Source organism: Aphelocoma coerulescens, assembly GCF_041296385.1.
Source record: "Aphelocoma coerulescens isolate FSJ_1873_10779 chromosome Z unlocalized genomic scaffold, UR_Acoe_1.0 ChrZ, whole genome shotgun sequence".
NCBI lineage: Eukaryota > Metazoa > Chordata > Aves > Passeriformes > Corvidae > Aphelocoma > Aphelocoma coerulescens.
In genome coordinates this window covers 53734318-54022675 of record NW_027184085.1, presented here as the reverse complement: position 1 = coordinate 54022675, position 288358 = coordinate 53734318, and the positions used below count along the sequence as shown (strand labels likewise).

The 288358-nt window shown below is 42.0% G+C and overlaps 3 protein-coding genes and 1 long non-coding RNA gene across 8 annotated transcripts; 2 read left to right on the top strand and 2 right to left on the bottom strand.

Moving 5' to 3' along the window:
* Positions 1 to 5735: 5735 nt before the first annotated feature.
* LOC138103427 (thioredoxin) lies at positions 5736 to 15006 on the bottom strand. The gene is made up of 5 exons (XM_069001718.1): positions 14878 to 15006; positions 8990 to 9094; positions 8268 to 8327; positions 7382 to 7447; positions 5736 to 5973 (listed from the first exon to the last, which is right to left on the bottom strand). Exons 1-5 carry the CDS (start codon positions 14899 to 14901, stop codon positions 5911 to 5913), a joined length of 318 nt encoding a protein of 105 aa, XP_068857819.1. The 5' UTR covers positions 14902 to 15006; the 3' UTR covers positions 5736 to 5910.
* A 36706-nt stretch (positions 15007 to 51712) lies between these two features.
* Positions 51713 to 177940, bottom strand: SVEP1 (sushi, von Willebrand factor type A, EGF and pentraxin domain containing 1). Of its 3 annotated transcripts, XM_069002437.1 has the most exons (50): positions 177149 to 177940; positions 156300 to 156555; positions 154953 to 155129; positions 131852 to 132010; positions 131428 to 131607; positions 126315 to 126494; positions 121844 to 122041; positions 119299 to 119417; positions 117945 to 118074; positions 117179 to 117286; positions 116814 to 116945; positions 115373 to 115567; positions 114082 to 114203; positions 112638 to 112746; positions 110550 to 110738; positions 109992 to 110225; positions 109313 to 109474; positions 108424 to 108585; positions 107415 to 107576; positions 106761 to 106855; positions 105510 to 105606; positions 104790 to 104903; positions 103787 to 103900; positions 102705 to 102906; positions 101514 to 101671; positions 100165 to 100366; positions 99328 to 99503; positions 97969 to 98093; positions 94470 to 94593; positions 93771 to 93941; positions 91512 to 91685; positions 87378 to 87497; positions 86445 to 86621; positions 85600 to 85684; positions 85092 to 85283; positions 82981 to 83148; positions 80396 to 81068; positions 76232 to 79011; positions 74830 to 75055; positions 73581 to 73736; positions 71660 to 71723; positions 70807 to 70980; positions 69677 to 69850; positions 69081 to 69254; positions 67606 to 67782; positions 66095 to 66265; positions 60977 to 61072; positions 58171 to 58266; positions 55465 to 55558; positions 51713 to 54267 (listed from the first exon to the last, which is right to left on the bottom strand). In XM_069002437.1, exons 1-50 carry the CDS (start codon positions 177671 to 177673, stop codon positions 54237 to 54239), a joined length of 11079 nt encoding a protein of 3692 aa, XP_068858538.1. In that variant the 5' UTR covers positions 177674 to 177940; the 3' UTR covers positions 51713 to 54236. The 3 variants fall into 3 exon arrangements, 2 of the variants coding, with proteins under 2 accessions (XP_068858538.1, XP_068858539.1); XR_011147880.1 differs by lacking the exons at positions 51713 to 54267; positions 55465 to 55558; positions 58171 to 58266; ... (2 more) ...; positions 67606 to 67782; positions 69081 to 69254 and adding an exon at positions 70588 to 70716 and having other exon boundaries at positions 69792 to 69850; XM_069002438.1 differs by lacking the exons at positions 51713 to 54267; positions 55465 to 55558; positions 58171 to 58266; ... (6 more) ...; positions 71660 to 71723; positions 73581 to 73736 and having other exon boundaries at positions 74839 to 75075.
* On the top strand, positions 143286 to 151838 carry LOC138103801 (uncharacterized). Its single transcript, XR_011147864.1, has 4 exons — positions 143286 to 143541; positions 147704 to 147762; positions 148531 to 148793; positions 151750 to 151838. It is a non-coding gene; the product is annotated as an uncharacterized lncRNA (long non-coding RNA).
* A 45659-nt stretch (positions 177941 to 223599) lies between the features above and the next one.
* MUSK (muscle associated receptor tyrosine kinase) lies at positions 223600 to 278008 on the top strand. Of its 3 annotated transcripts, XM_069001803.1 has the most exons (17): positions 223600 to 223696; positions 227652 to 227778; positions 230983 to 231134; positions 232519 to 232646; positions 233155 to 233296; positions 249450 to 249574; positions 253396 to 253555; positions 255053 to 255059; positions 257831 to 258094; positions 262868 to 263043; positions 263484 to 263507; positions 266601 to 266689; positions 267025 to 267184; positions 268452 to 268641; positions 268979 to 269170; positions 275331 to 275479; positions 277332 to 278008. In XM_069001803.1, the coding sequence occupies exons 1-17, from the start codon at positions 223600 to 223602 to the stop codon at positions 278006 to 278008; spliced, it is 2859 nt and encodes a 952-aa protein (XP_068857904.1). The 3 variants fall into 3 exon arrangements, with proteins under 3 accessions (XP_068857904.1, XP_068857905.1, XP_068857906.1); XM_069001804.1 differs by lacking the exons at positions 257831 to 258094; positions 263484 to 263507; positions 266601 to 266689; positions 267025 to 267184 and adding an exon at positions 238065 to 238069 and having other exon boundaries at positions 223618 to 223696; positions 249425 to 249574; XM_069001805.1 differs by lacking the exons at positions 257831 to 258094; positions 263484 to 263507; positions 266601 to 266689; positions 267025 to 267184 and having other exon boundaries at positions 223618 to 223696.
* The last annotated feature ends 10350 nt before the right edge of the window (positions 278009 to 288358 follow it).

The window sequence follows — 288358 nt, the reverse complement described above, 5'->3', positions numbered from 1 at the left end:
GAACAATACCTGGATTTTTCCACATGTTGAAAAGAAAAAGGAGTTATTAAAAATTTTGGGTTTTTTCCTTGTAGCAGTGACACAAGGTAGGATAAAAGTCTCTCTGTTTCCCCCTGCTAGTGAAGCAAGCTAATCCTTTGAGTACAACCAGGGTAATGAAGTTGAACAAGGTGCCAATGCCCAGCCTAGAACAAAGATGCAGAGATGTGTTGCTGGGAGAGGCTCTGTGTGTTTTTAGGGGCAGAACATGCAGGCAGTCCAGCCTGTCCTTGGACAGCTGCACAGGGCTGGTGAGTGGCAAATGCCATGTGCCAGGCACCCCCTCCTCTAACATTATCACTCTGCAGCTGAGCTTAAAGGCTTTTTTGGAAGGGGTGATGTCCTGGTGGTCCCACTGGCTGTCAGAAGTTGTGCAAGGGCTTGGTCCTCCTCAGCACTACAGCAGTTCTCTATTGCATGTGTCTGCAAAGGTGGAAAGGGTGTCAGCTCTGCCCAGGGCACAGGGGCCATTCTTCAATCACCTTGCAGCCGTGGCTGTGCTGATCATCATATCTGGTCTTTTTGTGCTCCTTTTCTCCAGTCCACACGGCCATGTTTGTGCCCCTACATAAGTTACACTTCATAACTAGGGTGGCAGTGGGATTCTTGAGACTTTATTATCCCAGTTAATGGAGGATGTAATATATGAGAGCAAGAGGAAGAGTTTATTTAATCTTAAATGTAAACAGCTGCAGGCTTCATCATTTGTTGGCTAAATAGATCTTCATTTATACATGTCATTATTTCTGTATAGTGGTTTAACTGCTTAACACCTTTTGCTTGCCTGTGCAAAATGAAGCGGTCTCTAGACTTAGAGTTGTTCCAGGCTAGTAAATATGCAACTTTTGTGTCCTGTTCCTAAGCAATGTCAAGCTGGGGCTTGTGGCAGTAACTTGCCTCAAGACACAGTCGGTACCCTCCTTGAGGAGTTCACCCTGGCCTGCTACACCAAAGGCAGCCTCAGGAAGCACTGGGAATTGTTACAGAAGGCTGTGGTTTGTTGAAATCAGGGAACTATCCCTGGAATGCATTGCTGCTTGATGAGCTTCTCTCATGGTCCCCCCAGGGTCGGTGCCTACAGGAGGGGTCATGAGACACTATCACCCAGCCACAGTATTCATTCTTATATGAGATCTATTCCCCAGCTGGATCAAATCCAACCTTAAACTTGTCACCACATCTGCCTGTACTGAAGCAAGCAAGCCATAGCTCGGATCCTTTGCTTTTATCTTGCTCCCATGACCCCTTACTTTAATTGCTCATCTCACACCCGTTGGCTCCAGACAGGTTAGCTTGCTGCTGGCCATTACCTACAGTGCAGAGAGACACCTCCTGTCCCTATCCTCAGCCGGTTATCACTAGCTCAGTGAGCTTCAGCCTTCCAGGAAGCTGAAAGCCTTTGGAGCAATCCTGCTAAGTGGTGCTAAAACCACTGTGTTTCCATTATCAGCAGGCTTCACAGCTGTGAGTACTATTCATGGTGTGGGTCCTTGCTCTCCCCGAGGTGCCCCTCTCAGAGGAACTAGAAACAAAGAAAGGTGAAATACCAGACTTCATTGTCTCCCTGAGCAAATGTGTACTTATTCAAGTAGAGGGGAAATGACCCAAGCCTGGTCTAAAATTCTTCCTTCTTCTATGCCTTTGGACCTAATGCCTGGCTTCACGGCCCCCTAGAGTCTGTTTATACCTCTGTCACGTCCATGACAAATGCTCCAATTCCTGTAAGCCAGGCAGATGGTGCCACGAGGATAGTAGGAGCCCCACCTTCCCCCATGCATTCCCCTCAACCCCATTACCTAGAGGTACTACCATCACCCCTGCACTGCCAGAGAGGTACAAGCACAAGGCATTCCCAGAGCCTGCCTGTGTATACACACATGTATAAAACCCACAGACAGCTGTGGCCACCTTGTGGCAATTTGCATGTCACAAGCTTGTGCTTGTCAGCTGCAGCTAGAGATAGGACTTTGGGCAGCTCCCATGCCTTCCTTACCTTGTCTGTCTGCCGGCCTGGACCATCTCAGCTTCCTCTCTCCAGAGGAGGAAGAACTACATTTCAGGTGGATGTCCTTCCCCAACATCTCCTCAAGATTTTTACAAGTTTCTCAAACTCATCTAGTTCCATCTTTATCAAGGTTTTGGTACTGGGGATGTTGCAGGGGTGGCATCTGGTGAGGATGAGAAGCTGCCACTACATCAGATAGAGCCGGTGACAGCCAACTCCAAAAGGGACTTAAACAATGGCCAAAGCCAAGCCCTCTGTGATACCTGAGTTTAAATAAAAGTGCTAAACTATAGTGGCAGGGAGAAAGGAACAAGAGTACATGAGAAAAAGCATCTTGTAAGACACCTTCACCTGGTCAGACTCTCCCACCCCTCACCAAGGGTCAGGGACCAGCACAACAGCATTAATCCAGCAAGGACTTCAACAGCATGTTCCTCCAGCCAATTCCCTGGGTGGCTGAAAGCTGCATGTCAATGGAGCTCGATCCAGAGGAGCGGCTATGCCAGTTTGTTGGCATTGGTAAAACAATATAAGTAATTTTTTAGTTTGGTAGATCCAGCTAGTTTTGAACAGTTAAGAAATTAAACATTAAAATTAATAAAAATACTCTTACTGGAATCATTCCAGAGGGGAATTAAAGTCTAACTTATTCAGGTCAAGGAAAGAATGGAAAGCAGATGGCTAGCTCAGTTGACTGCTGCAAGAGATCGAAGAGACGTGGGTGATTAAGCACCCCACATACATGACATAACTTCCCCAAGTGCACAAGAGCCCTTTCAGAACCCCTGGCTGAAGGTAAGGAGTGTCACTCTTCCACTGCAATTTGATCACGCACAGTTCACTTATCCACTCACTGTGACCCCCTGGCTCTTCCTTTCATGTTAGTCCCCTCTCATTAAACCTGATTATTCCAGCTATGTGTTTTAATTGCTGTACTCAAGGAAGTACTTCTCTTCCTGTTGGCCAGCCCATTATAAGGAGGCTATGTAACAGGCCTGCAGACAAAAACATCTTGCTTTTCTTGTTTGACAGCAAGGCATAGATCCCAGCTATTTCACAGCCAAATGACAGAGATTGCAGTCGTTGTCTGATGGGAGAACTTCTTCCTGAAACCCTTATTCCCAGAAGAAACCTTTCTATGTTGTTTTTTCTCTGCCATGTACATCAAGTTTACCAAACACTCAAGTCAGTTGGCCATCTATCACCTCTCTTTAAAGGCATATTTTCAGATCACTGGATCAAAGCAGCCAATTCTGTTCATGCAAGCAGCAGACCACAGAGTTTAATGAAAGAGTGAATGCTATGCTACTGCCTGGCACATAGCAATACTGGCCTCACACCTTCACTAAAAAAACAAGCAAAAAATGCACCCACGGAGCTCTCTACAAAGTATCATTACTTAATACCCATGTGGGAGGGCATATGGCTAAAGCCCTAGGCTTTAGCAAGGATACTCATACCCATTCCATTTAGAACAAAATGCTTATTTGCTGTACCTAGGCTTGTTAAAGACTGAAAGACCCTGTCCTTGCCTGTTGAAAGACTCAAGCCAGTTCCCATCCTGAACTAGGGTTCTCTTGTCCCAGTAGGGGCACTTTTGCTCTAGGAATGGAGGCTCCTTACACATAACCAAAACAAAGCATAGGCTTCCATCACCTGTAATGACAAGGACCAACTACAAACAGTCAGATTCTGGTATAACTGTGCATTTGAGGAACATGTGTTGTTTCCTTTAAAGGGAAAGTTTACCTAACATGGAGATCCCCACTGCATTTTCCCCAAAGAGCCAAGCCTTAAAGAACATCTTTCAAATTAGGCTGTGTAAGTTATTTTCACCACAGTATGCCTATGTACCAGTTCTTGGGAGGGGAAGATACAGTGGCACAGAAGCTGAACTCACTGCCCATTTAAGAACTGCTTTGCACCCCTTGCTTCAGCACAAGAGGTATTCCAGCTATTCTGGTCTTCCCAATCATTACTTGAATTTCCAGTCATGGTCACCTGGATTGTCCAAGGCTACTGCAGAGTAGCATCTTATTAAAAAAGTAAACTACATGTTAAGTCAAACTCAACACACAAGCAGCAATGCACCACTGACTGCACCTTTTCTGTGCTGTTAGCAGGCAACAACCTCATCTGGCCTCACCTCAGTAGAAACACTGTATGTTGCGGCACACTTTAGTACTATTTCTTAAGGATGATGTGGGATGCCGAGGCATCTTACTGAACTTCATCTGGAACTTTCAGCAGGAATTTTAAAAATCTTTCTTACAGTTACTGCCCAGAAATAGGCCACACAGAATCTGCTTCCAAAAGCAATGCTTGTTTGCAGATGGTGTGATGTTAATAATGCATTCTTGCTACAGCTTCATTTTATTCTCTCCTCATGAGTGTGTCCATAGCACCACTTGAGGCAGTGGTTTCCCATTTACCTTTGAACAGTTGTTCAAACACACAGCTGCATTTCTCTTAGTCAAAGAGCCAGAGCTACATGGAAAATATTTCCCATGTTCTTCTCATTGAATAATCACAACTCAGAACTTACATCCAAGAAGAACCTTGATGACTCATCCTCAAGTAAAGGGTGTGGCCACTTCTTAGACTAGAAAAATCTTGTTTCAAATTGGGAACATATACATCAAGCTGTTCAAGGCCCCCAGTCCTCCAGAGCCTTGAAGAAATTCATGCATGCTTGTGAAGTGAGTGTAAGGCTGAGTCATGGGTGAGTTCCCTACCACAAAGACAAGAGGCTCACTCATTCCACATTGTCTGCATACGCAGCAGGAAGTCTAGTTTTTCCATGAGTGATACTCAGTGAGCAGCACAGCTCACTAAGCTGTACCCACTGCTAGGTACAGCCCTGCTCCCTTCTTTACTGAGTTCTTATACAGGACAACATTGAAACCAGCAAGGAAGCCATTTGATACAGTGGAAAAAACACTGTTCTTTGTAACAGTGCCAAGAGTAGGTGAATGGCAGGTATAAAAAGGCTGGCAGGTCAGCATTCATCTAGGCAGCCTGATTCAGGATTGGAGTACCACAGAGTCCAGTTTACTGTCCAACAGTGTCAAGTATGTTTTAAAAGTGCAACAGTGCAATCAAGTGAAAATTATAAGAGTATATAAATATAAATTCTCTTGACCTTAAGACATTACAAGTTTCACTTCTTCAGTCATTTGCTCCAGACTATTGCCTAGGAACCAAGCAGCCCAACTCAGACTAAACACACTTTGTTAGTAATAGAACCAGAAGGTACACATGCCAATGACAAGGAAGAACTGAAAAGGCAAAAATGCAGCAAGTTCAAGTCCTACTTTGCACTTCCATGGTAGGATTGGTATTATGCTCTGGAAGAACAAGTCTTAGCTTTGAAGTCTAAAATGCAGCTTGAAACATTTAAAAAGTCTTTTAACAAAAGAAAGAACTATCCTACCCAGTGATCACCATCTTTTCTCCAACTCCCCTTTCTATATTTTAAAACCAGATTATAGCCTGGTGACTATCATCTGAGTAAGGTGGCAGCAGACTTCTCCTAAAGCAACCATCATGGCTATCCCATGTCAACAATAGATGAGGTTGCCTTTGACAAGTCTTTGTATCCAGACAGTACTCCTTTAACACAGCAAAATCTGACACCCACCTGACACAGAATTCTTAACATTTTTGTTAAATACACAGCAATATCCAAAAGTGAAGAGTTTATACTTTATTGTACTCATATACATGGACCAAGAAGATAGTTTGCACCACTTAATCTAGCTAGCTTGTTTAGTTGTTGGTTTTTTTGTGGTTTTTTTTTAAGTAGAAAAGTTACAGGCTGTAATTTAGCCAAAGCAGTCATGCTTCAATGTCTTCATGGCTGGAGATTAGACTAGACTTTTAATGGTCTCTTCCAGCTTCTCTTTATTGGCCCCAGAGAACTCCTGCACCTGTAAAGAGAGATTGATTTTTAGAACTCTTGCATTCAATGCTTCTTAACATTAGTTGCATAGCATCCAGTCACATACACACCTATTCAATTCTGCTAAAACCTAAAATTTTTCCCATCCTCAAAACGGAGTATTTTGCAGATATCCATGTATTTATTTCCCACACATGCAAAACAAAATACTATCACTGATCCTGAATCAAGATTGTGGAAGACCCAAAGAGGCTTAAAGAGACTCTGAAGGTCCCCACATATCAGAGGCAGCTTAAAGTCACCTTGGCTTGCTCGGGACCCTACCAATCAAATTCTGGAAGGACTGTTCCAAATGACCTACCCCTGCACCTGGCTTCTCCTGTGAGAACTGTTCTTTTTGCAACTTACAGAGCAAAATGATAGAAACAACATTCCTCCGCTGTCTCAAAACCAGCAGCTCTGTCTTCCTGTATCTACAGGGGTACAAGCTACAGAGCAGACTACACTACAGGCCATGAAACTTCTTGCTTGATATAAAATGCAACACACTGACTGTCATGCTGTAATCACAATTCTTTCAATAACATCACAAAGTTGTGTAAATTCACCCTAACAGACCTGTCAAAGGTTCAGACTGACCCCATATTGAACTGAAAGTCACCCTACATGTGACACTCAACTATACAGGGTATCATTCCATCCCCTTCAGCCATGAAACTTACATCCAAGCACTGTTTTCCTTTAGAAAAGCCTACCTTCAGCTTGCTTGGCAAACTAAAAGCCTAAGACAACACATTCAGCTCAGGAAGTTCAGGCACAGAGCTACTCAAACGGCCCTGCACAGGCAGCCCACTGTGCTGTCAGAGCACATTCTGCATCCCATCTCAACCATCTCTTGGCAGAGCAGATACAAGAGGTCTGTTCAGTCCTTTAACAGGGACAGGACCTTCACTTCAAAGGTTATACAGCCTCTGCGTGAAATAAGCTAAACAGTTGTTAGTTGTATATAACCTCAACCAGGTTAGAGACTTCTGTTTGGGTGGGATTCCACAGGCACCTATAGTCATGTCTCTGCTTGAACACAAGCTGCATCCAGATAACAAACACTGACCAAGTAAAGAGCAGGGTGCTAGGCAGATAGACCAGCAGTCTTAACACTGACATCTCACCCCACTATCTCTCATGAAGCTCAGCCTGTAAGATTGACCTGTAACTAACTCAGTTCACTACCTGTGAACAACAGTTTGCATCACCAGTTAACTGCTGGTTACATTTGCTGAGGTACTAAGATGAACTTGCTTGCTCTCAGGAGTGCCTTAATGCTAGTGGTGCCACAGAGACATAATCAAGAGAAGGCAGACTAAGTAGTCCAACACTCCCAGTCTTCTTTCAAGCATTTAGCTTGCCTGCTCCAGTTCCAAAAAAGCAGAGCCTACCTTCTTTCCGTTCTTGTAGAACTGGAACGTTGGCATGCACTTCACATCGCAGTGTGAAGCGACATCCTGGAAGAGACAAAAAACAATTTTTCAACTGGGTATATTCTCAAGGATGTTGAATTTAGAACCCACTCTAGCTGACTTCTGTTTAGGTGACAGAGTAAAGTCACTGCTGCTCGAGATAAAGTAAAAAGCACTTCTACTTGTCCACTACTAGTAAAACCAGTGCAGTATTAACATCTCCCTGAAGTAAGCCTTCAAGATCCCCTCTTCAACATTTAGTTCATGCAATAGCAAAAACTTAATCTTAACCTGTACTCTGTGTTTGGAAAAAACCTCTGCATCAAAACAGATGTCTGTTTGTAGGCCACAAGAGCCCTATGGCAACTCTTGGGCTTCCATGTAACATTTTTCAAGTACCTATTTGACAATGCTGAAACTGCAATACCGCAGACATTTTATTGCACTTAATTCAAGACCTAATTTCATTTTTAATGAAAGACAAAACAGTGCCAAGAGCAGTGGAGAGACCAGACAGATCAGTAGGTTTTGAACCATTAGGTTTAATGAAGATTGCATCAAAGCAGCTTAAGACCTTAGACTAATGCTCCCTCCCAAAGTAAAGGGTCAGTGCTCCCAAGTTATCTGACACATGCCATAGGATTTCAAGGGTGCTGATAACCAAGGCAGTTTGTTCTGTTCAGGTATTCTCCAAAAAAAAAAAAAAAAAAAAAAAATCATTCTTTCCAGCTAAATCCCTATGTTTCAATTTTAAGTTGAAGTAAACTCCTGTTTTTAGTGTGTGTGAAGACATTTTGAAAAGAATTCTCTGTCACTTGTGTGGAAGTCCTTAGCTGTCTTCCCTCAGCACCACCCCACAGCTTACCTGGGCATCATCCACATCGATCTCTATGAACACCACATCACCATACTTCTCACACAAACTCTAGAAAGAAATAAAAATAACTATGCAGTTGCTTTCCAGGAAAGCTTCCTGAAAAGATGCATTCATGTAAATTGAAAGGCTGGTGCTGCTTAAACTGCTAGTGATACATGCTTTGTTATCTTAAAGCAGCTATTTTACTACCACAGTAAAAATGTTTTATTCTGCTCCAGACTGTTTCTGCAAGAGTCTGTGGAAACCTGTCCTTCCCACAAGGACCCACATATCCCAAGACATAGGTGGAAGGCCCTCTTTGCAGCCTTTAGCTGATCACCAAAAGATGCTACTGTTTCTCCTACTTTATCAGGAGATAACATGGCCACCTAAACGCAGCTGGAGAAGTTACATTAACTGTTTACAGAAGGGTAAGCATTGTTTCCTCTCTGTATCCTACTGCTTAAAGCAATGCAACTGGCAGGTCTCTGCAGACCTGAAATACATTTAAGCACCAGGACAAAAGCTAAACCAGTTCCAGCTATAGTTCCCAGCTATATCAAAGGTCAGTCTATTTCACTTGGTAGTCTTAAAAACAGATACTTCTGCATCTTCTTTTTCCAGGAAATGCTGGCAATCACATAAAAGGAATTTTCCTCCATGTTATTGTCAAGCAACACAAACATTTATATACAGTTTAATGCAGAAATAAACCCAGAAAAACTACTTACATGGAAAAAGGGCTTGATCATTTTGCATGGTCCACACCACGTGGCAGAGAAATCAACTACTATAAGCTTCTCACCAGCAGATTTCAGTTCTGCCTCAAATTCAACCTACAAAAAAAAAATATTGAACACATTAATGATTCTCCCCTCCTTTCCTAAATGATATAAGACTAATCCCAATGCTGGCTTGCTCTCAGACCTAACACACTAATCATTATGGCAGGTCTTAAACACTTAACTGGGTTATTTGTACCATCATGTAAGTGCTTCAATATGAATTGCTTTCATTGGTGTTAGCAGCAGTCAGTGTCTTATGACTCTCCAATTAGAAAACAGCCAAAATGCTCAGTCAGTCTAACTCACTGAATTGTGGGAACAAGCTAGAAATTCTCTAGTTATGATGCTCGACTCTGCCAGCTCTGTGTTATCCCCAAAATGTGATCCTTACTGTTTTTTATAATCTAGATCTCATTTCTGGATTGGTAGCAAGATTTATTTTCTTCTGGGACAGACTTTCCTTTGCAGAATTTGAAAAGGACAGACACAAACCTTTGTACAGTCCTCCACCCTGGTGACTTTTCCAGTCAACAGCTAACATTAAAATGATATTGTGTGTTTTACTCTAAAGCATGTTTTTGAAAGCAGCCTCATAGGATAGTTATGTTGCCAAGTGAACCCACATTTGACATCACTAGCCAAAGCAATGCTACACATACAGACTACACAAATAAACACCCAATACTTATTCAGAGTCTTCAAATCTGTGTGTTACACTTAGTCACACCAATCATCTATGGACAATATTCCTTGGAACTAAACATTCTTACATGCCACTTCTCATTTTTGCTGGTCAAAAAGTGAATGCTTTAATAGAACTGAAAGACATTAAAAGCAATAAATACTTGCATGCTAGCGAAAGGCTAACAAGTATCTCAGGCAGAAGCAGAAAGTGCTGGCCACCTACTTCCTGACACTCAAAGAAAGTACAAGCCACTTCAATGATTTTCAACTTCGTTGTCTTGGCAATCAAGCTTCAGGAGAACTGTTAGTATAAACTTCAAAAGATAGCTGCTTTAGTCCCCCCAGCTTAAGAGAGCAAAGCACTGGAGTCCTGTCAGCAACAGCTGACTGAAAGGAGTGTGGTTACTTGCCAGATGTACACAGGGGTTGGTTTTGCAGTGCAGGAGGAGTTAACTAATTCATACCAGCTTCTGCAATCAGCCACAATAAACTGAGACTTAACTCTAGTAAGCTAAAGAATGTCATGCAGGTGAGGAGCCAAAAGTGCACACAGTCAAACTGGACATGAGTGTATTTAACAAGCAAGCAGAGATCCTGCATGAACATTCTTATGTATGTATAATCCTCTGTGAAAGTCTCCACAGCTTCCTGTAACTTTCAAATACACTCAGCTTTACATCTCCCTGTTAACAGACTTTTTCCCTCCCCACGTAGCTCTCTTCAGAGATACAGCATCCATGTTGGTTTTTCCATCTTTGCATCTTGGACATAACAGTCTACTCTGATACAAGATCTGTTGTAACACTGCACACCACATACTCTCATTCTGAAAGAGATGGGAACAGTTAAGTTTTCCTGTCTCCCTACATTCCCCTACTCCTGTACTGACAAAGTATGCATTCCTGCACTCATTCCCACCAACAGAGTTTAATGTCCCTTTACACAGCAATCCACGATTGCTGCTCCCTCCCAGTACTTACTTATAGTGCAAGTTCCTCAATCAAGCCTCACTTCTTTTGGCCTTGAAATCCTAATATTGATTTTTGGTATAACTTCTCAGACCTCTGCACTGTAACATCACCACTCTATTGATTCCACTTCCCACAGCTGCCAGTTTGACCATCCTCTTTTAACCTGTAAGTCTCCTGTCCAGCTACATAATTACTGTATTCTGCAAAAGGACGCCCAGCCCTGGAATGTGTTAATCATATGGCTACATACCTCAGGTTTGCTATTGCATAGAACAAAGGGAAAGTGGGATGGCATCGTAATTACAGCTGGTCACATACCATTCACCACTGGTGGTGACCTGGTCCTGACTACAAATCAGGTGTTACCCTGTAAACCCTCTCTAATATCAGCCAAAATTGCTGTAGGACAGTTAAAAGAGATGCTGGGTCTGAAGGTGTTACCCCTGCAAGTTAGAAAATATCGAACTAGCATGAAGTTCCAAAAGTTTTTCTAGTGAGCTTAATTTCTCTGGAGGACTCTGGAGGAAGGAAGACAGTAGCAGGAACAAAACAAAAAACAAGCTGCTTGACCTGTCCAACTGACTTCACTAGTTGCCTTTCATATTAACTGTTAAGTGACAAGCTTTCATATAAAAAACTAAAAAAAATCTGTTACCAGAAGGAGAACCCCCCATCACAAGACTATTTTGTCACGCTTTGAGAGGATCTTACAGCTTTGTTAAAGAACATTTTCTTCAGGTTACAGCTCACTGGGGGAAGCCTCAGCTAGCACACTAGTCAATATTGGTTTGTTCTTTGTTTTTTTTTTTTTCTTAAATATTTAACTGCAACCTCCCTGAACACACACAAGATGTCAATTTTGCTTCTATTGTTGTCCAGCAGAAAAGGGCATGCTACCTTCAACAAACACATTGGTAGCAGGCATCTGTTCCCAAGAGCCAAGTAAGAAGCTCTAATAATGAAAGCCTCTAGTGCCTCAGAGGTTCCCAGTACCTCCTTCAAAAAGGAGGCTGCTGGCCACAGATGGTGCTGAAAGGAGTCTGCTGCTCTCAGCAATAGATAAGATAGCGCCACACTATCTGGCAGATTTGATTAAAGTTTGGTTGTAAACATTATTTTCAACACATATCAAGTTACCCTTGAACTTGCCCAGTCATCAGCTGACTGCCTATGGTTACTATGTAATTTAGTGAGGTTTTTTTAAATACGGAAGCTAGCATAAACAGACCAAAGGTTCAACTGCATGAACTCCCTAGCACACACCACTTCTAAAACTATCACTTGTAGCTGAAGCTGCAATTTTTCAGCATTTTCTTTAACTCAAATAACAAGAGAGGCAGCTAGAATGAAGAGGAAAGCTTTGACAGCACCAGCTTTTAAAGTTTATATACCCCATTACCTTCTACTATAAAAGGCAGTATGTCCCACAGCCAAACCCTCTTACACTAGTCACTCATCTCAAGACCACTACAAATCAACCAAAATACTTCTCCTTCTGTGCTCTAGCAGGTACTACAGCGGGATCAGTCAAGCACCCTGAAAATAGCCATTCTTCAGAAGTGAGTGTTTCTGGAGAGATGTGTAGGGAGAAGGGGCACATCTAGCTAGCTCTCACTCATAGAAGTCCTTGCAGACAGTGCAAGAATGGGTTTTCCCCTTTGTATCAGAAAAATACAAATGTGCTTTACTGAAAACCAGAATTAATCCAGAAATCCCAGTTGCACTGTGCTTGAATACTCTGGGTGTTACTGATGTTAAAATGCTGCTGTCAGCATGACTGTTGAGTCCACACTCTCCATGGATGAGCAACAAAACTCAGCTTTTAACAGTGCTTTAACTAAAGCAGACGATTAATCAATGCTCACAGCTAGGAGGATAGTGGAAGCCTGGCTAATTTAGAACAGGCTCTTCCTTCAGAGCCAGGTTTGACTTGCCATGTGTAATCTGTTCCTGTGTGTAACAAAACCCTCAAATCTTACACCAAAAGTCTGCCCCTCCTGTGCCACCACAGAGAAGGGGGAAAAGATGCAAAGCAGAACAACAGTTTGAGGTTGCATTCACACACCATTCTCTCTCCAGGACCTGAATGGTAAGGCATTTCATTCTTAAGGAGCTTCCGGCATTCACCGGTTTTTGAGCTGGGATCACAAGTGTTAGTTTGTATATTTATGTACCAGATGTCAACACTTTTGCGGTCCAGTGGGAGAGGTCTGACATGCTTTACATTTATAAAGTGAACTGGCTGTAGAAGAGCACAGCCTAGAAAACAAACTTGCATGTGTGAGAGACTGGAAAAACTGAGGTCTCAAAACATTTTGGAGTGCAAATGTGTGGGGGAAGGGGCAGGTCAGGCCTTGCTCCGGTGAGGCAGTGCACCGCCCCACACACCCCATCCTTAAGAGACTGTATCCAAGCCGCACAGTGGCCGCCAGTCACAGGCACACTGGAGGCGAGGGGTATTTAAGGTCGAACATGCTGCTAGCACATGTCTTGACCCTACCTCCTATTGGAATTTCTAGCAGCGGAACACCTCTGGGACCCAGGAGTTAGTAGCTATATGTGCCCTTTTCTATATATTTTCTGTCTTTTTCTTCTTCTAATTCCCTCTTCTCAGAATTTTTGAGTAACCTGCAATCAAACAGACTTAGAGTTGCTAAGCTGAATGGGCTAAGTTAATGCTTTGAGAAGTGTTTTATGTAGACTGAATGTTGCACTAAACCTTTTGTCAAAGTTCTCTGATTTTCTAAAGTTGCCAGTAAAGTCTTTTTTGTTATTTTGACCTCTTGAGAATATCTTGTCAGTATTTCTCCCCCGTGTCTAACTCAGAGTACATGAACAACTGTAAGCCCTGTTAAAGACCTTGTAGAGCGAGTTTTTTGGGGCCTCACAGGATGCCACACAGCATCACTTGCAGATGCCTCAAAATGAGATCAAACTGACACTTGCACCAAATTTCAAGTTCAAAAGGCGAGACTAGCCAAACAGGATTGTTCCTGAAATGAAAAGCTTGCTAAGTTTGCACGGAGAATATTTTTTGAGACTTGGGTTCCTAAGTTACAGCTAACAAATACTCTATTGTTGTCTATCAACCACATCAGCTGCTGTGCACAAGACCACATGCTATTTCATCAGCAGCATGGTATTCTCCACGTGTTGGTCTAGGCTTTATTACTATTCTGTACCTCAAAGCCACAGATGTGTTTGTATTCACAGAATCATCCAAAAAGTGATGCACTGCATTAGCATAGTGAATATGTCAGACAGCAGCATTACAAGGGAAATACTACTTATGCCAGCAACTCCTGCTATATAAGTATGGGTAATAGGCTCTAGCAGTCCCATTCAAGTCAAGAAAAATGGATTCATTTTTCCATTATCTCCTACCCAGAAAGGAAAGAGAACTTAGGCCAAACTCCAAGAAACCCGTCTAGTCCTCTACACACTAGCAGTACATAAGGCAAATCAGGACTGCTAAATTAGGGTACTGCATCACAAAATCCGTTAGGTTGGAAAAGACCTCGGAGATCGCCGACTCTTTGTGACCCAACACCACACTGTCAACCAGACCATAGCACTGAGTGCCACATCCAGTGCTTCTTTAAACATCTCCGGGGACGGTGACTCCACCACCTCCCTGGGAAGCCCATTCCAACGTCTAATCACCCTGTCTTTTAAGAAATTCCTCCTAATGTCCAGCCTAAACCTCCCCTGACGCAGCGTAAGACTGTGTCCTCTCCTCCTGTCGCTGTAGTACCCTGCTACCCGCTTGAGAAACGAAGCCTTTTCCTTAAGACTTTAAAGTGCGATGAGCAACAACCTGTCATAATGTGAAGTTGCATCACCTCCCTGCTCATTCCGACTCCCCGAAGTCTCAGCTCGCGCAGTTATTTGTTCCCTCCCTCTGGTCTGACCGAGCCCTCCGCGCGGTTTCCCCCGTTCCCGCCGCATGGGTGAAGCAGGCTCCGCCTGCCCGGGCAGCACACCGGCTCTCACCCGCCATCTCCCGCAGGCCAAGGCCTCTCGGGAGCCCAGGGCAGCCCAAGCAGGGTCCCCTGACTGCCTAGCTGCCCCCAGCAGCTCTCCCTCCCCGTTCGCCCGCCTGTCGGGGAAATGATGCTCATCCCGCCGCCCGCCCCTCTCACGGCTAAAGGACATGGCCGCCTCGCCCATCGGACTCACCAGGCTGCCCACGGTCTTCACCATGGCGGCGACGGCTGGGAAAGGAGGGTCGGTGGCTTAAAGGCAAGAAACCAAGGGCTTCGTCCCCGCGCTCGTCTCGAGTTCCTCCTTCGCCTCCCGCTGCCTCAGCGCTGCTCCCGCGCCGCCCCAGCCGCCCTTTTATCCCCAGCGCCGCGCCGCGCTGCGCATGCGCGGGCCCCGCCCAGCCTCCTGTGCTCCCCGCGCCCCCCCGCCCGCGGCGCCCCTGGGGCCGGGGTCGCCGGGGGCCCTGGTGAGGGGACGCGGCGAGGGGCGCGGGCTGAGCATCGCCGGGAGGAGAGAGTGCGTCCCCGCCGGCTGCCAGGGAGAAGCGGCAGCAGCAGCGGAAGAAAGAAAAGCCCAGGAAGGCTGAAAAAGTGCTGTGTAACGATGAGCAGGAAGTGCTCGGCCTCCCCCTCCTCGCCCCCCCCCCCCCCCCCGGAGCAACTCTGTCTGACGCGGCGTTTTGCTCGCCTTGCGAGAAGGGGAGCTGGTGTTTCCCGTAATGCGGGCAGAGCGCGGCTGCTGCTGCAAAGCTGGAAGGCGGGAATAAATCACGGGAATATTTTTTTCTTTTTCGTTTTTTTCCCTTGTTGTTTTCCTTCCCACCACCAAAAGCACGGAGTGGCGCCGTTTCTCTGTGGGATGCGGGCCTTTCTGCAGCGCAGAAGGCTCAGCGGCGCGAGCGGCGCTTGCCCGGCGTAAACACTGACCGTCTCCCGTAGCTCCCCTCATGGAGGGTCTCAGCCAGGACCGGAAAGACTCCTCACAGAAACAGGTTAGCCCCTTCCCGGCCGAGGGGACTCTGTGGTGGAACCTTAAGTTCCCATCTATCTCGTTCATTTTTCTGTGTTTTGGAGACATCCTTTGTTTCACGACATGCTGCACCAATGCTCACCCCACAGTGCAAAACAGGTCTGCCACAGCCCTCCTCTGGGATTTCATGTTGGACTCTGGAGGTTGCTGACTCCAGCTCCCACTGCATGGGACACAGGAAATGTTAAGTTTTTCGGATACTGGTGCCACGTGTGTCATGAATGGGCTGTTTCTGCAGGTTTTAGTAGCTGGGTTACCAGCCTGTGAAAGCTTTGCTCTGGGATACAGCTGAGCAGAGGATGGGAAGGCTTAGTGCAGGTTCTGGATAAAAAATACACTTCTTCCTTAAAAAGAAAACAAAAGACAGTTTGGCTTGGATACAGGTGCCAACCCATCCCAACATGGGATGACAAGGGATGTGCCCTGATCTCTTGCTTTGCTTGTGGAAACTGAGAAAGTAATTTTTATTTTGGGAATTTATTAAGTGTATGGCATAGTACAGAAGCAGAACTAGTAAGCTGTTTTCTGGCCCTGTGGTTGCATCCTCTTTGCTCAACTTTAGTTGCATGACAGCAGGTCACCTCCTGCCTAGCTCTTTCCAGATGTGGTAGGTTGGCCTACCTGAAGCACTTTGGATACTACTCTCCCTGCTTCTTCTACTGCCTCTTTGATGCCATAAGCATCGCCTTTTTTTCTTTGGTAGCATCACTAGAGGAGCCAGGATGCCTGTGGGTGAGAAGCAGGACCACAAACGCTTAGTGGTTCTGTTGGCTTTCATATTTTCTTCCAGCTTCCTCCATCTGGTCCCTGCTGCCCTTGTGTCCATGTGCCTTGTGGCTGACAGACACACCTGGTACATGTGCCCTATGCTGCTTTGGAGAGGTGCAGCTGCTGCTGCTGGCTCAAGAGAAAGCAGGAATTCCTCATCAGCCAAGGCACCTTGCTTTACACCCTGCTGTCTGCCAGGATAAAGTGATAAGAAACCCAGACTACCTTCAGAGTCCAACTCCTGAAGGCCCCAGCTCAGCCTAGCATCGTGTGGCTCTTGCAGAAGCCAGTGCAAGCAAAGGCAGGAAACACCCCACTCAGATAATAAATTGTTAGAAACCCACAGCTTTCTATAGGTGAGTGTGGGTAGGTAAACTCTAAGCTGGAAGGAGAGGTGCCCCCCTCCTCAGGTGCCATGCATGGCCACTTGCTCCTGGTGTGCTTACAGTGAGCATACAGCAGTTTGACATCCAAAATGTTGCTGTAGGATTGTTGTATGGATGCCTAAAATAACTGGACAGTAATATAATTTATGTGATCTGTGCTTGATTCTAAGACTGTAGTAATTACCATCATGACAGCACATAATAAAAATGGTACAGAGGAATGTGCGTCTTCTAGATGGGAAAAAAAAATCTACACACCCAGAAAACACACCCTGTTTTCTTATTATTTTTGTCTTTTTTTTTTTCTTTTTTTTAAACTATGGAATGCCTCATTGTTTAGCTCAACAATGCTGTAGCTGTCCCATATACAAAGTCACTCAGCCATGGGGGCCTCAGCTTTTCATGTACCCTCACTCCCACCCACCTTCCTCACAACCACAAGTGCAACATACTTCTCTCCCCCAGGCTGCTGCAGAGTGGATGTTAAAAATGTGCAAGTTGAGTGTGGAGAAATTGAAAATCACATGAATTTCAAGCTTCAGCAGACTTCTATATGATGTGTTATTCCCAGATGTCACTGGATAGGACACTGGCCAATAGATGGCTCTTGGCAAATATGGGGGGGAGGGGGTAGGGGCAGGAAACACTTAAAGATACTCAGGAAGGTGTGTTTGCTTGCGTCTGAAAGTCAGAAAATGTGGCCTGAGGAGGGACAGAATGAAAATGCAATGTAAGCTTCAAAAGGCAGTCCTTAGATAGTTTCTCTTGCAAAAGATCTGGAGACATAGACAAATAGCTATGCCACCCATGCGTAAGTAAGTATACATTTGCCACACCCCTTGTATGTGTGGAGGAATGTGGGAGAGGAAGTTGGCAGGTCTAAATTTGGGTGCCCTCAAGAGAATTAATCAGTACCACTTAGGTGTAGGCCATTAAAAACGACTGTATTTTTGGAGAGCTCATGCTATGCCATGATCCTCATGAACATCCAAGTGGGAATTCAATGAAAATTTGCCTTGTTTTAGTCACCTTTAAAGCTCCTGTGGCGGAAGGCATCTATTTTTTTGTACTTTGCTTGTGCTGATTTCAGTCACCTGTTAGGCGAGAGCAACGTGCCAGCAGTAGGGAAGAGCTTCACCCAGAGCTGGAGGTGAACTCAGGGTGTGCTCTGGGTCAGACCTGCAGTAGGTTTGGGAGGCTGATCAAATTACATTTTCAGTTCTTTCTGAGCTGCTGGGAGAGCTGGGAAGCAGGGTAGGAAATATGGCCAGCAGTAATCCCTGACAGGATGACCAGTTAGGCAGGTCATAAATCATGGTGTCCATCTGGATGAGTGAGCTGGAGCTGTGACACATGGTCCTGGTGTGATGCTCCCCAGCTCCACATGGCTTTCAAGATCTGTTTACCTGTCTGCAGTTCAAGGGCTTTGGAGCCATGAATCTGCGTTTCCAGGGCTTGCTTTGTCTTTCCATCTTTGTGTGCCAGTGCATGTGCCACGTGGCTGGAGGAAACTCCACTGAGTGGTGAGACCCAAGGTAGGATGGAGGTCTGTAGCTGGACATCCTGAGTGTGGCATTGCAAAGCATTAAGCAATGAAAAACCTGCTCTTGGCAGGCTTTGGACTCTGGCACACAATAGTCACTCAGGTTCCATTTCCTCATAGGCATGTAATGGAGAGTGAGGAAACATGAAAATAAGAGGGAAAAAGAAGAGGAAGAACAAAGGAAGTGGAAAAGGAAAAAATGAGCAGGAAACCAGATCCGGCGGCTTGTGCTAATTCTCGCAAGTTAACCTCTCCATGCCTCTGTGAGCATATCTAAGACAAACTTCTGTCTCCCAAAACCACTGTTAAGTCTCCTGACCACTGAAATGTGTCATTCAGTAAAAGGCATAGCTACAAGGATAATATTACTGCAGCCGTGGCTCAGATGGTCAGTCATGTGCAGCATTAAGAAGTAGTGCATCCAGTTGCAGAAATGAGGAAGCTGCTAGGGGCAACAACTCCAGCCATAGCAGCATCAGATTTTACTGTAGGATGCCAGGTTACTTAGGTTACTTGCCAGTGTCTTACAATGGAAATTGAGAGTGTTACACCTGGCCCTGACACTGCAACAGAGCAGCAGCCTTTAATTGTCCTTTCCCTTTCCTTCCAGCCTGCCTTTCTGGAATATTTTGCTTTTGTAACTGGCCTATTAAAGGTGCATATAATAATTAATAGGTGTTAATAATTAATAATTTTATAGGTGTTCTTGGTGTTGTGCAAGCATAAGTCACAGAGGAAACCTGCTTCTTTTTCTCTCCCAGGCTGATGTACTACAGATGTAATTGCCCAGAGTTTTTTGAATGCTTGGTGTAGCATGTCTGGTTAAAAATGAGAGGAGAAATTGAGTAAAATGTGAGGGGAAAAAAAAGGAGAACAAAGATCTTAACCACAGTTCATCTCCCCTCACCCTGGGGGGATGTTGGTAACAAAGCACTTCTGGAAATCAAAACAACATCCATGTTACTTCCCTCGCACTCATTTTTGCTTCATTTTTAGTAAGTTCTTTGGAGAAAAGAATATCAAAACACTCCAGAGCTGATGCAGCTGCTACTTTTGGAACTTGTATTAGAAGAAACCTGTTTTTCTTTTTTAAAGTAAGTTTCTGTGAGTTCACCTAGGTCTATGGCATGTTCTGTGTCTCAGAAAGGAAGGTATGCTGGCATGATGTCTACAAACAGGGGAATGCTCATCTGCACTTTCTGGTATTGAGGCACTTCAGGTCTCATGTCAAGACAACACGTTGTGTAATTTCCTTACATGTCTCAAACTCAGTCACCTCCTCCATGCTCACAGCCTCTGTTCTTCCTTGGATAGCAGAGCAGGCTGGAGCAAGCAGACCTGCATTTTTCCTATGAGACACTGTTGTGGTTTTTCTCTAGAGAATGGCATCTTTATTTAGGAGGTCCTTCATTTTCCTAGGGAATGCTGCTGAATCTCTCTGTGCTGAACGTCCTCTGCTGACACTCAGGAGCAAGACTCTTTGGGGAGCAGGAGGGTATTACAAGGCTCTTGACATTGAGGACAGCAGTGGACAAAGAGGAAAAGAGAATTTCAGGCTGTGCTAAAGCATGAAACTGAAATTTAACACTCTGTGGTTGCTGTGCTTGTCCTGGGTGTCTGCAGAATGGGAGACTCCTGTAGAGGAGATATTTTTGCTTTTTTGGGAAATGTGCATTTTCACAACTTTTTGTCTGGGTGACAGTATCTGCTGATTGGGCCTGATCATAGGCAAACACTGGTGTTTCAGGACATGTGGAGATACGCATGTGGAGATGTCTTTGAGGAAGCAAGTCATGAGGAGTAAGTGTGTATGTGGTATGTAGAAGTGTGTATGTGGTATGTATGTAGAGGACAAAGTGGTTGGTGTGTGTTTTGCTTCCAAGTGTGGTGAGTTGACCTTGGCTGGCCACCAAAGCCACTCTATCACTCCCCCTTCTGAACTGCACAGAAATTATAACAAAAGTCTTGTGAGTTAAGGACAGAGAAATCACTCTGCTGTTACTGTCATAGGCAAAATAACATCAGCTTGGGGAAATTAATGTATTGGCAGTTAAAGTCACAAATAGGATAATAAGAAATAGGAACAAACCTTAAAACACCTTTCCCCACCCCTCCCTTCTTTTTGGCACATCTTCACTCCTGATTTTCTTTACCTCCTAGCCCCCAGTGGCACAGGAAGATGGGGAATGGGGCCTACAGTCAGTTCCTCACACATTGTCTGTACCACTTCTTCCTTTGCAGGGGCAGCACTCACTCTTCCCTTTCTCCATCGTGGGGTACCTCCCATGGGAGACAGTCCTTCATGAATTTCTTCAGTGTGGGTTCTTCCCATGGGCAACAGTTCTTCATGAACTGCTCCAGTGTTGGTCCCCTGCTTGGGGTGCCATTCTTCAGGCACAGACTGCTTCAGCCTGGGTCCCGTGGAGGGTCAGAAGTCCTGCCAGCAAACCTGCGCCAGTACAGGCTCCTCTCTCCATAGGTCCACTGGTTCTGCCAGAAGCCTGTCCAGAATGAGCTTCCCATGTGGTCTTAGCCTCCCTTGGGCATCCTCTTGCTCTGGGCATGAAGTCCTCCACAGACTGCAGGTTCTGTAGGTTCTGCTCTACTGTGAACTCCCATGGGTTGCAGAGGCAGAGCCAGCCACATTGTGGTCTTTACCAAAGGCTGCAGAGGAATCTCTGCTCTGGTGCCTGGAGCACCTCCTTCCCCTTCTTCTTTACTGACCTTGGTGTCTTCTTAAATCTGGTACCTCAGAAGTGCTATCACTGTTGCTTATAGGCTTACCTTTGGCCAGCGGTAGGTCCATCTTGGAGCCAGCTGGCATTGGCTGTATTGGACATGGGGGGCAGCTTCTAGCAGGTTCTCACAGAAGCCACCCCTGCAGGCCTCCTGCTACCAAAACTTTCACACATAATTCCCATTAACTGGGGATTTGGTTCAGTGCTTTTCATCTAGAATTTATCTGAAATACAGTTAGTTCCTGGAAATGAATAATGTATGTATTTCACCAGAGATGAGTCTGGTCAGTGTTGTGTGGGCAGGACCCTTTTCATCAGAGGGTTTCCAGGGAATCAACAGGGCTCAGCCAGTATCCACTAGCACAATTTGCCAGGTGCTCTTAGTTTTCTTCATCTTAAATGCAAGTTGGTGAATGAAATATACTTGAGTTGGTATGTTATCAATGAACTAACACATTTGCATTAAAAATGTTGACATCACACACGGGTGCTTTGTAAAGTAATGTAGAGAAGTAACAAGTACAAGAAGTAACAAGTAATTACGTTTAGCTGCTTTCTAAAATCTTGGTCACAGACCAAAAAAAGTCTGTATGCACCAGAGGCTCCTGTGGTCCTGAAGTGTTTGTTCTGACTGCCACTATTCAGGTGTCCTTGCATCAAGCCTGGCTCTGATCTCCCGATCAAACATGTAGGAGTCCAGTGCCTTTTGGCAGCTGGCTGTGGCAGACTACACCGTGCTGACCACAGGAAGCAGTGTGTGAAAAGGGGTGTGGGTATAAGATTCAGTTCTTCATTTTGCTTTGCATTACATTCAAATTACAAACCAGTGCCAATGACAAACACTGTTTTTGACTAGGTGGTGTCCAAAGCTGTCATGCTTTGTTTCTCTTTCTCTTTAAGCTTCACCATCTTCCCTGTCTTGTTTTCTTCTTAATTCCTGACCGCCCCTAGTTTTTTTTTCTTCTCACCATGCTGTGCATATTTTCTTCTGGAAGTAAAATACTACATTTTAGTAGTTCTGAATCTGCTTTACAAACCTCCGCATTCCTGCACTACCTGCAGGGTGAGGGACCCAGATGCATAAGCCACACACTTTGATCTTCAACAGTGATGCATTTTTCAGGTCTGATTTAAAAAGACATGATGCGGTTTGTACACTGAAAGTTGTTCATGGCCTTATTGGGAAGGTGTGGGGCTCACATACCCTCTCTTTCCTGTTTTGCACACTCCCTGGACCACTGCAGAGACAAATTTGGCCCCAGGGTCCTTAAAGTGAGTGCCTTGATGGTGCTCTCTGCTCCAAAAACTAGAATGGATGTGGGCCATTGGGTCATCTTCACTGGCTTCAGAAGAGCAAGTGTGTTATCTCTATTAGGATCTCTGTGCAGTTCTTACTTTCATGCTCCACTTGTGACCCTGAAATGGGTGATCTGATGTCTGGAGACATTGTAGCCGTGCAGTAAAGAAGCTGTCAGCAGCATGAAGGAAAAATGATGGAAAGAGAAAAGCAAACTAGGTTTGGGCCTGCATCCCAAGGTGTCTCAAGGCCTTCACATCATCTTATCCCTGGGACAGCCTCACATCCTTCCCGTGAGGTTCACCTCAGAGCACTAGAGCACTGCCTCAGCACTGTTTTCTGCCCTTGCACCCATGACTGTCCCTAGGTTGGGGGGTTGATGAGTCTCTTAATATGCAGTTGTATGGTTGCCTCTGAGGTCCATTGTGGTGGGTTGGCCCTGGCTGGACACCAGGTTCTCGTCAAAGCTGTTCTGTCATTCTGCTTTTCAGCTGGACAGAGGACAGAATTCTTGTGGGTTGAGATAAGTATGGGAAGAGATCACTCACTGATTACCATCACGGGCAAAACAGACCCAACTTGGAGAAGAAATCAGTTGGATTTATTACCAATCAAATCAGAGTAGGGTAATGAGAAATAAAACTAATTGCTAAAAATCACCTTCCACCCTATCGCTCCCTTTTTCCTGGCCAATTTCTCTACCTCATCCCCCAGAAATGCAAGGAGTTGGATAAGGCTGCAGTTAGTTCATCACACATTGTCTCTGCTGCTCCTTTCTCTGTGGGGGGAGGACTCCTCACACTCTTCTCCTTCTCTGGCCTGGATTTCTCAAGGAGCTGCAGGTGGATCTCTGCTTTGCTGTGTACCTCTGTGGGCTACAGGGGAACAGCCTGCCTCACCATGGTCTTCACTGCAGGTCCCTAGAATGTCTCTTATTCTTCTTCACTGACTTTGGTGTCTGCAGAGTTGCTTCTCTCATATATTGTCACTCCTCTCCCTGGCTCTCCTGTCCTACACAGTAACTTCTTACCCTTCTGTTACCCCAGAGGAGCTATCGCCACTGCTGATGGGCTTGGCCTTGACCAGCAGTGGCTCCATTTTGGAGCTGCCTGGCATTGGCTCCATCAACATGGGGGAAGCTTCTAGCAGCTTCTCACAGAAGCCACCCCTGTAGACTGCCCCCCTTCCTCCACTATGAAAAACTTGCCTTGCAAATGCAGTGCATCCATAAACCATCACTGTCTCATTTTCTTACCCAAAACCAATAGTGCTTCATCTCTTATTGCTGGCTTAGGTCAGGGGTGGTTTTGCGTGGGTATGGAGTCAAGTTTAACAAGCATGTAATCTGTGATTTCCTAGATGCTCGCTTAACAGAACCATGATGTTCTCTGGAGACAGATGCGCCCAAGCTTCAGTTTCCAAAGATGCACATACAATTGCATTTCTGTGCCTGAACAAATAATGCTGAAGAGTCCATGTTTATGCTGCAGAAGTTGTACAGCTGACATTTTTCAAAGCAATTATATTTTTAGATGTGCAAATATGCAGGGATGAGTAGGAAGATGGTCGTCACATCCCGGAAAAACTTAGGATTCTTGAAGGCATCTGTAATAAAGTATTTGAAAAACAGGGCTGAGATGCCCTAGAGCAGACAGAGAGAAACAAAACTAGCTGGCTATCTTATGAGACATGCGCTCTTACCTCTTCCATAAGCTTGGAGGTGGCTGTGATTCATGCAATGACAGGAAGGCTTGAGGAACCACACAGCCAGAGCCTCAGGACAGAGGAGTCTCCCTTCTAGTCTTAGTGTTATCCATTAGACATCTCAAGCTGCTGCTACATCCGGGCAGAAGAGGTGCTGTAAATGTTGTCACATCCATGCTGGTGGTAGGTGTCACCTGTTTCATAAGGATTTCACAGCTGTTTGGCCAGCATGTATGTGGGGTTTGTGGGTCTGTCCATATGACCAGGCTGACCACTGACAGATGGTACCCAAGTGTATGACTGGCTACAGGTCACACGACTGCCAGTGATGTGTTTCAGGCATCTGTCAGCACCAGTCTTGTCTATTGCAGCAGAGGAATACAAGGGAATATTCTCTCAGTCATCAACAAGGCATGAAGAGAAGACCTGGCCTTGGCATTCCTGTGTGCTACAGAGGAGCAGTGGGTCCCTTTGCATGCTCCCTACAGCCACGCTGAACCTAAGCCTCTAACCAGAAGATGTTTTCAAGTTACTTGGCTGTGTCACGTGCAGACCATGGACCTCCCAGTGAAGCTGTGGTCATATGCATAGTGAAGATGCAGGGGAATGTGTGGATCTTCCTTTCATTTTCTGCTCTGCTGGAAAGGTGAATGCTACTGCAACCAGTACTGTCATACCAACTCCCTGAACTGCTGTAGGGCAAAGGATATGACAGTGATTAATGATGCAGGGAGGCATAGCTGCTGCTTTTCCTTCCTGTGCTGGACATTTAACTCCCTCTCAGCGTGCTGTCATATCCTACAGGATCCTTCAGACAGCCTTCCTCTGGAAACCTCCAAATGAAAAAAACTGAAACAGTGTTGAGCTGAGAGGGGAACCTGAACATCTGTATGCATCACATGATTCTCAAAGATAGTTAATGTTTACCACCTTTGTGGTTAATTAACAGGAACCAAATAATTCTGCTTTATTGCCATGCAATTTCCTCTCATAGCAACACCAGAATGACTTATGAGACATTTCTGAGAAGTGTGATACTCATTAACAGCCTTTGGGTGCCTCTGGCCTCATTAGAGATGCTACTGCATGAGTGCACTGCTGCTGCCTGCCACTGGAGACAAATGGGCTGGACACCTGTACCTGGGTGCAGGTGCCCTGCTGCAATGATAGACATCAATTTCTTCCCTGACTACTCCATGTTTGGGGTTTGTGTGTGGTGTTGGAGCAGTGGGGATTTCTGCAGGGGGCACCTGGGCAGTCCACATGGGCTGGTGGGCTTCTTCTTGGTCATCTGCTTTCTGATAAACCCTGGCTTTTCCCACCAGTGTTGCAGCACTGCATCAGGCAAGCACCAGTGTACAGGGATAGATGAGGCATCCTCTTCTCCAGATAGAGTCCCCCCTGACTGTGGTCTGCGGGAAATTCTGTCTCAATCACAAGTTTTTTAAAATTTGGAGATTTTCTTCAGATTTTACCCAAATTTGAGATATAAACTTGAACCTTGCTGTGGAGCTCAGCAGGGCCCTTCCCTCAAGGTTGTGTTGCACAATGATATCTGTGCCAGACAAGAACGTTCAATCCTTAGTTGGCTCTTTAGTGTCATATTTATGTATTTTCCTTCTAAAGCAATCACAACCCTAGCAGTTACAAAGCACAGAAACTTAGCAATTCAAAAACCAATCAAAATGGAGAAGTGTGTTCTTTTTTTTTGTTAAGAGCTGAAAGAAAAGAGGCTGCAAGCAGGAAATAGGGTATGCAATGTAAAGAAAAGAAATTAAATTTTTTTTATGTGTGTGTGGTCCCAAGCTCTAATTTTAGTAGTTGCAAGAGAGGCTGCAATAACAGTGTCCAGACACAGAGCTGGTCTAGACAGGCCAATTAGTGTTTCAGAGTCCTCTGAGCTCTTAACAAGATTAAGGGCTCCCTTGACTCAGTTCACCTTTCAGTATTGGAATAAAGGCCCAGATTTTGTCAACAAACTCTTACAGAAAGCATGCTGTCATTGCAACCAACTGGTTTATTTTTGGGGGAGGGTTATGTGCAAAAATAAAATGGTTCAGTGGGAAGCCTGGACCCATTCCCAAGTGCTGTTACTTGAAAGCTTTGCTCCTGATCGGCTGAAAATCAAGTCACAGGGAGATAGGAACCAGGTTTCTACAGCCTTGTACCTCTCTGGGAGCCAGCTTGCACCATGAGGTTTGGGACAGTGGTTATAGGCTGCAATTCAGCAAAGCATTGAAACTAGTAAGTCACTGCATACACACTTCATTTGGCAGCTGGCAGCCAGGAGGGGAGCAGAAAGCCAGAGTTTGGCTATTGGGTTTTGGCCGGGGCCCAGCTTAGGCTTTCTTCTCTAAAGAGCAAGGCCAGTGGTTGGCTGGTTGAGGGAGGTCAAAGGAAGTTTGCTAAGGCAGGTGAAATGGAGAGGACAAGACTGTGAGGGCACTTGGGGCTGGGCTGTTACTGACAGGACAATACCTGAGAGTTACTTCCAGCCTTGGCTGTCACTGGACTACATCCACCCACTCAATGGCTGTTGACACCATCACCCATTGTTTCTTGATTCCAAACAAAGATGGTGTTTCCAAGATGACCTCTGTCTTAATTTACATTGACTGGTCACTGGCCCTTTGGGTATTTTTGGTCAGAGCAGAAGGAATCTGCATCCTATCTGCATGCACCCTGCCTTTTTTTTCTGTGTGTACCTCTTTTATTGTAGCTGGCTCACATTGCTTTTGTCTCCCATATAGGTTGGAAATCAGCGAATGTACATTAGCTTGGGCATCTCTCTTGAGAAGCACTGGGCATCTCTCTAACACCTTCTCAAGGGTCTAATTTCTGCAGCCTTCATACGATATACAGCCATTTAGGAGCCTGTAAAAATAAGTCCTTATTAATTTATTTTTTCTTTTTTTAGCACAGATTAAACCCCTTTTTAGCAGAGATGAAACCCAAAGCACTAGTAATGTCTTAAGACCATAGCTCAAGCCTTCAGTAGCGGAATGGTATTTGTTGGGATGCAGTGTCATTGAAAGATTGTTAAGCAAATGCCTAATCTGATGCCTTTGTCTATTTAGTCCTGAAATTAAACACTAATCAGCCTTGGAGCAGGACACCCCAAGACTGTACATGAAACTGGGTGTATGTGGCAGCCCACATCCTCCACTTCCTCCCTGCTTGACCACTCTACAATCAAGGAATTCTTGTTAGGCCTTGGCCTTGATTAATAGGCAGTTAAGTTACCCTTGAGCTTATCAAAAGAGCTGTCTGTTCCCAGGAACCTCTGTTGTCTAATGAGCTCCAGTTTTCTAATGAATAGCCTTGAAATCTTATTTTTGTCTAAATACCAGCCCAAGTGGAACAATATTATTGTTATTGGACTTTTTTTTTCAGGAAAATTTCAGTTAAAATTCTCAGATTGTGACCAGGATGACTAAAGCAAATCATCTCACAACCTTGTGAACAGTGGTCTTGAATGAAGCACTTTGAACTCTCCTGGACCACAGGGGCCTGTGACCAGCATCTCCATGTGCGTTGGGTTTGTTTAACAAGGTTCTGGTAGCAGGAGGGCTCTAGGGGTGACTTCTTTGACAACCTGATGGAAGCTTCCCCCCATGTCCAACACAGCCAATGTCAGCTAGCTCTAAGATGGACCTGCCACTAGCCAAGGCCAAGCCCTTCAGTGACAGTGGTAGCACCTCTGTGATAACATATTTAAAAAGGAAAAAAAAAAAACCAGGAAAAATTGCACAGGAGCAATTGTAGCCAAAGAAGAGTAGAGTGAGAATATGTAAGACACCGGGGTGAGTGGAGAAGGAGAGGCAGAAGGAGCTCCAGGCACCAGAGCTGAGGTTCCCCTGCAGCCTGTGGTGCAGACCATGGCGAGGCAGGATGTTCTCCTGCAGCCCATAGAGGACCACAGTGGAGCAGAGATCCACTTGCAGCCCGTGGATGACCCCATGCTGGAAAAGGTGGATGCTGAAAAAATACCATCCACAGGCCTGTGGTGGGAAGCCCACACTGAAGCATGTTCCTGGCAGGGACCTGCATGCCTATGGAGAATGGAGCAGGTTTGATGGCAGGACTTGTGGATCCCTGAGGGACCCACTGCTGGAGCAGTTCATGCAGAACTGCAGCCCATGGGAAGGTCTCACACCGGAGAAGTTAATGGAGGACTGTCTCCCATGGGAGGGGTGCCACTGTGTAGCAGGGGAAGGGCTCCTCTCCCTGAGGAGAAAGCAGTGGCAGAAACAATAAATGACGAACTGATCATTCCCTGTCTCCCTGCACCAGTGTGGGGTAGGAGGTAGAGATTCAGGAATAAAATTAAGTCTGGGAAGGAGGGAGGGGTGGGGGCAAGCTTTTTTTAAGATTTTTTCTTTACTTGTAATTCTCCTACTCTGATTTTCATTAGTGATATATTCAACTAATTTCCCTAAGTCAAATCTGTTTTTCCCATGGTGGTAAATGATGAGTAATCTTTTTCTGTGCTTTTCTCAACTCATGAACCTTTCCCCCCCGTTCAGTTGAGGAGGGGAGTGATGGAGTGGCTTTGGTGGGCACCTGGTGTCCAGCCAGGGTCAACCCACCACACTGTCCTAGTGGGATGCCTCTTGGAGCTTACCAGCTCTCACTTGTGGGACTCTGAGAACTGTTGCCAAAAGTTGCCCATGGGACCTGGGCTGATTCCCCCCTCGCTCCTCGAGGGTCATTCCTTTGCCCCTTGAGAAATGCAAAGGCATTTTACATATTTCACTGAGGGGGATTTTTAACTTGAGGGGGATTTTTAAACAGGCACGTATAACTTTGTACATACTTCTATGTGTCTGTGTGTGTGCGTATGTGAATTGATTACACACCTTACAGCCTATAGCAAGTGTAGCCTGAATGTTGCCATCTCAATTTTACTGCTATGGTTATAGTACACCCTATTGAATAATTTTGTAAGTATTAGATTAGTCAATAATTAAGGGATGTAAATCCTTTAGCTGTAAACTGTTCTGGGGCTAAGTTTGGGCACAGCCACACCTAGGCTTCATCAAGAGTTTAGAAAGCAAGGGGTTCCTCACCAGACCTTTTTACTCAATGGGAGGGTCTCCCTCTTACCCTTTTGTGTCCCTAGCCTCTGTATAAATAATTCTAAAGTGATTCTAATATAATTTTCCTTCGTGTGCTTTGTCATGCTTGTACAAATTTATATTAAACCTGCTTTTGCTGCTGGTGATTTGTTAAATGACCTAAACCATTCATTCATGACAATGTAAGCTTTGAGTTTCTAGTTCCCATTTCACTCAAAATGCACCTACCCTTTGTCCCCATGGCCTGTCTCTGTTGGGCCCTCAGGACTGAAATATAAGCAAAAGAAGTATGTTTGAGTTGCATGCAGTTTTGTCCCAAGAGAGCCAGGTCCAGGCCTGGAGAAGTTGAAGCTTCAGTTACTTATTGACACAGATAGAAATAAGTGGCCGCTAAATGCAGAGGCCATGAAAGGTTGCTCTGAAGCATATTTTTGAGAAAGCACACTACCTTCCTGCAGTTCAAGATATGTTTGTATTTTGTCCTACAGGGTCTGCTTCCCCCCTCTCGGGAGGAGATTTGCTTTTTCATGATTTCTTCTTCCTCACTTTTTTTATAAGTATTGTCACAATTAAGAGATTTACTCGTGATGAGAAGTAGCCACCTCTCCAAAATGTATACCGAGGTGTAAATTTGAACAGTGATAAAAGATCAGGGTTTTGAAATAAGAAATGTCTAGCTAATCCTTCATTATTTTCCTGGCAGATGGCCAGAAACACTCTCCTATTTTTGACAATAAAACATGATGTTTTATTTGTCTGTATTTGATTTGGATTTGCTCATCCCTCTTTATCAGCTGTCATGGATCTGGTAGCTTGAGTAGAACAGGACTGTTTCCAGAAACTAAGAATCCTTACCAGAAAACCAAAGGGAAAGGTGTGTTTTATATTTGGTATGTTAATATCACCTGTTTAGTTGCTATATACTCTGTTAGCACTAAACAAAATGGGCAAAGATTGGCAAAAATATTAGAAATATACATTGGAACTCCCTTTCTTATGCATATTTCTACCAGAAAAGGTCTCTACTGAGTAGGATCTAACCATGATGTGACTTCCATCATGCAAAACTAGAAATGCATTAGATGCCCAGTATATATTCCCAACAAACCTGAATCAGTGGGTATTTTTGGGTGGTTAGTGCTGGACTCATATTCCAATGCACCTAAGGCTTTGGTTGTGCAAAAATCAAATCCAGGAGCAGTTTCCTTTTTCATTTTATAGCAAAGCTTAGTTGCTGGAGTACAGACAAGAGGCTTCAGGAAGGGGAAGTGCCTTTTTCTTCATACCTTACATCTCCTTTGTACCCAAGCTGCCAAATATTACATGCAAAAACCAGTTTACTTACTGGTCTGACCCTTGAAACGGCAGCCTCTTGCAGTGAATGGGTGGGACTACTTTACTTGGATGAGTTGGTGGTGTTTTAAATTCTTGTGGTCTGGGGAAGGGTTCGTAGTAGCTTGGGTTTTATGCTCAAGACCTAATGTTGTTGAACTTTATAAATAGAGGTGACTCAGTCTTTGTTTTACAGCCCTTAACCAATATCAAACTGGCTTCAAAGTTAGAAAACATTCTGTCGCTCATTCCTTTTGGAGTAGGTAGGCTAAATGAACTTGCCACCGTGACAAGTAACAAGCCCAGCACAGAAGCTGTGCTATTTTACTTGAGTATGCTGTATTCATCCATAGACTCATAGGCAGAGAAGAGCTGCAGAATGTCCTTGAATGTGGATGCACTGGGACAGGCTGCTCCTCTGCAATTAAACCGCAGCACTTACAAACCAGTCACTCCTTTGAAGTGCATTTTCTTGATTCCCGTGGAGCTGAGAGATGAACTTTATTTCCTCCCCAGAAGAGATATGATTGCAGCAGATTATTGCTTAAGCAAGCTACTGAGGCAGAGTCAGGAAGCTTCCTTAGATTTCCACTGTGCTTGCTAAAGACAGAGGATCCTTGCAGGTCTATGGCCCTGCCAGTAAGGGTTTTATTCATGAGTAGTACACCTGAGTCCATACAAATGCTTGGCCTGCTTTTGGCTGGGGGAGGGATAACTGGTGAAGAAGAGAAGAAAGCCAAGCAAAGTGTCTTGGACCAAATCTTCCCAAGCTTTGTGGAACTTGAGAATTTGCTCCTAAATCCAGATGCTGCATTTCAACCTGCAATTCTCTTTATCTGATCTTGTAGCTTGAGATGCCATGGCCTGAGCTGAGTGCCCAGGTTTTGGGGTTTGTTTCAGGATTGGAGTATCTGTCTGTGAGTGAGACCAACAGGGTGCTGAGGGCTGGCCTGCACTTGGGAGGCTTGCACAGCTGTCGCCATGAGCAATAACCCTGGTTGCCTCTGCCAGTCCCACTGCTGCTGAGATTAGCATTGCAGCACAGTGCTCTCCCACTTTGTCCTCCAGCGTGTTGCTCCCTCCATTCAATCCCACTTTTTGTCTGTTGCTTTACTGGGCAATAATAGGTCTCTGCCTGATCCTGAGGCAGCACCAGGACATGGTGCAGCACAGCACCCCAGCACCACTAGGTGCTCCCAGGGGTCTGTGTTGTCCAGTCGGTGCCCTCCACTTCCTGCAAGGTGAGTCGACCCCAAACCTCCCCTCAGCTATGGGGATGCTTGAAGAACAGCCTCCTTCTTCTTGCTGTGCACAGCACAGCAATATTCAAGGACAGACAGAGAAGGGTAAAGCAGTTTTGTCTGTTTCCTGTGGACAACCACTTTTGGGTAAGGTCACCTCTCCGGCATGCCATAGTACCATATTTCCTGAGTTGTCCCTCTTAAGAAAAGCCAAGGTTATTTTTTGAAAATGTGCATCATCCCTGTTCCCCAAATTTTTGAACCATTTTTACATCCTTTGAACCTTAAGCATGCGCCAAATTTGCAGCCAAACCACCCAGAGGGACTTGGTTCTTATGAGATATTTCCACTCTAGGCATTGTTTTAATTGCTCTGCTGAAAGCCCATCATTGTACTTTGAAGCAGGGCTGGAAAAATATCCATTAGTGACATTGTCAGCCTAACTGATGATTGTTTTACTATTTTGTTGCATTAGTTGTGTTTATTACAGGTGGTATTAAGTCCTAAGAGCTGAGATTCTGCTTCACTTTCATCCTAAGCAGCAAGAGCAGTGTCTGGCTAATGCTCTGAGAATGAGGGGTCAAGGGTCCCTGCTCTCAGAGCCCATGGAGGGGCTCTGCTGGGTGCCTCCCCACTGCAGTTCAGCTGTCTGATCCTAAAGCACAAACCAGCAGGCCATTCTGACCCAGCAATCTTCATGTTCACTGGATAATGAGCACTCCCTGTGCAAGAAGAAAGGATGCTGAAAGCCAGTGTAGCTGTTCAGCTAAAAATGGCTGTCAAATTCACACTAGATAAGCAAAAGACTAGTCTGGGACAAACTGAATAGAGCACAGTTAGTGACACAGACATCCTCCCTCATCCCTCTCCTTTTCTACACTTAAGCACACAAATCTGCAAGCCCTGCCAGAGCAGATACAGTTGCCACAGCCATTGCTTACCTTATGACTGCTATCCAGGTGACAGTGTCACCCACCTACATTTGAGGGGCAAAGGAGCCTCTTGGGGACTGGGTGAGGGCAAGCAGGATGGCTCCCCAGCCTCCACCTGCTCTCCACTCCACTAACCCAAGAGTTTTGCTAGCCTGTATCTTGGTGCTTAGGGAACTTGCTGTATTTGTAGGCTGAGTTCACTCTTACCAAGAAGTAGCAGATTCCTAGGGCAATGGCCTAGATCTGGAAAAGGTGCCCTGGTAGAAAATCTTTTGTGCTATCTGGACTTTGCAAAGTCCCAGGCGTCCGGCCTTGTTCATGCACCATTTTCATACTAGCTCAGCTTTATTCTCAGTGCAGTGGCACTCCTTCTTTGTCAACGAGTGAGATCAGAGGGAGCCATAGAAACAATGTGCAGCACACACCCATCTACCAGGCAGTTTGTTCATTCCCAAGAGCTTTCTTGAACTTGTCAATCTGCAAACTACTGAGTATTTTCCATATAAGTCATTCATATCAGTCAGTGGAGTTAAAAGATAGTGAAAGGATGTGATTTTATCAGATGACTCAGAATTGGGAGCGTTTATTCTTCTCAAGCACCTTTACATCATCCTGACTCAGCAAAAGAAGTCCAGTTCAACATTTTTTTTCTTATTTAGCAGGCTTCCTGGGAATATTTTCCTTAATGTGGACTCCATTCTGCAGATCCTGATGGTCATTCTCAGGAAAGCTCCTGCTGCAGGCAAGACACTTTGTCCAGGTGTTGACATCAAAAAAGGAGTCCCAGTTTGACAACAAGACCTGGCACAGAGATTTTGGACATGGAGCCTCCTTGTGCCACTGGCACATGCCCTGTGCATAGGTGTCCCTTCATGCGTGTCTGTCTGCACACATGGCTTTTCCAGTGCGTGGGGGTGTGTGCCACAAATACCACTCTACAAGCAGTGTAGGAAAACCCCAGAGCTGGGACATTGGACTGAACAAGATTTTTGTCAGTGGTTACAGCTGGCTGTTATTTATCAGCAGAAAGAATTTCTAATCTGCAATGAAACTTTTATTTTTGTTTTATTTTAAAGTCTCCTTGATAACAATTTGTGCATTATTTGCTTCTTCCCCTGTCAGGTCAATAATAAATTATACAGACCCTTTTTACATTGTGTCCCACCTGACGCGGAAGTCATCATCAATGAAATAAAATGTGATGAGGTACCAGAGGAGTTTGCATCAACCACGGGAAAGCACAGACTTGAAGGGAAGTACGTTGATCTTTCTTCCCCTTACTCTTGTTTTGGTTGCTTTAACACCACTGAAATCTTTTGTGACTGACAACCTGAGAAGTCAGCCCAGGTAATAAAGAAGCCCTTTTCTGAGGGCTTTAGTGTTGCAGTGGGGATACTGCAACACGCCTATATCAAAACAGGAGTCCCGTGGAAAAGAAACAAATATATACGGACGGATTCTTGCTAGATGTTTCAGAGATGTTTATTTCCCCAGCCGCATGGCCGAGCTCTGCTGAGGGACTCTGCCACAGTCACAGGACCCGAGCTGCTTTGCCCGCGCAGGGGAACACAAACCAACCCATGGGGAACGAGGCTGAGCAGGGGCAGGGAAACCCCGTGCCTCCCCCCCAGGGCCCCTCTCCCAGGGCTACATGGCAGGGGGAGGAGACCCCAACACTTTAGGGTAAAGTGTTCATAGTGCTGACACATGTATCCACCAGGGCATCCTTCAGTCACTCTGCTTCTGGGGACAGGTCTCTCAGACTGAGGAGTAGCCTGCTCCATCTGCTGGGAGTTGGCTGCACCTGGGGTTTGGCAGACAAAACTCTGCTCTAGGTCTGTTGGATAGACATTTTTCCCTAGAGAGCTTGGAACAACAAGAGGGACATCCTGAAGCCTCTGGGGTTTTGGTACCAGCCTTTCTAGGTCATGTGTTCTCATTTGCACCACAGCAAGATGTACTGCCAAATAAACCCCACCAAGTTCTTTGGATAACCCGCACCAGGCCTGGGACACGGGGCTGTGATATCTCCAAGTCTGTGATGGCTTCCAGCAGGGGTGAGGGTTCCGAGTGCAGAGGAGCCGGCCAGAGTAACAACACGAACACCAATACGATTTGAGCATCGTTCTCCACTTTATTGTTTACTTTCACTAACTTATATTTACTTTGCAAAGATTCACGCCCTATTCCCACAAGACAGCCTCTAAGCAACGGGGGAGCCGACCAGTGTGTAACTTTGCCAAGGATTTTCAAGGCTGCCTGCTGCCAGGTGTCTTCTAGGCCTGCCTGCAGCCTCAGGCCAGTTCAGGGGTTCTTCCTCAGCAGCCCTGGGCTGGCCAGACTTTCCTGGGGTATCATATGCCCCTGTTCCACAAGGAATCCCTCTACAGCTTCCTGCCAAGTTTCAGGCTTAGGAGAACTGTGGCTCCTCAGCTGGGCATCTGTCCGTATCCTCATCGTACCTGTGCGAGTTCTTGTGTGCATACACACATGTATGTGTGGGTGCATGTGGGTAATCCCCTTTACATGAGGGGAAATGTAAAACTAAGCATGGTGCTGGCTGGAGAGAGGCCAGAAAGGGCTTTTTGGACTTAGCATCTCCTCTAGCACTGCATCAGAGCAAGGGGGCTTCCTCACCAAAAATCCAGTTTGATTGTGAAACAGAAGGAAAATGGCATTCACAAATTGAATCCAGTACAAGTCAAATGAAAAGCTGGTTTCATTAGCACCAATGCAGAGCTCAAGTTAGGCAGGCTTGCTCTTTGATTAAGGCTCCTGAATTTGTAACCAAAACCTCTGGCAAGCAGGATATAATAATGAGAAGGGACTCCTTAAATGCAGAGTCACATGGTGATGTGAGTGGAGCTGTGAGTGGAGAAGAGCTCCAGGATGGAAAACTGCTAACTCTGACTTCAGAAGAGAGAGGTGATCAGTTAATATTTTTGTTTTTACTTAGGTCTTTGATGTGTTCTTCAGCAGGAAACGTATTTTCCATGCTGTCATGCACTAAGGGTATTAAATAGGGGAATACTAAAGGCAAACAGGGAACAGGTATGATATTATTTTCGCTAGAAAACTCTGTGTGACTTCTTCATCCCCACGAGTTCTGAAAAATGGGGAAGTTTCAAAGGGAGCCATAGGAGTCTGCAGCAATCCTTTACCTGAGGTAGGAGCACAGAAAGGGCCATGCGGAGCGAGACCAGAGGTCCAGCTACCTCGAGGTCTTATTATTGCCAGTGGTACCCAGGGGTGGTTGCTGACAGGGCACATGCAATGATGCCTCAGCAGGTCAGAGCGGAACTGCACTGCTGCTGGAGCCAGGAATAGGGGGTAGGAGTACCTTTGCAATTACACATATTTCTGTGGGTTTCTGTAGAACCTTGGGGCTGCTGTTGCAATGGAGTGGCAGCTGTGGAAATAATTTTTTCATTACTCAACTGGATTAGCTATTGGTGCTTCAGCCGTCACCCAGGAAAAGTCTGGATTCCTGGTACTGCCTAGCCAGCTGCAGTGTGGATCACACCCAGGGACCTGTCCCTGCCACTGAGGTGCATAGGCAGATGAAAAATCAGTCTAAGTTAAGTTCTCCAAGTGCAGCATGAGATGAGTTTGCTGCAGCAGTCATGCACCTGGCCAGCTTTCCCCTCACCACACAGCTGCAACACCAAAGGTTTTAGATGAAAGCTAATGATGTTCCCAAGGCCTCAAGATCCAGCAGATGTGGGCTGTGATACAGGATGGTCTGCCTGGGTCTGCAGGAGGAAAACCTGCTGTTGACCACCTAGCTGAAATTCACTTCACCGTGGAGACCTGAAAACTGTGTAGCAGAGAGGTAAAAAACAAACCAAACAAAAACCCTTAAGAAAACAAGAGAAATTAACAATGACTGAGAAGGAATCCATCTGACTGATGGAGAAGCTGAGCCCCTCTGACTTTGGTTGCAAAAGTGAAGGCCCTAAGCCTTGTGCTGCTGGAAGTGCTTGCACACCACTCTCCTCCCATTGGTTTTCCCACTGCCTGGCTTGGGGCAAAATAAGTCAACCCAAAGGTGCAGCTCAGACCATGGGTTCTTTTTAGGAAAAACTTAGCTGCCCTGCCCCATGGAGAGGAGCTCTGTCTTCTGCAGGAGCTTTTGTGCAAGAGGTTTACATTGGTGAGTACCCCCTTACTTGGGAGTGGCATCTTGGCAGCTGATGACACCTGAGGTCATGACACCTGAGGTCACCTGAGGTGATGACACCTGAGGTCACCTTCTTTCTCTTTTTTTAAACTATGCTCACCATTTTTGCACCTGCCAAAGGCAGATGATGCCAATAAAGGACAATGCTTTTTTTGCCTTCAGGCCAGCTGCTGAGTCCTAATGGCCTTGTGCATCAGGGAAGGAGAACAGTGCCAGGATTTGTCCTTGCAGATGATGCTGTCCACTTTTGTCAGTGGAGCAGTGGTCCATCAGGGATGAGTGCTAGAGTGAGGCTGGAGTTCCCTGTAGTGCTGGGCCTGTTGGTGGGGTCTGACTGATACCCAGCACCTTTGCTTCTCGTCGAAACTAAGTATCCTTGGCATTTTATGTTTAAGGAGGCAGGGCCAGTCCCCTTGAATGAGAAGGAAAGGTCCCACCCATTATGAAAATTGGCAATCAAAATAACCTTTTTCATGATAGAGCCACAAAACCAGTGCAGTGTACAAAACTGGGCATTGGGTAAACAGGGGATACAACTGAAAGAATAAGTGAAACTCAGTGTTTGGGATGCTTTTCATCATTACCCCCTTTTACTCAGTAGAAATTCCCCAAGCTAAAGCCAGGGTGGCAAACATTTCTCATCTCCCTTCTGTGATCCATTTTCACCTGCATTTGTATTTTTTTTTTGTTACCAAAAAAAATTTAAGAAAGGCAAGTCCCTTTCTCTCTTTTACAAGCCCCACTTTGTGCTTATAGTGCAAGAGATGGTTGCCATCATCCATGGTTACACTATCCCGATGTTTTCATGTAGTTGTCTGAATATGTCTGCTCAGTTTAGCAACAGGTCTTTATCCTTCAATGACAAATTCCTTGTAAACCTCCTTATCCTACTTGTACAGTCATGAGGTAACAAAGCAGTGCCTTGTATAAGTAAAACCAGGTTCTGCGAATCTCTATTATTTTACAGCTGAAAGGGTTTTGGACATATGTTCCTACTGTGTATATTTCTGAGCAAACCATTTTTCTGGCAGAGTTGTTTACAAAATTGTAAGTCCCAAGGAGAACTTTTCAGGTAAGGGGTCAGCTAAGACCACATCTACCTGCATTGTGTGGGTTAAATTATTGGGTTAAATCCTTATTGCTGGATTTAAACAAGGCTTGTAGTTGATCTGGATGGTAGGGAGTGATTGCTGGCTGACATCTCAGAAAAACATGGGGTGCACCCTGGGGGAATTTGGGAGAGAGTCCTCCCTTCCCAGAAGCCACTCACTACTCCAACAGGAGGCAGGTGGCTGGACACTCTGAAGACAATGCTCTGATCGTTTTAAAGGAAACAAAGCTGCTGCTTGGTTGGGTGGATGGCCTTGATTGTGCAGCATCTCTCCAAATGCAGGGAGTGTTTTTAGTTAGACTTCAGCAGTGGCCAAGGGTCACAATTAGCCCAAACATTTGGCTTAGAGCAGGGCCCCAGGCAGTGCAGGAGGTGAATTTACCTTGTGTTTTAAAACCATTTCCTTTGAGGGATGAGTGGCTCCAAAAATGCAGCTTCATAGGATAAAGACTTTTTAAATGAGGCGCAGTTTTAATTTTTTAAATGAATCACCTCCACTGCTTTGTTACTAACAACAGGTCCAGAAGCTCTGTTAACAGCTTCAGGAAGATTTTAATCAGGCAACACTTGGAGCTATTTTAGAGCGCACAGCTTTTCTGTTGCTTTGACATATCACTCCCCTCTCTAAGAAACATTGACAGACTTCAAAAGTGAGAGGTGCTGTGCCAAAGCCCTTTGAAATGGCCAGGTGCCAGGTTCACCAAATGCATCCCAGCCCTCATGTGCAGACTGAGCTTTGAGGATGGACCTTTCTGCCTGTGGTGGTGGGGAGTCTGGGAGAAAAGCATCCTCTGAAGGGTTTTTGCAGATGATGGGCATTTAGGGTCCCACAACCTTTCCATGCTAGTACTGTTCTTTTTAGGGAAAGTAAAAAACAGAGCTTCCCACAGGGTCACAGCCTCCTTTGGGCAACCACCTGCTCTGGTATTGGGGTCCTCCACAGGCTGCAGGTGGATATGTGCTCCACTGTGGATGTCCATGGGCTGCAGGGGCACATCCTGCTTCACTACAATCTGCACCACAGGCTGCAGGGGAATCTCTGCTCTGGCTTCTGGAGCATCTCCTTCTTTCTCTTCTACACTGACCTTGGTGTTTGCAGAACTGTCCCGCTCACATATTCTCACTCCTCTCTTCAGCTGCTGTTGTGCAGCAGTTTTTCTCCTTTCTATAATTTGTTATCCCAGAGGCACTACCACTCTTGCTGATGGGCTTGGGCTTGGCCCACAGCAGGTCTATCTTGGAACTGGCTGGCATTAGCTCCATTGGATATAGGGGAAACCTTTGGCATGTCCTCACAGAAGTAGACATCTTGCTACCAAAGTCTTGCCACGCAAACCCTATACAATTGGCTAGAAGAGAGAGTGGCATATGAACTTTTCTGTCCACTGGCTAAGGAGAAGTTTGCTGAGTGTGATGGTGTTGATGACCTGCCAAAAATGTGCCCATCTCACTTGAATACTTTGATGGTACCATACATCTGAAGTGCTTTTGCCTGTCTGGCAAATCCCAAAGCATCCATTGAGCTTGGCATTCACATCCTGACCTGCCCCACTAAAAGCACATTGCTCATAGTGCCTTCCCTGCCAGAAAGGCAGCAGTGTGGTGGTTATGCTCTTGCCCTGCTTGTGTTGGCAGCTTTGTGTGCACCAGTGCGGGAAGGCTAATTAATGAAACTCGTACTTGCAACTTGTCTGAGGGAAAAAGTACCTGCAGGAGATTCATGCATTGGGTGAGCATTGGTAAGTTAATGTCTCTTCCCAAACACACCTTTTTGGTAAAGACCAAGATCTATGTTTCACAGCATCCTGTCCTTGCTGTGTTGCCAGTGTAAGGCATAACGTCCACCACCCTCATTCTCATGAGCAAAGCCATGCAGCTGGACTTCCTGCAAAGTTAGCTCCTTTGCAGTGGGATCTTTGAATCAAGCAGGAGCCAGATGAATGGATGAATGGAAATGGGGAGGTAGAGGCAGCCGAAACATATCTGGCATTTACAACCTGCACCTTCATGCAAGCAGAGTTTGTAAGTGATATGTTCAAGGAATATGAACCGGTGGGTGGCACTCCTCCTTTGAGGCAGACTCAAAACTTACATTTGTACTTTCTGTGCTATTTAGGGCATGCATGGGTATGCCAAGAAAAGACCAGTTTGTTGCTCCTCATTAAAAGTATATTTTCAATAGAGAAAATAATTTTAAAAGAAAAGAGTGGAAGCTCTTTCTGTCTATTTTTTTGCCTTTTTTTTTTTTTTTAAATTTTCAGATTATAGTCCATGCAAGGTTTCCATGTGACAGCACAAGCAGATATACTGCTTGTCCCAGTGAATACATATAGTAGTAGCTGCCTGTGAGATTCAAAGTAAACAAAAAAAACAGGCAGCAACTTTTGGCACGGGAAGAGCTGAAGTGGTTAATTCTTATTTGCATTGGTCTTAGTTTTGAGGTGGAGGCTGCATTTTGTGCTGGATGTTAAACTGTAATAGCAACCAATGAGATCTCAGCCAAGGGGAGGAGAAGAAGAACCCACAGCTGTGAGACACTGACAGGTTGTCACGACCTGACAAAATTAATCTTCAAACAATGGAAGAGTTGGCTCAGTCAATCCCAGAACTATTTGTAATTATCACTGAAAATTTGATGAAGTCAGGAAATGTAACAGAAGACTCAAAAAGTGCATCATGACACCTGCACAGCAGATTGTACTATAACAACCTGATTTCCCCTGTAATGAGGTAAGAGGTGATGCTGACATGCAGGAGCAGGACACCTGGCACATCTTTTGGCACTGCCAAGGCTTTTTATACCTTCTGTGAGGCTTTCTGGAGCATGGTTTAAATGAGATTACTAGAACGTGGGTGCAGACTTTGTTGGATGATTGCATGTGGTGACAATGACTTCTAGCCACACTGAGGAGATATTTCAAGCAAACTTTAGGAGTTCTTGATTTATTATTATTTTTTTTCTCAGTCTGATCCCAACTGGTGTTTTTATTGTTGATCTGAATGCTGGACTGTGGCATGTGCTTCTGACATCTACGGATGATTATGAACTGGGATGCACTGCCCTGAAGCACAGGAATAATGATAATGTTCTTGGCAAACTGGAAAAGTGGTTTGGTTAATAAAAGGAATTACTTTGAAAAAGAACAGGCGCAAACACTTGTTTGTGCAAACAACTCGTTTTCATCCCTGCAGTATGTCTGGGAAACTTCTTCCCCTTCTGATAGCTGGCAAGCTGCTTCTGGACACACAGAGTAGAAAAGGAGAAATATAACCCACTACATTATCAGCACAGGACAAGAAAGATGTTATCTCATACTGCTCATGCTCATGAGATGTCTGGGAGGTGGCTGAGGCCTTTTGGGTGGGTGAGGCAAGGAGTGCCACATGAGGGTGCCTGTTGGAGGGCCTCATCCATGAAAAGGGTAAACACAAGAGCACCTTTGATGTTGAGTCCTTGGGTGCTAGGTGGCCCTGAGGCCATGTTTCCCTGGAGAGGTGGCCTTGGAGATGCCTGGACTTGGAGGCAAGCACTGTGGAGGGAAAGAGCAGAGATTATTCTCTTCTCCCTGTCTCCTTATCTCTCCCTCCTCCTTCCTTTCACCTTGTTTCTGTAAAAATAAAATTAGGACAAACAGGAACCAAAACACGCTGGGGGACCATGAACAGATGTGATAAAGGATGTAGAAAATATAAATTATTTTGGAAGGCATGGGTTTTCTGCCATCCTCCTTTCCACAGACCAGTGCACTGGAGAGGAACATGGGATCAGGGGTATCTCCCCACTGTACTCTGCAGGTGCTTGAGGCTTTTAAGTAGCAGCCTCCTGGGTGCTGCAGAAACAGAAATGCAAAACAAAAGCAGTGGGAAGTGGAAAAGTATGTTCACAGACACCTTTAAGAACAGGATCTAAGTCCAAACCAGGGCCTGTGTGCTCTGGCATGGCAGCCATGGATACACACTAGCACTACAGGCAACTCCCTGGGATGATGGGAGGGATGGAGCTGCAGACCGGGGCTGAGAGTTGGGCTTTAGCCTATACCTGGGGCTGAAAAAGGCTTTTCCCTCAGTGCAAGTCCCTGTGCAACCCACACTTGCATGTGGGTTTGTCTGTGCCTGCCCAGCAAAGGCAGCTCATGTCCCAGGTCTGCAAGGAAAATGATGGGGGATGAGGTGTTTGTTCAGGAGCACACCATGAGCCCACAGCAAGGCTGGCAGGAGCCCTGATCCAGCTCACTGGGATGCATCATTGCCCTGAAGAGAGGTTGCTGAAGCACTTAATGGGAATGCACAACGGCTGATACCACATGTATAAAGGCAAAAGGCTCTGGCTGGACATGGTTGCTGCACCTCCAAGGGAAAGAAAAATGCAAATAGGATAAAGGTAGGGGGAGAAAAGACAAAAAGCTGTATGAGATGTTACAGAGATGAGGAGGAAGATACAGGTGCAGTTACACACAGCACAGAAAAAGCCAGACTGTGTCTTGGAAAACCGCTCTATGGCTACCAGTTCAGCTCCAGCATGTGGGAAGGTGGTGGGGCAAAGGGATTTCTGCAGAGACTGGCAGGGCACAGGCAGCAGCTTTGGACTTCCAGGAGAGTCACTGTCCTATTGGGAGATTTAAGCTAGAGTTCAGGAATCTGGCCAGCTCATAGGAGAATTTATTTGGACATATCAATCAAACTGCATCAAATCCTGGCTGAAACATCACAAGGTTGGCAGGGAAACAGTCATCTTCATCTGACCTTTTTTTTGGCCAAACTGGAGCAGTATGTACTTGGTTTGCTCATATAGTAAAAGCAGTCCTTCCTCCTAAAGATGCTTTGGAGGAAGACCAATGAAAACAACCTGTTCCAGGAAAAAGACAGCAGCTAAATGTCAGTTTTAACCAAGAGCAGAGCAAAATTCCCTCAGAAAAGGACCCTCAAGGACTGTTTTACCAATGGTAGCAAAGCTCTTCAGGTACCTGGGTGCAAGCACCATTTTCAGGGAGAAGGTAGAGGAGCTTCTCATTGTAGTGCAATGTAGACCTCTTTTCTGCACTGGATGGGAGCTGTACATTGCTCAGTGGGGATGAAGGATCCAATCCCCCAACAAAAATCCCAGTGTGGAGGCTGTCTCCTGTGGGTTTGCCAGGCTGGTCTGAGTTGGGAGCTTTGTCTGCAGGCAAAATATAGGTGACTGGGACCCCAGGTAGATAGATTTGGGATTGCGGGACTGTGGGAAGTATCAGCAGGGCAAAAAGCCTGTTCTCAGGCCTTCCACTTTTTTTGTCCTGGGTGGGCAGTTGGCAGTGAGGGTGACTGCTGCCTAGTGCCTCCCCCCAGGAAGCAGGAAGGCACCAGGTCTGACCTGGATCTTTCCAGACAAGAGTGAGCACCATGAAACAAACTTATGACACATCTGGCTTACTTTGAGTTTCTCTCTGTTTTTGTTCCTCTATTCTATCAGGCATCTTCAGCAGAAGATGTGCAGTTGCAGTACTTCACATCTGGATGTGTCAGTCTTGCAAACTGATCTGGTGGGCAGTGCTGCTGATGCAGTGGCTAGAGCCAGAGAAAAACTGAAATCCTACCATTTTCTAGAGAAACTTTGTGAGGACTAAGCAGCCCAGAGCCTTGCAGAGCTACAGCAGGCAAGACTCTGCACACTCTTGCAAAAAGGGAATGGTAAGCCTGAAGGCCCAAACCGATTGCATCCTAAGACTCAGATTTTTGCCTACTCAGATTTTTTTCATTTCTCACTGCTTCTAGTTATTTGCAGCTTTTACGGTCCTGATGACCTGCTATGTGATTGGACATGTGGCTCCCCAAGGTTTCTTGAATACTCCTCTGTCTGCCTTTGAGGCAGAGGGTACCCTGGTAGTGGTGACATGTGGCACTTTTGCTCCTGCATCCTCAGACACCCCACCACATCTCTGAAAGCCCCAGCAGCCATTGACTACAAACTCTGCTTTGGAGACATGGGCTGGCAGCAGTATAGCCTGGGAGAGGAACTGGAAAGTCCCAGCTCCAGCCCAGACTGTATCTCTCCATCTTGAGTGCATGGCTGGGCAGATTACCTGATGCCTATGCTTTAGTTTCCCCATCTTTGTAGATGGCATCAATACCTGCAAGTCTTGCTATGGAAATTAATTACATGTGGCTGTGGTCTGAAAACTGGCCAAGTTCATGCCAATCTGCAGAGGATCTATCCTGTGACACTTCAGACAACAGCCTGGCATCATATCAAGTGACATCCATACTTCATATTGTCAGAAGAGGAGTGGCAAACCAACCCAGGTGCAGCAACACATGGGTGCAGGCAGGAACAGAGCAGCATTCATCACATCAACCCAACATTATCTAAGCAGGGGTGGCAGAGGAGCCTGAGCTTCTGGCACCCTTATGTAAAAGCCTGGCTGCTGTCCTGGCAGCCAGCTCTGCCTTTGAGTGCACAGGACCAAGGAGTTCTGTAGCCCTGTTACAGAACAGCAGGATGCCACGCAGGACATAACATCACTCTTGGAGGCCAAGCCTGGGTTTTGACGTGACAGCAGCATGATAGTTCAAGAGATAGAGGCCAGTGCAGCTTCCTGTCAGTCTGCAGAGGGACAACAGCTTTGTTGCCATGAAGACTGACTTTCTCTCACAAGACTCCTCAGAGGCTGTCTGCTCAGGGTCCCATTTGCCCTACTTCCTGCTGGTTGAAAGCACCCCTGCTTCCTGCAGGAGGTGTGGCACTCTTGGCCTTAAAGCACCCCTCTGTGGGGCTGGTTGCATCCAAGCACTTTGGAGATATACACCCTGTATACAGTTCCTCCAAAGCAGTGGAGACAACATGCTGGGCATTGCTTCTCCATGTGGCTGCTGTGTGGAGCAGTGCTGCCCCTGCAAGGGGTCTTACTGTGCCAGGCTGCAAGGCACTGGCTGCTCTGCATCTGGCTCACTGCTTTGTAGTCCTGAGGATGCCTGCCTGCCTCACCATACCTGCATAGGCAGGGCTCGACTAAATCTCCCACCAACAGGCTTTTGATGTTTTTAAATTAGGAGAAGTCACTTTAACCATGGGCAGCTGATCTGATTTGTCCTTTGCAGCCCATTCTCCATCCATGCCTGGGGAGATGTGAAGCTGGCACAAGAGTCAGCACTACTTCCCCGCAAGTGGCACACAGTGTATTCTCTGCATATGTGTGTGCATGAGGGAGGTATAGAAATAGCTCATATGATGGGGCATGTTGGCCATGAAGGTTTTCTGATAGCAGAGATTTTCTGGATTAAGTGATGCCCAAGTCATTTTATTTCCCAATGGAATTTTTTGGTGTATTGGACTATGTGGAAAATCCAGTTTTGGTCTCATTGTCCTTTGACAGGTAGTCATCCTGGCTGTTATTTCCTGCTCTAGCCCACTGATGCCTCATATAGATCCTGATCCTTGATTTGATTTGAATTTCATTAATACACACAGAAGGGTCTTTGCCCAGCTATGAATTACTGGGGATATCTGCAGCTTCTTTTGGGCCCAAAGGCACTCACTGGTGATGAGGACAGGGCTGAGAGAGACAGTGCACCCAAATACATGTCAAATGTGACAGGGTCCTGAGCATTTTTGGGTCTGACAGGGAACTTGGTAGCAGTGAAGGCAAGTTCTTGTGCAAGCCTACTTCAGGTATTCTTTGCCCCAGTCTTTAATACTAAAGTTGGTTGTCCTCAGGTAGTTGAACTGAAAGGCAGGGATATGGAGTAGACTGAAGCCCCTAAAATTCAAAGGGAAGTGGTCCCTTGTGGTGTACCCCAGGGTTCAGTGTTGAGGTCAGTTCTGTTTAAAATCTTTGTCGATGATCTGGATGAAGGGACTGACTGCACCTGCAGTCAGTTTGCAAATGACACCAAGCTTAGTGGGAGTGTTGATCTGCTGGAAGGCTCTGCAGAGGGATCTGGACAGTCTGGAATGGTGGGCTGAGGCCAGTTGTATGAGGTTCAACAAGGCCAAGTGCCAGATGTACTTGGGTCACAACAACCTCACATGATGATGGGAGGAGTGGCTGGAAAACTGCCCAGCAGAAAAGGGCTGTGGGGTGCTGGTCAACATCTGGCTGAACATGACCCAGCAGGGAGCTCAGGTGGCCAAGAAGGACAATGGAATCCTGGCCTGTATCAGCAATAGTTTTGGACCGGGACTGTGGGGCAGTGACTGTCCCCCTTGTACTGGGCACTGGTGAGGCCCCACCTTGAATGCTGTTCCCAGATTTGTGCACCTCACTGTAAGAAAGACACTGATGTGCTGGAGCATGTCCAGAGAAGGGCAATGGAACTGGGGAAGGTTCTGGAGCACAGGTCTCATGAGGAGCAACTAAAGGAGCTGGGATGTTCAGCCTGGAGGAAAGGAAACTACCTGAAAGGAGGTTGTAGCCAGGTGAGGGTTGTTCTCTGGTCTCAGATAAGTGACAGGACAAGTGGAAACAGCCTCAAGTTGCACCAGGGAGGTTTAGATTGGATATTAGTAAAATTTTTTTCACTGAAAGGGTTGCCAAGCATTGAAAATGGCTGCCCAGAAGTCACCATCCTTGGAGGTATTTAAAAGATATGTAAATATGGCACTTGGTTTAGTGGTCTTTGTAGTGTGAAGTTAACAGTTGGACTCAATGTTCTTGAAGATATTTTCCAGCCTTAACAATTTTATGATTTTGTGCTCCACTTTTGCTGCACAGCTTTTACCTCTATTGCCCTAAGGCCCAATTCTGGGAAATTCTGGATCTTCTGGGAAATGTAAGTGGATGGACAAGGCTCCTTCTTCTAATTCTTGGTCCTTAAGTGCTTGATGGTTTTGGAGTGCTGGTGTCCGTGTACCAAGTCATTCATCCCCAGCCGTACTGCATTCTATACTACTTCTGCATCTTTTCCTAAATAACCTGAAATTCTCAGAAAAACCCCAGTAGCTTCTTGAAAGCAGAAATATAAGAAACCTTCGGGATTGAGCTGTCTGACTGTACAGTGTGCTTATTATTATGTATCATGCCTTGTTTTACACTAACTCAACTCTAGTCTAGTGTCTCCTTACAGGGAGACCAGCCCACAGGTAACTCAGAAAACTTACATGCTTTTTGGTACAGTGGGATATTTACTCCACTTATATTCAATCCTGTGTTTTATATAACCCCATAGCCACCATCAGTGACTCCTCTCTGAAGTGTCTTCAAATGTGGTATTTATACACAGCAGCCACTCTTATCTGGTTTATTTATTCTTACCAGGGATGAAATCAGAAGAACCCCATGCTTCTGGAACATTTAGGCTGCAAAACCACACTCTGAGCAGGTGCTGTGCAGCGTGATCCTTGGTGGCATGAACAGGGTCTGCTTGCCCCCCGCCCCTGGCTGGCTGTGTTTATCTCCCTTATTTATCTGGCATTTCAGAGCGTTGTGACTCTAGACTTGGTGACATTCCTCCTCCTCCCATGTGGACACCAGCTGCCAGCTTCATATAACAGCACACACAGGAATAGCAGCAACATTATCTCACTGGTGCTGATGAGAGAAATCATACCTTTGTGGGACCAAAAGTAAGACAAAACAAAATTTACACAAGCTCTGTTGCTGCATCTCCACAGTGCTGTGGGCTGGTCTTGGTTTTGCTCTCCTCTCATCTGCCTAGGACTCTGCCATTGTTGTTTGTTTCCAGGCATGAAGCCCAAAGCAAGTGGGGGTGGGAACAGCCAGCTCACCAGCCTGCCTTAACACTTCCCTCCCTCCCCAGGGGCACATTCATTTTTTTTTTTTTTTCTTTTCCCCTCAGGAAGCACTGACTTGTCATTCCTAACTTTAATTTCACATAATTTTCCTTTGATATGATTATCCTTCCTTCACATAATTTATTCTCACAGGTGCTTATAGCACTTCCCTGCAATAAACAAGATTAACTAATGAGCTCTTTATCCCTTACCCTACATTGTTAACCAAGCTATTTAGTAAAATCAAACCCGACATCTGGCCTAGCAATACCTGACTGGGCAGCCACCTCTTTTATCAACTTTCTGCATTCAGCTGATGGCAAATATTCAGTGCCAGGCACTTAGCAGCCATCTAACCAGTGTCTGCAGGGCAGACACAATTTTTCATATTTATTATAATCTTGTGATGACTAAGGCTGCAGCCCAGAAGAATGCTTAAACATGTTTTAAACTGCATGGTGCAATTAAATACCCTTAATGGTTGTATGACATGACCATTAACTTGAGTGGTTTCTAAACTGCAGCTTTCTTGAGGTTTCTGTTCTTGTCATACCACACAGCCTCCCATTTTGCCACCCCTTCTTTTCCAGCATGGAAAAACCTCCCCTCACCTTTGAGAATTCTCCAAATGCCCCATGCTAGGTGCGATGGGTCCGGAGTTGTGTCCAGGTTCTCTCTGGGCAGAGCTGTAAGACTGTCCCTGTTCAGCACCACCAGTAACCACTGCAGGCATTTCTGCCCCCATCCTACTTCCCAGGGATGGACTATGATCCTTCCTGGGCTCCCATGTCTGGTTCCTGGTGTTATTTCCTGGTTCCACCCTCTTCCAGGGTGAACAGGCAGTGGTGGAGCCAGGACAAGGTCCAACTCCAAGGTTTTGTTTTTTGCAGAGCGTGTAGTGAACCTACCTTTTCCTTGAGGAATTGTCTGCCTCCCCAGCTGAGCCAGGGATAGGCATGCAGCCTGGCTTTGATGCTATGTGTGGCTTGGAGGCTGCCAGTTGATATTGCACCCTCCAGAAGCAGCCAAGAACAGTAATTCCCTTGATAATTCCCTTGGTACTGAAAAATATTTGGGACCGGCCTACTGTACACATGAGGTAGATGGGGTCTCTGCATATCACTGGACTCCTGTGTCCTGTGCACCAGGTCAGGACCCTGGTCGTGACCTCGCCTATGAAACTGCATCTATCCTGCTGCACAAGGATAGATGCAGAAATCAGTTGTGAGCCACAACAGTGGAGCAGATGTCAGGGAAAAGGACAACCCTAGGCTGCTGCAGTGCAGCGGGAAAAGGCAACAGCATCTTCTCCCCAGCTATTGCAAGCTGATCTGGATGTGCCTCTGTTCTGTGCCTTTGGTGTCTGCCTGGAAAATGCAGACACACACCCAGCAGCTGCAAGCATAACCAAGTATCTGTAAAATGAAAAGCATGGCCAAGGAGTGCAAGAGGAAGGGATGGCAAGGCAAAGCAAGGCAAGGCCAGGCAGCAGCAGCTGACACTGTGCCTCCCTCCCAGCCAGTGAGGCTGCTGGCTTCATATCCAATGAATTCTGGCCACTTCTAATTTAGCTACAAAAAATCATGCCACTCCCAAATGAGGAGGAAGTACTACAGCCAAACTATTGAAAACAGAGTGAAATAAATGGACTGTACTGAGGAAGCAGCTAGGAGGGGATAGGAAGGGAAGGCATGACTAACAGGCAGCCAGGAAAGCCCTGGATTTGTTTGTGGGGTATAGATGAGCTGGGAGTGGTGACTGCTGTGATTGTTCTTTGCCACCTGGTTGCATATCAACAGACTGATTTCCTGAGGCTGCTGGGATACAGCATGGCAAAATTTGTCATCGAGGAGAGAAGAGCACTGAGCAGAGATCCAGGGTCAGTCCTCACCATGATCCTGGCCTCCTATGTGGTGCAGGCCAGCAGTATCACAGTGACAACCTGTCCCTGCCCAGCAGCCTCCTTTTCTGGCCTTTGCCATGCATGCAGGCTCTGGGTCCAAACAGAACTGGTGCCACTCTGCAATCAATGACATTGCCATAGCCTCAAGGTTTCTGGAGACAGAGAGAGAACTTGAGTTTTCAGAACAATCTGTTCAGCAGATGTTGGTTGCAAATGAAAATTTGAAGGAATAAGATTTACATTCAGCAAAGACACTAGACTGAAAAGATCAAGGTTAGTGCTGGTCCACTGAACTAGCAATGAGGTGGAAGACGACATCTACAGAAGAGCTACCATTAGTAAATGTGATAATCATGCTAAAATCTCATCTGTTGTTTTAAATCTGCAGGACCTTGGGGGAGAAGGAAGAGCTCATCTGACCTGTAAAATGGGAAGACTTGAAGTGACTTTCTTGTGGTGGCACAGTCTCTGCCACTGGCTGGGAGAAACTCAAGTGTCTTGTTCACTAGGCCATCCATGATACTTCTTACAGCACAAAGTGGTCATGCTGGTCTATCTACAGGAGGCACATCTGGCAGGATGGACAAGCCTGCGCTGAAGAACCATGCCTATAAGCTTGTGAAGAGCATCAGCTTTTGCAGTGCTCCAAGCTCAGCAGGGACAGGTGGCAAGCCCACAGACCTTGATATTGGCAGGCACTAGCAACACATCAGGCTAGAAAACAAGGGTAATGGAAATGCAGCCTTGCTGCTGGGAGAGGAGCTCATCTTACATGGGATGGATATATGAAGAAGTGCTCTGCATCATGCGCGCGAGTGGAAATAACCTTAGAGAAACAGATCAATAATGATACTGCATATTCCACCTGGGCTGCCTCTGGGTATTGCAATTCCTGTATCTTACTGCTGGAAATGTGTGGTCAGAGTATGTTATCCCAGAGAAGAATCTGCAGTGCAGTAAAAGCAGCAGGGATCCTTCTGCAGTGAGGATCCAAACTGCTCTAAGGCAACTCAGAGATGCACAAACTGTTCCTGCGCTGAGACGCAAAAGAGATCTCTGGTCAGACTGTTAAGGTGACTCCTCATGATGACAACTGCTGGCACACACTAACCCTGTCCAGTGCCCCGCCGCCGTGAGATCAGTCACACACAAACACTTCCCAGTGTACTTCCAAGCAGAGAGACATAGGTGTCAGTAGACTCCTTTCAGAGTTTTAGCTTGTTCAGTGTTCACAACAAAGAGAACAGGGCCAGGGAAAGAGTCTGTTCTTACCACACTTGCCTTTAAATAAAGCAGTTCTCTGTGTTTCTAGAGCATGCACAAGATCTGAGTCCATGTGCACAGGCAGCCCAGCTGTTCCCACTCATGATTATTACCAGTATTTAACGTACGGGAAATCTGAGATGCAGATTTCTATCTTTTCTATAAGATACACATCAAATTTCAGGGCTTCATTAACAACACTATCAGTAACCTCACACCACCTTTTGAGTAGCTGGCTTAGGGGAAGGCTTTCAAACATTGACCACTTTCTGCACTTCCAAGTCTCCATTAATGCTTGTGTATCCAAACCTTGACAGGCTTACAATATTACCTCCAAAAGCTTCACATCCTAAATCTTTTGACTGTTAAGTCATATGTGCTCCTTGTTTGGATGAGTGATGTTTGAGTTAGAAAGTTTTCTTTCTGCAACAGTCATTCTTTACCTCATCTTTCCAGGAATACGGGCATTTCCATAGCTTTAAAAATTCCAGTACTGGTGCAGAATAAAACAAGTTGTATCTCCATCAGTAGTGAGTGAAACAGATATTAATCTTTATGCCAGTGGTAAATTTGGCTCTTAAAGGTTTAAAACTATGCCCTAGAAACAGAAAGGATTTGAAAAATGAGGTGCTAGCTGCATTTTTATCTGCAGATCAAACCTGAACTAATCCAACACAACCTTTTAAGATTGCTGGCCATTATTTTGTCTTTCTGCTTGAGTGGAGGTCTATTTCTGTAGTCTGTGCCAGCAGATCCTAAAGGGTAGGTTAATACCATTGTTGTGAGGCATTATGAAAAGAGTGCAATGTTGCCTCTATATAGGTACTAAACAGGGTGCAGCTTTATTTACAGTGTAAAGTGCATCACATGGAAGTCGTTTAAAACACACAACAAGCAGTGACATAAATGACAATACAGTACTGGGTAGGGAGGGGAAAATATTCCAGCAAGTATCAAAACATCATCAATAGCACTAATATAACAGCCTCTAGTTTCAGCTATTCTGTCCTAACACCACATATTACAAAACATGTTGACTGGGTTGCTCCTGGGACTCCACATACTAGTCACTAGTGTGAAGCTGAGGTGCTAAAAGCTATTCTGCAGCCCTAAACTCTCCAGCAATGTCCTGCTAGATCTAAGCACTCTCCTCACCACTGCTGTTCTGCTCTGGAGATGACCAGGACAGAATCAGGGCACACACCAGAGAAGCACATTGGAAAAGGGACACCAACATGAGAATGACATATAAATTAAGATCTGCTTTTCTCGCCTATGCACTCTTTCCCTTGAGAAGTCCTGTGTTACTCACTGCAGCTTCCCTTCATTTACTGGTAAGGCAGCAAGGAAGTCAAGCAACAAAGTGCCTACAAATGGTGGTGACTGTGTGTTGAAATGTGGACATTACTTACTGGACACTAACTTCAGTCAAAGCTGCAAACATCAATGGCTGTGGAGCTGGGAGAAGATTTTTGCTACGTGCTAGCAGAGTCCATTAGAAAAAGAAGGTTGTGGGAGCTAAAACCACAACTCTTCAGCTGGTTGCAGCTCCCACTGGGAAAGAATCTACATTCACATTAATCTGATCCCCTAATGACTCCTATTTTTTACTATCTGTTTGTTTTTTTTTTTTTAATTGGCTGAAAGCTCCTAATAGCTGAAAACTTTGCTTGTTTCTTTCTTCCCTGTTTCTGGTCTTGGGCTAACAGCCATCAGTTATGTGTCAGTATTTACTAGAGCCCTGTTACTGTAACTGTGAGCTCATTTTGGTGTCAGGGTTCATGCATAAAAGAAAGTACATCCATGAAGGGGAGTGGGGTGGGGCAGTTGTGCACACTCTTAATCTGGAGGGTAGCTAAGCAGGAATAGGAAGCTACAGAAGGTAAAATTTATTTCTCCTTTTTCTTTCCCAATGATGACTGCAAATTACACTTTTCTGTTACTATTGGGAAAAATGGAGCTTCTGATCAATGACTCTCCAGTTCTGACTCTAAGATCTTTTTTCATAGATCAGACTTTTTGCTAACTGATGACAATTACCACATATGTGACTTCAAAAAATGCATGTGATTTCTGCCTTGTAATTCCACCACCCTACTTAATCATAAATCTTAGCATTTCCGTTCATCAGAGCATGACTTAATGGTGGCACTCAGGTGTGTGCTTACCTCAGATGCAATGGGATCACCAGTCTGAGAATGAGACATCTGATAGCATGTGTGCTCTCAGTATTTCTCAGTCAGCTAAGCATTTTTACCTGTGTGTGTTCTCAAAACAGGCTTTTTCCAGTTTTTTTGTTCTGCATAACAAAAATGCAGATAGCAAGCTTTCACCTGTAAACGTAACTGTTGCCTTCACTCTCCAACTCAGGGGCAGTCAAAAATTGGGACCCAAACCCCAGATATCAAAAACATTCACCTAGCAGATAGCTGCTAGATATGTACTTCATTTACATAGGAAAGGGATGGTGGTTACAGGCAGGTGGTGTGTCCCATGGCAAAAGGAAAGTGCAGGTTTCAGAGATCTGCCTGCTTCCTACTGCTGGCTCCTGGATTATCCAGTTTAGAGCTACACCTGCACTGCCTGTAGGTCAGAAAGCTTCAAAGGCTCCTGTTGGCTAGACTTAGTCCATTCTTCTCTCAATGAGATGATGTTCCCTCATCTCTTTTACAATTTTGACTATTTAACCAAGAAATCTCAGGTAAAATTCATGCAGATGCCTCCCATTAAGTCACTCTCCAATGAAGTTAATGTCACATAAACTACACTACAGAATCTTCTCCTTATGCTCACCAGAAATGGTGGTTACAACACAGACTTTATCACATGCAGTTATAATTTTTATCAGCTGAAATTCAGAGACAGGCCCAATGCAGAGTTTAGTGGCTCTGTCAGCCTTGTGTAACACTCTTTACTGTTGAGTTGCTGGACAGTAGTATGCTTTGGCAGCTGGTAAGCAGAATTGCCATATTCTGTTTAATCATAGTTGGCAGTATAGTACAGTTTAATTAGTTTACTTAATGTAAGAAATGGGAGGGATTTCACTTTAAACAACCTCTTCCTCAGTGGACTGTAGGAATCTTTACATTTGTATGTGTATGTGTGTATGACATCTGTGTAGCAGCATATATTTGATAACACTTTTGTAAATGAAAAATACAGAGTATTTCTTTAAAAATTGAAAGGTATTGTAAAAATGTATCACAAAATAAAATACAAAACAAGGGAGCTGGGGAGGGGTGGGGGAAAGGAAACAATGGATTTGATTTACAACGCATTAGATTCCAAGCCCTGGTGCCTAGGCTGAAGAAAGATATCTGAATGTAGAATTGCTGCTCTGATGTTAAAAGGGATAGAATCCAGCCTTCCGTTTCCTGCATTGAAAAACCCAAACAAAATAAAATCAGTGGTGTGCTGAACATACCAAACGATTAATAGTGAGGTACAAGAGGATAGTGTCTGAAAGTATACCAGGGATTAGAGTGCCACAGCTCAAAGAGAAGAAGACAGTGGGCATGGGGAATAGAGATATCTGACATTTAATTTTAGTCATGGCTTATCACAGAGTAGTTTGGAGCTAGTCTTGTTCTGCATGCTGAACAAAGCTTTGGGATCTTTGGTAAAAGCTTTGGGATCTTTCAGCTTCCCCTTATAAATCACACCTTGTTAACCTGCAGCAGTGATTCTCCGCTATCGTGGCATTTGCCTGTATTATTTTAGAATTGTCAGAAAGGTATCATACCCCATAAAGAGCCACAGGTAATGGAGGCCAAAGCTTAACAAAATATGAAACAGATGTCAGAGCTTGTTTCTGTCTTCACCCACGCAGTTGTGTTTGGGAAACTTCCTCTTAAACAGTTCTGGAAGGGACAAGCTACTAGACTCAATCCTGCAGGGCTAATGTCACAGGCTTTGTCTGTCTCCTGCAGAAAAATATTAATATTCATGTGGTTCTTATTTAGCTCTCCAGGATAATGACCAGTGTGTTCAGCAGGAGCCTGTGTGAGTCGAGGTATAAACATTTTTGCTATCATGTGTTTTATGGCCCTAGAGCTGCCAGGAGATTTGAACTGGGACTTGCCTCAGAGGCAGTGTGTCGTACTCTTTAAACGATTACATCACTCAACGCTGGGTGTAAGATGACCTATTATTTATAACAACTCTTGCATGAGCCTAGTCTTGAACATGGACCCAGCTGAGGTATATACAGTTCATAATGAACTCTAGTAAACAGTAGGCCACTAAAATTTCCTGAAGAATATTCTGTATTCCATGTCAAAACTCCACTTCCATTTACATCATGAAAAACCAGTCTAAACATTGCAGGTTTGCCTGTCTGCTTACATGTCAATTTACAATTTTCTGAGCTTTCTAGAAGTTTGGCAATAATTTTGCACAGTACTCTCTAAGATCTATCCATATTGCCCATAAATCTTGAGGCATCTTAAGGTTACTGTTTTACAGAACCTAGAGATGCTCGAAATGTTAAAATTATTTGCTCATTGTTCAGATTTAGACTTCAGTAGGGTGTGATTCAGCCTAGCTCTGGGACAGTGCTCAGCAACACTTACCTAGAGCAGTCATGTCCAGTCCAGGAAGAGGGACAGTAGCACCGATTTGGTCGTATGCACTTCCCACCATTTAAGCAAGGCGACTGGCAAACAGCTGCATACAAACACACACACAAATTTGCATTAATGAGCACAACCACAACAAGCTGATTAAGGAGCAGAGCACTGAAAATCCATCCTGCCTTACTCTGTTAGGAATGGAAAGGGCAGCCTGAGAAGCACACGTCTGCTAAGTGTGATTTGACTCTTTCTACTACTTTTGCTGCATTGTATGAGCTGCATGAAGCAGCCAGTGTATAATTTTACATTGCCTTAAAAATTCTGTTGTTTCTGATTCCAGTTAAGACAACAAAGGAAAGTGGAAGAAGGAGGAGGAATTAGGTGAGTCATAACATAAACTGGAGAATAGGATTAACATGTAGATTTTTTTAAAAAAAGGAATGTGACAGCTTAACATTAGCCAAGACAAGCAGACATCAAACATGGTAAAAAAGTATAGAATGAGACAGCAGAGGAAGTTGAAGGTCAGAAAGCCATGTGCAGATCAACAGTAAGCAAGGAGTAAGATTTCACACAATGGCACCTATATGGAGACAAGGAAAGGAAGCAGAGAGTGACAGTAAGGTTCTGAAAGACACTGGATAGCCCTAAGAGGTGAGACTAGGTGCAACAGGGTGTTAGAGAAAAATCCCTTGTCTACCTTCCAGGTCATGCTGAGCCTAGTTGAACATGCTTTCTTGTGACAGTCTAACGCAAAGATATCAAGTAATCAAACAAAAGTCAAAGTTTCAAGTCTTCCAATCAGTTTTGAGATTGAAAGGTAAAGAACCATACAATTTATAGAACCAATTTAGATACGCACTTAATGAGGTACTTCAAACACAGACATGTCTATTGCAGGAAAATTGAAAGATGTGAATACTTTGAAGTAGATAATGCCATACATAGAGGACAGACCTAAAGATACTAGTGAGGACAAAGGCTGGATAATATTTTTGCAAGGAATATGCATCAGGAAACACTGATTAACACGGAATTACAGGAAATGTAAATGACGGGTCACAGGAATCTGAAAAAACGACTCAAATTCCTCTGGGCCAAACAAGAACAAACAATGGCAGGAGGCTATAGTGATAAGCCATCCATATACAATTAAGTGCACCATGTAGGTAATGTTGAAAATTACTTTTGATTTTGGAATGAAGCATTTGATTGCAACATCTTTAGCTGTCACTGAAGTACTTCTCTGTCACAGCATAATGTCAATATCAGTAGCTGAAACAAGAAGTGATTAAGACTTCATAAGCAGTGTCTATGACGCAGATGCAATTGTTCACTAGAATTTTCCCTTTAGCTACTGAAAAGTAAGTCAAGCCTGTACAGATTTGAATTGCTGGCCCAAAAGTGAAGAAGCCATCTATCCTCCTCAAGCACCTATTACAGCTGCAAAGCTTGTAAAATACGAGCGGAAATGATGCATTATGTGTTAGGCAAGAGTCCCTTCAAAAGACAATAGTTCAGAGTTAAAATGCTCCTTCTGGTATTTCAGTTTTCTGCAGAAGTGTTGGGTTTGCAGTGTATCACACAGCTTATCCCCTAAAATCACTATTCTTGTCAGTTAAACAAATACTATGACCATTCATTAACAGAGGCATGGATTCCTTCCCAGCTCACACCATCAGCTATTTCCAAGTCTTGCAGGAAGGCAAAACTGGGCTTTCATGTTAAATCTCTGTTAAAAATAAGTTAAGGTGCACCCGGACATAAAATACATTGAAGAAACTGTAAAAGATATTTTTCAAAATAGCTAATATTTGTAACTGTTTAAGATCTAATAATGATTGAAAGACATTTCAGTAACAACTCAGTTGCTGAGTTTTACTGTCTTTTCACAGGGAAAAGTCTTTCAAAACCTGGCATTTGTTCAGTTTTGATATGGAACCCTATATTCTAAGCCTCAGGTTCAAATATTTTCCATAACTGCAGCCAACCTCATCTCACACAAACTGACTGGTCAGGACACGGACCTGGACATCAGAATCACTACCCTCCTACCCCTCGCTATTTTTGTGTGCTCCATGCCCTTCACCTTTGGTTAGACGCAAGTAAGAGATCTAGTAAAAAGAAGTGCACATTGGATTTGTTCAGAGAACTTAGATGATAACCTAATGTAAGGCAGCCATGTTTAATGTACCCATTAAACTCAACCACCCTTAAATCCTTGTTTTGCTCTGCTCTCTTTCCTGATTCAGTACCCAGGCAATTAGTGGGAATCCACCAAACCAGACAGCTATGTGGTGAAAAACCTCTACAATACCTGCAGCTTGTTTATCAATTTAATGATGACCTGAATTTCCTGAAGATGAAAATGAAAATCATGCACTTGGAATTGAGAAGAATTGTTTTATTCTTCTCCCTGGAAACCCTTTCTCCTTTGCACTGCTTTTTGCAGAGAGTACTTTGGGAATACTGTCTGTCCTTTACCAGAGCAAGATTTTCTGGGAATTTTAAAGACTCATCAGGGAGGGACTAATCTGAAAGTAGTTTACAGCTGGGGACAGCAACTCCTCCAGGAATATTATTGTAGGCCTAGGCCTAGCTTTTCCTGCAAGAAGCTTCGGAGTTCCATGAGTCCCTAGAGAACTGTGCTAGGTATTGCTAGTAGAGTCATAAAAAGTGAGACAAAATGCAGGTGAGAAGTTTTACCCATATGGCAGCGTGATCCAGTCCATCCGAGGGGGCAGTCACACTGGTAAGGGGCCACACAGCGACCTCCATTGAGACATGGCAGAATGCATATTGCTAAGGAGAAGAGCAGAGAACCAGAGAAAAGCATTATCTCCCATGAAAGCAAAGAATAGAGTGTGCAAAAGATGAACTTATGTTTAAATAGAAACTCCACTACCCCTTGAAGTGTTTGCATGGAGTATCAGCGGAGTTGACCAGGATCTACCCACAAGGCATGAGAAGCAAATTCTGCTGGCATGGCAGCCAGGTATGACAAGGAGTAGTGGCAAAGAAATGGATAGGCTGGAGCAATTCCTAGAGTCCCTCAGATGCTTGGAGGCTCTGTGTTCATGGGAAATGAGCCAGGGCTGTTTGCTTTTACCCCAGGTATAATATCCACAGACACTGGCCACTTCTGTGGTGGTGCTAACAAAATCAGTTCATACTTTAATTACAAAAAATTGGATTGTTCATGAATTCTTTGGACTCACAGATGTAGCATCCAAAACAAGTTAATCTATGCCCTGCCCATAGAAAAGCACTTTGTCTAGGCCAGTAAAAACGTGCTGAGACAGGTGAGACCATAAGTCCCCTGGGGAAAGGCAGCTTGGATACAAGGCAGCTTGGATACAAGGCATTTTGTATACAACACTAGGGCTGGAACCTTTGGGGAAGAAACAAAGCACATACCAAGCAGCTGATGACCTCTGGACAGAGCAACAATCAGGCTACACTGCTCCTGTGAGCAGATCTGCAAAACTCCCATGTGTTCAGGATTTAAGTACCTTCACAAAACTCTTATCTCCACTATGTTATGTGAAAAAAGTACTTGAGGGTACATGCTCTAATAAGAGTAAGGGTTGAGCTGGGTCTCAAATTTGGACCCTCAAGTGGCACTTCCATTAGAATTTTATATTGGGAGGGTGAATGAGGTCTGAAGAAGACTGAGGTAGGGGTTCTTCCTCTTCTGCTGCACAGCAGAGGTCAAGCTGAGCAGGTGCCGTCAGCTTGGATAAGAAAATAATTATGAGTTTCCATGGACCTCACATGGACTAACCCTTATCACTGAGAAATACTTTTCTATCTCATTAAACTTGCAGTAGCTTGCCTGTTTTTTAGAATGGACAGGACTCTCTTAGGAAGATGGATCTTACCTTTTTTGTGAAATGTTCTGTGAACTACAAGGTGACTAAATTCTGTCAGCAGCCTTATTGTGGCCTGATCCTGACAGATGTGTGCTCAGTGCTAGCATTCAGAAATTCCTTGGGCTTCCAGAACAGGCCCTTAACTTCAAAGACTAAGTCCATCTTTTCTGTTCACTGGTGCACTTTGCTTGACAAGCAATGCAAAATTGGTGTTGCACTGACCAATTGTGCAAGTTCTTTTCCTGAGCTGGGATGACAGATTGAAAGAGCTGGGATCATAAATGAAATGGCTGGTTCTGGAGAATGCTTCAAATGTCAAGATACTGATGAAACTAATAAACTCAGCTGTGGGATGCCAAACACAATTTTGTCAGACACAGTTTCTGTGTCTGGTACTACTTCACAGTTTCTGCTGAAACTGTGAGACTTACAAGGCTGAGTTGCATGTATGGCTGTGGTGATAGTGACAGTCACAGGGACAGAAAAAAGGGCCTGTGTGAATGTACCACATGACTGGAGTTTCCGTAAATGCAAAAAGACAAAACTTGCTGAACCTCTTGTTCTCATTCTGTATCTACCACTAATTTGTGCCATGTGCAACTGACACTGTCACAGAGAAGACTTGAAAGCTGCAGAGATAGATTCAGAGGACCATTTAACATATGATACATCTTAAATGCTTGAACCATATTCTTCTCCAAGAACTAGATGAGAATGTGCACAATTTTTGTAGGTTTCCATGTATACTCAGAGTCAGGGGCAGTGACTCAGATTCAGGGACAGTGACACCACCCCTGCTGTAGATGTTCTTGGAAATGCTAAAGCCTTACATCAGGGCCATACTGAATACTAAATACAGTAAGGGTACTTTCTATCCACATAGACCCATGCCTTACCATGTGTACAGTAATAAGGCTCCTCATGCAGCCTAAAAGGGTTAAATCTCCCAAATTCCTTGTGCTAAGACCACCATGAAGAAAAAGTGAAACATGGTTCAAACTGGCATTCCCAAATGTTACCCAAGGAATTTCTGACCCAGTCAAGAGTCAGATTTGGTTCTTTTCAGTGAGAACAGGTCCAGTTCTCTAACCATTCTGAGATCTATGACAGGAAAAAGCCAGTCTAGAATTTGTGAGGTAGAAATACACAGGTCAGCAGGGATAGCATGGAAAAGGTAACACATTGCATTATTTGAACATGAATTGTTGCGGTTCATAACCACAGACTGATAAATATGGAAGCCAAGAAACTAATGCAGCCTCCAGCAGAACAGTCACCTCTCTTCTGTTCTAATCCCTGTTTGTTCCCCAAAGCTAACAGGTAGTGCTGTTAGAAACAGACTCTGGAGAACTGAAACAAGGTGTTCTTCAACCACAGTGAAAGAGCACCCAGAAACAAAATCACATCAATTTAAATAGTGCTTGTTTTACTTTGAAGATGTCAGGGAGTGGTTATTTTTCTAGAAACAAGCCATAAATATATACCTCTCTGATCTTTTTCATTTTTCAAGCAGAATGTATTAACGATTTTTATGGTTTTGACTCTTATACTTTTTTATTTTCCCACCTGGTTCACTGTGGTAAATTCACTTGTCTTACCTACAACACCCTAGAGATTACTGTTAGGGATGATGTACGTACGCTCCTCGCAGAGACGGCCCATCCAGCCATTGGGACAAGAGCAGGCATTGGGTCGCTCGCAGATGCCACCGTTCTGGCACGGGAACCGGCAGACAGCTGGAAACAGCACAATTTCATTACTAATTCAGGACAGTTAATTAGAAGCCTAGCAACTCAGCATCTTGCACAGGTCTTTGCAGTTGTAAAGCTTAGAGCAGAACAAACAAATGCAGTGAAGTTCAGAAACATTGCTTGATTCTGATTTCAAGGGCTACATCATCTTCTGGCTCTGTGTGTTTGATTAGGTACTGTAAGCAAGAGTGTGGGAACCATTAAGACAACCAAAAAATTGTCCATGGAAAGAATGAAAATGTAGACCTATTTATAGTGGAATAAATTATTTGGAAAATGTTCCAAGGCTGACACTATGCTTTATCTGTTTTTCCCACTAACTTTTGTAAAACAAAATGAAAATACCCATACAATACACCATAAAAACCTATTACCTTCCTCACCCCTTCCTCAGGCCTTCTGAATTGGCTCTGGAATGGAATCAAGCTTTCTTCTACCCTTGGTATGAAACACCAAGATAATGCCATCTGGCTTAATATATGGTGTGTCTAAAGTAAGATTAACACTGCGTGGTAGAACAGGCAATTTTTACTGCACTATCATCCAGCATAAGGAGAAGTGACCAAAAAGGGTGCAGCACTGGCACAGAAAGTGTTCATCTGTAGAACTCAAAGTGTGACTGTAAACCTCACTTAGCATTCATGCTGACTGGTACCCCTTGGCTTGCATTCCTATTAATAAGCACCTGATCATAAAAGTGAGGAATTTGGAGTGGACTCCATCATGCTGGGCCAGTATGTTGCTTGGACTGGATAGACTTTGGACTTCATTGTCATTTCTATAACACTGCACTGTGTCTTGTCTCATACATCCAGGGAAACCAGGACTACTTTAGAAAATCATGTGAAAGCTATGCACAAACATATTATACTTAAAGATCATTAGAAGAAGTACAATCTTCGTCATGTTGGTGTACATACTATACAGGGAAAATGAAAAACTGTGCCTTCGAGACAATACTACAGAACAAATAAGTAATCAGACTGACAGTAATCTCAGGAAACTCAATATGAACTGCTAATTGCATCCTATCTTTAACTAGTCATTAGGTGACCAAAATATGCATTTAAGCTTTGAGTGTTTCAGATCTTGTACAATATTAGCGTTAAATACAAACAGTGGATTGGCACACTGAAATACTGTTCAAACCTGAAGCCCACATTGGAAAGAATGCAAATCTTTCCCTCAGAGAGACAAACTTGAGTCAGTCCTGGAGCTAAGCCATGCCAAGATGCAAGCTACAGCTTGGAGTCTGTTGAAATGAGGCCAAAGCTCTGCCATTTTATTTTTCAATCTCAAGAGCCTTCCCATCAAGTGTCAGCTGATAATGAGAATGGGAAAAGATCTCTGAAAGGTTAACATAATTTGCAATATTTTAACTGTGATTTTGAAAATTTTTGTTGCAAAAATATCTATTACTACACAGACAGCTTGTCTCTGGGTGTTGACTAAAGCAGAACAGTGTGCCAAACAGATTTCTTTTGAGCAATGAAAACACCATTTAAAGCTTTGTGTGACCTACACCATTTAAACGATATTCCACAAATGTATAATGGCATGTGAGATAAAAGACTCATGTATAAATGATATCCCATGTTAAATTCAAAGTCCATGAAATAAGTTCTCTGAAATGTATTTTCTCTCACTGTCAATGTAGAAGATGCAGGTTTTCCAAGAGTTACAAATAGCTTTGGATGGCAACTCCATGACATTCAGTAATCAGATGTCAGGCAGAGATAGGCTTTTCCTGGATTTCTGCCCAGGTCCTGGTTATGAAACTGGACGAGACTGTATCATCCCTAGGTATGCACTTGTTATACACCAATTTAGGCAAGCAGAGACTATTTGTCTGTAGCTGTGGGGATTATTCTTATCAATGGACAAGAACTAGAAAAATGCTTGGGACTGGAAATTAAGCTGGGATGTCATTATCTTTTGGATTTTTTGCTATTGTAAAAGCAAGCAGGGCAAATGCAGTCCTGATGTGCTGGGGAGAGAAAAGGAACCATCAATTGTGACTTTAGTTACTGGTAGTAAATCTCATATCCACGGCATCAATCTTTTGAGATCCCCTTGCAAATTTATCTTCACAGGACACAAAAGCATTATTACTGCTGCAAGACAAACATAGCTCAGAAGGGGAAAAATAAATTCTGTTATCTGTTCTGAGCTTTGGAAAAAGCTTCTCTGTCATTGCGAGTGAACAATTTCCTCAGGCCCCAGCTTCCCTCTCATAATGTTCTTGTTTGCTGAAGGAGTACGAACTTTCTGGTTGACAGCTCCACACTGACCACTCACAGTCAGCAAGATGTGGGAAGAGGGCAAACAGACAAGACAGATTTTAGAGCACTTCAGGAAGAAGTTAAGTGGAGTCAGGTAAGCTGTGTGCATCTGTGCAGCCTGACGAGTCCTGCAGATATTTACAATCAGCAGATCCAGGCTAATACTTCTCACCCGTGAAACTCAGATCAGAATCTGGCTGGCAACCTCTAACCAGTAGTGATTCAGGCAAGTGCAGCTGTGGTGAGAGCTCTTCCAAAGAAGCTAAAGAAGTCTGCTTTTTAATTATAACATTTACGTTGACTAACCTGTTCAACCAGGACAGAATGTTTCAAGCAGGCTTAGGACACATTAATAATCCACTCACACAGCCATAAACAAGAAATGCAGCATGAGTCATTACAAAGAGTGCTTTCATGTTGTTTCTGATGTAGACCACAAAGGCTTGGGTCCTGTAGGACTTTTGTTAGGAAAATCACTCACATAATTATAAAGCAGTTTTGAAAGATCACTTTGACGTACGTCATGAAAATGCAGGATGGTCCTCTCAGAAACATCTTTAGCTCTTTTTAGTTCCCCTTTTAGGTGAAAAGAGGAGGGAAATTGTTATTCCTCTCCCCTAATACACAGGTTATCCTGCTTTGTTTTCCACCCTCATCATCTGTTCACCTCTTCACTTCATTTTTTAAAAATAATTTTCCCTAATACTTATTCCTCTGAACAGTCCCAGTAGACTCTGCCGTGTTGCAAACAGAACATGTTTGACAGTGCTTTGCAGATGAGCCCTTCCTGGTTGCTGGTAACCAGAGGCATGAACCTTTCCTAGCAGACAGTTACATCTCTTGGGATAAAATATGGGAGTTTGTTGTAAAATATTGTATAATTGTAAATATAAAATAAGAATAAAAAGTAAAGCTGGTGATATTAAAGGGACAGTTGAACAATCTGAAGTGTCACAATTGGAATAGATAATAGCCAAATAATTTTGCTAATGAATTCTAACTTAGGTAAAGTAGCTATTATGCACAGATCCCTTGAATTCTGTAGCAATCACAGTTTAGAAATACAAACTTTTCAGAAACAGCCTCATGCTTTGGTAATGTGAATTTCCAACAGAACTTTTGGATACATCATGACAACTGAAGTAACTCAGATGCTTTTCCTTCAAATCTTCTCTACTTGGCTGCTTGATGGGTAATTCTTCATGGCAGTGGCAAGCCATGGTCACAAAATGAAGACAAACCTGTTTTTCAGGAGAAGCTGCTCTATTCCTGAAATATTCAGGAGTTTCAAGCCCACTTCTTTGGTTCTGGTTCTCCTCAAAATGCTCTACTGAACCATGATTTTTAGGCAAGACATTATAACTATCAGATACAGGAATTTAACTAAGTGCCTGCTTTCATAGAGTAGGGCAACTCAGCTTGTTTAGGTGTCAGCATTCATAATATTTTGCTGTCAGAATTCATATAAAAAAACTGATGAGGGGTCCATGATTAGCCAGGCTTAGTGCAGTATAGAATCCTCTATCTCCAAAGGGCTTCTGACCTAAACAGAAAGTCTCTGAGGAAGGAAGAGCTGTTGCTTCTATTTTGACATGGGGAGCTGAGACTTGCAGGAGGAGAGGCAGACCTGACAATTCTGATAATGGCTCCAGTGTTCCCAGGTGAGTGTCCTTGAACTTTTCTTCTTCTGTGTGAACAGGAATGGGTCTGCCTGTGACTGGCCACGTTACAGAATGGGGTTGCTTGTGACTGGCCACTGCTGTGTTGTAAGGTTTTTTTGCTTTCTAAATGGAATACCTAAAGCTCAACTTGTCATATGGTGGCTGTTCCACAGTCTGAAATAAGACTTCAGGTTACAGCTAACTCACTGTTCCACAGCCACCCAGCAGCAGAGACCAAGCTTCTGATATGGAAATGGCAGATGGCAAGATCTCTTCCACCAAAGCCCTATGACCCTGGAACTCTTTTGCTATGTCTCATCCATGGCTTTACCTTAGTATTTGAATATGCTTATATATGTTTTTTATTGTTGAGTTTGTCATCTCTTCTGTTTTGTGTTTGTTACCCCCATTTTCTGTTCAAATCTTTTCATTTATTTGAATCTTCTTGTATGGAAGAGTTAATTCTTTGCTTTAAACAAGTGAATGTTTTAGCTCAACAGACTGAAAAATTACAAATACCTGCTGGTATGCCAAGTGTAGAAAGGCTGGACTTTGGTATATTGTTAAACCTATGAATTTTCTAGAGTGCTTAGTGTGTATTATTAATCAGTTGTATCAATCTATCTTTTATTGCAAACTGATTTTCAGGACCTGCCACACTTTAAACATAAGCACCCATTTGTTCTATTTTGATTTCTGCAGTGTTTGATTTTTGACTGTGAAAAACTGACTGGCAGTGCTTCTCTGAAACATCTCAGCTTGTCAGAAAGATGACTGGTTCTGCCATTTTCTCACAAAAGATGTCAGGAGAAAGGATCCTAGGTGTGGGATACAACACTGTAGCAAAAGAAACTGTAAGACTAGGAAGGACTAAAGAGAAAAATTGCAGAAGCCTTCTCTTTAACTTGGAAATAAAGCAAGAACCTGGACCTTAAATGCCATGAATGAAACTACAACTGCACTGAAACTAGCAAAAATTTCACTTTCATTTTTATTGCACATAGGATGACACCTCTGTGCTTATGGCAAGTTAAGATATCCTTCTGTTAATAAAAAAGACTTACCTTTGCAGGTAGGCGGTGTTGTCCACGTTCTGTTTTCCAAGCAAATGCTCCGCATGGGCCCCTCCAGCATGTACCCACTGTAGCATGAATAGGTGATCATGTCTCCATACTGATAGAAGCTACCACGAATCAGAGCATTCTCTACATGAGCTGGGGGACCGCAAGATATCTCTAAACAGAAGAAACCGTCCAGATGTTGGTGAGCTGCAGTGCCTATATGATGCAGGTTCTAACTCTGGACACAATGCTGTCCAGGGGAGGTGCCAGAGACACACCTCTGGTGGTAAATCAGTAATGGAGCTCACGGATCTGGTCAAACCTAAGAAGTGGGCTCATGAGAACCTTATGATCTTCAACAAACCCAAGTGCAAAGTGCTGCACTTGGGTCAGGGCAGTCTCAAACATGAGAACAGGCTGGGAGTAGATGTCATTGAGAACAGCCCTGAGAAGGGCTTGGCGGTTCTTTTTGGTGAGAGGCTGGACATGAGCCAACAGTGTGCATTTGCAGCCCCAAAAGCCAATTGTATCCTGGGTTGCATCAAAAGGAGTGCGACCAGCAGGGTGAGAGAGGGGATTATCTCATTCTATTCTGCCCTTGTGAGACCCCATCTGGAGTGCTGCATCCATCCCTGCGGTCCTCAGTACATGAAAGACATAGATTTGTTAGAGTGAGTCCACAGAAGGGTCCACAAAGATGATCAGAGGGAAGGAGCAACTCTCCTATCAAGACAGGTCGACAGAGCTGGGATTATTCAGCAAGGATAAAAGAAGGCTTCAGGGAGACCTCATTGCAATTTTCCAGTTTCTTAAAGGAGCATTTATATGAGAAGATAGAGGCAGAACAAGAGGCAATGATTTTAAACTGAAAGAAGGCAGGTTTAGTTTAGACATTAGAAAGAAATTCTTTACCTACACAGTGATGAGGTGCTGGAAGAGGTTGCCTAGGGAAGCTGTGGATGTCCCATACCTGAAAGTGTTCAATGCCAGGTTGGATGGGGCCCTGAGCAAACTGATTTAGTGAATGGCATCCCTGCCCATGGCAGAGGGGTTGGAACTAAATAGTCTTTAAGATCCTTTCCCATCCAAGCCATTCTGTGATGCCATGAATCTAAACAGTATTGCTTGGAAGAAGCCAAAAGGCTTTCAGACATGCTTGCAAAAGGACACTATGCCTTCTGTCAGTATTAAAAAATATAATAAAAGGCAGCACCTCTTTCTGCAACTCGTCTCATCACCTGTAATCTCATGGGAATCATTCTTAGGTTATTTAGGGTATCCTAAACCAATACCAGCTCCAGGGCTTGCAAAAGGTAAATTGAGAATACCTTTACAGAAGGGCCTAGTAAACAGTAGGATGAATACTGTTGAAGCACCAACCCACATAGACGTACTCTGAATCCTTTTAAAGAAATAACTCTGTTAGAAAGAAAGAAGACACAGCTCTTCTCTAGAGCTTCTTAGAGCCCTCTGGAAAGTACCAATCTCTGTGGAACCATGTGTCATGTACTTACTTTCACACTTCGCTGTTGCTGGAGTCCAGGTCTCATCAGCATTACAGGTGATCACAGACTGCCCTTTCAGCTGGTAGCCTTCCCTGCACCTGATGGATACATTCTGACCAACATGAAAATCCACCTCTGACAGAAGGGCATTCTCTGGGATTATGAAAGGCACAGGACAAGGGTTTGCTGTTCAAAGAAAGGGTGTGAGGGAAAAGAAGGGAAGAAAAAGAGCCAGAAGAAGAGAGGACACTTTAGAATAGTTTCTGCAAATTTCAAACCCAAAACATATGAAAAGCAATAGAAATGCATGCTGCACATGAGTCCAGTTTGTAATTTGATTTGAAATTATGAGATTTGGGTCATAAGATAATAATAAAATAATGTTTAATTCACTGTTGTCACGCAGCTTGCTACTATACTGTGCTGATGCCAGGAGAGGACATACTAAGGATTTAAGTAGGAAATATCCTACTTGTTACTCTGAAACCACTCTCTCTTGTCCTTCCTGTTTACCATAACCTTTCTACAAAAGAGAACCAGACCTATCCTACTTCATGTTTGGAGGGGCTGGACCAATGAAGAGCAGCAAAAATTCAGCTATTTGATGAGAGACTTACTGTGATACTCATTAGAGTTTAGCATTTCTCTAATTTTATGTATTTCTGGCTGTAAGCTTGCTGGGCTTTCTTGCATGGTCTATTGATCTCATCACGAATGTGGAAAATATTTGCTCTATAAAGAGCAGAGATTTATGTCAGTTTCTTGATACTAAAATGAATAAATACTTTGTAATACAAAAATTAAATGTCTCAATTAACCATCCTAAGACTACACTAGGTTTTAACATTAGTTACAGGCACATACAGCAACAAGGAAGGCTGTTGTGGGTGTGTGTGTGCACAGTGCATATGTACACAATGTGCTATTTCACAGAATTGCAGAAGAATTTATACAGCCATTAAATCCAACCTGCTTTTCCAAGCAGGGCCAACTAGGTCAGAAGTTGCTCTGGAACCCAACCAGTTGAAATTTGAGCAACTCCGTGGATGAAGATTTCATGTCCTCTCTGACTGAGTCTCTGTTCCTCTGTTTGACTCTGTTGACGGTAAAAAGTTTCTTCAGAAACTTCACTGGAGCTTCCTTTACTGCAACTAGTGTCCATTGCCTTTCCTTCTACCACTGTGCAACTCTGACAAGAGTCTGGTGCTTCTTCCTTTACACCCTGTCAGTATGTCACTTGTGGACAACTATAAAGTCTCCCTTTTGCCTTCTCCTCCAAATGATTCTCTCACCTGCTCCTACTATACGGCTTACTATAATAGCTCCATTTTATGTCAGCTTTCCAACTGAAGGGAACTATGCAGAAGACAGCTTGTTCTTTTACTGTCACAAAAAAACCACTCAGGTTAATGCTTTAGCTTGTATTAGTAACTGCTCCTGTTGTTTCTCTGCAAAAACTTTTCCATTACAAAGCAAACACACACGTTTACAGAGAGGCAAGGGATTGCTCCATCTTCCATCTCTTGTGCACTCTGCTGCTGGTTCTCCTTCCAAGCTGTATCCCCTCTCACAGACATATGTTACTGTACTGCCAACTGTATTGTTCTCATACATTGCTTTCCCATTCAGCAAGGAAACTGGAATTTTGCATCTGGTCTCTGCAAAGGAAGGAGTCTTATTAATTCAACTTGATATTAGTCCTGGACTGCCAACGATTCCTGAATTAATAACACAATATGTTTAAAGTCGCCACAGACTTACAAATCTTGAAGAACATAAATTCAGTAGCCCTCGGAAGGAAATGTAGCCAACCTAGAGAAGAAGCTCCTCCCAGTGATGGAGAAAAGCCCCAGCAAAATAGGGAAACAAGGACACATTTATGACTTCATACTGCAGTCAGTGGGGCAGAAAGATGGAAATCATTCTTTCTTGCCACTGACAGATTTTCCAGAAACCCCACATTACAGAATCATTTCTCAGAAGCAACTCAGTCTCTGAATCATATGATATGCATGCATAATGGAGGAGCTATTGCTTATCCCAGATCAGAATGTTCCAGGATGCGAAACCAAACAGTTACCTTCACACAGTGGCAAGGGCTTACTCCAGCTCCCATTGGCAAGACATGTGATGTTCTGGGGCCCAACAAGATGGTATCCAGAGGTGCACACAAAGGTTACATTACTTCTGTATGTGCTTCCAGTAGAAATGGCCTCTCCTTTTTCAATGGAGGGATGCAGCCCACAAGTAATTTCTAGGAGAAAAGAAAATGTTTGAGTTTTATACGCACAATGAAGACTGTTCTTTTTATGAATCACACACTATCTGATAGCTCTGTTCTCACCCTGAATCAATGGAAAGACAGCAAGAAAGAAACTGTGAACTGTTACATGTTATACAATTCCTTCCCTGCCCTTTCTTCTGGTGTTCACACTGCAGACACCTGAAAATGTGTCCAAATGTATTTGGTGTTGTTTTAAGATATGAGGTATTTTCAAGCCAACAGAGGATCCAGAATATTTCTTCTGTGCAGGCCTGAGGCTATTTCAGTTTCCTTTGTGCCCCTACAGTGGAACATGATCTCAATACGTGCTCAAGAGCAATGGCAGTAATTAAGAAGAATCCTGACTCCTGTCCCACACTGTGGAGGTGTGAGAGATGTGAGAGAGAAGAATGCAAGGCATAGGACTATGACTTCAGCACAAGAAGAAGGAAAATTATTTATTGGTAAGGACTATAAATATTGGCATTTTATTTATAAGCTGTATGAAATAAGTAATAAATCCTTCTTTTCAAGCTCCCTTAATTAGTTATCTTCTTGATAGAGAGCCCAGATTTGATCCTTGGGGGCACAGTTGTGATATCCAGACATACTGAGTGGCCAGGATATACTTGCTTTGGCATGGCAGGGATGAATATGATATCCAAGGCTCTGCACACCACAATTCAAGGCAAGTCAGATACAGCAGGCCACATTCCTACTCTACTGACCTGAACACGACTCTATGTTTGTGCCATTTCAACGTGCCAAAATGAGCTTGCTTCAGATCAGAGAGGTACTGCCAATGAGAACTTCTCTGCTGGGTTTTTCCTCTGACTCCTCCTTTTACAGTCCCTCTGCTGGAGGGAAAGACAGGGAGGAAGCCAGATAAAACACTCTCCTTCTGCCCTAGCTTTCCTGGACAACACATGGCTCTGCTTGCTACTTACGCACGCACGTAGGGGTGGAAGGGCTCCACTTTTTGTCAACGTGGCAAATCCTTCTGCTTGGTCCGTGTAGCTCAAAGCCAGGGTCACAGCTGTAAAAAACTTCACTGCCAAACAGGAACTCCTCTCCCTGAACAGATCCATTTTCTATCATGTCTGGGGGTCCACATGATATTCCTGTAAAGTAAGCAATACTTTCCAATCAAACAGAATGTATCTGGCTCGTCCTGTTCACAGCTGCTCCACAAGTTTTACTCTGAGAAACAGGAAAGAACACAGCAGTTGTCTACTCATTGCCAGGAATTTGCCCTCAAGTAGCAGAGCAAAATCATGCTTGTTGCTTCCAATTCTTGCTAAAAGAAAAAAATCTATTGTGGCTGTGCTGGCAGGAAATTGTTTCTTTTTCCAGCCAACATCTAAAGTCCACGTAAGCATTTATGTAGAAACTCCTATTTCAGCACTGTGATCAATGACATCTCATAGAAGTGAGGTACCTTTGAGAATGATATCCATAGAATTACATTTGAGGATGCTAAATACCTGTGACTCCTGGCAACTAATGTTCAGAGGTCCTCAGTAACCCCAGAAATCATGACTTCAAGTGTCAGAACTATTTAAACCTGGAAGCTCTCTGCACAGGAGCAAGGCAGAAAGGTGTAGAGATTTCCTTCACACTACTACCTGCACACACCAGCAATTCTGCCACCCTTCCAGGTTGTTATCAGTGGTACTTACCAAAAGTGTTTATGGGTAAATGCAGACAGTATGAGTTACAAAGCAAAATGAGCATTAGTGATTTCTGTTGTGTGATATCACCCTTGAACAACATTAAGTGATAGACTCAGGTAGAACGTACTTCTGCACACTGGCACTGTGCCACTCCAAAGCTTGTCTTCTTGGCAAGTTCGTTCTGCATCACCCTGTGAAACAAAAGATAATTTGCTCAAAGAACAACTTAACTTTAGTTAACTCTTTTATCCCATCAGCTTTAGTACCCAGCAAGGCGAGGAAGCTTTTTCTCCATGTGCAAGCCATGTAAAGAGAAAATGAAGTGCTACAGCCCAAGTCTACTAGTAGAGTACATTGTAGAACTCCCTTCTGCAAAATCATGGGTATTCTCTATAACCCAAATATTTCTGGGGCCAGTTAGTCAGTTCCCTTGACCTTATCTCTAGAGTATCATCTTTTTTATCAGTTTTATCATTCTTGTTCCAAGGAATGTGTTGTGAGGACAGATTTTCTCCTTTCAGGACTCACTTACAGGAAATTCAACTAGCAATTTTTTTCAACAACAGTACAAGCTCATGTTTTATAACGTGATGAGCTGATTTAACCACATCACAAACACTCATTCTTTATACTTACCTATAATTTACACTATTTCTTTCTTACATACAAATTATATAGACAGTCTAATAGCCCAGGATTTAAGTCTTATTTTATTCTGAGACACGGAGAAAAATATTTAATTTTGTCCCTTACTGTAATGTACTTTCATTGCAAAGCAAACCCATCGATAAAGGGCAGCTGTTTGACATGTTGTTGCATAGCATCACACCCAGCAGACTTTTCTTCCCAAAGGAAAAAAGCAGGACTTCTCTTCAACAGCAGGGACACAGTTTGACACTAGGTGGCGAAACTGGATTACGAAGATATTTGGAAGAATTTATTACTGTATAAAAACACTGGCTTATTCCTTCCAAAAATTATTTGAAACAGCAACTCTACCTTTTTGTCTACCTACCAACACCTCCATCCCCAGTGATACTGCATATTTGACAACACTATGAAAATTAAATGCATTGTTACCTAATAAGCATTCTCCAAAATCTTCTTATTTTTATCTTGACTGAGTGAATTAACTTCTGACTGGGGTATTTTACATGCAAGAAGTTCTTAATTAATTACTGGTGTTATGACAGTACAAAGGAAGCACAATCCTGCACTCTGCTTGGTACTCACAAAACCAGCATTAAGAGCCAGCCTCTGTCCTGGAGACATCTCACCTTGTGTCTCACTCTGTCATCACCTGGGGATGGTGGAGATTATGCTGTGCCTCAGCAACATACTGCCATTTCTGAATTCACTGCAGCTTTTGAAAACACCCCTGAGACAACTCTGAACTTGTTAGCCTGAGTCTTGATACTGGGAAAGCAATGCTGTTTCAGAGCTCAGGTGGGGATAAAAGCCATAATAAAAACAATGGACAGGAAAGAAATTTGATTCCTTCTCCATCAGGGAATAAAGCTTTCATTGAGCAAACTGGAATATCTTTGATCTATCACTTTAATACCATCTAGCAATGTCATACAACTGAGGTCAGTGGAGTTTATGAGGAACTTTAAGTCTGGAAGACACAACTCTTAGCACAGCAGACAATGTTTGGGACACTATGAAACAGAAGAAAGAAATGCAATCTAACTCCGGCTGAAGAACCACGTCAAGGGAGCAGAACATGAGAAATTAACTCTTCTATGACTTATGGTCACAAGCACGTGTAGTGCTGCACTTGCAGAGGTCTTCAGTTAAGAAAATTCAAACACTGCAAGATACCTGCTGGACATGTACCTTTAAACAGGATTCTTGTATTTGCTTTGACTATACCCTTAAGCCATTCAAAGACTACCCCAAACATACCATGAACTCTCTACAGATAAAAAAACCAGCAGACAGCCAGCTTCTATGGCATCAGTATGAATGAGACAGTCCACAGCAATCCCACAGGAACTGAGGATGGCAACTAAAATTTAGAGTGTTGGAGATTTGAGCTTGCTTACTTGTAACTCATAGCCAGAATCACATTTATAAAGAGACACATCTTTGTAATTGTATTTAGTGCCAACCACAAATCCATGTTCTGGAGACTCTGGAGTTCCACAGGACACAGGACTGCAGATGTCATCAGAAAACGGTGGCAGCCAAACACCATTTTCCTGAAAAAAAAAAAAGTAATTAGAAATGTAAAAGCACTGCTTTATATGTTGAATTCATATCTAACTGAAAAAGAAAAATCATAGTAGAAGCATCCAGTTGCTGTGGGTGTAGAGATACAATACTATCTGTTCAAACTTTTATAAAACTTGGTAATTTAAGTAACACTTTTAAGATGTCAGCATAGACTGGAGTTTATCTTTGGCAGGAACACTTAGCTTAAGACTTACAAGACAGATGGAACAAAAAGTAAAATGGGAAAAAGAAGCTTGGAAAAGCAAGGTCACTGGTGCAAGGTCACCTTATCACTCAGGGAACACATCAGAAGAATGAAAACTACATCTGCCTGATTTCATGTTTCGTATTTCTCTCCAGGTTGAATGTCTAACACCATGACTAAGTGCTTCAGCAGCCTTCTCTGACTCACTAAGGGAAGTCTGATACCTGAAGAAACACTAGTCAAAGACACCTACTCCTACTTCCACAGATACTTGAAACAGCAAAATAAGGTGAAAACATTTCCATAAGAAATACTTTGCAAACCCACACATGCTCAGCTTTTCTCATATCAACATAGGTAGTGACTTTAAAAGTCTATTTACAAGCTTAAGATGAGGTTGGCCACAGCTAATGTGACAGCAGGTTACCAGCAGAATTGATGAAGATGTTTGCTCTTTAACACTCAGAGGATTAAAGTTTGTACAGATGTACGTTGGATTAAAATGTGTGTTGCCTGTTATTCTGGAGAAAAAGCTCTGCATTCAATCATCAAAATATATTAGAAATGTTGGACATAATTTTTTAAAATCTCAGACATGATTTAATGCCTGGAATGTGATAAAATGAATGCTTTTTTTAAAGGACAACCACAGCTTTCGACGGAAGAAGAAATAAAAATTTCTAGTTCTGAAAGTCTATACATAGAAAACAAATAATCATTCTTACTGGGAAACAACTAAACATTTTATATTTTGCAGGATATGCTTTGAACTTTTTTGTTGTGTCCAGTTAAGGGCCAAAAGGTAAGGAAGGTATGAGAAGGACTCCTGAATTTGAGAAAGCCAGCAGAATAAAACAGTGGTAATAAAAATATACCTTGCATGTAGATGTGCTTGCTCCCACCAGAGTGTAGCCTTCTACACATGACAAAGTGATGCTTGTGTTCACAGTGAAGTTGTTCCCAAGAACAATTACATTAGTGATATTTCCCGGGAGGGGACACTTTCTGGGGCAACAGGAAATACTTTGAGGGGACCATTGTCCATCTTCCTGGCAAGTGCATACATCCACTTCTGTTGCCATTGTGTAGCCTTCCAGACATCTGCAACACAGCATGAAGACCTGACCACAGAGACACAGCTAGGAATGAGCTAACCCATAAATTAAAAAGTCAGGACAGCAATTTTTCAACATTAGTTGTTAATAAACACATCTTAAAACTTCTCTATTATTTCAAGATAGGCCTGTAAGAAGTATGTCTGGACTGAATTAATTCTGTTGCAAGAACTGGAGACTTCAGAGTTAATTTCTGTGCTGTTTCATGCTGCTGCAGCATCCCAGTGGAAAGTGAGCTGATGGCTTTAGTACTTGGAGGGCACTGGACATTTTAGTGCAGTTCCTACACCTGCCCTTCTCTTTGTTAGGAGGATCTTCGGTGCGGTAAAGAGTGTGTGTGAGCACTAAGCAATTCTAAAGGTGATTTAACTTTCTTCAAGAACAAACCAAGCCTTAGCCTGACCACAGACCATTTGCTTAGACATTTAAGGCTGACTCAATGGTGCTTTACCAAGAACGACTCAGCTGGCTTGCACTAGTGGGTTCGCTTGTAGAATGGCAACAAAAGTACTCCTTTCACCTTGTTAAAGTTGCATGGAAATGACTGACACTGTTCACTTCACCCACCTGCCATCTCTGTCCCAGTTCTGTCCCATACCATTATTTGCTTTTACCATCAAAAAACATCTTCCCTTTTGACAAAGCTTTCTTCATCTTGGAGAAAGAGATCTGCAGTGTATACCCTTCATGAAATTAAGAAAACCCCTCAGTTTCTGACATCTGACAAAGGAGTAACTTGCTGACAGCACAGTGCTGCAGTACAGAAAATGGGACAAGAGGGATATCAGCCCTTCTGTATTACAACAGGCACCTGAAGCAGAAGGAAAGCACAAATACCATGCCAAGAGGAGAGAAGCTGCACACCTTGCTGACTGTTGCTGTCACCTGCTAATAAAACCTATATGTTGAAACCAGTGCTTCAGAGAAGGAGAATAAGAAACGAAACAGAAATAGGAAATTAAAATCAGACAAAGCCCAACAGGCTGAAATGCCTTTCTGGAGTTTTCATGAATTGTCTAAATAGTATTTTATGAAGTGCATGGCAATGTGGGCTTTGTCAATCTGAGTATATAAAATTTGCACTAACAGAGGGTCCATAAACCTTCCATCTTCATTACTTCAGGGCCTTTTAATGAAAACAGAATAGCAACATCATCCTTACCTGTACTGGACCTTACTTCCATAGGTGTAAGTGTTTCCAAGAACCTCTGCGTTTGGGATAGATGGTGGTGGGCCACAGCTTAACAGCTCACAGCTTGGGTATGGCTTCTTCCACACACCAGTCTCCACACAAGTCAGTTCTGGACTCCCCTTCATGACAAAACCTGTCAAGCAGGTATAGATGATGGTGTTCTCATCTTCAGAGCTGCTCCCATTAATAAACGTGTTGGGGATGATGGGCGGAGCACCGCAGGAAAGCTGTCCGCAGCGAGGAAACCCTGAACTCCATTTTCCAGCTGCCTCACAGGTGACTACAGAAGGCCCCAGCAGTTTGAAGCCCTCCAGGCATTGAAACTGGACACTTATCCCACAGCTGAAATCTGTACCAAGAACGACCCCGTTTTGGATCTGTGGTGTAGGACACAGGCAGGGTAAACACGATGGAAGGCTTCCACTCCAGGAGCCATTGGAGAGACATTGCCGTAAGGGATTGCCATGCAGCTCATAACCAGGGAAGCATATATAGTGGACAAATTCTCCGTAAGTAAAGGCTGAGCCATTCAGAAAGCCATGGGAGATGTCTTCAGGGGGTCCACAAATGACTGGTTCACAGTGTGGAGCTTCTGAGTCCCACGTGCCATCACTCTGACAGGTAAGTGTAGATGCTCCTTGCAGGCTGTAACCATCATTGCACTGGTAGTGCACTTCATTCTTAAAGCTGAAATCTGAGCCACTAGTTCTCCCATTGGGAAGAGGCAGTGGCACAGGGCAGGTCACAGCTTTGCAAACTGGACTGATTCCGCTCCAGCTTCCATTTTCAAGGCAGACTCTCCTTCTGTCCCCATCTAACAGGAACCCTTCGTTGCAGCTATACTCTGTATGTCTCTGGAACGTGTAGTCCTCTCCAGTCACCTGACCGTTCTCCAAAACTGGTGGTGGGCTGCAGGAAACAGGAATGCAAATTGGCTCACTGCCATCCCATTTCTGGCTCTCTTGGCATCTCCTCTCTGCAGGGCCATTTAACTGGTAACCAGGATCACACTCATAGTAGACAACACTCTCAAATGTGTAGTTTTTCCCTCTTATTTTCCCATTCATAGGCTGGGTAGGTGAATTGCACATTATTGCTTTGCAGTAAGGAGCAGTGTGACTCCACTGCCGACTTGGCAAGCATAGCCGTATGTCAGAGCCAACCAGTGTGAATCCTGGCTTGCAGCTGTACCGCACTGCACTGCCGAGCGTGTTCTCAGTGACGTCCAAAAAACCGTTCTCTGGGGGGGACGGCAAGGTGCACTCTATTGAAACACAGGCAGGGGCAGTGCCGTTCCAAGCCCCATCTTCTTGGCAAGCTAGAACAGGGTTTCCCAGCAGCTCATAGCCAGAGTAACATGTGTATAAAATGATTGTTCCAAATAAGAAGGTGGTGAGCTGTATTGCACTGTCCTCCTTCAAGGAAGTTTTGAACTCTTTCATATTGTTAGCCAGCAACATATGCGAAAGGGAGGGACTCTCTGTAACACCCTCCTGGTCAGAACGTCTTTCTCCATGTCTCAACTGCACGTACTCTCCGAAGTCAATGTGAGGAGGCAGGCCACAGTCTGTTGGAAGGCAGGTTGGTGTGGAGCTAGACCACCCCAATTCTTCACAGGTCTGCATGGCAAGGCCTGACAGCTGGAAGCCTGGTACACAGCTGTAAATGACCATGGCCCCATAGCTATAATCTGCACCCTCCACAAAGCCATTCTCAATGGGTTGAGGGGGCTGGCAATTTATGGCTTTACAAGAGGGGACCTCTGTACTCCACTCTCCTGTTTCTAGGCATCTCAGCGTTTCCTCCCCTTGGAGCTGGAAACCTCTGTCACAGAAATACCTAACTGTCTGCCCATAATGGAAGTTTGTGAATGAGTATTTGCCATTGAGGATCTTCTTAGGCCTTGGGCATTGGATAGGTTTGCAAACTGGCCTTCCCCCAAGCCACTGTCCATCTTCGCCACAGAGGACAGTTGTGTTCCCTAGCAATTCAAAGCCTGGTTTACATGTGTAGAGGGCTGTGCTAAGGAAGGTGAGGCCTTGCACATCAACTATGCCATTCTGAATTTCTTCTGGTTGAGGACACTCCACAGGAATGCATTCTGGCAAAGGCAAGCTCCATGAGCCATCAGCCTGGCATCGGATGGTGGACACGCCCTTCAGCAAAAACCCATCCACGCAGATGTATTTCACAGTGCTACCAAAATGAAGGGATGCAGTCAAGGGGTCTCCAAAGGGGATATAGGGCGGTGCAGAACACTGTACAACCTTGCAGAAGGGAAAGGAATCATTCCACTGCTGGGAGGGCAAGCATTTCAGTACAGAGGAGCCGTGCAAAACATAACCCTCCTTGCAGGAGAACTGTACAACACCGACTTGGTAAGACACTTCCCTTAAGACTAGATGATTTTCTGCCAAGGGTGGTTCTGGACATTTTGTTGGCACACACTTGGGGCTTTGCTTTTTGCTCCATTTCCCAGACTTTTGACATGTCCATGAAACATCTCCAATCAGCTCATAGCCTTCATCACAGAAGAACTCAACTTTGGAGCCCATATCAAAATTTTCTCCCTTGGAGTAGCCATGGTGGATGGCTGGTGGTTTTCCACAGCTGAGGGGAGCACAGTAAGGAGGGGATTCACTGTACCACTGCCGATTTGCTTGGCAGGTAAACACCGAGCTCCCGACCATCTGGTAACCAGAGTCACACTGATAATTTGCCTGATTTTCAAAGAAGTGTCCAGTGGTGTTCTGAAAAACAGGTAAGACAGAGACATGTCTGAAACAAAGACACATGATTTGGGCAATAGGAGACTGATTTAATTTCTTGTGTTCTCCGGGTCTAGCTTCTAGCTGAATCCCTGGCAGCACTAAAGGCTGGCACAAAATATCTTGCCTCAAATGATGTACTCTGTTTTCAGGAAATCTCAGACCACTTCCAAAAGAAAACAGAAAATTCAAGGCTTAAAAGATAAAATCTAGAGATGGATTCCCCTGCTTTCTCCCTGCCTGACCCATGAGACCAAAATGTGTGTGGACAGAAAGATGGAAAAGAAATGGATCAGGGGAAGCTGCCATCAAATGTCCTATTGTTGTCACGATTCTTTAGTTTCCAGGTGCATCTAAAGTTGGAGCCCTCAAATCTACTGCTACTAGGAGACATTTATAAATGCCACATATGCAGCTGCAGGGCCTTGAGCAGGCAGCTGAGGAGCACCTCAAAGTTGCAGTCTGAGCTCTGCTTGAGGTAATAAAAAATTTCTCCAACTGTAAAGAATATATGAAGGAGTGATTCTACCTAAGGAAGACAAACCAGAGTGATATGCAATAATTAGAAGATGCATCTGTGTGGGAGTCTGAACAGAAATTGTTGCTATTACTGCTGGAAACCCATACAGGAATTGGAATGCCAACCTCCCTCCCACCCAAATTTAGTAAATGAAGATTCCCTGGTAGTTAGATTTAAGGAAGGAAGAGGATGTTCAGAAGAAAAATGCTTCAAAAATTCAAGGTTAAATCTTTATAATGGTGTTTATGATCTTCCTTACCACAATATTATCCTTGTGCATCAAAGCAAAACACAGGTTAAGCAGTTGTTACAGGTTTGGCCTGCCACAAGGAGATTTTAAACTTCAGGTATTATTGCAATTTAATTTAATAAGGAAAGGGAAGTTCTGACTTCAGTAGAGAAATGTGCTTACATCAAAAGGAGAGAAATTATCCCAAGGTGATTTATCTATTGCATATCAGATTTTTTTTCATAGCAGTGAAAAGAGCAAGGCTTGTGAACTGGCATCATTACTTCAAACATCTCCAGAAGGCACTTGAAAGCTACCCAAGAATCAAACAAATGAAGAAGACATTAAGGAAATCAATTGAGTGCCATATGGCATCTTGAGTCTCCTAACTGAAAACCCACTTTATGATAGGAAATCCCATGGAAGAGTTTAGGCTTTTCAGATACGATTCTGCTGCAAATCCACCCACTTTTCCCTTTTCTTATATCATCCAATCTTGCACTTCCTCAATTTTAACAGAAGAGCAAAACAGAAGAAAGAAAACCCCAACAGCAACAGTTGTGAAGATATATTCAGTTTGCCATGGTACCAGGCAGATGAGAAAACTCATTCTGTACCTTAATAAAGCCATTCTCAAGCTGAGGTGGTTCTCCACAGGACACTGGGTGACATGTGGGCAAACTGCCACTCCAGTTGCCAGTGGCCTCACAGGTCCGCTTCTTCTCTCCCTTGATGTAGAACCCCTTGTTGCAGCTGTAAGCCACCACTGCTCCAAAGCTGTAGTTGGACCCACTGGCATAGCCATTGCTAATGTGGGGAGGCTCTCCGCAGCGAACAGGGATGCATTGGATGCTCAGAGGAGAAGGATTCCACTGGCCCCCGCGAAGGCATTCGATCTTGGCCGAAGTGTTCAGAACAAAGCCTTCCATGCACTTGAAGCTCACAATGGAGCCAGCTGCAAACTTGGCTTTACTAATGGACTCCAGGATGCTGTATGAGACGGTGGATGGCTTTTCACAGAAATCAGCTATGCAGTGGGGCATGTCCCTGCCCTCTGGAGGCACCCACTTCCCTTCTGCATTGCAAAGCAGCTGAGAGTTATCAGCTAGGCTGTAACCATCCAAGCAGAAGTAATAAGCTATGTCACCAAAGAGGCGGTGGCCACTCTCTGGTGATGCATTTTCCACATGGGGTGGCTCATCACAGGATACTGCCAGGCACTGCTGGTGGCTCACACTCCACTTGCCGCTGGCTAAGCACTCTATGGTTTCAGGGCCAACTAATGTGTAACTGTGGATAAGGAAACCACATAGGAAGTAAAAAAGACAGGCATTGTCAAACTGTACAGTTTCCTGACGCCCCTGCAGTATGAGCTTGTTTGCTAGAATCCCAGAAGAACAGGATTGTTTAAAAAAGACATGGTCAACTTCAAAGGGAAAAACTAAAAGCCTACATGTCCATGGGTGAGGTATCACAATGGTGGATATCCTAGCACACCATGTGCATATTGCCTCTCTCTCATCTGTCCATCCAATTACCATTTCTGAACTTCCATTTTGGCTCAAACTACTACAACAAACCTAGTATTTGCTGTGACCATCCATGCAATCCTCAAAGAAATGATCCCACTGAGAAACTATTTCTGTTTAGCAAAACTGGTTGGAAAAGAAAGAGATGAAAAGCCCAGAAAGGCCTTTTGGGTTTCTGTATTAGCCCTCTCAACCTATTTTCACACTTGCAAGCAAAGTGAAACCTCTTAGTGAGTTACCCAGAGATGCTCTTGCCAATAATGCACATACCAACTTTAAAATAACTTCTTCTTAAAAACTCACTGTAAAATATTAGAAAGCCAATGAAAAATTAATGCTGACTAGGAAAAAAACCAATGAAATGGTTTACAATAAAATTCTACCACATGAATACTGTTAGTGTAGCTGTAGTTCTCCAGTCTGTCTCTGGAATGCAGGGACAGGCATTAATCCATCCTGCTCATCATCCCACTTAAACTCCTGCTGCTTAAATATGCAACAGGCAATAGTGTACTCACAGTACCTTTGACTGTTTTCTTCATTTTTTTTTCTCTGTGGTGTGCTCCCACAGAAAGCCAAGAAACAATAACCACTGCAAAGTCCCCAGTAACTTTCCAACTGAAGGCTGTTCAGATTTTGAAGCAACATCTGTAAAAATGTTTTGTCTTGTTTGCAGGATTTTTTTTCAAGGCCTCATGACTGGACCCCAGAAAAAGAGCCTGTTGTGTGCTGATGTTTAACAGGATCCACTGTCACAGACAAACAGCTGTGAAAGTCTTTAAATGCTGCTATCCTATCCCATTTAAAATGCTTGCACAGGAAAGAGAAGCAGCTTTTAAAATTGTAATACAGTCTAGAAAACATAGCAAGGATGCTTTGCTTCAATTATGTTTCAAATAACATTGCAAAGCTAATTTATAAGAAAAATGTTGGCTTGTTAATTTACCCTTTTACAGCAAGAAAAAGCAGAAAATCCTCTAGTCACTTTGGACTTTAACTGGCAAAAGCCCTGCATACCCACTCTGCCTTTTAGGCAGAACAGTTCCAAGAAATTTAATGGAACTGCTCACGGGCTGTAGAGATTACCATGTGCAAAAGTTCTTGCAGGATCAGAGTCCAGCATTATACTTTCATGCTTGATATCATCTAAACTGAGCCTCCTCTTTGATGAAATAGGGTCTGAAAATGTCTCTACACAGAGTAGATAGTATTTAAAATATTGCCCCTCAATAAACAAAGAGTCATAATTTTAAGGAAATAGAATTTAGAACACCACAACAGTTAGTTGTTAAACTGCACCAAAAGCATTCTTGCACCCTGATTTGACATAAGGAATTTGTTATGATCAGAGCCTTGAGTTTACCCCAAAACTATTGGTTCTGTAGTAACTCCAAGGAAAAGGGCTTCCTATTGAATTGTGCTATCATTCTCCCAGATTCCTCTCTATTCTTCTCTTCCAGAGTGTATTCAGTTGCTCTGAAACTACTTTAAGAAATGTCTGTATCTCATACTAACTTGACAGCCCATGAAAAAAATCTCCAGCGCATTTAACTTCCAAAAAGTTAAGACAGAAGTAGTAACAATGAATTAGTGTGCAGTTATAAAGGACTTATGAAACAGTGCACCAGTTTTACTTGTTCTGACTATTAGTCCAGTAGTGCTAATCTACATACCCTTCCTTACACGTGTAAGAGACCGTGTTTCCAAAAGTAAAGTTATCTCCATTGATGACTGCATCTTTGATGGCAGGAGGGGATCCACAAGACACAACGTTGCAAGTTGGTGGTGTGCTGTTCCAGTTCCCTGAAGATGCACAGACAAGTACAGAAGGTCCCTGAAGGCTGAGACACAAAGATCATTATTAAGGCTGCCATTTCATTCCACGTGAGGAATAGAGAGCAAAAGAGCTGCTTTGCCTCCTGGCCCCAGTGAAACTAAGGGGTCTTTCACACTGACTTCAGTAGAGGACAGAATGTAACCCTCTGCTCATGGAAAAACACTCTGATGCTGTCAAAAAAAGCTGGTCTTCATATTGCTTTGAAGAGAAAGCTGGTGGATTTCATGTGGGGCCTCAATGCTCTGTGCAGATACACACATAATTCCTGCTGTAGCTTTGCCCATTATTGAGCACAAAAGAAAGAAATATTTGCTTAAGCTTAAAAATTTACTTGTATTCCATCAACAGTATGCCAGTCTTGAGACTTGCAACTAGGCCTCCGCCTGAGACCTGGTTCACTCAAGGACTTAAAACATTATCTTCACCCAAAGTACTGAAGGAAATGCTCCAGGTCAAGTTTGCTCACAAAAAGGCCCTCAGTTCCTCCAGGAGGTAAAGGATTTTGCTTGAGTGAATGGCCACACACATTTGAAGTCGATGGTATTTTTTGGTTTCTTTAGCTGAGGAAACAGCATTGGTTCAGAGGGTGTGACTCAGGTGTCTGAACAGAGTGTGCAACACCACCCTGAGATGCCCTGGGTGAAAACCCTTGTCTCCAGCTGCTACATCAGCTGCCTGTGGGCTCCCTGTAGGTCATACCTGAGAGCCCTCCACACGTGTCTGATTCCCTACAATTTGGTCTCAAATGGTATTAGACCCCCATGTTTAGCTGACTGAAAAAAGTTAATGGAAAAGAACAACACTGACCTGTAATGCTCTTACAAATTTGGCACAGGCCCTTGTCAGGGAAGTAGGGCTCTGCCTACCTATGGCAATATGTTTAAGACTAAAAACACCTAAGCGGTGCTTGAAGGAAGAGACTGGGTCCAGAAGTAATGTATAAGATGGACACTATTTGAGAGGGCTTCCTCTGGAGTGGTGACCACAGGAGAGAGGACCTCTCTCACCAAGCTATGGTAGATAGGTAATGACAGAGTCAAAATTGACATGGTATTTGCTGCCTATATGTCCAAATTCCACAGTCAAAAAGCTCATTGGTATTGGTAAAAGCACTGCCTGGTTTAGTACGGTGCAGATAAGCCCACAATGTGAAACTAAACACTATGCTGAACTTCAGCTGAGGTATCCATTTGTACTAACACAATTAAAACATTCACCAAATGAACATACCTCACCTGCCTGCCTGCATCTGGACAAGAAAATTATTGCAGCAGGAAAATGCGGAAAAAAATCATCCCTAAAGAGTGAATAGGTGGTCCATACAAGACCACTTATGTCAGAGTATATCTGCTAGAAGTACAAGCAGATACCAGGAGAGGCAGAAACCTGCATGTACATCCGCATCCTTGGATACAGCATTAATAAGTTAATCGTAAATTGCAGCATATTAAAAATGTGTTTCCAGTATAATTGCTTACAAATGTAAAACAGAACATAACCTTAGAATACATTACTACTACAAAGAGTTCAAAGAGTAAATTAGTAACTTCCAGAAAGTTCCTTCACAAAAGGCATTGTAAAGCAATAGCAAAAATAATATTGGGTATGAACTACAGTTGTAGAGGTATAATGATCTTTAAAGACAAATGAAAACTTTCAGAAATAATGAAAACTATTTTTCTGAACATCAAAATATTTTTATACATTTGATGGTAAAATGAAAGCATTACATATGTACATAGTAAATCCTGAGTGACTTTTCTGAACTGTTCCAGTTCAGGATAAAATACAGAAAGTACCCTCAAGATGTAAAGAAATCTTTTTCAATTCTGTCTTAGTATTTTATCTTTTTAAGCAGTGAGCCCAGCTTTGTGTCTTTCAGACATAAGTTAGACCTTCTAGCAGGCATGCCACCTGCATTTGGCTCAGGAATGTTTGTGCATTTACCTATATCCATTGTCACAGGTGTATGATACAGAGGAAAGGTAGGCTGTGCCACTGACTGTGTATTTTCCATTGCTGATATCCTGTGGACTAGGGCACATCACCAATTCACAGGAGGGGGGAGCATGATTCCAAATGCCACTGGCAAGGCACAGAATTTCCTTTTCACCCACTAAGTTGTATCCATCATTGCATCTGTGTTAGAAGAAAAGAAGTGCTATCAAACACAAAGCCTTTCATGCACAACATAATCAGCCATCCCTTTTTTCCTCATCATCCACACCTGCACAAACCATCTTTCTTTTCAGGGCATAGAGAAGTAGTACTGGAGTAAACATTCAGCTCTGCTAATGAACAGCCACATCTATAATCAAACGTCTTTCCATTATTTTAATCCCATCTTGCTCCTCTCCGTCATTTAAACCAATCTCTCAATTCAGCCATACTCTTATTTGCTGCCAGATTGTCAATTAATTATTAATACAGCACTTCAAACATACTGAATTCCTACCTGTACACCACCTTATTATGGTATGTAAAATTTGAGCCAAAAATGGCACTGTTCTCTGGAATAACTGGAGCACCACAGGATATAGCTTTAAAAAGACAGGAATACAAGAGAGGTTGATATAACACAAACACAAATGAACAGAAAATTAGGATTTGCTTTGTTTTCTCTCAATAGATTTGAAGAGGTGTAAAGCCCTAAGTAACAATGAGTTCTTGACTAATCTGTAAATGACATTTAGGACTCTTTATCTGATTTCACCTTACTGAGAAACTGAACTAACTGGAAGTAGGTAGTTATAACTGCTCTACAAACCACATGCTTGACGCTCAAGAGGACTCCATATCTACCTCTCTCTATGGACAAAGTAATTGGTTTTTTGCTTAGACAGTCTTTGTCAACTCCTCACTTTACCTGTTGCTTCACCACATTTGTTCTGGTTTTCTAAAGAAACTACTTCTGCTCTTAAACTGTGACTATGTACGTGCATCAGCCTGTCCTTTCTTGTTGCTTTTTATCCACTGAGACACAGTTAATGGTCTTTAAGTCATTAATTCCTTGAACATGGAAGGCTGGGTAGAGAACAAATACACTTCTGAAGCTTGCATTAGACTGATTCTATACCTCTGACGCACTGGAGAATCTTTGTTAAGAGAGTACTACTACAAATATGACAACTGTGCTTATGTCTTAAGAAAACAAAGACTTCAACACTGAGATCCAGATCTGCTAGGACAGGGTTTCGTAAGCTCCCACGGTCTCTAAAGGCTCTTCACTACTACTTTGCCCCTTCCCTCTCTCTAATGATAAAGTCACATTTCAACATGCATTCTCCCCAGGAACCACACCTTCACAATAGGGTATTGGGTGGCTCCACTCTCCGGACTCCGTGCAAGTAAGTTTTGCCACTCCTGTCAGCTGGAACCCTTCTTCGCAGGAAAATGTTACTTGACTGCCAACACTGTAAGAATCCCCATATAAATGGCCATGCTCTGGATTTCCTGGATTACGGCATTTCACGGGTTCTGAGGAAGAAGAGGAAAACGACGAATAATATAATTAAGTGTCAGGTTTTACGAATAAGCTGCAGGAGATATCCTTGGGAATTTGCTGAAAGTAGGAAGGCAAAGGACATGGAAAACACTCATAAGTAGCTTACAGCCTTTTCTTTGCTCTATATGTAAGTGACAGACACTGAAGACTCAAGCAAGTAAGCTAATCTTGACATGGAAGAGCCTTCTCTGAGTTTGCATACATCACCAGAAGCAAACAGAGCTTACAGTCATTTTTCCCCCTGTGAGGGAAAGCCCATTCCAGCATGCCCATCTCTGAACATGAAAACAGCCCAGCTACCTTTTATCCCAACCTATGCCACTGTCTTGTTATGTTCATCCACAATTACCTTGTTTAATGTTTCCACAGGCAGCTCTAGCCCTACTCAGAAACCTGTATTAAAATATTTCTTCACCGCACAGCTCTGCTCTGAGAAGTGAAACACTGTGGCCTTCCCAGGTCTTGTGCTCCATGTGGAAGAGGATTTTGCATGTGTGTGTGTCTTGGAGCAGCATCCCAATGACAGCTGTACCCATATGGAGAGGTGAGTTTTCAAGAAACAAAAGGAGACACTTTATCACAGCCTCATCCAGATGAAACTGACCTGGAGATGAAAGCAGGCCTGTCCTAGATATCAGTTATTGGCAGCTGTCTTCCACAGTGGGAGGCAGGATACTGGCCTATACAGAATCTTGGAAAGGCTAGCTTGATGTTTTTCTTTCCCATACCTGCACATTTTTTACCATCTCCTGTGTAGGGCGGGATGCAAGTACAAACATAAGATCCATTTGTGTTGAGACAAGATGCATGCTCATCGCAGTCCGATCCAACAGCGCATTCATCAACATCTGCAAAAAACAAAAAACAAACCCACAACACACACGTCTCTAGTGTGTTATTTGTAGCACTTGCTTTAAATTTCTGTCTTACTAACTGTCAAGAGGAATTACTTTTAGTAGTATAATTAAAAATCACTCTTACTGCAATCACATTTTTGATCCACTGGTAAAAATATTTAATATTTAAACAAATATTTATAACTCACTGCAAAGTTTTATTATTATTTTAATTATAACTTGTTCTACAGCACTGCACAACATGAGAAAATCAGAGATAAATCTTATTAACCTTCAGCCACTACTTCCAGAGAAACTATCTGGTTTCCAAACTGCAAAAGAACAGATATTGTAACTATTGTTACTACTAGTCTGGGCAGACACTCTGAGGAAGGATTTTTTGCATTAAACTCTTGCATGGGAAATCATCTATATCTCAAGCTTCCTACTTATAAGACAGGAAATCTCAGCCAAGAGGGGAAATGCTCTGAAAATATTAGAGCCCCATCTTTGATGAAGAGAATTAGACTAGGCCTGAGAAGAGCCTGCAGCTGCCAGAAATGTTAAAATTAGTTCAAAATATATTAGTTATTATAATTAACTACTTACATGATAATAGCACCTTGTGCAGGTTTGGCTAAATTTAGAAATATATCCTCTGATAGAAGGCAGGTTACAACCACCCCTCCCCCACCAGGTTTGGGAAAAAATAAATTTTCCTCAAAGGAGAATGAAAGAGATAAAAACTATTTATTTAACAAACACGCGGGAAAAGGATAATGATGCTAAATAATAAAATCTTTTGCTGTGGAGAAAAAGCCTGGGAAAGTGTCAGAGTCCTCCCTTTGGTCTCCTTGGAGCTGGGACCTGGCCCAGGGCCAGGCCCTTTGTGCCCGGGGGAAAGTCCTCCCAATGTGCTCTGATGCTGAAACAGTCCAGCAGAGAGAAAAGGAAAAAAACGAAGTCCCAGGAAAACAAAAGTTCAAGTCTCCAGAGGAAAAGGAGCTGAGGAAAAAAAACTGCCGAAAGCCGACTGGAAAGGAAAGCCAGCCGGGTGCTTCCCTTCCCTTTCCCTCTCCTCCTGCAGTTGAAAGAAGTCTCTGTCTCTGTGTGACCTTGAACAAGCTGCAAACTGCTTTGAAAAAGTTTTGCTCAGTTTTTCCTTCCCCCTCTCAGGCTCAGTTTAAAGGCATAGAAAGGCACAAAAATTAATTTCTAGGCATAGGGCAGCGATATGGGATACACATTATAAAGTCACCCGAAGACACACCTAAAAATTGTAATTGATATTTTATGATCCATGTAGTTTGGTACTATGCAGCAAAAAAAAAAAAAAATCCCTCACTCCTGAATACCTCATAGAATCTTTTAATCTTGACAGGAACGAAATGTCCTTGGTATATGAACAATGAGTCAAAATTGCAAAGTGTCAATTTCAAAGTATCTAATTGAAAAGTGCTGGTATCAGGGATTATTCCCTGTATAAATGTACCTGTTTCAGACTGTTAGAGAAAGGTAGAACTAATGCCTTAAGTTTGAACTTTTGTATTTTTCAAATCCTGTACTGTTTAGTATATAACTCTGAAATTTCATACAGCCTGTTAGCTGTTGTTCTCTCATGCTGGTTAGAAATAACAAACCCTCTCTGGGCCTGAACTCAAGGACACCTTGTTGTCCCAGGCCCCAAAATATGTAAACTAAAGCCTCTGACAGGAGGAGCAAACTTGGGGTAATTACATCACTACCTGAAATTATAATTGGAGAATTAACCCTGATACGAAGATGGACCAAACTTACAAAAGTGTGAAAAATCTGTGACCCAGGGTCCATCTTGGGTGGAGCCCCTTGGAGGCTTTTGACTGCCCAGGGTGTACCTTTAAAGGCCTTACAAATAAATACCTGCTTTTATTCTCTTAATCTTGTCTAGCCTCTGTTTTCAGGAAGCCACTTCAAGGCATCAGAACAAATCTTCATCTAAATGCCGTGCTATGGGACACCTGTTGATCCAGGTATACCATACAGACACACAGCTTTGGTTCTTTGCCCATTTTCAGAAAAAAACCCACTGGTTAAAAAGGCAAGACAATTTATTGATTTGGAGTGTTTTTTCTTCATTGCTGGATGAGTCAGATCAGTGTGAAGAGACCACAACACATTGAAAAGAAAAGGAGTTTCTTTCTGACATGCAGGATGACACCTGCACATTGATACCAAAACAGTTGCCAATTACAAAAGTACCAGGAGAATGCAAAGTGCTACCACAGCACAAATGGAATGACTACCTCTTCTGTAACGTCTTGTTAGGCAAGAGACTTCCAATGAGTTGGAAGTACACTGTGAATCAGACCCTAATGAACAAAAGGAATGCTTCAGGGCATAGATGTACCAAGCTTTGCTAGCACCTCCCTGAACCATGAGTCAGAAAGGTAAAAGGTGGGCCAGGGTGCCAAATTCACTCTTGTTTTCATTTTCCCATTAGCCTGCTTTATGAGAGACATGGCAAGCTGGAAGGCGGGGCACAGGCTTTTTCCTTCTGAACATCATGACTCCTACTGCATAGAGATTGAACTATTTGGACAGCCTTGAAACACACCTGTGATGATGTTTGTAGGTTCTGAAGGAGTGCTGCTGGACAGGATGCTATGAAACCAGATGAAACCTACTGCAAAGTGAATTTTGGCAGAACTAAAAGACTGTTGGCTTTTCTTTTGCTTATCTTGACTGAAAAAATTCTGTGCTGCACCTACAAAAGCTTAGGAGTCAAGTCAAACATAAATCTTGCCAGTTTTTTATTGTGCAACTCCCATTTGCGGCATGACTAAGACTGCAGTGATCCAAGTACAACTAGCTAGTGGATCCCAGCAGGGGTCTGCTGGAGACATGGCCCTGCAAGACCAGTGACACCTACTCCTCTGTACACAGTACAATGCCAGCCTGTCTCACCTTTCAGCTGTGTCACTGCACCTGGTCCCTCAGACCCAGATGACCAGCAAGTAAGTTATGGCGTGGCAACTGTATGAGCTGTGTCCACAAGTGCACTCCCAGCCTTCTCAATGCTGCAGCTGCTTGCTGGCAGGCATGTGTGACTCACCAAAAAACCCCACAGTGGAAAAAGGCTCAGAGAACACTGGCAAAGGTAATCTGCCCATGAAGCTTGGGGACTAAGGAGACAGTAAGGTGGCCTTTCTTTTCAGTAGACATCAATCAACAGTAGAGTGGATCAACTGGCACTGCTTCTCCTTGAGTTCATTAAAGAATGTGAATGTCTCCCTGAGTTAGCCAGACCAGCATGGAGGGGTGGAAATGAGTATGTGGCTCAGGTCAACATGAGGTATAAATGCAGACAACTAGCAATGGGCTTGAGCTGACCTTAACCCACATATTCATTCCCAGGTACTGTGCAACATCATGATGGTGAACATATTATAAAGCTTGATAATGGGAAACACATTGGAATTGTGCCTAAACTGTAAGTTGCAATTGCTGTATTTTGTTAAGTAACTTGAATTTGTTTGTATTGTGCTATGCAGTACATTTTGTATCACTCTACTTGACCAGAAATCCTGTGCAGCATCTACTGTCTTCAGGTGAGTAAGTCTGACATTAAATACTACAATTTCCATGTGTGAAATATCTAAAAGCACCTGGTCAGAGAGCATAGGACACTGACAGCATACTGAAGCACAACAAAATGCACAGGTCAAAAGCACAGAATGCAACATTGCAGGACATGGAAGGAGAAAGGCTGGGAGTGCAATGCAGGCCTATTATGTATATAATTTTGTATATGTTTGATAAATGCAGGATGTGGGACATACCAGAGGATGGACAGAGAAAGATGGCAGAATGTAGTTTTTGTTTCACATAAGGCTGAGCATGGTATTTCAGAAAAGTGAATATTTTGGATTAAGATTCTGGGACAGTGGTCAGCCTCCACAATTTCAGAATGAATGTCCACTCAAACCTAAGGGCACAGGAGAAGTGTAAGGTGTCAGAGCATGCAGCCAAATGTATGGCACCTCTTACCAAGGCAAGATGGTGAAATGCTGTTCCAGCTTCCATTGTCCAGGCAGAGCATCCTGGATTCGCCCAACAAATAGTAGCCACTGTTGCAGTGATAGGTAACAGTACTGCCAGCAAAAAAGTCCTCAGCTGAATAAAAGCCATTTTCTAAAGTTGGAGGCACTCCACAGCTGATTCCTGCAACATGGGTGAAAAGAGGACCCAGGCATCAGCACAGAAAACACAGATCATCTTCAGAATAATTCCACATGAGAACCACTACTGTATATTTTGCCTCTTGCAGCTGTACAGTCCCATTAGCAATAGGGCCCAGTCCTTTCCTGAAGCAGCTACTCGATTCCAGGTCTAGTGGAGGGTCTTGTTTTGTGGGCGTTTGTCAATAAGAGACTTAGCAGGACTCTCCAGCTCCTGCTAAGAAAATTTTGCAAGCTTTGGAAGAGACATCTGGGGCTGAGATCTGAGTAGATGCCCTTCAGTCACAGAACACTTCTGATAAGAAATGATCCTTGGTGAGTTGTAAAGAAAAAGGAAAACTGAGTTTGTCTTGCTGGACATTGTTGTTATTTCCCTTTGCCAAAAAGCAAGCTCAGTGTTACTGCTTCAAACATCACAAAAGTAGCAAACAGACACTGCGAAGAGTTACGGTACTGGCCTGAGACCAGGAAGTGCATGAATGATGGAGAGATTGGAGCTGACCTCACACAGAACCCCGGGCATCTCTTAGACTGACAATAATAAATAAGCCTGTCTGATCCCAGTTATGCCAGCAGAAGGCATCCCTGTACCTGCCTTCCAGAGGTTTCTATTTATTCTAGCAGAGGTGCTTGTGTGCTTCTTTATCTCAATCAAAAAGGTGTGAACTTATTCCAATAGCTGCACAGCTCATCTTTGTAGCTACATGGCTTATAGGAAGTCCTTGTTCCCTAGCTGTGTGCAGGGATCACACAACAAGTATTTAAAGCCTATAGTAATGGAAGCCAAGTGCTTGCTGTGGAATAGAGCTGCAGAGCCTGTAACAAAGACAGGCTCTCAGGCATCTGTGGGTTTGGGGATATTTAGCACCAGCAAGAGGAAAAGATCCTGGTGGGTGAAGACAGTGATTCCACTGAGCCTGATTCAATCCGTACTTTTTCAGGCCTACACCACTAGTATAAACCTGCAGTTTTTAATGCAGGAAATAGATATCTTCAAGCAACTTTCACTCATCAGATACTTGTGGAACAGGTTCCTTTAACGTAAAGGCCAGTGGGTGAGTCTGGCCTTCATTCCCTCAGCCTGTTTGTGGCAGGTCAGCCCTGTTCTGAGTTCTGTGCTCAGTTGGTAAAACTGCTTGGCCCAATACAGAGAAATCAGAAACACTGTCAGGATTCTGGTGGTTCTCACTGATCACACACCAAAAAAGTGCAAAGCTGTCTCTGTCAGTGAACTTTCCTTCTGCCCAGCAGGACTTGCTTTTGGGTAAATCCTCATGGGCATGCTATTCTTTAAACAGAAGATGAGACTGTGGACTTGTGCTATAAACAACTGAATAAAGAGGAAGGCATTAAAATCACATTATTTTAAAGGCATTTTTAACAAATTTGATGATTTTCTCCAAATTACATATAAATTCTAGGATTATGCAATATCTACTTCTGGATCCAATTTACTATTATGCTGAAATGAAAAATGTAATCACCTCCAACACAAGCAACTGCAGTCATATGTGCAGTCACAACAGAGGAGGACCAAGGGAAAGAAGAAGGCAGGAGCAGGAATCATATAATCAAAAGAAACTTGGCAGCCTGAATGCATACAGCTCAGTTTCTTTGAAGAAATCCTGTAAATCTTGGAGCACTGCCAAGTCCTAACAGAAATATCTGCTGCCTTTAAAGAAATTAGTTCTTAACTTACTAAAGTCAAGGCTTCTACTTCAAACCAGCCATTCTCAGTGACATTTAAAAATCAGAGAGATATTCTAGCATTTCCTGTGTATCTTCCACACTCCTTATGCCACTGAGGAGGAAAGTACCTGATAGCTGATTCAAATGGACTAATTTCTCCCAGGGGTGTTAGAAACTGACTGAGAAACATGTAACAACCTGATCATGATACAGTTTCTGCTCAGCAAAACATGAGCTTAGTTTTAAGCATACGTATATGCTGTAACATGGATGGATTCAAGTGCATGATAGCTGCAGAAATAAACAGGCCATGAATAGTGACAGGAGCCAAATAAACGCTAGGGTTTCCTAATCCTGCCAGCCCACTGTGACAACTCACTTTCACAGCGGGGAAAAGGCCGTGTCCACTGTCCCAGGTTAAGGCAGTGCTGAACAGAGTTTCCTACTATCTGGAATCCTGGGTCACAGGAAAGGCTCACTTTTGACCCTGGCTTTAAATCAGCAGAAGAGGCCCGCAGATGTGGTATGGATCCTTGCAAAGATGGACAATCTGTGAACAAAATACATGCATACAGTAAGAGATACAGCTACGTGCTGAAATGAATAAATCAGTTATATGATTGTTTGATCCTGTATAAGTTTATCCAGGAAAAGGCTTTAGGAAATATTATGCATGCTACATCCCACCCGGGTCCAAAGGGTTTTGAGAATCATCAATATATAGAATCAGAAAAGGAATCTGCAGGAAAAGAAGCAAGGAGGTAGCAAGTATTTTAATATCATACAATTATTCTTAGAATAAAAGGTAGGAAAATTTTTTCCTGATCCAATACCATCTTCACTCTTTTCCCATCTCAGTTCAGGAAGCAATAAATCTTTGTCAGAGATTTCAATGAACTTTTGTTACAAACCCCTGGAATTTGAGGAATGAAGGATGGCATGTTCTAACTGTCAACTTATCAGAATAATTTACTCAATGTTAGTAGGACAAAGGCTGCAAGCTAGCATAGCTGACCCCATAAAAGAATTTTATAGCATTGTTCAGGAAAAAATGGGTTCTAGGAAGTAAAATTCTAACCAGCACAAAATATACTCTTGTAATCTATCTTCACTCTTCCAACAACTCCTGGCAGAAAATCTGGCCAGGCTAGTACATTTCCTTTTTGCAGTTCTTCTGGACAGGATGTAGCCAGAGATTCTACCTATGGATTTAAAACAGTTGGTTAGGTGATGTTTAAGGACAGTGTAGGAAAAGAATATTAAAGAAAAAAGATATTCCCTTCATACGTGCATGCAACACTAGAACAGATACTTGAGCAAGTAATGTTCATCCTTTCCAGCACAAGAGGTTCCTGGCTGAAGTACTTATTATTCTGTTCTTATAAACCATCTAGCTATGGACAGTTTGTGCTGAGTCACTACCTGAAGGACTACTTGACATACAAACACAGTATTGAAGACAGTTCTTGAGACACAACTGCATTTGTTAGTGTAAAAGAAAAATATATCTACATCTCAGGAAAATACAGTAATGAGGATGCAACCTGAAGAGAACACTTATCTATTTGCAGAAAATGTCAAATAGGAGCCAAAAGGGACTTAATGTTCAAGATCTGCATTCTGAAAACTGTTAGCACTGCATCAGATTTAAGGGACAGAAACACAAAAAAGGAGCAGCTTAATAAGGCAATTAGTTGTTTCCAGAACAGGAGTTTTGTGAACTGAATTAACTAGACTCTCTAAAATACTGCAGGCAAGGCCCAACCAAAGTGGGACAGGGACATAACTAACCAAGTATGGAAACAGGAACTATACAGGCCAACTAAGTACAGGAAGGAAGAAAGAAACACACTATTAGATCAACAGCAGATTAGTATCTTGAGAGAAGATCTGGTCATATGTCTCTGATGGAAAAGTTTTCTCATATGGATGATTGGCTTCTGTCAAGTTTCCAGTGAATGCAATCAGCTACCAAGAATAATGTTCTACAGTGTCTATCCTAGTGAGAATGAAAGGTATGTCATGAACTTTGGAGTGATTTGTTCTCATATTGTCCCTACTCTGAACTCAGTGAGGCAGATTGGACTCTTCTAGAGTCAGTATAGCTGGAGACGAAACCAGTGTTCTCTGTTTATTCTGAGGCCATTTCAAAGTTCTCTTTTCAGCTATCTGTGCCAATGGAAACTGCTTATGCCAAAGGCTGCAAACAAGTTGCAAGGAATCTGCATGAAAAAAATTCCAGTGTGGGAAATACAAGTTTGGGAATCAGCCCTTTCAAGCCATATGATGGGGAATGGAGGGCCAGAAAGGACCTCACAGTTCTCTATACACTACTCATATTTCTGTTGCTGTCAATTCAACAAAACAACCAGAGTGCTGGTTTACCTATATAAAATTAATGTGCAGGTGAATAAGCAACTAAAGGATGCAATGAAAAATCTTAAAGGCTAGATTCCACCCTCCTTTATTCACTAGGCAACATATTCTGTCACCCTGCTTTCCTTTATGGCTGAGAATAGGAAGGTAAGACTTAATGAATAGTTCCAGCTGGCCAGAACACACCTAATGATAACAGATTACAATTGCAATTTACTATTCCAAGCTCTGAAATGAATGAGGTAAAAATTTTATAGGAAGCTTACTTGGCTCAGCTTCCTGTCTGGTGTCACATCTATCTTTTCAGATGAGTAATATGAATACTATAAATGAATGGCAGGATTTTCTTCCCTGTCCTAATTCTATTGCATCTGAAGCAAGTGGGAATTCAATCAGATCTGTCATTAAAGAGGGGAAACTACTGAGAAAGCTACAGAAAATCTCACTCAAAACTCTTCACCAGTGCGCCCTGTAAAATCACATGTATGATTATCAGCTTCAAAACTGCTAGTGAACAAAAACTTGAAGATCTGACTTGGCAATGCAACAGTTGGTGACCCTAAAAGCCAAGAATAGTAGCAGATGGTTGGGTAGTTTTAAACCTAGAAGAGAGGCAAAGTAGAAAAAAAAGAGAAACAGAGGAGACGTCTGGATGCTGGAAGCAAGGATTCTGCTTTACTGTTTTTTCTGTTCATGTTATTATTTCTTATTTGGATCATGAATAACAAACAGCTACAAACCACCAATTAGTGGTACAACTTTAAGAAAAATCAGGAGAGCAGACTCTTCTAATCCAAAGACTCTTCCCCAAAGAAATGCCTCTAACTTTAAACATTTGTCTGAGCTGTTCAAGTGTTAACAACAATTTAACACTTCTGACCTTCAGTATTGAAATAATAATGAGCAGAAAGTGGTGATGGAGCATTGTCATCAGGTTTGCAGATAAAATCAAGTTGGTGATAATATCACCAGTCAGTGTGCTCAAGGACAGAGTTGTGTCTGTAGGGACCTTGACAGGCTGGAGTAAAGGGCCAACCCAGACTCACTAAATTCAACAAGTAAAAATGGGAAGGAAAAACATTCTGAACAATATAGTCTGGGGAAAGCCAAGAGCAGGAGCAACTCTGTGGAAAAGGACTTAGGGACTCTGGCAGGCAGTGAGCTGAGTACTGGCCAGCTGTGCACTGTGCAAAGAGTGAGGACCAACAGCATCCTTGGCTGTGTGAACAAGGTTACCATCAGGAAACGAAGGAAGGAATTATTCCTTCTCAGTGCTTATTAGATCACATCTGGAGTACTGCATTCCATTTTGGGCTCCTCCTCACGACAAGAAAGACATTGACAAGTTGGAGCAAGTTCAGGGATGGGATGGAACATATGCTCTGGGAGGGGAGGCTGGTTCAGCCTAGAGCAGAAGCAGCTATAGGCACACCTCACAGCAGCCTCCAGTGTGTATGGGGAGATTATAAAGTACATAGAGTCAGGCTTCTACAGCAGTCCACGGTGGGAGACACAACCAGTAGTCATAGATGGAAGTAGGAGGTCCCAACTAGGTATAGAGAAACAAATTCCAATCAGAGGATAACTGAGCACTGATGCTTGTGTCCCAGAAAAGTTGAGGGATCACTGTCCTTGCAGACACCTTTAAATCTTTATTAATTTTTAACTCAGTGGAAGTTTAGTGCTGCCAAGCCTTTATTTTTTGTACCTGATTAGTTTTAACTCAGTATTCAGTTATCCTGCCCTTTCAGACTTTTCCTGAGACTATATAGACCAGATTTTTCAGTGTCTAATGCATTGACAGAAATTCCAAAGTTTCCCCTCTGAAGTTTTAACAGTGCCTTCATACAGCAGAATAAGGAAGCTGTATGTAGTCTGTAAAACAAGTGCTTATCTTGTTTCATTGGATTTTTGTCTCTTCTAGCAGTACTGTTAACTTTCATGCATGACTTCCTTTCTGTTTTGAAGCCACATACTACAGAAAGGCTCAGTCGACTCAGTGTTGATTTTACCAGACTTAGTTTTGCTTAAAGCTACTTTACTTCCTACATTAAGCTTATTACCCTAAGTCAGAACTCCATCTAGTCCCCACTGTCTTCTGTGGGAGTAGAGGTCTACCCAATATGCTAGCTTGGAATGCCTTCTCAAATGTTCATCCTGTGCTCAGGGCCCTCTACTCGAACACTGCAGTTAGGATTTACCTGCTGTGGAGAAAGTACATGGTCCCAAATGTTGAGCTGGCTGATGGAGCCCACAAAAGATTCAGCTGGGTTGAATCCTTCTCCTTTTTGATCTTGCTCTTGACCCAGCACAAGTGCACCACCACCTAAACTCAGAATTTGAAGAGGGATGGGAAACAAAGCCTTACAATAGGGATCCCATAAGAAGATTAAAAACTAAGCAAAACAAAGCTTTTTGTACCCTGTGTTATTAGGGTTTTGCAGTGAAGACCACCCACCTTCAACAAACTCTCTCAGCAAAACCCCTCGGAAGCCTTATGCTAGGCTGAGGTAGGTCAACATAACAATTTGGAAGTGACTGTCAAATACATATAGGAGCAGGAATCACCTATGGCTGCAATGTAAAATGCAGTTTTGAGCAGGTGGGGCATATTTTACAGTACTAACTTACATTTCCTGCTTTAAACAAAAGCTTACAAAGTCATACAGGTCAAACATGATTCCATACCCTCAGAAGCACACTGAGGGTAGTCAATGCTCTGAGACATGGCACACAATTTAAATTTCTTCTCCTTGACCAGTAACATGTGAACATGCATTTTGTTCATCACAGGGTATGTGGACAAGGTCAGAAAGTAATGGAGGCAGTACATTTCCTGAGGTCTTATCTTTGGAGAGAATTCCAATGTAATTGTGAAAGACAGGAGGAAGCAAAAGGCACATGGACTAAAATGCTTCAGTATTTAATTTTTTATTTTAATAAAATAGTCTCTTGAAGCTCCATGTAAATCTGGATGGCAGCATGCAAACAGTATCAAAACAAACTCTCTTTGCAGCCACATAACACCAGGCTTTTTCTAGCTCTTCAATGCTGAAGATACTTCTTTTCCTGTCCTCTGATATGACTCTATAGATGAGTGATCACAGGAAAGAATGAAAGAGCAAACCCCACCTTGTTAGGAAAAAAATACAAAGATAACTTTAAATAGGTGACTGAAAAGAACAGGAGAAGGCTAGGCTAATCAACTCTGAACACACCTATGTAAGGGAAATGCCAGATAAACTTAATTTTGTTGAGTGAGAAACTTCTTCTCACAAAGCCATTCCAGAACTTGGTCTGCACAGGTTCCTTTGCGGACTAAACTGCATTGTCCATAAAAGAAGTTACCTACTAATTTATCCCAGAAATGTGCATTTTGTCCTCAGTGATGCCGAGTGAGGGGAACTGTTCTCACAAAAAAGGACAGCAAACATGAGCTTTTCATAAATGCTGAAAATGTGAACATATACTAAAAACACCTAAATAAACATTTTCTTGCATATTCTGCAATAAAAACAGAATGAATGCTACAGACGTGGTATAAAATGAATGAAGCATACCAGGGATCTTTGATCCAACAGAGAGCCCACTGCCTCCATCGGACAGTTTTCCATCGATGTACACCTTCCATGCCCCGTCCGTGCATGTCCATGTGACCGCAATGTGATGCCAGTTTCCATCATTCACTGAAGGACAGTCTGTTATCTTCTCTTTCCCATTCACATAAAGAACCCAGCTGCATGCAAGGAAGACACAGGCATACTCAGCTGCATGCAGCAACTTTATAAGCGTGGTCTGTCCCCCATGACTCAAATAAATGTTATTTGACTAACAAGGTAACTGTGACTGTATCATATGAGAAACCTCTCTTGAAAGATCATCATAGATGGCATCTCTCTCCCAGATGACTTGGAAATTGGTTATCATATGCAAAGCATAGTGAAATAAGTAACATGTTTTTGTAGCAAAATATAAAGGCTCAAGTCATGGCTATGTAGTGAATTCTTAGACTTTCCTGTTGAGTTTGGAGTCACACTATGAGTCATACTCTGCTTTTGTAAAAGTACAAGTCATACTCTGCTTTTAGAATCATGGTAGAAGTACTCTGAGTGCTGAGCTCCATTTAATCCACTTATTGTCTCAACAAGCCATTTAGATAAGATGTGAATGTAGTCCACAAAAATTGTCTTCTAAATTCACTGCTCTCTTGCCATTACTCTTCTATAGAGCAAAAAGTGATGAAAACAAAGCAAGGAGAAAAACAAAACAAAGATACAACTCTGTCAAGGGAGTTTGGATGCAGATTTTTCTACCCCAAAGTAGGCAAAACTTAGACTACACTTCCTTTATCAATCCAAGACATCTGTAAGCTATAGAAAAGCAGAACTGTGATTTACCCATTGTAATCAGTCAGAAGAAATGCATTATCACTTCCATTCTCCACTGCATAAGAAATGGGAGTCCCATAGTTTGTGGTGTCAGTAGATTTCATCCAGAATGTGCAGGTGATGCCACCAAGAGACGGTAAAACACCATCAAGCATGACGTATCCATAGATACCAGAGACTTCAAAATCAAGATTGAAACCAGAGGACTGTTCTGCAGCAAAGACAAAGAATTTTCAGAACACTATTCACACAAACATGGAAAAAGAATCAAATGAAATCTAAGCAAATGCAATAAAGTGGAATGAAGCCCTTCTACAAAAAATACTCATTTTAAATTGAATAGAGGTAGAAAGAACGTTTGGCAGTCTAATATCAGCCAGCATACAGAGCTTTCCAAGGCTAGAATACAGCATTTGAAGACAAATAACTGGAAAAGAAGCTGATTATCTAACAATGAATATGAAACTTTCTTCTCAGTTCTCTATCACTGAAGTGACATATCCATCTAGCATCTACCATCCAGCAACCTAAAGAGGTATAATCAGCTGGTTCCATTTAATCAAGCTTTGAAGAAAAACCCCAAAACAACCCAAGATTTTTCCTGTCTGGACTTACTGCAATATGCTGGACTGGTATGGGACAGCACTTCTGTGCTGCTGTTCAATGCACAGTGACATGCTTTACAAGGATGCTACATGTAAGGTTATCAAGTGGAGCTCTCCTGAAAGGTGGATGTTAAACTCTGACATAGGATGGCAGGGGTAAATGTCCTGTATGTCTTCTACTGTCTTTGTGAAATCAACATGGCTTCTGTTTAAAGATTCACCAGCTACTAGTATATGACTTTATAATACTTAGGGAGAGGTTCTAAAAGACAAATAGATTTGAGCCTTGTGGTTCAGATGTCTCCAGTGTCCCGCAGGAAGTTGTCCTGTGACTCATGCCACCCGGCTATAGCAAACTTGATACCCTTTCGCCTGTAGGGAACCTGATGCCTTTAGGACTTCTGAAGCTGAGATTACCACATACTAATCTCTAACCCTGTGATGCAAAGCCCTATACAAAATACAAGAAACAGAAAGAGCTACTTAACTCAGATACACACAACAACTACAAATTAAATTCAATAGACCTACTGAGTATTAAAAAGATAGAACCATGCCTTAGAAAAGAGAAATGACACAGACACATGCTGTCACTTTTCTGCAATTATTAATGCTGCAGCCACACAGGCTTCACTCACAGTCCCACCACCCTAGCTACTTTCTGGGGAAGCTGTATGAAAGCAGCCCAGCCAGTGCAAATCTTGCGCAGAGACTTAGTCAAGGCACCTTTTTCTGAGACTTAGTCCTGTGTACCTGTTTCACACCTGCTGCCTGTAAAGCCAGGGGGACATTTACAAACGTACGAGTTCAAGGCATCCACACAGGTGGCTTGGTTTAAGCAGGGACTGGAGTCACAGTCATTGATGTTCACTTCACAGTTCAGTCCTGTGTACCCTGTCACACAGAGACACCTATGGAGGTAGAGAAGCACACTTCAGAGGTGAGAGCTATTATAACAAAGAATTCTGGCTATGAGGCAAGACCTGCCAATGAGAATGGTATATAATAACACTAAAAAAACATCAACAGAAGATACACTACAGAATTAATGGAGTTTTGTTTTGGTCATTCCTCTTAAGCATGCTTGTATTCTATTAGCTGCGTAAAATCACTTCTAGACAATACAATGCAGTACAATATTTGAACAGCCTGCATTTCTTCATATGAAACTGGGAGATATAATCATTGCACTTCCATGAGCAAAACATATCTCCGAGGTACATAGAATTAAAGATGAGAGGTATTCAGCTTCGCAGACAGATACTTTTACATTTAGGGAAAACCAAGCCAGTGTAGAGACACCAAAAACCTCTGATACTTGGAAAACCAAGGTGCTTGAAAGGCATCGAAACTGCTAGGGCTTTGGGGAGGGAAAGACTAACTAAATGCAGACATTAAGAGCTGGCCCATCTACCTGTACAATGACCTAAGATATGACACTTCTAGTGGCATTTGTAGCTTCTGATCTGAATTCAGATATCCTAAAGCATAAAATTAAGTAGCTCGAAGTTTCCACTGGGATTTGCATTTTAACCTCTATAGTCTCACTATGTGCAGCTATCCCTGTCTTTCCGAGCCATAGAAATGTAGTATTACCAGGTACATAACTGGTCATCATGTATTATTACAGTGGAAAGCAAGATAAGCATCTGAAGTTTGGGAAAACGGACATCTTTTGGAAGACCAATAATAAAACCATGCAGTCCTACCACACTTACATTTCAAACTCTGCACATTTTCTTTGCTGTTTTCCTTGGAATTTTTTAAGAGTCAAGACACTAGGATATATTTTCTTGTCTTTTAAAATCTCCTTTACAGTTCATAAAGGGACCACTTATTTTGGATCAGCCTGCCAAAACGCTTGCTAAAGAAATCTAAGAAGGCTGAGGCACCAGAATACATCTGACTTTCCACATTATATTACATTAACGATCTGTTTTTCACCTGAAGCTGTTGATACCATCTCTGCATGTAGCTCCATTCCTACAAGGCCTGCTGAGACACTCATCAATGTTTCTTTCACACAAGACACCAGTAAAACCTGGGAGACACTTGCAGGAGAAACTTCCAACTCGATCTTCACAAACAGCCCTATTAAGACATGGGTTTGAAAGGCATTCATTCACCTCCCTTTCACAGTGATCACCTGAGAAAAAAAAAAGAACAAAGTAACAGTTCTGGATTTAATTAACCTAAGAATGGAGATTATTAACACATCTCCGTCTTTTAAAGGATGCAGCTGATCTTCTGAGAAAAAGCAAACATAAGAGTAGCCATGCAGGTTTGGGATTAGCTCCACTAACAAGGGTTAAGTGGACACAGAAGAATTATGGGAACCCTCTTAACAGTTACAGAAATAACATGTAGCAAATTGTAGAATTTAAAAATGACTAATTTGGGGTGAACCAGGAAATCACCTGAGAAACTATTCTGAGCAACTAATGAAAAGCTACTATAAAAGACATTTGGCTGAAACCTTAACTCCAGGGAGAGATGTGAAAGCCAGAAACATATGATTCTGTGATTTCTGATGTGAAAGAGGCCCTATGTCACAAGCACTGAAACCGAATGTGATTTTATGGTGGAGTTCTTTGTCAACATGATAATCAACAGATATGTGTATTTGTTACAGAAACCTATGAACGCAGAGTAGGGGATTGGGGAGTAGTTTTAACATAGACCATTTTTTCTACTGTTATAATATTTTTATTTTTAAATAAAATTAAAAGAAACAATTCGAACCCATGGGAATGTTGTTATTTGTTCCTTAACATCATGCAACAAGTTCATGGCAAAATTAGTAATTGAAGATCTAGCACTTAGTAAATCCTTCTGAAGTCACATTTGCACTACAGAGAGTCTGAGAGATTAGACGGATTTAAGGGACATCCACAAGTTACATTCATATTAATATATATTATATATATTGCTATATAGCAGTGAGATGGAAACACTTTGGGTAGGGTAGGAAGACACATTTTTTGGTTAGAAAAAGTAAAGGCTGACTTAAAGAGAATAAGGTGTACCTGTGAACCCTTTTGTGCATGTGCAGCGGTAACCATTCTTGCCATCAACACAGTGGGCTCCATTCAAACACGGACTGGAGCTACATTCATTTATGTCTTCCTCGCACAAGAGACCTTCAAACAGCAAGGATTACAAGGCATGATCAAGGCATGGTCACAGACTGTGTGCTGCAGTGACTGGATGTGGAAAACAGAACAACACCATACTGCAAGCAGGACGAAAGGTAACCGAGAGCAGGTGATAAAATTACATGATTGTCTACTCTACTGCAACAGTTACAGAGATCATCGGTGTTATTTGGATGCTGGGATCAAGATACAAAGTCCATTGTGTGTCTTTATAACATTTAAAAACCCATCCAGCTAATGCTGCTGTTGATAAATGTATAGTCAGAAACACAAACAATGAGGGAGACCATTTCGAATGGAAAACACAAAGATTTTTTTTTTTTGATTACACAAAATTATTTCCTCAGTAGTTTACTTCAACATTTAGAAATCAGGTGCTGTTTTGGCCAAGTATTCAAGTGTGTTAATTTCCCTGCAGATTTCAATACCTGCAATGTGCATGAAGGTGACAGTTCAAAACACTGATTAAAAATATAAGCAAAAGCCCACTCACTTATTCACAAGGCTGCAGTAAAGCAACTGCATAAATGCCGTGTCTAGTTGGGCAGTCAGTCTCACAAGTACTTTCCCTGTTAGTATTTACTAATTCCCTAAACCTTATTCCATTTTTCAGACCAGAAATGTCACAAAAGAGAAGGATACACGCACACACACAGACACAAATGCACACTCCCCCATCCTGTCCTCGGAGGCTCATTATTTTATTTCAAAACTTATTCATGTATACTAGAACCTTACTCTAAACTGTAGATCATATTGTTTTCCTGTTATAATTCCATGGATATGGAATTACACAGCACTTGTGCTTTGTGTTATTTACTTGGCACAGAAATGATGCCTGTCTGAAGCAAAGCTATGAAGTGAAACAAATTACCTGAATAGCCTGGTTGACAGTGGCAAACAAAGGTCCCAATGCCATCTTTGCATATTCCATTGTTTTGGCAAGGAGATGATTTACACTCATCAACTTGTGTTTCACATTTCAAGCCTAGAATGCAAAATAAAGGACTGAGAATAGGAAAACTTAAAATTGTTCAGAAACATGGATGATATGACTACCTAATATAGGAAAACATGATTGATTAAGGTTTATTATCATCTCATTAGATTGTGCTTTAACACAGACCTGAGACAAATGTTAGAAAGGTGTGATGCACACTGGGCAACAGACTGAGCAGTTTCAGAGACCGGCAATACCTATCAAAAGTAACTTCTTGAAAACAGCTGAATTACAAGACATCTCTTTGCTTTGAAGCAACTAGGAAGCTAATACTGAAGAGGAATACAGGCTCAGTACAGGTGGAATTAGCTGTCAAGACTTCAAATTTCTAGCTTTTGTTAATCATAAATATTGCCAAGTCGATAGGATTTTCACATCCACGAACTCCATTAAAAAAAATCCTATTCAAAAGCTTTTCTGCAAAACACAACATAATACAGCAAGGATATGAGGAAGCATCTACATTCTTATATAGTCTAAATATGTGATGAATATTCCAATTAGGCTATACTGAAATGCTTTGCTCCTTTATACTTCCTCATTTTAAGGGCATCAAGAAATATTAGCTACTCCACTTGCTTCCAAGTTTTTTACCTGTATATCCAAGGGGGCATATGCAAATATACCCACTTCCCAATTGCTTGCATGTCCCATTATTGTGGCATGGTTCCAGAAAACACTCGTGGAAGACCTGCCAAAGGCACAAATGATACAATTACAGCAAAGCTGGCACACAGTACTCTAGTTTTAAATTGTATAACCGATAGTAATTTTGGAAAGATGGGATAAAAAAGTCACCAGCATTAGCTTCTAGTTCCTCCTCTGTCTTCTTAGCACAGTAACCATTTGTGGTTTTTTCCTACTGAAAAATACCACAAATCTGAAATATTATTTTAAAATTACCTTTTACTTAGCAAAATTCCCTCAAAACTGTCTGAGCTATGATTCACAGTTTATATTAAGCTATATATAATATGCAAGTTCTCCATTTTGCATGCTTCTACATCAGCTAATCACTTCCTGCTACTGGCCATCAGGTGAGCTGGCAGGGAACTTCACCATGTGGCATTACTTCTACTACTTTTGCAAACCAGAATTCATCAAAGCCCTGGAGCGAATGGCCAATTAAAACCATAGAAGATCAGTTTGTCACCTATCCCTGTGTTATACAATGGTTCAGGCCAAATTTGTCATGAGTCAACCTTGCTCCTGTTTACACAATATGCCAAATTCCGATTCAATCAAGATTCAATTCTGATTCAGTCTCGTCAAGAGTTACAGACTGGGGGTGAGAGGGTGGGGGTAAGGAGGCATCTCCAAGAAACATTGTCCCTAGACGAGTTTCACACGAGAACTTGGCTGTTATTTCAGAGGGGGTACTCACAACAAAAGGGAGCTCTGCTTGCCTCCTCTCAAGTGTATCTGTGCTACAATATGTAAACTCAAGATTTTACACCTGAGACTTAGATGTCTGGTTGCATTTTCTGTAATTCAGCATATGGAAGACCTCAGATGACTGAATACACTCAATCTACTTTTTCTAAATTGTCTGAAACTCTTCTGTCGTTTACTGTTCTTCTACAAGTGTAATAATTATTTCATACATCAGGTGTAGGCTTCAAGACCGGAATTTAAGATTGTCAACAGCTGATGCCACTTTGTCTGTTCAATGAAAGTCCTTCTATGACAAAGTTTGAGTGCTCCCCTCTTAACCATTGCTTTCATCTCTTCAGGAAATAAAGTCAGCAAAAGAATTACATTTAAAAAGGTCTTACCTGTTTACTGCTGCATGAAGTGCTTTTTATTTCATCTGAGATAACACTGGAAAAGAACACTTGTCTTTACCTGACTGCTGACTTTGTACCGCTTGCTGATATTTTCTGGGAAGGCTGGCACCATCATTATACTTTCCTCGGCTGCTGAAAAAGTAGAGCCAAAACCTAAAGAGTAAAGATATGAAAACACTGTTAATAACACTGTATAGCAAGGTCCCTATTCCATGGGAGCATTATAACTGCATGTTAGTAATGCATATAAAGATACACTGAAAAAAGTGAATTTGTGGGAATAAAAAGCAAATTTTACAGTTCCTATTACACAAATATGTATTTGTAAGGACATACATTTCTAAAACACATATGTGTGTGTACATATTAAAATATTTTCTATGTTTTTATATATAGATGCATGCATGCATATACATATTAGTGTGTATTTATATATGTTTCTCTCTATAGCATATGCGTATAATATACATAAACAGTGTACACACACACTGCATATGTATACTCTGTTTATTGAGCCTTGGTATGTATCAGAGTCACTCTTAAAAACAGAGGCTACACCAGCAGGCAGAACCAGCTGAGAACTTCACTGGTTGAAATCAAATGCCTGCATTTGTCCAGAAAGTAAGTGGGATGTTTTCTATTAAGACTACTTCTGACTACCCTTTAGATGGTCCCCTTATTCACTTTATCCAGCAGAGAAAATTTGGCTTACTTGAACAATCTGTGATGGATCTGGCACCAATAACAGTTGTTGTTCCATAAAAGGGACAAGACAAGCAGTAGGACTTTCCTGGATCTGGTTGATAGTAGTCTCTGGGACAAGGGTAGCAAGGTGTCAAACCTGTACGAGAGAACTCGCCTGCAAGACATGGTACTGCAAAAGCAAAAAGATCTTTTTTGAGCGATCTGATCTCTTGCACATCCACCTTACTACCCTCCACCTCTTTTTTATTGCTTTCTGTTCTCCTCTCATAGCCTCTTCTTAGACTTAAAAGGAACAGGATGAAATCTGCCAGGAATTCACAACTCTAGGGAATGTCAATTTAAAATCTTCTGTGAGGTGCCATGTTGTTCTCAAAGGATTATGGAAATATCTGGAAAGTATTTCATTTTATGACTTTTGCTGCTCTGGGGGCAGCTTTTAAATGGAACTTCCCTTGCATCTCTCACATGTTTTTTGTTTGGTCAGTTTTTTTACTTCATTTGTTTGTTTTGGTTGTTGTTAGATTTTTTTCTCCTTTAAGAAGGAGTAAGGACAAAGACAAGGCTTTTTTGCACCATGTATCCTTACAGACTATTTCCCTGGGAAATCTTCTAGCAAAGCTTGTCAAAGACAGTTGAGGAGAATTTCTTGGAACAAATTGCAGAGAAAACTGTGTTAAAATTCAGAATTTTTGCACAGAAAATGAGGGAGAGATAACAGTGACAATTTCCTTTCTCTTATGTGAGGAAAAAGGTTTTATTTTCATTTAGGTACCCATCACATATCTCATTTTATTCCTCCTTATATAAGAATCCATCTTGAAATACAGGAGGAGGGCAATTGGTAGCAGGAAATGACCTATCATTTTGCTAGGAAATGTTGCTTGGTGTACACTTAACCAGAAGAAGAATTCAGTCTAAGGCAGATGAACTGGATTACATTCACTGATGTTTAAACAACAATTTAGACATTTTTAATATTTAGTTAAAAAAAAATCATCACCCTTTTTGTTACAAACCTCCACAAGCTGAGACATCCACGGCACCTCTTTTTACTGTTGATGTATTTTCTGGACAAGAGATGCAATTCCTGGATCCAAATGATGGCTGATATGTTCCAAGTGGACATGTTTCACATGTCTCAAGACCATTAGGTGAATATGTTCCCTGCTTGCACTGAGCTACAAGGCAAAAGAGTTCAGAAAGATTAAGCAATGTCCAACAGGAAACATGGCTCCTGATCTCTGAAAATAATGTTGAAATTACAATACACATCACAAGGACTTTTGTTTTTGGAGTGTACTCTACTCTGAAGGACTTCATGGGTACAAAGAGCAAAAAAAAAAAGCCAGTTGTGGTAAGGCACTGATAGTGCAATTGTGAATTATTAACCAGTGAATTCTCTTCCAATCAGCTTCACAGATGATTTACTGCAATCCAGTGACTCATTTTAATCAACAAAAATAATGGTAACAAAGACAATAAAAATTAAATCAAACTAGCTGTTTCCTTTTCAGAGGAAGTTACGAACACACAGTGGTTCTGAGCTGTTCAATGCCTCAGCATTGTAGGATAGGATGGAGAGGGGCTGGGAAGGATGACAGTGGTATTAAGTGTATTTTTCTCTGAAAAATGGGCATGCAATCTCAGAAATGAAATACAGAAATGAAAGACTGAAATTAAACAAGACATCAAAGGCTAGCTCTTCTTAAAACCTCTGCCCAGGCATCCTGCATGCCAGAGCATTGGTGAAAACTTAGATATTTCCTTATGCATACACATTAAGGTGCAATTAGGAGCACTCCTCATTTCACAGGCTAGCTTCATTCCAGTATTTCCATCATGGGGTCCAAAGGGATGTCACCAAGAATTCAGAAGTGGCTGCCTGAGTAAGACGAAAGTTCTCACCTTTGCACTCGGAGATGCTTCTAGAGTGTAGATACTCAGTATAGCTACCAGATGGACAACTTTTGCATTCCAGCTGCCCTTCCTCATCTTGATAGGATCCAGTCCAGCAGCTTTCACAGGTAAGATGCTCCAGGGAGTAATAGGTACCCAAAGGGCAGTTGACTATAACGTAATGTTGGAAACATAAGTTTCCCTCAGAGTGAGAAATCATACATACCTGTCTTGCCCCTGGAGTTCCCATTTAGTCAAATGCTGTTTTTTATGAAATGTGATTCTATTCCTCAGCAGATAGGGTATCTCTCTGGAACACTGTGAAGATTTAACTATGCACAGGAAATGGAATCCAATTCCCTATCTTAGCTACACATCACTCACAGGACTAACAGGGTTAAAAGACTGCATACCAAACACTGTTTTCTCCGTATGACCAAGCATGGATTTGCCTGTCTTCCCCTGGGACTAGAATCCTGGGTACAAAGCATCCCTTTTCCACAGGCCTTGGTTAGGAACATAAACATCCTCTGGAAGTCAAACTGTGCAAAGCATTTTTGCAATTTATTGTTATGGGAGACCACAAGCACTGGGCTGTGTCAAATCATAACCCTCTGCAGAACTCCTCTAAAACCTTGTTTTGCAAAAGGATTTTAAATACACATAAGAAACAAGTCGTCCAGCTTACCACACATTCTCCCTCTCAGCACAGAACCAGGCCTGCAGAAAAGAAAGGCCTTCTCGGTCTCCAGTGAGTTGGTGTCAGCTACAATGAGCTCAGATGCAAACTGAAAAGAATACATAGGTTCCTTATTGAGAGTTCTATTCAGCCTGTTTGTGATCATTTCCAGAGTTTTAAGGAGCCGTCTCTGGTTTTCCAGTTCCAATGTATCATTTCTTTCATTAGGCAGTGGCACGCTAGCTGGAATATAAACAGCAAACACAAAAAACACACAGATTTTGCAGTCAGCACTTCCAGTGTACTCTGGAATTTATCAAGAGTGCAACACTCAAACTTGTCAGTGGAAAGTGGAAGAGGCCACGTGCACAAAGCCCTCCATGAAGGCTATGATCTTTCCCTCAAGAAAAAGTCTGTGATGAAATGGCGCTACGGCTGTGTCCAGAGAATGGCCATCTGCATCTTCACCAGGCTTCTGTGAGCTGGAGAAGTTTTTACTGACCATCTTAGAAATAAAATTTTTAAAAAGGAGGAAGCAGAGAAGTTCCATGTTTTGACTTGTCTCACCTGTGATGTTAAATATTAACTTGATTTTTTGGTCAGTCATTGGAACATTCAGCTTATGCCTTTTGACCCGAGCAGGTGCTGCTTTTACAGAGGCAGAGAGATGCTTGGATAAATCTTCTCCTTGTACTGCATCAACAAAATCACCATAGGAATAATCCAGGTTGTTTGCTGTTCCCCAGCCAGCAGGGCCTGTGAGACATTAAGAAAGAACAAAAAGAAAAGCAACATCATGTGGAAAATAAGTACCTGTACTTATTTCTGAAATACAACTCCAACAGAATGGGGTCTGTTTGAAGCTCCAGATGATGTGTATTGACTTTGACTCTGTATAAGTGGCTACTGTACCTGCATTTTTACCAATGAAAAGTCTTACTCCTAAGTGATACCCTAGGTGTCCTGAGTCTTGTGAAATTAGCCAAAGCTTTAAAGAACTAGTTATAAAAGTTACAATGTTGCAATTCTTTCTCTTCCTCTGTCCTGCATGAACCCACACTTGCATCCTCACCTGCCAGCAGCATCCTAAACAATTCCATATTGCCCTTTATTCCACTTCTTGCTTACTTACAGACAGCACAGCCTATGCCATGTTTCCATTGCGTCTTCTCACAAGTCCTTGTTAGAGCAGTTCTAACATTGTCTGGCCTCTCAGAAAAGGCATCACCTTATGTGTGTATTACCCCAGATAGGCATTTGTTGTTACACACAGGGAGTCAAATTCAGCCCCTGTATAATGTCCTTCACCACTCTAACATGATTTCAATCAGCATTGCTTCTGTACACAATCTACTTCTCATGGTTACTAAATCTAGAGGGATGTGGTCTATTACATTGATCTAGATTATTTTTTAAAAAACATGAAGATAGAAGAAATATCTGCCAGTCATCTGTTAGCATTACCAAGATTATGCTTTATTTACAGTGGCAACTAGGACAAGTTAACCCCACAGTTTAATATCATGTGAGCATTCCACAACTAATTTTCTAAACTTCTGTCACTTATGCCTTGAGGAGAGTTCTCATCTCCTGCATCTGCAGTGTAAAATCATGAGAAACTCCTCAAAAACAGCAACAAGGTTATTCTGGTAAAAGGTTGACATGAACCAGATGAGAATAGGACCCTACATTCCACATCTGTAACACTGTTTTTTCCACATGCCTTTACAGATTAGTTCCAGCTGTCATCAGCATTCGTCCTTACGCTGATGACAACTGCAGACAGTACATCCAGACCTGCTGTGTGTCTGAACACAAACAAATGCTCTCAGAGTGAAGCATTCTAAAAGGTGAGCATAAGCAGGAAGTTCTACCAAGTAACTCCATTATAAAGCTGTAAGAGAGACACAGTCCTATGACAGATTCTGATGTGGATCTGCCAAAATGCCTCCTGCTAAGACAGGTAAGGTATCCATTTTCAGCATTTCTTCTCTCAGCACTCCTAAGGGACTCAGAAAGGCCAAGAACAACAGCAGCACAACACAGACACCAAGCTGTTCAAAAATGGACTAAAAATGAAAACTTACTTACTTTGGCATAAACCAAAGTGGGAACAACCACTAGGATGGTTACGGCTTTCACTCTGATATAGCTTACAGTCATGGTGCAAAATCTGCCCTTGCATGCAGGAAGTATTTTCACAGCAAATGGGCCAATGTAAGTGCATATAGCTTTACACAGTGAGGATTCTTGGCAGATCTGAACCAGCATCACAGATGGTCCTCATCTTCTTAACAATCTCCAAATCTAATTCTTGTAGCTTTTCAGTATTTTGGTTTTCAACTGTATGTGATTAGGAAGTTACTTTTTTCTAGGCTAACCAAGCAGGTTTCTAGGACTGTATGTGTCTGTGCTTTTCTTCCCTCCCCACTATAAGGCATCTCAGGAAATTCTTCCTCCAGATTATATAGGAAGAAGCATGGATACCAGACATCAAACAGTTCCACAATATTTTTATAAAACCTATTATGTAATTGCTTATTATCTTATGAGTGCCACAGTTATTTAAAATAAAAAATCTCACTAAAGATATTGTGGCAAGAATCCCACTGCTTTAAATCTGGGTGGCTAAGAACCTATGGAATCAATAATTACCAATGGCAAATCCATTTTCATAATCATAATTATATTCCAAGCAGTGTTTCTGTGTCTGATCTTCCAGTCTGCAGTCAATATCATCGACATCATTACAGAACGATGGGACCTTTCAACATAAAGAAGAATAACATTAAAAACATAAAACCACATAAAGCCCTCTCTCCTGACTTATAAAAACTTCTAATTACAAAGTAAAGCACTGGTTCTGCCAGTGACACTAGTTTTACCCCTTCATGTCTCATGGGCAAGATGTGCCAAAAGAGGTATGTTATATTGATACAACTCAGAAATAAGAAAGCAACTTGCAGGAGTATAATCTCTTTGTTATCGAAGACCTTTTTTAAGAGAAGATGTCAATTCATTACTCTTACAATTAATCACTCTTCCATGTGAAATCCCAGAAAACAGAAATATATTCAGGCTTTCTTCTCCCTGCTGAATAGCTCATATTTATAAAGCACTTGTGTTCTTTCCAGCTACATTACTTGTAATTCTGTCAGGTTTACAAAAATGCTGTCACTTTTTTCTAACTTTCAAACCTTACTTCTTCATACCCACCTCTCCCTATCCATGGAAAGGGACTTATGCACCAAAAGATCTCAGAGAGGAGGGAAAAAAATCTCAGGAGGACAGAAATCACATGACAGAAAGACGCTCCTGCCCATTCATTCCCACTTTTTGCATCTCTGGTAAAGTTTCAAACTCTTGGGAATAGGAATAGGCATATTCAAAACAGCCTTTTTGAATGTTTTCCCAGACTGTTGCATTTTGGTGTAATTGGTTGGAAAGGTCACTACCCATTTTTTCCTTATTTTCTTTTACTTGCCAAAATAACAGCTCAAGCACTGGTGGTACCAGGGAAAGAAACAGAAATAAAACCAGTCAAGATTTCTCTACTGGAAAGAAAAAGCCTGATTCAGGGCAAGAGACTCATGAAACTCATGAAACCTGAGCAGATCTTTGCTACTGGATTTAAGTGCTTGGATGTACACATCAAATTTGGAATGCATCCATTTGTACATATGCATGTTCATCATACTATTTGGTTATATATTATACACATTCTAAATAAAATACATTTATTTTATGATCACGTCCAACTTTCAAAAATAGCCCTGAGGGGACAATTGACTGGGGTACTCAAAACTACACAGGTTCTCCTTGGAAGCCTACTGAAAATCTACGAGCTGCAGCTCCCTAAACAACTTGGACACTTGCATAAATTCTGCCACATACAACTCCACATTGAAGACTAAATTGAACTACATTTAAAAGCCAGTGAAACATCTTTATTTTTAAAAATAACTTGTCACCTTCTGAAAAAAACGCAATTAACTTAAGGCCTTCTGCTGTTAATTTCCTTGTACAAAGTTAGCTAACTGGAAAAAGTCACAATATTTTTCAAGAAGTATGTAAAGGGAAGGAGTATTTACTAACCTACCATTTTACCAAGAGCACTCTGGAATGCATCAGTAAAGCTGTTTAGAAGATTGTTGTCATCACATCGTGTTGCTTTGTAGAGCATTTCAAAGGATTTGAATCCATGGTTTGCAAAACGATTTACTGAAAAATGTTGGAGAAATAAATTTTTACTGATCAGTGCAAGAGTTTCAGAGATAAAATGAAGATAATTCAGGCTAAAACTGGAATACAAGGAGGCAAGAAGCAGAGTCTTTAAATCAGCAGTTTAAATGGATCACTCATATCTCAGCCAATGATATGACCCTTTGGCAGGCATAACATTTACTGGAAATTTTAAAACATATTAAAAACCAAGTCATTTTTCTACTTCAGCATTTTCTAATTGGAAGAAAGCTGTGAACTATCAACTAAAATTCATGCTAACTTTTTACTGAGAGGAAAGCAATAAATATAAAAGCCTTATTACTAATGTTGCTAGACTAAATATAAAAAGTTCTCACCAGAAATTAAGCAAAGTTCCAACATGTCCAAGTTATGGATTTTGAATCGGTATCTCTGAAACATAACTCTCATTTGTTCATAGCTGAAACACTGATCTTTTCATGCTGAAACCAAGAAATTGACTCCGATGGAAGTGGATGCAACACTAGATATTGAAGCGCCTTGGATCCCATGCCCAGACAATATTGAGACTGTGACTCTGGAACATCATAACTCTGCTAATATCAGCTGGCAGGTACCAGCAGCTGAGGATAACTCTGGTGACAAGGCAAGTCAAAATCTATATCTATTTAACTGGTACTAAGACTGGCTTCAAATGTAGTTCTAATACATATATTATAAAAAATGTCACCAAAGGTGGAATATTCCACCACTGAAGTTTTGCATGTGTCCATCCCAGAAAAAACACATAAACTCTTCTAATTTGATGATAATTAGATATGTAAATACAGCACACACTATGCATTTCAATCAGTAAGTTGCCAATACTGTTCTATTCCTATTAAAAAGACACTTCCAGTGTTTGTTAAAAAACTGTTTCAATTAAACTGTTTGCCATCTTTGCTATTTTGTGATTCCTGGGATTCAAATTCACAGCTATTTTTGTGGTTTAGACAGCTTCTGAAATACCACATTTACAGACTTCCAAGCATCATTTCACAATATTTGTAACAATTCAGAGGCAGAGGACAGAGAATATTTGTTATAAATAAATAGAAGTCAGAATTTCTAAAATATTTTCATTTGCTTTCTCATTAAATATAGTGTTTCATGAGTTGCAGATTCATCTCAGTACCAGTAAGACTTACAAGAGCAGCTAGGCCACTCTGGAGAATAAGGTGGCTTCCAGAGACCATCTTCATATGCACAATAGTAGTTTTCACTTGATCCTTCTGAAAAGCTGTAACCCTCTGCACAGTGCAATGTGCAATTAACTCCTGCTTCATCTGATGTGCATATAAAATCACCATTCACAGGTTCAAAGGAAACTTCACAGGGAGAACCTAGGAAAAATGCAAAGATTTATATATTGATTAATGTGGTGAAATAAGTGATCCTGCATGAAAATGGCACTGATGGGATTTCCAAAAGTACCTAGTAGTGACTTGATCTTGCCTCTGTTGAAGTTTGTGGAAGTATTATTTGCTACTTCCATAAAGTCAGGATCAGGCTACTGCTAAATAATTCTCAAATTCTGCCATTGCAATTGGAAAACCAGAAACACGAAGACTTTAAAAAAATATATATATGAAAAACTATTTACTAAAATAATATAAAACCTCAATCTAAGTTTTCATATGAACTTTACACAATGAATTCTAGTAATCTGTGTTACATCTTGAATTCTAACTAAACATTATGCATTCTGCACCATCACAACAACTCAGGGTAACCTCATAACCTCAGTTACAATTCATTTTTCAGGCTGACTGTGAAGGAGGTTGTAAACATCTGTAAATGCTATGTCACAAACACTGAACCACAAGAAGTCTGAGGTGGTATAGACCTTGATACAATGCCAGTTCTAAGCACTGGTGGGTCCTTGCTAAGATTTAGAGCAAATCAGAGACTAGCACATCCATTTTGCAACTTACCTTTCCTGAAAGCTATAACCAAAATTCCAGTCTGCATGATTTTAAATTCTCTCTTGACTAGCAGATATTTTTATACAGATGTTCAAGTAATACATAAAAAGTAAAAAGCAGATATAGAGTAGATTTTTTATTAATATTTTATATGACAAATTATTGTTTGGATTTTTAAGGAAAAAGCAAACTGGGGGGAAAAGATATCTATGCAATAAACAAAATGCACTAGTATGCCTATAGGGACAGGCATATTCCAAAATCTAGAGTGTTTTATTATCTTCTGTAATATTTGCATGAAATTACAGAAAAATTGGCAGAAAGTTTTCCTTTTAACTACAGATATGAAGTAAGATTTAAGTAACACCTATTAATACATTTCACATGGTATCTGTCACAAAACCCAAAAGATCCACTTTTATGTTTTACTGCTTAATGAATCATAATTTCAATGCTTTTATACCTAATTTGAATTTATTGAACCAAATTCACCGCTGTGCTGTTTCAGTCTTAGATAGTACTAACGAATAATTTGATTGCCTTCAAGTTACTCCAATATAAAAAGGGAATAACTAAAGGGAGGGGTGGAGTAATCTTGCATACTTTATGATATTCAGTTAAAACAATGCCATATGGTCTTGCCCAGAAGATGAAGACAACAGACCTTTGAGGACAATGTGGATCTCACATGTCCTGTTATTGCCAGAAGGATCCACAGCTGTGTACTGAACTGTTGTCTCTCCTTTGGGAAAGCGATCTCCGGGTACATGACTCCTAGTGACAGTCAGTGGACCACCTAGAAGAGTTAAAAGACAATCTAAGGCATTGGTAAGCAAAAGAGTCCTGCTTATATCCAGCCCTGACAAATGGAAAAGGAAATGGCAGCAAATCTTCAAAATTATGTATTCTTAAAAATAAATAAGTAAAAGCAACTGCAAAAAATCTCAAACTCCAAGGGATTAAGAGCAAACAGGTGGAGTTCTCTAGCCTTCCACCATCTCCTGCATGTTTTGGGGTCCACTATCTCACCTGAATTGTCTGAAAATTCTGGTTCTTCCCATGTCGCTGGGTAGTCATTTTCCACTGCTTGTATGGGTGGTGGAGATCTGCATCTGTCAACTACAGGAGGTTCTGCATCTGCAGAATTTGAAAGGATGGCATGACATTACCTTACAGAATTACTGCCACACTCAAATGGCATCTGCAACCAGAAGAAGTCAGGTAAACAGCAGCTTTAAGCTCATATTGGAACATCCAACAAAGGTGAACACATGGAAGTTGCAGCAATTGGAAGATGCTGAGTGAATGGACAAAAGTAATTATTCTGCTGAACTCATGGCTTCTGCAGTCTTTGCTTTCTACAGAGCAAACCTTGGACTACCTGCAGGACTCCGGAATAACACAAGTGTCCTACAGAAACACTTTAATAGTGATTTGCACCAGTAACGTGTGTGAACTTTGGAAACTTTGTTGGAGTCTTTCAAGAATTAAATAGAGATTTATGATGAAAGCAATAAGTGACAATGCAATAAAGCATTTAATAAACCAGTCTGGGGAGAAATCTTAACAGTCAGAAAGAATGGCAGAATAAAATACACCTCAAACTGAACATTGCAAGCAGTGACTGCACGTATGCAAACTGTGACCCAGGAACGGCAAAGCCTTTATCGGTGATGACAATAGTCCTGGGCTTATAACTGCACACATAAAGACCAGTGACTCACAGTCTTTTTCTGCACAAATTAGGTTGCAGCCATGACAGACAGCCTTCCCAGTGACTTTTACCAGCACTTACCAATAACCCTGATGTTGAATGTACAGCTTGCCTCATTGCCTGACTTATCAGTTGCTGTGTAAGTAACATCAACTTCGCCAATTGGGAAAAGAAATGGTGGTATGAAAGCTGGGGTAACACGAACTGAGACCTGTTATAGGAAAACACTTGTTATTTAAAAGCCAAAGCTGGTTACTAATCATGGTATTCATGCTTCAAAAAGTGGACAGACTAGTATTCTTCAATGTCAAGCCTGTTCATGCTTAATGCAAATAGCCTCTTAAAGGACAGACTTTACAACAGGGTGATCTATGTCCCTTCTTAAATCTGCCTTCCTTATAGCAAAAAGGATTTCCCTAGTCAGGATCTGGACCCTGACCTGTTGCAGATTACAGCATTGTGCATTTAGAAAATTCCAGACTGATGCTTGTTTGTCAAATGGCACTGAAGGCACACTACATCGGCTTAGAACCTGTTTTGTCTGCAGACAGCTCTCCAGCTGCAAGGGCGACAGACCTGGGAGAGGAATGGAGCACACAGCTGTGGGCCATAAGTTACATAGGCAGTTTGAATCTATGTATGTGTATGAGTCAATAGCCCACAGATGCTTTGGTACGGCACTTGGCTTCCACAGTTCAATGAATGTCCCTGTGTCAGCAGAGCTATAGTACCTGACAATAGCTATGCCACAGATGAAAATGTGTGAACTTCAATCTCTTTTACTGGGATAGCTCAGTTTCCTAGTGCAAAAATCTCCTGCATTAAAAGCACACACAGACTCACTGTTCCTCTGCTGACTCCTGATAAAGCATTCAGTTGCTGTAACTTGATCATGCCTGAGTCGGTACAGAATGTTGCTCTTTATGAAACAGCTCTGAAGCAAGTTTTCCTGGTAACTCCATTTCCAAGCCTCTGACATCTATGGTGGCCAATGGCCACACTTCTGAACCTTGCACAGGAAAATCAGATTTCTCTTTCTCACCTAGGAAGCTGAAATTAGTTTTTACTTAACCCAGCGTGTACTTGTTAGTCCTTTAGATTAATGAACTGATTTACTTCCTTCTGAGAAGAGTTTATTAAACTTCTTCACATTCTAAGTGCTCATTTTTAAAGCAGCTGTCTTCATATTATAAACGAGAACATTCTTTCTTTTTACCACATAAATTAACCATATGAGGTTTTATGCACTGAAACTCCATGCAGTGTTCTGTGGCTGTACAGCTCTAATCAAGACAGAAAATGCTGAATTCTCAAGATAAAATTTACTAGAAGATTTTGCTCCTGCTTATCAGAAGAAAGAAATTCTAGTGGATGATAAAATTAATCGAAATCAGAAAGACTGCGTCCAGTTAAATAGATACAGATTTTGACTTGCCTCGTCGCCAGAGTTATCCTCAGCTGCTGGTACCTGCCAGCTGATATTAGCAGAGTTATGATGCTCCAGAGTGACAGTCTCAATATTGTCTGGGCAGTGGATCCGAGGCGCTTCAATATCTAAACCAGGAAAAGGACAATCTAGTTTTATATGTGGTATTATGGAAGTAAAACCTCTATAATGGTTAGACTGAAACTTGTTATAACCACTCTTTCTTGTAATGCCTGGAATATAAATGTACATATTTTTGTAACCTTCCTGTCTCTGCCCCTTTGTAATTCTTGCCTAGAGATTCACACATGACTAGTAAATTCTCCGGCGGAAAGAACTGATTTTTGCTGTATTTTTGTTTATCACTGAGCACAACAATATTCTGGTTTCTACAAAGAACCAAAGCCCAAGGAATAAGTAGGAACTATTTTTTTTCTTTTATTACTCATCCCTTCCTTCTCTATCGTTTCCCTGTCCAGACACAGGACACATACAGATGAAAACACTTGTTTCTGACAGTCAGTGACTTAAAAAAACCTGGAAGTAGCTGTGGCATGATATATATATGCTATGAACAAGACAATAGTGACTCTAAAATTCTCTGGAGCATGCTGTGGAACTGACTTAAAAGTAACAATGTCAAAATTTGGGCAGCAGTTGCTGGAAATGTTCCTTAACAAACTCCTGTTACAAGGTATAATGTAGGACAAATGGAGTCTTCTTGTGACATGTGACAGTGCCAGATGGTTCCAGAGGACTGGTGGTACAATATGGGTAACATCACTACCAACATTTACACCTCAAGTTTCTCTGACAAACTTGAAGTACTACTTCAGTTCCCTGGCATAGAGCCTCCCAAAACATTTGTGGTGAGGTTATTTTATTGCTGTGGTGTTGTTTGATGAACGGTCTCTAGACTCATAGGACAAGGACACATTTGGCTCTGAACTCATCTATGCCCAAGAGGCTTTAAAACAACTCAGAACTGATATCACTTATATTTTTATTATGAAATAATTCCGGTACAGACATAACTTGGGCAATTAAATTACATAATTAAGAATGAAAAGTAATAAATATATGTGATTTTGCCTTCCTTTGAACTCATTCAAATGAAATTTTTATTAGAAATGTACTCTTATAAATAACTACCAGTTATGGTTCACACTCCCTTGACCACAGCCTTCAGGCTGGGGCAAATTCCATTTAAAAGTGAAATTCTCTGAAAGGGCTAATAATAAATAAGTCAGAAAGAAAATGGCTCTTTTGAACTGGCCAAATATGTTGGCAGCAAAACAGAGAAAGACAGTAACAATAATGAAAGAATTGAAATACAACTGTTCATTTTTACTCAAAAAGAATAACCTTCAGAGTTTCTCAGTGCCTCCTACGTTAGGGGTTTATGCACTGGTAATATCTAAAAGCTTGAACCCAAGCCATGCTGTTTTATCTTGATCTAAACACTTCAGCTTGTGCTGGGATCCCATCAAATATTAAAAACTGTGGTTTGGCCCAGGTTTACACAAGAGATTCAGAAAAACAATGTGGTACATCATGAAATGGGAAACAGTATGTTTAAAGAGAGAGACAAAATCTTCCTGGCCTGTACAGAGAAAAAAAGCCTCAGTTTCTGTAGCGACCTGGCACGATGAGTGCCGTAACTGTTTTCTGTACTGTTCCATCACCCAGTGGCTGGCGAGGGCCCCAGTTTGGGGTGAAAGCAAGAATTCTCAGAGCACAATAGTTCATGAAGAGGTGAAGAGCATATTCCCAGACAAACTCTTGTTTTTATCCTGCCATAATCCAGAGCCAGACCCCTTCCATGTCAGTTATGCATGTGTGTACAGGAATAAATAACCTAGCACTTCTGGAAGAGGTGGGTGAACATGGCAGAACTGTACTGAAATGCATGTCACCATCTTCTGCCAACTTTACACTGTGTCAGCCAATGCACTTGATGTTAGCCAATGCACTTGGTGTTATCCAATTTTGGCCTTAACTCTTGTGCACTGTTGCTTGGGGTATGTCAACAGCCACAGCCACTCAAAGACAACTGAAATGAACATTTCTCTATAGTCTGTCTATCAGCCAGGGCTTACACAGCCTTCACAGTTTTGCTCTACAACGGGGTTTATAAACTTGTGCTAAACCAGTAATGACAGTATTATCATTGTTATTTTATTAGAAGTGTGGGTTCCACTTTGAGTATTTTTAAGCTACAAGCTTTTACCTCTACTATGAAATTTTAAATTTATGTGCACATCAAGCCTTTTAGAGGGCAGCCTCCTATCAACTGAGAGATGGAGCCCAGGAGAGGCAGTTGATGATGAGCACTACAAGATGACACTCAAGTGACCTCTGAACTCCACATTTTTATTACAAACTACAAGTAAATCTGACAGCCGAGCTATAAAGGTCCAGGCAACACTTCTTACACACTGTTTAAGTTTTACTTTCCCCAGTTCAAACCTGACCTTACTCAGTTATTTGCTGTGCGCTTCCCTTCAATTCTGCACTCGTGTGTACACAGACATGATTTTGTGCTGGTCTCTACCTTTACACAGAGCCTCCTGGATGTTTGCACTCCATCTCCCAAATGAAATGCACCTTATTTCTTCTCTAGCTCCAGACAGGATGAATCCCTGGGGACAGCTCAGCTGGCACACAGTCCCAGAAATGGCAGGCTCCAGCCCACATCTGGGAGGGAGAACTGTCACACCTGCTGGTTTCTGGAGGATGGGACAACGCTTTTCTGCAAGACAGCAGTAGAACATGATTTATAACTGACATACACAAAGTACACATTCAAAAAACCTGCAAATAATGTCATATGGAAAGTTAGTGGGAGCAGAAAATACATGGTCCTTTCAAGAGTCTGTAGGGGTATGAGTGCATCAAAACATTACAACCTGATGAAACTTTGCTACTTGACTTTCAGTGCTGAATGAAGTAAACAACAGCCAGTTTATCAGGTCTTCTGTTGTCTCACTCATGCTCTTCACTGAAACAGAAATATGGTAATATTCATGCAGATCCCCTATATCTCACTCTCTGGATTCTCTTTTCTTTTTTCTTCTTCTTCTTTTCCTTACATCTTCCTCTTTCATGGATGCTCTGCAGCTGCATTTCCTTGCTTCTACGAAAACTAGATCATAGCAGGAGAGAGATAATAGAAGACACATCTGTAGTCTTCTACAGCTTCTATCTTGAAATAAAAAAGAGAGAAGAAGAAAGATACTCTGCCATGAACTCCTTATAGGTTAGTTATATGATGTGATTTTGCTTACTGCATTCCAAACCAAATGAAACTGGACTTGGTCTGCTCTGTGTTCAAAACAGCTGGAAAGACTCAGGGTGACCATAGGAAGCAGCTGAGCTCTGTAAAATCAGGAAGGGTTGATGGTTGCTTAAAGGTTTAAAATAGAAGTTTTGAACTATTTTGTTACTAGAGTTCACTGCAAATCCTGAAGACCATTTACATCAACGCAAAAACCACAATGTATTTAAACAGGTTCACAAAAGCTTTGTTTCATTCTTAAGTGGTTGTTTTTAGGAATGTTATTTTTACTTCAAGTATGAGGCATTAACAAAGAGAATAAAAAGGGGTGTCCCATGAATGTGGTTTTTACACTTCCAGTACTGTTTCTTACAACAGAAAATAGGCAAACACACATGAAAAATACTTCCTTATTCAGAGCCAATGAGAAGACTTTTAACTCTTTATAATTCATCAGTGAAGAAATCAGACAGGTCTTTACACCAAGAGCACACAAAAAGCAATCCAACCCAGCTACACAAAAGGGAAGCTCTACTGAGCTCTTAGCAATGGTTTAATGACAGAAAAGTGATTCACATTCAAAACACTTCACATTCCTTTCCTCTCCTCTCCTTTCGTAAAACATGCAGCAAGTAACAGAAAACTGGTTTTTATGCATGAAACTAATTTAAAGACTCTAAGCATTCTGTGTATTTCCTGAGATGTAAACCCTCAATACCTAAATGTTTTTAAAGTCCAAGCAATTAATAATTGCACTTCATTTCAACAGGATGCACAGGTCACAAACACTTCTAACACATTTGTTCCGTTCAGGCAGATACTGCTGGCTCTGTAAGGTGGAACAACTCCATCAGGAAATAAAACCCCAAACCCTAAGTTCTGGTTGCTCACCACATGAAGGTAATTAACAAATAGCAAAAAGATCACAATTTTTAAAAAATATTTGAAGAGACAAGCTAAAAGCATTAAAATGTATATTACTCTGGGAACAAGTAGAGAAACTGAAACATGTAAGCATGAAAAGCAGAGGAAATTGCAGCTCTTTGGGAAGCAAAAACAGCTGGGCCTCTTGCTTGAGACACATCCAGCTATACTAGAAAAATCCAAGTAGAGCACAATCCTGAAATGTCTGACAAAAACTCAGGATAAAATCTGGTATATCTAGCCCAAGGGAATTTCTTCTAAGTAGGACAGGTTTTTACCAGAAAAAGCAACTGTAACAGTGTTGTTTAGATTTTTTTATCAGTGCTCAATTCCAGAATTTGATAAAGCTGATCCAAAAGTCTGGAATTCATTAATGGTAGAGGGATATACATGACATTAGTCATATCAATAGGGAATTAATAGAGAAGAAGTATTTCTAAGGAGACACAAGAACCTGCTTTCACCTGCAACCACCTGTGATGAAACACAACACTGTATTATAATTCTTAACATCAAAAGGAACTTGACATATAAGAAGATTATAAACCAAATCATGCCTCTTTCCTTCAATCCCTCTGCCAAGACTGGTTCAGGGAAAAAAAACTGGCCAGCTGCAATCAGAAGCGAGAAAAAGTAATGCTTTCAACGCTAGATGGCATCAACACCCTGGATGTCATTTGTATCTTTACTTCACTAAATCTTGAACAAAGGAAGGAGAAAAGCATCTTGCAAAATTCATTAATTTTAAAGTGATTGATATTAAACTTTTGCCAATGGGTAGGAAACACAAGAACATTGCTGTGGAGGTTTTCTGGTTTTGCTTTTTTTCCCCTCAAACTGGAGAAATGACAAAGCTTCCCTTTTCAGCAGATATCTTGTTTGTCACTCACCTATAAAAAACATATGTACCCTACTCAAAAGTAGCTCATTGCTAACAATATCTTTAATGGAAAAGACAAAAATTTAAAACTTATGTAACATCCAAGCTTGCATTACCTTCCAGTCTCTTGGAAAGAGATGCACGACAACAGACCCCACAGAAGTGACTGTAAACAATTCAGGCAGTGTTGTGGTACAGTGACAGTAATGGTTACAGATGGCTGTGGTGCAGTCTCAGTGAGCTAACTTGCAAATATGGCAAACTTTGCACTGATGAGCAGTCAAACTGAAAAGCACTCAGAAAACCAGCTAGACGAATATCCTGAGGTCCAAGAAATCTGTTTCAAGGTAATAGACTGAAGACAACTCCAGTTTTCTAACAGAAGGATATGACATTAATAAATTATCAATTACAAAAGCCTAAATACATTTATTTATTCAGAAAATGGTAAATAGTAATTAGGAGCTATTTGGACTAAAAATAAAAAAGACTATACCTCCTTGACAATGATGATAATTGAGAAAATGGGTACAAAGAGTAGCTTCTGAGGAGGATACGGTATCAGTTTTCTTATATACATCCTTACATGAATAAAAACTCCACACATTTATATTGAACCAGAATTCCAGCAAGCTTGCTCTAAACACCCATCACAACAAGAAGCAGCAGAGATGCTTCCCAGCTAACACTCTTTCCTTTCTGACAATCAAAGGTAACTTTCTCACTAGATTTTTCAGACTCAGCAAAAATAAGATATTGCCATGGATAATCCAGGAATGGAGGCAATATTACACGGTGTGAAGAAATCTTCTGATAGAGAGTAGAGCTGGATTTTATTAATCAAAATGCTAAGCTAAGAAGGATGAATTCAACTGAGGAATATGGTTAATCTTCTAATTATAATATTCCAACCAGATTTCAGGGGCCCTTCCTTTTGAAGTTAATTGAAGTTTTTCCACTGATTTTAAGAGAAGAAAGATTAGGATCTCTTAGCAAATCGTCTTGTTAAATTAACTCTTGTGGATTATTTTCATCATTTTAGAGAATGTACTTACAGTTAGAAATTTATGCTTGTCTCACACAAAGATCACATTTTTAAGACTGCAATAAAACAGTAAAGAAATAGCCACAGGTTTAAATGAAGTCACCCTGCTGCCATTGTATTTACTGGATCCAGGTGACATATATTTCACTCTGACTTTAGTCAGCACTGGATCAGCTTCTGAATGGCTGGATTTTAGACTTCTGCTTATTTTTTTTTCCTTCAGTCTGTGCTTGAAAGCGTTTCAACTGTATTTCATCATCTTACTTTTCAAAGTTAATTCAAGACCTGTCACTAGTCCTAAATGGATAATTCTGAAATATATAGTCCTTTATTTCTGGAACAGCAGTACATGCCTAGCTATCCCTGCACAGATGGGGTGACCCCTGAATTCTGACTCAGAGGTGCTTAGTTCCTAACTTATGTAATCTCTTATTTCCTTGCTGTGAGTCCAGGAAAAGTGACAACTACTGCACCTTTACTCGGGTGGTTTACACAGGGCCTGGCTAACATAAGCTAGTCCTTGCCCGCAGATCAACTTTAGCTTTATGATGGTAACTCAAAGTACTGGTTGTTCATCTTCAATCCCTAGCATAGACCTACTGCTTCTATGTTTCTTGTAACACACTGTGTGACAGTGTCTGACACTAATGAGACACAACAACCTTTCAGTAATCAGCAGTCCATGTGGGATTTAAATGATAATCTGTCCACTTTCTCCATTTACAAATTCCTTTGCCCTTCCCCAGCTTCTAGGATCGGTATAAAACATCCATACAAAAATTCTCATTCGTATCTTAGCTTCACCAGTTATCAAAATATGGAGAATTTCTCATCTGTGACAGTATGTTGGAAAAGGCTGTACTCTGACATGAACAGACAGAGTTAGGTCAGATACCTACCCACACACTTTGGCTCCTTTGAATCCCACTGAGAGGTTCCCTGGCAGGTGAGTTTGCTGTTTCCTTCAACTTCATAGCCCTCATTGCAGGTCACAAAACATACTGTCTTATAGGAAATATCTGCTGTTGAACAATTAATGTGTCCGTGTTGAGGAGACTGAAGTCTGGGACACGTTCGAACTGCAAAGGGAAAAAAACACCAGTTCACTCTGAGCACTGAGTATCAGTGGAGTTACACTACTTTGCCTAGTTTTTCAGAGGTGAGAGAGATACCATCTTGTACATTAGTTACAGTAGCTTGTATGAATTTAGGGAATAGAGCTAGTACAGAGCAGATTTTTTCAAAGGCTTGATACCTTCCTCTTCCGGAAACAGTCTTACATGAAATGTATGAGGCTGGGCACACACTTCCAAGTTCACCTAAGTACTGACATAAGTCCAAGCTAACAAACTAATTGTGCATCTGGAACACAGTGTGGGCCCTGAGCTGGTAATGCCTTCAAAAGAGGACAACTGCAGGCATATGGAACCCTGTGGAAAATTGTGTGTCCTTGGGAGTTTCTAGTTTCTAACAACGTCTGAGAGTTCTTTGGGGGATTTCCAACTGGCAGGCAGGTATGGGCTGAGAACACACCAGGGAACAGGCTAAGAGCTTATGAACAGGTCAGATGACAGTGCCCTGGTACTCAGGAGTGTTCCCAGGCACTCTGGACTGCATTCACAGAATAGAGACACGGGTAAGCCTCAGCAAATAAGAAGATGCTCAGCATGCTGAAGGAGACAGAGAGAGGAGGAAGGAACTTATACGGCTTGTATACCAGGTCCATGAGAGATGAAAAGGAACAAATCAGGCTGTTGCTGAGACAAAAGAGACCCTTTCAGGTGTCAGGCATGGAGACGGTCCTGGCTGCTGCTCAGCACAGAGGCTTTTCTCCTGTAATGTCTTGCAAACACTGAAAGCAGTGTGATTCCAAGGAGAATGCAGTCCTGTGCAGGATGTGTATGCAGAAAGGGAAGCAGGGAAGTGAAGAGTGATCCTCAGATTGTCTTATGGTTTTACTACTGAATCCTGATGCTGCAATCTAGCACAAAATTACTCCGTAATTAAGATTGATCCCAAAAGAGATGAATGATCATAGTAACAAAAAAGTAGCACTGGTATGAACTGGATTCTTTGTTTCAATGTCACAAGCTCAAGATTTTATAGTAGGACCTCTTTCCTTTGTACGGCCTTTTCAGTGCAGATCCTTTTAAGCTAGGATCTCATGCTCCAGCATTTTTGCCCTTGATCCCCCCTCCAGACAAAACTCTGGACTACATACACACTGCCTGGCCTTTGGGTCCCTCAAAGAGCTAAGCTGTATACACCTACTGTCTGGACATGAGTATGTGATGATCACGATACACCAATAACCAGCTACTGACTTTCCAAAATGAGTGGAAAACTCTGATTTAAAACTGATCTCAGCTGAAGCTGGCAGATACTGTTCAGTATGTTCAAAAGAGGGATAAAAAAACATGAGGGCAAATGGTGTGATTGCTCGAAAATATAATCAAGCAGACCGCATTTCCCTAAACCCACAGAATGGCTAAGGTTTGAAGGGGCCACTGGAGCATATCTAGTCCAACATCTCTGCTTTACATTGGTCATCCTAGAGCATATTGTACAGGGTTGTGTCCAGACAGTTCTGAGTCTTGCAAGTGAGGGAGACTCCACAACCTCTCTGGGCAGCCTGCTCCAGGACTCAAGTCACTCTCGCTGTGAAGAAGTTCTTTCTCATACTCAGGTGGAACTTGCTGTGCATCAGCTTCTGCTCACTGACTCTTGTTCTATTGCTTGGCACCACCAAGAAGAGCCTGGCTCCCTCCTCTTCAGATACTTATATACAATGGTAAGATCCCCTCAGTCTTCTCCAGGCTAAACAGGTCCAGCTCTCCCAGCCTCTCAACCCTTCCTCACAACATGAAATCCTTCCTCATTTGATTGTTTTCCACAGCTTCTGTTTACCTTGCTGGCAGGAGGGCAACCTCTGGTGATGGGTGGCTTCAGAGAGCTGGACAACTTCTCTGCTGTGTTTTGGGAAGCTGATTTTACCAATTAACCTAATCTTGCTGGTGCCAGGTAGAAGGCAAAATGTGATCTCCTCTAGAAACACGCTCAAAGGGAAACCAACTTGGCAGCCTCTCCTTTCTCCAGTAATTGTTTACTCTGCATACAAGTGGACACCACTAGGCACCTCAAACTAATTAATGGGCATGTAGTCTGAGTGCTCCTTCAAATGAAAGCCAGCTCCATAAATGTCAGTAACTACAAAGCCTCTGAAAGCTACAAACAACACATATTAAATAATGTCTTCTTTTTTTTTAAACAGCTATGGTGGCACCTAGGGAAAAAAAGTTTGTAGCAAAACCTATGTATATGGGATGAGAAAGAAGCAAAATAAGCCATGCAGATGTACCTAATATATCCTTATATTACCACTGTCTCCCTTTTACTCTCTGAAAGTATTACCACTCATGTTCTTGCATATACACAGGCATTCTTTAAGAAGCGTATTTAAAAATGATCTTGAAAGGCCCATTTTGTGAGAGGCGCTCTGAGCTGCACAGCAGCTTTGTAATATGCTGTATCTTAACTCTAGTAGGGGGAGTAATAAAAACATATTTACAGCTGAATCTCACATCTTTCATACACAAGAAAGTAGGCTTGCTCTCTTAAGACATCTACAGAAATAGAAATACCCAATGTGCAATAAGAAGAAGCAAATTCTACCAAACTCTATTGCTCAGGAAGCCTAAATGAATTAAGAGTACTGAGGAGACTCTTGGCAATGTTAATGCGCCTACAGAGAAGGCAGTCCCTTCACTACCTGCTGTCTAGACATTTCTTCTGGAAGGACTACACAGCTGCAGTGCTCTTGCCTCCTCAAGTGTTTCAGTGTTCACACTTACTCAGTGTCTCAGCATGGCTCTGGCAGAAACCTGTAACTGAGCCCACGTTACCTCAGTCATGGTTCCAAGCATTAAACACCAACCCATCCTCTTATCAGTTACATATTTTCCATGACCAAGAAACATTTCCATAAAGCCAGTGAAAACAGTAACAATAGAGTATATACTGCTTGCTCTGGGGTTTTTCCTAATAAATTTTTCTTGATTAAATATATGGTTTGCAGTTGTTTTTTTCCTGGGTTGCTGTTAATTGCATGACATATGACTGCATTAATCACTTTCTAATTGCACAGCAGATTTTAGCTAGAAAAAGAACTGAGGAGTATTTAATGTCAAAATCCAAAGCAGTGCAAAGGGATTTTCCTTCACTCTCCCTTCCTAATTTATGTGATAAAATACTCCTGGGATTAACAAGATGGCTATAAACCATGCCTTTGATCTTTCTTCCTTTCATAGCCTGAGTGAATCAAGACTAGCAGATCCAGCACATGTAACAGTGGGATTTTAATTTTTTTTTTTTTTAAACTGGAAGTCTTCAGTATGATGGATAATGGCACAAAAAAAGCAAAAATATATTCTTCCAATGCTTCAAAGGATGTTAGCTCAATATCAAGATAGTATTTCAGTGCTTTCCCCCCACCTTCCAAATTCCCCGTTAAAGAAAATCACACCCCAACACCAAATAGGTGAATTCCTTTAAATGTTCCAGCAAGATTTTCAAGTACTAGAATCTTCCACTTCTCCATGAAAGAGAAGATGAAGGATCACTGCTTTGTGGCTGACTGCAGCTTTTCCCAGATTTTTTGCACAAGGGGCTCTTGTGTGACAGAAGCTTTGACAGTGGGTGCTCTTTCCCAATATCCCAGTCTTCCTGAACCAGCGTGCATCTACAGTCTATGTTTTGACTGCTGGAAAGCCCACAGCTCCAAGTTCTGCTACTCAAGATACCCTCATGTTACTGGCCAGCAATTTATTTTCCATTGAAAGCTTCTCCTTCCTGCCTCTTGTCACTGGAAGCTAAAAAGGAAACCTAAGATTTCCAGAACTATTTGAAGAAATGTCCTGCAAATCTAGGCAGAAGTAAACTGCTATAGGAAGAATGTCCTGAGAGACCAATCTCTAGCTCAGATTCCTCCTTTCAGAACCATAAGTTGCTGTTTCTTTCAGGGCTGCAGTGTTTGCTGTACTGTCATGAAGTGCTAATGCCTCCAAAGATCAATCCTGCCTTCCCTGAACACAAGGCCAGGGCAAGAGTTACAGAATGAGCTGATGGCTTTTAATTTACTAGCTTCCAGGGCAGCACATTAATGCCAGGGGCATTCAAATCAAGTTAAACATGCTGAACTGCATCTTGTGGCTGTTGAGGAGATAAGGGCTTCTACCTGGTTTATTCTTTTTCAATCTCTCCTTAGAAGACATACCAGATATACAGACATGGAATTGCAGTTTTCATTCTAAACCATCAAAAACCCAGCCCCAGGCAGAGACAAATAATAGCAAAACAAATCTTTGTTCCTATCAGAAAATCTAGAAATAACATTTTTCAGGATGCTCTTTCTTGTATCTCCTCCCTTTCACACCTATTTTTTTCTGGCTGGCATTCTTCTATAGTGAACTTCTAGCATATTGTCATTGAAATTCCACTCAAAATTCTTCTGAAGACCCTGCTCAGGTCTCAAGCTTTCCTATTTTTGGTAAGAAGAAATTGTAAGAAAGCAAAATGGAATTCTTCCATGGCTAATGTCTCCCAGCACCAACGCCCCTCTAAGCTGAGAGTCTGGTGGATGTTCTAAAACTGCCATATAACAAGGTCTTGTTACATATTTAAGTACTTGGTAGGTTCACTGGATTTACACAATGTAGATACTAAATTCACAGAAATTAGGTAGAGGGAGGTGAAGAGAGATTTAAGGAAGGTGACTGTATATTCGCTTGCAAAAGAATGTCTGCTTAGTAAATCTTGCTCTGCTTTTTCCATTGTAGAAGTCCTCCTTCCATTTTAGAAAGGAGGGAAACAGAGTGATTGGGGTGGCAGCCAGCCTTTGGAACTTTCTTTCACACAAGGACTAACAGGATCAGATCTGCACACCCAACACTGTAGTGAGTAGAGAACACCACTGTATTGAACGAACAACAGAAAAAATACTTTTCAAACACATACCTCTGCAAGTAGCCTCTGATCCAGACCACTGCCCATTTGGTTGACAAAGCCGGATGCTGCTTCCCACAAGATCAAATCCTGCTTTGCATCGGATTCCACAGGCAGCATTAAAGTAATTGTTGCAGACATTCTGGACAAAGTGACCATTTTCAGGGGGCTTCAGTTCAGGGCAGTGAACAACTAAATAATCAAACAGCCACAACAAAGTGGTTACTAGCTGGAGGGCAATAGGACACTGAAAGAAAACAAACCTTTTAAATTTCTAACTCAGCTTGCACCTTGGCTTTTTTTCTGGTTTGGAACAACAGAGAAAATCTTGCATGCAATTTGACATGACCCTCACAGCACAAAGCCACATAAAAAATTGTCCCAGCACTGTGTTGTGTATTCCAGGTGTATTCTGTTCCTGGATGGAAACACTTACCTTCACAGGTTTGTCCTACAGCACGATACCCCTCCTGGCATGTACAGTCCTCAAGGGAGGTACTTCCTGGTGGAGAAGTATGATTCTCATCAGGACATGAGATGCAAGTGCTGATTCCGCCTGGTGAACCTTCAGGCTTGTATGTTCCTGGTGGACAAGCTTTCAGCAAAAGAAAACAGAAATGAGTTCAGGACATTCACCTTTCACCTAGCAGATTTGTTCAGGTATGTTGCTTTACTCTTTTTACATTATTCATCTATATATTCAGTGTCACGTAGGGCAGGAGCGTTCTCCATTTAAAGTACTGCAGAGCTGTTAAGAGGTTTGAAGTAATGCCTACCAGACTCAGTGGAGTTATCTACAGTGACTGTCTGGGGACTGACATTAAATCCATGATTAATCATCTTGAAAAGAAACCCAGTCCCAGAAGACACACCAGATATTCACTGACAAAACCTGTGCAGACCTTATGAAGACATTCTTGATCCAGAAGTGTAAAAAATTAGTTCAGACTTAACTACATTCAAAATTACACAGATGTTTAACGCATACAGATTCATCATAAAAACCTAATACAAGCCAGCAAAACCCCCATATGATATATATGGTCTATCTACTAGATGTGCTAAAATGTGCGAGGCACCAAAATGAAGGGATTAATTAAAGCATCTACTTCTTGAAGCTTTTGCACTCATTTATATTGCATTTCATATTTTTAATTCTGTGCACCTACACACACAAGCTTTAAAAACATACAGGTGATGTTTCCTAAGGCAGGGAAAATGCACAGGGAAAAGGCACCTCTCACTAGACAACTTCAGATTGGCTTGAAAACTCTGAGTCTTATTGCTCGTTGCCTTGAATTCTATTCTTCAGGAAATCTCCGTAATTATTTGTGTTTCTTTCACAAGATATATGAATTAGGGGAGGGACTAATCAACAGATGCTGCTAAACTGAAGTTTTGATTGACAAGATTACCACTTGAAACAGAACTCAAAGACACTTGTTCTGAAAAATGTAACTCCTAATGAAAATTCAGAAAATATTCTGAGAAGGTTATGCAATATTAACACTGAAACCCAACCAAAAAAGCTCTCTCTCCATTAACTTCACTGTCAACCAAATGGCCACATTTTCTCCTGCAGGCTGCAGCTCAGGCTCTCATATGCTCCCCTCAGTACAGTCAATTTGCAGCATTTGATGTAGCTTTGCAAGAAGCTGTACAGCCATAAACACGCTCAAGTGATTTCCTCCTTACACAGTTAGGTGTGCCCTGCTTCTGGAGCTGGTCTCTCCTGTGGAGCTGTATCTCCTGGAGTTCTGACATTCTGGCAGTATCAGTCTCTTCTTTGGTAGATGTTAGACCAGCTCTGTCTATTCTGCCCATTAGATGCTAAGACACTCTGTCTATCGTCTTACTAATGAAAACTTACTGCTTTCTAGGCAACTGGAGAAAAAATACCAGAATACAAAGACAAAAGAAAATCCACTCTCTTTTTTCCTCACCTGTCATGATAGAATTGACTTTCATAAGCCAAGTTTTATGGAATATACCTCAAAAAAAATCAGCCAATATGAACAGGTGGTACTTTCCAGAAGGAGGATGGTTTTTTTGGATAGCTTCCAGAGAAAATACTTTTGTTTGCTTTTCAGAAAACTGTGTGCGGTGTTTTTTTTGAAGAAAGCAACCTACCTGCTTCCAGGAAAGAGGCAATTTTGGGTGCAAATTTGGATTCAAAAAATTTTTATTTTAAACACACTTTTAAAGAGACAATGAGCCTTTGCAGTAAGGGATAAAAGTACAAATTAAATAATTTCAGGAAGGAAATAGGGCAGAAAAATCCAATCAGATTTAGAGCTGAGAATTTTTAATTTTTGTTTTGGGATTTTCAGAAAAGTATTTTGAAAAAAATGTCTCTTTTCTATAATGCACCTGTTCTTCCCATCCAAGACAGTCCTCTTGGACTTCTACTGTTTCTTTCCTTTCTTTGTGCAGAAACTCCCATCCTGACATCATATGACTCTGAAATATTGTCTCCTGCTTTAGATGATCAGAGTATCAGAGGTATTACTCTGAAATCTCTGAAATACTTCCATATGGCACTCTGTGGAAGTCTCTGTGCATTTTTTTTAAAACTGTATCCAGCACAAAGTGATGAAGTGCATCCAAGAGGATACAGGAAAGAGTGAAAATGAAGCATCACAGGGGACCTGCTCTATGACAGTGCAGCCCTCCATATGTCAGTTGAAGTAAATTAGTCTCTGTCTTTTCCATGGCATATAAAATGACGTTGGTGTTTCATTCCAAAAAATCCTCCACCATAAACTAACAAACCCCAAACCAAATTTCTCTCCTCCTTTCAACCTCACCTTAGATAAAAAAACCAGCAGAAATTTTCTGTTTTGAGAAATATGGGATAAAAATAATCACCCATTCTATGATGTGAGCATTTTAAACAATAAACCCAGCAATTTGCTTAAAGCTTTGAAGTCTGGCTTTGAAGAAAATGATTAATTCTGAAATCACACTTACAATTTGCTCTTTCCAGTCAAGCAGCAGGAGGTAAATAACACTGTTAAAATGGTTATTAATGTCTCTACTGAGAAAAACATGTTTTCCCAAATGTCCTCATTCTTTTTGTATGCTTCAAAAGCTTATCACTGCCTTTACATGAAGTTGAGCTATATTCTAACCTGGCTTTTCTATGTGGAATTTTTTCAAGTCTGAATCCCTGCTCATTGATCCCACATATACCCTAGGCATATTCAAACTACAAAACTCCACACAAGTTACAATCAGAATCTTTGCCAGAAAGCACTGGCTTACAGAGATATTTTGAGTGTGTGAGATCACACAGTCTATCCTGAGATGTGGAAGAGATGGTTTAAGAATAGTGCACTTCCATCACAGTCACAGAGGTTAGCGTGGCCTCAGCTCATATTAAAACCATTCAAAATCAGCTGTGGATGAGCAGAGCCCTGGCCATCTGCTCTAGACTGTCCACATTCGACATAGCCAGACTGCAGGCCCATCCCAGCCAGCACTACATCATGGCACAACTCTACACCCAGTGATGGATTCAAAGGTAAGCCAGACCTTAAGGGGAAAGTACATCTGAGGAGCACACGTGGCTCAATCCATGACTGATCATACAGTCAGGAATTTTTTCCATGGATAAAGCAGTGCCAAATTTCATTCTTGTCACCAGCATGCAGTTAGCAACTCTATGCCAGCAAAGAAATGACTACAGAGAGAGATCATGTTCTTTGGTGCTAATCCGTAAAAACAATTACAATTTTTTTTAACGTTTGCTTCCCCTTTCCAGCAATGTCACGGTATAAAAAGCCTCAGAACAGTGTGTGAATAAACCCCAGTGTAAATAAGCACCAATCCAGCACTTTCAAGAATGACAAGAAGAGGCAAGAATTGAAAAATGGGAAAACAATTTTAACGGTATCAGCCTTTAAACAGAGAGGACACTCATGTCCACATTGCATACATGATTTCCTCAAAAAAAAATGAGATTTCTATATGTGAACCATGTTGTTCTCTGCCCAGTAGTGAGGGGGGGAGCAAGGAAATGTTTTTTGTTTGATGTAATGCTCCTCTTGAGACCAGAATAGTGAACACTGAGTTACACCAGAGGATTACCTCTTTGTTAGAGGATATCTGGAAGCAGGGATTAATGTGCTAACTCAAACAAGCACAAGGCCCAAATTCCCCAAGCACACAAAGATGGCTCACATAGAAGTTGTCATCAACAACCTGCTTTCATAAAATGGTAGATATTCATCAAGAACTCACATGCAGATTCTATTGTCTGTAGTGATGACAGTGCAATAACTTTCTGACCAGAAATGATAATGAATGTTTACTTCAGCACGCCTCCTGCATTTTCCTCCTCAGATATGTTCTCCTAGAGTATATAAATAACCAAAAAATTGTAAGGAAATCCAGCATGTCTCTTCTGGTTTTGAACATTACTGGACTGGATGACATCTTGGGTCACCAGTGGAATGCACTTTCTTACTTACGCTTAAGTTGCACACAGAAAAGAAATCACTAGAAAAGAAATATGACAGGGGTTTGCTAGAAACGAAGACCCACAGGACAGACAGAAAAACATTTTGGAGAACAAACCATATTGACAGCATAACTATGTGTCAAGATGTTGTTTGAATCTAAACAATAGAATGTTAGAAAAGGCCACTAAAAATTAATGAACAGACTTTCAAATTTAGTAGGAACTCTGTTCTGCCTTCCTACAGTAATGAAATAACTGACATTTTAATCTTCACACAAGAAAAATTTGATGTTGTAAAAGTGGCAACATAAACAAAGGCTTATTTCAAAGACTCACCAAACAATTACTACATATTATCCAGTTTGGCTTTTTTAACACTGCAAATACAAAAGCCAGCAGCAAAGCTAAGCCAGCCAGCATTGAACCCTCACAATGGCATAAAGACTCCAGTCTGGACTTAAACAGGTGGATATCATGTGGCAAAGGATTCTTCTACTCGGTGACACAGGATCACATTTTTTCCTCTAAATGTACAAGTAAAAATTTTAAGGATAAACATTTCTGCCTTAAAAATGTAAAACTTTCAAAATCCTGGGAGAGCAGGCAAACTCAATTTCCTCCCCAACTACACTAGCGCTCTAAGTCACTGAAATGGAATTATTCTTCAATTATCCCAGTGTTAAGAGAGAGGAGACTCAAACTCCATGTATTTCAAAGATTAATTTGAGGGATTTTGTATTTTCTTCAATGCATAATTTCTCTCACTAACTACCTTTACTAAGTAATCCCTGGTATGAGCATTTTTTCCACACTTTATGCTAATGAAGCATCCGATTAAGGGTTTATCTTTTGCAGGATATGGCAGGAATCAGCTAGGCAATATCCTGCTCTCTCCTGCATCAACCTGAGCTCTATTCATACACAGCTACTCTAATGACTGTAGTCTGCAATTCTCATTTTTTCCCCAGAAGTGTAAAGCCTAAATGAAATGACACCTTTATGCAAATCTCAAATAGTCTTTATAACTCAGTCTCCAAACATCTTCAATGAGGAAAGAAAGCCTAGTTTTTCATTTAATCAAGTTGTGTTTATGATATTGTAATTATTTTTATGACACTGATTGCATGGATAGGTACTCAACGCAGATGTTGCAGAATCAGAGTACACCATGAATACCTGTGAAAAAAGTGCTCTGGCAGCTGTCTTTGCCATTAGTCATGTTTTAAATTTGCTACCACGAATAGACCTGACAATAAAACTTAGTTATTTTACGAAATGGGAATTAAAACCTTAATAATGAAGGATATACAGAGAAGTTACAGTACAGTATCATGTGTTACATCTTTCTATGTTCATATCTGCATCTCTCAACCTGACAGGGTACTACACAATCAAATTTGTCTAAGGGCCAAGCACATCCTCTCTTAGAAGTAGCAGGAGGAACAAGAGGCTATTATGAATTTCCTTTATCAATAGCCTGCCAAATAAAATACACTTTACAAGTAGAAGCCACTGTGTCACAGAGGAAACGGAGATCCCCATTCCACACCAAGCAGTCAAAGACTTCCTGACACTTTCCTACTTACTGCTGCAGCAGAAGATGAATTTGGGATGTCCTGCAGTACTAGCATACAGTGTTGCTCAAACCTCCCTCCTGCCTCCAAAGCCTTTCTGCGGCTGCTGCCGCACTCTTAATGTGTGAGTGACCTCTGCAATAGAAGAATGTGAATAACCTGGGATGCCACAGCTTCATGGAACTCCCCAGTCCTCTGCAATCTCCATGCATTTCACAGTGCATTTCACATTTCATCTCTTGGCTTTTGCTGTGACCATTTTATGGGCCATTCTCAGCTTGGGCCAGTAGGATTACAGACCACCACAACCTCTAAAATATACTTCACTGGACCTGCACACAAAGATCTTTAAGCTTGTTTCTCAAAGACTTTCCACACAACAGGCTCTCTGTTGTAGAGATTACGTCCAGAAATTACAGCTTTTGTTGTCACATTTAATTATCTTGGAAGATGGTTTTTCTTAAGATCCTCTATATGATAGATTTGTCAGGTTGGCCACATTGTGATTATGAAATGCCTTTAGAAAGATAAAGAAAAGCAAATCTAAACTTCTAGCAGATACACTAATCTACCTTTCTGCAGTTTGCAACATGTATGATGCTACAAAAGAAAAAAAAAAAAAGAAAACGAGGCAGGAGTATGCTAGGGTTAAAAAAATAGGCAAGAAAGTGGCTTTAGTTAAACATTTGACATGCATGACTTGTACAAAGACTGCAAAGGAAAACCCTGAGCTTGCCTTTACATATAGGAATCAGGGAAAGATTTCTAAGTCATAGCATGTTCTCCAGCTCTTTAACATCTCCTATGATCCCCAGCATGTGCTCTGCATTAACTTCACACAGCATTGAGCCTGCTCATCCATCTGCTCTTTGTCAGTATTTTTTAAGCATCCTTCTCAAAGCAACACGATTAGCAATTTAACAAGCTAGATGTCTGTTCCTGTTTGATGTATTTTTCTCCATCTCCTTAGTAGTTCTACAAATTTCCTCTAAAGCAAGGGCAGCAGGCTGAAGCAATTCAGAAGTTTAGCTGTGTCTCTACATGATACATAGAGGATGGTTCATTCAGACCTTACAGTTGAGGTTACAGATAGTGAAATTGCAATATTCCACTCCCAAGTAGGCTGCAGCATTTGCCATGACACTTAGAGATATTTAGCTCTAGATTTTTAAGAACTTCAAACAGTCATAACAAACTTTCAGAAGAAAAACCTTTTCTTGATGAAAATGAGAATCTTGGATCCCCTCCCATGAGGCAGAAGATGTTGCCTAGAAGGAGATCCAGTCCTTGGGTGAGCATCCCATCCTAGTACTGCAAGCATCCGCGGTGTGGAGAACAATCTGCCTGCTTGAAGAATATAAGCCCAAGAGACACCACAGCTTTTAAAAGTTAGGATGCCAACAAGAAACTTCTCCACAGGGAGGGCTGCCTGTTCTGAGCATCTCTGGGTAGCTTGGGGCCAGCACATTTACACAGGATTACTGCAAAGCAATGACTCTGAATGCAAAATACCCTCCTTGGTCATAGCAGCAGTATTGAGAATATATAGAAAATCCATTTATGCCCACTTTTAAAACTTTTGTTAAAAAGCAGGCCAAGTATTATATGTTTAAAGCTTGGTGAGTGCCTTAAACAGATTCATACCTGAACCACACTTGCACTGCAGGGACACAGAGCTGTGAGATGTATTATAAATGCTTTACAATCATAAAAATAAAGGCTACTGATAAAGATTACTACATATACTTTTACAGAAGGTAACTTTTCTTTTTGTTTCAAAGCATGCGGCTTACTTAAGAATAAAAATCCAGATTCTGTGCACTGTATTGTAACTTTAGAGGAAGCCTACCCATGCTTCATTCAAACAACAAATTCACAAGATAGATCCTGACAACCTATAGTCCTATATACAGAAAAGTGCAGTACCTATATACAGAAAAGGCACTCATGTATTGAAATGAAGCTCTTTGGGTTTAAGTCTTGGTGCATTGTAGACAGTTACAGGTTTGCTGTTTGCATGGACATAAAATCCAGCCATGGTCATACATTTGGAGGAGATACCCAAACATACATATGCCTATCAGCTACAGATATCAGTTCACACCAGCACTAGTGATTTTTAGGCCTTGAATACTGATGTACATCCTCATGTCCCCACGTATTTCTAGAAGCTATAGTGCTAAAATTAATTCCAAAACTACAAAAGGGCTTTTTCTGGGAAGTTAACTCAGTTAATATTGTTAAGTTTGCTATGCAAATAAGACTTATTTATGAATTTATTTGCAGGCAAGTGAAGGTTTTATGTCTAAAACTTCATGCACAGTGAGACCCTTATACAAAAGGGGAAATCCAATAAATTCTGAAAATGCTTTGCTCAGAGCAGCACTGCTATACAATAGGCTTCTTTGGACATAGTCTTTATCATAATCACAGACACACATTCCTCAGCAAACCTTGATCATTGCTGATGTGATAGCATATGCTACTCTAAATAGTACTGTTCTAAGTGCCCTGGATGGCTTCCTGCTATTTAAATACATAAACACTGGAAAAGAGCATTGCCATCCTGTCCTAGATGCACTTGTTTGCCATTTTGCCATTATTGCTGTGAAGTTACACAATCGTTTTTAGAAAAGCAAATTTAACCCCCCCCCAAAAAACAGACAGAGTGATGTAAAAAAAATTTCATTAAAGATAATCTACATGTTTTGTTTGTGCTATACATAGTTGAGCAAATACCTGTTTGAGAGATCTAGTATCTGTCTTGTCTGAAGGCACTGGAAGCCGTCTTGTCTGAAGGCACTGGAAGCCCAGGGCTCCCTAGGCCTGGTCTAACCGTTTTACGATGCATCAAACAACTCTTCTTGTCCTTTTACCCTTTCAGAAAGGGTTCTGGGTCAAGAAGGAAAAGGGAAGGACAAGAAAAGGATGTATTTGCACAATCTACCACCTACTTCCCTAACAAGAAGGACTAATAATCAGCAACTGGTGCCTAAAGGGCTAAAATTATCCCTAGGCCAGATCCCAAGTGATGGCTGTTAGATACGGAAGAGTGGAAAAGCTCCACTGGGCTGCAGTCTATGCCACTCAGCTAACTGCTCTGTGAGCTAGAGGCACACACTGGGAAACAAGAAATAGAATTCCTTTATCCACAGCTTGAAAGATGGACTACTTGGCAAGAGAGAAGTCTGAGCTGGGATGAAAAAACTCATTCTTTAACAACTCCTAATGTGCTACACCCAGAGGAATCTGGACAGAAGTGAGAATCTCCACTGCCTGCGACCCCTTGGACATGCTGCAATTACCACAATCCAGCCAGCACTTGCTCAGCACAGCTACACTCTCTTCCAGAAGCAGGGAGCAAGAGTCTCATGTTACAGCTAACTCAACACATCACCTTCTCCTGGGATTGCTCAGTATAACAAAATAAGGGAGAGGGTTTAGAAGCTGACAAAGCACGTACCCCAAGCTTCACAGCACTGATAGGTTACTGCAGTGAAGAATGTGCTTGGTGGTTCAAAACCCTTTTCCACTATGTTCAGCAACTCAGCAACTTGAACAGTTTTGTGTTCAGTGATTCTTGGGACTTAATAGTCTAATGAGAAATACTCCTTTTCTGCTGTTGCCTCCAACACCCACTCCCAACAGCTTCTGTGCATATGACCCTGGAGTTAAAAAAAAACAAACCAAAAAGCCAGATACCTATTTCTGCCTCCTTTCTCTCCAGATCAGAGTAGCTCCAGTGCTCAAATACAGTTGGGGAATGCAGCAAGTAAAAGTTATTATAAACAGGAAAGAGAAGCTATGTCTGCCAGAACCTCAATAAACCGTCACTACTGCATTAGGTGCCAAACTTGGCCTCTTTTCCACATCCCTTATTTTCATCATTAAGTATACTTTTCAACAACAGTGATTATACTCCTATTAAGTAACATTTCTGAGCACTGAAGATACAGCACATGACTGTGCAAATGGAGAACATATGTCACTATTTCCATGTTTATTTACTTAGCAGCCCAGGGTAGGAAACAGAGTTTTTAGTTAACTTAAGACAGCTGAAGCACATGCAATAGCTCAGGCCAGTAATCAGGCAATAAAAAGTGGTGGTTTTGCCAATTATTTTTTTACATATTGTGAAACTACCCCAACTATCCCTGCACAGAGTTCAGTAAACTGTTGTAATCTTGATGTTATAGTTTCTGCTTAATTCCTGGAATCACTACTGATACTCATGATTTACTGTGAAAAATGCCATAAATCCCATTCTCCATTCCTCAAGCAAAACTCTTATGGAAACTGACAGGATTCCCTGAATTCTTTTAATATTATCCAAATACGTATATCAAAATAAAGTCTTGTTTATGGAAAGCAAGAGCACTGAGATAACAACTAAATCACTATGCTCACTGTTAACTGCTGCTTGCTCAAGAAGCACTTGGAAAAGTGACTGCTTCTCACTTCATTTTCCCCAATTGTCCCCTGCCTCTCACTCCTTTGCGAGGTACAAAATGTGTTCTTAAGAACATATGACTCTTGCTAAAGCAATGTCTACTGCAGGAAGAGGGTCACTTCAGATCTGAAGGAAGGATTTTTAAATAGTCCTGTGGCTGCCAACAAAATGAACATTTCTCCTACAAAGGCTAAAAAAAGATGAAAAATAAAAAAGATTATCTTGCAGTATCTTAACTAAATACACAGCCTCAGACCTCAGTCTAGTGAAGCTTCATTCTGTGAAGAACTGCCATTTAAAACATTTCTGAACCATACTATTCATCCCCCACTAGACAGCCACTCTGCAAAGACCTAATTTTCTGCAATGCTGGAATTCTCCCATAGAGAAGGAATCCCAGGGTAGCAAGTTGTGTTTCTAAGGCCCCTCCTTGCAATTTTGTCAATCAGTATTGACAAAAAGTGCTAAAGTAGCACCTGTAAGTAGGGAAACACCAGCATGATGTTGTCTCAAGAACTGTCAGGTTCTCAACCTCTCTGCACATCTAAGTGAAACTGAGCTCTCTGTCCCACTTCTCCAAATGTAATTTTTCCACCTTGAAAAGGCAGAATGACTTGTTCTCTTTCTAAAGGGCAGCAGGACTCTTGGCATGTTTTGTGAGAAAAAAGGTCTGCTACACTTCTGGTCCTACCTTCTCTTTTAAATACATGCTCTTTTTCTAAGCTCTTTTGCCATAAACAAGACCATACACATTGGCAGAGATGGAGAATAAGAAGGAGGGAACACTGCTAACTGCAATCTGAAGCAAAAAGGAAAAAAAAGGTAAACAGCAATAATGACTAAATCACTGCTCAATGGACCCAAGACTTAAAATTATCAAACCACAGAGTTTTAGCTAGAAAATCTATTTCTAAACAGCACTTGATTCCAAATAGTTAGCTTCACAACATAATTAATGCTGCCTAAAAACATCTCAGTTCTTCCTCAGACGGAACCAAATTCTTGGCTAGTTTCTGGTACTTTTGCAGACTGTGAACCAGTGAGGGGTTCAAGTGACAGATTATAAACTACCTCTCTGATGTAGGAATGCATGAGGCATTGCACTTTCTATTTCAATGTAGAAGGCCTCCCAAAAATTACCTTAAAATAATGAGAAAAAATCAATCTCTAACATCACTGGGAGTGAAATTTAAGATGTTACAGACAGCTTTGTGAAACATCACATTCATAGACCTTGAACTCACTACCTTTAATACTTGCCTGTGCTACAGCCTTGAGGGTAAAAACAGACAAGTAACAGCTGTAATCCATCACCTCCATCGGGAGGGATAGGTAGGTAAAAACAAGCAGGGGAACAAGAAGGCAGAAAGGGTCTTCTCACAGGCTCTCAGGGTACAAGGTGCCCTCTTGTTTGTGACAGAGGGGAAAGTGCCCAGGCAGCTGCTGATGAAGTACTGTTGATGGTGAAGCATTATCAGGAGAGTGAAGACAGCAGAATCCTGGAGGCTGGCAAAGCAAGAGACCTCATTTAGCTGGAACTGAAGGCCATACAAACTGTGCTCTTGGGGCCACAGTATAGCTTGTTACTGCTTCTAGGCCAAACTCCTCTGGCACTTAGGCTGGGACAGCCATTGTTATGGGTGAGTTTTGGGCCCTTCAGTACAAGAAAGACACTAGGGTGAAGCATGCCCAGAGAAGGGTAGTAAAGATGGAAAAGGGTCTAGAGCACAAATAGCTGAGGGAGCTGGGGATGTCTAGCCTGGAGAAAAGGAGGCTCTGGGGAAAACATTATCAGTCTCTACAACTCCCTGAAAGGAGGTTGTTGCCAGCTGGGGGTCAACCTCTTCTAAGTAGCAAGCTACAGGCAGACAGGAAATGGCCTCAAATTGTGCCAGAGGAAGTTTAGGTTGGATATTAGGAAAATTTTTTTCACCAAAAGGGTTGTCAAACTTTTGAAGAGACTGTCCAGAAAAGTGGTGGAGTCCTCAAACCCGGAGGTATTAATAGATGTGTAGGTATGGTACTTAGGAACACGGTTTAGTGGTGGACTTGGCAGTGTTAGGTTAATGGTCAGAACCAATGATCTCGGCTGCCTTTTCCAACCTAAACAGCTCTGCGATTCTATCAGTACTGCAATGGAGTATCACTGCTAAGTAGTGAAAAAGGTAGGCATGAAGGGAACACTCAGCTACTGTTACACTAAAGAGATACTGCCAGAGGGTCCCTTAGTGTCTGAGGCAAGTATGATCTCTCTCAGTCCAAATTTTGTGATCACATTACTTCTGTTCTCAGGGGTTCGGACTGTGAGCACAAGGTGAGGTACTGGTCCACTTAAAAAGCCATACATGGACACAGCTTGGCTACTCTCACTGATGAAGTCAAGTCACTAAAGAAAACTAAGTGTCCTTGCCTTTGTGTCATGACCTAACCAGAGCCCCTGACATGACCTGTGCCATGACCTAGCCAGAACCTCTGTGCTAGCTACCATTGGGACAAGTTTTTAAATGTTTTTGGCCATCCAGGAAGAATATGGGTGTTTACAGAAGTGTCATGTTTTAAAAAAGGTATTGCAATTCATAAGGCATTTTGAATTTCCATTCAGAAATAAAAAAGAGCAAAATTTATACATGTGTTTTACTCCTCTACAATTCAAAATGGCATAAAACCCTCAAATGATGGGATTTGCAAGTGACAGCATATTTTGATACAAAGTTGAGGCAAAGGCTTAGGCTCTAAAATGAGGGAAACATTTGCATTTCATGTGATATTCTTCAGCAAGCTGACAACAGAAATAGGCCTAAAGGATCAGAGTATGCTTAGGCATACATACTAATATCTCTGTGAGACAGAAATTAATGCAAGTCCAAAAGAAACACCAGCTGAACAACGTGTAGCTCTTCTGGTATATGACCATGAGGCTTGGTAAGCACTACTTACATCCTGTGCTGACACCTTGACTCCTCAGAACAAGGGTACTCAACTTCCCACTTTCCTCCTTGTATGTAGAAAAACTTATTCCTGTGAACTGAGTTACTTGACTGACTTTTACAGTATTTCATATTCCTGCAAGAAAACCCCTCTTCCATGCCATCTGTCTTGAGACTCAAGGCACCACTGTGTCACACAGGGGTAAGAGATGCAGAAGATACAGACTATTTATCTGCTGCATTTAAAGTTGCTAGTGCACCTCCATCCTTGACTGGACTCCCCAGAGTGGGCACACACAGTGTTGCTGATATAAGATGCACTCCTATGACACTAAAGTTATTGCAGCAGGCTTTAACAGGCTGACATTCCCATGCCTGCACAGGCTTCATGGTGTGTTCTGAAGTCAGCAGGTGGGCGATGTGCGAAATGTGGACTAGAAAGAGAAAACACAATAGCAGGCTAACATTTTCTTCCAGAGCTCCAGATATTTTTATACAGTCATAAAACTCAGAATATATGTTTTTAAATTCATGTGACTTTGAGTATTCCCAGCTCATCCTGTAGGTGCTTCTGTGTTCCACCAGAATACTGCCTCTATACAGTTTTCAATACCACCTATGTGTATTTCCAGATATGAGTTTCACTAGCAGAACACAGTGAGAATTTAGCAAGCACTTTTCTGCCATAACACCAAAAACCAGAGCTGACGCGGAGCTTGACAATAGTCAGAGGAATGCTGTACTCTCAATTAATCTGTGAAGTTTTAACCAACAAACAGGCTGGAGTTAATGGCAATAATCTGTAAAAAAATGACATGCTGTATTAGTAGCCCCAACGCAGAAAAGTTCTTGTACTTTATCTTCTGGAATTTTTGTTTGAGAAACAAACCACGTGCCACAAGGAGATGGCAACTTTGCATGGATACTTACTAGCCTGTACAAGGGAACACCCTTCCTTTGAACTTTTTTGGGGCAAAAGTTCGTCCTTTTTTTTTGCTATCTTCAGAATGTTTTTTTTGATGTCAGGGAAAAAAAAACCCCAGCATATTTTCTTAATGGCCAGGAGAAAGATCTCAGGTTGTTAAAATAAGTGCAGGTCTGTGTAAAATCAGTGCATCTGACCATACCCACACAGATGGGAGATTTTTGCTGTTTCTCTAGGCTTTACATTGCTTAAAACCTGCAATTTAGTGCCTAATTTTGTAGGGTTTTGTTTCAAATCTGCCAGGTCCAAATTATATCTAAATGACGTGACTATAATTAGACCACACACTGCTTTCCATTAACTATGTTTTACTCACTTCTGTATCATCAGTGTTTCCCAACTCCCCACCAGCCCCAAGGTCCATTCATTCTTCCTATTCTTATTGACTAGAAATTCTCCTATTCAATACATTTCAGACTAGGGAGAAAAAATTCAACTTCTCAAACCACCTTCAGGTGTCAGTTCTACTAAAACATCTGCATTGGAAGTATTGAGTTGTTGTTCTGGCTTTGTTTTGCATGGTTACAAACGAAACCCTAGGGTTTTGGCCTGAAGTGGTTCCCATTTCTACGCAGAGTCCTGATTCTGTTTTCATCAAATCACCAACAAATCCAGTAAAAAACAATTTCCTGTTTCACAAAATTGATCTGTGCTGCTGCTTTCTCATTCCCTAGGGACCAGATCACACTCCACTATGCAGTCAGCATTGTTTCAGGTTGAGAAATTTGGGCTACCTGCAGCAGATTTTAGGCTGATAGAAGAAAACATGGGTGCTTATAAGACAGTCAACCCAGCTGCTCCATTCTGGCTGCTGAGTCCTTGGCAAATATAATCAGTTCATAATGGAATATCTGCAGCCTACATGCTGTGATTCTTCTCCAAGATGAGTGTGCTTTTGGACCCTTTTCATCACAGTGTTTTTTCCACCATACGCTTCTTGGTGTCCATGGTCTTTTCTTGAGTGGTACTAGAATCTGAAGTGCTTCTGGACCCCCATGGGTCTGAAGAAACAGAGAATGTGGGACCAAGGAGCACAACTGCAGAGGACAGAGAGGGCTCCTCCCTGAAGTAATTGTGAAATGATCTGAGGAACCTGCCAGACAATTTTCCACAGAGAGCACGGGATGGGACAACCGTGCTGGACGGGACAACCGAAGAGGCAGCAGAAAAACAATCTCATCCCTTCTCACTACGATGTTTATGCTCTTATGAGGGTGGTAGACAAGTGAAGAAACCTCTATATTGCTTTTCAGGTACACAGTCCTTGAAAGGCTTTGCTTAGGCCAAAGTCTGCAAACAAATGACTTATTTAGATGTGGTTATGACTGATGAGTTTTGTGCACCTTTACTTGTAAGTTTTCTTCCCCTTCTCAGCAAAAACCAAGGCAAGTAACAGGTCACCACCTCTGAACATTTGCAATTGCTGCAAATTGCATTTTATACACAATAATATCATATTGGGAGAGAAGTAGATAATTTTGTTTAAAATGTTGAAAGGAACAGTACTCTTTCTTACAGTGAAAGCACTTTGCAGTATTCCCTGGCTTGGGTTAATTTCACAGCATAAGGCAAGACAAGGATTAAAAAAAAAAAAAGGAAATATTCCTACACCTCATTTCAATGTGAAACTGATTCTGAGAGATAAGAGTCAAATTTGTTTGACATTGTGACAAATACACTGTGTACAATCCATCAAAATCCAAATGTAGAGACACAGGGGATGCCTGATTCTGTCGCAATGAGAGTGCTATGCTCAAGTCCAGTTAAATGGATCAACTTTGACGAGACTTCAGGTGCAATTTTATGACAAGAGAAATTATGATACTTATGCACAACCTCACAGGCACTAAGATTAAAACTTGCAAGTTAACTGTAGTAATTACTTTCTAGGAATTACTAAAGTAGTTAAATGTGAAGCTTCAGAGCCCTGGAGACCCACCGGGAGCAAAGTAAGTAATTAAAACAAATTTTAAGTCTCTTAACCTCTCTCCTCCCTTCAAAATTAACACTTTGCTGTATACTGCTATCTTGTTTTGTCCTTGATGCACTGTTTCAAGAATTTAAATATTTTCTTCTCTAAGACAAAAGTTACTTAAAAGCTCACAGAACGCTAAGATGTCTGCTTTTAATTTGTGAGATGGCACAAGTTCAGGAACAATATGTCTATGAAAACATCCTGGCTATGTGTTTCTGAAAAGGCAGTGAAAGTAAGATGACACTATGTGATCCACAGAGGTAACCAAAGAATGTTGCAATAGAAAACTTTTCATTAAGGATTTCAAGGGACAACTATTCCAATAAGTGCCTGCTATGATGCCAGACCCAATCCTAAAATAGATTCTCAAATCTGCAAGACCAGTCAACGGCTTATCAAAGGCCCTTATTAAAATGGTTTGAGCCTAAACTGTTTAAAAATCAGTGACAACTGGCTGATTAACATTTTAAGCAGTTAAAGACAGCATATCCAGGGCAGATTTTGTAAACCACCACTTCTCCCAGGACTGCACCACTGAAAAAGGATGTTTTCATACCATGTACAATCCCAGTGAAGGTAAGGGAGACTGCTTTTCATCCTGTCTAGAGGCTTAGGACAAAGCCCAGGCTTAAAAGCAGGTTTTACAGTAATTACCTTAAAAAAGGTTTTACAGTAATTTAGTGAAAGGCTAAACCTAGCAGGTACTGTATTTACACTTTTTTTTTTTAACCTTTTTCATTAGAATGACTGCCTGAAATGTTTACCTTGTGGACAAAGGACACATGGAGACAGGCTCTGTGGAGAGCCTAAGTCCGATTGACACAGAAAGCTGAAGATTATTTCTGTGTCATGTCTATTTGTAATCAGAGTATGGTTTCTGCATCTCTCAAGCCCTCCAAGTGGTTGATTTTTTTCTCCTCAAATTGCACATATGTTCTGGAGGCTTTATTTTCATGACATTTGGAGATGACCGGGATATATCACTTCGAAGATAAGGAAAAAAGAGTAAGTTGTACATCACTTTCTAACATTCCAACAAATTTATTTCAGACACAGTTCTGTACTTAATAGGAAAGAGTCTGGTTTAGCATAGAAATTTATTTTCTAAAGCCTCAGATGACATCTAGATGGAAAGGATGAATCTTTTCAATACTATGTACAGATGCAAAATTATATCTCTGCTTTTCTGGTCTGCATACGTCAAAATTGAATCTGGGTTTTCACCTTCACCATACAACTTCAATTGTTAAAGAAATTCCTCAGAAATGGTGCAGAAATGCAGAGAAAACTTTTTTGTTATTTGGTTTTTTTTTCAGTTTTTGGGTTTTCTTTGCTGCGACAGTTCCGTTTAAAATTCAAGGAGAACAAGTTATGCAAGTTATGTGATACATAGAAAAAAAAAATACCATAGAAACATTGTTACCCATATTAGCTATCATGTTACTTACACTTTTTACTTTTGTAACAGAAGATATATATAGTTGACACACAAGGTGAAGAGTCACTCAGTTCCAAGGACTTGATCCAGATCACATTGATACTAGTGGAGATACTCTTACCCACTTCAACTGGCTTGTCTAAACTACAGATATGGGGAAAACCCACCTGCAGCTTCATGTGCTAGTTATTTACGTGAAAAAACCTGTACCAAATTGACTAAGAAAACCCCCTTTTTTATAATTTTGCAGGCAAAGTCCTTGTGGATAGATGCTAAAACTTTTGCTATTTTAATTTTTTTATTTTTTATTTATTTTTTTTTTTTATGGAGAGCTCACTGTCTGACTCTACAGTTTGTTTAAGAGTTTTTCTGATGGACTAAACCTGCCTTTAAATTCACTGCCAGAAATGCCCCATCTTCATAAAGGAGGTTGTACAGGCTTCCAACAAATGACTTTGTGTCAGAAGTCACTTAAAAAAACAGCAAAGGTACTGTAGGATCATGCAGGTACCTCCATCTCTGCCAGTCATTCCTACAAAATAAAATAAAAAAACCCAACCAACCCAAAGCCTCTCCTGATATGAAGAATACACTGACAACACACTTTTAAATTTTCAAACCAAAGGATTTATTCCTACTGTGTGCTCCATTTTGAAAAATCTTGAGGCATCCAATTAAGTTTTTCCCTCAGCCTTGCTTTGCTTCCTATAGCAACAAGCAGGAGAACCTGTACCCTAATTTTCAGAAGCAAGAGCAGGAAGTACTGCACTTCAAGGGACGAATTTATGAGAAAGCAGATTTAAATGTAAATATCTGGAATAGCATGTCTGCATGCTTCCAGATGCGTTCATTTTGCACACAAAATATTTGTAAAAGCCATTTTCTTCAGTCCTGTTTCTTACATTATTGTTTTCAGTCTTAAAAAAATTTTTTAAAGGTAATCAACCTACTAAACTTCTGCTGTAGCCATGCCTATAGTATCTGTTTTTTATTTCCACCTTTCTCATCCACTTGTCTTCCAGTACTCTCAGCAGAAAACCACTGGAAAACTGATTTACATTTCTCTTGTACTCACCTCTCATGATGTTACAACACCCTCACTAGAAAAACACATTTACATTTCTTTTGTATTTAACCATCATGATGTTACCCTGAAACTCTTACCCATAAAGACTCACAAGATTTATAAGAAATAGAAAAAAATACACAGAATGGCAACACGAAATATTTTTGCCAGTGTTAATTAGGCATCAATTCAGCATTACTTAGTTACAGGCATTTTGCATCCTTGCTCTTGGTTTAGATCCCTCCTCCTTACATGACAGCCAGGCATTTTGACACTGTGTATTCACAATAGAACCTTTGCGTATTGTCACAGATGGAAAGCCACTCAAAAGAGGCTGTAACAAAGGAAGACTAAATTACAAATAATAAAGTATACAAAAGTATCTCATCCCCCCAAAGGGTTACAGAAATGGGATCATGATTAAAGAGCTGTTCAGTAAAAGGGGTGAATAACATGTTGACAGATGTTGTACACAGAGAAAGGTCTCTCCAGTAAAAGTTTTCTGTCTCTACAGCAGGTGAGTCTAACTCCTAAGTCTTTCCAAACTGTGAAGGTTTTGAAAGCATTTAATTAAGGCTTCATTAAGCACATACATCCCAACTTCCTTGCAGGTGTAAAATTTTTATTTGCTTCCTTGTTTTGGTATATCAAGATCTGCAGGGTTATATGACACAAAATACTACACTAGCAACCATTTGGCACTTTGAAGAAATGCCCGTTTTTCAATTTGTCAGTTTTCAATGGCTGCAGGTCTTACAGAGAGCCCTCTTTTAGTGACAGCTAAGTTAGAACTGAAGAGTGTTTTTTTGGTTTAGAAATTAAAAGCAAAGGAGAAGAGAGGAATCAAAGCAGACTCCCACCCAGTTTTAAGATGTAGAATCAATGAATGAAAGCATAAAATAGCACTGCTTTGTGAGACAGCAAGAAGCTAAGTTCTAAGAGCTTGAGAATCTGCAGTTCCATAAACTAATTCAAACCTTCAGATTCAACAGGAAAATTTAGCCTGAAATCTTACTGTGCTTGGAGACATTATCAACACTCTTCGTCACACTACCTTTCTTGCTTTCTTTTCCCTCCCTTTCTGTCAGAATCTCTGTACTGTTGGTGGCTCTCCTCCAGATCCATGGTAGGCACTCACTGAAGAGTACAGTTTCATTAAGCCAGTAACTCCTCCAGGGCAGCTAAAGAAATACCTCACACAAAGAAATATTGAGAAAGGGTGATTCAGCTTCTGGGGAGTAGAAGCTCCTGTCAAAAGCAAGGGAGGAAGGAGACAGCATGGCAGCAGAAATATTTACTTTCCTTTGACTAGACCATTGGACACACCACCGGAATTAAAGCTCTTCCTGTGTGACTAAGAAAAGAACTCCTAGTAATACATTAAACACAGAAGTTTCTTTCTAACTAGAAAGATAGCCATTTTATGAACATCAGGTTTTGTTTTGCATTCTCAACAGGAACAATCCTGAAAACCTCATGGAAAAAATGCTCAGATGAAAACTGGGTCCTCAGTCCAAGAAACCACAAAATGCAAATCTTCCCTGCGTTGCTGGACATACATATCCCCGGTTTAAAGTCTTTTCAGTAATGTGTTCTGAATTAATATTTGTAAAAAAAAAAGTAAAAAAAGTTAAGTTTTCACATGTTTTCATGTTTCATTGGAAAGGCTCTTTAGAAATCCAATCCATGTGGTGTTTTGAAGCTGAAACTGTTGCCCTAGTGGTTGTGCATATGATTACTGATATGCTGCATATTCCTAAATAAAAGCCTAGGCAACCTATTAAATATTCATGCATATGGTGGAATTCAATAATTATACCCAAGCAGTGAGATAAATATAAACAAAAGAATGAATAACCAGCCTAGACTAGAAGGAATGAAGTTACTCGTTCTGCCCTGTGAGCTGCACACCACCTTTTTGGATACCTTGTGCTGCAAAAAGTGGGGTCTAAATGTTAGACAAAAGAAACTAGTGGTTGTAAGACAACTGTTTCCTAACCTCCCCAATAACTGTGACGCTTCTTAGGAGTAACTGATGAGGTAAACATGATGGGTCCCACCTTTATTTGCATCATCTTGAACCTAAAAGGTCATCCAACCCAAGAGACCACTTAAAACAGAACTTCTCAAGGAGAGTCTTTGTGAAAAAAATTTATGAAAAGGCCATATTAAAGACATAGATTCTAATCTCCGAAGAGAGAGAAGAAGATACAAATGGAGAGCTGGACATTTGTTTTACTCTCTTATGAAAGGTGCAGTTGATTTGAACAACTCGCCTTTTATTGATGAAATGGAAGAAAGAGTCTTAATGAAAAATCACGATTTATTTTTGCTGCCTTCTGTATTTTTCTTTGGTTGTCTCTAGTTTGAACCTCAACATTTGTAATCAAGGAAAAGAAGGAGAAGAAAAAGTGAAGAGTTACTGAAGAGGAGGTGTTTATGCACTCTGCAATACTTGGGAACTGGTTACACTCCTGCCTCCATTTTTCCTCTCTCTCCCTTCCTTTGCCACAATCATCAAAGATATTTCTGGTCACATGAAGTTCCCAGTGTACGCCAAGAAGTTTTGTTTGGTTTGCTTTTTAAAGTAGAGAACAGTTGGTCTGTTCTTCCTTCAGTCGCACATCATCAACAATATTACAAAGAGCGGGAGGGGACACTGAATTTCTGCTTTTCAGCACAAAGCATGTGTCTCCTATTTTGTTTTACAGAAGCTTTCTAGAGAGTGCTTTCTGGTAATTATGAAAGTAAAAAATTGTTAGGATTTTACATGTTATTCTGATGCCTCACATTTAAAATTATAAACAACAGTAAGGTGGTATAATGAAAAGCACAAGAGCATACAGAATACAACCACAGAAAAGAAACAAAATAGCAAAAATAACCTACTTCACAGAAAAACAATTTCCCTCTTAATTCAAATTCTTTTAAAAAAAAGCCTTACTGTACTAGGGAAGCATAGGCTAGTGGAATATCTTCAGGTTTTGCCAAAAAATGCTAAAAATAGTCCAATTAAAATTGAAGTCCTGTCACTGTAAACTTGCCACAAATCCTCCTGCACGTTATAGAGTGAGGAAAAGTTAAGATGCATTCTTAAGATTCCTTATGCTTTACAAATCCACAGCTATGCTCAGATGTGAAATGTTAAAAAAAAAGGTTGAAATCCTTTTCAGAATAAAAGATTTCAAAATAGGTTGTTTTAAAGAACATGTATTCTCTTTTTTTTCCTGTCTGTCTTGAAGAATGCAAGAGTTGAAGAGAGAATACATAAAGAAAAGGTTTGAGTTACTTAGGTCAAATTCTCCCTAAAGTACATGTATGCAACTTCAGTTGCCATCACAGAGAAGATGGCTGCAGTCATCAGCTTACTGGCAGTGTATCTAACACCAGACCCTTCTACAAACTTATTTCAGAAGCACCTACCAAAGAAGCAAAATTTAAAACTTTTGTCTGCAGCTGCAAAGTGCCCATTTTAAGAAATCTGACTTTTACCATTTTTGGTGGCACTTGAAATGTACAATTACCCCATCAAAAGACCCTTTCATGTAGAAAGGGCAGCTCTAAAATGATGCTCCTGTTCTCTTTAGGAACAGCTCAAAGCAATATTTAATGATACAAGCCACTGATAGAGGCAGAAATGCTGTATCTATTCTGTTCATTGCTTACTATGGCACTCAAAGCGAAGGAAAATTACTTCAATGACAAAAGAAAAATTACGATGAAAATGTGGTCTAAATAAATTAGACTTAGAATTGAAAATAAGCAAAATTGAATAGCTGTATCTGTTTAGAATTAATTGAGCACACAAGGAAGCTACAGCTACTTACATAAAATACGATTCTGATCCAATGTGCCAGTGCTGACATTGATTCCTAACTACATTCCTCTACTCATATTGCACTCAAAACCCAATGAATTCCTGCTTACCTACTGAAAAAAGGAAAGGTATTCCAGAGGAACAAGTTGAATAACAATGTGATAATTGGCAGGGAGTATAATACAACTTTACAGATCAACTTCTGCAAAGAAGTGTAAACTGTTGTTATTTTAACAATACTTTGAATGCATATGAGTAAAAGGGCTTGTCCAAAAAGTAGTAACAAAACCAGTATTAGCGAAATGTCCCAATGACAAGTCTCTGCTTCGTGACTCAAATGTTTTCTTCCTGTAGAGTAACTGGAAGTCATCATGAGAGAATTAAAGCACATTTACATGACTGTAAGTTTTGCTCAGATTTGTCCTGCAAAGATCCACAATTGCAGCCCCTCTCCAAACAGGACAGTTTGTGAAAGTTCGTCATGAGGGAAAAATGTACTATGAGCACTTGAGGGAAAAAGATATTACCTCAGACTTGGTAAACTCATAGTCACAAATTTCCGGTGTGCTCTGTTTCAGGGAAGCTTTACTTTGTCAGAGTACTTGCCCTGTTCTTATCTCTTTCCTGTGTATCTCTTTGAGCTACTGCTGAAGACAAGGTATGAGGTGAGTTTGACTGCTAGAGCTATTCTATGTCTTCAGCCAGAGAGTTTTCCAGAAGCCTTGGAAGCATTTTGATGCAGGTTCATAGCCATAATCCCAAACACGTCTTTTAGCTCTCAGATAGATGAGCCATGTACTCAGACCATACAGAGAAACCCAAATACTGAGACACGAGACTCACCTGTACATTCATGTTGTAGTCCTTTACCATAATATCCTTTTTCACAGATACACTCAAACTGGCCAGTGTGAGTGCCACATTTACAGCTTGCCATGATGTCACAGCAGTTTTCGTTTGCCTCGCAGAGGTATGAACAATGCGATATATCCTCTTGGATATAGCTGCCAGAGGGCAGGTCTGGAATAGTATCAATTCATTAACAAAGAATTCAAACAAAAGTAATCCCACCATCTCACATTATATCATTAGTGAAACATTTGTTAAAAACCCTAGGCTCCAGTTCCAAGTACTAGTGGTGGCAGCATGAAGCAGAGTCTTGCTATGCTCAGCATGCGAAAGATTGGTATCCTTATTCTGGAAAAAGGCTCACTGAAATCCACGGTACACTCAGATTTTCTCACTCAGCTTTATTGGAGTCTAGCACTGCCAGAATGCAGTCTCACTCCCAACAAAAGCTGTTGAGACAGCTTTTCCCAGCTTTGGTGAATGCCATATATGGCATCAGAAGAACACTTGGTCATGGCATGTAAAACTGGTTGGTCATATTATAAAATAAAAATCTTTGGCACATTCACATAAGCCAATCCAACCTTACCTGGAACAAACAGGCTGGCTACAAAGCACCAGAAAAGCTTATTTTGTACCACTTATTTTAAAGTAGCACATTTTTAAAAGTTATAGCAAATAAATTCAAATGGGTAGCCTGACGCATGTTCTAAGCCTCAATCAAGCAGCACTGCCAAACAAATGTTTAATCATGAGTTCTCACTTGCTTGTCTAAACCTACTCTATTTTTCAGGAAGAACCTTTTTTTTTTTTCAGAATATAGCAGATTAAAATAGGGTAAAATCACAGTCCAAACAACTTTCCACCTCTTCCTCTTTCCAGTTTTACTGCGTCTATAAGGTCATAAACTCAAATTGTATTGACCCTTACACAGAGAGATCTCGATCAGTTCTGAACAGGTTTACTGTTGTTGCTGTGTGAGATATCCTAAAGGTATTACGTTTAGTTCTAAGGTGTACATTCGGTGCCTCTTGTACCTGACTACAAGGTTCATCCATTCAAGCACAAGCTACACTGGGCCAAGGACAAAAGGAAGAGCTCAATGGATGTAAATATGTATATACATCAGGGAGGAGAATTTTGCTCACATTTTGTTGGTGATGAGTTAAGCCAAATAAAGTTTATCCTTTTAACTGAGGGACAAACACCTCTGCTAGAAAGTATGAGAAAAATAAAAAGGCAATCAACACTACATGAAATGTAAATGCAAGACAGTACTGGAGATCTTTCTATTCAGACCTCTCTGCTCCCTGTAGATGTCTGAGGTTAGGACATTAATACCTTCATGAAGAGCTCTGCGTGCCAGAGCTTCAAACTCAGCGAAACTGTGAAGCAGATAACAGTGATCTTCTTTTGGATGGGATGCCATATCATTCAGCTCTCGGATATTCCCTTGCCATATTCCAAAGGTGAAGATCTCCACTCCAAGTTCACGCAAGGATGCTGCAATGGGTCTTGGGTCTCCCCCATTGGAATATCCATCAGTAATGAGAAATATCACTTTTGTAGCATTTCCACGGGCATGCCGTAATATTTGCTGGAAGAGAAAATGAAATTGCACACCTCAGAAAAGGGTTAACAGTGATTGATCTGTACACTGCTTCCTCCTTCATATGACTCCTTTTATTTGAATTATACAGCTAATTAAGCCCTTGCAAGATCACCCACTATAACAAAGGTCAAACATCTGCACATAGAGCCTGTGGTTGAACAAGGCCAACCACTGGGTCACACTTTAGGTGGTCACAGTTTGCACAATCACAGAAATCCTGACACGATATGAAATGAGACACTCTTCATTCTCATTGATAAAGTCACCCCTGCATCAGATTCAGCAATGATTCTGACCAGAGCTTAACTGACTTTTTTCAGACTGAAGTTTAAATAGGTAATACAAACAATTGAAACCAAGTGCAAGACCCAAAATACAATCTAACATATTTTAATGTAATCTTTAGTTTCGATCTACTAAACTATAAACCCTACTGCTGATTTATTGTAAGTCTTCTCCTAAGAAGCATTTGGACTGTTCGTTATTTTAAACCCAGCATAACATTCCCCATTTGTCCCTGTTGAATGGTGCTTTCCTCCCTTACAACGGTTTGCTAAGATCACTTTAGATTGTCCATCATGGCCTTAAAAATGCCTGTAGTCCCTTCCACCCTGCTGCTTGCTCCTTCTAATAGTTCACACAAAGGATGTGTGACACTACTCAGTACTGCCTGAGTGGGAACACGCCCCATAGGTTCCTGCCCATTTCAACCTTCCAGTCTGACAATGCAATAGTGCTAATTATTCTCCAAGTAAATTTGATTGTTGGATGACAGGAAGAGCACCAACAAGAAGCCACCCTATGGAGTTACCATGTTGATGATTAGCCTCTGTCTGTCAGAGCATGAGTAAATAAGGGATGACCACCAATTTCCTAAATGTGGCCAGGTGCTGTCCACAATCCTGAAGCAGGGGATTGTGAAGATGTATTTTCTCCATCCCCTGGGAACTTACGTAGAAAAAATTAGATGCAGACTTCCAATTTGGTAGCAGGCAAATTATGACCCTGTTTATTTCAATAATAGATTGTACCATGCTACAATCAATGCAGAAGACCACATTTAATAAACCTTTGAATGATGCTCCAAAAGTCATGTCATTGTATGATGAGTAGGTAAACGTGCTTAAGACGCCCTTAACAAGCACAAACTCCAAAACCAGACATCAACCAAACTGAGCCGTTTTATTACAAAATCTTTGTGTAAGTCTTATGAAGTAAAATCGTCTGGCTTTCACCTCATCCAAAAGCTTACTAGCTAGGCCAATCTAAATAACCTGCAGAGTTTTTAAATGCCTTCTCAGCAAGCCAAGCCACATTTCAGGACAGTTGGATTTTGATTTGTCAGTTCACTGATTTCAGGTAGATACTAAGCAAAAACACGCACACACACCATCAATCAAAGCACATACCATTGGCACTGTGGTCTGAGGGACTGCCAAGCAATGTTCTGCTGTTGGGCTTGATTTTATTACTACTTGTATGCAAAACCCAAAGGGAGTGAAACCAAATTCTCTTGCAGACAAAAATACCCTCCACAAATCAAACTTATTGTTCCTCATATTGCTTAAGTCATAAGTGGAAAACCAGAATGAAAGGGGAAAACAGAATGAAGTGGGAAACCAGAATGAAAAGAATCAGGAAGAAAAAGACAAGACAAAAGGCAACATGAAGACAAACAGTAGGAAAAATGTACAAATGCCTCAGTTCAAAATGCATTCTGAAACTGACGCTCTAATACAAGTGACATTGCAGGCAGAGAGGATAGTGCTGTTTACAATTAACACATATAATTAACATATTTAGCATTAACTGTGCTGTTTTAAAATAGGATATGAGCAACTTAAACTTCTATCCAACTTCTTAAGTATTCAGGCTGAAATTCTCCACTCAGGATGTTTGTTTAAAGCTATTTCAGTAAAAATGGCCTTTTTTTTTGAAAAACAAGACAAGGAAAACATGTCTTCCATCCATACTCACTTGGTTTTGGCAACTGTAGCATCTCTGAGCTTTGGAAAAAGAACCTTCAATCTGCAAATCACATAATAAGCATGCAAAAATATGCCCCAAATATATGCAAGTTGTGGAATGTGTGTAACTGAGGAAGAAACCAAAACTTAGACAGGGTTAAGAGACATAATGGAGATTGCCAGTGCAATTCTCTGAAGATTCCACCTACATGCAGATTGCTCCAGCAGAATATGATTTCAACTTGTGATTGTGTCATAACATGTACAGAAGGGGGAACAAAGCTTTATTTTGGAAGGATGTGGCTTGGCAATTTCAGTAGTATCCTTCAGCACTCTTTCCCTTGGTGCATGACAGAAAGCTTCACACACTTTGCAGATGAAGGTAGTGGATAGCATTCCACATTGCCCTGGTTCTTCAGCAGTTAATGCTCATAATCAGTAGTAATCAAACTTCCATGTTTTCCCTAAGCACAGAGACATGTCTGCATGGCCAGTGAACAAATGAGCTTGAGCCCCAGTAGTCTAGACAGGACTACAGATATCTCAGGACTATTTAATTCTGACTAGCAAATAAGCAGGGATTTTTGTTTTACAAAATTAGACTGCTACAAAAGCCCTCTGAAACTCCTGGAACACAGACATGACTTTCCATGTAATCAAGTTCTGGGTCCCATGAAAAATTACTTAGCAAGCCCTTTTAAAAGATGTGTGTTTGAGTAAGTGGAAAGCCATCTTTGAGGAGCAAATGACTGTTTTTGAGGGGAAAATATGCCTTAGCTATGTGACCCTCAGGTAATGCAAGAGACCAGCATCTTTTCTGTCCTCTGCATCCCAAAGGGCTACCGCCTCTTCAGGACAGCACTTCTGTCACACAGACACGAATTTAGCCAACAGTTAAGAGAACAGGAAGCTGTCTTCCTGCTACCCAGATGACTTGAATACTCAGGGAATCTGACAGGAGAAACAGACAGACAAACAGACAAGATTGCTACACATTGCCCCTAGAAATCAAAACAAAACAAAGCCACTGATCAGCTTGGCCCTCATGTCTTGCAGCTGTAACTCTAGACACAGAATCCCTGCTGTATAAAAGCAGATGAAAACAACAAGGGAAGGAAAGAAACATTCAACATGGGGGGGCAGAGAAGAGGTGGGGGGTGGAGACCAAAGTCTATTTTTAAATCATTTGCGTATGTCCGTTGGTCCACTCAGTATTTTGTTTCTTTTTGTGAAGACAAGAGGACAGGCCACCATCCTGTCAGAGCTGCTGACAATACAAGTACCAGTCTCCATTCCTCTTCTCTTGCATATTTGTGCAGCATTTCACATAATTTTTGTTTTCACTAACCCTGACTTACATCCCTCTATTCTGAGAAACCTCTCTCCTTCCCTCTCCAGAAAGTTGTTTTGAAAGCTGTTTTTTCCCGAACAGAAAGTTCATGTATTTTAAAATGTTTGTTCAACCCCTAAACTTGTTTAACCCCTAAACTTGTAGGTACACACAGAGATTGTTCACCAGCCCCTGCCATCTTCCTGGACTGTATCTACATAAAGACTTTTTTTTCATGACAAGGCTTTTCAGTCTCTTCATAAATTGTCAGGTTCTTCAATAAATACAGTTTAAAAGCCCTCTAAATGGTACTAGTAAGTTAAAAGGATCCTGAAAACCTGTTTCTTTGACAGGAATATCCACATCTGCTTCTGATTTTACCATCAAATAAAACTGAGCACCAACCATAACTCAAAATACAGGGCTGGACAGCCTGTTTAATTGAGAATTTAGCCCATTTGGTCACTACCATAAATTAATAGGGGAAAAGTACAAACAAAACAGAACAGCTAGTGCTCTTGATAACTGAAGAAAATTCATGGGGCCACTACAAATACGTAGTCTTTTACCATTTCAGTAACTGTTTTCTTGTCTACACTTCCTTCAGAGGAGTAGTAGATCAGTCACTTTCAGTAATCCTTCCAGATCTTAAATAAAACATTCTTTCCACATTAGCAAAAAGTTATTACCATCTGTATTTTGTTCAGTGACTGTTTAGTGTGTACAAATATCTGGCAGTCTAACCAATTTTTTTTGTGCCAATAAAAGTCCTTAGAATTAAAAAATGAAGTCTTGTGCAACAAAAAAGTTATCATAAAAAATCCTCCTCTAGAAATTCACTACTGTAATGGAAAACTAAATCCTATCAGAGCAGTCACAAAACCAGCTAAATTCTAACTACTGTGTTTTAAACATTAACATGGAGTCTGTAATACAAAATTAGGAGATGAGAAGTATCGAAGGGCAAAGACTTCTTCAGTCACTTGACAGCCACAGCGATGATGTTGTCAAAGGTTCTTTGTTACTGCCTCAATTACATCTTCTGCGTGTAATCCATAAACATATGGTCTTGGCCCTGATTCCTGTCCTTCCTCTCTCTCTTGATTTTAAAGAAGATTCTGACCATACAGGACTGGATATTAATGTATCTATGGAAACAAGTAGAAATGGGTTACCCTCTCTCACTTTACAGACCAAGCCTCTGATAATAGGCTTGACAGCCCCAAGATCCTTGCCAAGAGAAGCCTGCTTTAAATGCTTAGGTTGGAACCTAGCCCTCAAAAGAACATTATCCAACATTCACCTTGTAGGAAAGACACTACCTAAGGGCTACAAAGCAAATCTTATTTGTTACAGGTCAGGAAGAACCACCACTGCATCTCAGAAGCAAACCAGAAAGCTCTCCACTAGAGAGCCATTCAGCTCTGCTACACCAGGAGAGCACTTACACTGAATTTCTTTTCACTTTAGGAATTACATAAATCATACACACCAGGGGATGAGTTCTGCATAGAATGAGATGATTATTTTTCTCAGAGGATCACTTATTCAATATAAAAGAAATAATTTCCATTTTATAATATTACAGAATTAATTTAACTACCTATAATGCAACATATTCACTATTAAACTTATAATAAAATGAGTAAATGTTAGTTTATTACAAAAAACACTGCATAGATTTGATCCATATATTAATGAGAATATTAAAACAGTACATCCTAATTTATCATAGGTGGCTTCAGAAGCAGATCAGCATTTTATTCACGAAGGAAAATGGCAATGCCAAATCTCTTTGCCAAGCTCAACTTTTGCTTCAAGACTTCTTTGTTTTTACCCTTCCTGCAGGTAAAAATGTCCAAATCTGACAGGAGATAAATATTCTATTAAAAAAAATAACCAGTACTGTGACCAAACATAGCTTTTGGTAGAGCTGAGGCATCTTATCACTGAATCCAGAGCACTCCTGGGGAACACGGTCATCTCACAAGAGTAATGCAGAGCTAGCGGGTAACAAATACAGTTCCTCTTCATCATGAAACTGTTGCCAGGTGAATAATTATTTGCACCTTTAACACAGTGCTTATTCTTCAAAAACCACTGGCCTATGGAACCACACAATACTTGCTCTGTAGGAAGAACTAGAAAGCAACCAACCCACTTGTGGAAACTTTTACCAGTTCACCAGGCAGTCAGGTATGACTTTGGGATTGCCCACCACCCCAAAGGACAGAAAATATGCACAGAGGGAAGGGAACATAAGCTAATGACTTTGGGAAAATTATTATCTTATGTATGTTTTTTTCTGGAAAAACCTATGAATATGTATGTAAAATATAGTATATGAACAGGAGCTTTTTCTGTACTCAGCATGCATGGTATTTTGGAGGAGATATCCCCTCATGCATCCAACCAAATAAAGAATGCATGCTTCTTAAAGTTACATTGATGCTAAGGAGTTTTATTTTACTGATTTTTGGTAACAATACAAATGTTGTTATTCCTCTGCACAAAGGACCTGGCTACACCTCCTGAGTTCCCTCTCTAAAACAGCAAAGGTCTGATTTCACCGTGTTTTCTTTCGGTCACTATACACCGCTATTTTCACTGCTCCAATCAAATGAATCTTATCCTCTCTTTAGGCTTCATGAAATGAACTAAAAGATATTCCACAGTTAGTGGTTTTGGCTTACATCCTTTCCCACTCTCTTCTGCACTGCTACACTGGCTCTAGAGAATGAACTGTTACCTATCTAGAAGAATTTAACTAATTTTAAAGCTTCCCTTGGATAGTCCCCTACCAAGAAATCCACTCTTAATTCAGAGAAAAGAGGTATCTATAGAAATAATCTGGATATTTAAAATATTTAAATAGTTCCTTCAGTAATTGGCAGGCATGACCTGAGTAAATCTTACAACTGTGTCAGACAACCCCACTATATGGATGAAAGCACACAGGCGAAAAAGCCAGGCATGCTCATGGCCAGGACATGCAGGGACATGACATCTGAGGAAAGAGTGACAGATCTAGTAATATTCAGATGGGGGAAAAGAAGGCTTAAGGTCGTCTTATCCATGCATACATATTAATACTTAAAGAGGGGGAAAGTAAAGAAGATGTATACAGAATCTTCTAATTAGTATAATGAGGCAAGAAGCACATATTTAAATACCAACATTCCACTTAACTAGAGGAAGAAACGTTTTTTGCTGCAAGAGTGATCAACCGTTGAAACAGGTTTCCCAGAAAGTTTATGGGTTCTCCATCCCTGGATATATTCAAACTTAACTTAGACACAGTCCTGAGCAACCAGGACAAAAGCCTAAACAACCCAAAATCACCACTGGCTTTGCAATGACAGGAGCTACTATATAGAATCTTGATTCACACAGCTGTGTTAGGACTGTGGGGTCCAGTGATTTGAAATTGTGTGGCTTGCAGTTTTGAGCTCTGAATTAGAAAGAATAGAATGCAGGAAACAACTAACATACATATCCTTCATCTTCTGTCATCCTGAGGTCTCTAAACAGGGCATTAAAAAGCAAGGCATGTTATGTACACAGATATTTTCTGAGCTCTTGGTGCTATATAACCTTTAAACAAGTTTATAAAGACTTTGCAAAGTTGCTGGAGGCCCTTATATGCTGCTATGTTGTGTGCTATATTCAAAATATCATTTTGCTAATAGATCTCAGTTTGATATGAGAAATGAAAAAACTTTGTTTTCTTTGTCTGTGAGCAATTTCCATCATTAATATAGCAAAGATGTTATTTGATTTCTCGAGTATTGCTCTGGTCCTCTGCTAATAATAAAAATAGGGACTCAAAAAAATATTTTACTGAATATGTAACTGATTTTCAGACCAAGGATTCACATCACTATTGGCTAGTACATCTGCCAAATATTTGTTTCTTTTGTGTTTGCTTTAAATATTTATTATTTTAAAAAAGCAGGGAAAAGGCAGAAAAGCTGAACTGAATTAATTGATTCCAAAAGGCCAAAAACAATTCATGACCTCGCCCATCTACTGCCACCTGTCACTGCTTAATTATCATCTGAATAAATTTTTTTTGTTCCAGGACGGCTAGAATTGAACAACACTAACACGAAGTTATCACTGATAAGAGATGTCCCAGACCAACTGGGTGTGGGGGAGTGTTTACAGACTACTGCTTACATTCAAGGAGGCTTTTCATCTTTCTGGTTGAGGTTGCCAGTGAGACCTTGAACCAGAGGGAGTATCATAATTTAAACAAGAGCTTTTGTTTCAGATTGTGTTAATGGCATAGAGACGTAAGCAGGGTGCTGGTCCTACAAAGAACCTGTTGCTAAAAGCAATAATAAAAACAATAGTGCTTTTAATTTCTGCATCTAGAGAAGTCAGAAAATTCTGAGCATCACAAACATGCTGTCTCACCTGCAAAATCTGACTCACAAATTCCAGTAACACGTGGAATTGGGGTACAAAGAATCACAGAACATGCAAAACAAACACACAGAAGTTTAATGCTGAGGCTTATGTCAGGAAATTCTGCTAAATATAATGTATTTTGCTGTAAAGGCCTCTTGTAAGCCTACAAAATTGATTTAAAATAAACAACTTATTTTGTCCTGACTTGTTCAAAATTTTAATGCTGGGGATTTACTTCTTCTCTCAGAACAAATCACTCCAACTTTTCTGGTTTGTCTTTGTATCTCTGAAGCAAAGGACTTGCTAAAACTGATTTCTCTGTGAAGGTGCTAACTTTTAAGGACTGAGGATCAGAAGGTGCTTATTGTCAGACCCTTCCAGAAATGGCTCTGAGATGACAACAAAAAATGTTTTTCTCATGAAAATGAATCTCTATTCCTGAAACATTTAGGATGATATTGTCCAGATACCATAGTGGTGAAAGATCTCATTCATTGTGTTGTTGATTCAGATATTACATCTGTGAGATTTGTTTTATTTTGTGCAGCAGTATCTCAAGTTTCTCACCTTTCCTCTACCTCTGTACGTTACACTGGGAAATGGCTAAAGGCTTTGTGGTACTGTGCTGAAAATAGAGAGTGTGCCTTCTAAGAGAGGTCTGTTTGGCAGATATGGAACACAGTGGATGCCGGCACTCCTTTCTCTTCACATTCCCAAACTTCCACTCTGTAGATACAAAAATGCTGCTAGCAAGGATTTTCTTGCTATTTTCTAAGTCCGTGAGAGACTTTTCTCTCTCACAGAAGAGGTGGCAGGGAATGTAAACAACCAAGCCACCTACAACCTTGGAAAGTCTTCTTTATGGCATAGTAGAAAAATATTTTGACAATGGATGTTTTAGGATTTTAGCCAATCACCCCCAAGGGGTGGCTGATCCTTTGTCCAATTAGACTATGAAGAAAAAAAGTCTATAAAAGAGTTTGTAAAATAATTAAATAGATCAATCTTGCTGCACAATTCCTGCCTGCTGGATCTTCTCTCCTCCTCCTCCCTATGGCTGCAGGACAGGGTGATATACCCTAGGGCCCAGGCCTGCGGTAATATTTGGTGTTGCCCGACGTGATCTGGACTCTCTGACGTGTCCTGCACGCTGCGAGCCAAGCCGAATTCCTCTAGAGGTACGCTGTTCCCCTTCCCCCCCGGGACCGGGAGGTCCGACAGGACTGAGAAATGGCAAACAGCGGCTCACAAACCGAAGCTGCGATGCTGGTCTGGAAAGGTGTGTTTAGCATATTGCGCACCTCCATTCCTGAAAACTCAGTTCGGGAATTATTAGATTGGGCTACCTTAAAAGGGATTTCCATGGACAGAGATAGTGCCCTGGACTTTGCCTTATGGCAGGAACATGGCTGTGCTGTCCGACACGAGCTCCCGACTGGGGACTCAGCAGCGTTAGAATTATACAAAACCTGGCGTTCATTATTTATCCGGCTGACAGACCTTGACTGTGACAGCAGGGCTGGCTCGCCTATCTCGGTGATGAGTGACGGAGGAATGTCCGAGGGGGGCCCCGCTGACTGGGCTTCCGGGGCAAATGATGGTAGATTCGGAAAAACCCCCCCGGCAGAGCCTGCGCTGGCTCACCCTGCACAATCGCAGGACTCCGCATCCCCCAGGGACCCCGTGCCGCCAGAGGCGGAAGTGTCAGGGCAGTGGGAAGGCACACAGCCTGCCTTGCCATTCGGCTGAGCAGCAGCCACGGCTTATCCAGGGCCGCAGATCAGCGGCTTACCCAACTGGACCCCCAGAGCAGCTCCTAGCTCGGTTGCGTATGCACCTGAATCTAACTTCTTAGCCGGCGTAGCGCCGGGCATGAGTGCTCCGAGACTGCCTGGCTGTGGTCTGCTGCCCTCCTTGCTGCTGGACTGTTCTGCGCAGTTGCAGAACCGAGCCATCGACCTTTTAATGCAGCATCTGCCTTTGCTGACAGAGTTACCGAACATATCCCAAAGGCTGGAGGACCTGTTCAGCTTGCTAAAGCAGCAGATGCCAGAGCCACCCTGCTGTGTGGGGCGCGCTGAGCCCATGCTGCCAGCACCACCCATGCTGCCCGCGGGAGACGCGGCTCCAAACCAGGAAGTGGTGCGGCCGGCGGCGAAACCGGAAGTAGCGCTGCCGTGGGAAAACCTGGAAGTGGCGGAGGCAGCGGAGCGGCGGCCGGGGGCAGCGGTGCCGGGTGGGGCCGCAGAGCAAGAAACAGGAGCAGAGACAAGCGCGGCACCGAGTGCGGCTGTAGCCCCAGAGACGGCGGCAGCAGTTCCAGTACCGGCTCGGTCGGAACTGGCTGAGATGGCACCCTGTAAAGAAGCTGCTGTCCAAACTGCAGCGCAGCCAGCTGCAGTCTGTGCTGTCTGTTCTGCCTCTAGCGAACTTAGCCAAAGTGCCCCCCTCCGTCCATTTCTGTTCACTCCCAGCACCTCAGAGTTGCCTTTGCTGGATGACTCATCATCAGGCAGTGAGGCAGATGAGGTTCGGGCCCCAGGTCGTCAGGCGGCTGTAGCCGCGCGGCGAAGAAAAAGGCTGCGCCGGTCTCGCCCCTGGACCTTTCAGGACTGCACAGTAACAGTGCGTCCGACCCACTACAATCGCTTCTCAGAGTCAGTTAAGATGCGAGCATTGGAGGAGGGTGACTGGAGGTTATTGGAAACACTTGGAATGCCAAATAGATCTGAGGATTCTGGAGGTAACTGGGGAGCTGTTAAACTTCACCCACAGGCTGTGCCAGAAGTTCAGGATGGTAGTGCTTCCCCTAAAGGCGAGATCCAAACTTTCCCAGTGTATAAGGCTCTCCCAGATTCAGGGGAGCATGACAAGCATGAGGCAATTGCTTGGAAGGTTGCCCAGGACCTCCAATCCAAGGTGGCACAATATGGGCTAGGTTCTGCTGAGGTTATGCAGATAATAAGGGTGATAAATACAGATTTGCTTTCTCCATTTCATATCAGACACTTAGGTCAAATTCTATTCCAACCTGTACAATTTACAGTTTTTGAGAAAACCTGGAGAAAGCTGGCCAACAAGGCTGCATTAGGGAATATGCAGCTCCCTGCTGCCGATCCTAGACGGATAGCAGGAATGGATGCTTTGATGGGGACTGGTCCCTTCTCTGATCCCAGTCTACAGGGTACCTTGTCCTCTAGCGTCCTGCAGCAAGCTCAACAGGTCGGCATGGCTGCCCTGTTGAAAACCAGAGTTGTCTGTGCCCAGAAAGTGATATACTGAAATAGTTCAAGGCAAATCAGAGTCATTCCTCTCTTTTGTAGAGAAAGTCGCTGCTTCTCTCGAGAAGCAGGTTGAGGATGACGGGTTAAGACAGATGTTGTTAAGGCAGTTAGTGAGGGATAACGCAAACGAGGAGTGCAGAAAAATCAGATGCCTTACCAGGGGATCCTGAGGTAACAGACATGGTCAAAGCCTGCGCTGAGGTGGGATCTGGGAACCAGAAAAGGTCTGCTTTGGCTGCTTTCCTGCAGCCTGTTCACGCATCTTCTGGTTGTGAACCAAAGCAACCAAAACAGGCGAAAAAATGGAAGGGGCCTCAGCCAAGCCAAAAAGAGAACATAGCGATCCCCCAGTGCAAGAGGTGTGGCAGGCCAGGCCATTGTACGGGCTACTGTAGATGCCGGACTCATGCCGATGGTCGGCCTTTGTCGGGAAACTTCCGCCGGGGTGCAAGGAGGGGGAATTGCTCTCCGATGCAGTCGCTCCCCCAGAGAGTGGCACAGGTACAGGCACAGGCCTACCCAGCCACCCTAGAGACAGCACCCAGGGATCAGACGGCACCCACGGATCAGATGGGTTTGACGTCCACACCGCAGCCGCAGTCGTCTTAGACTCTAGCGGTATTTATAAGGTTCCCTTGGATGCATATGGACCCTTAGCCCAGGGATCCAGTGCGATGCTGGTGGGAAAACCTGATGTTGCCCATCAAGGAATCTTAGTGCACTCAGGAGTTATTGACGCTGACTTTAAAGGTCAGATTTGCGCTATGGTCTCCACGCAAAAAACCCCTGTAACTATTCCTGAAAAGACCTGCCTTGCTAAATTAGTGCCTTTTAAGTCTTGTGTCCCCAGGGTAGAACAAACTCATGAAGATAACGGCAGTGGATCTACGAGACTTCCGCAGGCCTTCTGGACTGCAGACATCTCTGACCAAAGGCCACAGATGACATGTACCCTGATCCTGCCGAACGCCCGTCCACCCCGGATTCAGCTTCAAGGTTTGATTGATACGGGTGCTGATGTAACTGTCATCTCCTTCTCTGCGTGGCCTCCCTCATGGCCTTTAGCCCCGGTGGGATCGGCCATCGCAGGATTAGGAGAAACCACACAGAGCTATTTAAGCGAACGGCCTGTGGTGGTGAAGGACTCAGAGGGGCACCCAGCTATGATTAGGCCTTATGTTGCTACCACTTCCCATAATCTTTGGGGACGGGATGTGTTGGCAGCTTGGGGCGTACGGATTGGGACAAATTTTTAGCAGGGGTCACTGTGTGTAAGGGCGCACAGTATCCTACACTGCCTTTGCAATGGTTGATCAACACACCAATCCGAGTCAGACTCTGCTCAGTTAGTTGAATTAAGAGCTGTTATCATGGCTTTTCAATGATTCTCACAGGAACCTTTGAATTTGGTTACTGAAGCTGACTAGAAAAAGCTTTGTATACAATTAATCACCTTACAGTACCGCAAAATTCAAATAATCCTGTTATTCTGAATCATTTTTTCTCATTGCAGTCTGCAGGCGAGAGACAACTGCCCCGGGCAAAAGTCTGGGTGCGGAATTTACTCACTAACCAGTGGGAAGGCCCACATGAGCTTATCGTTTGGGGTCGTGGGTATGCTTGCGTTTCCACAGATACCGGGATACGGTGGCTACCTTCAAAATGCATTCGCCCTGACCTACAGCACCAGAGGCAGAACAGGCAACCTCCAAATGATGGCCAGAACACCAACCATCCAAATGGCGACCAGAATGTAGATCATCAGCCTAATGACTCTTCTGATGATGACCAGGATGTCAACCATCAGGCAGATGGTCCTTCTACAAGCAGAGACTGGGATGGTCCTTCCACAAGCAGAGACTGAACTTTAAAATTCTTGTTATGAAGTCAGATAGTTAAAGCCTTAAGGACATATTTAGAATTAATAACTGATGTAGATTTTTATTTAGGATTAATAGTAGAGTTGTTATCTTAAAAAACAAAAAGGGGGAATTGTAGATACAAAAATGCTGCTAGCAAGGATTTTCTTGCTATTTTCTAAGTCCGTGAGAGACTTTTCTCTCTCGCAGAAGAGGTAGCAGGGAATGTAAACAACCAAGCCACCTACAACCTTGGAAAGTCTTCTTTATGGTATAGTAGAAAAATATTTTGACAATGGATGTTTTAGGATTTTAGCCAATCACCCCCAAGGGGTGGCTGATCCTTTGTCCAATTAGACTATGAAGAAAAAAGTCTATAAAAGAGTTTGTAAAATAATTAAATAAATCAATCTGGCTGCACAATTCCTGCCTGCTGGATCTCCTCCTCCGTATGGCTGCGGGACACGGTGATATACCCTAGGGCCCAGGACTGTGGTAATACCACTCCTTACTTCACACACAGATGGCTGAGAGATCACAGGTCAGGATGGGTGCTGTACACTGTGCAGTGCAGATCTTTCCAGGCAGGAACATTCATCTCAGTTCTCAGAGACAGAAGTTATGAAAATGCCAGATGTGCTCTGATCATGTAACCTTGTAAGGCCTAGGATTAGACCAGCTTCCTGTAGCCCAGGGAAATGGGCTGAGATAGGTATATGATGGCAAGACAAAAAACAAGTACAGTTTCCCCGCTTCTTTCCTTTCTGCTAGTACTCAATTCAGCAATGACAGACACAGAACACACTCCTTTGTTATGAAAGGAGTATGTTCTCCTAGGGTTGCTGCCTTCTTTTCAGAAAGTTATAGTTCACTGCCTTTGTCTTTTTATGCTTAGCACATGACAACAACTTGAGAACATCAGCAAGGCTAGAATATGCTAACAGTGGTAGAAAGGATCAAAATAAAAGGCTGTGTCATACAAATGAAAGGCATACTTCAGATGACTAATTTCCAAAACTTCAGGAAAATCTACACCATTGTAAAATATACTGGCCAACTGCCCAGTTACTTGGGATCTCTCTTATACAGTGTGAGGGTCTCTGCTTCTGAAAAGCCCCCAATGTGCATGTGGCATTTCCCATTCAAAGAAGATGGGAAAGTGGGAGAATGTCACCTCATCATTATCTCATTCAATTATATCATACACAGCTTCACAAACAGGTACGCTTTGTAGGTGGAAGTCATAGAGTGTCCTATGCAGTTATGCAAGGGATCAAACAATGTACCCATATGCATCATTTCAGCCTTAAAACTTCATGAAGAACACCCAGAAAACAGAGACAGTCTTGGAAACTAACTGGAAACTAATAAAACCTGATGCACTTTCCACAAACTGCAAGATATTAATGGAGACTGTGTTAGATTAAATCTAATGTATCATTAAAATTCTTCCTTCTGCTGGCTAAAACCACAAACAGAACCATAGAATTGTTTAGGACGGAAAAGGCCTGTAAGACAACCGAGTCCAACCATTAATTTGACACTGTCAGGGTTACTTGGCAGCAACATCGCCAAGCCCATGACTAAATCATGTCCCAAAGTGCTACATCTACATGTCTTTTAAATACCTCCAGGGGTGGTGACTTAAATGCTTCCAGGGGCAGCCTGTTCCAAGGCTTGGTAATCCTTTCAGTTAGAAGAAATATTTCCTAATATCCCATCATAACTTTCCGTGGCACAACTTTAGACCATTTGCTTTCACCCTATCACTTGCTACTTGGGAGAAGAGACCAACATCCACCTTGCTTCTCAGGTCCAAAACAAAATACAGTCTAGCTTATGTATAGTTTTCAACCATTGTGGTCTCTGTTGTTGCAAAATCCTTCTAAAATGGATTAATCCTCATATTGGTTTGCCTAGCTCTTAGGTTCTTATATTTTTAAAAATAAGTTCTACAGAACAGTTTGGAGGTGTGACGGCACAAGAAAAGCCAATCTTCTTTTACTAGCAGCTCTGAATACTGCTGATCAAACTCACAGCCATGCAACAAGTAGTAAACAAGATGCTATAATAAGCGTCTCAAAAATTGAAGAACAACAAGAGAACAGTAGCTTCTGTTGGCTGATTTGTCATTCTCAAAGACAACACATTGCATAAGCACAGTACTTGGTCAGAAGTTGTGCAAAAGCATAAACATAGGTAGTAACCTCAATGCCTTCATGCCTTCACGGCTTAATCCATGTTTTAGTAAGCTATAGATTTTGCATGAAAGTAACCTAAACCATTCTCTCTGATAACAATTCCTTTTATAAAGCTTGCCTTGTTGCTACTTATGTCTAGTAGTAGCATGAACATTTTGTTGGAGTATAGTCAAAAGTATAAACCCCATGGTTTGGGGTGGCGTGCAGTACAAAATGATAAAGAGAACTAACAAGTGAGTTTTTTGAGTCATGAAAGACAATTCTTTAAAAGGTTATGAAGAACAGATCACTTACTGGTATTTTTTGCCTTTTTTTCATCAGAACTACTAAGTGTACTACTTCTAGGGGAACTGGAGAAAGAAGAATATAAAAAAAAATCTGTGAGATTAAGCAGGCGTTTAGTTCAGGGTATGTGTTTCAAGGCACTTGCATCTTTCTACATAACCAATGAAGAGTGTGACACTGGAGTAAAAGCCTCAATGCACCTAATGCAGAACTGCCATATAGAGGCACTGCACATGGGGACAATCCTACCAGTGGTGTCTACTGGAATACAGACTCCCAGGATGAGGCACTTCAGTCAGCGCCTGAAGCCAGGCAGTCTCTCTTCAGTACCTCACACTGACAAACACATTTTACCTCAATGAAGAGAAAAGGCAGAAGAATATCTTGCAGAATCCTTCAGTGCTTCTTATAATGCACATATTCAAAAATTTTTTTTAAAAAAATGCACTTAAATTAAAGGGAAGATAATAAGTGGCTAATCTGCTGAACACCAGACTTCCAAATTATATGCTTCTGTTTAGATGAAAATGCAAGACACAATTTTGTAAGCACGAACAGTTCAATTTCCCAAGAACAGATTTTCAACCAAAGAAAATATTAACCATGATTAGGCAGCCCCAGATATGATGCTAAAAAGACAACTTTTTGCTTGTTCTGGCCAAAAAGTCAGAAAAAAAAATTACTTAATAACTTCTTAAGGCAGGTACATTTCAGGCTTGGTCTAAGAACAATGAACAATGTGCAGATATGTATCTTGCCTCTGACCCTGCCTTATTAATCTTTTGAACAAATCCCATGCAAGGCTGCAGTATGCAGGACCAGTACTCTTCACAAACACCACTCTTCACTGATTAAAACTGGCGATTTAGAGCTGACACTAGTGATGGCTGACAGGAATGCTACTTTCAGTTTGGAAATCCCTAACTACCAGCTCTGCAGTTTCAAAGGTGACCACAGAGGTAAACCAGGTTGACTTCATTTTTTTCTTCCACTGTATCTTTAACACAGACTCCCAAGGCCATATCAAAACTCAGAGAGGCCCAGTGCTGTCAACCAGTCAGTTAGCTCTACTTGACCTAAGCCATCATCAGATATTTAGAGCATGATGCCAAAGACAGCCTAGAATCTGCTACTCTCTCATTATTAGCTGCTGATTTTGCAGAGCTCATAGGAATAAAAATCCACAAACACATTCTGGATAACTGGACAACATACACGACTCTGAATGTTCATGTTCTCAGTGAGAGGGCACTACTTTTTTTCAAATAAAAAAAACTTTAACCAAATATATGATAAGAAAAGATTTTCAGTTCTTTTGCTTCAATTAATCTTTAATTTTAATTTGAAAACGAGATTCTGAATCTGAAAATGCATTGAAAATAAAAGCTAATTTTCCTCGTGGGTAACAATGCTGCATCTTGTACTTTTGTGCTTTTGTCTTAAAGAAGAAACAAAGACACCAATACTATTTAAACAAGCATTAAATAAGCATTAGAACTGTTTTTCCTAAACTGATATGTGCTTACATTCTTTTGAGGGACATTTTTTAATATTTATTAATTATAACACAGAGCACAGAACTTCACATGCTGGTTGGACATTCGTCATGCTCCCTCAAGATCACATTAGATCCAATCACCAGATTTCAGAGACCAGATTCTCAGAAAATATGTCACCTTATTATGTAGGTGACAAACCTTCCACTTGCATATACCTATACCTATACTGACTTCAGTGGAGTGAAGATGAATTACAAAACCAAAGCAACTATTATTATTTTAACACAGAAGAACTCCCAAAGGCTCCCTCAGCTACTGCTTTGCCAGACTTTTTATAACAATTGACTTGTCTAAGGCTGAGTACTATCTCTGACTTCCGTTCAATAGTAGTGCACACCTACATCTTCTACTTCAATTATGAAGAGAAATCGTTTCCATTTTACTTCCATGGAAAGACAGAAATAAGACAATCTTCTTCTTAAAGATATAATTTTATTAAGATGTTGCCACATGGAGTAGCTTAAATAATTTTTATTTTCATCTTTTTTTTTCAGCTCACCAAAACCAATGCAGCTTCAGGATGTTTAAACTGTTCATCAATAAAGATAGCACACCAATGCTGGCATACATATAACTGTGACTCTCAGCTGCTAAGACAAGAACACACCATTAAACTTCCATCACTACGTGATGACCCCTCAGCTCTATTTCAAAACCCATCTGGTAACAAATGCACATCCCTCCCACGAGGTGTAATGGGTGCTGTTAGCAGTGGTTATCTCTCAGGATCAGAAGCTCCAATACAGCTGCCTCTACAGGTCTCTCAACACTTTTCACCACTGAGGTCTTTTGGCTTTATAAGCATTCCTTAAGCATCAGGAGCAGCACTTGCTCAAACCTGTTTGAATTTTCAATTCTGCTTTGGTTCTTTCTTGTTGTCACAACAGCTCTTCAGCTTTCCGTAATGCAATAAGCAATCTGCTTAACATAAGTTGCATGTAGTTTGTGCTGTCCCACCAACTTATGTTGTGAAAAACTGAAGCCAAAGAGTTTTGCATGAACGAGCTCAGTTTCTTCCCCTTTCTAAGACTGTTTGCATGTGCCTTGAAAGAAAGACTCTGAAAATGAGCACTTGCTAGCTCAAGCATGGCATGAAATCACAAACAGGATGGCATACCGAAACATCAAGAGCAGTTCAGCCTTTCTCACCAGGATGCTGTCTCTTGTGGTATATTCAGCATATTTATGTGAATCTCATAGAATTTATCTTTAATCTGCTGGGCAGGAATGTCAAAGCATGGTCCATGTGGCAAAAGTTAGTACAGACAGCTTTGACAAAACACAGAAACTCTGAAATAAACTTGTCTGCAAAGTACCTTTGGAGAGGATGCAAAATTGCAGTGCTAAGGAGAACTCTTATGTTTTCAAAGAAGATGGATGTTACATGGTTGTGCAACAGCTTGTCAAACTGAACAGGTCTGCTTTTAGGATGATGTTAAATGACCAGTTTTTCTGCCACACATTCTAAGACAGCAACTGCTATGTAAATCTTGCTCCTGTTCACTCATGTTCCCAGGTCAGACACTAACTGGCCTGATGACCTTGCAAATTCACTTATCTCTCTGCCTCCGTGGTTTCAGCGGAACTGTCACAGATGTGAATTAATCACTTTTAGACCTACCAATGAAGAGTGCTGCATGATGATTAAAGTGCTGGGATTAGTCTAACAATGCGGTTTCCTTCATTTTCTGTTACGATAACACATAACTGATACAATTCCAGAGACTTTGTAATGCTTTGCAAACACTTTTGAGTTTGGAAAAGAAGCAGAGAAATCTGGTCAGAAGCAGAAGGCACCCCAAATTACAGTGTAAAAGAAAAAAGAATTTAAAATAGACATTTTAGAAAAGTGAAATAAGAAATCATTATGGTTGTACCAAAAGACAGTTAAAAACATTAGGCAGCAGTCTAAGAGTCCAGAGGGAATAGCAGCTTTGTCATACTTAAAAAAACTTTCTAGATTTATTCTTAATGTAGTATTTTAGACTTAGAACAATCATTTTCTGAAGAGTGTCTAGAAAGGAGAGTTCCCTGAAGATGCTAATTTGTCTGACATGAAGAAATCTTACTGAAGAAAACCACAGTACAGTATCTTTAACCAAGAGCCAGTGAGCAGACAGGAATTTAACCTTGTCATTCTATCTTAATTCTCCCTGTCACCATGTGAATATTTTTCTTCCCACATGCTTATAAGACCACAGTGAAAAATGACAGTCATGCTGTTGGAGCCACAAAGTTTAGCTAGGCTCAAGAAACTAAATTGTAGGTTTCTGAAGGGATTTTTTGTTTATTCCACTTTAGAGATATCGTTAGTCAAGATTTTGTATCAAGAAAGCAGATGGTATGTCTTATGCTTATATTTTGTTTTTAATGGTTATTTTAAACTTGTATCATTAACTTTTTCACACAACACCCCTGGGATGGATCTATGTTGAAACATGGATTCACAGTGGAAGATCTAATACAGGGATGTGTCTTCCTAAAGCAGGTTTGGCATGTGCAGCTCTGAGTATAGTAGACAGTGGACTTGCTTTCTCCTGCCAAATGCAAAGAGGAGAATAATCTTTGCCAAGCAGTGACGCACCTCTTGCAATCTCACTCCTCAGCTCCAAATGAGAATGTGTGTGTTTCAAGACAAGTGCACCCAATGCTCAGCTACAGGACACTACCAGAAATTAGATGTAAAAAAAACCCAAAATCAAAAATGAGACCTGGTTTGGTGGTCATTTCTGAACACCAAGGCCAAATGACAAGGAAGACCTGGGCCTAGCCTTGTAAAAAAAGCTTCCTGAGTAGACTGGCAGTCCATGAACCACCTACGGGGAAGTCGCCCCAGGATGATCAAGTGCCAACACATGTCCAGGAGCTGCCTGGACCAAATTTCTGCCATGGGTTTGTATGACAGAACTACAAGTGCTTGTGTTACGGCGTCTGGAAATGTTCCTGGGGACATGCCCCTAGTTATTGGTACAGCGTACATAGACTAAGGGGACCTTTTGTAAGTCACCAGCAATTAAAACAGACACCTGGCAACAATGTGTAGGTATGTCTGACAGCTAGCAGGCACTCAAGTCCTGCTGCCATGAAACCAGGTAGGTGTTTAAGATGCCAGACTTCTGAAATTGAGGCATGGGCTTCATGCCCCTTCAAAGAATGAATTCACACATTTGTTTGCAAGGGTAGCAGAAAACATGGGAGTTGCAGGCGCAGACAACACAGGAAGATAGTGAATAATTGCCCTGACCATACTATTCTGCATCCCACACCACACCATTCCACACCCCATCATGCAGCCCTATACCCCTTGTCACAAACACCCTCGAACAACGCGGAGAACCCATACCCCGCACAGCACAGCACACCGTGCACCGAGCCATCGCACCCCAACACCCCACGCACTACTGCGACTCAGACATCGCCGCGCCTTCCCTCGATGCCGAGACCTCGCCTTACCACAGCGCACCCCGCACCTCACCGGTGCTGCACCCCACGGCACCACCACTCGTTCCTCTCACTGCGCCCCTCACCTCACCCGCCACCGCACATCCCACCGCACCCCTGACCGCACATCCCTCCGCACCCCTGACCGCACATCCCACCGCACCCCGACCGCACCGCCCCGCACCGCGGTGCCGCGCACCCCGCGCCCGGCGCAGCCCCCGCCCGCCGCCCCGTCTCACCGCCGCCTGCTGGAAGGCGCCCTTGGTGTAGGTGCCGCCGCCGCGGTAGGCGATGGCGGGGATCTCGCGTCCCAGCAGGGCGCACTTGTGCTGCTGCGGCCGCCGCCGCGAGATGTAGTCCACGCGTGGCACCACGTTGCTGCGCGAGGAGAAGGTGACGATGGCGACGCGCGTGGCCGCGGGCACCACGGGGAAGTCGGAGAGCAGCTTCTTGACGAAGCGCAGCTCGCTGAGGAAGTTGGCCGGACCCACGCTCGACGACTCGTCCACCAGGAACACCAGCTCCAGCCGCCCGCTGCGCGCCCGCAGACGCCGCACCTGGCGCTTGAAGGCGCGCCCCAGCTTCTCCACTTTGCTCTCCGTCGTGTCGGGCAGCGGCGGCGCCTCCAGGGATGGCGAGGCGAAAGTTGGGGCGCGGAGGAGGGCGCCCGGCTGGCCTCCCGGCCGGCCCTGCGTCGCCGACGGCGACAGGAACAGCGACAGCGACAGCCCCCACCAGCAACAGAGAGCCACCAGGGGCCACATGGCGCGGCGGCGAGCGCAGGGAGACGCTGGCAGCCGCGGAGGAGAGCTGCTGGTCGCCCCCTGACGCCCCACCTCCTCTCTCCTCTGAGGGGCGTCCGGTCTGCCTCTCTGTCTCCCTGCCGGCCTCCCCGCCGTCCCCGCAGATATCCGCGCTCTTTAATCCCCCGCGGCTGAGGCGCTGCCCCTCGCACGCCCCTCTCTCGGTTTTTCGCCCCTCGCCTTTTGGTAACGTCCCCCCCCCGTCCCTCCCCGCCTCCCACCGCCCCGTCCCGCCCCGATGGGTCCCACACGGCTGGCGGGGGCCAGCGCGACAGAGGGGCGGGTGGCGGCCACTGGAAATGCGCCGAGCAGAAGCGAAGGGGGGCGAAAAGGCAGGACCCCCCCCCCGAAAAGTGAGGAGAGCCTTTTCCTCTCCCTCGCCGCGCGGGCTGGAGCTGCTGCTCGCGGGGACGGAGTGAGGGCTTGCACTGACACGTGCTGAATTAATCGTGGTTAATTTAGCCCTTTGTTTTGCGGGGAGGATGCGCCTGCGGCTGGGAGGTTTGAAGGGTCCATATGCTCTGGTCCCGGTCCTGGCTCTGTCACAGTCTCCCTCTCTTGTTCACGGGCACCCTTCAGCCGTCTGAGGGCTCGGTTTTCCTGCTTTCAAGATATAGCAATACTTTATTGATGTACATCTCACAGAAATGACAGCAAGGTGTCCGGATATGCGGGGCGAGTGTCCACAAGGGTGTGTGAATAAAAGCACTGGCATATGTACATCAACATGTGTATGCAAACATATACATGGATGTAGCAACAGCGACAATAAACTGTACTTGTTATGAAAAACTCCTGGCAGCCAAGTGTGACATTATAAGCCATTTCACAGAAGAGGTCCTGTGCTGTCTTGCTGTCTGTGAATCACTTTGGGAGAGAGAGTGTATCTCTTGCAAAGAGACCTCCCGCCAAATTCAGAACCCACTACCCTTCAGCCAGCCAACCTCAGTACAAATTTAATTCTCCAGAATATGATGAGGAAAAAACTTGGGTTTGTTTTAGCCACTGGTTTCAAATTAAACAGTTTTCTACTTAATCAGTGCCATTTCCAGGAGTCTCAGAAAAATTACCCAGGGACTAATTAGCCATGTAAACCTGTTGATTGCAGCTTTCAACCTTTTGTTGGTATTTTCCTTCCTTTACACATTTTCTACTCCTCCTCTCTGCTTGAGTTTGTTTTGTTGACATATCACAGTGAGATGGCATACACAGGTACATTGGCTCATTTGCAAGTTAAGCCCCACGTTTACATTTGATTGAATTATTTATTCTTTATTCACTGAGGCTTTAGCTGATGGAAAATTGATGCAATACTGTCCTTTTGACTTTCCAGCAATACTCAAATTTCACTGCAAATGGCAAGAGACTAAGTAACAGAATATATTATTTAATTAGGCAAATGATGCATTTGATATACAGATCCAACAGGTTTTTACATTTATGTAGTAGTCTGAGTGCTTCACAAAAACCTGTTTCTTAGGTGTACTTCTGAAACTCAGTGCGTGAAGAGACGATAGAAATCAGACACTCTTACAGAAGCATATGTGAAGAATAGGTCTGGTACCAAAGGATGTGCATGTGATGGACTGATCAGTTTCTGTTCATGTTGCAGTGAAATGAAAGATACAACATCATACTTGGGATACTGTGGGAACTTTTTGTCTCAAAAGGGTAGCTGAAAGTTGCTACAACCACCGAAGTTCTCAGCAAGTTGATTTGCACCATTGGTCTTCGGAAGATTAAAGAAATGATGCTCTAATTGCATCCACTGTGGTCTGTCACACCACTAGTATACCTAGTCTTCCTATCTACATTCCACTGGGCTGTAGACTCTGTTGCACAAACCAGGATGAAAGGATGGAAAAGTATAGGCAAGAAGAGGCTGGTTCCTCAAGGTGCTCCTAACTGAAGCGGATCGTTGCAGTTATGATGTTCTGCTATTACCCTCAAGTTTTCAGATCCTAAAAAGTACTTTTGTCTGGGATAGTTTGTTGAAAAGCTAACTGTCAGTTCCTTTGTTTCACCCATATTTACATAATCCCAGATTCATATTTATAAACGCCACACATTTTAGGATCTCCGAAGCAAAGGAAAAGATGTGTTGAAAACATTTTTAACAAAGGAAGAACAATTCATGTCAACGGCCGGTTTTTGTATGCACCTCCTGTATTGCTAGTGTGCAATCAGGTATGACTAATGGTGAAAACACAGTAGTTAAGTTCAGTCTTAGTGATCTCACCAGAATTGCAAAAAATAACAGGGCAATTTAAAATTAGTCCTTGATACATGCACAATTTGTGAAAGTGTGTATTTTTTTAAGTCACGCAGGCCCTGCAGTCATGGTGCACAGAAGCTCTTACTGGTTTAACACAAAGATGCATGTCAAGTCATTAATGCAAATACATTTATCACACAGGGAGTTTGCAATAGTAGAGGAATAAATAGTTGGAAAGCTAAGCTTTGACTATGGATGCAAGACTGAGACACTGAGACGCTAGCACAGTACTGATGTGAAACAAAATCCAGGAAAATTTGAATGGTGAGGGGAAATTTCATCAACGAATAATTAGTATGCAAGAATCTTTGAAAAGAATCAGTGACCTGTATATAGTGAATAATTCTCCTATATTTCTCCTTGTATATAACACAGGTAACTCTCTTTACATTCATTGACATTCAATCTATTTGTGTATTACACTAAAGCATTACAAGATGGTGTGAGAAGTTGGCATCAACATCTGTAGTAAACGAAATCTAATGGTATGAGGGAAAGAGTGAGGGCAGCCAAAGAATTCAAGTCTGTTCCTGATGTGATTTAACAAAACCTTAGAATAATTTCTGGAATAAACTGAAACTTAAAAGCATGGACACAGCGTGTAAAATCCTCAAGAAGGTATTTTATCCATGAGGCTGTGCTTGCAAAAGAAAAAGTCATCTTGCAGATGGTGAAGGTCATGTGTGTATGTGTAAGCAGCAAGCATTCTGTTCACTACATGTTCACTAAGCTTTTCTGAAAACAGCATTTCCAGGGGAAATCTCTGTTGTAATGAAATTGCCTTCTCCAAGCCTGCCTGCCAGCTCTTTACAAATCCTTTCCATGTTGGTGTGCTTAAGCCCTCTTCTTTTGATGGTCTTTTCCCTGTTGTATTCATGCATATTATTTGTGCTTTGGTTCATACTGATCTGTAGCAGATGGGGAAGTGGAGAGCAGAAGGAGTTTTTCCCACTTTAACTGTCCCTGAAGGTCAAAATATCTGCCCTGGGCTTCATTACTTGAACAGAAAATGCAGGTTTCATGTGGCTTCTGATGACAGTGTACTTAAGAAGGTGGTGCTGGACTGTGACTCTATTCCATTACAAAACAGCAGGTAACAAAAAACCATTAGGTCTTGTGAATAAATTCGCTTTGTCATGTGACAGAAGAGGCCTGACTGGTCCTGAAAAGGAAAGCTTAAGAGCAGCACTTCAGCTGCTTTTACAATCACATTACTGTATCTCTTCAATTGTCTTATTAAAATCACAGACTTTGTGAATTCCAATAATTCTTTACTGTCTCCCCACAAGATCATATGGTCATTTAACACCACCCTGATTACTAAACAAAAGGGAAATCTTTACCCCCAGTTATAAACCCTTCTGCAAACAAACAGTCTGAGGATTGCTGTCCTTTAGCCAAATAGCTTTTTGCTTGAATTACTCAATGAAACATGGCCAAGCATCTTTCCAAATATGGAGAAGAAAAGCATTGTATTTTCCCCCCCTTCGTGTTCCCCCAAATACAGCTTGACAGAACACATCCTTGTACTCAACCCACACAGTATTTGTGCCTGCAAAGACAATGCCGCAGTATCACATACCCTACAATTTTTGAAGGAATGCAGGTCATTTTTGTTTTTACAGTAAGGATGTTCTCTTAGCAACTTTGTGCCACAGTGGAAACCCAGCTGCAACTGAAATGTTAGGTCTTCTGCAGGAATTTTACAGCATTCTAAACTTTAGCTAAACTAGAGAGAAAATGACAGCTTAAGAACAGAAATCAGAACCTGATGTTACTTAAGTTTGTTCTAAGACTCCCTTCGTGCTCAAGCACACAGTGTCCATCTGGAGAAACCTAGCACAATATGTAGCTAGCAGAGCTAGTCTTCTTTCTTCCCCTTCAGCCTTTGCCAGGGTACAGGATTACTCTGTGCTGTACACTTCCCCTTGCAGATGTAAGGTAGGATTTCAGCGGAGGGTATTTAAGGATCTGTATGAGGAGGAAAGCTTTCAGGAATAGCATTTACAGAGTAGGTGTAGAAATACTTTCAATCTCAGAAAATGACCCCTGAAATTAGCCTAGGGAGACATTTATATGGTATCAGAGAAGTGCCAGCCCCTGGTAGAGCAACAGAACTGTTCTAGGAAAGGGGGAGAAAGAACGGGCTTTGAGAAGTTACTTCATCCTTTTTCTTCCTGTGCCCTTTGGGAGAAAGAACATGTCCAGCTCCTGAGTCCTGGAATGTGTGGTTTCTCCTCCTGGCTGAGAACCTTCACCTCCTGGTGCTGCAGTGCCTTACCTGCTTGCAGCTTCATTCACTGCCCCCAGACTATAACAAAGATCAAGCAAGACTGCAGTCTCGTTGCAAAGTGGGGTCTGCTCTTGGAAGCTCCCTATGCTAGAATGTGTTGCTGGAACACACTGTCTTAGCAGTTTCTGACAGTTAAAATTTCGATTTTTTTTTTTAAATGGCAATAGTGAAAGGAGCGTGGAGGAGAACATTATACAGGATGCATTATGCATTCAGTACTGAGGAATGAAAGCTAGGCTATCAAGACCTTAGGCATAAAATCTGAGTGGATTTTTTTGGCCATTTTAGGCCTCAGCCTTTGGCTTAAACAGAACATATGGAGGAAATAAAGAATTTTCTATAAATATAAGAGTATTCTCAAGAAGGAGGAATAAAAGGAGATTAAGCTCTTAAATTGTCACTTGTTTTATCATTAAAAGTTGGGATAAGATACTTTGCAATCCTTTCAAATAGCAGTAATTCACTGGCTGTAATTATTTTAAGATAAATTTTCTAGGGCTAGAAACTTTAAGTTTAGACTTCCCACATAAACATTAAACACACAAATGGAAGGCAGTCAGTTTTGATTTATACACACAAATCCCATTGACACCTCTGGGAATCCTGACACAGACTGAAGAGAATACATGGCAGTTAAATGAGAGCAAAATGTCTGTCCACATGACTTTGGAAAAAGATTATTATGTAGGAGGAGAAGTGACAGTCTGCCAAAAGTTTCTTCTTTCAGGCAGAGGTCTGTGTGTTTTAGTCTTCAGCAGAGCAAACAAGCGTTTGAACGAGCCAAATTATGGGTTATTAGTTCAAGTTATAAAAAAAGAAAAACAAGATTCATATTGCTTCTCAGTATTCAGACAATGATGAAGTTTAGTCATAAGAATTTTGTCTTCACTGGTGGACAAACTCAGCGCACAGAAAGAATATCATATGGCTAGCTTCCAAGTTTAAAAAAAAGGTAGGCAAAATCAAAATATCTGCTGGTCTCTGTCTGCAAGCAGATGTTCACTACGCTTCTAAGTTTAGTTTTTCAGAATTCATGAAGTATACTTTATCTGTAAGCACACAGTCAGTCTGCCTTTGGCCTACAACTTTCATGCCAAAGTGAGTATATTTTGCCATATTTTACACCCTGAAGTATGTGCTGTATGATTTTTGAAAGATCTAGGATAACATTGAATGTGAGAAAAACATGGAAGGCACCTTTGATCATAAAAGACAGGTTTTCAAGGTAACTTGAAATTCTGAAAGCTCTAGTGGGGTAGGACGAAAGATACAGACAAGGTCTGTAGGTTGAAGCTTGTTTATGGCATTTTTTTGCTCCTGAATAGGCTGATACAATGCAAAAAATAGGTTTGGTAGACAGGCTATTCCAGTCTGCCTTTTCAGAACTTGCTGTATATTTTAGCCTTGAAATACAAAAGCACTCTCAGTCTTCCACTCTGCAAACTTACAGCACACAGGTACTCTGCACACATCCTGCAGAGTGATGCTCTGGGAGAGTGAGGGTAAATTTCTAAACTCTCTTCGCTATATCAAACAGGCTCCAAAGAATCTAAGAAATGGCCTTCACAAGCATGACTGCAAAGTGCTTCTCTGAATGAGTAGTGCAGTTCTGTAATTTCCAGAGATACTGAAGTTTTAAGGAATAAGGGAAAGAGGGTTTGGGGCTTGCAGAGCAGTTCTTCCCAATTGTAACTGAAATTCACAAGCAGGAGAAGTGTGACTTTTCTCTGTGGATAAGAAAGGACTGCAGTTTCCAGGGATACAGCTACCTTATTAAAATTCACACAACTGCTAGTATGGCCTATGAATATGGAGTATTTTGGATGTGCATTTAAGATACTATGATGAAAATACTGGTCTCAGACAAGAAATTATCTTCAGCTTGGTGGAGATAACTGAAAAGAGATATGATGGTGTCCTGATTGTAGAGATGTGTGAGTGCCTTTGCCTGGAGAAGCCATGTGGATGTGACCTACCCATGCCATCGTGGTTTTTTTCCTGTTGTTGAACATCTTTTTGTAGGTAAAACACCTTCTCTTTTTGTATACTTTTGCTATTAATATTCCTGTTGTTATGGTGCATGTCTTATTTCACTGCTTTGTGCTTTCAATAAATTGTTACCTGAACCCATAATCTCTGCTTTTGTCCCTCCCTTTACCACAATGTGTGTGGAGGAAGAGGACTGATTTACTTGGGGTTTAATTTCCAGCTAGTGTTGTAAACCAACACAAACAGGCAAAAGAATAGGATAGATAGTACATTATGAGGCAAAACAGAGGTGATGAACAGAGAGAGACTTCACTATCATTTCTAATAAAAATTACATGGTATTAAGTGAAAATGTCAGGGAGACCTCTCTCAAAAGGAGATGAAGGAGATGCTTCACACATCAGTGTGTAGTCAAGCAGCTGAACTCCCAGCCATATAGCAATGTAGTGGACATTAAACATTTGTGTGCAGAAAAACTGTGCAATAAAAATCCTTCCAGTGCCAGTGTTCTCCAACAAAGTACAAATATATCTCTTGCATCTCTGAAAACATGAAGTGGTGTATCCCAGATTTCAAAAGAGTATTAACTATACTTGCCTATCTTTAAACTGTTTCCTAGAATGTGTTACTTAAAAAGAAGACTGGAACATACACAGATCCTTAGGCTAGTCTGACATGGCTCATTTTATATTCATACAACCTCACTCTCCCTCTGCATGAGAGTTCTTATGCACATTACCCAGAATATTATTTTGAAATTAAGCCAACCCAGGACTGAAGACATGAGAAATGGAAATGTTTTCAGAACTACTGTGATATACATCTAGAACAAAGAGACCTTAAAAACACCGTGCCACGAGAAAGAAAATATACAAATATACAGAACGCTCTCTTTTTCCCTTAGAGAAGTGTGAGTTCTTTAGCTAACTTCAGGGACAGCAGTAATAATTAACATTGAGCTCAGGATGGGAGCAGACAAAAACTGAAATGAGATCTAGATCAGCAGAAAGGTCCACATTTCACACATTAATGGGGACAGCATTGGGGCATCCCAGCCAACAGTCATGTCACAATACTGGGACAGCTGGAAGAGTGTCAGCCTCCATCCTGTACTCTTCCAGACATCTGCTGCATCTTTTCTGTCCTAACAGCAGGTACACTCGGCAGCCCAAGGCCTTACAAACCCTTGTTTGAAGTCACTCATGCAACCATGCCATGTCCCTTTCATCAGCCTATCAGAAGTTAAAGGAAACAGGAGGACGTGCTGTGTTTTGCATTTGGCTTCTTCACCCACGTAAAATCACACTAAAGGTCTATGTGTTTGCAGCAGTTAAACTAAAAAAGTGTTTGGAGTAAGCTTAAGACGTCTTTAAGCAGTCTGACCTATTTGGTTCAGGTGGTTTTTTTTTTTTTTCTGGTTGAAGGGACAATCAGGTTACATCCTCCTACTGTTAACAGTCCAAAGCGTCTCCTTTCCTGACTGGCTAGATAATACTAAGATTTCAGCAAAACAAAAACAAACATCAGGAACTCAAACTGAGACTCAGTGTTCTGGGACTAATTGTTCCTTGGATATTCAAGCATAGTTATTATTTATTACTGATCGAAATTTTGTCATAGTAACGTCTAAGAAAGAGACCAAAATTTGGATGGACTTTGGAAATCAGTGAAACCAATGGAGACATGCCAGTTGACACCATTTCGGAACCCCAGATCTGAGTCTGAAGCTAATCATCTAAATGTTATACCTGTATTCTGTTGCATGGAGGAACGAATTGTCTTTCTGTGTTCACATCTGTGGGTCCATGTAAGTGATGACCTTAAGTCTGTCTGGTGCAAGAAGACACATCAGCATGATGAGCTCTATGCTTAGTGTACTCCCCTCTCTGTACAGTAATCATGTCTGGAACCATATCTTGCAATTTACCTTTTCCATGGTCTTGTATTTTGTCTACTTGTCACAAAGATTTTCTGTGCATGTGTCAGCACATAAGTATTGCATGACCAAAAAGGAGTTAGATTAATCTAGTTCAGTCAGCATATGCTCTCACTTCTATTGTTTTTGATGTTTGCCGTTATATGAACTTTTTCAGCACATAAAGCATGATCCTCAAATGAAATAAAATCATGATTATTACTAGAAAGGCAATCAATAAAGTTAATTGCTATCTCTTTGAAAAGTATATGGTAGAAGAAGAGTTGTGCAGTCTTTTGTCTATGGACAACTAGTAATAAAAACTCATATACTGCTTTGAAAAAATTGCTGTATGTGTCAGTACTGTCACTATTCATAAAAAGATCTAGGGGAAAAAGATGTAGAATAAATTCTTGGAATAAAGATAAATAAATATTGTATGTTGGACAAAGCCTATTTTTGTCATAAACAGGAATAAATGATTTTTTCTCCTACTGAAATTACCTGAGGTGTGCAAAAATTAAGTCATGATGAAAATCCATGTCTAGTCAACTCAGTGCTACCACTCGTTCACTTTATAAAGCTATTTTACTTATGTGTACCTTTGAACTCTCTTTTTGTTCCAGGCACAGTTAACTTAAAATGTGTGCTAAAGCAATTATGATTTCATTTGGTCTTTCAGTGCCATGTTCACTGAAATCTTTGTGATTCAATTGCTGATTTACTTTGCACTAGACACCAAATTTTTTGATAGATTTGGTCTAAGGATCTCCATTCTGTTGCTGTGATGTACTCTTTGTCATCGGCGAAGAAAATATCCTTTCTTTTAGCAAGTGCTGTGGGCAAGGAAAGAGATGCCCAGGGAGGGAAGAGCTTTGGCTGAGGGTGGTTAAGCAGAGAGGACTTCATTCTGCTTCAACAATGCCTCATTCCCAGACATGCCAGGTTACAGAGCTGTTATCAGGGCCATGCACTAAATAGCACTGCATGACTGAGTTCAGCTTAATCTACTTCTTTTTGCAGCTTTGCAGTTTTCATCATCAGGGATGTTACAACCCCATTTTCTAGGTGAGTTATGATAGCCTGGTGGATCCTAGTATAACTGTCATGGCTCATGGACCTCTAAGAGAATCAATCAATTTAGAATTGGCTTAGATCAAGTCTCTCGAGATTATATGAGTTGAAGCTTTAAGCACAGGTGTTTACCAGAAATGTGGGATGAAATCACTTGGGGCAGGTGTGGAGAACTTATCTTACAGGATATAAATAATACCTACTCACATGTGGGAAGGGAAATTCCAGGGCTTGTTAGTAGCTATTAGGCAAGAACTGAAGATCCTGGATCATGCATTGTGTGTGGAAGTATTTTGGCTCTGTTTTGCTATTTTCTTTCCTGCCTATTGGTATTTTCAGTTCTCCTTCCAAGCTTTGTATTTACATTTCCTTCCTCATCATTTGAGTGTACACACAAAACATATGCTCTTGATTTTACTCCCTCTTTTAAACATATCAGTGCAGTACCATGGTATCAGTATTCAGTAACCAGGTTGTATTCTGATCTTTCAAATAGTTCCTTTAGGTCTCCTAATACAGAGGGCACCTGTGCAGGCTTCTATGCTGATTTTAAATCCTAATTTTAAATTTGGGTAGACCCAGACTGTGATTATATATACACACCAAGAAAAGAGGGACAATTTCTGTTCATATCTTCAGGATACCATTATTTACACAATGAATTGACAAAATCTCCTGTTAGATACAATCACTAAAAGGCCTTTCATGACATCAGCAGAAGTGTCATAAGACAACATAATTGGTTTGAAAACTCTCTTTGTGAATGAAAGCAATGGCTTATTTCACCCCAGTTTAAACAGTCACTTGCACTCAAAGCTTCTTGCTTATAAACTCTAACTTTTCCTATTTATATACAATTGATTACACACACTTGCAAAATCATTCCAGAAAGAACGCTTTTTTTCTTCAGAAGTACAAGAAATGCTTCATTTTTTTGTTGCTGTGTTGTTTTGTTTGTGCATGTGCAAGTGTCAGCTCATGGATCACACTTGTTAGACAGAGCTTGTTAAGGTGTTTACAGGTTGTATCATAGCACGTAATTTAAAAAGGAAATAGTAAGATATTTAGAAGCAATTTTATTACTTAATAACAATAATGGGGGCACACAGTCTTTGTTGTTAGTATCTCCAAGAATGGACAAGCTCCCAGCAGTGACTGTCCTTGCCCTTCCAAATAAACACCATATGTTAACTCTTTAAAAAAAGAGTAGGTACCCTTAACAACTAGCCATTTCTGTAAACTACACACCTTAAAGGACACCAGCTTCACTGGGACCCAGCCATAAAATGGTTTTTCTTGCTGAGGACAAGATCACCTTCTTCCTCTGCTTCTGCACACTAGATCCATGCTAGCAGAAGCTTGCTTTCTTTTTCTCTCTTGTTGCTGTTGGTGAGTATTTTAACTTTCAGGTAGACATGGTGGTTTGGATAAAAAAATGTGGAACAAATCTTACTTACTTAAAATCAGAGGGACAAAGAAACAGCAGTGTCATTCTAAATGTATTTCCAGACCTATTACCACAACCACTGAAAAAAAGGTCTTTTTTTTCCCTTATAGAGATTGCTTCTCATTTAGGTGATAAGCCCTTCAAGAACTGTAGAAAGTCAAAGTATCTTGGTCCTTCTAAGAATTTTCCAGTTTCCATGAGCAGGAATTTTGCATATTTTCATGTTCTACTTGCAAAAATAAATGGATAAGGAGTGTAACATTATTGTGTTTTTAAAAAATATAAGAAAAAGAAATACAGTATTTCACAAATCTGTATTGTTTATTACAGCTTGGGAAAGTTTTCATGTTAAAAAATGCATAAAGTACATTCATATGTTTTTTTAAAGGTTCCTTTTATTTCTTGAACCCTTAAAAGAATCTATATAGACAAGAGGGAAGAGGAAGCCTAATGCTGCATGAAATCTAAACCTGAATTTTACTACTGTGATGTCCTTAAAAAGGTAATTAATTCTGATACTGAAAATGTTTCTTACAATCCCATAGATTTATGAACACCAAAATTCCCAATTTCTCTTCTTTCTCTTGTTTTGTCCCATGCAATCTCAAAATCACAGCTCTAGGAATTGCCAGCAGGCCTACTGGAAGTATAACAAAATTGGTATGAATACATGCATTTAATGCTTCAGTTCATGTATGTAACTCTGGTTAGAAAAGACATGCATGATAAAACCCCTCGAAATCAAAACCAAGTCCAGTGACAGCTAAAATTCACTCTGAAGTCATTAAATAGTTGGATTTAGAAAAAGAGTACAAAATTTCAACTCAGAAGTAAAGTTTGCGGAACTAAAATTAAGATACTAATGGAAACTACTTTTTGTCCTTAATGAAAGGCTACAAGAATACAGAAATTGTTTTTTCAATGAAAGACTAGTGCGAGCTTTGGAACCTCATAATTTCTTTACTAAATTTAGTTAATTTATTATCAGCTGTGTATGTTACAAACCAGCAAGCAAGAACCTTCTAAAATAACAAATACAGACAGGACCTAGTTGAGCATTGTTTCCCTCCCTCCATTAAATAGAAAGAAGAACATTTTTTCTCTTCCTTTGTTTACTTTTGCTTCTTTCTCCAGCAAGTACATTTAAGAGTTTACTGTAAGGATACATCTTTCCGCAGTGTCAAAACTCAGGGGCAACCTCCTTTCCCCTAGAGAACACCTCAGAAAAACCCGGAGTGAAGGGTGATGAATTCTTGGGAAGCTGTGAGGGGTAAGGATAAGTTGCCCTTACATGTTGGGGCTAGTTTTCTTACTCCATATGGTAGGAAAGAAGGGAGGGTGCTTTTCCAGTTTTGAAGGGTAGGGTCAACCATCTTTTTGGTGCTGAATATACCATTATGGGTGAGTATGACTACTACTACTACTGAACTACACCATAGACTGCAGTGGAGCTGGAGGTACTTTCTAATGTAAATACTGACAAGGAAGAACAGGAAATGAAGTGTCTATTAGAAAAATAAATATTAGAACATTTTATCCTCTTCCTGTGACTTTGGCACGACTGCCTGTCTCAAGCCTTCTCCCCAGAGTACAGATGCAGTGAAATGTACTGTCCACTGTTGTACCTATGACCATAGTGCGGAGTTTCCCTGCAATCTAAACCATTGCCTCACCTTATAACCTCCGGGTGAAATGGACCTGTTGATGACTCTTTGGATTGTTGCTTCTTGAGGATAGCCAAATATGGAGGTCTTAAAGGTCACTAACAAATGTTAAGATAAAGAGCATGAGGGCAGCTGGAAAGCAGAAGAGGCTAACGACTCCTATTTTCAATGATCTAAACCTAATCATGGAAGCTACAGAGGCAAAAATTACTCCAACAACCCACTGCACTAAGCTTAAGCAAAGCCAGATCAATTGCAAATAAAGACAGATGAACTTTATCTGAACAAAACAAGGAGGGATTTGAAACTTATCTAGATAAATGGGATTTTGATGATAGAGCATGGCTTTTCTCATGGGCATAATTTATTTTAATTATCCTACACATGGAATAGAGGATGCTCTGGACAGAAGGAATTTTGCTCAGACATCTTGACCTAATTAAGAGTGCATCAACATTTTATATTTGAATTCTGTCACTAACATGCACATGACCTTGGAAAATCACATTGATTATTGTTTCATAAAACAATCTTTAACCGTCACATGAAGAAAAATGGGAAAGTTCATTTATTTTTCTGGGCTTTGAATATATAACAATTTGACCACTTACACATTAAAATTCCAAGATCACTTCACAAGTATGCCTAAAAACTTTAACTTCCTTGGCCTGGCTTGTTAAATAGTCTGCATAGTTGTGGCTAAAGGTTAAATGGCAAGATGCTAAGTTCACTGGCAAATGTTCTGGCATCCTATGGGTGAACATATAGAACATACAAAATGTGCTCCTGCACTGTGAGAACAAATGAAGTACATGGGTCTTTCTGGAAAGCTTATGGCTCTGCTCGTCTAACATCATTTTTTTTACATGATCTCCACACTGCAGGATTGTCTGTTTATTTGCGTTTGTATTTTGCTTTTATAAATTTATTTTCAAGAGAAACAGGTAGAATTGTATTCAGACAATAAATGTAGGACTAAGAAAGGATTAAAATACATTAAAAAATGCAACTTCCTCTCCCCTGCACCCCCCCCCAAAAAAAAAAAAAAAAAAAAGTCCTAATATCCTAGAAAGGTTATCCAGAATATTTCTATTGCCTCCTTTGCCTTTGAGCTGGGGCTTGTATGGATCTGTCAGATCTGCCAGGTGACACTTGGTTTAGGGCTGATAGATCCAGTAAATCTGCCCAAAGGCTTTCAAAAGTCCTCATTTACCAAACATGATTTTGTCTTACAGACAATTTGAGAAGATTCTTGAGCCAAACACAATGGATTTGCTGCTGAGAGGTGGAAAGTGTGTGCCCAGGACTTGTATGTCAGGGGAGATCCATTTTGTAATGATTCTACCTCCTAAAAGCAATGGAAGAGCTTTGTTTTTCTTTAGCACACATTGAAAATAAGTTTTGAAAATTTGAGAGCTGTTGTGAAACAGCCATCCTCTGGCAAGCTCTGCTGCTTTTGCCTTCCAAATGTTTTAAAGTTTGTATTGTGTCTAGAACACCATTTTTTTCCCAAGAGCCACAGGAAACATGCAATCTCTGGCTGCTACCTTAATCCTACATTTAAGACCACTTGAAAAGTTTTAGGGATACATTCAGATTGCAAAAGTATTACTCAGAGGCTGGGAAATAACACAGATATCTTGTCTTCTTGACTGTTTGGACAATGCTGCTTGCTCTGAGTGAGGCAGTTATAATAAATAAGGAGTGCTGACAAAATTAGTCCTGCTGTGCACTGAATTAGTCTAAATTAAGGCTGTGCCTCTCACAGGGCTAGCTGCTCCATACATATATTGCTGGATTCTTTAGCTGGACCAACAAGTATTCATAGTACTGTACCAAACATTTAAAAAGGGTATCTGTTGATGGAAACAAGGGCTTGCAGGTCTGTTGGTTACGTGCTGTTTGTCTGACTTTATTTATAAGCTTATTCCTAGTGAGGTTGCAGCATTATGTGGATGATGTACAGAGTCCTTTAAAGTCAGCTTAAGCTGAACATCAGGTTTATTGTCTTACACCCAAATGCCAAACACAGGGTGGTAAGTAAACATGTGCTACTTAAAAAAAGCATGTGACCTCATCTTCAAATTGGAAAAGAGATAATTTTTTTAAATTTCCAAGTAATTAAAAAAAAAAAGAAAATCCAACAGGCATAAAAAGACATAGGGATAAAACATCTCATTCCACAAATCCTTGAGCTTTTCAATAATTAATGCAAACAGGTGCATATGTAATTCTACATGCTACTCAGATAAACTATGTCTTGCAAAACAAAGCACCCACAACTCTCCCTGGATTCAGTAGAACGAGGGCAGTATTCAACATTTGAGAACATGGCCCCCATTTCCAGATGTTTATGTGAAATGCAAAGCTGGTGTGCACCTGAAAATTAGGTTTTCATAATGTATTTATAATAGCACTTATATATATATATAATAATATATATAATAGCACTTATAAATGCTAATGCTGGGGTAGAAGTAGAATTGCTGCTTCTGAGCAAGACCTGACATACACATTCTTCAAAATTCCCAAACGGTTTCTTTTTCTTGGTAATCTCAAGCTTGATTGCAGGTTGAAAAGGTGAAGTAACACCCACTGCAGCTGACACAGCTCTTGCAGAGTGTTTATGGCAGTACCTCTCTTTTTGGCTGAGCTGGTTGTCTTTTTCCTGCCCGGTTAGGAGCCTCATGAGCCCATGGACTCCAAAGAGACAATACAGGAAATTGCATGGATCACTTTATTGTTCTGAGCTGTTTGTTTAGTTATGTGGGGCTTTCGTTATCTCTGACATTCCAGAGAAACTTTACTTTGAGGACTCTGTGGATACCAGTTATCAAATAGGTGAAGTTAATCTGTCTGTTCTCGTCTGTCTTCTGCCTGAAATACATCTGAAAGAGTCAAGACAAGGTGAAGCAGTTGCACTCCATGTTAGAAGACCAGTAAGTTATTTGTTCAAGCTGAATTTGAAAAGGCAATGAACCAGAAAATTTATAACATTTTTGTTGATAAGGTGAAGTCAATTTAGTAGGATGAATGTAGGATTGGATTGATTGCAACACACATTGCAGACAACATTCCTGAATAAATGAGTGAAGAAGTGAGCTTGAGCTGCACAAAAAGAATTTTGGATTTGTATTTTTTCTTCAAACGTAATTTCCACTCATCTTCTGTTGTTGTGGTCAAGGTGGAGGTCCAATCCAAATGAAGGAAAACCAGAGCCCACTGTGCATTGTTGTGATGGTATTCTTGCCCTCCATGAATTTCAAGTCCCTGTATATGTTGTGGGGAAAAATAAAAAATGCAGCTTTCTCTTATAGCTACAGAGAGAAAGGTAGAATAAAAAGCATTGCAGTCCTATATGAACCTGTCATGTAGCCAGATCAGTATCATCATATGAGTGTTTTCTTGCCTCATCTCAAAGTCAAACCAAAGAACAGAAAAACCATCACATATGTGAAATAACCCTTGCTTCTGGGAACACGATGATTGAGAATGCAACTATAAAAAGTGAAAGTGTAGAGGATTGAGAATTATTACTGCTAATAATTCAAGGGTTAGAGGCAACAGACTTGAAATGAGAAGGAGCCAATTTAAACCAGCAAAAATATGTTCTTTCCCTCCTTTATTTGACCTCTTCTCTACTATATACACTACAGAAGTTAGACTGAAAATCACTAGGTCGGAATATTGCAGAGGACAGTGATATGAATAGGTTAAAAAAGGTTCAATAGATTCAAGGAAGAGAACTATGTATGGCTATTAAACTTATTGTAGTTAGTACTTCAAGAAGAAGAGGAGGAGGAGAAGGAAAACAAGGAGGTCTTAACTTGTCCTGTTGTAAAGTTTTCTTCAACTGTCATTAGCAACTGTTGTTGGAAACAATTGCTGCTCAAAGCAGCATTTGGCCTCATCTAGCATAGCAGATTTTGCTTGTTTTGGAAAAGCATTTTAGAGCTGGTCACTCAATGTCTTTTCAAAACTTTTGCTGGCTTCTACAATAACACATTGAAACCCCTTGCTTAAGTAGGGTTACTTAACAAGCTGTGGTTCTAAAAGAAACCAATTTGTGTCTGTGGAGACAGCAAAGGCAACAGCACACATAGAAGTTATGGACTCAGCTAAAGCCAGCTTACTCTAGGAATGCAGAGAAAAAAAATACTTCTCTGCTGTTTACATAACTGGAATGTTTCCCTGCTTGTAAGCAGGTCAATACTTTTAGCACTGGCTGCTCAACAGTGTCAAGATGGAAAGTCCTGTTTCATTCAGGTGCCTCAAAGTACAACAAATGTCATAGAGCAGCCTTACAGTTTATCATGAAATAAGCCATTTACTAATGCAGCAGGACATGTTCTGTTGTGAGCCATATCTAGTTTGTCACCACAGGAGCTGAGTTCTTGAGTGTGTTTGTGCATGCTGCTAACCTGCACAAAGTCAGCAAGAACAGAGCACAGTGCATATCTGAGAGCTGAAAGTCTGCTTCCCACCCATTCCAAAGACAGACAGGGAGGGAAAGCTCACTCCCAGGGGTGTTGTTTAAACATTACAATTGTTAGGTCAGAGCCTTGGAACAGCAGACAGACCTGGAGATACCACCCAGGGATGGGAGAGCCTGAGAGGCCTGTACAGACAGCAGAAGAGGTTTGGAAATAACAGTGGAGGAACCCCACCCAGATTCCAAAAATAATGCAGAACAAGACTCACTCTGCAAACACATGAAAGGTTTGTACAGACTTTTACAAGTTCACAGTAACTTGAAATTGTCATTCTACTTGTTCTCGGGGACATTTCTTAATCTGTTTCCCTTTGCCCCCACTTGCTCGATTCAAAAAAATTTCCTAAAGAAGCTTTCTGTTCAAGTGAGAACAATGAAAAGTACATGCAAAGAGGATATTCAGCATCCATTTTAAAGAGACAAGTTCATATATATACAATCCAGGGAACATTCCTGTTATGGTGGCTCTTATTTGTGCTACCGCTTGCATCTGATAAGATGATGCACATACTTAGAGCATAGATTCATACTAAAAGCTTGGCTGGATCACAGCCATGATACTTGGCTTAGAGAATTTGAGGTACAGAGAACAAACAGATTTTCACCATTCTAATGTCAGTTAAATCATAAAGTGTCTTTGCATAGATTTAGCTCTTTCTGTCAAACTGACAAAGATTTTTTAGACAAAGCATTAGCAGTGTAAAGGCAGAGGATGTCTGTGCAAAATCCTCTAGATTTCTAAGACCATGTTATAGTTAATCCCCAATGTTTCTGGCTTAGTATGTTGGTTTATGAAGCTTCCTTTTTCCTTTCTCTTAAATAAAGGTGTTAGGCAGGTAGGGCAGAGACAACACAGTGACAATAATGTGCCCCCTATGGGGATCAAGTGAAGAGAAGCTGGCACAAAGCTTTTTTTTTCCTGTAATTCATCCTCATACAGACCTCTGCCCTGTAAAAAGTGCATGAGGGGATAAAAAAATGATGATAGTTGTCTAGTCTCCCAGAGGAGACCAAGGGCTTCCTGAGCACTGCTCTGGTTGTTCTTGTGGAAGCATCTGAGATCACTTAACATGCTAATTTTCTCCTCTTATGTTTAGGTTTAAAAATACTATTTATGCTTCCCATTTGTCAACAGCTTATCCAGAAAAGGGTAGCTCAAAGAAGATGGTTCACTTTCACTTGAGTTCTTCACTTTTTGCAGCTGTGTGAAATGGAGCACCAAAGTAATGTATTTTTGTCAAGCTCAGAAAAAGTTTGTATGTCATCAAGGATTGACAGCTAAAAATCTTCACAGCTATAACCAGGCCTTGAAAGCTACAGCACTGACCTTGTAACTTGGTCAAATATGGATCTAACTCCTTGTGAAGAACCTGGAAAGCCAACGACAAATCTTAACTTCGAAGCAAACACATTTAACTTAGATGTCTTGAGAAAAGAGAGGAAACAAAAGTCACAGCCTGTGTTTCAGAGTAAATCTATTTTTTGTGACGTAAGTGTAAGTAAGCAAGAAGAAATCTTTATTCAATGTGTAAGGGCAGAATAAATACCACCAACACATACTGATCAGGTCACTGTAGAAAAAGGATGTGTTCACAGGATGAGAGACTGAGGACTGCTTCTTCTAGAGTCCAGCTAAGCCATGAAGATTGCATTAAAGCCTGTAAAAATTTTTGTGATCCTGGAAATGAGCACAATTAATTTAATCTGGTATACCACTCCCTCATATTTTTCTAGGCCACTAGTGTGGTTTCATGTGGCCTCCCAAATTCATATTTATTGCTATCGAGGCTTAATTTCTCTCAGTTGTAAGCTGTATATGATAAGTCTGGACTGAAATAAGATTTTTGCCTTATTTCTCTTTTGAATTTTCCAGAAGTGCAAGAATAGCTCTACAGACAAGAATTTGTAGAGCAAATCCTTCTCCAAGCTCTAGCCATATAACTGCACTCCTGGGAGAGCAGTAGGAGAGACCATGGGCTAAGATGGAGACTTGGCAAAGTGTCTTCTGTTTTTCAGCTGTTGTACTGACACAGGATTCCTGATGGAGCCATTGGCAGGCTGTTTCTCTCACTCAGTCTGTGTGTCACTTAGCAAGCAGAAGGGAACAAGTCTCACTTTTCAATCAAGTTGCTTGTGATTAATTCAGACAGATTTGACAACAAAAAGTAAACAGCATTTGGCGAAAGTCACTCTTAATGAGAGTGTCATTAAGAAAGTCACTCACAGAGAATATGTACAGCTTCCCTCCCTCTCATTTTTTCCCCAACCACTACAACATGAAAGATGATAATTTAGATTTGTTTTCCTAAAATCATGATCCCCATTGCTACCACATCACAGATTTACCAGAAGAGTTGTTTGAGCTTCCAGCTAAATGAGGCAGGATTTTTTGACATCTGCCCTGCTTGATTGATGCAGATATGTTCTGGAAATAGACCACCAAACGCAGATGTTACAATACCCTATATAATGTCCCATGCAGAAGAAAGGAGGAAGACAGAAGAGAGCTGGAACTTCAGGCTAACACTGGAAGTCTGCTGCCACCCAGGCGTGAATATCCTGTTAAGTAAGTTGGAGTCAACTGGACACATCATCTTGTCATCTATGCAAAATACCTTGCTTAGAATGCCCTTAGTATAAGATGAAGATTAGGGTTTCGGTGTGAATGGATGAGCAGAAAGAGTGCTTCAGCTAAATTTGTAGTTAAAACTTAGGATGTATTTCCGCCCTTGTAACCGCAATAGCCTCTCTTCCCTGGAGGGTCTACAGCATCATCTAGTGGGAACTGATCAAAACTGTTCAGGTCATGGTTCTATGATGCAGTTGCTGAACATAAACTAATGCCCTTATCTTTTTTTTTTTTTTTTTTTTTTTTTTTTTGACATGGGGCAGAAAATATCCTCTTTACTCCAGGGAGAAAAGTTTATCTGGAAAGGACTTGGTCCAACCAAGCCACACACAGCCTGGTGTAGTAGCTGCTTGATGAGCTGAGTGTCTCCACCCAGGCTGGCCTTCTCCTTCTGCAGAGCTGTTCCTAGACACTCCCAAATTAATCAGGCAAAGGCAGCAGTGAAAAATAACCTGCCAGTGCACCCATGAACACTGTGATTCTCTATCTTCATGCCAATGAGTGGGAAGTGTTTGAAGTGCACTGAAGTTCCTGGGAGACATGCATGTCTTTGTCTTTTGCTCTCTTTCTTTCTTTCTTTCTTTCTTTACAAGAACCACTTTGATCCTAGCTGGGAAGCGTTCCAAGACCATCAATGCTGAAACAAAGAAGTGTGCTGTGTAGAAGGAAGCACCTTGGGTCCTGCAAGTACTCAGAAATAAGCAGCAACCGTGTAAAGCTGTGCGAACCGTGTAAAGCCGTGCAAACTGCATTCTGGAAACAGCATTCTAGCAACTGCTTTCCATAAAGGCAGCTCTGAAATGTGTGGAAGATAAGGTCCTGTTTCAGTGAATTTGCTCTTGAAGGTAGAAGGTCAGACAACAGCAAGTGCTCTTGCAATTGCATGAGAAGAGTGAGTCTAGTCTTTCCACTAAATCTGAGCAGTGAAGCACACTCTCACGCAAGAGTGACAACCAAAACTCTTCTGATGCGGATTTCAATCCCAATTTTCTGTGCTGCCTTTCCAGAGAATAAAGACAGTAAATAGTGTTTACTCTTTCAGGAGGCTAACTTCTCTCGTGGATCAAGAGGACAGATGCAGGGTGAGGAGAGATGGGTGTCTGTACAAACTCAGCACTGCAAGTCAGCAGCAGTGGCTGCAACAAAGTGTCCTGCCACCCTCTGGTGATGTTCTAGTGAAACTGCTGCAAGCAATAGCAGTTTTCTTGGATGGTCACTAACACAAATACTTTCTTAAAATGTGATCCAAACCTGAAAAACACCAGTTTCTGTGGCTGCCGATCTGATTCTGTTGAACACAGCATGCTTGCAACACCTGGTGAAGATGGATCAAGTCAGAACTTTGCCATATACTTGGAGGAGGGGAGGCGTTTTAAGATACTATTGCATGTTTTATGATTTTTTTTTTTTTTCCTCAGAGATAGATACAAGAAAGGCTTAAAATTGGGCAGGCTACAAATATTCAACTACCGACATACTGTAGACACAACGACATTTGAAGCTGCTTTACTGCCCAAGGGCTCTGGGCAGAATATGAGCAACTACCAGTTACTGAGATCATTATTTTCATTACACCCACAAGTGATTCGAAATAAGCAGCACAAAGGAGGCAAAGAAAGTCAATAAACCAAGCAGCTAGTCACTTCTGCCTGCTGGCATAATGTCATGTGTCCTCATAGTTCGAGAGACAGGGTAAAGTGGTACACTGCAGAATAGACAACAAGTGGCATTTTCCCATGAAGTCTTTTCCAGAAAGATTAGTTTGTTTTGAGACTGCAAGAAAATAGATGTTTTAAAGCAAGAGCTGTGAAACTGTGCCATTTCAACACTTTAAAAATTAAGTTTATCCAAAGAAAATCTGAATCCATAAATAGTCATTTTCATTTAAAAATCAACGATACTTTTTGTCTGTTTCATCCCAGTATTGCTCTTTTTTGGAAGTTTGCCTCTCTATTTCAGGATGGTAGAAGAATAGACAATCTTGTCAGCTGAAGAGATGGGAAAAGACTTTGTCCCTCTTTTCTTCTCCACTCTTTTGTCTGCCTAGTTGCAGCATCTGTTATGACTTCCATCACAGCTAAGGCATAGGAAGTGGCCCTGTATTTGAGAACCAGGTAGATGCATGTGCAGAGGTACCCATCAGAATAGCTTGTGTCACAACATTTCAGGTTCATTCTCAGACAGAGAATGATGCTGAAAGCAGTAAGGGCAAGATGTAGTTCTGAAGAGCTTTGAAAGACTGATTCAAAATCCATTGAAACAAACAAGATCTTTTCCGAGTCCCAATTTTGTGTGACTTCTATTTGCTGCTCTTATTTTTCCCTTGTCAGGGACTTTATGAGTTGAAAAAGTATTTTATAATAATTTTCCTTTGATCCCTTCCCTCACAAGTCTTTGAGATCACTTAGGGAAGGATGAGAGAGACTACACTACAGAGCTGGAGAGAGCACCTCAGAGTTTCAAGAGTGGCCAAACCTGCAGGTTAGCCTCTCCACCCAGCTCTGCCGTCCACTCCCCGAAGGCTTATTTCTGGTCAGAGACCAGCTGACAGCTTGACATTTGCTTGTTGCTCTCTCTGTCACAAAGTCAGCTTGCCCTACAGATCAAAGGAGCCCACATACAGCAACATTTGCTGTGGGTGGCCATGCACCCTGCCAGAGCCTCTCATTGTGGGCATCACTAAGGATCAGCCAAGATGGGAGTGAAAGCCAGGAGGAGAGGCTGGCACTGATTTTATGACATTATAAATGTAGGTTATAAGAAGTGAAGTCTCATGTTTTTGAGGGAAATCTTCTGTCCCCTAAAGGTTCCTATCCTTTAAAAGTTGCTTATATTTCTTGAAGGCTGGAAGTTCTTGTGCTCCAAGGAAAACCCATCCCGAACTAACTAAACTGCAGCAGACTCTGCATGATCTAAGGTACTGCACAGATCTTCCTGAGGACTGCTGCATGGGTCTTACTTAGAGTAAAACACTTTCCACAGCTCCTGAAGGGCTGACATTGAGAGCAATGCACCCTAAGCATTAATAGAAGTGATCAGAGGTACAATCTCCAGCCTTTTCCTCTGGTGTAAATACTTTGAGCTTTCCAGCCATGAAAATAATTTTTGCAATGTCCAGCTGGAATATTCTTTCCAGGAGAAGCAGTCAATGTCCTCTGGCTAGTGAAAGAAGTGACTAAAGCAGTATTATCTCTGAGCTCACATGAAAACTGGAATAGTATCCCTCACAAGATTTCTGCTTGGGTTTTTTTTTCTCTTTTTTTGGTTTTTCAGTAGGCACTGAAATGAACAAGTAACAGCTGTACTACACTGTGCCACCCCTCTGCCTCATGCAGTTCTCCTCCTGCACCATGCCCCCCACAGTAACAAGGGTGTCTCAGAGGGAATATAAGTTGCAGTGTAACAGGCATCACTACAGAGATGTGGATGGTAATTACAGCCTGAGCCTCAGACTAAGCCTCATACATACTTATCCACAAAGGCTATCTTGGCTTTGGGAAAGACATTCCTGCATGTTTTTGATGGCCAGGGATAAATATTGGATGTGCTCCCCAGCACACTGTCTAGTCTCTGTGCCTTCACAGAATCAGTTAGACATTATATGAAAAAGAAAGAAGTCATGTTGAATCAACACAAATTAATCTACAGAATTTGTTCCAAAGACACATCAATATGATTGTTTTAAGGCAGAGGAAAAACTGAGTCTCTAAAGAAAGACTGTAAGGGACAAAACTTTCCTGTCTCAGAAGTTGTTTGCATGCTGAGATGGTTACCTTTGTAGCATGGTTACCTTCCTCCTGTCTCAAGCAGAGAGAGGGTTTAGAAACGTCGTCCCATCTCTAGATGAGCATGTTTTGGCTGTACATGTTTTGGAGGAAACTTCCCTGGGGCCAGGGGTGGAAGGAAGCCAGGGAAGGGGCAGAGCAGCTGCCTGTGTAGCAGTTTGCTACTGTGCGTGTGGCATACAGATGCATGAGGGGTGAGCTGTACCCCTTAGGGAGGGACTCTAGGCTCCTTGGGCTTTGCCTTTGCCAAGTGCTGCTGTTCAGCCACAAGCTCCATGCAAGGACACAGCAGCTGTTGTCACATGTAGTTTGCATGCATAAGGTATGACTGTTTTGTGAACACCTGGTCCACTTTTCACTGCTTGCCAGAGGTACAAGCTGGTCACATAATCTTTGTGGGTGTTAAGAGCTTTCCTGTTACTTGTTTCCCCCACTCCCTGTGATTACCACTTTCATGAGGAAAAGGTCTTTTTTCATGCAGCCCAGAAGAAACGACTTGCATGGCTGAGTTGGAGTAGCTCCATGACAAATTAATAATCCCCACAGCCAAACATTGTATCTGCTGCCTTCCTTCTTCACGTCTTGGTTTATTCCCTTTCATTACAGCTTTCAACAATGCCATAACACAGACTTGGTTAAAACTTCTTGTATGGAGAAGCTGAGATTTTTAGTGACAAAAGTGATGTTTTGTGGCCTGAATTTCACATGTGACTCAGCTGTCCTTATTCTTGATTTAGCCAACATTTGGAAATGCTCTCTGGCATGAACAGAGCTGATCTTCTAGGTAAGCAAGGTCACAGCAGTGGTCTGTGTCAGTACCTGTGTACACTGTCCCAGGGGCCTGGGGAGAAGGACAGTGCTGGGTCACCCTGAGTCAACACCCCCCCAGACAATCACTTCACCTCCCTCTATCTGAAGACAATGAATGATGAACGAATCATTCAGTGAATGATGAAAACAGGTCTGAGTCTCACCGTTGGTGGCTCTGCTAGAAACAATGAATTTCTGAACTGCATTCTCTGGGTTTCAGAGTCTGTTCAACCACTTTAGAAACAGCTGTTTTTTAAAAAAAACCCTTATGTTCAAGTTTAACATCTATTTTTTTCCCCTAGCGTCCTGGAATCAGCCAAAACAATGCAAGTTAAGTAAAATCCCTTGCAGAAATGTCTCTTCTGAACCTGAACCAGTCAGTTTCAGATGGAACCACGAGATGTCAGTATATTCACAAAGAACAAGCCGCTGGAGATAGTTTCAAAATGTGCTGAACACAGTCTAAGGTTGCTTATTTCCCCTTCAGAAGTTAGTATTGACACAAAATCACAGATTATGCAGAGTAGGAAAGGACTCACAAGGTTCATCCAGTCCAGCTCCTGGCCCTGCAGAGCACCATCCCCGAGAGTCACACCACGTGCCTGAGAGCATTGTCCCAACACTTATTGAGCTGTGTCAGGCTGGTGCTGTGACCACTTCCCTGGAGGAGTGCCCAACCACCCTCTGGGGAAGAACCTTTTCCTGATATCCAACCCAAACCTCTCCTGACACTTCAGGCAATTCTCTCAGGTCCTGTCACTGTCACCACAGAGAAGAGATCAGTGCCTGCCCCTCCTCTTCCCCTCACAAGGAAGTTGTAACTGCAGTGAGGTCTCCCCTCAGTCTCCTCTTCTCCATGCTGAACAGACCAAATGACCCCAGCCACTCCTCACATGGCTTATATGACATGGATTGGGAGAAGGATTCTTCCTGGAGAATTAAATATTCACATGGGAAAGCTACTAGCATGAATGTACCTGTATTGTACTCATGGTAAAAATCAGGCAGTGGCCATGCTATTTAAAAAATTTAGGCATTTTCCTGCCCTCCGTAAATTATATTCCATGAAAGGGTTCCAAATAAAGAGAAACCAGAAGAAGAGATGAAAATCAGGGCTGATGTTTACTGAAAATGCTCATGACACCTAGGTTGCTGAGCCATACCTGTATCAGATTTTATTGGTTGAATACTGAAAACATTTGACAAGTGTTTTGTGCCTTTGATTTAATGAATTCCATGGAATTGCCCAGTAACAGACTTCCCCCATCTCATAAATCAGTGCTGCTAACACACAAAGCAAGTATGTCAGAGAAACCAAGAAGTGATACTCACAAAGAGCTTACTGCTTGCTTACAGACAACTTGAGGAAGCAATAGGGACCATCTCAGATGTTATTTATATCTTAGGCAGTCAACCCATTCTCTCCCACACAGAAGAATATTTGCTAAATTGATAAGATCAAAGGTGACAAATAGAAATTATTTGACTTGTCAAACTTGTAGAAGAGTTCTGCTTGAGTGGAATCACTCACTGGACAGCATTCCATATGTCATTCAGTGATAGAATCCACACATCCATGAAAAAGGAAAGCAACTCTGACAGACAGGTGTCTCAAGAGCTTTAGGAACTGTCTGAGGCTGCATGTGCTCTACTTCCTCAGTCTGTAAGGCTGGCTAAACTTCTCTGCATTTGAAGGAGGCAAGAAAATATATTCCTGAATAACCTGTTAGGAGACAAATCCTGTTTGTTTTAAAGCTCTTTGTTGCAATTCCTGCCAAGTTCCAAAAGAGATCATGTATGATCTACAAGAAGAATCCACATTTTGTCACTTAGCTGAGAAAATCTTCATGTGTTATGTGTGGGTGCACTGTTGGTTTCCATTGGCACTGCAGCATAGTATTCAGAATGTGGTGAGTCCAGATGCTAAAAGGCAGCATCTACTGAAAGAGAATCGTAGCTTTCCTTCACTTCTGCTCTGTGTTATTTTGAATAATGATGTGACCCATTCATTTAGGAAAAGATATGCTGTGAAATTAAAGGGGCAAGAGGTTGAAGATGATAAACAAGGAGGAAGAGATAGGAAATAGCCAGGATATGATATCTTTTCAAGTTTTCTACCAAGTCTTTGTCATCTTGTTCAGTAAATCTGAGAAAATGCCCTTCAGGTCTTGATTTGGGGGCACTGTGAATACTGTGGGTAACATACTGACATGATGGTCATGGTTTTCTCAGGCAGTGGTTAGAGAAACTTGGTGCATTTTTGGGAAGAAGCCCTCAGGTCCAAACATTTTCTAGTAGAACTGAATTAAGTGAAACTGCTACTGGGATAGAAAAATGTCATGCCGATCCCTCCTAACCCCCAAGGTGAGCCACTGTTTCCCTCCTCAGGTCCTTCTTTGAAAAGACTTTTTTGTCTGACACAAGAGAGAGCCTTCTTGTAGACCAATACATCATGTAGACTATCAGAGCCCTGTTTTTTCTCAAGTCTGAAGTACACATCTGTATTTCTGCAGTGCTTAAAACCAGACAGCCATGATGAAATGAGGAAAATGGTGCAGTTTATCCGTGTCATTAAGAGGGTATTGTATTGTTTCAGAACTTATGGAATATGCATCTGTCTCACAGAAAGCCCTCTGGAAGGACTTTCACAACAGGGTTTGGTTTCAAGAGCTGAATTTCACCTGAAAAAGTGGAGTTTGCAGACAGAAAGCCCAGCGCTACTTCCTCTATGTATTGTCAAAGCACATCCTGGCATAATGAAACATTTGAGAGTTAAACTACGTGTTTGAAGTCTCTGAAAAGAGACTGACACTTCCTTTGTCCACAGGTCCTTTCACAGCTGGATGCATATGCTGCACCTCCAAGTTGCTATGAGAGCATAAGCACAGCGCTGAGACAGAACTGCCACCTTCTCAAAGGTGCTTGGGGCAGGCAGCAATGCACTGGCCTGGGTGAAAGGAGCAGGCTGAGCTGTGTGTGGGCTCAGATCTTACTCTTGAAGTACAAGGTGGGAAAGCTATTGGCTGTGATTATCATTGGTCACAGAAAGAAGGCACACTTGAAAGAAGGCACACTTTCCCAGGGACAAAGCTGGATTCCTACGCATGTGGATGAGAGCCTTCGGCTTCCTCACTGCTGGGGTCTGTTTTCAAGAAAAGTTGTTCTTAAGTCTAATTTCTTACAGCTTTTCTGACTGCATCACTTTCAGACATTAAAATATCACAAAACACCCCAAAGTACACTCCTCCAACTTACAATGAATTTAAATTTCAGTAAATGCTAAGTTTATTTATAAGATAAAAATCCCTTAATGTGAGAAAAGAGACAACTCTTAGTTAAAAATTAAAACAAATTATTAAAAACGGAAAAATTGAAAAATTACAAAAATCAGCAAAATATAAAAATTTGGGATCCTATGGCTCAGTAGATGGTATGCCCCAGGAGCGCAGGGATTTTAGATCTTCTGGCTGAAACAGCACTGAACCTCAGGTAGAGAAAAAGGGCTTGCAGTGCTAGGCTGGCTTTTGGCTGGTCCAAAAGCCAAAAAAAAAAAAACCAAACCAAAACTACTAAAAGCTCCTTAATAGGAGTAGACCTTCCCAGCACTGAACCCCACCTCTGCAGGCTGGAGAGAAGGGGCGCGTCTTTCTCTGACTCGTTGTTTTATATTGCCTTTGTGCTGCCCCAGTCCGCCCACAGCCCACCCACAGCTCGCCCCTTCGGTTTAAAGTGATTGGTGCTTTCCCTTTGACAGATTATCTCTGTCCACCAATGGCTCATCCTTGTCAGAGGGGTGGTATTAGTTGAGATAAGGGTCATTAAAATTCAGGTTGCCAAGGAGCTTACTTACAGGATAATAGCTGTGGGGGCTGGGCTGTTTGTTGGAACTGGGGTTTTGAAATTTGCCTTGGAACCAAAGTACAAGTAAAAACACCTAAAAAAGTACTAAAATACATCCAACATCTTAAAACACTTGTAAAAGTATACAGTAAACACAGCAAAGATAACTCTTATGGTGTACAAGTGATTAATGGAACTTGATTTTTTTTGGTACCTGGGCTGATGGGTTAATTTTAACATTCAATTTAAAAATATTTAACTCAAAATTAATTAATTAAAGCACTTAATATGCAAAGACCAAGCACAAATAGGGATTTCATGTATGACACTTAACAATGGAGAAAGGCTTCTTTGAGGTCTGCAAATGAGAAAAAGCTTTTCCATAGAAAGAGTTTGGCATAGGTCTTATTTATTCACTCTTTAGAGTTTGGTAGCAGATCTGGAGAGTGCTAGATGAAGTCAGCTAAATTTGTAGCTGTCTCAGTCATAGTCCACACTGGGAAATGCAGGTTAAGACACCACCTAAAAACTGACCAGGCTGCTGCATTCTTGGTGTATTGAAGAAAGGCTGAACATATCCACAGATAAAGGCAAAATTGTTGCATGAATTGAACAGGCAAAGAAAAAGTGGAGAAGAATTTTCTTTTATATTTTTGTATCAGACCACATATTTTCTCCTACTGGAGTCTTTAGAATAAAAATGCTTATATGGAAAGCTGGGCTAAGATTTTGGTTGAAACATTGTGAGTTTGCTAAATCCGAGGCAGAGAAACGAAATAGGGATTAGAAGTTCTTCAGACAGCTCTTCAGACAAAGAAATGAAACAACAAACCTTCCAAAGCTTTCATTAACTCATGGAATAACTCAGATGGGGAGAGACCTCTGGCTGTACAAACCTCTACATGAAGCAGGACCCATTAGAACAGGTTACTGTGTGCCTTGTGCCATGAAAGTGTTAGTGTTTCCAAGGCTGGAGATCCTGCAAAGTCTCCAAGCCTGTCTTCCAGTGACTGACCAACCTGACCAACCTCAAGATGAAAAACCTTTCTTAGTAAGTTAACCGAAATTAAACTTTTTGCAAATCATATCCTCTTGACTCTTGTGCACCACATAAGGACTGGACATAAGGTCAATCCTTCCCCTCCTCTTCTCCAGGCTGAACCAGCCCTCTGCCATCCCTCATATGGCCTATGCTCCAGCCTTAACCACTGCAAGGACCTTCTCTGGTCACCAGGTAGAATATGCATCTTCTTGCTTAGTCTTTATATAGTTTCACTGTATAATAATTTACTGTCAAGAAGCCTTTGAATCCCAAGGAGGTGGCATCCTGGAAAGGATGCTGGCTGCCAAGGAAACAACATGGGCTCCATAGACAGCCATGCTGTCAGGTGAGTTTGGACAGAGGACAGCTGACTATGCTGTGAATTGATAGGAAGCACAACTTTTATATCATGAAGTCTTCAGAAGCAAATTTCTTTGTGAAGACACTAAAAATATACTTTTTCAAAGGCTGAAGAAGTCCAGAGCCTTTATGTGACTTTCAGAGATGCCTTCTGCAGGGCCTCAGTTTCACATGGCTGTTCCATTACCTAAGGAAAACAACACTTAAAATGCCTTGGCCACGGAGAAGGCAGCACGTACAAGGATGTTCAAGTATGTTTTTGGTTTATTAGTTCTACTACAGACTCGAGAGCAGATGAATGTAAGAGGAGAAACTTGCTTTATAGTAAAGAAAGAGACCTACAGCAGTGACAAATTAATTTCCATCCTGTCATGACTCATGAGACAGCACTACAGTAACATTAACAAAACGTCAGTTAAAGGGGTAGTAATTATTTCCATTGCTAATACTGACTCGGGCTTAACAACATTTACAGGCTTTGTTACACTGTCATAAAATAAACAGTAATATAGAAACAAACCAGATTCACTGCTTTTGAAAGAATGGACTTTTTCTCTATCTCTGCCCCTCACAGAATCATGTTTTCTGAAGGAAGTCAGAATGGGAGGCATGAAAATAGCTCATAAAAATCCCAGTGAGGACTTGCAGAAGGCTTTCAGCAGCATTATATTCAGTGTCAGAAAGGCTGTGGCCTTGTTTTGCCAGGCACACCACAGATGAAGACTGCAGTAGGACCCATTCAGTCCAAGTCAGCTCTGCAGTTTTTCCTGTGTGCTATTAAAATGGCAGACTGGTAGAAATTAGTGTCCCAACAGTCAATATTTTATTTCTCCTGTTAGACCTACTGAATTGTGTTAATTTTTTCATGGTTTTTCGCTGCTATCAGTGCCCTGGCTCTTCGGCTGTGAGGAATACCATTATCTGCCAGATCCTGTGGATAGATTTCCTTGTGGTTTCATACCAGACTATTCAGGATCATGCATTAAAAAAAAAACAAAGAGAACACGCCTTGACAAAAAAATTGTTATGGGAAAACAGACTTTCTTAGTGAAACTTCATAATGATGAGACAAAAAGGCCCTAGACCAATTATCTTAATAGTTTTTATTTAATCCTTTCATTGTGAATGTCCAGTATTATCCAGTTGCCAGATGCTGGTTTCTTGAGCTATGGATGCGTCCTAAGACCGCATGTTCAAAATAGAGATTTAAAGCATATCATTTCACATCACAGAACAATATTTCTTAAGGGTTGTGATCCTCCACATGGGACAAAAATGGAGCCAAGTCAGTATTCTCCATGAAATGTCTTCAACCAGCACAAACTTGACTCTATTGGAAATGAGTGTCTTAGTCTCTGGAAGTTTAATAGTAAATAATACCCGAGACCTAGTCCTGTCCTTTTAGTGGAGAGGGTGTACAAAGGAAGGAGATAATTCTGCATCTGTTTTCTTAGCCAGCACAGGGGCTCAGAAGGCAACTCACACAGCAATAGCTGTTTTCCATCACAGAATTTTCCTTTAAAAATGACTTTATAGCACAATTGAACTTATCTGCTTTTGACTTGGTTGTTATCTCCCAAGATCATCCTCAACTTGTCTTAAAATGGTCTCTAGTTCAGTAACATGCACATACACAATATATTGCTGTTACAAGTCTCCCTGGAAATTCAGATGCCATGGCCCATAAAACTGTCTTGCTGAAAGAGTGAGTTTACTGGCAGTAAATAAGGTGAACAATTTCAGATATGTGCCTGAAGTGTCTCATTGTCGTGCAGAGTGAGTCACTTCAACCTTTGTATTCACCATTGCCAGGGACTATGTTTTAAAAGGAATGTTGCATTTTGTACGGTGAGGTTATTTTCCAGATCAGCAAATGGTCACTGCAGTACTGTATCCCATTTGTATTGTCTTTCCTCATACCTGAAACCTTCCTGCAGATGTTTTAGTAGTCCAAACTCAGCTAGATTTGAACTATTTTAAATAGAAGTGTAATTAAACAAGAAGATTATCCATGCCATATTCCTATGAATTATCAGTGCTTATAATAGAGGTCTCTTATTCCAAATATCTCCTGGAAATTAGTCCCAGACTGCATTTTGCTTTTTAAGGCCTCACTTATTTTTCTTAGTGTTTGGAAGAGTTTAACTTGGCAATGTTCTATGATCCCTATTAACTGACTTTAAAAAAGTAATAGCTTTTAGACAAAACCAGGCACTTAACACAGTATTACAGAATGATTATCTGAAGACTGAATAAGAATCCAACTTAGAATCAGGAGACTTTCCTTAAATTTTCATTCATTGCCAGTTTTTTATATGAGGTTCTGTAGAATCAATATTTGATGCACAGCAAAATCTACACAGAAGAGGCTTCTGTAGATGACTCCCACTTGTAATACAAAGCCTTGTGAAATTAATGCATATCTCTGCAAAGAAGTGGAACAGATCTTTGTAATCCACTTCTGATCAAAAATTTATATATTTTAAAATTATTACAGGTGTTACTTTACTTGTTTAATATGCTTGTAAGGCATATAAACTTCAAAATTAAGATGTGTCACTACAAAAAATTTTCTGGCACTGTGGCAGACATTTTAGAACTCTCCTTTTGCTTTGGTGTCAGGGTTTGCTCCCCATGAGTACTGTGTGTGCGATGTAGCCTCTACCGTGCTGGGTGGCCCTGGAGAGCCTCATACCCTTAATGGCCACACTACTGGGGCAAAGGATGTCTTCTGGAAAGCACTGTCAGGGGCACCAGCCCTGCACATTGGCTCCCAGATCACCAGTTACATACAATAGGATGAAAGTCTACTAGATCTGGGCATTGCTGTTCTATTGTCCCACCCAGCACTGTGTGAGCCTTGTGCCCTCTGGTTCTGTGGTCTCATGGTTATGGGTACCACTAGGGAAATGTTCCCACACCTTGAGCCCCAAAAGTCAGGGATTTTCTGGTTAGATTTCTTTTTCCACACTCTTGAGCTGGTACTGAAATGGTAACTTACAGGACAGCAGCTACTAAATAGAAAAGCTATTATTCTGTCAAGTTTTACTCTTTGCCTCTTGAACTGGTTGCACAGTTTCTTGGTTGCTGCTGGTGTGCAGTGACTGATGTGGATACTTATAGATTAATGCCTCCATACTATAAGGGTTGAAGAGCATTCTTAAAGCAGCAGGCTGGAAGAAGACTCAGACTGCCAGCACAAGGATGGCAAAAAAGTCACAAGCTGTATTGTAAGTTATATCCTAACAGACTTTCTGTAGGAACCCAGAGTGCAGAGAATATTTCTCTGCCTGTTTTGAGGGGTTTTTACCCCCCTGAACAACACTGTTTTGACCTTTGTCCATGGAAAAAAAATGCCAACTATCAGACAAGAACTAGAAAATACAATGGTGTGAATTAGGTGATAGACTACTATGTAAGATTGTCACAGGGTGAAAATTTAGAGGTTTTGGGCTTCTCTTTGTAGTAAATAGATAAGAGCAAAAACCATCAAAATGGAGGATTGTTGTTGTTCTCCAAACCTTCTTCATCTTCTACTACTCCATATTCTGCAGTAAAAGTAATTTGGGATGATTGGACAAAAAATTCCGCAGTTCCTGGCTGTGTTACTGAATAATTGGTACCATAGTGAAAATAATGTATGTTTTTAGTAACCATTGGTTAAATTATCTTTAAAAGGTTGTCTAAATCTTGATAATTGGGCTTTCTTGTGCATTCTCTGCTCTGTGCTGTGCGTGGATCATGCTAGCGACTCTGTTTCTCTGATAAGACTTAACAAGCAACTATCTAGCAGCAGTGAAGGCCGAAAGTCTCCATTTGTCTCTCGAACTAACTCCTGGCAAGGACTTTAAAAACTCTCTCCCATCAGGAGAGATTTGACTTACGCCAGGCTGTGGAAACTTTCCTCTGGCTTTAAGAACTCTTGATTGGTCCTTAGTTCCTCAGTTTGAGACCCCCAGGTTATGCTTTTTAACTGTCCTGCAAGCACCACCCTCTGAACTTTTGCTGAGCAGAAATTAAGCTGCTCATATTTTGCAATGGTGTTCAGAGTGGGTTCCTGACCTCACCCAGTGTAGGCAGCATTGCAAATAAATGATGTGCAGCCACTCAGTGTGAAAGTCTAGGTGAGCCGGCTTTGGCTGCAGAGATGCCATTCCTGAACAGAGCAGGCATGTTGGTTGCATATGTTGGTGAGACTGGGGTAACCACACCAAATCTCTTTCAGCCAGACACTACCAAGTGCAGTTTTTTTTCCATTAGCACAGTCGCCTCGGTCTGCGACCCACTTCCAGTAGGTCCTACTACCTAGTGCCTCCATCTTTCAAGGCCAGGCTTGGCTTCTCCTCACATCCCTGGTCAACTCCGCATCTTTCAGATTCTTTCCCCTTCTCTGTCTGCTGGGAATGGGTTTGTTTCTCACTTTCTTTCTTTCTTTACTGTTGTCTCTGCTATCTCCTTTCTTGCCACATGTAATTTGTGCTATACCAGTGACACACCCAGTTTCACCTCTGGTTACATGTCCCTCTTCCTTTCCCCCAGCGGTGATATTGAGGCCAGGTAGTTGCAGGGTGGAGGCAAAGGAATGCGTCTCATCCCACACAGACAGCAATGGAGGCTGTGCATTGTCACAAACAGGTACTACAGCCTCAGAGAGAGCAGCAGAGTCATTGCCACAAAACAGCAGGTCTTCATTAGCCCTTCCACAAACGTCTCTTGCCTAATTCAGCATGAATGTACGAGACAGCCTAGATTCCCCCTATGCTGGAGGACAAGATTGACACATATGTTCTTGGCTGGCACACAAGAAGGGTCACAGATCTCTTATCAGGCTTTTTAGGAGCTTGGACTGGGGCAAAGTGATGCCTCTGAGCTCACACAAGGGAGAAGAGAGTCTAGACATTACCACAGTTGCTCAAATAGCAGCTGCACAGAAAGGATTGCGTAATTTTGTGCTTCTGACAGGCGGGGAAGGCCAGTGAGGCTTGCTTGAGCACAGAGTGCTGTACTGGCAGCACCTTTGCTTTTAAGGACAACAGCTGATGAGGAAGAGCCTCATCCCTTTTCTTAGCAAAGTGCATATGGTGCTCTGACTTTTGCACCACTAACAGAGCCATGGCCAGATGTGGTATCACTTGGCAAAGAAATTGTGATGAAACATTCTTGCTGGAAATGTTGATACATGCTTTCTGTAAAGCATTTTGGTCACTGTGTGACGTATGGCAACAACCAAGGCTGGGTGGATTGAAGGGGGTGAATGAAAAGTCTGGCAGAGGATGATGAAAGGTCTGGCAGACGATTATAGTCACCTGTGTTCCAGGAAAAACCCCAACATGTGGAAGATATGACATTCAGGGTAAGTCTGTGATTCTGGAATTTTTTCTAGATACGGAGTTGTCCCAAATCAAATATGGGAAGTGTTTCTCCCAGTGCAAAGTGAATGGTGACATCCTTAAAGACTAGGAAACCATACCAGATCCATTCTCAGTGTGCTGGTGGAGACCCAAGGCCCCCAGGTCATCTCCCAGCATGAGGGCCTTGATGATTGGAGAAGCTTTGATTTGTGCTAGGAGAGGCCAGGTGTCTGCAAGGACTTTTGGAAGTTTTGAAAGCTGAGACTTTTTCTTCCTTCTGACTCAAACTTTAGGTCCTTTTAAAAGTTAAGTAGTTAGCAAATAAATAAGTGTATTTTAACCAAACCTAATGCTACACATGAATGTAATCACAATGTAATACACAGGGGACAAGTTTTAGAAGAACACAGTGCATTTATTGAAATACTATGGGAGGCATTCTCCATGAGCAAAGCCCTTAAAACCTCAGAAAGTCCTTTGAAATGTTGTGCTTTGTTCTACTAGTTAATTTGTCACTGCAGAAGTCTGTACCTCAGGGGCTTTTCTGTTCTCCTATCCGCAGAGACTTTTTCCATTGAATGAAACAGAGCTATCATGTAATTTCTGACAGCCGCTATCCAAAGACTGCAACCTAGAAAAACTATGTCTGTGAATGAGTCCAGCAGAGCACACCATTCCTGTGGATGTGGGTTCTTGAACCAGTCCTGAAATCTATTACCAGGACTACACAAATTAGTTTAGCTCCAGCATTTTCAACTGTTGGGGTTTTATCATATTATCTGATGTTCTGCTAATGCCTCAGCCCCTGGGGCTGTTAGATTATGTAGGAATTTCTGCTTTTATTACAAAATAAATTTCAATTTCCATTTTTTTCTAGAAGAATTTAGGAATGTGACCATTAATAGTGCAGACAACGCAAGGTTACTAGACCCCACAACTTTCATGTTTAAGCCGACTATGATTTTTTTAAGATCTGACTCATGAAGTTTTAATGCCTGAGGGACACTAATATATTTTCAAAAATACAACTATTCTTCAGTTTTTCATCTTGATATCTTGTTTCCTCGGCCTGACAGAATTGCCTAATTCAAGGATTTTTTTTCTCTGAGTGTTTTGAACACTGTAGCTCTGTAAGGCATTTCTGACATTCCAGAAGCAAGCCCCCAGGAGCCTCTGTTATGCATCTGTTGTTGGAGATGTCTTGACAAGTGCACTACCACACATTATTAGCGCCAAAATCATGCTTGTCCACATTAAAAAAAAAAAAAAAAAAAAAAAAAAAGGGGCAGAGAGAAAAAAAGTCATTTCCAGATACGGAATATCACTATTGACATCTTTTCTGTGATGACACTTTCCTCAGGATGTAAATTTCATCAGACAAAGCAGTTATCTTTTCTTTTCCAGTGTCTGAAAGCAAACACACAACTGCTGTGAAGCACCTGCGTCTGCACCATGGCTTTGTGTGCAGCCATCCCACATGCATTTGTCACTTTACAGGTACAGTTGATTCCTCCTTTTTCTGGCCCAGTATCTGGGGAGATGAAGTTGGACATTACCCAGACACATGTTCTCATCCCCCTGAGGGGACTCCTGGAAGAAATGCATCCTGTGTAGCCTGACCCTTGACAATACTGGTGAGTGATATTGCCTCCTGCATGACTGTGCAAGGCTTTTCCTTGCTAATAGGAGGCAAAGGAGAAAACTGAGTGGGAAGAAGATAATGCCTTCACTCAAGTGTGGGTGAATTATTGTGCTACAGCTCTGGAGAAAGAGGATAGGCAACAGTGTTTTAGAGGAGTTTACTGGGATAAGCACATGGCCTGGGACAAGCACCACCAGCTGGCATTGGTGACAACAGACACCAGAGCTAGGGCTGTGGTTTCTACATGAGAGCTGTAGACAGCTGCCTAATAACTGCCCAGCTCAGCTGGGTGTAGAAGGGAAAGTGATGGTCATTTGTGAAAGGCCTGTTCAGAGTACTCCTGCTGCTGTGAAAAGAACACTGGCATGAATGGGGACAGCAGCTCTGGGGTCCCTGCAAGCTCGGGAAGGGCCCAACACCCAGATATTCCAAAGACATTTTGTTTGGTCTAGATTAAAATTCTGACTTTGGTTGGATCTTGTAGCTCCATGTATACCTGTAGATTGCACAGCAGCAGTAAATGCTCCCAGTGCTATAAGCTCAAGGTGCATACTATTCAGTGGCTTATGAGCTCTTTGATGCAGTTTTGGGCCAGGTTAAAACAATTCTTAGAGGTGGCTTGCATTTTAGAGTGGGACCTTGCCAGCAGGAGATCGGAGGGCTGTTCACCTCGAGTGGTTCAACAGCATGGATGTAGCCTGGTGGGTGGTGGTTGCTCTTGTGTAGCCTTCTCACTCCTAACCCAGGTAAAAAGAAACTGCATTTGCCTCACACATGGCACATTACAAAAAATTTACAAGATTTACAGAATATTCTGAGTTGGAAGGGACCCACAGGGATCATCAAGTCCAAATCTTAAGTGAATGGCCTGAATGGGGATCAAACCCACGTGGCATTTTTGGCAGCATGCTCTAACAAAGTGAGTAATTTAGACTTTTAACAAAAACTTCATATTCAAAATGCAGAATCTGTCTTTTGCCCTAATTTGGCTTCAAGTAGGAAGATACATCCACTGAAGCTTTAATTTAGATTCTACACAGTCTCTGTGCCACAAGAGTTCACAGAGACTGGGTTTAAAATATGTTCATGGGCTAAATCACTTGTATTTCAGCCGAAGGTAGGGCGTGGGAGAGAGAAGCTGTTCACAGAGCAGAACAGCTGCACAGAGAGACTCTGATGTGCAGATAAGACAAAGAGCTGAATTGTCAGTGATACCAATCAAATATGAAGTTCTCAAGGAACAGAAAACTGGCATAGTTTCTCTATTGCCAAGGGAATGATAACAGTTTACACCACCTGGAAATTTGTAGACATTTTTCTGAAATTCAAGTCCACTCTGCTTTTTCCATCTTGCTTCTTCAACTATCTAGTCAACATCATTAGGAATTGGGCTGCTGGTGTCAATGAGTGGGATTTCCACCTCCTGTGAAGGGAAGAGTGTGTCTCTGTCCATACCTCATGGACATCCCCTGTGTCTCTAGATGTCTGGGGATCAGGCATGAATTTGGGATGCAATGATCCATCACTTGATGTAGGACAGAGAGGGCTGCAAGGCACAGATGATTGCATCCTGTGGAGCTGTGTGGCCTGACTGAGCAGCATGGATGCCTCTGCAGTTTGACAGGCCCAGTCTGCAACCACAGAAGGATCCTACCATGGGAAAACCCCGCCTGCTCCAGACATGCCGGCAGGCACTGCCAGCAGCTGCAGTGCATTAAACTGGTGTTGGGCTGGAGGAAATCCAACCCTGCTGCATGCCTGCTGCAATGGTCAGAGGAGATGAATTTGGCCCAGTGAATTTTTTGTTCATTCAGATGCTCCAGAGCTGCTACTGCTACTTAGGGAAAAAGGCAAATGCTATGAAAATATCCCAGACAAAAGCTCTTCATGGAAGCACTGACTGGAAGAGCTGACCAATTGGGTTGTAAGCTATTTTGGGGACTGAAACTCGGTGCTACGTGCCAAGTGTGATTTCTAGGACAGGATGAAACCTTGCCCACTGCTGCAAAGATGCTCAGGTATCTTACTACTCCTGGGGAACATCTATGTCCCTGAGCCCATGTAGGTTTCCCTAATGTGACTCTTCTCCAGTGACCCTCTACCCACAGCAAATCTGCCACTAGTGAGGGAAGAAGGTCCAAGATGGAGATGTGCTGAAGCAGTGACCAGAACACCCTCTCCACCTGGAATGGGACGGAAAAGAGGGAGGGAGGGGAGAAAAGGCCCTTACCCAGGCTAACATCCCTCTCTAGCCACCTTCTGGGGACAACATGTCCATGATACCAATTAGTTACTCACAATATAGTAAATGGCAGAAGCACAGACTGCATGCCTGGGCTATAGGGGTAGGCCCACAAACTGGGAACATTGCCCTTACTTCAAACATATTTAATGATGTTACGTTGACAACAGGACCCTCAGGTCAAGTCCAATGAAGTTAAAGGGCTAATCTTGTGGATATGCCAGTATTTTGGATCAGGCCTTCTATCTCCTAGTTCTTTCTCAGGCTTAAACAAACCTAAGGAAAATTACTTGACAGTGCTAGTAAATATGGGACAGAAAAGCATAACATCTCATTCATGACCATAAATACCACCTGCTATGCAGAACCTGCACAAGTTTCTTCTCACTGTTTTGCTTTATTCCCTAGGCTCACAGGGCATGTGCAAAATCCCATACCTATCCCTCTTTTGTGGCATCTTATCCTGAACACCCTCCTCTCACCCTGTGTGCCTTTTTTGCGGGGCTGCTAAAGCAGCGTAAGGACACAGAACCCCACTGTGGTTCCTGCAGAAAGCAGCGTCCTGGCTACAGTTCCCCTGCCGGAGTCCACTGTCCATGGGGAACTGTGCATTGCTAAGGACATTTCCTTGAGGCTTGTGTCTTTGGTTCTCCTCCTGTTTCTTGCCTCACGTCACCTGCATATGACTTTTGCAGTGTTTGCTCTTAAATGTGCTGGATGTGTTGGATGCATCTTTGGGTAAAGATCTGCCACTTGATTAAGGAGACATACTCCCACATATTGATGTGCTAATTATGGTGCTTCCAAATAATACACAGCAATGTTTAAATAGCAGCCAATGTGACTGCTGTAGCAGGTAGATTTTGAGATGGTCCAAAACCCATAGCCAAGAATGCCTCATTGAGTGAAGTTCACACTGGGACCTGATCTCTGCAGTGCAGGCCTCTCTCCCATAGAAATGACTGGGATGTCACCAAGGATTATGGCTTCAAATGAGCAGCAGGTGAACTCTAAGAAAAAAAGATCACAGGCAACCTTCTGCTCTCAGTTACACTCCATTGACGTCAGTGGGGTTGCCTGGGGTTAACTCAGAGCAGAATTTGATTTCTCATTTTTAATACATATAGACAAAGGCTCCCAAAATATCTTTCAGCATATAGCACAATATCTGAAAACTCCTCAGCTATGCATGCTGCAAAGTTCTTCTTCCTATCAGAGCAACAGGAAAAAACTATCTTTCCTGGAAAAAGAGGGCAGAGCTGTTTCACATGTTGCTGCACACTGCCCACATTCAGTGAAAGGAAAGGGGATAGGATGCCCCTGGGACCTGTGTGTTGCACACCTCCTGTAGCCTCATGGCAACCTGCCATCAGCTGGCAGGATGCAGCAGCTCCATTACAAGTGTCCTGTTCCACTGGCAGACAAGTGCTATTGCATGGGTGCAGGTACTTTTGAAACTTGAGTGTTTCCTCATATCACACCCCTATGTTGTAACACTTCTTGGATCCCACTTGGCTGCGGAGAGATGCTGTGAGTTTCAGAGGTGTCATAGTGATGGAAGGAAAAGGTATTTACAGGCCTATGATTCTATGATCACTCAGGACAGTTGATTTCTACACTGTGCATAGGACCACAATCTTTCACTTGAAGCCAGTTGTGCTAGAGGCTGTATGTTTGAAACCAAGCTTTTGGCATGCCTATAAACTCCCATTGCTTGGCTTTTGCTCCTCCACAATCTATAACAGCAATCAAGAACAGCAAATAATGACAGACAAAAACTGAAAATTGAAAATTTATCAATCTGACACATGAGATAGTGTATATATTTATTTCATTGTGCTTTTCCTTGGTTTTAGCTTTGATTGTTTTAAAGAAGTGTTGACAACAATTAAAATATTACTCACAGGAGTTCTGGTATGAAATAGCCAGATTTTATTTTGTAGTGACAGTATTTGTGCATTAACTACCAATATTACTGTCAGATCAAGCTGAGGTTGTATTTATTTCTTGGTGAGAGTGAGATATTACAAGGTGCAGTAGTCTGGGATCAAAATCAATAGGATATATTAAATTCCTGTTGTGATATATTGTATTCCTGTTGTGAAACGTTTCTTATTTCTGCAAAAAGGGATTCCATAGGTAGATGCTCTCCTTAGTGCATTTCCCACGGCCTGGAAATCCACACTGAGTCTCTCCTTTCTCAGTTCCCTTGGGAGGTCAGTAAGGGCTGTGCTGTAACTGTATCTAAATGCAGGTCTTGTTTCTCACTTGCTGGGTTCTGGTACCATATGATGGAGAGCAGGTTTTGTGTGTCAGCAGCTATCCTCGCCCTCCAGACTGCACTGTTCCAATGGCAAGCAGAGGATAAAAGACTGAAACCAGAAGATAAGGAACAAGGGTTGTACATTTTTGTGGCAACCCTCTTTGGGGAGACAGGACATCTCTGTCCCACTCCAGCTCAGCACCGTGACAGCATTATCCTCTGAGAGGAGAGGGTAATCAAGGGTGTGGTCTTTCCCTGTGTTATGGTGTAGTTTTATATATTCTGAAATAACTGCATTCAGCTCATCCTCTATGCTATATATACTGTGAACAGCTAGCTAGGTGCATGACAAGGGTTATTCCTCTTTCTTTACGGTATTTACACTATTTCATTGCACTAATTACGTCTCATAACACTACATAATTTTGCCCCACCACAAAACATAGATTGTCCTAAGTCAGTACTGTCAGATCCTGTGAGCTGAAAAATTACAGGAACGTTTACAACAAGATGATAGCAAGAAATTAATGCAAATTTTAGGTTTCCCGACTGCCACAAAATCTCAAGAGAATAAAAGAGAACTATTTTAGATTCAGGCATTGGAGCTTAGTAAGTGTTGAAATATTATTAGGAGACCAGAGATTGGTCCACATGGCGGAGGATAGAAGCCAAGTCAACTGTTCCTGAAATCTTCCAATTTAAACACTCTAAGTGGGGCTTTGGGAAGGGTCTCTCTTTCTTAAAGGACTTTAGAGAAAAGCCTTTCTTTCATCATGACAAATAAAAAACCAAGACACCAAACAAAAAAGCCTCAAGTGCAGGGTAAAGAACAGCAGCAGTACAGCTCTCTCCTTTATGTTACACTGAGTGCTGCATTTGCTGTTCTGACACAAGCAACAATACCTTACTGGCCACATGAGTGTTGCAGGCTGGGTTAAATCCCTTGGCTGGTGGCTCTAAGAGCTGCTTCCACTCAGGATCTCTGTAAAGAAGCGCAGTGTTTAATAAAAGAACTGAAATTATGTCTATCTCCTCCCCTAGTGCTGGTATGCATTGTCAAAGATGCTTTTTCCATGCCAGACACCCAGGAGATTGTGCTGCCTGTAGGTACTTCTGGCAAAGTGGGCAGGGTGGACTGGGAGGATTGATGTGACCATACTGCTACGGCAATGGGACCTTGATTCATTTCTGTGTAGAAAGACACATGTGCAGCCCCAAAATGGGTTTCACTGTTAAGTGTTTTGTGAGGATGCCTCTATCTGAGAGGCCAGCATCTTTGGGGCAGGAAGCAGCAAGGGTGCATCAGGCATCAGGTTAGTGCCTCCAGGGACATGTGGATGCACCCATCTGAAGGGAACACATATACATCCTTTTCATCTCTCTGCTGGCTGGAAGATGCTTGGAGCCATGACATGGCACTTGGGATTTGAAAGCCACTTGTCTTCTGTATCAGTACACATCTGCTATCTTGGCAGGTTAGGGCACGCTCATTTTCTGGCTTGCCTTCAGCAAGGCACAAACAATCTAGGAGGTTCTTGGGAAGCACTTATGATAACTTTCTCATACAGGAGGTGGAGAAACCAATGATGAAGGGTGTGTTGTTGCTCCTCATACCAACAACAAATCTTTGAAAGGTTGTGGTGACCAGGAGAGGTGCCTGAGACCTGGAAGAAAGCAAATGTCACCCAGTCAAAGGACAAGAAGGAGAATCCAGGGATCTACAGGCCAGCTTCACCTCAATCTGAGGTCAGGCAAGTCAATCACTACTCAGCCTGGGTTAGTGCTGACTTGGATTATTTCAGTGTGAATCATCAGATGCTGGGGTGATTAGGGCCATTGCCAAAGCAATTTCATTAAGTCTCTCTGTAGGATGATTTTGTTCTCTGGCTGGACACTTTCTGCTGAAAATACCTGTCCTAGCCTGTCTGCTTGGATGAACATCTAGGACTACCTACACAGAAGATATTCCAGAGGGTGATGTGGGAGAAAAGGCAGTTTTCAAATAATCCAGTGGTCAAATTATGTCACATTACCATGCAAAAATGTTGGCCTCCAGCAGAATACTTGGAAGAAGGAGGGAGGCATGCAGAGATGTACAGAAAAAAGATCCAGCATGATCCTGTACTGCAACCAGTTTCCACTCATCATAGAAGTCAGATGCCAAACAATTAGTTGACTGCAAGACAGTTATCTGTTCCACAAACTTTAGCAAATTATTACTTTCTTTGTATTTATGCATTTATTTCGAAATACTCGGTTTGTCACTTTGCAAAGAGTTTGCAGTGGGAAAAAATGGTAGCTAGGTGAATGGACACTCCACACTTTGTCTTGTGTACTGAACTTCATGAACTGACTTTGGAGTGTTTGCACTCCAATGATGAGCAGAAATCTGTGGGAACAGAGCTTCACCCATGTGCCAGTTTGTCGGTTTAAAGAAAGGCACAAAATAAATTTCTGGGCATAGAGCAGCGATAAGGGATACAACATCATAAAGTCACCCCAAGACATTCCACAGAGTCTGAAAGCTGGGGACTGCACTGCTTCTCATTATTGCGTAGGCTGCTGGGACCTCATCTCAGCAGAAGCCTTGGGGCATGGCTGTAAGTAACAACAGATGTAAATACAATTATCTGTGAACTGTATGCATCTCAGCTTTGTTAGGAAAAAACCTAAACACAACAGCCGACAACCAGCAAATTCATAACCCCGGGAGTAAAAATTAAAGATGCATTTTACTTTTATAAGGTAAGCCTGGAAAATACTTGGAATCAAAGAAGGTTTGGCGTCACCAGCATTTCATTTTCACTGATTTCACTGTGTATGGAAACATCTTTCCATGATGGGCAAGATGACCACCAGCTTCCCACACGTATTGTATGTTAGTTGTGTGGCATGTGTATCTGGAGCTTGTGCACCATTGCCCATGGTGCATGCTCTCTACTCTCATTTACTGTGTAAATTTACATCCTTTCAGTTTAGAGCAGTGGAGCTCACTGTGATGCTTAATAAAAATATATGAACTAGAGGAAATGAGAGATTAGGAGTACTTTGGTAATCCCCAAAATGCAAAGGCATTATTAGCATTTAACAGCCATTGCTGGCAGTGTCATTTCTAAATGCAATTGGCAAGTAAAAGGGAAATATTAATTTTTGCACACATATGGATGGTGCATTTTCAAAGCCCTTGTAACACATTCCAAACAGGAAACCAGCAATGTAAAGGTCTTTGGTCAAGTGCCTCCATGAAGAGAATTTTACCCTGAAAGACCAAGTCGCATTTCTATGGAGCAGTTTAATTGGATATGTCTGGACTTAAACAAAAGAAATACTTGTAAGTTCAGCCATGAATCAGTATTTCTCTGTTCCCTGGTAGGATTATTGTTGTTTCATTGTTGTCTTCTTATTTTGCTTTGTTGTCATTGCTAGCTCCAGAATTTTTGGAATATCTTTAATGTCTTCTGTGAGTGTTTATGTCTTTATTCATCTTCAGAGGAGCCGTTGTCCAGGGATCCTTGTTCCTAATCAGCCATGGCATGTCCCCAAAGTAAGATTGCTGTTATAAAGCCATGCCAAACCATGGAGATTCACACACTCACAGCACTGGTCAGCTTTACTCTATTTGCTCCTCAGAGGATGCACTGCTGAACCATGTGTGTTCATTGCAGAAACTACAGTTAAGAAGTGGTTTAAGTCAAGAGTTTCAGCAAATAAAGGAAATTCCAGAGATCTCAGAGTACCTTTTACTGTGATGTGTTATGACTGCACATTCCCTTTCCTTTGCATAGTTTAGTGCAAAGCTCTTGTCCATGCTGCTGATAAAATGATGAAAAATATGTGGAGTTGTGTTCCAAGACCATCATCATCAAATTGGTTCTTCCTGGACTGATTATTCATCTTTTTCTCTGCTCATGCAGATATTGTCCCAAATCAGCCTTTTTCACAGTGGTAAGCCTCTTTGCTCTTCATATTAATATTTATGCTAGAAAAACAGGCAGTACAAATGACTTCACATTTTTGGAAAATATAACATAGGCCTTTGTGCTAGGATTGAGCAAGACAGAGCGAGTCAGCCTGATGCTTCTTTAAATCTTCCTAGAAAATGAGTGTTGATTTTCTGCCTTTCATCTTAGGCAGAGACCTGGTGGTTAACTAAATATTTCTGGAGATTAATGTCAGTACCCCACTGTCATATTTCCCCACTGTTGTATTGCCTTAAAAGAAAGGCACTTTTAGCCATCAATGCCAACCTCTTCTGCTCCAACAAATGCATCTGTTAAGAAAAGAAATACTATCAGCAGGGCAACAGGTGGCATATTACAGCCAAACTTGAAAGGTTATAATAAGGAGGAGTGTGTGTGAGCGAGAGGAGAAAAACTTGAAAAGAGGGGAATAAAATGAAGGAAAACACAGTGGCAAATATTTTTGCCTATTGCTGCACTTACAGACAGCTGGAATAAAGGTCTGGTGACTTTGCAACACTGGGGTAGGGTATTGCCCTGGAAATGCATTCGCCCATTGTACTGCTCTCTGTTTGCTTAGAAGGAATTCAGAAGGGATTTGCTTTCTCTTGTTTCATGAGCCCCACGCTTTCACACTGACCAAAGTGGATACACACCAGCTGGCCATGTCCATCACCACCACTGGGTGGGAGAATTCCTGATTATACTTAGATCCCTCAGACCCCACTCTGTCACTCGTAGAGAAGCTCTGCTTGCACACCGCTTCCGAAATGCAGCCGGCTGGGAGGTCCACACGCCTTGCCTGAAGGAGCTGGATGCTTTCTGGATCAAACATGAATGACCTGCTGAAGGTGCCCCTGTTGCACGTCCTCACCCTGGCAGCCCTCAGCTTGGCTGAGACACTTCTAAAAGGTTTGATTGGAGGGGCTTTTTCCCTGCTCTTCTTCTACCATTTGCTGAAGAATGTTTTGCAAAGGGGAAGGTGTCTCTGATAATAGTGGGGTTGGTGGTGCAGTAGTGTTCCCAAAAAAGATGAAAATGGTCTGCTTTCAGTAGTCACTTCACTGCAGTTAGTAGGATACCAGTGAAAATATTTTCATATTTGTGTTTGGAATTGAAGGCTCTTTGTCTATGAAGAGCACATAGTCCATTGTAACAGGCAGGGGAGACCTTTGGGTTCAGCCTGGGTGGGATGTACATTTCTCATGTGAGAGAGAGCTCAGAAGTGTTAATGGCTGGTAGCACCAGTTGCCGCAGAGCCAGAGATTTGTTGTGTTCAGCACACCTGTGTAGGTTTATAAGTATAAAAAGCTTCAAAAAAAGTAAATACTTATGATGTCTTTACAAAGAATATGTATGTAAATACAAATACACACTGTTTGTTATAGCATATAATGTAGAAGTTGTGATACCTTCTTCCCATCTTGTGTGCACGCGTTCATATGGGCGTATGCACACGTACTTTTAGCCAACTAAAGAATTGGAATAAAAAAATCTGGTTAGAAAAGTCTGTGAGCTATGAAGTGCAATCGTGGTCTTCTGGACGTACCATTTGGTTAACCTGCGGACGACAATTTTTGCTGAACGGTGATTGTCCAGTGCGATTCAACGTTTACCAGAAACTTTGCAGCTTCAGGAAAACAAAATGAAATCTTAAGGGGAATGCCAGTATTCACATGTTAGGCCAACATCGCTGCTCTTGGCGGGCTATGTTCTTAAAATTGTTAGTCAGGTTATTCTAAAAATGAAAAAAAAAGGAAATAATGTATCTTCTTTATAAAAATGTTTTGAAATAAAAATGTTAATATTTTCCTAAGGCACTAAAGTAAGTTGGTGAATTTTACGCTTTTTGAATGTTGTGGTAAGACAAGTGGTATTAGAGAGACAAGAAAAACAAAGAGGACAGGGATAGATTTTTTTTTTCAGGTGTCACAGTGTGATTAACAAATATGTACCATTTTCTAGGACATTGCAGCTGAGCCAGTTTTTACCAGAGGAACTGCAGTTTCTCCAGGTGTCTGCAATGTTGCAGAGGGACTGGTTCTGTTTTCTGCATTGTGTTTCTTGCCTGGTTGGTCTGGTTTCAAAAGTGTGAATCTGAATCCAAAGCCAGGACATTTGGAACCTTCTGGTGGGCTGGGGATAGAAGGGTATTTGGCTTTCTCATGGTCCTGTGACCAGCCTTGGGTCATTTTTCTATCTCAGGAAACTACAGCTGACATCCAGAAAAATGTCACCTGTGTGGCTTTACACAATATAAATTAATTTATTTTCCATTTATTTAAAGCCAGAAGGATACTTTAAAAATATCAGAAAGCTCCAGTGTACACACATAGGAAGGCCAGGCTCCATTTCTATGTGCTGACAGATATGTATGTACATCGTTCAGGTTCTATTTTCCTATGTTAAAATTTGGTAATGCACACATCATATGTTTAGAGTGCTTTCTGGAGAAAACATGGACTGACAGCAGCACCCAAGCTGCTCGGATGGTGTTTAGATGTAAGCACTGTCTCAGCCATTTTGGGACTCTGTTGTCACCTCAGGAAATGACGGCATGTTCCACTCCCCACTGTCCCTACTTGGGTTAAATATCACAAAGGTGAAAAGAACATATGAGAAAATGACACATCCCCATTGTTGTCATGGTTGCTCTCTGAGGATGTAGAATTTAGGAAGGCAACTTAAAAAACTTTTCCTGTTACTGTAGTGCTGTCAGTTTGGACAGTATTTTCTTGCAACCATGAGGCTTGATTGTGCCCAAAAAGCTGCATGCTGACTTTCAAGAAGTACCAGGTCAGACCATGTCTATGCAATATTCTGTCATCTATTGAATTAAAGACCCACCTTAAAAATATTTAACCATTTCTAGAGAATTTATTTAATATAGAAACCTGGCAGTTCTTATTTGCCCAAAGAACAAAATACTGTCATTATACATACCAGCTCTTGGTACAAATGTAACTTTATTACCTGTGAGAATGACTGTGTTTATTGTTACAACAGTTATAAAACTGGTTGCTTTGAATTATTGTTGCTGTAAAAATTTACATTTCTCAGGGTTAGAAAAGCATCCTTCCAGAGATCAAGGAATGTGGACAACAGTAACAGAAACATACTATATAAAATTAGATTGCAAAACTCTGGGGTTAATGCCATCAAATCCCAATAAACTCTGTCACGAAATAGCAATGTCTCATTTGCAGTAGACAGGATAACCATCGATGGGGGTTATTATCCTAAGACAACCTCCAGTAGAAGGTAAATGAACGCTTTATGGAAATCTTCCATTTGGTTTCACTGGCATGGGATTCATCTGGGGTACAATACAGATGATTATTTTCTGTCTAATGTAACCCAAAGTGACCTGATAAAGTGATGCATGATACACTTTGAAGCAGGGATCTTAAACAATGAATTAGTCACAGACTTGTTTCAATTGAAGTTTTGTTCATATAATCTTTAGTGCTGCCTTAGATACAGTTTCAAGATTTACATAAGTATAGTTGTTATTGTTAATCAATGATACAATGAGAAATCTTATAATTTGGAAGTATTATTGAGGCAGATTCATTCTAATGAAATGTCAAAAGCGTTTAGAGTTTTACATAAACCTGATAGTGGAAGCTGATCCTTTCTTCCTCTAGTTTCATTCCAGCAGAACTCCAAAGACATTCTAACTTTGACTTCCATGTAAATTGAAAAAGCATTAGGGTATAGACTTTCTATTATTCTCAGTCACTTAAATCTGAGTGTGTTCTCTTTTGCCCTTTCCTTAGGGAGGGAAGGGTAAAACTGATGTAGTTTATTTTTTGCCTGAATTTGAATTTTATTGTACTAAGCAGAGCCAGTAGAATCCCAACACAGCAGCTGGGATTCTCTGTGAAAAAATAATGGGCCAGATACTGCTACAGTCAGTGAGGAACAGGAGGAGTCCTGAATCCATGATAAATTTTCAAGGTAGTGTTTCAGGAATATGGTAAAATCAGTTTATCTCAGCACAGTCGTCACTGAAATCCAGTCCAACAAATACGGATATGTGTCCTTTGCAGCCACTGATCAAGTAATTCAAGTTTTTTTGGAGGCAGTGGCTGCAATGAATACCATGAGCAGGCAAAGCGAGTGGCTAGGCTTATGCTTTGATCCCTTCCAGCTGTGACTCAAGTCTTTCACCAGAGCAATGGCAAATGTTTCTAAAGATACATTTAATGTATGACAACAGGTCTGTGATAATGAGCATTAGACATAGCTGTTCAACTTCTAACCTTTGTGCTACTTGATCAGAAACTGTGAGAAAAAGTGACTATGTCCTAGTCAGGACACAAATCTGAATGACCTGAATTGTCTTTGTGAGCCCGGCTCAGAAAAATATAGTGCTAAATAAGGGGTTTGGTGCTTTTATATAATAGGCTTTGGTTGTTTTTGGTTTTGGTTTTTTTAAAGATAAATAGTTGAGTGAATAAATCCTGTAATAATGACAAAGAAGCCCAAATCTCATGCATTAATGAGGAGGCACTGTTCCCACTCCAGGGGCAGGTCAGCTTGCCTTCAATGTGTGTGCTACCACTTGCACTTCCAGCCTATGCAATGCCACCCTCATAGCAATGGGACAGCCTCACCTGTGTCCTTGCAGTATGCTCACCCAGTGCTGTGAATCTTGAGAAAGTGGTGGGTCAGATACATAGGACACACTGAGCTTGTTGGAGCTTGGTTTGCTCTATTTTGCACGTTCTGGAGAGACCTCAAGGGACATGCCATTGAGTGACCCTGCAGGGACATGGCTCCCTCGACCAAAGGTATCTGGCAGGCTATGTAGCTCTCTCCAGGAGGCACCAGAGGGCTTTCACATTTTCTCTTGTTCACACAGCTCCCTTGATCAGCACTCCTCTGGAAACTGTGGATGCCCTCGTAGAAGATGTTGCTAAGTTTGTCTGTGTAGTGGAGTCATATCCTGAGCCGGAGATTACATGGACGCGCAACAGCATTCCCATCAGGTAGGGAGCAGCCCCAGCCCTCACCAGCATTTCTGCCAAAACTGGCAGTATTTTCTTTCATGATAGAGGAGATATCTGGAAATATAAAAACAGGTCTGTGGCAGGAGACAGTATGAGTGCTGTAATTATATAGGATTCTATGTTTCTGAGGGAGTGATAAGAGCACTTGGGGACTGCTCTTGCAGCTTCACACACTTGAGCTCACAGAGAGTTAGTTTCCGCTGCAAGGTATGCAAGTAGTTCTCTCTCCAGGTTCAGACAATTCAGTCTGCTCTGTTCCTCAGTTTATGCACGTACGAAGGAGGAGAATGCTGTATAATGTTTAAAAGGAGCTTATCAGGACTTGTTGTCTGTCTCAATGTGCTTGGAAATTTTGCATGGAAGGGGTTGCGCTGTGCCCTTCTTGTTTGCTTCTAGTTCTGGATCTGGAAATTGTCTTCTCATTGTTACGCACTGTCAGACATTAACCACCAGGCATCAAGGTGTCAACAAAGAAGGCAGCCTTCTGGAAGTGTGGAAATGTGTTATGGAAGTTACTACCATTCCTTTTGCTCTTTTGGTGTAGACAGGTTTCTACGAAGTAAACTGTACTTGATCTTCTAGCTCTGAAATCACATTACATCTGCCACATGGCTTCATATAGATTTCTCATTCTAAATGGCAGTAACTGACTCCCTCTGTGAGGGAAAATGCAGCATAACCTTTGTGTGACATGGTCAAAACCTGTCCTCCACAGGAGATGTGCATGTTGGGCAGATGGTTACCTGAAGTATGGTTCTCTCTATTGTGGTCAAACATCCAAAGAGCCTTTGGACCACTGGCATAGGAGGCTCCAAGTAAGTCAGCAGCAGAAGGAGGTCTCACTGCTTGGAAAACTGCTTTAGAGTAGGACAAAGCAGAAAGTTGCAAGTATGCATATAGGCCTTCAGAAATATATATATATTTTTTCATTGTCTGCATTCTCAGCAAAATTTGGCCCTAATCTCCTGACCCTGGCTCTGTTCCAACAAGGAGGTCTGAACTTCTATGGATGTTATTTCCAAATCAGGTCACCTTTCTCCTAATTCCTTCCCCATCAGTGACACCATGACTGAAAATCAAAGCAGGGAGAGAAAGCCATCCATAGAGGACTGTGTCTTTCTCTCCCCATGTCTTTAAAATGATCCCTCTCTATATGTTCTAAGATAATATGAAATGCAGATCATTTATTGCCTCAATCCCCTCTTCCAGAAGCCCAACATGTCTTTCTTAAAGCCCTCACACTCTCTGTCTGAGACCCAGTACTTTGACCAAAATGGAAAATAAAGATAAAAACACCTCGGCTGGTAAGGCCTTAGAGCTCAGGTGCTTCATTCCTTTACTGGGACTTCTGAAGCAGCATTAATAACAGCAAGTTATTATACTTTCACAAGGCTATGTAGCATTAGTGTTCAGTACTGCTGGATAAAAAAGCTCAGGCCAAAGACAAAGGAATAGATAAGCTGAATATATTTCTGTTACTTTCTAAAAACTGAGATGAAACTATTTGCACAATGGAAAAGTGTCAGATGAGAAGACATTTTTTCTGAAAAAAAAACCCCATATAAATGTACTTCTGTGCCTCTGTGTGTGTGTGTGTCACATTTCAAAGGGCCTAGTTATTGCAAGCAATTAACATCAGTTATTTAATTTCCAAAATTTTCTTCTCTTGCCATGGTCCCAGCATCCTGGACAGACATGAAGGTTAACCTGCAAAACAAAACAGTGTATCAACTCTCAACTCCAATGGGAATAGAGCCTGGGCAGAGACTACAGTCAGCACTAATCTTCTGGATGTGCCTTTTCTTTTGGCATCAAAACTTGTGCAAGTAAACCAGCAGGTGCCCTATGCCGAGTGAAATGGTTTCCTGTCCCATCTTCCAGAACAGGGCTGCCCACAATGAGCCTTCCTTAGGGAAAGAAGGGAACAGAGCCAGCATGTCTTTTACACTATGGATGACTTCATGGCACTCTTTTTTCCCCATGTTGAAAAAGTGGAGGGAGATGTAACACTGAATGGTGAAATGTTGTTGAAAGGAAATACATGCCTGTAACATCATAAATGGTACATTCAGATTAGTCAGTGACTACTGTACAATTTGTAACAGTAAAAGACAAAACATGACACATATAGCAGTCAGTTTGCTTGGGACACAATCCTCAGATCAGAACCCTTTTGCCACTCTTCATTGGAATCAAAGTCCAACTGCATGAAAGTGCTTCCTAAAAGCATCAACAAAGGTGTGAAAATAAAACACAAAGAAATTTACTATTTATAGTGCTTATTTATACTATTTATTTATATTTATTATACTTTTGCAGTTTTGCAATGAAGATCAATAGTTTAGCCCTCTGATTTCTTGGCATCTTTCTGCTTTCCCTGGCTCTCACACTTGAACACACATGTCTCCCTTACTCACACACCACACTTCTCTCATCATGCTCACATGCAAAATTGGTCTTTGCCACACATTTGTTGCAATATCCCATATTTTTGTTGCTCCAGCTTCAGGGCTTTCTTCACTTCTCTGAAATCTCCAGGTTAAAACCTGCTGTCATTAAAATACAGCTGTCCTTGAATCCTCTAAATTTCAGGTGGCTTAAGCATATTTCTTCGCTAGTTTGTTGTTTAGTTTTTTGTTAAAAAAAAATATACAAAACCATTCCAGTATGTAGACACAAAAGGGTATGGTTTTTGGTTTGTGTCTTTTTTCACAATTGTAAAAATATTTCCATAACTTTATCTGTTTAATTAAAAAAAACTCTTTTTTTTTTTTTTCCCTGAAGAAGGAAAGCTTCTGCCAGCTCTGTTTCCCATACAAGCAGTCTTTGGCTTGCACTGAGCAATTATACCTTAAACAGAATCTAGCTGGAAAAGATTATTTGTGCTCATGCCTGTCTTTGGCCAGTCAAAACCCCAAGCATGATACCTACTTATTTTACCAATGTCTGGTTGGAGGAAAAATTGCTGCTACACTAGTGGCAGTCAGGAACTGCACGGTCTAGTGAGAACCTGAATCTTAAGGCTGAACTCAACATTTTCAGCCCCTTCCCTTCTGCTTGCATGTTGAAAACCAAAGGTAAAGCTTGTTGCCATTTGTAGTGCCATCAGCAGCCTGCATATGCAAATGCAATTCTCTCTCTCCATCCCTGGTTGTCCCTGACAATCTGTGCTGTGCCCTGCAGGCTGTTCGACACACGGTACAGCATCCAGAGGAACGGGCAGCTCCTGACCATCCTGAGCGTGGAGGACAGTGATGATGGGGTGTACTGCTGCACAGCAGATAACGGGGTTGGAGCAGCTGCGCAGAGCTGTGGGGCTCTCCAGGTGAAAATGCGTAAGTGGGAATGCAATTTCTTCCTGACGCCATGCGAATGTTTAATCAAAAGCCTGAGCAGACTCCCATGCATGGCACCTGGGGATCCATGCTCAATGCAGACCCATGTTCTTATGAATCTGGGTGCAGTCCTTTGAGGCAGAGACGTCATATGGCATATGAGGTCATAACTTAATGTAGTTGTGGCAATTCACTTTGAATAACACACACTTGTTCTCGGATCAGAGGACAAAACCTGATGCTTTGAAGAATGCCTCTTGTGCAAAACTCTGTAAAAGAGGCACATTAAACTTCTGCATAGATCCCTGGCGAATTTTAAATGTAAGATTTCACTAATCGGGTTTCTACCTGAGGATGTAAAATTCAACTAAATTATGTTCAGATGCTCTCAATAATAGTGTTTAATGGTCTGGAGCATCATGCTGTAAATCTCATCATCCCACATGGAAGGCAAAAGGCTTGTTCTCACCTATGAACAGAGATATGTATGTGCCAAACTCAGTAAAGTTGGACTCACGTGGCTGGAGTTATTTACCCAAATGCTTTAAAGGGTAGCAGAGATATATTCTGGCTAAAGCATCTGGTTGTAGGAAAGGATTTGTTTGTGCTAATGAGATGACCCTCCTGGTCTGGTAATTCTGGAGCTCCACAGCATCCCAGTCACTTGCAGGTGGTGGCCAGGAGGCGATGCTCTCTGAAGCTTGTTTTTCCTGTTGGTTCATTATCATGCAAGGGACTCAAAATGTCAGGTCTCCCAAAATATGGAGATGATGATCTTTTATACTCTCAGCTCAGAGTAAGATAGGCCATGTTCCTTTTTCAGTAAAATGAATTTAAATTTATCCCTTATTAACTTCAAGGGAATTTGACCGCTTTTTCTTTAATGCTGCATTGTCCTTTTCACTAGCATAGTTATAAATCCTTCAGTTAGGGACATTAATTGAGTTTACATACTCTTCTTGTTGAGCTAGAGGCAAGCCTGAGTACTGTTTCAAAATCAATTCAATCCAGATCTGAGCTTCAGGCAAGACAGTGTTTACTCAGTGAAGAGTGGCAGAACCTGGAATGCTAACATTCTTCAATACTGGAAATACTCTTATCTGAATTTGGATTTTATCCCAGGCCCTAATTCAAATGACTGTCAAACTCCACTCAGGAAAACAAATAACCCATGCAAGTTAGCTGCTTTTGCATCTGTAAACTGAAACTGAATGCTGTGCTGAAGAAAGATCTTTCTTACCAAGGCAGTCCATGACAAAGAAAGACTGCTCTATCTTCCAGCAACACACAGAAAAAGCAGCAGAATGGTTGATGTTATTTCTGAATTTGTCTTATTATGTCTTAGCTTCTTTCCAACTTTAATTTTTAGCTTTTAAAATTTTAGGACCCAAAATAACCCGTCCACCTATAAATGTGGAAATAATAGAAGGGTTAAAGGCTGTTCTTCCATGCACTACGATGGGGAATCCAAAACCTTCTGTTTCATGGGTCAAAGGAGAAACAGTTGTAAAGGTGAGTAGAGAATGGTTTTTTGTAATGCTAATTATTTGTGACAGTACTGTGTTAAATGTTAGCATTAGTTACAGTATTTGTAAATTCTAGTAGCTAGAAAGGAAACATTTGGAAAAACAGGGCTCATCTCATAAATATCTTCATCTGCAATAATTCTACATACAAACCAAATGTTCTCTGTGTATGTATATTTTATAGGACATATGCTTGTTACTACTTAGTATGGCCAAATACTGATGAAAGCATTTGTGAGCGTTCTCTTAAGTAAGAGCTCTTTCAAAGCTATAATACACTGATCTGCAAAAATAGGGATGGGTGAGTATGTCAGGACAATGCTGAGCAGGAAGAGCTGCTTCAAAATCCTTCAGTGGTAGGACAAATCCTTCAGTGGTAGGACAACATGTATAGTCTTCATGCATGTAAGCCCAATCTGCAAACAAATTTTTGATGCTGTTTGTGTGCAGCCTGAATGTAGTGTCCTCACCTCAACTGCTCCTTCCTCCGGCAGGAGACTGCTCGCATTGCTGTCCTTGATTCTGGGAATTTAAGGATACACAATGTTCAGAGAGAAGATGCAGGACAGTATCGTTGTGTAGCCAAGAACAGTTTGGGCACAGCCTATTCGAAACCTGCAACTGTGGTGGTGGAAGGTGAGTAACTTTTGAACCAGGCTCAAGCTCCATGTGCCAGCCCCTTGTGCATACCCAGTTAACTTGAATTAAACTAAAGTATCATGTTGATGTCCACAAAACCATCCTAGAGGATGATAATGAGAGGAGAGGAGAGAGAGGAGAGGAGAGGAGAGGAGAGGAGAGGAGAGGAGAGGAGAGGAGAGGAGAGGAGAGGAGAGGAGAGGAGAGGAGAGGAGAGGAGAGGAGAGGAGAGGAGAGGAGAGGAGAGGAGAGGAGAGGAGAGGAGAGGAGAGGAGAGGAGAGGAGAGGAGAGGAGAGGAGAGGAGAGGAGAGGAGAGGAGAGGAGAGGAGAGGAGAGGAGAGGAGAGGAGAGGAGAGGAGAGGAGAGGAGAGGAGAGGAGAGGAGAGGAGAGGAGAGGAGAGGAGAGGAGAGGAGAGGAGAGGAGAGGAGAGGAGAGGAGAGGAGAGGAGAGGAGAGGAGAGGAGAGGAGAGGAGAGGAGAGGAGAGAAGAGGAGAGGAGAGGAGAGGAGAGGAGAGGAGAGGAGAGAAGAGGAGAGGAGAACTTTGCCCTTTGTGGACATGAACATTTTCTGCCCACTAAATGAACATCAGATTGATTTTTCAGTTTCTGGTCTTTATGTGCTGTATGTCTAATTCTTATGCACAGAAGGTATTTGCTTTGTGGTGAGAGTCACCACCAGTTTCAGAGTGCTGAGAACAGTGGACTGCAGGGAAACCTAAATGCCGGCAACAAGGCATTCCATCTTCCTGAATCCTATAAGAGAACTTGGGTTGGGAAAGGGCTTGTGGAGTGAGTGGGGGAATAACAGATTTAGGAGAGAAGAGGAGAGAAGAGGAGAGGAGAGGAGAACTTTGCCCTTTGTGGACATGAACATTTTCTGCCCACTAAATGAACATCAGATTGATTTTTCAGTTTCTGGTCTTTATGTGCTGTATGTCTAATTCTTATGCACAGAAGGTATTTGCTTTGTGGTGAGAGTCACCACCAGTTTCAGAGTGCTGAGAACAGTGGACTGCAGGGAAACCTAAATGCTGGCAACAAGGCATTCCATCTTCCTGAATCCTATAAGAGAACTTGGGTTGGGAAAGGGCTTGTGGAGTGAGTGGGGGAATAACAGATTTAGTAGATGAATGAATTTTTTGTTCTGATTCAGAATGACTGTACTGTAGAAGGTGGAAAAGGGTCTTAATTTACCTAGTAAGCTTCAAAATACTATTGTAGGTTACATTTGGCCTGGAACTGTCAGAGTTACTTAGTGTGCAATCCCATTTCTAAGAGGAACATAGACTTTCTTCGGGGAGCAGTATAGAGTATATTAGATCGAACTACACATTTCTGTAGATCTACTGTTTTCCTAAAACATGCACTAATTTTTCAGGATTTTTTCCTCCCTTTTAAATATTTGTATGTACAGACTTTTTATATGCTAGAAATTCCTTAAATAGCTTTCAAACAGGAAGGCAGCTATTCTTAATCTAGATTCAGAGTGGTACTTCTTCCAGGCAGTGAGGCAAACTGAAAACAGCTGGATCTTGATGTGAACAGCTTGAGTCCTGGGTTTTAGTTTGGTCCCTGTCATTGAAACAATGGGCAAAGGCTTGTCAAGGGTTAAACTGTGAATGGCAAATACTTGGTGCCATGCACACAAACGCCATCTCCATGCTGAAGGGCCTCCGGCACTGCAATTTTATTGCTCCAGATCTGCCAGAGCTAGTTACGGAATCTAAAAACAGGCTGGAATTGCACCAAAAATCCAGGCTGCTAAGGTTGATGCCTTGTTTTATCTCCATCTCCAGAATTATGCAGTGGCCTGTTAATTCAAGGACTGGCAAAATACTCCACAAATACCTTGCTCAGGGTGTGTATGTGTGCTCCTTTTTAAAATGAAGAAGATTAGTTCCTAATTAATCAGTGGCAGTTCAATGCTCCCATTCCTGTGTTGGGTGAATAAATAAATGCTCTTCTCCAGGCTCACCTTGGTTTCTCTAGTAGGACACCTATATAATATATCTAATTTTGGGTGGCCACCCAGACTGACACATGTTTAGTTTACATTTTTGGCTTCCAAAATCCAGAGGTATTAATCCTGACTGCAGCTTGCTGTGCATGCAAATCCCTTCCCCTCACGGTATTTTAGATTAATTCTCATGCATATTTAGCATAACTACCTCTGCACACATCTGTGTATGCATGCAAGTATGTATGCACACACACCACCCTCACTTTTATTATTATATTTAGTATCCCTCCCCTCCCTGCCTCTCCTACCCCATTAGTATCAGTATTTTAAAGTAACTCCAAGTAAATAATATACTAAAATTAATCAAAGCAGGAAAATCACACTCCAGTATTCTTTGGGCATTCAGTATGTTCAGAAAATTTATAAAAATTGCTGTTTATTGCTTCTCTGTAATAACTCTTCAATATTTTTTTCTCAAATCCTGGTCCTTAGTATTCACTGGAGTCACCAGTCTGCGTAGCATGGTTTAATATTAAAATAAAATGACTAAGCATGGCTGGTTAACTATGAATATTTAATTCCAAGGCAAGTGTCCATTCAAAGAGCAGTGTAAGTATTTATGCCTAGCCAGATCTAGATCACATGGATCCTGATTTGTGTGCTTCCATTTTAATGGGTCCAGCATTAGTCCCGTGTGGCATCACACCCTTACAGGGAAGGGAGCACCCAAGAATGATAGGTCCTCATGGCTGAAAGGAATGACAAAAGGAAGAGGGCCTGCAAAAACTTACAAAGTTTTAGTAGTAAATTACACATTTGGCATGGGAATGTGTATGTTAATCCCTGACCTCCCAGATAAGCACAGGGCAGAGGGTTTTGGATAAAGGGCTAGGATGGAAGTAGAGGGACTGAGAGAGAGTGAAATGGATTAAAGAGGAGGAGAGAGAATGAAAAGGAGAAAGGAAGAGGGAAGTATCACCAGTCCTGGCTCCAGCATCAATCCAGCTGATGGGGTATGTGGGCTCCTGGAACGCATGTATATCCAGGCCTTGTAGTCCTTTTTATTGTGAAGTTTCCCTGGGCTGGAACTAAATTTCTCATTCTCTATGCAAATGAGTTATCATGTGCAGCCCAGTCTTGTAGACTTTTCTGGAAATGGGTTGGAGGGCTTCAGGGATCTTGGGTGCTTTTGATCCCCCCTTACATTCCATGCCTGCTCATTGGCCTCATTCCTGCGCCTCTGCTGTACTCTGTTGTGCTTAGCTCCAGGAGCTCCAGGAGCCAGAACAAGGACACTTGTCCCAGAAATGTATTGCCCTACTTCCAGCTATTGCTGGTAATTGGCTGCTGCTCCCAACAGTCCTTGGTGCTCCACACCTATATGGCCATCAGTGTTTGAGACACATAATTAGCCCCTTATTTTCTAGGATTCCACATCCTGCAATTAGCTTTAGTGTTCAAAGTGCAGAGGTGTTCTTGAAAGACTGACTCTGTCTTCTGCAGGCAATCAGGCTCCTTAATGTAATTTTGGTCAGGCACATGCTTCATTGACTTGCTCAGGTTGGGCCCAGAAATTACAGCAAGTCACAAGTACATACAATGAACTGTGCAGGAACCACTTGTTCAAACTGACAACAATCTTGGATCAAATGTTAACACTACTGAGCTACCTTACGGTCCCACTTGTCTGGTTTCAGTTGTCCGAGGTAGAACTGTTTCAAAAATGCTGCTATTTTGATTTTCCAAATACTTTTTCTGCTATGCCTTGTCAGCTTTCCTCAACATTCATAATACTGGCCTCTATTTATTACTTTTAAAATACAGCTTTAGTATTTTTAAAGTTTTATTATTTTTAAAGCAAAGTTGAAATAATATGAGCAACAGGTTTTAGATGAAAATTCAGGTGCAGTTCTTGTCATGATAAAGAAAGCATTGGAGACCTCTCGTAGTAGAACAGATTTTTAGATCCCGATTTTCATCGGTGAATGTAGTGAAAGAGATAGAGATTCTGTGGGTGCTTCACCCTGCACAGACCTGTCCCAAGTTAGGGCAGCCTGTTTGCTTTCCCAAGGCATGCTTCAGGCACCAGGGCTTAGGTCATGAATTCTAATAAATTAATACTGAGTTAGGATTTTAATTAAAAGGATTTAAAAGCCTGCCTTTTTGCATCTTTTCTCCAAGTCTGGGGCAAACCCAGAATGAATTTGGACAAGTGATGATGAAATAGATAGTTTTCTTAAAAGGCATAATCCACAAGTGGTACATACATGATCATAATGGACCTAACTGTTGGGTTTGTGGGAAGAGCTGGATTCTTTACTGGGAGCTGTGCTGACTCTGTGGGCAGCACTGCTCTCAGTGAAAGCCTGCTTGGGGTGCCTGGAGGATATTAAGAAAATAAAAAGGCCATGGAGCATCCCCTTGATTTAACATCAGGGAATAGGCTCTGGAGATAAGGGATGGAGAAGGGATACAAGGGGCAATTGTTGGCCAAGTGGGCCAAGTGAGAGACCGTGCAAGATAGGCAGCACTCCTGAAGAAGGGTTACACACAATTTTTATGATCTTGGTATGTCCTGTAGCAGTAAAATGACATGACCTTGGTTTAGCTCTGAGGAATGCCTCAGAGGAGTAGGGTTGGTTCTTTCTGACATGCGCTGGGGTCATCATAAATTGGTTCTCCACGAGTGAGCTGGTTCACAGCTGTGCAGAAGCTTCATGGTTGTATTTCACTCACTTGGTTCTTCTAGTTACAGCCCACTCAACTTATAAAAAGAAGGACTAGTGAAAGTACTGGTATGAAGAAGAAGTGCATTAGGCAGAAACAGCCTTTTCCACACTACTCTGCAAAGCAAAACAAGAAATGCTGAGTTTGTTGGGTCTGCTAAAATTAGCATGTGAAGATGACTTCCTCTTGCTACTGTGCATCCACAGATGTCTACAGAAGGTAGCATGTGCATTGAGATAAGGGAACAATATTATAATCTTGACTGTGTGCCAAGAAATGTGTTTTTAATTTCCTGGAGGCAACATTTCTGACCTGCAGTTTTCATTAATTTTCTATGATCTTAAGCATTTTGCTAACTAGCTTTTTAATCACTGCATTTTCAGTTTTGGTAATGTACACTTCTGCTAAACCTAGAAGAGTATTTATATACTCAATGAAGCAGTACATTGCCAAAGGATTTCCACAGATTTCCTGTTGTTTGCTGTATTGATGCTCAAAGTGAATCTCTGGCTGAAAAGTTCCTGGATGAATCCCAGATTCAGGACTATGGTCAAATAGAAGCATGTGCTTGCTTACCTGATCTGTAGTTCACACAGATGTCTGAAGGTTGAAGTTTATTGACAAGATGTTGACTGAGATGGCTAAGATGTTCCCGTTTTATCTGAAATAAGAAATCATTCCTTTGGGAATAAATTGGGGAGCAGCTATTGCCATCAACAGTGTTGAGATTTGTCATCAAAGGCAGAAATTCCCATTGATGTCAGTGAAAATTCAGGGCAGGGTATAAAGACTTAAGCTGTGCCAAGAAGGCATTTTTTGGGCCTCCTCTGAGCATTTGGAATTTGTAGGGTCTGTAAGACTTTAGTCTGTTTTTTTCCCTTATGTGTTGGACAGCTATTTATGTACATAGGCAGTAGAACAGGAGGAATTTGGTTTTCGTTGGTATTTGCAGTGACATCTATCCAGTCCATTAATAGGACTGGCTCCACAAAAGCTATGTGAGAGATTTTCAGGTTCAGCTTCTGGGCCTGCTGCCTAAAACTGTACACCCTCTGGAGCCCCCAATATTTGATGTGTGTTAAGAATGGTATTTTCCATATCCATTATGTATGAACTGTGTGATTTTTATAAGAACACATTAAAAGCCATGAGCTCTTGTGTGGTGAAAGGCATAGCAATGGCTGTTATGAGCATGCTTATCACTCAGACACAGAGTTAAGCTGCCTTGTTAATTTTTTTCTTAATATGTGAAATAAATTCCATTGGATGGTTTTGCCTTAATCTCTTGCTATCTTTTTCAGATATTGTCCTTATAGCCAGTATTCAAAGTATATTCAAAGTAAATTCCTGCATTAAATAAGAAGTGTCTCTTGCAGAACAGCCACAAACCAGTAATTTTTGCGATGATTTATGGGTGTCATTGCCTGACCTGGGCTCAGTTTTTTGCTTTGTTTCGGAGAATATTTCTTCTGTCCTTGGGGGAAGGAAAGTGACACTTTGTGAATTGGTAGAATGGGCTCCTGTCCTATGTCCTTCCTCATTCTTCAAAACAAAAAAGTCACAAAAGAAATTGAAAAGTTGACCATGAATTTCTGACAGTTTAGAAGTAACACCTGCTTATAAATGAAATATAAAGCCATAAACCATGTTTCAGCCTTAGCCTTATTTTTATCTTCAACTGATGAAAGAGCATTTTCTGGAAATTAATGGAGTTATTGTCACTGAAATGTACAAAGGGTTGTGGTGGAATAAGCACTAACACAACAGAAGGTAAAATATTCTTCTGAGAGGTGTCCTTCTAATCCGACAGCAGCATGAGTGACAGTCTTCTGATGTAGGAAGACAGGGTGAACAGCCTAGTGGAACTTGGTGTGCGGAAGGTTTTTCTTCCCCTGAGGATGAAGAACAAACTTTCTGTTGTGTCTTTCTAGGTGTTGTATCCAGCTAGAACTCTGGAGTTCCAGTTTGCCCAGTGATGCATTTTTAATGTTGACAAGTAAAGAAAAAGGCGATAAATACAGGGATTGCTATGTGAGAGGAGAGAGTAAGTGGATGGTCCTGCTGGTTGTGTACTGAGTTAGACGCAACTCCATCTTGTGATTTACATGAAACTGAGCTTGATCTCCAGCCTGTGGCACCAGAGACTTGTGGAATTCAGGAGTATACTGTGTGATAATATTTAGTTTTGAAGTCATCACTCTACAGACATGTCAAGAAATTAGCAATCATAAAACTGTAAAGAAACAAACAAATTAGCCAGAGCAAATGTTAGAAGACCTAGCATGTTTAACAAAAATTTACCTGTATTCTCCATGGATTTATTAACATTTTTGGTTCAATCTCTGCAGTTTCCAACTGTATGAAGAGGCACTGGTTGAGGACTACTGACCCTTTCTTTAACTAGGCCGTTTCATTCCTCTCTCTGCTGAAGTGTTGCTGCTCCACTTCAACCTGAGCTACTATGTGGCAGCAAATAAAACAATGAAATCAAAACAAGGGTAGAAGCAATGCTCCCCACACTCTCCTGACTTAGATGTTGTTTGGTTTTGAGTTCCAGCCCTGGTAGATAGAAGTCTTTTCCTGGCCACATTTTATTGCTTATTACTAGCTACTAAAATAATACCCTACCACAGGCCACAAAAATGTTCCCCTGTAAGCCACTTCTGACAACTGCCTTAGCCTTAAAAATAGGAAGATTTTCCTTGGAGAATCATTCCTTCAGAAGAAAGGATCTGCCAGATTTGGTCTAGATTTTTAAAAATAATTTTGTCTAATTCACGTGCCATTGAGGGGATGGCAAACTAGTTGACAATAGAAAGCAATGCCATTGCTACTTAGTTAAGAGGCTATCCCTGTAGGTGTAAAGCAGTAGCTTCCTTCAGCTGTTTTTTGGATGTCTTATATAGTCTTGGGACAAATTTGCTTCCTAGATAAATCAACAGACTGGAAAGTCACATCAAAATTCAAGTAACAGGAATAAGAGCATGTATTTAGTGCAGATAATTCTATCAATTTGTATTCCAGAGATGGTCTGTATTTCTAATGAAAACTGACTCCTGATATGTCATCCAGAAAGTTTTTTACACTTCTGTGCCAACTTGCCTGCACTTGCCATAGATGATGTAGGAAAAGGAGATACCAAGAGACCACTGAAGCAGCCTGTCAGGACTGTTACCTTGCTGCATTTCCTATAGATTAGATTTCAGCGTGAAATCTGAATTTTTTATCTGCGTAATCTTTTGAGGTAGAGTGTTTTGGGTGAGGTGAATTACCAAATAGCAGACTGGCAAGGAAGTTTGCAGTTTGTCATTTAAGTAGACGGTGAAATTTCCTCATGGAAATTCTAATACCAACACTGAAGAGGAGTCTTGGCTCTGCCTTGAGCAGAGGCAGAAACTCTGGGAAAGGACAGCCTTCCTGTCTGCATTGATGCTGCTGTATGTACCTGCAGGCACTGTTCTATGACAGTAAATGGTGAATACTGCAGTTTGCTTTTAAAAATTGCAAAGGGTTTGGGGCGAGGGAGCATTACAGGGTAAGACCAAGCTTGCCTGTAATTACACCAAAGTATTTGACTGGCCTCAGCGGGGTGGCGTGGGTGTAACTGAAACCCCAGAATATCTCATTAAATCTCCTCCTACCTACGGCATTCATCAGAGTCATCCCAAGGATCCCAGATGCCGCAGATACAACCATAGCCCTAATTACAGGGTAACAGGCGAGCTGCAGGAAGAAGAAAATAGCCCCAGACCTTTCAGCAATGACAAGTAAGCGTGAGCTATTCAGTTTGCTCCCGAGGCTTGCTCTGCTGTGACGTTGGCATGAGGTTCATGCTGCCTTCGAGTCATTGTCACAGGGTGGCCTCTGGCATGGAGCAGGTGCAGCGCAGGCTTCCTGGGAGCATGAGGCTTTGGAGAAGGCACATACACTCAATTCTTCTTTAGGAAGCATTTGAGCCTGCTATTTCCTTTCGCAAAAATGTCTTTCGCCTAACAAAGAGTTTGGGAAGGCACTTGAAAAATTTATGATCTTCTCACATCATTGCATGAATTGTGGTTTTGAGAAAAAAAAAAAGATATGTCAGTTAAAATCCCTCTCTCTTGTAAACTGTTGGCTAGCTAGAAATCATGACCTTCCTGCAGAACAATGAAAGGATAGAGAATATCCATAACTTTCAGATAAAGTGGGGCAGAGCAAACTGAGACTAGTATCCTGAAGTGGCTGGAGCCCCAGATAGCCCCTCACAAAAAGGGCATATCAAACAGGGAGTTGAGAATTTGGAACGAAGATGGGTCTCTGATGTATGAGGAGCTAGATGAGCTTTCAACACTAAAAATCAAGCTTGCATGATAGATAAGGTGAGCAGGGAACTGGCTCTTGCTGTCCTCCAAACCAAGGAACATCCTAGCAGCTACTGCTAGTAGCACTTTAAAGTAGATGAAAGGAAGTACTTTCACATGACATTGTAATTAAATTTATGGCATTGTTGTTACCCAGTGGTGGAGACCAGATGCCAGGATAATGCATGGATTAGCTCATTTTTGGGCATCCCAGTGATTCCCCACTATTGCTTGCTTGATTCCTTAGAGTGGGAGAGGGAAAGGGAGACTTGTTCGTAGCCATCAAGATTTCACTACGTGCACACAGACTGGTAGACTTGGCAGCAGTCATGGTGAGTTGTGATCACGAATGGAACAAGCAAAGGAATTGCTCCTCGACTTTGGGAGGCTGGGACCTGCCTTTCCAATTTCACATACAGTAGTGGGTAGAGGCAGAGTTAAATGGCACTTGGTATGTCTCTGTACTGTAGATGAGACAGAGCATGGGGAAGCTTAAAAGGGTCTTTCCTTCAAAGAAATCAAACACATATATAAGACCAGTACTGACATGAAAAGAATTTCCTCATTCATTTCCTTGGGAAGTAATCTGAACATGTTATCCTCACTTGTCCTTGAATCTGGTGTTTGCTCTGTATACAGAGATGAACACTTGTACAGAAAGGGTTTTATATAGTTACACAGGATATAAGCTATCTATTTACATTTTACTCCTGGTTATTATATCTTTGCATGTTTGTGGTGTTGCCTTTTAGGATTCCAGAGACATCTACATGCAGTATAAAGTCTTTCACAGCTGAGAAGTCAGTGGCTGATGTGTTTACCATCATATGAGTCCTTCTGCTAATGCAAATTGTCCTACCACCCATAAATTTAGGAGTCCGCCCTAAAATAAAGTTATCTTGAAAGTTTATTGCCTTGCCAAGAAAAGTTTGCTTTGATATCAGACACTAGAGCTCTGAATCTGAAGGCATATGATTCAGGATGGAGATGTTATGTCTTACTCCATCCTCCTTCCACACAGACCTTGAACTGTCCCTGGTGCCCATCTCACAGCCTCAGGCTCTAGGTTGAGTGTTTATGTATTGCTGTGGAGTCTGGCCTGTGCTGCATGATGTTTTAAGAACTATGACAAGACACAAGTCTCCCAAATAATATATCACGAGCCAGAAGAGCTTGGAGATCTTGAGATTTTGTACAAAATGCAGATATTTCAGATGCATTGGAGGCTTATACTCTCAGGTTACCACAATAACAGGGTGAGGGGCAATGGATGATAAAATACTGCTTGCTTACAACTTGCTTACAGCTCTTCCTCAGTTTGCTCTTTTGGGCCCCGTACATGATAGTGCTGTTCCTTGAGTAATGATACAGTGGTTGTGTGCATTTCCTACTGCATTTGTACATTTTTGTCTTTTGACAACTTGTGTACACATGCTTCTCTAGCAATAAGCATGTTTTTACATGGATTAAATAAAAATAGGTAAGCAATTTGAAAGAGATAAATGGAAGTGTCTCATATCAGCTTTGCCTGAGCTGTTGTGCTCCTCTTTATATTTCCTTGGTAGGCTTACAAAAAATGTAAATACTGCAACTTTGGTAAGAAATACTTGGAGATCAAAGTGAAACTGACCTTGCAGTTATCTTGGGATTTAATTATTAACCCATCCCCATTTTGGAAGTGCTAAGCCGTGCACAGAAGCTGCTGCTGCGAGAAGAGTGGTTGACTGTCCTTGCTGGAGAATTTGTTTGTTCTGCAAGGTGGGATTCAGTTCTGTCATGTCATCTGCAGAGATTGTGTCTTGCCTGGTCAGCCCCAGATCTTGGAACACGATTAGCTACTGCACACAGCTCAGCGTGGCTGTCTCTGTGACCCCTGATCCATAAGCATGGTGTGTGGTCTGTTCTCTGCCCAGGTATTTCAAGAATTTTTTTGATTTTATGTGGGTTACCTAATACTAGAAAACACAAATGCTGCAGGTTTGTATGTGTTTAAAAATATATTTGTCAGACATTCCCTCATCTCTCACCAGTGCGAAGGAAATGGTAGTCCCTCTGCTTTTTACCTCTCCTTGACTGCCTAGTTTAGGCTTGTCAGGAAGAGTGAATGGATAAGAGCTGAATGAATCTAAAAGGGGAGTTAGGCAAACAGACTTCTCACTGGCGAAAATCACATTGGCACAAGTTCATGGTTCTTTGGAGCATACAACTGGCAAGCATAAATATTTTTTTATGGCTTCATAAGCAAAGTCAAAGACCAGAGAACACCTCTGCAGAGAAGTAATTTTGATCTTTCACGCTTCAGGTACAAAAGAGCTACAGGAATACTGGTGAACACAAACAAAAAAATGCTTGCAATTTAGCTAAGTACTTACACATGAATTCTGCACAGTGCAAAGTCTTTGCCAGGACGTTTACATCAGGAGAGCTTCCAATACAAGATGTAGTATTGTATCCTATATTGTAGATCCTGTGACAATGTAGACACACTGGACCTCAAAACCACACGACATAAAGGAAAATACATTCCGCACACAGGATTTGCCTTTACGCACTGTGTTCTGCAGCTTAGCTGGAAAAAAAAAATATGCTTAAGAACTGCTTTCAATCACCCAAAAGGCCATGTTTCATGATAAAAACAAAGCAGCTGGGGAAAGTGAAGCAGGTTGAGAGATCAGATCTGGCAGGATGGACATATTGGGTCTGGTTCATATGATAGGGCAGGCTTGGGGTGCAGTGGGAAGGGAATGTTGCTAGGTGGTTGCCAACACAAATTTAACTCCACTAGGAGCCAAAACCAGGCCTTACATTGGTTTGGACTACTGGGGATGCTTTACAGTACGGCAGTACTAGCAACAACTCTTGGATGTTAACACCTGTGGATGTTGACAGGCTGGGTTAGTTCATGTACACGGGAGAGTGTTGCTCATGTTCTCTTAAATACAGGGTTCACCAAAGCAACTGTGGCCTCTGGAGGAAAAGCAACCTACCCCACATCCCAAACCAAGTGCTTGGCCAGTCCTGGTGCTCTGGGCATCAGTTTGTCTTTTCCCAAAAGCAACAGCATGGCCCCAAGCCACCTACAGAGCTGTCTGGTTGTGACTGGCCAAATCCAGCCTGCTTTAACAAAAAAAATAGGCTTTACCAAGACTGAGGGCAGGCATCTGCCAGGACTGTGGGACCAGACCCCAAAACCGGGAAATGAAATATAGGCTCAATCAAAGGCAATGGGGAAAAAAGTCACCTGGAAAGAGTTAGCCATTCAAAGTGGGGGCAGGGTGGAGGGCACGCCGCTTTAATCTTTTTATTGTATAAAAATTTTGTGACTGAATTAAAGCCCTACTGTTTGGACTGGATGATGTTACATAATTCTCAGAAACGAGAGCAGCTGGCCACGGTACAGATACCTCCTAGCGAGCCCTGCAGTGCACAGCACATCATTTACCAAGGCTGTAAAAAAAACACCAACATTTATTAAGGGGCTTGGGAGTGAAATTTGGCATGCTGACTTGGCTTTTAGCTGTCTGGATTTCATTTACAGCTCCTCTCTTTCATTTTCCACTAAAATAAATAAATAAATGAAGCTCTCTTTGCCCACTTTCCCTCACTACTTTTTGGCATGCCTTTGGGTAAATCCAGTGCAGAGAGCCCAGGAGTATTGATGCTAACCTTGTAATGGGAATGTAGCTAAACAGGCAAAGGTCCTAGCAAAATCCACATTCAGGAGGATCTGGAACAGGCAGACAAATAATGGAAGTATTAGAAATCACCTGATTGCTGGAAAGTCTCACTCTGAGGAAAACTGAGAACAAGACATGTTCCTGAGCCCATCAAATAATATGAATTTTACGACCATTTATTGCTATTTCCTGATCCTTCCTCATCCTGCCTTTCATCCACCTCTTCCTGCCAGCTGCACCATCAGATTTGCCATTTCTTCCTTGCCTTTGCCTCTTTTCTTTCCTTGTGTAATTTGGGGGAGGAGGGAGGGCAGAAAAATCATAGTTTTAAGGACTGTGTTTTGCCATTTAGCTACAGGACAGATTGCGTTGCTCATGCAGTTGCCAAAATGGACCCTGAGATCATCCTGGTGTTCTTGCCTGGATTTGCAATGGTGGAAGGTGACTGCGCTTGCACATCCCATCCTGACCTTCCCACAGCACTCATGTCTGACAGCAATGGCAGTGTGTTGATCATCTACTCATAGATTATGTGGGTGAGGAATAGCTGCTGCTATTTTTCCGTACTCTTTCCCAGAGTGATTAAGAGCCTTTGGAGAATGTGTCCTGGATCAGCCAATCAGCCATTCTCCAAAACCTATTGGGACCCAGGGAGTCTGGCCCTTGTACCAGGAAATTTCTCATTTAAAAATAAAACAGTAACATTCCCCCCTTCTATTCCAGTAATACCACATACAGTTAAGTACTTAAAATATGTAGCTAAACTTTAAGTAAAATATTTTTTAAACACATGCAAATATAAATACTTGTTATGTTAAAGAATTAAACCTGTAACTTCAGTTTTGAAGCTCCTGAAAAGTGTATGTGGTAGCACAGGGGATAGAAGGAATTTCAATTCTTCCACACTTTGGAAATCAGCTTAGCTTCTTATATGCCAAATTTTATTTAACCATCCCTCCCTGCAGTACTTGCCACCAGAAACATATGAATGTTTAGCAGCTGTTTGCTGGATTTTTTATCCCTGTATTTGGTGTTTTAGGACTTTAAGAATGGTCTGATGCTTTGCCATCCCTATGCTGGCCGACAGCTGCTCACCCAGCAGTGTGCTGGGCTACTAAAGCAAGTGCAGTGATCAGTGCTGGTGGGAGGACCCTGGGAAGTGGAATGCAGCTTTCTGACCTCCCCACAGGCACCATGCCATGCATGAGCTGGGCCAGCCACAGTGCTTACTGTGGGTTTGCACCCTGCCTGTGCTATTGCCACTTTCAAAGAGTGCCTTTTTTCCTCCTGGCTGAAAGATCCTAGCAGATTCTGGAAGAGCAGCTAGTACAGAGGGGGACATATGTGCCACCATCCAGCATCAGCTAACTGTGTACTGGTAATTTGTCACTTTGGTATTAACTGGGCAGGATCCAAGCAGCAGAGTCAGAGAGCAGCATCAGGAGGGCAGGGTCCCAGCAGCACACTGGGCAGCACAAGGAAAGCACTAAGGGCCATATTCTGACTCTGGAAGCTAACACGCTGGCTTCAGCAGGAGCCACGTGAATGTAACTGCTGCCAGAGATCAAGCCCCAAAGTTTAGTTTTCCTCCAAATGAAGTATAAAAATAATTATGAGCTTAGCCTGCAAAACTTGGGTCCGAATTCAAAACCATCTGGTGTTAATGGCCTGAAGCGAAACTTCAGAGAGAGGTTTCATTTTACTAATTATTCATGAGAAAAGCCCCTGGCCAGCGACTGCAGCTTTGCTTATTACTGATAGCGTTTAATACCTGCTGCCTCACTGAGGGGTAGGGGGTGCAGAAGCCTGACGCTGCTCTGCTTTGACTTCAAGCAAGTGACACTGAGCAAAGACAGTGGGATTGCTCAGAGCACACAGAAGAATTAAGAAGCTCAATATAATATTTATCGTCTCACCATTTTCACTTCACTGACATGAAATTTAATCTTCCTAAAAACTCCTGCCCAAGAGCTTGTTGAATAACTGTACTCTTAAGACAAAAAGGTTTCCATGCTGAAATTAACTCCTACTGCTACTTATCCATGAGCAAAAAGCTTTGTTTTGTTAAAACAAATCTCAACTGTATACCAGGTCAGAACTGGATGGAAGGACTATGTGGAAAGCATATACTTTATTTTCAGTTCAACTGAAATTTTGCAGACAAAGCCTTCCCATGCCAAATAGTGGGGACAGATGTTCTAACTCTGAACAGGGAAAACGGAAGACTGTGGCATGGTGAAGTATGTTGATAAGGAGAAACAGAGAGATAGAAAAAGTGGAAAACAAGATCTCAGGCTTTTCTGACAAGTCCAAGAGAAGCTTCTCTGCTTATTAATGTTTTTGATGGAGACTTTTAGACACTGCTGTGTGGTCCAGAAGGTGTTACTCACTAGGCATGAGAAATTGAAGTAAGAAATGACAGTGATATTCAGCTTGCTTCTGTGCAGACATTCTGTGTTTCCATTAAAAAATTTTAGGTCAAAACTCAAATGTTCCAGGTGGGAAATTTCTCTTCTCTGCTTTTTTGTATATGGTCCAAGTACAGCAGCTTTAGAAGACTGCCAGGGTTGTATTTCTGGATCAAAATAAGTTTTCAGCAAAAATACAGTTGTTATTTCCAGGCAACAACCCTGCCCCCTCACAAAAACATGCCTCCCCTCCCCCCCCCAGCAAAACAACAAAAAAACACCCAAAAAATCCCAGAAGCAACAACAAAAAAAAGGGGGAGGGAGGGGGGGAAAGAATGATTATTTTGCTTATCTGCAAAGTGCCCTGTAACCATATTGCCACAAAAGGCGCAAGAACAGTAGAAATGAGAAGCCACTTTAAGAATCTACTTTCCCACTGCAATCTCATCTTCCTAAAGTTTTGCCAGCCATTCTCTCTTACCTTGATGTTTGATGCTAGACTCTCTCCCCTTAGGGCAGCTTGTTGTTGTGTGGAAAATGCCAGTTTGCAGCGCTCTGTAGCAAGTCCTAATCACTGCAATCATACTGAGATGTTTATCTGACCCTTAACCTTCATGTCCACACTGGTGGTCCTCCTTGATGGTTTGGAACAAGTTTTGCAGGAGGTCATCCTGGGCAGGGCAGCGTGGTAGCTTGCTGCTTATTTGCTGTAAGTTGTTCCATCTGCATGCTACTGAAGAGTTTGCTCTTGGTTTTCTTGCACATTACCTCCTCTGAGGCCTTGGACTTGACACAGAAATTTCCAGAGGTAAACTTTTGGTCCGTAAGTGCAGAATGTAACCACACTGAATACTTTTTTTCTCCTCCTCATCTCTCTCCCATGACTGTCACTCACTGGGAAGCCTGTTCTATTCTCTACTTTTATTCACGGAGCTGTGACTAACATCAAGACCCACTGGGAAGGGAGCACCTCCACATCAGCACCAGCCTCAACTTTACATCATCATTCAGCTATCACCTTTGTCTTCTCCTACAGTGTTTGCCAGAATCCTGAAGGCTCCTGAATCCCGAAACATCACCTTTGGGTCTGTGGTGACGTTGCGGTGCACAGCAACAGGCCTTCCAGTCCCTACTGTCACCTGGCTGGAAAATGGGAAAGCTGTAAGTGCCTCTTTTTCATGCTTTTGGCCCTGGAGGACTGCTATCAGCCAGAAGCACAGCAGGGCTGGTAGCCAGCACCAGTGGTTTCTATTCCTTCCTAACTTAGTATCTTGTTGTGCAATCTGATTGAGTCCATCTCATCTCTCTGCTGCAGTTTGCTCCTCTGAAAAAACATTGTCCCCCTTCTCCTGGGTGTTGGTGACTTCACTTGTTAATCTGAAAGACCAAGATGAAGAGTGCTTTAGGCCCTTTCAACCTTCCTCCAAGACAGAATTTCTAGGATTTCATTGTGTATTTCTGCAGCTATCTTTCCTTTCCTTTTTAAATAATGTGGTAACAATAACAAGTCAAATTTGTGCATTTGACAAAGTAACAAATCAAGGAGTTAGATAGAGCAAACCATCTTGAAGTAAAATACCTGTGGAACACCATTACGCACAGCATATTTAAAGAAGAGCATAGACCCAAAATTCTCTAGACTGACCTAGGTGATGTGAAATATGTCATCAATTTATCCCTGGCCAGAGGCATGTTCTTAAGAAAGGCATATCTTCTTCAGCAGCAGGCACGAAGGGATGCAAATCCACTGCATCTCACAGGAAAGACTCTGTGGTCCAATGATCCTGACCACTTAAGATATGTACTTGCTTCAAATTTGTCTGGCTTTCATGTCTGTATGTAGGCTATTGCAATGCCTTCACTTCAGTGAACTGAAGAGCTGCTTGACACCTCTAGTATTGCCTGTGTGGGAGTGAGGAGGGTACCACAGTCACGGCAACTCTGCAGCCCAAGCCTGCCATGGGTTTCCCCTAGTCTTCTTGTGCTTATGGTGAACACGTTTTATACTCTGGTCTTTTGACAACTTTTTTAAGGATGTGAGCCCCAGAGCATGATGCTGGGGAGGCAGGTGGAGTGTCTGTTGAGTGCAGGCTGGCAATTTGCCTCTGCTCTTTCTCACTGACACCCTATCAACCCCAAGTCCTTCTGAGCACAGGCTGATTCAGACCATTCCTGTGGAGTTGCTTGTTCAACAGGACTAATAAATCCCCTTGGTTCTTACTTCAGGGGGCTATCACCATCGTGTTTGTGTCTCCTCTTTCTGTACATTAAAACACCTTATTAAGACCCCGTGTCTACTCTGCAGGCTGTCTTGCCTTCCTTGCTTCCTCTATACCTTATTGTGTCCTTCAGTCTGATTAAGGTAATTTTCTATATTCCCTCAAGGTTGCTAGGCAGAGCAGCAAAGGGACCAGATCAGCCTCCGCTGAGACACTTGGGTGCTTGGTTTCTGACAGTATATAGTTTGTAGGCATTTATTTAAGATTTCTCCCCCTGGGAATTAAACCTTTTGCAGGAGTCTGAGGTGCCTGGCAAGAACAGCATATTTCCAGAGCGCAGATCTGTGCTCTGCTGAGATCCTGATGCGTGGGTTCCACAGAGAGCTGAGGTGCATGGGATGATGTTCAGCACCTGCTTGGGGCCACTGCCTGACTAGTCATATCTGTTCTGCCCCATTCCTGTCTGAATTCCTGGAATTCCTCCCAGTCCCAGAAAGGTAATGCTCCAGATTGCTTCACTTTAAATATGACAAGGAAACCTTAATGAGAGCCCGACTCTGGGAAAGTCAGCAGGAAGCCAGTGGACTGGAGATGGTGAATCTGAGGGCTGGCTCACAGTAATGGTGAGTCATTTGAAGATGCAGCATGCCTGTGACATTATGGTCTCTGAACACCGGCCTGTAATTGTCCTGAGGCTCAAAGAATGGGAGTCTGCTGAGCTTATTGAGCTGCCCTGGAAGAGGAGGATGGAAACTCCTCTGTGCAGCAGCTGCCTGGCCTACATAAATAGAAACACAATTCATTTTCCTCCTGCTATGCACCACATGGCACCATGGACCTTATAATGTAGTTTTCCACACATCCAGGAATAAATGAGCCAGATGTGAAGATTTGAAAAGGTCTCTAATTTCCTGGTAGCTGAGGTGATGTTTTAAAGGCTAAAAAGAGAACTTCTGGAAACAAAATCTCAGGAAATGTGCTTGAAAAGGAAAGGGAATGAATTAACACAAGTGAACCTCCTGAGGTTCCCACTAGAGAAAACAACAGCTGGCCAGTGTGAAAGTCCTAGGCACCACTACCTGTGATTTTCCACTGCACAGGGTACATACTGCTTGTATTGCTTGCAGTTACCTGAGAAACCTCTTCCTCCTATGTCCCAAGCTGGAAGGAACAATCCCAGTTCTCTGTGCTCAGCAGGCACAGTCCAGTGGTGCCAGAACTGGTACACCTGAGGGGCAAGCAGGGAGAGAAGACTGGATTAGCACAAGCTGCTCAGGGCAAGCAGCTGCCTATCCCACTAAGATGCTGGAAAGCAGGGGCGGCCCATAGGAAATTCCTCCTTCCCACTGAGAAGGTACCTGTACCATTTTGGTGCTGAATCATTTCTAGAGAGAAAAAGACTCTAGAACTAAATTTAAGCACAAGTGTAATAAAAGAGAAATCTGTGAAAAAATATCCCCTGAGCTCCCACCCCCTTGAATGGACTTCATGTTATAAGTCTGAAAATATCCCCTGTCCCTGCCTTTGCACAGCAGCTGACATACCTCTTGCAGTACTTACAAACTGTGCTGGTCTGATTATTTAGTGATTTCTTCCCATGAACATTCTCTCACCACAACTCCAAGCTGAGCTTGAGTGTGGCAAAACAAATATATTCTTTCCAGCATTTTCTTTTCATAGAGAATCCAATCTGCTTACAAGATGTGATACAATGTCAATGCATTCCTTCTTGCTTTTTCAATCATCGTTGTCAATACCTATGGGTATTTCATTTCACTTAAAGATCTCATTGGAAGTGCATTTTTACCAACCTCCAGGGAGGTCAGATTGATATCTCTGTCTGAGTTAGATGCATAGGCAGAGTGATTTGCTGGGATGGATCCAGGGAGACAATCTGCAATGTCCTTAGGTCAGGTCACACCTACGGGATCCATAGGCAACATATCTCACTTGAATTACATTTGATGCTTCCTATCAGTATGAAGGTTAGAGCAGGCAGTGTTCTGCTTCCTACTGCCTTTACAAGACAGAGTTTGAATGTGCCATGATCTCCTACTTTAATGAATGCCATATCAGCAGGGAAGACTTGATTGTAAATCAAGCCCAACTGGCCAAACTCAGCAGGCTTCAAGTTCATTTAACTGGGAATTTCTGATCTGGGAAGAGAGCTGGCCAGAATGAGCCCTAGTCATCGTATTTGCAGCCCCTTCCATATTTCCAGTTGTGACATAAGTAAATCTACCAGATATCTGCTGAAACCAGAGCCAGAGCACTTTCTTTGCTCATGACTGCTTTGAGAGTATGGTAGTGGTTACATTAATCCAGAATCAATGACTTCCAAACTATTTTCTTTTCTTTTCTTCCTCTGTATAGCGGATGTTCACAAAGTCATCTTGTGCTCTTCCTTGCTAAGGCATGAAGAGGCAAACAATCTACTACAAGAAGCCCTGTAGTAATCAGCCAGCTCAATTACATAAGCCAAATTGTGACTATGACCCTCTTGAACTGAAACCTAATTGCAAAAGTATTGCTGAAGTGTGAAATAGGAGAGATCTTTTAACATTTATTTTTATGTGTGAAGTCAGCTGTTAGGAAAGCACCAAAGTAATGCCAGCAGCTTTAGCTCTCTGCCACTTTTGTCTCCTTGCCACATCTTCCTCTGTTAATTTAGATGCTTGGGGCTGTGTCTCTTAGATTTTTCCTTGGTTTGCTTGTTTGCCTTTTTGCTGGATATATTACTGCACTGTGCTTTCACTCTTTTAGGTTTCTGCAGGGTCTGTAGCAGAAAGTGTCAAAGACAGAATGGTTGATTCCAGACTGCAAGTGTACGTCACCCGACCTGGCCTGTTCACTTGCCTCGCCACAAACAAACACAGCAAAACTTTTGGAGCTGCAAAAGCAGCAGCAACCATCAGCATTTCAGGTATGCAGGGAAAGACGAGGCCATTCATTTTTTTTAACCTTTCCTGCTGGGGAAGAGGAAAGGGGTGTGGAGTACTCTGGAGGAAGAGGGGAAGCCTTGGAGAGCTGATAGTATGCAGGGGCCTAAATTTGAGTACAAGTGCATCCTCCACCAGGCTATTTCCTCATATACTCTTACACTTTGGAGACTGGAATAGCTGTAATTTCCTGAGTGTTTGATGCTGTCTTGTACTTTGTGTCCAGAAGCACACTTGGTAAGTTCATCCATGTGGAGGAAGTTGTGGTCATGACCCAGCGTTGGTATCATCTAACAGCAAAGTGAAAATAGCTTCAAGCAGTTCAGCTTCGCAAGGGGTTGGCATCCAGAAAGCAGGATGGTTGCTGTCAGAGTAGTACCCTGCCTTGCCTGGAGTTATCTCTTCTCTCAGGGACATCTCCCAGATGTAAAAAGGATTCTTCAAAGAGGAGAAATACCTCTGTCAGAGCTAAATAACAGCATTTGGCACACAGAGAGAAAGGTGTCAGCTTGTGCCTTCCCTCTTTGGACAGGCAGGGGGATTTAGTTAGGGAAAAGAGGAATCATACAGGACATGGGATGGTAGCCCTGGTACTGCTTTTAACCAGGGAGGCACCTGCTCATCTCTCTGTGCCTTAGCTTCTGCTTTCTTGAGAAAATAATCATGCCCTTTCTTACACTGGGCATTGAAACTTAGCAGGAAATTCTGCCCCATAAGATGCTCAGCACTTGGTGCTGTATTTCCCATCCACACTTCTGCTTTTACCCAGGCAAGTCTCTGTCCTGGAGAGACAAATGCAGTGGAGCAGACAGGTGCTTTGGGCTGGTGCAAGAAGTTGTACTCCTCCAGGCTGTGTGTGTTCAGCAGGAGGAACACCCCTCTAGACCTGAGCAGGAGTCTGCCTTGGCCTTGTCCTGGCTCACAAGGCTTCCAGGACAGAGGTGTCCTGGCCCTTGGCTGATGGCCAGTCCCTCCTCCGTGCATTGGCACAGCCCAGCTCCCCATGGCACTGCAAGCCGGGGCCACTGCTGTGTGCCAGCGCTCCATCTCCCAGCACTGCAAGCCCTGGCTTCTCCTACCTGTTACAGCTCCTGCCTGAAGTAAAGGATGTGTATGTGGCTTAAACAGAGGATGCTACCTGCTGATTACATAGGATCCAAAGGATCAGGATGAAAGTGTGGGTTTAGGATGCAAGAGTCCACTTCAGCTGGCACTGCCATCAACAGTCCACTTCCTCCTCCTCTTTCCTTCTCACTTTACAGTGTTCAGTGCTGCCCAATGTTTCTCTCCCACAATAAGGTACAAAAAAGAACAGAATTAGGTGCATTTTTTTTTTCAGACAGCTTACAGTTCTCAGACACATTTCCTAGCATGGAAATCTTAACTTACGCATCTCAGAGGGAACAATGTCACTGATGTCTTTTCCATTCCTTCTTTCTTCTGGCTCATCACAATTCCTGGATCCTGGTGCCTCTTGGCAGAATGGAGGTAAGAATGACTTTCTGTGGTTTGGTGGAGGCTCTTTTTGGGCCAGAAAGAAGCATGATTAACCAAGGGATTTGGTTAGTTTGGCTTAAATGAAAGGATAGGGTTTCTGGATGCCAATTGTGCAGATGATGTTCACCCGAAGGGATCACTGAGCTCTTTCACAGAGACATAATTGGAGACTGAGCTCAGGTAGATAAGGACGGTTTTGAGTAAAGCCAGCAGTAAAGATGTTTGAAATATGGTAGTGGGCAAAATATTCTGAAGTAAATTCTTTTTGGTTACAGATCCACAGTTTCACTTGACCTTATAAATTTTCACAGCAAAGCTTAACTGTAAGTTAAACTCCTGCCTGTCCACAGTTAATAAATGTAATTTGGTTTGGTGTTCAACAGATTAGGGCAAGAGAAATTTATATTTGTTCCAAGCAGAGTTATGGATGAGTGGAGCCACTTACATGTGAGGAGAAATGCACTTCTGCTTAGTAATTTTTGGAGTACTGAAAAATTCAACTGTCTTTTTCTTTTTAGAATCTTACCATATTTCTACATGGTGCACTGGCAGATCAATCTGGAAAGAAAATGAGAGTGTTAGCCTGGGAGATGGGCTGGGAGCTTTTGGCCATCAGAGAAAAGAGCAGAGCCTGGGAAAGTCTGAGCAAATGGCTTTGCCACTCTGCTGACACAGACTCCCTGTAAAGGCTGTTGTCTCCATCACAGGAGCTTGCAAGATTGGTTCAGGGAATTTGTAAGTGATTAAGTGACCACTCAATGACAATGGCAGACTTATGCCTTACACCTGCACCAGTGCAGGTATGACAGGCATGGGAACACATATCGAGAGCTCAGCCCTTCTGTCCCATAGATGTTCTTAACATTTGCTGCAAGACATTCCTTTTCTGTGACAAGTCATTGTGAGAAACACATTGTTGCTACTTCTCTGTTGCAACTTGGTCTGTCTCCTTGCATATTTTGGAAGAGCAAGGAAACATAATGTTAGCACAGGTGGCTCTTCTCAGGCTGTCTCTGCAGTCCCCTGAAGTCAGCAGCACAGCTACCCCATGCACACCTGTCCCTGCGTTTGCCTCTGGGGCACAGGAAGGATGAAACTTTCAGATTAAGCACAATGGGAATCATCAGGAAAATGTAAATAACATGACTCCTGCCATGCCAAGAATAGTTCTAGCAGGGTGCTGCTCATTGCATTGCTTTGGGGAAACCTGCTGTGTGCTGGGGAGATGTCATGGGCTGTGAGACTAGTGCAGCGTGCTGGTGGACTCCTGTGTTACGTGAAGGTGTGTCCATGGAGCCTGGGGTGATGCTGTGTCACAGCATCACTGCCATTTTGGTAAACCTTAAGGGGTTGGTGCCTTCCTGTATTTTTCATCTAAGTGACACAGAAAAAGAATTTAAAAAAAATTCACATGGAGCCCAAAATAGAGCAGCTAAAACAAGGCCAGGGAGTGTTATCTGCAGAGAGCAGCATCTGAAGAACAGAAATGTGAGCATCCTGTGTAATCCCTTGTCCATGTACCTCCAGCTTTCTGAAGAAAAAAACAGCAAGAAACCCCACAGTTAACAATGGGTGATTATTTGGACAGGGGAAAGAAATAAAAGACAAAGATACAAATAGCTCTGTTGACTGCTCCAAATGGTTGGCATGTTGTGAATTGAACTCCCTGACCCCAGTTACACTGACCAAATAAGCAGTGGGGACAGCTGCACCCAGCTCTCCTCCCTGCCCTGATTTGGCCATCCCCCACACACAGGGAGTCTGTTTTCCTAGCTTTGCCTCCCATACCGAGGACACTGCATCCCATGGGCTGCCTAGGCAGAGGGCAGCTCCTCACCCACAAACCTTGCTGCTGTTGGGTGATAGTGGGAGCTACTGGAAGCACGGCTGACCTGTGCATTGCCCTTACCCTGCTGCTCCCTTTTGACAGCCATGGAGAAGAAGGGCAGGGGGGAGGGGGGTAGACATCCCCTTCTAGATGCAAAAAACATGGGAAAGATAAATAGATGGCCCTCAAAGGAGATGACCCTATTGTGATTTTTATTGCTCCTGCATAGCTCTGTCTCCCTGTATGTGACAGGACTTTGCAAAGTGGGATATGTGGTGAAGAGAGAAGATGCACCTTGCAGGGAAGAAAAACACAGAGGCTTGTGCCTTCCTCATCTCTGACTCCCCCAGCTAACATGTGGAAGAGGGGCAGGGTCAGGAATGGTGCAGGAGCTGAGGAAGGGCAGGCAGGAGTTTGGTCTGATCTTGTGAAAAATTCCCTGGCACAGGATTGTGTTGAACTTACCTGGCTCCTGCTCATGGAGTCTGTCTTAAATTAGACTCTACCTCTTGTTAGACAGCAGAGCAAAAAATCCCAGGTTATCCCAGGACTGCAGCAAGAAGCATGGCTGATCCCTACTGCAGGGAAGTAGGAAAGTAAAATATTTTCCCATTAGAGTCTAGGGGCAGGGTGAGGGGTCATGCTAGGTCATGGTTCTATGTGATCGCTCAGTCTTTTGTCCACTTATAATGTTAACAACACTTGGTCAGAGCCTCATCCCTGGAGCTCACCAGGGCTGACACCAGGGTACCTTGCAGAAGTTTAATTCTTGGGTTAAATTAGCTGGTTTTAGTGGTTATAAACATCTACCATCTCCTCTGCCCTCTGTTAGCCTTACACATGCCACTTCATTCAGAAACAGAGCCATTGTGCTTGTGCAGCTGTTTAGGGCTGTGAGCTTACTCTGTGTGTGTGCTCTTGTCCTCAACATCAGGCTGTACAAGGGTGACGCAGGTTACTGCAGCACGTACAGAGGTGAGGTGTGTAGTGCTATCTTGGCGAAGAATGCTCTTGTTTTCTTCAACTCCTCGTATGCTGACCCAGAGGAGACCCAAGAGCTGCTTGTGCACACTGCCTGGACTGAACTGAAAATGGTGAGTTCATTCTGCCAACCGGCTGCTGAGTCTCTGCTGTGTAACTACATCTTCCAGGAGTGCAATCCCTCGGGAGCTGGGCCAGCTCCAAAACCAGTGTGCAGGTAAATGAAGAAAAAAATGCTCATATTTCACTTTCATTTCATGGGGATGTGTAGGCAGCAGGGGAGTGGTGAAGGACTGTCCTGGCTTGCAGTAGCAAGTGAAGCTGAGTGAAACTGTGCCCTCTAGCTTTGCACAGGTTTTCCCTTTGCTCTCTCCTCTGTACACACAGACTGATTCAGCTCTCACTGTGCTCATTGCTAGGGTATGGTCTGAATTCCAAGTCTAGACTTCTATGTTATATCAGGTATTTAGAGGACAGTGTTGAAGAGAAATATCGATTTGAATTACATAAGTAGTTTCAATAATTAACATATTGTTATCTGTTAAATGTTACTAGTCCAGTATGTATGTATTATTACCTTAAAAAGTAACTGCTTATTGAAATTTTGAGTAAATTTGGCTTCAGAAGATGCAACAAATCTGGCCAAGGCAATACACCAATCATTTAGCACTTTCTGCTATGACAAAAATGTGACAAAAATGATGAGACCTGAGACATTCCCTGTGTAATTGTACCTGCTAAACCAAAACTCCAATGTGGTTATTGTATCCTTCTATATACAGAGAAATGTGCATTGAAATTAGGCTGACAGGGACCTTGAGGAGTCCAAAGCATCTCTCACTATAGCTAATCTACTGTTGACAAGTATTTGTAAACACATCCCAGTGACAGAGACACTGCTCCCCCACTATGTAACCTCCTGAGCTGTCTTTCCCTCATTCCTTGTCCTCCCACCATAGTCATGGAGGCAAGTTTCTTCCCTTCCTCTTTTCAGTGAGATTTTACGTCTTCCCCAGATTCTCTGAGTAGAATAAAACAGGTTTTCCCAAGCTCTTCACATAGCTTTTGCTCTTCTGTCCAGTCTCAGTTTTGTTATTTTTAACCATAATGGAATTATGATTGCTTGGTGTACTTTGCAAAGGACAGCCCCACATACATATATCAGGGTGAAGCTTTCTTTTTTCCTGACATATTCAGCCCCTGACATATGTCAGCTGCCCATTTCACATTTGGGCAGCTGACATCCCTGCCTAAAGTGCAATGCTTTGTTCTTGTCTTCCTTGAAACACATTTTGAAACACTATTCAGATCTGTGTTTATTGAAAGAGTAGCCCCAACTCTAGTGTCTCAAAAGAAATACAAATCTTTTCTACAGATAACGCAAGCACACTGATAGTTGGAATTGGGCCAGATGCCTAATGGCAATCATTTCTCCAGTTATGTAGGGGCTTTTTAGGACAATCAGCAGCATGTTGTTTTTGTAATCTGGACCTTGTTGGTTGCTTCTGCTTTAATATCTCTAAAACAAAGGCACAGAGGAAAATCCCCGTATGAATATTGACTATGCATTTAGTTTTCTATTTGATACCTATGCTGCAAGTATTTCACCATTGACACAGTGGTGGCATATATCCTATGAAAGAAGTTTATGTGCAACTATCCAGATATAATCATGCAGCCAAGTACTAAAATCTGCTTTTTGCTGGTAGGCTCCTCCCTGCCACTTCATTGTTCTGGTCTTTGTCATTGTGCCCTTAAATACATGATCTCTCTTCCTTTTTTCAAGATGTGTGACAGTATTTATATCTCAGCCACATATGCACAGCACATTAGTCAGCTAAGTCAGCACAGTGCTCTACAAAGAATATCAGCTAGATCTGGGCCTTGCTTCATTTACGCCTGCTCGTGAGTGGCCCTGCAAGACCTGAACTCACAGTGATTTGACTGAAGATTTGACTGAAGACCTGTACTTCTGGGGCACATCTAAAGTCAGAATTATATAAATCAACATAAATATGCACTTGATCTTGATGCACCTGAGCTAACAATTACAGCATTTGCAAATATGTCTAGATGTTAATGGACTTGCCTGTTGGTTTTTATTAATTATTCCTCCCTTCTCCCCCCCTGATTTTATTGCAGCTTTCTTCATAACAAAAGTTCTGGAATAGTATCCTTCCCAGTTCCTGTCCTCAGAGCACATCAGCTGGACAGCAGTTCTTCCAAAGCCCAATATTCCTTTTGATAACTCAGACATCTAATATATACTTCTTAATGGCTGAGAGAGGTCTGGGGGCTCTTGAACATATCTCACATGGTCTTGGCTACTTTCCAATTATCTTAACTACTTTTCACTGACAACTTTATAGCTTTCTGCAGAAGCTGGCTAGACTACACAAGTTTTCAGCTGAAATACTTCATGAGTAAGAATTTAACTCTCTCAGATGTGGGAGAGTTCTCCCAGATTTTGAGGGACATATCGCCCTCGATGTATTTCTATGTGTTTTTGTCTTACTATTTATTCTCTGCACCAATTTTCCTCTTTCCATGTTGTTTTTTTTTTTTAATGTTCATTTGGTTTGGAAGCTAGCTAGCAAGAATAACAACTGACAGGCTGAGTAAAGCTTTATAAAATTAATCAGGGAGTAAAACAAGTTGAAATGAAACAGAAGAAAGCCACAAGGGAAAAGTTTCACTTAATGTAAATTTAGATGCAAATTGATTAAAATGAGAGCTCTTAAGGGAAAGTGAGATCTCATAATTCTTGATTACATCTGCCTTTTGCCACTGGCTGCTATTGCAACAGCAAAAGAAACACCCTCAATTTCTTTTTCAATCACTGCTGATAGGAAGTGATCAGGCCGCAGGGAACAGTCTTGTGTTGGGGAAAGTCTCCCTTTGTTTGGGTCTGTGTGTCCCTACCTTCTCTTAAATAATGTCTTGTTGTCCCTAGAAACACTACTGGCACACTTGCTGTCTTCTGCCATTGCTGTTCTTTGTCCATCTGTCATTTACATGACATAACGTTTCTAATAATAATCTGAAGTAATCTTTGCATATGACCTCAGCAAGCTCTCACTGCTCAGCATCAAGTGTTACAACAGTGGTATGAACCCAGCTAGAGGTGACTGACCATCCCTCCCTCTGGCTGCCTTACTGTTCTTCCAGGGTGCAGATAACCTTCCTTTAACCCTGGAGCAGACAGCATTGCAGAAGAGTGGTCTTTTGTGTTTTGCAATCGAACACAAAATAAAGGGCTTATCTAAGGATGCTCAGGATCCAGGAATAAACAGACCTAATTCAATCCAGATCTCCCAAGTCTCAGCCAGTGCTTCAAAAGCAAGTTTTGCTCATTTCCCTATCTAAGTATTTCTTTGCTCCACAAGGTCATTTCTGTTCCACATGTTGTTTAACATAAAAAAGATAAATTTGCCATCTGGCTGCATTCTGGCTTCCATGGAAGGGAGGAAGGAATGAACCAGGACTTGCTAAAATCAAGCACAGAGCAGCTGGGCATTGATTACTTCAGCCTACTGACTTGAAGGGCACCCATTAATGTTGCAGAAAAGCTGTTGCTCTGGTAGAATTCCCAATGACCTCCATCCTCCAGGTGCTTTAGAGGGTTTGCATAGTTGTTAGTCATTGCTGAAACTCATGCCCATCTGCTCTTGCCAAAATTGTTGTATAATTAAAGAAATTGCATAAGCCCACCAGGTGGTGAATTTGGCTAAATCCTTCGCCACAGACCCCAGAAGTACCCTTCTCTTTCTACATCATTGTGTGTTGGTTGGAGAAGTTGTGGATCTGTGAAAGACTTCAGCTGAGCTGTGCACAAGTAATCTCTGCACATGATCTCAAAGCTAGTTTTGTAACTCAGGCTCTCAAGAATTGCTACATAAATAAGCAAATCACTGATAAGTTGTCCAATACAACAAATCCACAAACTTCCCACTATGGTGTGTTTTCTTTTTTTTCTTTTTCTTTTTTTTTCTAGTGCAGGTATTTCTGCCTTGCCCTTCTTCACAAACAATTTCTCATATAAGAGCCATTTAAACATCCGAAGCACTTCTTGTCAGTGAACATTTCACACTGTTATGGAGGTAATACACTAGGCAGGAGACAGGCCACTTTTTACCAGGCACTGTAAAACTTTTACTGCAGATAGCTACAGAGAAAAAAAGGATTTAAAATTGTCTGTAGACAAAATAAAAAATTTGTATTAGTGATTAAATGAGAATAGAAGTATATACGAATGCTTAATAGAAGATTAAGAATTGCAGCTCACCTCTTCTTTTAGTAGATGACACTTCAATGTGTAATTTAGAGAAGCCAAATGAGATTTTTAGAATATACTGCAAAATTCTAACTCTAGAAATGAGAGACAGACTATTTACAAGCATATGTAGCGACAGGACAAGGGGGAATGTCTTCAAACTGAAAGAGTGTAGGTTTAGGCTAGATAATAGGAAGAAATTCTTTACTGTAAGGGTAGTAAGACACTGGCACAGGTTGCCCAGGGGAGTTCTGGATGCCTCATCCCTGGAAGTACCAGGCTGGACAGGGCTTTGAGTAAAATGGTCCAGCAGAAGGTGGTCCTGTCCATGGCAGGGGGTTGGAACAAATGATCTTTGATGTCTCTTCGAACACAAACCATTCTATGATTCTCTGATGTTTATTAGTAGAAGATGTCAAAAAATCTGTAGAAAAAGATAGGAATGAACTCCTCACAGACTGGTTTGTGTTGTGTTTTGAGCATAACCCTGCTTCATTAAAAGTATAGATTTGTATGTTTCCTAAAGGAAGCAGTTGCATTTCATACAGTTTCCTTTATGGTTTATGGGCCAGAAAGACTGGCTTTAAAGAAGTGTCACCCCATTAATGGATTTCTGTCAGCTTGCATAACCCCTGTACATCACTGCTAAGTGCAGCTATTTTCATCAAGCCATTGACTTGACAGCTGTATTTCACTGTTTTTTGCAAAACAATGTAGAGAGAATTGCCTTGCTGTAAAGGATCTCTACTGCTTTAAGGAATGGCTCTCAATGGAGGAGAACTCTCAGAAGGGGATTTACAAGCCAGGGCTGATGCTGCTCACTCTTCCTGAATGCAATAGGCTGCCCAGCCTGCACCAGAATCCCAGCTCCTGCACCCGCATCCCTTTCTTTGGTAAGGTGGCACAGGCTGCTTTGGTAAGGTGGCACAGGTTGCTGACTTGTCCAGAGACCTGTGTTCTTGATAAGGGAGAAGGGAAAGACAGGATCCATAGTCTACAACTAAAGTAAAAGGCAATGGTGGGTACGGTCCTGTCCGCACCTGTGCATGGAATTGTGACAGCTGCTTTGGCTGTTGGCCTCTCTTGTCCAACTGGGGTGTGGGAAAAATCCCTCAAGTAAATAAAGTCTGGATCTTTATTGAGAACATCATAACAATCTCAAGAAATGGTCCTAATGATAGCAAAATTGCCACTCAACTGCTTTTGCAAAGAAAAAAGCTGTTTAAGCACTGCTAGGGAGGGGACTTTTTCCTGTAATGTGCTTCTAAGTAAGCATCCAGTAATATCACATCCTGGACAATCCCTCCTTACATCTTGTCTTATCTTTTTACAGATTTTAAGAAGGAGAACATAACCAGTAAGTAGACTGCTCCAGACTCTTTGTTTTTAGAGGTGGACACGATACTCTTCATTGCAGCTGCCATTTGCACAGAATTTTTGTGTTTTCTGCTTGTCCTAGCTGGCTGAATTCAGGTTATTATTGCTGGGTAATGTCTGGGTTTCCACATCCAAGGCATGGGGAAACACATTTCCAGCTCTTCAGAGGTTGGGGAGACCATGGGCTGGTAACTTTCTATGAGAGAGGCATGGTGGTTTTAGGTGGTAGCCTTCCTTCCAGCTGTTTCCTTTTCTTCTACCCGTTGCTTCTAGCTCTGCTCTACCCATATTTGTGTTTCTGATACTGAGGTCATCTGAGCCTTATATGGTAACGACATGGTTGCCTATGTCAGGCTGGCCTTGCAATACCTTAACCTTCCAGCATTCTCCTCAAATCACCTCTGAAGCCTGGCTGATTCTGGTATGACCCTCCCATGACCAGTGGTGAGACCCAGACATCCCCTGCGGTGCTGCCTTGACTTCTGTCAGGCTCCCGCCCTGCTGCTGCTCATGGCTGCAACACACACACCCAACTCTTCCACTCACATGCAACTGCAGTTTCAAGCTCAGCCACTGAACTTGCCTCACTGGAAAAAGGAAGAATCTCTCTCCTGCTATTTGTTTAAGCAGGTGAGGTCTGCAGATTTGGCAGTGGCAGGCACCTTCTTCATACAGAGAGAGGGAAAGTTAAAAAAAAAACCAACAAAAACCAAAGAAACATCAAGAATTTTGGGGAATATTCTTTCATGGAAAAACCTCGGCTCCACCTGGCAACCCAAGCCCTAGGTGCCCAGTGATGCATACATGGAGGAAAGGGCTCCAGCACCCTGTGGGCCCAGTGCCTACAGCTTGCATATGCAGCCATCCCTGCCCTGGTGGAGGGACCACAAGACAGGGGTGTCAGCATATGCATGGAGCATTCATGGTATGGCTTCAGCCTCCCCACAGATGTTTCAGTACATATCCTCTGTTTCCTGTGTATGCATGACCTTTTTTGTTCAGCTTCCACAGCATTTTCCCAGAGTGGCATTGCATAGACATGCAATATTCAGTCATGAACCAGGAAAATATAACAGTAACATTTAACAATATTGCCCCCTCTTTTTTACTTTAGAGCCCCTGTTGTGTGCACAAGGGTTTGTTGAGCATGAACTGAACTGTTTTCTAGCTTGCTATCAAATGATTCATTAATGTCCAGATGGACCAGCTATATTATTCCCTCTGTCCTCATTGTAGCAGGACAGTTTATGAAAGCATCTGCATTTCCAGAGTATGAAGGATTCAGAGGTTGCTTCTCATTGTTGCTCTTGCACCTAGAGCTCTCCACATTGATCTTTCAAGGTGTCCCACTGACATTTATGTCAGATCTGTGCAGAAGTCTTTTTCATGTTTATTACTAGCTATGTCATGAGGCATGTTTCAGGCATGGTTTTCCTTGCCTTCAAATGTGAAACAAACTGCTAGGCTCAGGCACACAAGTATATTCCAGGACACTTTAACAAAATGTTACACCTCTGCAGAGCTATAGGTGCTGCTTATGTAGGGGCTGCTATCTTGTTGCAGATGTGAGTCATAAATGATATTTATGTATCAGTCAAAGAAATCCACATTAGAGTATTTTACTTCGAATTTGTGATGGATTTAACTGTTCTCATAAAGTCCACATCATTCCTCTACTGAAGTGTTTGGATGCCTCAGGGCTAAACGAGCTAGATCCTTTGTTTAAGCTCACTCACTTGGCGTTAACACTTTAAAGGCAGTGTTTCTACCTACTTGTGTGTAGTGTCTGCTACCTGGTGAAACTTCAATAACTCTATTGAGTCTATCACAATATATAATTGCAATCCTGAGTGCAGTGGGTGATGCAAGAAGAAAACAGCACATAGTTGTGATGGTGTGTTGACTACGGTCCTCCTACATGAGAAAGAGTACAATCTCCAGACACATAGCCTTGTGTCAAATTTGGGTCAACCCTTATGCAAAACTTTCAAGAAGATGAATAATATTTGCTTTAAAAAGTTATAATTTTAGAACATATCATGTTTCCTCCTGTTCTTCTTTTTTCCTGAGCTGCAAAGTTATGAACATGATAGAAAATAAAATTATGACAAAAGTATTTGCTGGTTTGTTAATTTGTCTACCAAGGCTAACAATTCAGTGCACCCTAATGTATGCCATCAATAGAATCTTAGCCTTGGCTCAGCTGAGTTTACAGAAGATTAGCTACTATGTGCTGAAATGCATAAGGCTGCATCTCCTCTGCTGTCTTTCTGCTTCCTAGATTATGCCAGCATGCATTAAACTCTCCCATGAGGACAGGTGCATGTGAGCACATATGTCCTGTGAGGACATTTATGCATATTCCTGTAGTAAAATCTCAAGATTTTCTGCCTTATTTTTCTGTATCTGGAACAAGTCCTGTGTATGCAAAGTGACTACACTATCTTCATTATAAACAACAGTTTTATACTGATACTATTCCTTCAGGTCATAGTTGAGATCATATACTTCAGGGTAGGGTTTCCATCCATGCTGAAAACCATAGGCCGTTTCCAAACAATCAAAGAGGATAAGCACTGTACAGAAGAAGGAGGAGGGCAACTTTATGAATCCCAGCTCCCTGCTACCAATCTGAGGAACATGAGTGTCTTCCTGTTGGTGCCCCAGTAAGAATTCAGGCTTTGAATCACAGAACCAGTGCTGCGATTTGCTTTCTGCCTTGGTTTGGCTTGGGTGGGTTCAGTGTGGTTCTGCCCTGCACTTTCTGCATGGATGTGCTGTGAACTAGGTAGTTGCAGCTCAACCATCACAGGCACATAGCCTGTTTTCTCAGTCTGAGAGAGCTCCAGTGCCCTCTTTGAAGTTTTATCAGATTTGATCCTATATATTGAGTGCAAAATCCATTAGAGTGTAAAGAGGAGGCTACCCTGCCTGTGTCATCTAGTCCTCTGTGTGCTTCAAATCTGATGCTGTCAGATGCTACCATGTAACGACATCAACTTTATTCTTGTGAGTCTCTGCTGCAAGACGTGGTCTGAAATGCCTTGATCCCATGCTTTTTTTCCCCTCCCAGGGACTTGCTACAGTGGCAACGGCCAGTTTTACCAGGGCACAGCCAACGTCACAGCATCCGGGATTCCCTGCCAGAAGTGGAGTGATCAGGTGTGCATAAGTGTGAGATTAAGTGCTTGAGGTTTGCTTTTCCAAGGAGCTTCCCAAAGTCAGGCAGCCCAGTCTTAGTGAAAGGGATGAGCAGGGAACAGGTTGCCTTCATTCTTGAGCTCACTGGCGTTTTACAACCTCATCATATTTCAATCTGCAAGTTCCGCTTCCTGTATCAAGATGCATTGTCTGTCATTTTGGCAGGTGACTGAAAGCCTGTTTCAAAAAAGGCTCTGTCTTGCTTCACTCCTTTGGGTGTTTTTTTCATTTGTTTTGCTAATAATAGCAGGCAAAATTATGCTGAAACACTAATACAATTTGCTTCCTCCCCCAAGGCTCCCCACTTGCACAGGAGGACTCCTCAGGTTTTCCCTGAGCTGTCTGATGCTGAGAATTACTGCCGCAACCCAGGAGGTGAGAACGAGCGTCCCTGGTGCTACACAAAGGATCCAGCTGTGACCTGGGAATACTGCAGTGTGTCTCCCTGTGGAGATGGTAGGCAACTATAGCTTATAATTTCTGCCACTGTGGTTGTTTTGTGGCCATGTAAGGTGTTGGCATCCTGTGCACACCAATCTGTTCTGTCTTCTGGATTCAGCGAGTTCTGGGTCTTCTCTTTGATTCACTCAGCATCTTTAACTAGAAGGTATAACTTGCCCCTTGAAGAGGGGAAAAGGAAGATGGGCAAATCGAGCAACTTGCCCTAGGTTATATAAATGCCAAAGGATGAAGTGAAATTTCCTGTGGTATTCTGAAAAATGGACTTGTCACACTGTTTGGAAGGTAGGGTTTCAGGCTGTTTTCCAAAATTTTTTAGTTTAGGGTGATTGTTTAAAATCATAAATAAAACTATAATAAATGAAGTAGATATAACCCCCCCCCCCCAATTTTAACTAAAAATAAGCCTAAAAGAGCTGCAAACATCTTTGTTCTTTGATGTTGAAATTAAGTCTTCCTGTTACTTCTTGTTCAAAGAAAGACCAATTTTTGAAAGATATTTCATCCAAGACTCACAGTTTCTGGATCTCAGTGCTTGGACATAAGACTGCACTTGGAAACTTCCTGCAAGGAGAACAGAGGTTCCATGGACATAAGTGACCACAAGTAATTTTCAGTTTAGCTGGCAATTAAGAGGAAGAGTTTACATTTCTTTCTGTTCTAAATCATTGCATGCAGAGGGTAGCATTTTCTAGAATGTCTCAGAAAGAACTCAGGAGGTAGTTATGTGATTTTTTTCCCTACTAACACAGCCAAGTGTGTTTTGACCTAGTTTTCCACATTTGCCCCATAAAGGCACTGAGATGCAAATTGTTGGGGACAAGAGGATATTTCAAGAAAGTATCACTCTGAACTTATGTGGTCTTACACTCCTCCTTGGAGATTCCTTTCAGGACACATGATACATTGTGGTTTACACTGTATGCCATTGATCTTTCCCACTGCAGACATTACTATATTTGAATACTGTAGACACATCCAGATGTGACCCCCCATCTGTAACTCTTGCAAATATTCTATACCAAAACTGTGTTCCCAGCTTAATGGGTCTTTACCAGATCTTGGGTTTTCATATATGGCAAGCACAAATGGGTTTTGCTTCCTGCAAACCAAGCTTCCCTAGTATGGTCCTCTCATGTGGTTGTATGGTTGTATCTGTAATGGCAGTAATTCTCAGGACAACAGGCTAGCTTTGTAAATTCCTCTTAGAGAAAGCTCTATAAACTAGCAGAGGCATAACCCTCTCATTTTATTTGCATTACAGCATTGTTATCACTAGGAACAAGAAAACCAAGTGGAGACACTCTAAATCTTCCCCCTCCTCCTCCGTTTTCCCCTACGTACTCCATGACCGTTATCATCTCGATCATCTCCAGCTTTGCTCTGGTTGTGATCTTCGGCATTGTCACCCTGGTTTGCTGCCGTCATCGAAAACAGTGGAAAAACAAAAAAAGGTAAAGCTTGGAACCTAATTCAGTGCAAGAAATGCTGCTTTGAAAAAGGGCTTCCTTGTTTCTGAGAGCAAGGTCCTGTGAACACCTCGCAGGGGAAAGCAGCCCTGCCTTTGCCTGTGGCAGTCCAGTGCAAGTTCTGTTGAACTCCTGTGCCAGAGCAGAAGATGACCTGGTAACTGGGGACATGGCATGACATCTTGCTGCAGGGCTCTTTCAATAGCCCTGCTGTACCTTCCTTTTCCATCCTGAAAGAAATAAGCCCAGGAGGAGATGTAGCCAGTTATCTCCTGGCTGAGGCCTGTGCACACACTGACCAAAAATCACTCCGTTGTTTCAGAGAGTCGGAGACACCAACTCTCACCACTCTGCCCTCCGAGCTGCTCCTGGACCGGCTGCACCCCAACCCAATGTACCAGCGCATGCCCCTTCTCCTCAATCCAAAATTGCTTAGCCTGGAGTATCCCAGGAACAATATTGAATATGTGAGAGATATTGGGGAAGGAGCATTTGGGAGAGTCTTCCAAGCCAGGTAAGCAGTCTCTGTGTGAATCTTCTTTATCTGGAGGTACTTGTGAAAAATTGGCATTGGAAATCATCCATCCATCCATCCACCCATCCATCCACTCAAATGCACGTATACCAAATGGTACACAACACTCAGGTACAAATGAATAACTGTTTTTGTTGTCCATTACTGTCTGTCAGTATTTCTTAAACTTTTGCCACAAATTACTCTTTTCTTCTACTCTCTAGTAGCTGTAATGTCTTACTCACATACCAAAGTCTGGTGTAAAAGTTCAGCTAAATTTATCATCACTGTTTTTGCCAAGAGTACTGCCTGTGACATGTGACCTATTGTGAAATTCTTACATTTCCCAGTATTTATGAATTGCCAGTGTGTGGTGATCTCCATAATAACAGCAATACTGATCTGTGTAATTACCACAGAAGTCATTGTGTCATGCTACAGTTCAGTCCTGAACAAATTTCAATTTGATTCAGTGACAATACCAAACCAAACCAAAAATCCCCTAAAAACCCGTTCCACATAGGCCAATTTTTTGTGTGTCTATGGTGTCCCAACCTTAGTGGGAAATGCACACCCAAGATTTGTGGATGCTTGTGGTCAAAAGGAACAGTAAAGGTCAGAGTGTCTGCAAAAGTTACAAATTTATACAATTTTTTTACACCTGACATGGCAATAGCTATTTTATAGTCCCTCCTATATAAGCACAGTGGGTTTTGAATAAAAGGGGTAGTGTGAAAAGGAAAGGAGAGAGAAAGATGGATTAAAGAGGGAGGGAGAGAAAGAAAGGAAGAAAGTAAAAAAAGGGAGATCAGCGGTCCTGGCTCCACCATCAATTCAGCTGACAGGAAGTTTAGGGTCTCAGGGCACATGTGTGCCCAGGCTTTCTGGGGGAGCCTTTTTATAGTAAAGTTTCTGTGCCCTGGAGCTATCTTTCTCACTTTCTATACAAGTGAGTTATCGTGGGCAGCCCCTTCTTCCAGACCTTTCTGGAAACAGTTTGGGACCTCTGAGGGTCTTGTGTGTTCTTGATCCTCCCTAGCAGTCCATTCCTGCCTGCTTCTTGGCCTCATTCCTGCATGTCTGCTGTGCGGTGTTGTGCTTATCTCCAGGAGCCAGAACAAGGACACTTGTCCCAGAAAAGTGTTGCCTTACGTCCGTATGGCCCTCTTTTCCAGCCGTAACAATCCTTGGTTGGCTCCATGGCTCTCTGGATATCAGTGTTTGAGTAACATACATAAGTTCCCTTATCTCTAGACTTCTACAGTGTCCCATTTAGTTAGTTTCTCACTTTTTATTTTTGAAATTTGCAGCCATTTTTACCTGTTTTAAACTTAAGATATTAGATGACAGCCCCTAATATCATGGGAGGTGAGATTGTGCACTTCTACAAATGTGAAAAATCTTTAACTGATAACCCCAAAGAGGAGGAGGATGGAAGATGTCTAGTTTATCTTGACAGAATCCATAATTTCTTCAAGGCAATTTTTGGATAGTAATGGTTTCTTCATAAAGTCCCATCCCGAAATTCCTGACAGAAAGTGTACAGGCTGCCTATACACTTAAGTTCCATGCTTAGTCAGCGCAGTTATCTTTGTCCTTTGCAGTTAACAAGTATGGGACATGGCTGATTTTGTAGCTATGTCTGGAGTAGTGTATGATGACCTCAAAATAAAACCAGGGAAGGATCAGAGTCCCACCATGAGCCAAGATCTGCTCGGTGAAATGCTTCTGTTGACTGCAAAGGCGAAGGACTATCCTTGCAAAAAAGCAATCATAATGCAGATATTTGTAGTGTTTATAGTCATGCTGCTGATGTACCTGCTAGAAAATGAGTTCCGTACAGGTTAAATGTGTTACAGCTGGGAAACAGTTTCAATAGCTGTGATGGATTTTTTTTCTAATGAAGAGATAAATTATTTCTAATGGAAGAAAAGCAGGCATATTTTCCTTTATTAGAGAGAGCTAAAAATAACAAAATTCAAAGGGCACACAGTGGGATCATCACAGATGCTTAGCCTGTGATGGATTGTTAGCCTGGATGGCCAAACGCATCTGAGCTTGAAACAAGAACAAAGCTATAGGAACTGTGCAACAGCTGTGCTTGGGGCACTGCACACCAGGGACACAGGGCAGCTCTTGTCCCAGCCCCAGCACAGCCCTTGGGGTGCCCTGAGGTGCATCACCTTCCTGCTCATGCTGCAGGAGTCTTCACCTTGCTGTGGTGCATGAGCAGGGCAGGCGTTCTTCCTGCGAAGTGCTGCTTTGGCCCTGCTCTGGGAGCTTTAATACAACCTGTGTGCTGCACAGACCTTTCTGAGCTGGAAATTACTTTCATGGATATCAAGCAAGACTTTTCAAAGGGCATTCAAATGTCACTAAAGTGCTGAGTTAAGCAAGTGCCAAAGTGCTGTAAAGACCTTTTATGTGGATTTCATCTACTCCAGCACTGCAATTTCTTTCAATTAAAACTTTTTGTTATTGTCAGTGGAAACTGAGAGAAAAAGACTTGGGAGAAAAAAAGAAAGCATCACATCTCATCTAGCCTTTGCAAAGTGAAGAGTACCACATCCTGAGAGATGCCTGCTCTTTGTGGCTCAAGGAAGGAGCCACAGAAATATTCTGAGGGACCTCCTTTTTTTTTATTACCATCTCTATCAAAAGTCCCTCCAAGGCTTTATAATTACTCATTGTAATTTTTGTAATTATTGTAATCCCTTATAATAAGCTATGGGCTGTGCACAGCTGGCCTATCAGTACAGACTGCTGATCTAGTAGTAAAAGCTGTGTGTCCACCCAGGTTACTGAAACTATCACAACTCAAATTATTGCCTTCCCATCTCAGAAGGATAAAATGTACTTTCCTACATGTGTTAAATGGACATCTCAAGCTAAGTTTAGCAATCCTCTTACTTCTCCTGCTCTCATGTTTCTCCCTCTTCTGTAAACACAGTTCTGCACACAGTGCCAGCGATGCCTTTGCCAGTTGGCTTGCTGTGAGCCCTGATTCAGTGTTTACTCACTCCTGGGTCAAGCAACATGTTAGGACAGGAAGTGTCTAGCTATCATTTACTAGCTTCTCCTGAAAGGCTGCTGTCTTCACCAGGAACAGCTTCACACTTGGAAGGATAAGGAAGTAACCAAGATTAAAACAAAATTCAGGGCCTGGCTCAGGTCTGTTCTAGCTGGGTCCTTGTGGCTGATTCTCCTCCTGGGAGGACCACGCTCAAGCCACCAGAGCACCAGCTCCGTGCAGTTCAGTGCAGACCAGCATGCAAATTTACTCCCAGAGCTGGAGCTGTGTGGTCCAGGCCAAGCCTGAAGATCAGGATTGCCTAAAAGCCTGGATGTGGAGTCTTTGCTAGTAGGCCAGTAGAGTTTTTGCTAGTAGGCAGTAGACCTACACTACAAATGTACAATTTGTTGTCCCTCCTTAGGGACAAGGCTGTCCTTAAAGTTGGAGTTTCTTGACAGAAGTCTCCTCATGTTCTCACCATCTGCAAAGGCTATTTCTTTGATCTGCTGTCTCATATACAGCTGAAAAACAGTGTGGGTGTTAATTAAAAAAAACCTGCTAGCCTTCCCTTCCCCATCTAAATGAGCCCCTGATGATTCAAAGCAGTCTCCTGCTCACAAATTAATTTAACCAAAGGACTGGGTAAAGGTAGGTTTCCACCAGATTCACTAGACTTTAACTGCCTCATTTAATGATTTAAGAGAACCCAACTGAGTTATGCTGAACAAGATGGGGACAGGACAAAATCTCAAATACAGGTTCAAAATGCTCCCATTTTTTTTACATCATTACTGCTTTGGAAAGAAAACCTGACTGGGAACTTAAGTCAGGTGCTCTCTAGATAGGCTCAGGCTGAAATTCCTGAGTGCACCACTGGTTAGTTCTTTGAATGGCATGTACCTAAAAGCTGGTTGATGCCACTGGTGCACAAATACATTGGTGGTGAAGCAGGCAAGGACTGTTGCTCTCCACCCTGTGCACAAACAATGTAAATTTCTCTTCAGCTTTTAACTAATTGCAAGAGAGATTACCCAAGGTAATTTCTTTTGATTCTTCCCAGTTCTAGAAGAGAATTAACCTATTTTTCAGAAAACACTCCCCTTTCTGGCCCTCCATCTGAATTCTCCATGTTCAGAGGGAGCAGCTTCCCATGGCTCCCCTGCAGATTTGTGCAAAGACTGTCTTTAGGGCACAAAAGGGGTCAGCTTTGATAGCCATCTGCCAAGACTTCAGACAGTCTCTGCCTCTGTGCCAGATCAGTGTGACTCTTCTGGGCCTGATAAGAACTGTACTGAATCACCACAAGCTATCAAAGGTGAAATTTCTAGCTGTTGCATGAAGGCCAATTAAAAGATGTTGTGCAGCTTAATCTCACTTGGTTACATTCAGGTTAGTTTACACATTACAGGATTCAGTGAAATTGGATGATTGGGTGTACCTCAGCCTGGGGTGAGTTTCTGTCTCCAAAGCCTGCAGGACTGAGCTCTGCCTGCCCCTGCTTTGGCACTGTTCTGGGTCTGCTACTCAGGGATGTGCGGTAATCTGTGACACCATTTGGAAGAGACAAAGGCCTCTTATTTTTACTTTTAAATTCTCTACTGCTTTGTTCAGGCTGTTGCTGCTGGCTCTAGTGCTTAGACAGCAGGTGGTTGGTGCTCATACTCCTCCCCTCCCACTGGACTGGAAACTGCTGCCAGCACCGGGGAAAAGAAGGAGGACGTTGTGCTGTAATGGAGGCAGTAGCAGACAAGTGTGGGGTCTTATCCTCTGCTCTGGCATGCCAGACCTCCTTGCCTGAGTGTCTCAGCTGTGATCTGGCCACCTGTGATTCCTTTCTTGATGGACACCCTGCCATCCAGTGACATTTGACATTTACAGCATCCAAGTGCAACTGTTGCAACCACCATGTGTCTGAAGTAGAAGACAAGGAAACTGGAAGTTTGCTTTGGAAATTGGAATCTCCTCTAGCTGCTACTGAGCAATAAAATATAAAATGACCTGGCATTTGAGCAATGGGAGGGCAGTCAGACTGGTGCAGTAATGCGACACATAAATGGGCACCAGTCTCCATGGGCTCTGGCTGGCTACCTGTACGGAATGTGTTTTAGCTGCAAGGCCCGAGGGAAGAATTTGCACAGGAAACAAAATGTACGTCTGAGGTTTGGTGCATGTTTGAAGAGTGGAAAGTTACTCTTCTGCAGCAACAGCTACCCCTAAATCTTTGGCAAGCCCATCTAATTAAACTTGTTGAGGGTGCAGGGACCTGTGGATAAGAAAACAAATTTGTTGCTCTAAGTCAGGATTCTGTTTCCTAAGGATTTGTGTCTATAATCTTTAGCTGAAGATTCACCAGTGTAAAAACAGTATTTACACATTAGCTTATTCTTCAGACAAAGCAAAGGTTGCTTAGTCCCTTCTGTTCTGTCATTTGTTTCCACAAATCTTGTAGGAACATAAACTGTTTTCTAGAGTGCAGCTAAACCATATTAAATTCAGCTGAAATTAGCTAATGGTTTTATAACTTATTGAATCCCAGGTGCATACACATGCCACACACACACTCAGAGAACAGTGAAAAAAGGCTATTTTCCTTAGAAAACCAAGGGAATATATTTACTGTAATTGTTACTTTCACTCTAACAGTAGCCAGATATACTGAAGTCACCATTGTGCCAGGTATGGGAAAGGAGATTCTTTCATCAATTTCATATATAATGGGTTTATTTTTAACTCTGCTAAGCTCAACCATTACACCCCAAAAGTGAATTATTTGGACTGAAGAGTCTATCCTGTCCTCCAATAAGTTTATTATGTGATCTCCAGCCTAGGGAGAAGTTGCTGCTTAGCAACATGTTACTAATTTATGTCTTCACCATTCATGGTAATGAGTCTGTAAGCTGCAAGACCAGTGATCAGAAAAAGCTATACTGAATTTAGTCCTGCCTGAACCAAACTAAACATCTCTATAATATGCAATGCATATTGCAGGCCCAAGAGATGAAACTGGGCTTTAAGGTTCCTTCTGTTGGTTCTGGGGCCTTCCACCCTTTTTTTTTGTCAGCCTCTCCTTTTGTGTCAGAAACAGAACCTACATTTAGTGTGCATGCATTCATCACTGATGGTTTCCTCTTTTCTCCCTCTTTGCAGGGCCCCAGGGCTTCTGCCATATGAACCTTTCACCATGGTGGCTGTGAAAATGCTGAAGGAGGAAGCATCTGCAGACATGCAGGCTGACTTTCAGAGAGAAGCAGCTCTCATGGCAGAGTTTGACAATCCGAATATCGTCAAGCTTTTAGGTATCTCAGGGAGGTATCCTGTTGCCTTAACAGGATGGTGCATCACATCAAACTCTCTTCATGCTGCACTGAGTATACTGCTGGCCATCTTGCTGCCTAGCTCTGCTTCCAGTCTAATAACATTGACACACATGTCTTACAGGGAAGACATGAACTTCCTGGAACTGTGATTTATTTTGAGGGTACTTAAAAGAAGTGGCACAAGTCTTGTTAATTTTATAGGTCCCAATTATTGTTGTGATGTCTGCACTTAATAGCATTAAAACCCCCAAAATTAAATGAACAAAAAAAACCAGCCACAAAAATGGTCTCTTCCTTTCCTTCCACTCTCATCTGAAAGGAAACCCTTCTTTGTTGTTATTTTTAAGAAAGTCTTGCTGCAGCTTGGCTAATTAGGCATTTTCTGTGAAGAAAGCTACTGACCAAATTTTCTTTTAGAAAATTGGTTTTTTTGTCTGAAGTAGATGCTGCTGGTCACTTTCATCTGGCAATCCTGCTCTAAGTAGCTGTATGCAGATCTGATTCATGTGAACAGGCATCTGAGATCTTAATTTATTATGGTAGGAAGCTCCACAACATTTTGAAATAGATAAACCACAGTTTTGGGAAGTCTGGGTTGATACAGGTATTTTGGCTACAGAAAAGCAAAGCAGGAAATGCACCAAACTTGACTAAACTTTGCGTTTATTGTTAACACATTTTAGGCCAGAGAAGGGTAAAGGTACAGAACAAACTCTTATCACATCATGGGGCTGTGGAGAAACAGCCACATTGTTGAAGACAGCTTAGATGATAAATCTATCACATACACTTGACATGCTTGTCAGATCCTGATTTCATCACATTGGGAACAGCCATTAGTTTTTCCTCAAAGATTCAAATATTAGGTTGTCAACCACAACTTCAGATTTCACAATAAGTTGCACCACCAATTGCTAAATGATGGCCCTAAGAAAGCAAATCACAAACTTTTTAAATGTTGGCTTTTGATGGTTGGCAGTTTAATGATAAGCACACATATATTTTTACTGTATGACTGTATGATCAGTAAGGCTCGTGGAAGTGTGGTTAATGCTGGCCCTCCAATAAAACTGGTGAAGAGCCAATTATGTGCCCTTCAGTGGGACAGCATTCTGCATTTAACAGATATGGCATACGTCTCCTTTCTGCGGTCTGGTTTTGATTTATCTTTCTTTCATTTTTGAATATCTGTCATGCCAAAAGTAATTCCTGAACCAGTATTTTTTTGCATGAGCTATTAAAAAAAAAAATCCATAAGGGTGGGAGTTTCCTTCCAATTCAAGTGTTCCACTGAACCCTTGAACATGCCCCTTGTGAATACTTCTGAAGTCTTCTTGCGTATGTGTAACCCCTAAAACAATGTTACTATTAGTACAATAATTACAACAGATAAAAGAATTAAAAATAAACACGATGCGAACTTTAAAGGTTACTTCCTGAAAGTCCTTGTAGTTGCACCTGGGAAAAGGCAATACTTTTGTTAAGGCTAACTTAAGCAGGATTGGGCTCTAATCACAACAATTAAACATAGCTCCAAAAGTATGTATTGTACCTGGGATGTCAAGAAAAATCGTGCATGCAGGTAAGTGCATGACTTGTGAGCATCGCCCAGAGCTCAGCATTAGGTGCCTGATGAAGGAGCTTCAAAAGAGACAGCGTGCATGATGGATGCATGCAGAGTGGATGGTATTTGCATGGTCACCTCTCTCTCTGGCTCTTCATGCATTACTAAAAGTCTCCCTTTAGTGTAAGTATTTTTGGACTTTCTGGGTTTTGCACAGCAGAACTCTCTTTGCTACCCAAATGACCTGTGCGGTCTGTCCTCTCCCAGGCGTGTGTGCGGTTGGGAAGCCGATGTGCCTGCTGTTTGAGTACATGGCCTACGGAGATCTAAACGAGTACCTGCGTGACCGCTCACCCCGCAACCTCTGCAGCCTGGCACAGGGCAGTCTGGACACAAGGATTCGCCTCCCGAACCCCCTGGCACTGTGCTGCACCAGCCAGCTCTGCATTGCCAAGCAGGTTGCTGCTGGCATGGCGTACCTCTCTGAGCGCAAGTTTGTCCACCGGGATTTGGCCACCAGGAACTGCCTGGTGGGGGAGAACATGGTGGTCAAAATTGCTGATTTTGGTCTCTCAAGGAACATGTATTCGGCTGACTATTACAAAGCAAATGAGAACGATGCCATCCCCATCCGCTGGATGCCCCCTGAGTCCATTTTCTACAACCGCTACACCACAGAGTCTGATGTGTGGGCCTATGGAGTGGTGCTTTGGGAGATCTTCTCCTATGGCATGCAGCCCTACTATGGGATGGCTCATGAGGAGGTCATCTACTATGTGAGGGATGGGAATGTCCTCTCCTGCCCAGACAATTGTCCCCTGGAGCTCTACAACCTGATGCGCCTCTGCTGGAGCAAGTTGCCTGCCGACCGGCCAGGCTTTGCCAGCATCCACCGCATCTTGGAGCGCATGTACGAGAGGGCTGTGGCCAACATGTCGGTTTGAGGGATGCATTTTCTTCCTTGACTCCTATGTCCACCTATCCACACTGCCTTGGACCAGCCCATGAGCTCTGAGCAATGGTGGCTTCACACAAAGTCCTGCTCAGGGGAGGAGAAATGGCTTGTTCCACTACCAAGACTGTACCCCCTTATGCACCTCCTTGAGTGGGACTGTACCTCCCAAACCACAGGGCTGACATTTAGCCACTAAGACAGGACTCCTCAGGTTGCTGAAAGTGCTGGCCATGCTAACTCAGTACTTATATTTAGCATTTCCAGGAGCACAGGATTGCCCAGGGAAGGCAAACCAATGTTTCTTCCTAACTAGTGTTTTTTCCCTGCCTAACAGGTCCCACCATGCCTTTCTGCATTTATGCTCTTGGCTTTTACCTTTCCCCCCCACTTCCTCTTATATTTTCAAGTATTATTTAAAAAAAAAGATTGCAGAGTTCAATCTTCTTTTGGGGATATTGTTTATTATTTTATTTTTGCATACTGTTTACTATTTTGTTTTTGCATAACTAGTTCTTTTTGCAGATAAAGGATGTTTTTGAAGCCATAGGCCACTTTCTTCTTCCTTTTAACTTCCACTCTTGTGACAATAACACTGACAGAATCAAAACAGGAGCCTGCTGGACTACTGGCAGCCACCTGCATCTTATGTTACAGAGACAAGCAAACTCCTGTCGAGCATGACACTTTCCATTTTTCAGTGTGGGAAATCCAGAATGATGTTCATTTTATGTTTGTTAAAGTCTCACCTAAAAGCTTTCCTTAAGCATTGCAGCACTTATTTCCTGCCTTCCCCTGAAGCAAAAAAGCCATTTGGTGCTAAGGGAGAAATTAATCCCAAAGGCCTGGTCCTGCACCTTGTAGGCATCCAAGGTATGTTTATTTGCTGCTGCACGGTCCTCACCGTGCCAAAAGCAGGGAGAAAGGTAGCCCCTGTTGCAGAAATGTGGCAGGTTGTATTAATTGTTTATTTCCTTTTCCTTTACAATCTTTGCCTCCTGCTTCTGGTTTTCCTTTCCTGACATTATCTCCTAAGTCCCACTACAGTATTTGCTGGCCACCTTTCCTTGTACTGCATTTTAGAGACACAGAAGTAAGGAAGGTGGATATCTGCCAGCAGTGGCCTTCAGAGACAACCTGTCAGTTAGGAGAAGGAGGAGAAAGTGGGCGCACACAACAAGTACTGCCAACTGTCCACCTGCAGGGCAAAGATGACACTGCCTCAGTTACACATAGCCTGCAGCCCATCTCCAAACACGAAGTGCTTCTCTGCTAAGAGTGCTCCAAACTGTAATAGATACTTCAGTGACAGAAAAAATTTTATTCCTCTGGTGACAGGTGTAAGATTTTAGCTCTTGTGGAGTGAGGAACAGTTGTCCCAGAGCCTCATTGCTGATACAAAATATATTCTGAGTCTGGGATGTGGATTATGACTGAAGAGCAGGAGTGCCAGTGAATGAGTGTTCAGTGTGGCTTCTGTAACTGGGACACACTGGTTTAGCCTACCCAGAAAGCAGCAGCAAGGAGCAGCTATCTATGGTTTCTGAAAGGTAAGCTTGAAAAGATCTGTCAACCATTGTGAAGAACAGAACTGGAAAGAACATACTTTCCTCTGCTGCTCTCCTGTTTGTTTTGGTTTTTATTTTTGTTGTATTTTTTTTTTTTTAATAGCCATAGTTTGTACTGGCTGTGGCCACAAGAGCGTAGTTTCACGTTTTCAGACCACTGGTGTCATTTTCACTTGGAGCAAAGAGCTTGCAATTACCAAAGACAGTGGCAGGGAGAACGTTGGGCTGCAGAATGTTGAAGTGCTAAAAGGGTATCTGCACAGTGAGCACAAAATGGCCAGTGCTGTCTTACTCATTTAGCAGTCCTACCAGGATGCTACTATGACACAGCAGTTTACTGAGGTTTGGATGCTAAAGACAAATAGCCTCGAAAACCCCAAAGTCCTCAATTTAAATAAAAGTTATACTGGAGTCCTTATATAGCTCCTGTTATTGCATTATGACTACCCTGCAGTGTGCATCATTAAATTTCTGTTAGGTTGTATCAGCTCCCCATCTGTCTTCATGTTCTGAGGAGGCAGGAGTGAGGAGGCAGGCCTGGAGGGATGGGGCGTGAGTGGCATCCCCAGCTGAGTGGCATCCCCAGCTGAGTTGACGTGCCTGCAGCCTCTGCCAAGCTAAGCCCAGCACTTGCAGCATCTCTGTAAGGCTGGGTGCACATTCAAGATCCTTGCAGTGCTCAAAGCACCAGGCATTTTGTCACCTTCTTTAGAGAGGGCAGGGTCAGAAGTTGTGTGTGGGTAGTGGTGTGGGTCCAGGTACCTAGCACCTCCTCTGAAGATGGAATGATTCTTAGGCTAAACAAAGTGCACAGTAACAGATGCAAAACCTGCACCATGAGCTAAATGTAAACAAACACACCCATTTACAGTCTGGAGGACAGTCTGCCTTTCTGCCTTCTAGGATCCCAGTGCTGGCTTCAATTGTTCATTCTCCCTTTCCCCCAGGAAAATGATTTTGAAACCACAATTACAGCTTTCTTCTTGTTAGCTGCCTGTAATGTCACATGCTTGGAATTTTCACTCACTTCCTTTGTGAAAGAAGGACTCCCACAAACTTGGAAGTGTAACCCTTCTCATCTCATTTTTCTTTCCCAAATGCTTCTCTCAGTGACCCCATATTTAGGACAGCAGTGGAAAATTTGGTATTCCTCATCCAGCATTCCAGCCTTTTCATTATAAGCATGCACTGAAGCATGTGGCAGTCAGGGACTGCAGGTCGGGAGGGAAAAAGCTTCCTTTGATGCAGGAGGAAAAGGATCATTTCAAGACAGACTCAGAGAAGCTCTCAGCAACGTGCTCTCCAGGGATGGTAATCGCTTCTGCGTACCGATCCAGCAGGAGGGCTTAGCACCTAAATGGTGCTGTCCTTTGAGGATTAAACTGTAGCAGAACTTCTGCTGCCTTAGTGTGTAGCTGGATTTTACTATTTCCTTCTGCTGTACACCTTTCAGCTTGGTAGGAACTGGAGGCTGACTGCTTTCATGACATGCCTTCTTACACAGATTTTTTTTCTCCTCCTTATGTTTAAGATTCTGCTGTCTTCATTCTCTGTTATACAGTCTGCTATACCAGATTCTTCTAGACTTCCTGTACTATTATCATGTAACATGAATTATTTTGAATGGAAATAAACAAAGGGATTATGAGGGAGTAGAAGAGAAAGAAAAGTTTGTTACTCAAAAAATTGCTTGGAAGCAACAATATTTTGCTTCTCTAGTTTGGATTTATAATTCATGTGGAGAGAGAGGACAAATCAAAAATGAACATTTTTGTGTTCATTTTAGAAAATTTGTGTGCTGCAATGCAGAGCACTTTTCTACATTTAGTTCTGTCCATACTGGCCCAAAAAATATGGAACACTTCATGAATTTGCATACCACCCTTGTGCAGGGACCATACTAATACATGAATTTAAAATGAACCTTTTTGGTGCTTCGGTTCCCATTCCCACTGATAGCAGAGGGAGCCAGCAATCTGGGGCACTGGATGAGCACCCCAAGAAGAGGATTCGCAGCACATTCAACGTACCCATTCCCTCTGGAAGTGTGCTGCCTTTAACACTGGCAGCACATATATATCTTTATCCTGGGTGACATATTGCGACATCCGATCAACCAAGCAGCACAGAAATCCTCTCATGCTCCTGTGCCTTTATTTAACAGTTGCATTTAAAATGCACTTTTATAAGCATATATTCCTTAACTGATTGGACACTGTTTGCAACATGATCAAATTTGGTTCAGAGGAACTTCCCTTCAAACACTTTGTGGGCTAAACATAAGTGTCTCGTCTCATTTACCCAAGGGTGTATACTAGTTATTATTCTGTGATTGTTTGTTATACCTTCATGAATGATGGCTTTGAAAGATATACCTAGCAGAGATGTACATTTCTCATTATCTCAACTTGTGTAACTCATGTGTGCAATATTTTATAAAATAAAGAGACATTGAAAAGTATAATACTAATTATTTTCTCTCTGTTCTCTCCAGTATGGTTTGGTTTTGTTTTTTGAAAATGGATGTATTTCATTTTATAAAAATATCTTTATTACATATTTACAGTGGTTACATTGCAGTAATAAGTCAACTTACCATGTGTGCTGAAAGGCATGTTGTTTTGGTGGATTAAATTTGGTGCTATAGGAACACAGTAAGAACCTTTACATCATGAGAACACATTAAGGGCTGGACAAGGGAAAGGAGAATGTTTTTACAGCAATGTGGATTGCAGTCCTTTGACCACTCTCTCAAGGTGTAAGATGTCTCACACAGATGAGAATGACATCTGTCTCCCTCCCAATATCTGCTGGTATTTGTGCCTGGATTCTGATCTCACACCTAGATGTGGGGAATCAAAAGGGAATTGAGTTTGCTGTCTGTAGAACACAGCTGAGCAAAGTTTCCTGATAATAGGTTTGTCTAAAAAAGCTGTAACTCCTTTTCTCTGCTCATGATCCTTGAGATGAACTCAGTAAATCAGTGGGAATTTTAGCTATTTCAAAATGAATTGCAAATCTTTAACACTCAAAAATGGGGAACCAAACAAAACCTTCTGACTACAGTTAGCCAGGCAAACCAGGACGTACACTCTTTTTTCTCCCCGCCCCTCCGCCCCCGCCTCGAACACAATCTAAAGCGTTTTCTGCAAATCGTCTTGCTAGAAACCTTAGGAAAAAAAGTGTTTTGTAAATGTTGTCCTTGCTAAAAAAGCAAATAGTGAATTAGGAAAGGAGTTATTTTTTCATCCTCTCAATCAGATTGAATCATATTAGAGAGCTGGCTGTTACATGCCAACTTTTTCAGTGCACAAAGAGAAGCAGTTATACTCATTTCCCATCACCAAATGAACAGACTTTTGAATCTGTAGAGAAACATTCTTCTAACCTGGCTAAAAGGCTGACGCTGTGACAGGATCTGTTGTCTTCAGCAGTACAATCTCTGTCAGGCTTCCCTTCTTACGACTGCCTTCCAAGGTCACCTGAACCAGACAGCACAATGGGATGTCCCCAGTGCCTTGAGTCACCCTGAGTATTTTGGGTAATTCAGCCATCCTGCATGAAGCAATGAGAGTAACTTGTGGCTGGGAAAAGCAGAAGCATGTAATAGATAATTTTGTTTTCCTTGGCTTTTATATGTGATTTTGTAAATGCATATCCTTGTGTTTGTGTATGTGTGTATGGGAACAGGGTGAGGAAGCTTGCTTTGTGTGGGGGGCAAAAGAGGTTTCAGTCAGCCATCTATGCAAATTCTTTGTTGTGTCTTTCCATTCATTCTAAAACTTCGCATCTCCAGCTGAACGTAATGACATCTCACTTCCTCAAAGGAGACTTGAGGTCCTAAGAGGCCTTTGCTAAGTTTTTGTCATTGCAGTGATGTGAGAGTTGCTGCCCCTCTGCTGCTGGTGTGGAGCTCTGAAGTAACATGAAGCAGGTTTTCATATTTCATAAAGAATTCAGAGGCTTTAAAATGCAGGACTAGGATCATTTTCTTACAAGCAAGAAGCAAAAAAGGAAAAAATCCCCTATCAATTTACCTACTCCACCAAAACCACAGAACCTGTTGTAGTAATGTCATGTTTCTCAACCGTGGGAGAGAAATTTTGCACTCATGCATTGACAAATCTTTAGAAATTTAGAAACCTTTCTGTACAGTCTTGCTGTTCATAGCCAAGGGCATTCCTTAGAGGCCTCTGTCTATACCAGTGGTAAAGTGGCCAGTAGTAACTATAGAAAGGGGAATATCTGATGAGCTCAAAGCTGCCCTTAAAACTAGTACTTGCAATTTTCTTCAGTGCTGGAGTGGTAGCCGTTAGCAAAGGTCATACTTTATACCACTGACATATTCATGTGCTAACACACCATCTTATAATGTCCCACTAATTTGGTATTGAATAAATAAGAGTTTCATCAGCAACTGATAGAATGTTTTATGATAAATTTGGGACAAAAAGCAATTAATTAATTAATTAATTTTATTTATTGAAGAAATATTTTCCTTCTGTCTGCTGGGATGCTTTAAATCTTGTGCCATTTATAGGCCAGTGTGCTTACTTTGACTGTGAGATAACCACACTACACATTTCTACTGGGCATGAGTGAACATGTGGAAGCACTTGTATGTTTATCTGCCCTCCCCCATGGCTCTTATATAAAAGAGATGTTACACTTTGGGAGTTTATATAGGCTAGCAAACTTCTATGTAAACAAAAAACCTAATGGAAGCGGAGATCTATGCAGAAATGAGGAGTGCCAGATGAATGAATGAGGGTTATTCACCCTCTGGATGTTGAGATCACCATGTGCTGAATTTGACTTCTTATTTATAGCAGTGCTAACTTCACAGCAGCGACACTGAAGGACAGGAGGGCTTTGGTTATTGTGAAGATGGGGAACTTCCTGTGGCTGGCTGTGAGCAGATGGGATGACGTGGGATCACTGCATGGAAAGTGCAGCAAGGAGCAGGACATTCCTTAGTTGAGGAGCACACAATTTTCCTGAGGGATACAGTACCAGGCACAGTCAGTCCCATGCTGGATTCACTCAGATTTGGTTGAGATTTATCTGCAGTGCTTTTGTTATTTTTTCTTCTGTTCTGGAACACAATGAGGTCTCCTGATGCTCGTGCTCCAAGGCCCTGAACTCTCCACACCTTGTGCTCTTTTCAAGGCAAGCAGCAGGACAGCCCTACTCCCTTCCCGTTCCTCCCAACAATGCACCACTTTCATCTGATCACAGGGTCCAGATAGGTGCCTGTTTGTGGAGCAGGATATCACCAGCAAACAAGAATGTTTCCACAACTCTTACTGTGGTGAAGAAGTGTGGCTGTTTGGGCCCTGCATAGATCAGCACTAACCCTACCCCAGGCGGGTACCTGACCTGTGATACAGGTGCAAGTCTTTATGGGGCTGGGAGGCTGCATTTTGTTTGGAAAGAGCTCCTGGAGAGGACTGTACAAGATGTTCAGATCAAAACTTTTAGCAATGAAAAGCCACCCTGGTTTGAGTGTCATTACTGGCCCTGATGAAGTTTGCCAGGAGGATCTGCATGCCGCTAGGCTGCTGCTCGGCTACATTTCAAGAGAAACTGCCCTGATTTATAGCTTGGTGTCAGTAGCACATTGCAGTCCAACAGCCGTGGACTGGCAGGGGAATGGACAAGATGACTTGGTATTGGTATGTCTTACATGCGAGATCTTCAAGTCAACAGCAAAGCATTTTAATGATCTGTCCTCTCATTAATCTCAGATGTGAAAAATTGTGACTGTCTGGGCACCAGGTGACACCTGTCCAGACAAAACAATAAATTTTTTAGCCAATCTATTTTACTGTGTAACACACCACATACAGACACAACACTATGATACTTATACACTGTGCTGAACAGGATTGCTTTTTGCTAACAATGTGCACTATTGTCCCGAGTCTACAGGACAGAGGAATATTGGATTTAGCTTGCATGAGATAAATCCTGTCAATGAGAGGGACACTCTGCCTATTTGGAAACATACCCTGACTCAGCAAGACTTGCACAAATATTTTTCTTGGACAGCTACCATGCAGTCAAGTAGCTGCTACTACACATTTGCCCTTTTATGCCAATCCAGACAAAGGATTATCTGTTAGCAAGAAGTTTTTAAAAATAACTTGAGATAAAGTGTTAGATTAAATTCCTACACATGACATAAAATTATCTCTGTCTACAATAAAAAGTATGCACAGTTCATCCTTTTGGAACTCTGAGATCCTCTTTGCCTTCACTGGCAATTCTAGCTTTACTCAGAGATTAGTGGGGCTGATAATTATTCACTGCTTCTGCCAACACTGGAGTAAAGGGGCTTCCAATGATCTTAAAAACAAGGATGCAAAGAATCATACACAGGGAATAATTATACACATATGAGGCTACAGATGCCAAAATATGAACACATTTAAAGAAAAAGAAAACAAAACAGATTACACAAATTCATATGGGAGAGGCCTGTCAATGTGCATTATGTTTGATGGTTTCAATGCTTCACAGTGCTGTTTTCTAGACCATTTTGGAGGAAGAAAGAGCAGAAAACCTACTTTATGGATGTAGGTATGACCTGAACTGGTGCTTTTCTTAAACTATCTGCTGGCAACAGTTGGAGTCATGACACCAAATATCTGTCTTTCTGATGCCCAGTTTACTGCTCCTATTCTGAGATTCCTTTGCAGAAGAGCCTAGGTTGTAAAATCTGGGCTCAGATCACAAGTGTCTCCCACCTGAAGGATAATTGGTTGGTCTGGCCTTGGCACTGCCATGTAACTGGACGAAAAAATGTAAAATTTTTGTTTCCCTGTGTTTAAGTTTCTCTTGGATAATGCTGTAACACCTTCTGAACCAAAACCTGAGCATCCTTCAATGGGCAAATGCCCTATGTGCACCTGCAGGGCTAAAAGAATCAGAACAAACTCCTCCTGCTGCAACTCGAAGTATTGCTACTCACTGACTGTGTCAATGACTTTTGCTTGTGTTTCCAGCTGACAAGAGATGCCACAATATTAAACATTGAAGGGAAATAACTGAAAGGTATAATGAAAAATAGACCAGAAGATACAGAGTAAGGAGCCAAGCTCATCTGCAGAGGCAACTTCTAGAGACTGAAACCCCTACAGCTTCACAAGGTACCTGCACTTCAGTTAGGAACTCTAACCCTGTGATCCCACTGTGGCAGTTAGGATTGCACAGAGACGTTTTCCAAGTTAAAATCATGAACACATGCATTTGGAGCCCTTGTCTCTGAACAATCTGTAGGGAAATGTATGCTGACAGGTGAATGCACACTCCATTGGATTCTGAAGTCCATCTGTGTCCCTAAGACAACCCCTGCACTGAACTGATTTGGTCACACACATTACAGGATCATGTAATATTATTCCTGCAGATTTGGCAATACCATAACTTGTAGAACACCAGCACAGTATCAGCAGCAGTACTTCTTAGCAAGTTCTTTTTCTATCTGGTCACTAGCAGCTCTCAGTCCCCAGCTTTAAATGATTGCAGCCAAATGCAGTTCTTTCAGTTCCAAACCGTGAAACCATCGGCCTAAGCAGCTGGCTGCCTTGTGTCTCCTGGGGCAGTCTTTTTCCAAAGAAACCCGTGATTCATCTGCAGATGGCTCCCTGAATCAGCAGGCAGCTCCACCCACAGCCAAGAAAACCGGCAATCCCAGTGCTTGCTGCCCCAGCAAGGATGTGAACCCAGTGCTGGCATGGACCTCTCTGTATTTTCAGAAGCTTCTTGCTGTTTGTTTCAGGCTCAATGCTTGGCTGGGTGGTAGGAAGGAAAATGATTTGTGGGACACACTGTTCACCATGGTGGAAATTTGTGTTACAGAGACAACTGTGATACTGCAGGACAACATCCACAAGGCACCCCAGGATGGGTGTGACTACTTTTGGGATGGCTTTTCTGTCTTTCTGAGGAACACAGTTTGTCCTAGCCAAGCAGCAGCAAGCGTGTTGATGATGTTGCCGAGTAACAGACGTGGTGGGATACAGCAGGGATCATTTCCTGATCTGCTCAATTTCCTGGGGAAGGAAAAGTGGGGCAGAAGTATGAGACTCATCCTTCACCCTCCGCCTGAACAGTTAGTGCTGCTTGTTTGCCCTTGAAGTTAAACTTCCCGTGATTTTGGCACTATCAGAAGAAATTTGCTTGCTCAGAACATGCTTGAAAATGCCAGTCTCACTATTGACAGCAAAGTTTTTGTAATGTCAACAATTATGCAAAGCAAAGATTTATAACACTTATGCTGCTGTAAATACGGATGGTTTTGATCACATAACACAGTTTTTTGAGTTGCTGCAAATTCATGCTGGAGTTAAATAAGAATGACCTCTACTTGACCTTCCCTGGCAATTTCCCACATGTAATTAGAGATCTTCTGGCAACAAATTTATTATTAGATCCAAACATTTTGGCAAATTCCAGATATAGAAATTTCTGGTAAGCTGAGACTCCAAATAGCCTGATGCTGCCCCAGGCACATCTTCCAGATGTACAGTTTTGGTGGCAGACGGACAAGGAAAATTTCCTCTCTCCGTCCTTCTTCTTTCCCCTTGCTTCAGAGGTACTTTTATAAAGAAGAGCCTCCTGGTAGCTGCTGCCTGGCAGATTAATAGGTTACAGCAAGCTCTGGGGAAGTGCCCTTCCTGCCCTTCCTACAAGGTTTGTCTTCATTAAAAGTAAATGCATGTTTCAATAAAGCCAAAATCCAGTAATTTGCCACCTACAGCAGTACAAGT

What these genes read in the sequence shown, in the direction of transcription:
- LOC138103427 (XM_069001718.1), bottom strand. Translation starts at nt 14,901, where the DNA reads ATGGTGAAGACCGTGGGCAGCCTG. An exon ending in TGATCAAGCCCTTTTTCCAT is followed by an intron (nt 8,328 to 8,989) that starts GTAAGTAGTTTT and finishes ATTTCTTTCTAG; the next exon opens with AGTTTGTGTGAGAAGTATGG. An exon ending in TCTACAAGAACGGAAAGAAG is followed by an intron (nt 5,974 to 7,381) that starts GTAGGCTCTGCT and finishes CTCTCTTTACAG; the next exon opens with GTGCAGGAGTTCTCTGGGGC.
- SVEP1 (XM_069002437.1), bottom strand. Translation starts at nt 177,673, where the DNA reads ATGTGGCCCCTGGTGGCTCTCTGTTGCTGGTGGGGGCTGTCGCTGTCG. An exon ending in TGTAGGACAAACCTGTGAAG is followed by an intron (nt 131,608 to 131,851) that starts GTAAGTGTTTCC and finishes TTGATTATTTAG; the next exon opens with TTGTTCACTGCCCTGAACTG. An exon ending in CCCAATACCCTATTGTGAAG is followed by an intron (nt 85,685 to 86,444) that starts GTGTGGTTCCTG and finishes GTCTTTTTAAAG; the next exon opens with CTATATCCTGTGGTGCTCCA.
- MUSK (XM_069001803.1), top strand. Translation starts at nt 223,600, where the DNA reads ATGCTTTCTGGATCAAACATGAATGACCTGCTGAAGGTGCCCCTGTTG. An exon ending in CACCCGCATCCCTTTCTTTG is followed by an intron (nt 263,044 to 263,483) that starts GTAAGGTGGCAC and finishes ATCTTTTTACAG; the next exon opens with ATTTTAAGAAGGAGAACATA. An exon ending in GCCAGAAGTGGAGTGATCAG is followed by an intron (nt 266,690 to 267,024) that starts GTGTGCATAAGT and finishes TCCTCCCCCAAG; the next exon opens with GCTCCCCACTTGCACAGGAG.